The sequence below is a fragment of the Urocitellus parryii genome, chromosome 2 (assembly GCF_045843805.1).
Source record: "Urocitellus parryii isolate mUroPar1 chromosome 2, mUroPar1.hap1, whole genome shotgun sequence".
Lineage (NCBI taxonomy): Eukaryota > Metazoa > Chordata > Mammalia > Rodentia > Sciuridae > Urocitellus > Urocitellus parryii.
The window spans coordinates 85,001,252-85,289,609 of record NC_135532.1 but is presented as its reverse complement, the minus strand read 5'-3'; the positions used below and the strand labels follow the sequence as shown (position 1 = coordinate 85,289,609).

Genomic DNA, 288,358 nt, shown 5'->3' with positions numbered 1-288,358 from the left:
GTTTAGATTAAGTTTATAGTTTGAGCTAGAATTAGGGTTAGGGCAAGGGTTAGGGTTAGGTCTAGGCTTATGGTTAGGATTTCAATAAGGGGTAGGTTTAGGGCTAGGATAAGGGCTACGTTTGTGTGAGGTTTATGGCTAGCATTAGGGCTATGGGTAATGTAAGAGCTAGGGATATGGTTATGGCTAGTTTTAGCGTTAGGGTTATGGATAAGTCTAGTGTTCTAGTTTGGTTTTTGGTTAGGATAAGATTTAGAGCTAGGGTTTGTTTTAGGGTAACGGTTATTGTTGGGGTTAGGGTTAGGTTTAAGGTTAGTGCCAGATTTAGGACTAACATTGGGTTAGGTTTAGGCTAGGGGAAGTGATGGTGTTATAGCTAGGCTTAGGGCTAGGATGAGGGTTAGAATTATGGTTAGGGCTAGGGTTAGGATTAAGGCTATGTTTAGTGCTAGGATGAGTGTTTGTGTTAGAGCTAGGGCTAGGATTAGGGATAGGGCTAATGTCAGGTCTAGATTTATGGTTAATGTTAGTTTTAGGATTAGGGTATGACTAGGTCTAGTGTAAGAATTAGGTTTATTTAAGGGTCAGGTGTATTATTAGGGTCAGGTTTCAGGTAGGGATTGGTTTAGGTTAAGGTTTAGGGTTAAGGATTGAATTAGCTTTAGGGTTAGGGTTATGAATAGGGTAATGTATAGGTTTAGGTTAGGGTTCAGGTTACATTATGAGTTAAGGTTAGCATAAGGTTCAGGTTAGCATATGAGTTAACCTCATCTTTAAGGTTCTAGTGTTAGCGTTAGGGCAATGTTTAGTGCTAGGGTTAGTGTTAGCAGCCGAGTCAGGGTCAGGTTTACTTCTAGGGTTAGGATTAGGACTCAAATGAGGGCTAGGTTTAGGGCTAGGTGTAGCTTTAAGGTTTGGTTTAGGTTAAGGGTTAGGATTTTGGCTCGGTTTTGTTTTAGGGCTAGGATAGATTTAGGGCTAGCTTTCCAATTAGTATTAGGGTTAAAGATAGTGTTAGGGTGAGGTTTATACTTAATTTTAGTTTTAGATCCAGGGTTAAGCCTTGGTAGAAGGTTAGGGCTAAGTTTGGGACTAGGGATAGGGCTAGCATTTGGATTATGATTAGGGATAGGTTTAGAACTAGGGATAGAGCTATGGCGAGAGTTAGATTAGTCTTAGGGGTAGGGATAGGGTTAGGTTTAGTGTTATAGAAAAATTAGACCTAGGATTAGTGCTAGGATTAGTGTTAGATTTAGGCCTAGAATTAGGGCTAGGGTTAGGGTTAGCATTAGGGTTAGGTTAAGGTAAGATGTTACAGCTGTGTTTAGTCCTAGGACAAGGGATAAAATTAGGGTTAGGCTAGGGTTAAAATTAAGGTTAGGATTAAGTATAGGCTTAAAACTAGGATTAGAGCTAGGGATTGGGCTAATGTCAGGTCTAGGGTTAAGGTTAGGCTAGGGTTAGGGATAGGGCTATGGCTCAGTTTTGTTTTAGAAATAGGCCTAGGTTTAGGGCTAGTTTTATGATTAGTGATAATGTTAGGGCTAGTGGTAGGGTGAAGTTTAGGCTTAGATTTATTTTTGTGGTTAGATCTAGGTTTAAGGCTATGGCTAGGGTTAGGGCTAAGGTTAGGGCTAATGTTAGGGTTATGGTATTGGATAGGGTTAGAACTAGAAATAGGGCTAGGGCGAGAGTTTGAGATAGTCTTTGGGCTAGGGTTATTGGTAGGTTTAGGGTTAGGGCTGAATTAGGGTTAATATTAGCGGGTTAGGCCTAGGGTTAGGGTTAGTGTTAGGCCTAGGGTTAGGGTTAGTGTTAGTGTTTGGCCTAGGGTTAGGCCTAGGGTTAGGTTTAGTGTTAGTGTTAGGGTTAGGATTAGATTTAGGGGAAGGGATGAGTTACAGCTAGCTTTAGGGCTATGGCGAGGGTTAGAATTAGTGTTAGGGTTAAGGTTAGGGTTTGGTTAGAATTAAGGCTAGGTTTAGGGTTAAACTGAGTGTTTATGTTAGGGCTAGACTAGAATTATGGCTAGGCCTCTTGTCAGGTCTAGGTTTATAGTTAGTATTAGTTTTAGTGTTTGTTTATGGCTATGTCTAGTATAAGGGTTAGGTTTAGGGTAGGGGACAGGTTTAGAGGTAGGCGTATTATAAGGATCAGGTTCCCAGTAGGGTTTAGTTTAGGTTAAGATTTAGGGTTAAGGCTTGAATTAGCGGTGGGTTAGGGTTAAAGTCAGGGTAATAGATAACATTAGGTTTATGGTTCCGGTTAGGTTTCGAGTGATGGATAGGGTTAGTGTTAGTGAAAGGGTTATCATTAGGCCTAGGTATAGCATTTGGGTTAGGCTTATCTTTAGGGTACTTGATAGGGTTAGAGCTAAGGTTAGGGCTAAGTTTAAGGTTAGGCTTAGGGTTAGGCCTATGGTTAATATTATGGTTATGTTTAGAGTAAGTGTAGGCATTTGAGCTAGGGTTAGGGCTAGGGCGAGGGTTAGGTTTTTGAGTCAGGGCTAGGGTTAGGTTTAGGTTTAGTGTTATGTTTACACTAAGGATTAGAGTTTGAACTACTATTAGGGCTAGGGAAAGAGTTAGCATTAGGTTTAGGTCTAAGGTTATGGTTATGGTAATGATTAGGGCTAGGTTTAGGGCTAGCATAAGGGCTATATTTTGTCTGATGTTTAGGGCTAACGTTAGGGCTATGGGTAATGTAAGAGGTAGGGATATGGTTATGGCTAGTGTTAGGGACAGGGTTATGGATAAGTCTAGTGGTAGGGTTAGGTTTTGGTTTAGGATAAGGTTTAGAGCTACAGTTTCTATTAGGTTAAGGGTCATTGTTGGGTTCGGGTTAGTTTTATAGTTAGGGCCACAATTAGGACTAGCATTTGGTCTAGTTGTAGGTTTAGTCTTTATGTTAGGTTAAGGGTTATTGTTAGGGCTAGTGCTAGGTTCTTGTTTAGGGCTAAGTCTATATTTATGACTCTATTTAGGATTAGTTTTGGTCTAGTGCTAGTCTTACTGTTAGGTTTAGGAATAGGTTTACCAGTAAGGGTAGTGTTAGGATTCGGTTTAGGGTTAGGGTCAGGTTTAGATCAAGGGTTAGTATTAGGGTCAGAATAAGGGTCAGGGTTAGGATTAGATTTAAAGCTAGAATTAGGGGTAGGTTTAGGACTAGTAATAGAGTTAGGGTTTGGGGTAAGCTAAGGATTAAGGTTAGGACTAGAGTATAATTAGGGAGAGAGTTCAGCTTAGGGTAAGGAATAGGGTTAGAGGTACGGTTAGGGTTAGGGTTAGAGTCAGGGCTCGGATTAGGATAGGATTTGTTTTAGCATTGGGTTTATGGCTAATGAAAGAACTATGATTCCAATTAGGGCTAGTTCTAGGGTTAGTGTTAGGGCAATATTTAGAGCTAGGGGTACTGTTAGGGTCTGACTCAGGGTCAGGGTTATTTCTATGGTTATGGTAAGGACTCAAATTTGGGCTAAGTTTAGGTATAGGTGTAGGGTTAGTGTTTGGTTTAGGTTAAGGGTTAGGATTAGAATTATGGCTCAGTTTTGTTTTAAGGCTAGGATAGGGTTAGGGCTAGTTTTCCAATTAGCATTAGGTTTAGGGCAAGTGTTAGAGTGAGTTTTGTGCTGAAGGTTAGGATTTACAACCAGGTTTAGTGTTAGAGTGATGGTTAGATTTAGGGTTGGAGCTAGGGATATGGCTAGGGTTTGGGTTATGGTAAGGGAGAGTTTTTGAACTAGGGATAGGGTTAGGGCAAGAGTTAGTTAATCTTATGGCTAGAAATAAGATTAGGTTTAGGATTAGGGTTAATTGAGGGCTAGGATTAGCCCTAGAGTTAGTGTTAGGTTTTGGCCTAGAGTGCTAGGGTTAGGGTTAGGGTTAGTGTTAGGGTTAGGGTAAGGTATGATGTTACAGCTACATTTTGGGCTAGGGCATGGGATAAAATTAGGGTTAGGGCTCAGGTTAAGGTTAGAATTAGAATTAAGGCTAGGATTAGGGCTAGCATTAGGGGTAGGGTTTGTGCTAGGGTTAGGGCTAGGATGAGGTCTAGGGTTAATGTCAGTTCTAGGGTTATGGTTAGAAATAGTTTTAGGTTTAGGTTTATGGCTGGGTCTGTTGTAAGGGTTCCATTTAGGTTTAGGGTCAGGTTTACTGCTAGTGGTATTATTAGGGTCAGAATCATGGTTACGGTGTGAGTTTGGTTAAGGTTTAGGGTTAGGGCTAAATTAGTATTAGGGTTAGGGTAATGGATATGGTTAGGTTTCAGGTTCAGGTTAGGTTTAGTATAATGGACAGGGTTAGGGTAAGGCATAGGGTTAGAGGTAGGCCTAGGGATAGAATTTTTTAAAGATATGGTTCAGGTAATGGTTAGGATTAGAGCTACAGTTAGAACTAGGGTTATGGTTATTTTAGGGTTATGGTTTGGGTTAGGCCTAGGATTAAAATTTACTTAGGGATATGGTTAGGGTAGTGGATAAAATTATGTCTAGGTTTAGCGCTAGTGTTATGGTTAGGAATAGGGCTATGTTTCAGTTTAGGTTTCGGGATAGGACAAGGTTTAAATTTAGGTTTAGGTTTAGGTTACGTGTTAGGGCTCAGGATAGGGTTAGGGCTATGATGAAAACTAGGGTTAGAGTTCAGATTAGGGTTAGGATTTGAGTTACGTTTGAGCTAGTTTAGGACTATGGCTAATGTAAGAACTAGGGTTACAATTAGGGCTAGTATTAGGGTTAGCATTAGGACTGGGTATAGTGTTTATATTAGGTTTAGGTTAAGGGGGATGATTAGATATAGGTTTAGTGTTAGGGTTAGAGTCAGGATTAATGTTACTTTTAGGATTAGGTATAGGACTTGAATTAAGTTGAGGATTATGGCTAGGTGTAGTGTTAGGATTTGTATTAGGGTTAGGTTAATAATTAGGGATAATGCTAATGTCAGGTCTAGGGTTACATTTAGGTTAGTGTTAGGGTTGGGGCTATGACTCAATTTTGTATTAGAGCTAGGGCTATGGTTAGGGCTAGTTTTGGGATTAGCGACAGATTTAGGGCTAGTAGTAAGGTGAGGTTTTATCTTATATTAATTATTATTGTTAGATCTAGGTTTAGGGCTAGGGCTATGGTTAGGGTTAAAGTTAGGGCTAGTGTTATGGTTATGATAACAGATAGGGTTAGAACTAGAAATAGGGCTAGGGCGAGAGTAAGAATCAGTCTTAGGGTTAGGGATAAGGATGGGTTTAAAGTTAGGGCTAAATTAGGGCTAGGATTAGTGCTAGGGTTAGGGTTAGGGTTGGTGCTAGGGTTAGGTTTAGAGTTAGTTTTAGAGATAGGGTTAGTTTTAGGGAAAGGGATTGGGGTCATAGCTTGGTTTAGGGATAGGGCGAGAGTTAGAATTAGGGTTAGGGGTAGGTTAGGGTTCGGATTATGATTAAGGCTAGCTTTAGGTCTAGGTTTGAGGGTTTGTGTTAGGGCTAGGGCTAGAATTAGGGCTAGGGGCTAATGTCAGGTCTAGGTTTATGGTTAGGGATAGTTATAGGGTTAGGTTATGGCTAGGTCCAATGTAAGGATTACATTTAGTGTAAGGGTCAGGTTTAGAGCTAGTTGTTTTATTAGGGTCAGGGTCCAGGTAGGGTTTGGTATAGTTTAAGATTTAGAGTTAAGGGTTGAATTTGCATTAGGGTTAGGGTTAGAGTTATGGTAATGGATAGGGTTAGGTTTTGGGTTCAGGTTAATTTTAGAGTAATGAATAGGGTTAGTGTTAGCAATAGGGTGTTAGGCCTAGGGTTAGCAATTAAGTTAGGCTTTTCTCTAGGTTAATGGATAAGCTTAGAGCTAATGTTAGTGCTAGGGTTAAGGTAAGGATTAGGGCTGGTATTAGGTTTAGGCATAAGGTTAGTGTCAGGGTTAGGTTTAGAGTAAGTGTTAGGGTGTGAGCTAGGATTAGGGCTAGGGCAGTGGTTAGGGTTAGAGTCAGGGCTAGGGTTATGTTTAGGACTACAATTAGGGCTATGTTTAGGGATAGAATAAGGCCAGGTTTGTATGGTGTTTATGGCTAGCGTTGGGGCTATCAGTTAGGGTTAGGGTTAGGATTAGAGTTAAGGCCAGAATTAGGACTAGTGTTGGGTCTAGGGATAGGGTTAGTCTTTGGGTTAGGTTAAGGATTATTGTTAGGGCTAGTGCAAGGTTTTTGTTTAGGGCTAGGGCTAGTTTATGACTTCATTTAGGATTAGGTTTGGTCTAGTGCTAGTGTTACTCTTAGGTTTAGGTACAGGTTTACTGGTAGGGGTAGGGGTAGGGTCCAGTTTAGAGTTAGTGTGAGGTTTAGTTCTAGGGTTAGTGTTAGAGTCAGAATAAGGGTGAGGGTTTGGGTTAGAGTTACATCTAAAATGAGGGCTAGCTTTAGGACTAGAAATTGAGTTGGGGATTGAGGTAGGCTAAGAATTTGTGGTAGGACTAGGCAACATTAGGCTGTGGGTTTGGCTTAGGGAAAGAGATGGGTTTAGAGATAGGATTAGGGTTAAGGATAGGTTTAGGACTAGGGTTATGGTTAGGGTTGTCTTAGGGTTAAACCTAGGGTTAGAGTATGGATAAGCTCTAGGATTTTGTTAGCTTTAGGGCTATGGCTAATGAAAAAACTTGGTTTCTGATTAGGGTTAGTTCTAGGGTTAGTGTTAGGGCAATTTATACAGCTAGGGTTAGTGTTAGGATCTGAGTCAGGGTCAGGGTTATATCTAAGGTTAGGTTTAGCCCTCAAATTATGGCAAGGTTTAGGGCTAAGTTTAGGGTTAGTGTTTGGTTTAGGTTAAGGGTTAGGGTTAGGGTTATGGCTCTGTTTTCTTTTTTTTTAAAGGGCTAATGTAGGGTTAGGGCTAGTTTTCCAATTAGCATTAGGGTCAGAGCTAGTTTTAGGGTGAGCTTTAGGCTTAAAGTTAGGGTTAGATCCACGTTTAGGACTAGGGCAAAGGTTAGGGCTAAGGTTGGGACTAGGGATAGGGCTAGAGTTTGGATTATGGTAAGAGATAGGTTTAGAATTAGGGCTAGGGCTAGGGTGAGAGTTAGAGGTAGTCTTAGGGCTAGGGATAAGGTTAGGTTTAGGGTTAGGGCTAAATTATGGCTAGGATTTGTGCTAGCGTTAATGTTAGGTTTAGGCCTAGGTTTAGTGCTAAGGTTAGGGTAAGGTATCATGTTACAGCTACGTTTGGGCTAGGTCAAGGGATAAAATTAGGGATAGGTCTTGGGTTAAGGTTATAGTTAGGATTAAGTCTAGGATTAATGCTAGGATTAGCGCTAGGTTTTGTGTTAGGTTTAGGGCTAGGATTAGGGCTAGGGCTAATGTCAGGTCTAGGGTTATGGTTAGGGATAGTTTTAGGGATAGGTTTATATCCAAATCTATTATAAGTGTTAGGGCTAATGGTAGTATGAGGATTAGGCTTATATTATTGTTATGGTTAGATCTAGGTTTAGGGCTAGGTCGTGCATTAGGATTAAGATTAAGGCTATTTTTAGGGTTACGGTAACAAATAGGGTTAGAACAAGAAATAGAACTAAGCTGCTACTAGAATTATTCTTTGGGCTAGGGTTATGGGTAGGTTTCGGGTTAGGGCTAAATTAGCACTAGGATAAGCACTAGGGTTAGTGTTAGGTTTAGGCCTAGGGCTAAGATTATGGGTACTGTTAGTGTTAGGGTTGGGGTTAGATTTAAAGGAAGGGATGGGGTTATAGCTTGGTTTAGAGCTATTGTTCAGGTTAGAATTTGATTTAGGGCTAGGGTTAGGGTTTGGGTTAGGATTAAGGCTACGTTTAGTGCCAGGAATAGGGTATGTGTTAGGGATAGAGCTAAGATTAGGGCTAGGGCTAATGTCAGGTCTAGGGTTATGTTTAGGGATAGTTTTTGGATTAGGTTATGACTAGGTCTAGTGTAAGGATTACGTTTAGGGTGAGGGTCAGATTTAGACCTAGGTGTATTATTAGGGTCAGTGTCTGATAGGGTTTGGTTTACTTTAAAGTTTAGAGTTATGTGTTGAATTAGCGTTAGGGTGAGGGTTAGAGTTAGGGTAATGGATAGGATTAGGTTTAGGGTTCAGGTTAATTTTAGAGTAATGGATAGGGTTAGTGTTAGCAATGGGGTTAGCATTAGGTCTACGGTTAGCATTTGGGTTAGGCTTATCTGTAGGTTAATGGATAAGCTTAGAGCTAAGGTTAGTGCTAGGGTTAAGGTTAGGATTAGGGCTGGGGTTAGGTTTAGGCCTAGTTTTAGTGTCTGGGTTAGGTTTAATGTAAGTGTTAGGGTATGACCTAGGGTTAGGGCTAGGGCGATGTATAGGTTTAGAGTCAGGAATAGGGTTAGGGTTAGGGTTATTGATATGATTAGGGAAAGGGTTAGAGTTTGAACTAGGTTTAGGACTAGGAAAAGGGTTAGGGTTAGGGTTAGGACTAGGGTTTTTTTAGGGTTACAATTATGGCTAGGTTTAGGGCTAGGATAAAGGCTAGTTTTGTGTGATGTTTATGGCTAGCGTTAGGACAATGGGTAATGTAAGAGCTCAGATTATGGTTATGGCTAGTTTCAGGGTTAGTATTATGGATTAGTCTAGTGGTAGGGTTAGGTTTTGGTTTAGGATAAGGTTTAGAGCTACAGTTTCTATTAGGTTAAGGGTCATTGCTGGGTTAGGATTAGTTTTATGGTTAGGGCCACAATTAGGACTAGCATTTGGTCTAGTTGTAGGTTTAGTCTTTACATTAGGTTAAGGGTTATTATTAGGGCTAGTGCTAGGTTCTTGTTTAGGGCTAAGTCTATATTTATGACTCTATTTAGGATTGGGTTTGGTCTATTGCTAGTCTTACTGTTAGGTTTAGGTATAGGATTTTAATCAGGGCTAGTTCTATCTTTATCATTAGTTCAATGTTTACAGCTAGGGTTACTGGTAGGGTCTGAGTCAGTGTTAGGGTTATTTCTACAGTTAGGTTTAGGATTCAAATTAGGGCTATGTTTAGGGCTAGGTGTAGTGTTAGGGTTTGGTTTACCTTAAGAGTTAGGGCAAGGGTTCTGACTCAGTTTTGTTTTAGAGCTAGGGTAGTTTTAGGGCTAGTTTTCCAAATAGCATTAAGATTAGGCCTAGTGTAAAAGTGAGCTTTAGGGTTAGAACCAGGTTTAGGGCTAGGGTGAAGGTTAGGGCTAGGATTGGGGTTAGAGATTGGGATAGGGTTTGGATTATGGTAAGGTATAGGTTTAGAACTAGGGATAGTGCTAGGGAGCTAGAGTTAGTCTTAATGCTGCGGATAGTGTTAGGTTTAGGGTTAGGGCTTAATTAGGGCTAGGATTAGCACTATGGTTAGTGGTAGGTTTAGGCCTAGGTTTATGGATAGGGTTAGGTTTAGCATTAGAGTTAGGGTAAGGTATGATATTACAGCTACATTTAAGGCTAGGGCAAGTCATAAAATTAGAGTTAGGGCTCATGTTATTTTTAGGGTTAGGATTAAGGCTAGGCTTAGGGGTAGGATTAGGGCTACGAGTTTGTTTGGGTTAGGACTAGGATTAGGGATAGGACTAATGTCAGGTCTAGCATTATGTTTAGGGATAGTTTTAGGGTAAGGATTATGGCCAGTTCTATTGTAAGTGTTATGTTGAGGTTTAGGGTCTGGTTTACAGCTAGGGCTATTATTAGGGTCAAAGTCAAGGTTAGGGTATGGGTTAGGTTGAGGTTTAGGCTTATGGCTCAAATTAGCATCAGGGTTAGTGTTAGGGTTAGAACAATGTATATGATTAGGTTTAGGGTTAAGATTAGATTTAGAGTAATGGACAGATTTAGGGTTATGGATAGGGTTAGGTTTAGGACTAGGGATAGAATTCAGTTAGGGTTATGGTTAGGGTAATAGATTGTATTAGATCTACAGTTAAGACTAGAGTTATGGTTAGGTTAAGGCTATGGTTATGGTTAGGCCTAGGGTTAGAATTCGGTTAGCGTTATGGTTAGGGTAATGGATAAGATTAGAGGTAGGGATAGGGCTAGGATTATGGTTAGGATTAGGGTGATGGTTTGTGTTAGATTTTGGGATAGGACAAGAATTAGGTTTATGGTTAGGTTTTGCTCAAGTGTTAGGGCTAGAGTTAGGGTTAGGGCTAGGGTTAAATCTAGGGTTAGGGCTCTGATTAGTGCTAGGTTTTAGGTTAGGTAAGGGCTATGTAGGACTACGGCTAATGTTAGAACTAGGGTTATGATTAGGGCTAGTGTTAAGTTTAGCATTATGTCTGTCTAGTGTTTCCATTAGGTTTTGGTTTAGGGTGATAATTAGAGATAGTTAGTATTACCATCAGAGTCAGGATCAGTGTTACTGATATGAGTTAAGGATAGACTCGATTAGAGCTAGTGTTAAGGCTAGGTGTAGGGTTAGAGTTTGTGTAAGGGTTAGGGTAAGAATTTGGGATAGGGCTAATGGCATGTCTAGGATTATGGTTTGCTTAGGGTTAGGGTTTGGATTTTTGGTCAGTTGTGTTTTACAGCTACAGCTAGGATTAGCTATTTTTAGGATTAGTGATAGTGTTAAGGCTAGTCGTATGGTGAGGTTTAGGCTTAGATTTATTGTTATGGTTAGATCTAGGTTTAGGGATATGGCTAGGTTTAGGTCTAAGGTTAGGGCTAGTGTAAGGTTATGGTAACGGATGGAGTTAGAAATAGAAAGAGGGCTAGGGCGAGAGTTAGAGTTAGTCTTGGGGCTAGGGTGAGAGTTACGTTTAGGTCTAGGGCTAAATTAGGTCTAGATTTAGGGCTAGGGTGAGTGTTAGGTTTAGGCCTAGAGTTAGGGCTAGGGTTAGGGTTAGTGTTAGATTTAGGGTTAGGGTAAGGGTTAGGGTAAGGGATGGGGTTATAGCTAGGTTTAGGGCTAGGGCAAGGGTTAGAATTAGTGTTTGGGCTACGGTTAGTATTAAGGCTATGTTTAGGGCTAGGATCAGGATTTGTGTTAGGGCTAGGGCTAGAATTAGGACTATCACTAATGTCAGGTCTAGATTTATTATTGTTGGTGTTAGTTTTAGAATTAGGATATGGCTAGGTCTAGTATAAGGGTTAGGTTTAGGGTAAGGGTCAGGTTTAAAGCTTGGTGTATTATTAGGGTCAGGGTCCAGGTAGAGTTTGGTTTAGGTTAAGGTTTAGGTTTAAGAATTGAATTAGCATTAGGATTAGTGTTAGGGTTAGGGAAATGGATAGGGTTAGGTTTAGGGTTCAGGTTAGATTTAGAGTAATGGATATTGTTAGTGTTAGAGATAGAGTTAGTGTTGGGCCTAGGGTTAGCATTTGAGTTAGGGTTAACTTTAGGTTAATGGATAGGGTTTAAAATTATGTAAGGGCTAGGGATAAGGTTAAGATTAGGGCTAGGTTTAGGGTTAGGCCTAGGGTTAGTATCAGAAATAGTTTCAGGGTTATGTTTAGGGTATGGGTTAGAGCTTGAGCTATGATTAGGGCTAGGGCAAGGGTAGGGTTAGGTTTAGGTCTAGGGTTATGGTTATGGTTACAATTAGGGCTAGGTTTAGGGCTAGAATAAGGCCTAGGTTTTGTGTGATGTTTAGAGCTAGTGTTAGGGCTATGGGAAATGTAAGAGCTACAGAAAATTTTATGGAAAGTTTTAGGGTCAGGGTTATGGAGAAGTCTATTGTTAGCATTAGGATTTTGGTTTGGATAAGATTTGGAGCTAGGGTTTGTGTTAGGTTAAGGGTCATTGTTCAGGATAAGTTTAGTTTTAGGGTGACTGCCAGAATTAGGACTGGCATTTGGTCTAGGGGTAAGATGGGTCTTTATGTTAGGTTTATGGTTATTTTTAGGGATAGTGCTAGGTTTTTGTTTAAGGTTAGGGATAGATTTATGACTATATTTAGGATTAGGTTTGGTCTAGTCCTAGTGTTACTGTTAGGTTTAGGTATAGGTTAACTGGTAGGGGTAGTGTTAGGGTTCAGTTTAGTATTAGTGTCAGGTTGAGACATAGGGTTAGTGTTAGGGTCAGAATAAGGGTCAAGTTTATGGTTAGGATTAGAGGTAGAATGAGGGCTAGGATAGGACTAGTAAGAAATTTAGGGTGTGGGGTAGGCTAAGAATTAAGATTAGGACTAGGGTAGCATTAGGGTGAGGGTTTGACTTAGGGAAAGTGATAGGGTTTGAGATAGGGTTACGGTTAGGTTTAGATTTAGGGCTAGAGTTAGGCTTAAGGTTAGGGTTAATGTTAGGGCAAGGGTTAGGGTTAGGGTGAGGTTTAGGGTTAGTGTTAGGGTTAAGGATAGGGTAAGCATTAGGGTTAGTGTTAGGGTTAGTGTTAGGCATAGAGTTAGTTTTAGGTTTACAGTTAGGTTTAGGGTTAGGAGTATGGTAAGGTTTAGGCTTTGTGTTAGGGTTTGTGTTGGGTTTAGGGTTAGGGTTAGGGTTAGGATAGGGTTCTGGTTAGCATTATATTTAGGGTTAGGGTTAGTGTTAGGGTTAGTATTATGGTTAGGGTTAAGTTTAGGGTTACTTTAAGGTTAGGAGTAGGGTTTGTGTTAGGGGTAGAATTAGGTTTAGGGTAAGGGTTAGGGTTAGCGTAAAATTTAGGGTTAGGGTTAGGGCTTGGGTTAATATTAGGGTTAGAATTAGGGTTAGGTTTAATATTAGGGATAATGTTAATGTTAGGGATAGGATTAGGGTCAGTTATACGGTTAAGGGTAGGGTTAGGTTTCATGTTAGGGTTAGTGTTATGGTTGAAGTTAGGGTTAGGGTTAGGGTAAGGTTTAGGGTTAGGGTTAAGATTAGGGTTAGTTTTAGTGTTCGATTTAGTGTTAGGTTTACTGTTAAGGTTAGATTTAGAATTTGGTTTAGTGTTGGGTTTAGGGTTATGTTTACAGTTAGGGTGAGACTTAAGGTTAGGGTTAGTGTTAGGGTTAAAGTTAGGGATAGTGTTAGGGTTAGGATTAGGCTTAGGGTTAATTATAGGGTTAGGTTTAAGGTTAGGTTAAGTGTTAGCGATAGAGTTAGGGACAGAGTTAGGGTTAAAGTCACAGATAAGAGTCACTATTATGTTTAGGGTAAGGGTTAGGTTTAGGGTTAGTGTTAAGATTAGGGTTAGTGTTAATTTTGGGATAGTGTTAGGGCTAGTGTTAAGGTAGGGTTAGGTTTAGGGATAGGGTTAGTGTTAGTCTTAGGGTTAAGATTAAAATTTTTGTTAGGTTTAGGGTTAGGGTTATGGTTAGTGTTAGGGTTAGGTTTAGGGTTAGGGTTAGGGTCAGTGTTAGGGTTTGGGTTAAGATTCAGTTTACGGTTAGGTTTAGTGTTAGGGTTTCGCTTAGGATTAGGATTAGGTTTTGTGTTAGGGTATTGGGTTAGGTATTAGTGTTAGGGTCAGGGTGAATGTTAGATTTAGGTTTAGGGTTATATTTTAGAGTTTGAGTGAGGTTTAGGGTTAGGATTAGGTTTAGTTTTAGGATTAGGGTTAGGGTTAGGGTTAGTGTTAGTGTTAGGCTTAGGGTTAGGTTTAGGTTCATGGTTAGTGTTGGTGATAAATTTATGGTTAGAGGTAGGGTTAGTGTTAGAATTAAGGTTACTGTTTGGGTTAGTGTTAGGTTTATGGTTAGGGTTTGTTTAGGGTTAATGTTAAGCTTAGGGTTACTGTTAGGATTAGGGTTAGGGTTAGGGTTAGGGTTAGGGTTAGTATTAGGGTTAAGGTTGAGGTTAGAGTTAGAATTAACGTTAGGTTAGCATTAGGGTTTGGGTTAGGTTAGTGTTATGGTTATTTTTAGTGTTAGGGTTGTGTTAGTGTTAAAGTAAGGGTTAGTGTTAGGGTTAGGGTAAATGTTAGGGTTAGGGTTAAGGTTAGTGTTAGGGTTAGGATTAGTTTAGTGTTACGGTTAGGGTTAGTGTTAGGTTAAGGATTATGGTTAGGGTTAGTGTTACTTATAGAGTTATGGTTCGGGTTAGGGTTAATGTTAGGTTTAGGGTTAGAGTTAGTTTTAGGGTTAGAGGGAGAAATGAATTAGAGTTAATATTAGAGTTAGAGTTAGGGTTAGTTTTAGGGATAGGTTTACTGTTAGGGTTAGTGTTAGTGTTGAAATTAGGGTGATGTTTAAGGTTAGTGTTATGGTTAGCTTTAGACATAGGGTTAGGGTTAGGGTTAGGATTAGGGTTAGGGTTAGGGTTAGGGTTAGGGTTAACTTTAGAAATAGGATTAGGGTTAGGGTTACTGTTCGTGTTAGGGTTAGGCATAAGAATAGTGTTTGGTATAGGTTTAGAGTTAGGTTTAGCAATAGAGTTAGCATTCGGTTTAAGGTTAGGGTTTAAACCATGGTTAGGGTTATGGTTAGTGTTAGGGTATGTGTTATGCTTAGTGTTTTGGTTAGGTTAGGGTTAGTGTTAGAGTTAGGGTTAGGGTTAGTGTCAGTGTTTGGGTTAGGTTTATAGTTAGGTTTAGATTTAGTGTTAGGGATAGGGTGAGGGTTAGTTTTAGGTTTAGGGTTAGGATTAGGTGAGCGAGAGGTTTAGGATTAGGGTAAGGATTAGGGTTTGTGTTAGGTTTAAGGTTAGGGTTAGGTTTAGTTACATGGTTAGGTTTAGGGTTAGGTTAGGGATTGTGTTTTGGATAGGGTTAGGGTTAGGATTAGAGTTATGGTTAGGATTAGGGATATGGTTTGGTTTATAGTTAGGATTAGTGATCAGGTTAGTGTTAGGGTAATTTAGGGTAGGGTTAGTGTTATTGTTAGGATTAGGGTTAATTTTATTGTTAGAATTAGGTTTAGGGTTAGAGTTATTGTTAGGGTTATGATTTGGCTTAGAATTAGGCTTAGTGTTAGGGTTAGTGTTAGAGTTAGTGTTAGGTTTATTATTTGGGTAATGATTAGGGTTACAGTTAGGATTAGGGTTATGGTAAGGGTCTTGATTAGTGTTAGGTTTAGGGCTAGGGTTAGGATTAGGGTTATGGTTAGTGTTAGGTTTAGTGTTAGTGTTTTTGATAGGGTTAGGGTTTAAGTTAAGATTCAGATTAGGGCTAGCGTTAGATTTACATTTAGGTTTAGGGTTAGGTTTAAGGTTAGTGTTAGGGTTACAATTAGGATTAGGGTTATGGTGAGGGTCAGGATTAATGTTTAGTTTAGGCTTAGGGTAAGGGTTAGGTTTAGGGTTAGTGTTAGGTTTAGTGTTAGTGTTTTTGATGGGGTTGGGGTTTAAGTTAGGATTCAGATTAGGGTAAGCGTTAGATTTACATTTAGGTTTAGGGTTAAGATTAGGTTTAGTGTTAGGGTTAGTTTTAGGGATAAGGTTAGGTTTTGTGTTAGGGTTAGCTTTAGGGTTAGCGTTACGGTTAGTGTTAGTGTTAATATTAGGGTTAGTGTTTAAATTAGGTTTGGGTTAGGGTCGATGTTAGTGTTACGGTTAGGGTTAGGGTTAGGGTTAGTGTTAGGTTAAGGATTACGGTTAGGGTTAGTGTTACTTATAAAGTTATGGTTCGGGTTAGGGTTAATGTTAGGTTTAGGGTTAAAGTTAGTGTTAGGGTTAGAGGGAGAAATGAATTACAGTACATGGGGTAGGGAGAGAAGATGGGAGGGGACGGGAGGGGAGGGAAGGGGAGGGGAGGGGACGGGGGATAGTAGAGGATAGGAAAGGCAGCAGAATACAACAGACACTAGTATGGCAGTAGGTAAAAAAGTGGATGTGTAACCGATGTGAATCTGCAATATGTATATAGGGTAAAAATGGGAGTTCATAATCCGCTTGAATCAAATGTATGATATATGATATGTCAAGAACTTTGTAATGTTTTGAACAAATAATAATAAAAAATTAAAAAAAAACATTTAAAAAATAAAAAAAATAAAAGACACATAAAACTGAGTCTGAGTGGGAAAATAAAATCTCATTTAAAAAAAGAATTTGGGTTAGGATTAAGGTTTGTGTTAGGGTTAGCGTTGGGGTTAGCATTACGGTTAGGGTTAGGGTTAGAGTTAGTGTTAGGGTTAGGCTATGTTTAGGGTTGATGTTAGTGTTGCTGTTAGGGTTAGGTTTAGAGTTAGGGTTAGTGTTAGGTTAAGGATTAGGGTTAGGGTTAGTATTGCATTAAATATTAGGGTTATGGTTAGTGTTATGTATAGAGTTATTGTTGGGGTTAGGGTTAATATTAGGTTTAGTGTTAAAGTTAGTGTTAGGGTTAGTGTTAGGGTGAAGGTTAGGTTTAAGTGAGGGTTTGTGTTATGGATATGGTTAGGGTGTGGGTTAATGTTAGGGTTATGGGTAAGGTTAGGGTTAGGGTGTGTTATGGGTAGAGTTACGGTTAGTGTTAGGGTTAGGTGTAGGTTCATGGTTAGAATTAGTCTTAGTGTTACAGTTAAGCTTAAGGTTACGGTTAGGATTAGTGTCTGGGTTAGGGTTAGAGTTAGGTTTAGTGTATGTGTTAGGGTTAGGGTTAGGTTTATGGTGAGGTTTAGTGTAACTGTTGGTTTAAGTGTTATAATTAGGTTTAGTGTCATAGTAAGGGTTAGGGTTAGGGTTAAGTATAGGGTTTGTGATAGGGTAGTGTTAGGGGTAAGATTAGGTTTAGGGTTAGGGTTAGGGTTACTGTTAGGATTAGGTTTAGCATTAGGGTTGTAGTTTGGATTAGTGTTAGTGTTAGGGTTAAAGTTAGGGTTAGTGTTGATGTTTGGGTTAGGGATATAGTTAGGTTTAGGTTTAGTGTAAGGTTTAGGGTTAGGATTAGGTAAGTGTTAGGATTAGGTAAGGGTTAGGGTTAGGGTAAATGTTAGGGTTAGGGACAGGGTAAGGGTTAGGGTTAGGTTAGGGTTTGTGTTAGGTTTAGGGTTAGGGTTAGGGATAGGGTTAATGTTACTGTTAGTGTTAGGGTTAGGATTAGTGTTATGGTTAGGGTAAGGGTTTGTGTTAGGGTTAGGATTACATTTAGGTTTAGGGTTAGGTTTACGGTTAGCATTAGCATTAGGGTTAAGGTTAGGGATAGTGTTAGGGTTAAGGTTAGGGATAGGATTAGTGTTAAAGTTAGGGTTAGGGTTACGGTTGGTATTAGTGTTAAGATTATAGTTAGGGTTATTTTTAGGGTTAGGGTTAGGGTTAGAGTTAGTGTTATGGTTAGTATTAGGTTTAGGTTTAGGTTTAGTGTTATGGTAAGCATTAGGATTAGAGTTAGGGTTAGGGTTAGTGTTAGCCTTAGGGTTAGGGTTAGAGGGTAAATTTAGGTTTAGTGTTATGATTAGGGTTAGGTTTAATGTTAGAAGTAGTGTTAGGGTTAGGATTACAGTTATGGTTAGTGTCAATGTTCGGGTTAGGGTTAGTGTTAGTGTTAGTGTTCGAGTTAAGGTTAGGGTTAGGGTAAGGTTTAGGGTTAGCATTATTGTTACTGTTAGGATTAGGATTAGTTTTAATGTTAGACTTAGGATTATTATAAGGTTAGTGGTAGTATTAAGGTTAGGATTAGGCTTAGGGTTAGGATTAGGGTTAGGATTAGTGATAGGGTTTGTGTTAGGGTTAGTGTTAGTTTTAGTGTTAGAGTTTGTATTAGGGTTAGAGTTTGGGTTAGGGTTAGGGTTACAGTTAAGATTAGGGTTATGGTTAGTGTTAGAGTTAGTATTAGGTTTAGGGTTACTGTTATGGTTAGGGTGAGTGTTTGTGATAGAATTAGGTTTTGGGTTAGGTTTTAGGTTAGGGTTAGTGTTAGAGGTACTGTGAGGGTTGGCTTTAGGGTTAGTGCTAGAGTTAGGGTTAGGGTTAGGGATAGGATTTGTGTTATGGTTAGGGTTAAGGTTATCATTAGGTAACGGTTAAGTTTAGTGTTAAAATTAGGGTTAGGTTTAGGGTTAATGTTATGTTGAGTTTTAGGGTTAGAATTAGGGTTAGTTGTAAGGTTAGGGCTGGCGTTAGGGTTAGTGTTAGGGAAGGATTAGGGTTAGGGTTAATGTTAGGGTAAGCTGAAGGTTTACAGTTAAAGTTAGTGTTACTGTTACTGTTAGAGATAGGGTAAGGGTTGGGATTAGTGTTTGAGTTAGTGTTAGAGGTAGGTTTAGGTTTAGTGTTAGGGATAAGGTTAGAGTAAGTGTTAGGGTTAGGGTTATATATTTGGTGAGGTTTAGTGTTAGGTTAGGGTTAGGGTTAGTGTTAGTAATAGGGTTAGGGTTAGGGTTAGTGTTACTTATAGAGTTATGGTTGTGGTTAGGGTTAATATTAGCTTCAAGTTTGAAGTTAGTGTTTGGGTTAGTGTTAGATTTAGGGAGTGGGTTAGTATTAGGTTTAGGGTTCATGTAAGGAGTAGTGTTAGGGTTATTGTTAGGGTTAGTGTAAGGTCTAGGGTTAGGGTTATTGTTAGGGTTAGCTGTAGGTTTTATGGTCAGAGTTAGGTTTAGTGTTCTGGTTAGGGTTAGGGTTAGGATTAGTGTTTGTGTTAGGGTTAGAGTTAAATTTACGATAAGTGGTAGGGATAGGGTTAGAGTTAGCGTTAGGTTTAGGGTTAGTTTTACAGTGAGGTTTAGTGTTAGTGTTAACATTAGGCTTAGGTTTAGTGTTAGGGTAAGTGTTAGTGTTAGGGTTAGGATCTGAGTTAGTGTTAAAGTTGGGGTTAGGGTTAGGATTAGGGTTTGTGTAGGTTTAGCGTTAGGGTTATGGTTAGGTTTAGGGTTAGGTTTAAGTTTAGGGTTAGGTTTACTGTTAGAATTAGTTTTAGGGGTTTCAGGTTGGGTTAGTGTTAGAATTAGGGTTAAGGTTAGGGTTAGTGTTAGTGTTTGGTTTAGGGTTATAGTAAGGTTTAGGATTAGTGTTAGGTTTAAGGTTGTGGTTAATGTTAGGTTTAGCATTTGGATTAGGTGAGTGTTAGGGATAGGATTAGGATTAGGTTTAGGGTTAGTGTTAGGGTTAGGGTTAGGCTTTGGTTTAGGGTTAGGCTTAGGATTAGTGTTTCACTTAGGGTTAGAGTTAAGTTTAGGGTTTGTGTTAGGGTTATGGTTAGAGTTAGTGTTAGGTTGAGGCTTAAGTTTAGAGTGAGGCTTAAGGTTAGTGTTAGGGTTAGTGTCAGGGTTAGGGTTAGTTTTAGGGTTAGGATTAGGGTTATTGTTAGGGTTAGGGTTAGTGTTTTAGTTTAAGTTAGAGTTAGGTTTAGGGTTAGTGTTAGTGTTAGGGTTACAGTAAGGGTTATTGTTAGGGTTGCAGTTTGCTTTAGTGTTAATATTAGGTTAGGGTTACAGTTAGTGCCAGGGTTATGGTTAGGGTTTGTGTAAGGGTTAGGTTTATTGTTAGGATTAGTGTTAGTTTTAGGGTTAGAATTAGGGTTTGTGATAGTGTTAGGGTTAGAGTTAGGGTTAGGATTAGGGTTAGGGTTAGGGTTAGGTTTAGGATTAGAGTTTGGGTTAGTGTTAGGGTTAGTGTTAGGGTTAGTGTTAGTGTTTGAGTTAAGTTTAGGGTTAGGTTTAGGGTAAGGTTTAGGCAAAATTTAGTGTTACTATTAAGGTTAGGTTAGGGTTAGTGTTATGGTTAAGGTTAGGGCTTATGTTATGGTTAATTTTAGGGTTAGGATTAGGATTAGGGTTAGGTTTAGTGTTAGGGATAGTGTTAGGGTAAGTGTTAGGGTTAGGGTCAGCGTTAGGGTAATGTTTAGGTTTAGGGTTATAATTAGAGTTAGGGTTAGTGTTAGGATTAGGGTTAGGGTGAGTGTTAGGGTTATGGTTAGGGTTAGTGTTAGGGTTAGGGTTAGATTTAGGGTTAGTGTTAAGTTTAAGGTTAGGGTTAGGGTTAGGATTAGTTTTTGGGTTAGGGTTCATGTTAGGGTTAGGGTTATGGTTAGTTTTAGTGTTAAGGTTAGGGTTAGGGTTAGTGTTAGCGTTTTGGTTTGGGTTATATTTAGTTTTAGTGTTCTTGTTGGGGTTTGAATTAGGGTCATTATTAGGTTTAGAATTTGGATAAGGGTGAGGGTTAGAGTTATGGATCGGGGAAGGGTTAGGCTTAGGGTTAGGAAAGGGATAGGCTTAGGTTAGGCTTAGGATAATTATTTGGGTAAGTGTTTGTGTTAGATTTAGGGTTTGGGTTAGGATTAAGGTTACATTAGTGTTAGGCTAATGGTGAGGGTTAGGGTTAGGATTCAGTCTAAGCTTAGGTTTAGGGTTATTGGTAGTGTTAGGCTTAGGGTTAGGCTTAGGGTTATGTTTAGGTAAGTGTTAGGTTTAGGGTTAGGGTTATGGTTAGGATCACGTTTAGGTTTAAGGTTAGAATTAGGGTAAGTCTTACGGTTAAATTTAGCATTAGAGTTAGTGTTAGTATTAGTGTTAGCATTAGGTTATCATTTGTGATAGGGTTATTATTAAGTTTAGGATAGTTTTATGGTTAGAGTTAGAAATAGTTTTATGGTTAGTATTAGGGTTAGAGTGAGACTTAGGGTTACTTTTAGGGTTACAGTTAGGGTTAAGGTTAGTGTTAGGTTTAGGGTTAGGGTTAGGGTTAGTAAAGTGTTAGGGTTGGGGTAAGTGTTAGTGTTTAGATTTCAGTTTGAATTAGTGTTAGGATTAGAGTTAGGGGTAGGGTTAGGGTTATGTAAGGGTTAGTGTTAGGGTTAGTTTAGGATTAGGGTTATGGTTGGGTTACAGTTTTATAGGGTTAGGTTCAAGGTTAAGATTAAAGTTACATTAGGGTTAGGGTTAGGGTTAGGTTTGGGGTTAAGATTTGTGTTAGGGTTAGTGTTAGTTTTAGGTTTAGGTTTAATGTTAGGGTTATGTTTAGGTTTAGGGCTAGTGTTACGGTTAGGGTAAGTGTTATTTTTATGGTTAGGTCTAGGTTTTGGGTTAGTGTTAGGGTTCGAATTAGGGTTAGGGTTAAGATTCTGGATAGGTTAGGGTTATATTTTGGGTTAGGTTTAGGGTTAGGGTTATGTGTTACCGTTAGGGTTAGGGTTAAGTTTAGGGTTAGTTTTAGGATTACGGTTAGGGTTATGATTAGAGTTAGTTTTTGGTTTAGAATTAGGGTTAGATTTAGGGTTCCGGTTATGTTTAGGGTTAGTTTTAAGTTGGTTAGAATTAGGATTAGGGTTAGTGTTAGGGTTAGAGTTATGGTTTTTGTTAGGGTAAGTGTTATGCTTAGGGTTTGTGTTAGGGTTAAATTTAGATTTAGAATTTGGGTTATGGTTACTAAGAGGGTTAATGTGAGGCCTAGGGTTAGAGTTAGGGTTAGATTTAGGGTTAGAGTTAGGGTTAGTGTTAGTGTTAGGGTTAAGGTTAAGGTTAGGGTTTGGGTTAGTGTTAGGTTTAGGATTAGGTTTAGGGTTAGGGTTAGTGATAGTTTAGTGTTGGGGTTAGGGTTAGTGTTAGGATTAGGGTTAGGGTTAGAGTCAGGCTTAGTGTTAGGTTTTTGGTTAAAGTAAGGAAATGGTTAGGGTTAGTTTTATGTTAGTGTTAGTGCTATGTTTTGGGTTAGGGTTTGTTTTAGGGTTATCGTTAGGTTTAGGGTTAGGGTTACTTTAGGCTTAGGGTTAGGGTTAGGGTTAGTGTTAGGGTTAGGATTAGGGTTAGGGTTAGGGTAATGTTAATTTTAGGGTTAGTGTTATGTAAATGGTTAAAGTTAGTGTAAGGTTTAGGGTTAGTGTTAGGGTTAGGGTTAGGCTTGGGGTTAGGGTTATGTTTAGGTTTAGTTTAAGGTTAGGGTTTGGTTTAGGTTTTGTGTTAGTGTTAGGGTTAGAGTAGTGTTACTGTGAAGGTTAGTGTTTGGGATAAATTTTGGTTAGGGTTTAGGATTGGGTTTGTGTTAGGGATAGGATTAGGGTAATTGTTAGGTTTAGGTTTAGGGTGAGGGTTAGAGTTAGATTTAGGGTTACTCTTAGTGTTAGGTTAGTTTTATGGTTAGGGTTAGGGATAGTGTTATGGTTAGAGTTAGGATTTGGATTAGGTTTAGTGTTAGGGTTAGAGTTAGGGTTAGGATTTGGTAAGGGTTAGGTTAAGGTTAGGGTTAGGATGAGGGTTCGTGCTAATGTAAGGGTTAGGGTTATAGTTAGGTTTAGGTTTAGGGTTAGGGTTAAGGTTAGCGTGAGGTTTAGCATTATAGTTTTGGTTAGGGGTATAGTTAGGTTTTGGTCTAATGTTACGGTTTGGGTTAGGGTTAGTGTTAGGTATAGTGTTAGGGTCAGGGTGAGGGTTAGGGTTAGGGTTTGGGTTAGATTTATTGTTACAGTTACAATTAGGGTTGGGTTATGTTTAGGTAAGGTTTAGGTTCAGGGTAGGGGTACTGTTAGGATTAGGGTTAGGCCTAGGGTTAGGGTTAGGGTTAGTTGTGGGTTTAGTTTTACCCTTAGGGTTAGTGTTAGGGTTACAGTTAGGATTAGGGTTATAGTGAAGCTTAGGTTTAGGGTTAGGGTTATTTTTAGGGTTTTGGTAGAATTAGAGTAATGGTTAGGGTTAACGTTACTATTATGTTTAGAGTTAGGTTTAGGTTTAGGTTTACTGATAGGCTTAATGTTGGGGTAAGTGTTAGTGTTAACATTTGGGTTAGCGTTAGTGTTAGTTTAGAGTTAGGTTTAGGGTTAGGGTAAGTTACGGGTTAGGGTTATACTATATTAACATCAAAGTAGACTTCAGGATAGGAGTTACTACCAGAGTAAATGGGACATCATCTCATTATAGTGGGGATTTTTCATATAATCTTAAGTGTGTGGATACTTCAAAAACAGAGGCTTGGAATACATAAACAGAAACTGCTAGAACTCTGAGAAGTTGATGAATACACAATTATTATTGACATCTTCATCTATTCTCTTAATAATTCATAGGATATGCACACTGAAGATGAATTAAGGACCTAGAAGATATCAATGACACTGTCAGCACAACGGAATGCATAATCTCTTGAAGGGTATGTGGAATTCATCAAGATTTTCTGGGCCATAAAGCAAATCTCAGCAGATTTAAAAGAATTTAATTCATACAAAGCATGTCCTTTAAACACAATGAAATTAAAATGATAGCCAGCAAGAGTAATATATTGTAAAAAAATCACTGGTTATTTGGGTTACCAAGATGAACAGCATATCAGAGGATCTTCTGGATGATTCATTGTGGACAAGAGTAGACATGGAAAAGGACATTTAGAGAAATTCATACTGTTATAAACATGTTGGATACATGTTGGATTTTTTTTCAGGGAAAAACATTTGCAATTAAATCACGCTATAATAGAATTGAAAAGTTTCACTACTGGGATTTTGAAAAAAGGATAAATAGCCAGGCACGGTGTCACATGCCTATAATCCCAGTGGCTTGAGAGACTGAGGCAGGAAGATAGCAAATTCAAAGGTAGCCTCAGCAAATTATTCAGGCCCTGAGCAACTCAGTAAGACCCTATTTCTAAATAAAATACAAAAAAGGACTGGGGATGTGGCTCAGTGGTTAAGTGCCCCTGAGTTCAATACCTGGTACCAAAAGAAAAAAAAATGGATAAATAAATTATTGGGAAATAGGATAGTTGACTTAAAAATAGAAAGCACATTGATATTATTTTCATATTCTGTAATCATTTGACTTTAATTATAAGAGTATCACTTGGAAAAGTGAAATGGCAGTCTTTAGGCAATTAGTTGCATAACACATAACATTAGAGGAAAAATTTGGGTTTAATTGTGCAATAAGATTTAGAGGGAAATATTAGTATTTTGTTTTAGTAATGAATAATATTAATCAAATTAGTAACATCTGTGTCTTTTAAGTTTTTTTGTCTTTTTAGTTGTAGATGGACACAATACCTTTATTTTGTATTTTTTATGTGGTGCTGGGATTGAACCCAGTGCCTCATGCGTGCTCTACCACTGAGCCACAACCCCAGCCCAATATCAATGTCTTATAGTGAACATTTTCTTGACCCAGCACACATTTTCTTTTGTGAGAGAGCAGGGAAAATACTGGAGATTAAACCCATAGGCAGTCTACCATTGGGCTACATTATCACTTCTTTTTTTTATTATTATTTTGAGACTGAATATCGTGGCTTCAAACTTGAGATCTTTCTGCTTCAGCTTCCTGAGTAGCTGGCATTACAAGCATGCACTATGATGCCAAGCCTAGCACACATTTTCATATGAGTGTCTCCATAACCTATAAAGAAGATAGATGTGTAAGTGATGTTACTCAGAGGGATTTATTGGGGGTATTTTGAGTAGACATTTTCTGATTTGTATTCAACACTGTCTACCACATTTTCTGTGACTAATATCCTCAATATTTTTCTCATTCTCTGTTAGTTACATTTTCTTCTTTTAGGTTTTTTTTTTTTTTGCCTATACTGAGTTAACTAATGATATGTGTCACTATTTCTTCATTCAGAATACATTTCATGAGACTGTAACTTGTGGTTGTTGTTCCAGTAAGGAAGAGATGGCAAGAACCAAAGCTAGAAATTCTTCAGATTGCTCCCAAGTGACAATAAAAATTAGCTATTCAAGTTACTATAAATACATAAATATTGGATAAAGTATATCAAAATATATGTGTGTATATGAGTATATTTTAAAACATTGCCATTCTTAAAAAAATCAGGATATTAATCCATAATATGCTGGGAGGTGGGGATAGGAGGATTAAATGAAGTCTAGATAAGGCAAAGGGGAAAAGGGGAGGGAGGAGAAAGGAGGGGGATTAGGGGTTGGAAAGATGGTGGAATGTGATGCTTATTATTACCTTAAGTACATGTAAGACACAAAGGATGTGACTCTACTTTGTGTACAGAGATATGAAAAAGTGTGCTCTATATGGGTAGTATAAGTTGTAATGCATTCTGTTGCCTTATACAACAAATCAAAATTTAAAATTAATTAATTAAGAAAAAAACCAGCAATCTGTCCATAGGTGTTAGGAGCTAAAGGAGTAGAAGGGATGCATACTGAACTGGGACTGGAAAGCAGGGACATACAGAAATGGGTATTGGAGCAACCTAAGGCAGTGAGCTAGTATTGAGTCCTTAGAATAAATGCTGGGATTTTTAAAGGGAAAGCTGAATAGGAAAAAAATGTGCTCAGCAACCTAGAGAAATAACTTGGCCATTTGCTGCCTGGGACTCCAAATAGTAAGAAACAAACAAGCCCCTCCACCCCCTGAAAATTAAAAAAAAAAAAAATTTAAAGGAGAAATGAGAAACTCAACTCTGTGGCAGAGTCTCTGCAGAAGAAAACAAAATTCTTCTGTGAGAAAGCCTTCATTAAAAAGGTACAGAAAGCATGAGAAAGGGTTTATTATTTAATAAGGTACTTATTATTTATTAGGTACTTTAGGAAATATCAGCAAGTGCAGTCCCTATCTCATATGCCCACATGTGCAATACACACACACACACACACTCACACACAGCACAGCAAGTACTGGAGTAAGTTATCTGAGTCCTCTCTGGAGCAGACTCCAAGGTGTTTAAGGGTAGCCAAACATCTGTGTTCCTCCCTGCTGCTTCTTACACCTTTGTGTGATTGCAGCCCTGCCTCCTCTTGCTGGTCAGAGTCAGTTTCCTCTGCTATTATCAGACTCATTTTCATTTTCTGTCCCTGGGTAAAATGAGTCCAAGTGTCATGGCATCATCCAGAATTCACAGTTCAGTGGGACCCTTTTGCTTTTTTCCCAGACAAGAATGAGCCATGTTTGAGAACCGCCAGTCTTCAAAATCCAGTAATGCTGGACTGGGAACCACAGAGTACCCTGGTGGGCAGTAATGGCAAGTGGGATCATTCCTGTTTCTACCTCTCAGCTCCTAAACCTATCTACACTTCTTCGGGACACAGTGCCATATTACTGCATCCATCCTTTCAGGGTGCCTTTTAGCTCATGTTTAGTGTGTCTTGAGGCATCCCCAGCTTTTATTGATCCAGTTTGCTTCTGGATGGTCTTAGGCCTTATGTGGACATTGGCTCATACTGTGATGGTTTGTGTCAGCTTTCCATCACTGTAACAAATACCTGAGATAATCCACTTAAAAAGGAGAAGAAGTTCATTTTGGCTTATGGTTTTTTACTTTCAGTCCATGGTTGGCTGACCCACTGTTTTTGGGCCTGTTGTGAGGCAGCACATCATGGCAAGAGCATGTATTGGAAGAAATTGCTCACTTCATGACAGCCAGGAAACAAAAAGAAGGGGTTAGGTCCCAATGTTCTCTTCAAAGGCATGCCCTTGGTTACCAGACTTCTTCCACTAAGCCCTACTTCCTAAAGGTCTCACCACTACCCAATAGGTCTTTAGCGTATGGGCCTTTTGGGCACACCTAGCAAACCATAGCACTATCCCAAGCCTTTTCTTTTATAAGGTGGGTCAGATGTGATATGTGTGAGTCCATCAGGTCAGTTCTGAGGATACCAGTGAAACTCAGGTTGGAAATTTTGTCTATTTTTTGTTTAGTGGGGATTAATTTGTCCTATAGAAGTCTTTACACTAGTCAGACTCTCAAATTTTGACCCACTTGCCTTTTATAAAGTTTCCTATTTCCTACCTCATAGTCCCCTGGCCACACAACTAGGCTATTGGTCACTGCTCAGGCATCTATACATGTCTTCAGCTCCAGATACTTCTCTGTAGGCTCAAAGTGAATAAATTAGTTATTCTCTATATCACTCTACCTATTGTACAGATTTTCCCTTATTGTCTCCAAGAATCTTTCTGAATGCTACCGTACTAGTACCCAGTTGTTTTTGATAGGCACCTACATAGCAGTCTCACTCATCTGAAAACCAAGCTTGGACTTTTCTTGCTTTTCTGTCTAGATGTGTGGGGCCTATTCCACCCATCTAGGTAGTAGAGGGGCACAGTAGCAGTACTCATGTGACTTACCTGTGGTCTCCATTTCTATTCTGTTTTGATCACAGATGTTCCATTTTCATGTCATTATAGATTTCTGTTGGTTTAAATTAATAACGTGACAGAACCCAGTTAATTATGAGGAGCCTTGGATGCCTGTGTCCTTTGTATTCTGTGATCTCTGGGGTCCCAGTAATACAACTTTTTTTTGTTGTAGTTGTTGTTGTTGGTTTTTTCCCAATGGCCTGTAAATCTCTGAGAGGGTGGCAGAATCTCAGTGGATCATGATTCTCCTGGTGGAGTTCACCACAAGTGAACTTTTCTCTCCTTTGCATCATACAGAATCTGCTGGATCATATAGCCCCCACCTGTCTGCCTGAACCTGCTATAGGGGCCACTCTCCAGGTCCCACTCAAATCTGACAGTTGTTATTTTGTCCAATGTGTGGGCCAGGGCAGTAATGCCAGATGTGTTGTCCCCAGAACAGATAATGAGCTTTCTTCTTAGTAGAATAGTGTACATGATGCAGCAATTTGCCTTTTGTTTAATAGGAGATATACCAACATGCTTCTGAGTACTTAGTCCCTCAAAAGGTTACTATAGTTGCCAGATCCTGAATCTTCATAGTATTATTTGCACACCTCTGGAGCCATGTACCACCAAGGCTTCAGCATACCAGCCACCATGGGCTTGTCTCATCAACATTATATTAATAAATCTCTTTCTTTCTTACATAGCCCATCACTTCCCAAGCTGAGTTAAGCTGACATTTCTCCCTTGGTTATGAACATGACATACAGGAAGAAGAAATGTGAGTAGTGCCTGCAAGGGGCACCTGTTGCCTTATAGGGGAGAAGCTTCTGCTGCATTTTGTAGCTCATTCAAGAGCAAGCCAAGAAAGTCCTGGAGGGGGTTGTAGGCAGGTGTTTGGATTTACTAGTGTCATGGGCATCCTTTTGGATGTCCTCATATTAGTCTCCAGGCTGCCAGTTTTTCTCTACCAGGGCTCAGCCAGCATACACCTGCTTTAGCTTAGCATGCAGAATTTCCATCTTACTCTCACAGTTCATCTCTTTCTTCAACCCACAGTTCCCCATTGTATCTGCCCTTCCAGTACAGGTCGCTAATAGGACTACTTTGTACCCACCAGGAATGCCCTATGGTTCTTGCACTTAGCATACAGTCTGTCATTATCCTTATGCTGGGTATCAGTACAGTTTCACAGTTACTACTCAACCTTGCTGTATTTTAGGTCAAAACTCTGAAACTTCTGCAAACAAGTGTCTGCACTGTTGTACCTGCTAATGGTACATACTCCTTCCAGCTCACCAACAGTGCACTCTTCAGCAATTGACAGCAATTGAACCATGAAGTGTGCCATGGACTTTTTGGCCCCCATCCCTCAGTCAGGATAGCATCTTCTTACCTACAGTAATATGTGGGCAAGTCTTAAGTCCCCATCTTACCACTTACTTCCTCAGATCATTTCTTGGGTCATTTGTGTTTGTCTGGGTCAGAGAAACAAATGCCAAGATGGAATCACAGGTGAAAGGATTGGGTTCTTCTTAATCAAAAGAAAGAATATAGAGTGGGGGCTGAGGAAGCTTAAGAGAAAGGAAACACAATGCAAGCCTGTCCCTTGAAGGAAGAGGGGAGAACACTGAGCAGGAGCATTCTCTGCTAGTTTGCCATGAGATCTAAAAGGAGACTCCACAAAGCCATGGGAGTCCTTGTTTTTGTCTTTGCCATTTGCTCAGTTATTTCACTCTAATTTGTCACAGCAGACTAACTTTATCAATCTATTTCATGTGGTCTTACAGATGTGTATCTTCACTTTTAAAGAAAGCAGCCAGACCACGCTGGACATTGTGGTTCCACTTCTAAATTCCCAGGGAAAGACCCTGGCCCAGTTGCAGATGTGTCTGGAATCTAGTTCACAGTTTTGTGAACCAGATTGTTTCTCACTAAATTGAGACATTTCTCAGAAAAGTGGGACAAACTTCAGATCTAATACTAATACCTTATGCAGACATAATAATCCTTAAACATTTTTTTAGCAAACTTTGTTTTATTTTTATAGACTGACTTGGAATAACGATTTTGATGGGTCATAGTTCTTCTAATAAAGGAATGGAGAGGCATGCTCAAGTGTTCATTGGTGAAAATTAGAATAGTTCATTGCATGTTTGTGTTTGTCTAAAACTGAATTAGTGTCAGATTAAATTAAGGCTGTCTGGGGAAAAAATACATCTGTGTATGTAAAATACTCCAAGAGTATTTTTCACGATGAATGGGAAAGACATAAAAAGCATTGCTAGGTGATTGGAACTTTAAAAAGGAGCTGCAAAACCCATTTTCTAAAATTATAGACAGGTGGCATGTCCCCTCACTGTTGTTGTTTGTATTTAGACATGTATGGGATCTCCAAATAAAGGTATAGTAAGAAATGGAAGCTGGGGTTATTCAAGGCTGAAATACTGAACAACAATAGGAAGAGTGCCCCAAGGGGAGGCCAAAAAGAAATATATATATGTATGTCCTCATGGGTACTCCTGTACCAATGTCTGCTGTTGGGCCAGTTATTTACTGTTCCTAGGAGTTGGTAACTGTAGGAGGGGCAGGCTCTCTCTTCACTGTCAGCAAGACTGAGATATGGAAGTATCAGAGAAAAAAGAAGATAAAAGACATGGTTTCTACAACTATTAAGGGACTGAACTTTATCATTTGTGCCCCAATAATATCTTGAGCAAGTGTTTAGGTCAGCACTCATAGCAGCTCTACTAAGCATACTGTGAACCTGCCAGTACTGCCATATTGTTTAGTGAGCAGTCCAGTGGAATAGAGAAAGGCATGTCTTACAGGCAGAAACAAAAGCCTTTGGAAGTGGTGAGGTGAGTATCACAGGACATGGACTTGTAGAGATGAATGACAGGAACAGACATTCCCTACTTGGGAATTAGCCTGAGCTAGCTCCCAAGTAAGCCAAAATGACTGGCATATTTGATATTGGGGAACTACTCAGCTCAGGAGAAAATGGAGGAGAGTATTTATCTTGCTTTGGGGTTATGTTCTAGACATGTCAGTAGGAAATCAGAATAAATGTGGAGGAGGAGAAAATTATACACCAAACTCTCATGAACCCTTTTTGAGAAATTGTTTAGAGGATAAAGAACACCTGGGCCAGTCTCATAAACCAGTGCTATAAGCAGACTGTGATCAAGTTCATACTCTTGTCAGGCATCTGGTTCATTAGCTCATCTGCTTTGTATTTAGAAGGTTTATGCTACCTCCTTCTTTGCTTTGATTGCTCTGTGCTTCTTTATGGACATTGTTATGGTTTCAATGTGAGTTGTCCCCAAAAAGCTCACATGTGAGAGAATGCAAGAGATTCAAAGGAAAAATGATTGGGTTGTAAGAGTCTTAACCTAATCAGTGAATTCATCCCCTGTCAGGGATTAACTGAGTGGTAACTGAGTTGTAGCATGGGCTGGAGGAGGTGGGAATTAGTGCATGGCTTTGGTGTATATATTTTGTATCTCGAGAGTGGAATTTCTCTCTTTCTACATCCTGATCACTGTGATGTGAGCTGCTTCCTTCTGCCACCCTCTCCCGCCGTGATGTTCAGCCTCACCTTGAGCTCAGAGGAATGGAGCCAGCCTTCTATGGACTAAGACCTTTGAAACTGTGAACCCTCAAATAAACTCTTCCTCCTCTACAGCTGTTCTGGTCAGATCCTTTAGTCACAGCTGTGAAAAAGCTGACTTAAACAGAAATCATCTTTTTTGTTGCTTGATTTCCTTCTAGTTCTCATGCACTAGGTCCCTATTGATCTGCTCATTATTTTTCTTTGCTATGCTTTATGTTTTATTAAGCTTATAATAATTGGTTCTTCTTTTTTATCTTTTATGAGGAATCCTAGTTTTCTAGGTTATTTTATTATGATAAATTATTGTCCAATTACTTGAAATAAATGTCTGAGAAAGCAGTAAAAACACATAATAAATCTTTTTTACACTTTTACTTAGAAACCTCCCTATCTAGAATTTTCACAGCACCCTTCCTTGGGTGTGTTCTTCTTCCTTTAGTGATGTTTGTGTGTTACTGTCTTATAGGTTATGACTTTACCCTCAAACCACAAATGACAAACAGTTCTTGTTTTATTATTACAAATGGAATCATTAGCATTATAGAATCAACATATAAGATAAATACAATAGGATAAGGGTTGTGTGTAGCTCAGTGGAAGAGTGTTGCCTAGCATGCATGAGACCCTGGGTTCAATCTCCCCATCCCCCCAAAAGACAATTATTATACAAAAAAGGTACAATTACTATAATTAGTCACTTTTTTTAAGTGTTACTGTATACCAGGCCCTATTCTAATAACTTATGCATATAGTAGCTGAAAGGTTTGTACCTCCCCATTGTCAGTTGGGGAAATTTTATTATCCCCCATTTTACAGGGAGGCAGCTGAGGCACACAAAGGTAAAGTGATGAGCCATGGTGATGCACCTCTCAATGGATGAGCCAGTGGTGTGGGAATCTGAAAATGTGGTTATTGTGTTCAACCACCTATCAGCAAACACAAGGAAAAAAATAGCAAATAAAGAATTGGGATTCAACAGAACTTTTCCTTGATAAATCTGCTGGTTTTTTCCTCCTCCATTTCATTCCCCATGTTCCCTCTGCCACAGACCCTTTTGTGAACTGACCCATGTGCATCCCTGAGGTTTCAGTTCAGTTAAGTCTAAGAGAGTGTACCCCTGACTCCTGAGACAAATCAGCACCCTACCCCTACATGGTTCCAGAATCCCCAAGTTACTCTTCATAGCACTGATCAAGTGGAAGGTGAGTGAACCTCAGTGACTTGCTCAGAGTTCTTCTTTCTGCTAGAGTACAGTGCCTTGTGGGAGGTGTCTTATCCACATTCATTCACCATTGCATCCACATCACTTTCCACACCCCTGGCTATGAAGTAGGTGCTCAGTATTTAATTCATTTATTGAATGAATGAAGGAAAGGTTAAGAAGAAAGGTGGAAGAAAAGCAAAGATTATATTCTTACTACATTCCAGGTTCTCTTAAGTGCAGTTTGTCATTCAGTAATTGTACTAGCTGGAAATAGGTTATATTTCACACAACAGAAAACCAGCTGTGGTCACTTAAACAAATAGGATATTAATTTATTTATAACAAGATTTATGGTATTTTAGTGCTACTTTGTTCACTAATACGTGTCATTCAGGTACTAGGCCTTTCTACTGTGTTTCTGTTGCTACAAGTTGGGCAGTGGGATAAGCTTAGCAAAATAAAAAGTACATCCCAGTCAGATATTTGGGTGTTACATGAGGAGTGGGTTTGTTGTTTGAGTAGAGGGCTTGAGATTTCATATACCTCCTTAATTAAAAGTTGAGGTTTTATTTTATTTATAAAGTACTTTTTGAGGAGAGAGGTAATCCTGTCATGTTGGACTGGTCTTTCCTGGTGTACCTGTTTTTGTTTGTTTGTTGGTTGGTTGGTTGGTTTTTGTGATTCCAAAGCACTAAAAGCTGATGCCAGCAATTACAGTAGAAGTCACTTCTCCAATGCCCATGTTTGTCGACCTTTTCTCTTCAAACATTCCCCAGGGAGGAATGTTCTAGGAAGTCTTTGGGTAGGGAGTAAAAATCTTGGCTGCTGCTGATCTGGGAACCAGTGGAGGGGGGAGCTGAGCTCTGTGTGTATGTTTTTGTGTGTGTGTGTGTGTGTGTGTGTGTGCTTGCGCACATGTGTGGGCGTGTGGAGGTAGTGAGGGCCATCTAGCTCTCCAGTCAGTGTTAGACTTCTATTTAAGACTCCTGTCTTCAGTGCATTTCCTACCACTATCCTCAGCTACATTTACTGTCCTAAGTTTGCATTCTCTAATCCAACTTTTCCGTAGGTGGAGGAGGGGCAGCCCAGAAATGGAAAAGGATTTCCTTTTTTCTTTTTAGATATACATGACAGTAGAGTGTATTTTGACATATTATACATACATGGAATATAAGTTTTTCTAATTAGGATCCCATTCTTGTGCTTAACCATGATGTGGAGTTTCACTGGTGGTGTATTCATAAATGAACATAGGAAAGTTATGTCTTTTATGTTCCTGTCACACTTTCTTCCCTTCATTCCCCCTTTGTCTAAATTATTGAACTTCTGCTCTTCCCCTCCCTCCTGCCTTGTGTTAAATCCACATACCAAAAGAGAACATTCGACCTTTGGCTTTTTGGGATTGGCTTATTTCACTCAGATCCATCCATTTACCAGCAAAAGCCAGTAATTCCATTCTTCTTTATGGCTGAGTAATATTCCATTTTGTATATATACACATTTTCTTTATTCATTCATCTGCTGAAGTGCATCTAAGTTGGTTCCATAGCTTAGCTGTTGTTAATTGAACTGCTATAAACTATAGTAAGCTGATTTTAAGATCTTTGGGTATATGCTGAGGAGTTGAATAACTGGGTCATGTTTTCTGAGGAAGTCTGCATACTGCTTTTCAGAGTGGTTGCACCAATTTGCAGTCCTACCAGCAATGTATGAGTGTACCTTTTTTTCCATATCTTCTCCAACATTTATTGATGCTTGTATTCTTGATAACTGCCCTTCTGACTGGAGTGAGATGAAATTTCATTGTAGTTTTAACTTGCATTTCTCTGATTGCTAGAGATGTTGAACATTTTTTCATATATTTTTTGATTGATCTTATAAGTTCTTCTAAGAAGAGTCTGGTCAGTTCCTTAGCCCATTTATTGGTTGAGTTATTTGGGGAGGGTTTTGGTGTTAAATTTTTTGAGTTCTATGTATATCCTGGAGATTAATGCTCTATCTGAAGTGCATGTGGTAAAGATCGTCTCCCATTCTGTAGGCTTGCTCTTCACATTCTTGAGGAATGAAGTTCCTAAGCTGACATGCTATAGTGTTGGGCCTACATATTCTTCTGTTAGGCACAGGGTCTCTGGTCTAATGCCTAGGTCCTTGATCCACTTTGAGTTTTGTGCAGGGTGAGAGATAGAGGTTAAATTTTTTTCCGCTACTTGTGGATAATCCAGTGTTGGGTTTTAAGTGTGCAGAGTTTAGCTCCCTCAGCCTGACACTTTGCAAAGAGCTGTGGCTGTGATTTAGGTCAGCTGAGGCAAACCTCAGCTAGGAGGAGGAAAAGTTCTCTTCCCCTTATCGCAAGCCACAAGTTCTGCATGGTTTGGCCTAGAGGAAGAAGCTTCCTGCATACTGGACCTGGGAACAGTACATTTGGGGATTAGATAATGTCTACAAAGAACTTTGGGAGGGTACTTATCAAATGAAGAGGAACAATCTGAATTTAGCTCTGTGTACCCGCTGAGACATGATATTTGGGCAATGTAGATGAAATGTTACTGAAGAATTGCTTGCTTTGTTAGAAGAAGAATATAAAAGGAACTTACAAATAAACCTCAGCATGCAGTTGCAATTGCTGCCTTGGCTCTGCATCCCCTGTGTCCCGGTGATTTCGCGACCCTTACCCAGGGACCCAAACACACTAGAAGTTCACAATTGGCGCGCTGAACAGGGACCCTGCTGGATTGTCAGGAAGGGTGAGTTATTTTTCTTTATATTACAGGGTGATGGGACAATCTTCATTTTCTCCTTTTTTACGTATTCTTAGGCATTCACTTGCCATCTATGGTATAACTATTTCTCATTCTGATATAGAGATGTGTCTTAAGGTGGTCAGGGAATGGAGTCCCTGGTTCCTGGAGGAAGGATGTATGGATGTGGATAATTGGAAACGGGTCTGTCATAATGTTGAAAAGGCCATGAGGCAAGGAGAAAAAATTCCTATTCAGTTTTGGTCTATCTGGTCTATTTTATATACAATGTTTAAAGCTATGGAGGAAGAAAGGTTGATTGGCAATTTGCAAAAGGAACTAGCTCCTTCTATCCTAGATCTCCCTCTGGATATTAGTGAAAAGGAGGAGGTAGTAAAAGATACGCAACAATTGACTCATAATTCTTCACAAAATTCTGCTGATTTAATTGGTAATGTGACAGAAAAGAAAACGAAAGTATAAAGGATGATTGATGATCGTTCCGTCTCGGAGCAATTCAAACTCGTTATGGAGGAGGTTCTGGGACGTCTCAATAAATTAGAAGCTAAAGCGGACTCTAGGCCTTATCAGGAACCAGGCCCTCTGCCCCTCCGGCCATTAACCCTTTTTTGGCAGCTTCTTTAAAAGCTGTCCAGGAAATGGACTCAGAGCCTTCTGACGATGAGGACGAAACTCCCTTCTTTGCTTTTCCTATAATCAGGCCTGATCCAGCTAATGGAATGGCACATCCACCTCCGTATGAGGGGATTGATATTGATCATATTGGCAGATTAAAAAAGGCAGTGACAACGTACGGACCTCAATCTCATTATGTAAAAGAATTGCTTAATGCTTTTGCTGCTCATTACAATAATTTTGCTCCTGAGGATTGGAAGATTGTGGGCCGTGCTCTTTTACGGGAACCTGAATATCTTCAGTGGCACATGTGGTTTTTAGAAGGATGTGCCACTAAGGCTAGAGAAAACGGTAACAGTCAAAACCCTATTATTCGTGCAATAGGATACCCTATGTTATCTGGCACTGGTATGTATGATGACATTCAACATCAAATTAATATTCCTCCTGAGATTCATGAGCAATTGAAGGAAATAGCTTTAGAAGCTTGGGACAAAATTAGACCTACTGGAGAACATTATGGCTCATGGACAAAGGTTTCACAAAAACCCAACGAACCTTATGTGGAATTTTTGTCTAGATTAAAATTGACAATTGAACGAACCATGGTAGGAGAGGTTGCCAGGCAACAATTACTACATTTGCTGGCTTATGAAAATGCTAATGAAGATTGTAAATGAGCCATTTCACGGATTAAAGATGCAGGAGATATTCATACATACTTAAAGGTGTGCAAAGATATAACATCAGAATCGAGAAAGATGAAATTATTTGCTGAAACCATGACCTCTACATGGCATGCTTTGCAGAATACTAATAGAAATTTGGCTAATATAAAGTGTTTTGGGTGCGGTCAGACTGGACATCTGAGGAAAAACTGTAAACGAAAGAATGATAAGGAAACTAGGGGACCCGGAATATGTCCTAAATGCAAAAAGGATAAACATTGGGCTCGAGAATGTAGAACAAAAAATGCAGCCACTTTTGCAGTTCAGGGAAACGGTCCATCGGGCCAGACCCCAGGCCCTGGACAAATAAACGGGGGCAACCCACAATCTTTTCCCTACAACCCGCAACCCAACATAGTGCCGCCGTGGACATCCCAGCCTTAAGTGATTTTGATTTCCAGGGTGGTGCTATGCCTAAAAGAATACCTACAGGAATATTTGGGCCACTACCTCCAGGGACTTTTGCTTTGCTTACAGGACGCTCCAGCCTTAATGCTAAAGGTATTACTGTCCATTTAGGCATTATTGATGCAGACTTTGAAGGAGAAATTCAAATTTTAATGTCTTCTCTTGCTGATGTTCATTTTTCCAAAGGAGAAAGAATTGCCCAACTTCTCTTATTACCTTATCTCCCTATAGGGGATTCCTCTAATCAGAGGAAGGGCGGATTCGGCAGTACTGACACACAGAGTGTTTTTGGGGCCACACAAATTACTAAAATGCAACCCCTTATAAAAGTAAAGCTAGGGACTAAAATGATCAGTGCTTTAATTGATACAGGATCTGATATTACTATAATAAAAACTCAAGATTGGCCATCTAATCTTCAGTATCAAATTATACCCTGTCAGATTAAGGGAGTTAGCTCGGCTCCCATCCAAAGTATTGGCCAAGCTTTAAACCATATAACTATTCAATCAGAGGACGGACAAATAGCTGTATTAAAACCCTACGTTCTAGAAGTTCCTCTTAATATAATCGGAAGGGATATTTTAGAACAATGGGGAGCTTATATTCAATTTTAACTAATTCTAGATGGAGCCACTGAAAATTATGTGGAAATCCGAGGACCCTTTATGGATTGAACAATGGCCCTTAACAAAAGAAAAGTTAGATGCTGCTCACCTGTTGGTCAAGGAACAATTACAACAAGGCCATATCGAATTCTCTACATCCCCATGGAACTCAACTATATTTGTCATAAAAAAGAAGTCTGGTAAATGGAGATTATTAACTTATTTAAGGGAAGTGAATAATTCCATGTACCCCATGGGGGCTTTACAACCTGGAATCCCCTCTCCTGCTATGTTACCAAAAGATTGGCATATTGTAGTTATTGATTTACAGGATTGTTTCTTTACCATTCCTGTTCATCCTGTTGATCGTAAGCGCTTTGCTTTTTCTTTACCACAAATTAATCATAAAGGACCTCATCTTCAATATCAATGGAAAGTATTACCCCAAGGAATGATGAATTCCCCTACAATGTGTCAAATTTATGTTGGTGCAGTCTTAAAACCTATCCGTAAAAATTGGCCTCAGTTATATATTTCTCATTATATGGATGATATTCTCTTTTCAGGACCTGATAAGCAGGAACTTGATGACCTATTACAAAAATTGCCAATTTATTTTCAACCTTATGGGTTAATAATTGCCCCTGAAAAGATACAGAAGGAAGATGTCATCAACTACTTGGGATATACAGTTACTAGACAAAAGATAATTCCTCAAAAATTATCAATCAGGAGAGATAATTTAAAAACACTTAATGATTTTCAAAAATTATTAGGGGATATTAATTGGTTATGACCTTCTTTGGGGATACCTACTTATCAATTAAGTCATCTGTTTTCATTGTTACAAGGGGATCCTGCACTTAATAGCACTCGTATAATTACTAAAGAAGCCTCTGATGAACTAACCTTTGTAGAACAATGCATTAAAAATGCATTCCTTCAGAGAATAGATTTATCAGCCCCTATTTCTCTTTATATCTTAAATACATTTCAATATCCTACTGCAGTTCTGGGACAGCATGAGCTTCCTTTAGAATGGATTTATACAAAACATAGATTCTCTAAAAATATTATGCCATATGCTGACCAGATTGCATTATTAATTGAACAAGGAAGACAGAGAAGTATAACCCTGACAGGCAATGACATTTCTCACATAATTACTCCATCACCTAAAGACCAATGGACTTACTTGGTACAAATGACTGAAATGCTACAAATAGCATTGGCTGAATATACCGGAGGTATTTCCTATCATTTCCCCAAGGGCAAATTATGGGGCATGTTAAAACGTCAACGATTTGTAATTAATAATAGTATTAGTGAATTCCTTTAGACAATGTTGTTACTGTATTTACTGATAGATCAAAAACTAAAAGTGCTTATTGGACAGAGAATCAATATTGGGTCCAAATGACAAATTATCAATCTGTCCAACAAAATGAATTATTTGCAGTCATTCAAGTTTTAAATGATTTTGATAATCAAGATATTAACATTCTTACTGACTCTGCATACACAATGGGAGTAGTTAAAAATATATTTACTGCAGTAGCCTATTCTAGTAAACCTGCTCTACAAAATCTTTTTCTTACTTTACAAAAACTTTTACAAGCTCATAATGCTCGCATATTTATAGATCATATTAGATCACACTCTAAATTACCAGGATTTTTGACATATGGTAATGCTCAGGTAGACAAATTAGTGATGTTCAAAACTCCTCAAGAAGAACATAATCTGTTTCATTCTAATGCTGGACATTTACACATTAAATATAAGATTCCATATAAATAAGCAAAACAAATTATTAAAAATTGCCCAGTTTGTCGACCTTTACATCTTAGGATTGTACCTTCCAGAGTAAATCCTAGAGGGATTCAACCTAATGAATTATGGCAAATGGATGTTACACATGTTCCCTTGTTTGGACGCTATTCTTACGTTCATGTTACTATTGACACATACTCAAAATTTTTGTGGGCTACCGCACAAATTGGAGAAACCACCCATCATGTTATTCAACACTTAGTGGAAACATTTGCTATTATGGGAATTCCCGCTATGATTAAAACTGATAATGGTCCGGCTTATACTAGTAAAAATTTTAAAGATTTTTGCAAATTATATGATATTGTTCATCTAACCGGAATAGAATATAATCCACAAGGGCAAGCTTTAGTAGAATGTGTACATGCTACGCTTAAAACACAAATTAAAAAATTAAAAAAGGAGGAAAATGACAAATTTAAATATGCACTTGTTTAGACATTTACAAAATCAACCTAAAGCATTGTTACATCAAGCCTTATTCATTTTAAATTTCCTTAATCTTCCACAAGGAGAAATATTGACAAGAGCAGAACGACATTTTGAGCAAAAAACCTTAGAAACAGTTCATGAACCAATCTGCATAAAAATTGCAGCAGATGCTGAATGGCAGCCAGGGATTTTACTTTGTAGAGGAAAGGGCTATGCTTATGTTTCAACAGAAAATGGACACCGGCGTGCTGCAACAAACGGGGAAGAGTTGCACCCCAGAAAATTTATTTCTGGCCATGTGTGCATTATTGACAGTGTCTTTTGCTTCTGAGGTACAAAATAATAATACTCACTATTGGGCCTATATTCCCAATCCACCTTTGCTGGAACCCGTTACTTGGGGTGACATGGATATTACCTTATATACTTCTCCTGCTCTTTTATCTCCCCCTTGGAACAATTTAACATATATGAATATGAATGATGGAACACCATTTAATTTCACTTATAAGACTAATAACAGTAAACCTATATGCTTGGGCGTTCCTCCTTGCTTACAATTAGATTGGCAACATTGGATATTAGTTGGAAATTGGAGTAATGGTTCTCGAACCCGTTTACAACGGCTGTCTGCATGGTCCATTAATATGACTTGGGATAATATAACTGAACAAAAATACCCTATGTTCCCTGAGTGTCCTGATTTTACTTATCAGGACTTGAGATACTCCCCTTTCATATGGCAGGAATGTTTAGGTAAATTCGGGAAGATATTTCAGGATATTATCATGTGGGGTCCTTATGGGATGTTCTTAAAAAATTGTTCAGAATGGAATATTTCTGCTTGTGGTTTATCTTCTACATACAGAATCCCATTGAAAGAGAGATGGAATGAAACCATTTGGAACGACAAATTGATGGCCTGGGGTGATGGCGGAATTGCTGATCCACGCTTGGCTTCAGTGCAGTACCCTTATCATTTACAAACACATTTATGAAAGATTGCTGCTGCAACTAAACCTGTAATCTTGTCTAATGGCTCTTTCTCTGGGACTAGTCAATCTGCTGCTTCTTATAATTTTACTGTATTTAAAGAATATAATATAACCACATGTGCGCCCATGCCATATCTGTTCTTAATGGGAAATGTTACTTTTGATGAAGGAATTTTATGCTTTAATTGTAAATTGTATACCTGTATTAATACATCTGTTTCTATTCCTTCTGGTTATTCCATTGTGCTGTTACAACAGCGCTCTCACTTTTGGCTTCCTGTGACCTTACAAATACCATGGTCCCAGGATCCTGTAAATACTTTGGTTCTGGAAATTTTTTAGACGATTGTTGAAACGTACTAAACGATTTGTGGGAGTTGGAGTTGCTGTAATTCTAAGTCTTATAGCAGTGGCTACAGTTGCTACAGTTTCAGGGATAGCTTTACATACTTCTTTACAAACAAAACATTTTGTTGAGGAATGGCATAAAGATTCACATGAGTTATGGCTATCCCAAGCTCAAGTTGATTCTAGACATCAAACTCAAATAGATATTTTAAAGCAGACAGTTAATTGGTTAGGAAAAAAGATACTCACCATGGAACAGGAAATTAGATTAAAATGTGACTGGAATTCAACTTCTTTTTGTATAACTAATATACAATATAATCAAAGCTTACACGAATGGAGTACCATACAAAATTATCTCGATGGTAATGAAACAGCTCAATTAATGATTGATTCTTTACAAAAGGATATATTTGAAATTTTTGGAAAAGGGTTTCAACATGATGATGCTGCACAAATAGCTGAATTGTTTTTAAAACAGTTAGAGGGATTAGATCCCAAAGGAATTGCTCAAAGTCTTACTCATACAACTGGAGGAGTGGGAATAGTGTTATGCTTAGTTATTATCCTGTTTGTAATTATATATTGCATGTGCATAAGACCATCTCAAAACTCTATATTAACTTTGTGGAAAGCTGTTTTAGAAACACAAAAGAAGGGTACTCTTGTACATTGTTGGTGGGACTGCAAATTGGTGCGGCCAATTTGGAAAGCAGTTTGGAGATTCCTGGGCAAGCTGGAAATGGAACCACCATTTGACCCTGCTATTGCCCTTCTCGGACTATTCCCTGAAGACCTTAAAAGAGCATGCTACAGGGATGCTGCCACATCGATGTTCATAGCAGCACAATTCGCAATAGCTAGACTGTGGAAACCAACCCAGATGCCCTTCAATAGATGAATGGATAAAAAAAATGTGGCATCTATACACAATGGAATACGATGCAGCAATAAAAATTGACAAAATCATAGAATTTGCAGGGAAATGGATGGCACTAGAGCTGATTATGTTTAGTGAAGCTAGTCAATCCCTAAAAAACAAATACCAAATGTCTTCTTTGATATAATGAGAACAACTATGAACAGAGCAGGGAGAAAGAGTAGGAAGAAAAGATTAACATTAAACAGAGACATGAGATGGGAGGGAAAGGAAGAGAAAAGTGAAATTGCATGGAAATGAAGGGAGACCCTCATTGCTATACAAAATTACATATAAGAGGTTGTGAGGGGAATGGGAAAATAAACAAGGAGAGAAATGAATTACAGTAGATGGGGTAGAGAGAGAAGATGGGAGGGGAGGGGAGGGGGGATAGTAGAGGATAGGAAGGTAGCAGAATACAACAGTTACTAATAGGGCATTATGTAAAAATGTGGATGTGTAACCAATGTGATTCTGCAATCTGTATTTGGGGTAAAAATGGGAGTTCATAACCCACTTGAATCTAATGTATGAAATATGATATGTCAAGAGCTTTGAAATGTTTGAACAACCAATAATAAAAAAAAGAAACACAAAAGAAAAAAGAAGGAATTGTAGGGGTTTAAGTGTGCAGAGTTTAGCTCCCTCAGCCTGACACTTTGCAAGAAGCTGTGGCTGTGATTTAGGTCAGCTGAGGCAAGCCTCGCTAGGAGGAGGAAAAGTTCTCTTCCCCTTATCATAAGATACAAGCTTCTGCATGGTTTGGCCTAGAGGAAGAAGCTTTCTGCATACTGGACCTGGGAACAGTATATTCGGGGATTAGATAATGTCTACAAAGAACTTTGGGAGGGTACTTATCAAATGAAGAGGAACAATCTGAATTTAGTTCTGTGTACCCGCTGAGACATGATATTTGAGGCAATGTAGATGAAATGTTACTGAAGAATTGCTTGCTTTGTTAGAAGAAGAATATAAAAGGAACTTACAAATAAACCTCAGCATGCAGTTGCAATTGCTGCCTTGGCTCTGCATCCCCTGTGTCCCGGTGATTTCTCGACCCTTACCCAGGGACCCGAACGCACTAGACGTTCACATCTGAGGACTTTGCATTTATCTTGAGTGGTGAATTTTGAGATACTTATGTGCATTGAACCTGGTGACATCTAGCCCCAGAGGTTTCTGAAATTTTGGATTAGTATAGATATTTCCTAGAGGAGTCAATATTAGCTGGGCATACTGAAGCATATCTATAATCTATCCTATCTATAGGAGGATGGCATATTTCAACCCAGACTGAGCATTTTCCAGAGATGGTGTCTCCAAATAATATAAAAGACCTAGGAATGAAAGTCAGTTACACAATGTTTGCCAAGCTTTGGGTACAATCCCAGGGCCTCACCCAACCCCTCACAATCAGAACAAAAATTATAAGATAGTCACCTAAAAGTCAAAATTAAATTAAATGCATATTTGGGAGAATATATATAGATTATTGTTAGAGATATTTATTTTTATTTTGCTAGAGGATCCCTCTTTATAACTCTCTAAGTCATTTAAGTATATCTATATATTTCTCAGCAAAACCATATTTACCTGTGACTCTGAAGGATGGGAGAAAAATTCTTGGTGGTACCCAAATCCAGCAGCCAAAGGTATGTAAACATTTAAGTTCCTGACTTCCTGTATTTTTCTTTGCTTTAATAATGAAGAATAGGCTAAATGAAATTACCTTTCAAATGAATGTTAGAATGGAAAGATCATTTATTATTTCATAAGCCAAAAGCATTCAAACTGGTTGTGAATCTACAAATAATTTAAGAATTCATGGTGCCTATAGATCAATTTTATGCTTGGGATTGAGGCAAAAAAATATTTTGATTGTTTGTGCTTCTATTTTGATAATCTCCTTAAATGATCAACTAATAACTGGTTGAAATTAGGAACAAATTTAACAGCAAGGGCCACTGAATGCATTCATGTTAAAAGGTGGTCATTTTTTCTGGCTGAAAATTTTAGTATTACCAGCCTGTGATATTGTGGTCAAAGATTTCATTGTGCCTTGTCTTCAGTGATTTTTTTTCAAAGTAGGAAACTGACTCATTAGAGGAAAACAGCTGCCTGAGCAATTAGGTAAGAGAGGAAATAAATAGGAAAGGAAGAAATCAAAATATCACTGTTTGTAGAAGACACGGTACTTGACCTAGAAGAGCCAACAAACTCCATGAAAAACTTCTAGAGATAATGAACAAATTTGGCAAAGTAGCAGGTTCCATAATGCACATGAAAAAAATCAGTCCGCTTTCCCATATACCAAAAATGAATCTTCTGAGAAAGCAATTAGAAAAAACATTTTTTCACAATATCTTTAAAAGATACCTAGGGTTGTTTCTTTTTTTAAAGTATTTTTATTTTAGTTGATGATGGATTTAATTTAATTTATTTATTTATGTGTGTGGTACTGAGAATTGAACCCAGTGTCTCACATATGCTAGGCAAGGGCTCTACCACTGACCCACAGCCCCAGCCCCTTAGGGATATTTCTAACCAAGGAAGTGAATGACTTCCACATGAAAATTGTGGAACACATTGAATCAAGTAGTTGAAGAAGACCTCAAAAGGTGGAAAGACCTTCCATATGTATGGATAAGTAGAATTAATATTATTAAAAGGCCCATACTACCAATAGAAATATACAGATTCAATGCAATCTCCATCAAAAATGCCAGTGATATTTTTCACAGAACTAGGAAACAATAGTTCTAAAATTGATTTGGAAGAATAATAAACCCAGAAGAGCCAAAGTAATTCAAAGACAAAACAGTGATGCTGGAGGTATTATAAAACCTGATTTCAAATTATACTACAGAGCTATAGTAACAAAGCTGCATGATACAGGCATGAAATAGACACCTAGATCTATGGTACAGAATAGAAGACATCTATTCTTTGTCACCTGTTCTTTGACAAAGATGCCAAAAACATACACTGGAGAAAAGAAAGCCTTTTTCACAAATGGTGCTGAGACAACTGGTTATCCATATATAGAAGAGTAAAATTAAATCCTTGTCTTACCCTGCACAAAAATCATTTCAAAGTTGATCAAAGACTTAGGAATTAGAACAGAACCTATGCAACTCCTAGAAGAAAACATTGGGCCAACACTCCAACATAAAGGCACAGGCAACTAAGACCACTAAAGCTCAGGAAATGATCCAAGAGTTTATCAATGGGATGGCATCCAATTTCTGCACAGAAAAGGAAACCAAGGGAATGTGAAGAGAGAAACTACAGAATGGGAGAAAATCTTGGCTAGGTATACTTCTGACAGAGGATTATCTAGAATAGATACACCAAAAAATATAATAACCCAATTCATAAATTGGCAAATGAACAGGCACTTCTCAAGAGAAGAAATAAAAATGGCCAACAAACATTTGAAAAAAAATGTACATCATTAGCAATTAGGGAATGCAAATCAAAGCACTGAAATTTTATTTTACACCAGTCAGAATGGCATCTATCATGAATAAAAAATAATAAACAATGCTGCAGAGGATGTGGAGGAAATGGAATACTTCACACTTTTGATGGGATTATGAATTATAAATTATAAATCACTACAACAATTATGGAAATCAGTATGGAGGCTCTTCCAAAGATTAGGCTTAGAATCACCAATATACAGCTGTACCACTCCTTGGTTTTTCTTCTAAATTAAAAAAGTTATCATAGTATGATAATACATGGATACCCATATTTATATCAGCACAGTTCACAATAGTTACACCATAGTAGCAGCCTAGGTGTCTGCCAATGGATGAATTGTTAAAGTAAATGTGATGGATATACACACAATGTAGTTTTATTCAGTCATCAAGAAAACTGAAATTATTTCATTTACAGTAAAATGGATGCAATGGAGACCATTATATTATCAAAATAAGTCAATCTCAGAAGGCTGAGGGGCATTTTTTAATTTACATGCAGTAGCTAGAGAGAAAAAGGAAAAGAAAGGTGGAGGCTGATGTCATGAAAACCAAAGGGAGATTACCAGAGGAAAAGGACCAAGGAATGGAGGGGTGGAGATGGACGGGGAAATTCCTGGGGAGTGATATTGGGCAAATTATATTAGTACATTGTGTGCATTGTATGAATATGTAAGAACATATTCCATCAGTATATGTGACTATAATGCACCGGAAAAATGTAGAAGAAAGACAAAAAGAAAGAAAGAAGAATAGCCAGTCCCTTTTAAGGGGATTGCCTCCCAGGATGGGACATTTGCTGTTAGAGCACTAAAGATAACTTCCCAGTTTATTTCTGTACTATGTTAGAAATCACTAAAAATTATGAACCATGCTATATCCAACCTCTTTTGTGGATATTAGAATGTAAAACTGTGGGTGCAGTTATTGGGGAATTATAACATTTGGGAGGGGTGTTATTGTCCTGTTTTCCCTTATACTCAGTATTACTATCCGAAGGTTTATGCATGCATTTGGATGTATTTCTTCTTCATTGTTATATGTGGGTCTTTTTGGAGAACTGCTTTCTCTGTGCACTGGCCCTGGGCAAAGGCTATATCTCAGTGTCAAACCCCAAATGGGCATGACCAAAGAGGTAGGTTTATCCATCATCATCTCTTTCAGAGGAAAGAATAATAACCAGCAAGAGCAACAAACTAGAAGGTAAATAAACTTCAACTAATAATTGAATGTTTATTTAAACGCATCTCTAAGACTCCAATAACCAAAGAGAAGAAATGGGAAACCACAGACTGCATGGATGAAAAAAAGGCAACAGTGACAGTTAAATTAACTAAACTCAGAAAAATAGGTGAAAAAAAGTGGTAAGATGGAGCAGAGAGGAAGAAACGAGGGGAAAATGAATAAAAATAAGATAATTGCATTAAAATGAGAACAAAAAGTGATATGGAGAGAAAAACAAGAAATTAAAAGGAAAAAATGAGATAAGAAGAGCTGTTTTTCCTTTATTCCAATGATTCTGGGATGCCGTGTTTCCATATTGTTTCTTTGTGCTTTTAAATCTCTGGCCATCATGCAAAAGTATATTTTTTATTCTCCACATGTTTCTGGAGTTTTCCATTCTTTTGATATCTAATTTCATTTCATTATGATATTAGGAGATGGAGGGCATTATCTTAATACTTTGTATTTACTATGACTTGTTTTGTGTCCTAGATATATGATCTACTGAACTGATGGTTCTATGTGCTGCTGAGTACAACGTGTATCTGCTATTGTCAGATAAAATATTCTGTACACATCTGTTAAATCTCTTCATTTTGAGGAAAAGCAGAATTTGAAGAACTTTGGTGATATTTGTCCATATGATGTAGACATAGGTGAAAGTCCTGTATTGAAGTCAAGCCCACTTAGGACTTGTTACATTAGGTAGAATAGGTTTTTTGTTTTCTTTTCTAAATGACATTTTGTGTACTGTCATTCAGGCATGAATATATACTGTCATTTGTCTTCTTATTGGATTGTTCCCTTTACCAATATTTATTTTTTTGACCTCCAGACAATTACTTCTTAAAGAATAAAATTTGAAATATGAGAATACCTACTCTTATTTCCTTTGGCTTCCACTTGGATGTAATTTCATTTTCTATCCTTTCACTTTTATTCTATGAATGTCTTTACCAATCAGGCATACTTCTTGCAGAATAGTTGGATTATTTTTATTAATTCAACATTTATACTTGTATTTCATATGTCTTCTAATTGAAGAATTTACTGAATTCTTTCATTTAATTTCTAATATAGGATTTGCTTTTAATTTAAATTTGCTTATCTACTGTATGCTTTCCCTTGCTCTTCTCGTGGATTTTAATCTAATGTATGGAATTTTCCTTTGAGCATCTTGTGAACACTGGATTGATTGTCAAAATGTTTTAGTTCATTTTTGTCTTGGAAGGCCTTTATTTGATCTTTGAATCTGAAGGATAACTTCAATGCATATAGCCATATAGGCTGGCAATATTTCACTTTTAGGGCTTGAAATATATCATTGCAGGTGCTCCAATCCTTTAGAGTTACACTGATGCCTTATCATTTATAAGGCAGTTGGTCCTTCTCCCTTGAATTTTAAAATCTCTCTTTGCTCTGAGTTTTGGAATTTCATCTGAAACACAGAATGGAGAGTTCCTTATTTGATTATGTCCATTGGGGATTCTAAATGCCTCTTGTGTCTTGATGTTCACCATGTTTTCATGGCAAAAGAGATTTTCTGTTAAAATTTCATTGAATAATAATAATAAATATTCATTGAGTAAGTGTTTTATATTATTCATCTCTATCTGCACTCTTTTCTCATGGCCTGAGCATTCAATTTGGTCATTTTTTTATTAGAGGTTTATACCTATACATAGTAGCTGAGTTCATTCCAATATGCTCCCCCTTTTCTGGAAATTGATTTCAGTTCATGATGCCCCTTTTTTCTTCCCAATATCCCTTCTCTCTCCCATTGTCCTTCCTCTATTCCACTAGACTTTTTTGTACTTGCCCATGGATTTTTATGTGGTTGGTCCTTTGTGTGATCATTCCTTTACCTATTTCTTTCCATTAATTTACTCTAGCTTTCCATATGAATGAAAACATTTGACCTTTGAGTTTCTGATATTGGCTAAATTCACTTCATATAATAGTCTCTATTTCTATGTATTTGCCAATAAATACCATAATTTCATCCTTTTAAATGGCTGAGTAGAGCTCCAGTGTGTGTGTGTGTGTGTGTGTGTGTGTTTGTGTGTTTGTGTGTGTGTGTGTGTCACAGTTTCTTAATCCATTTATCTATTGATGGGCATCTGGGTTGATTGCATAATTCAGGTATTGTAAATTGTGCTGCTATCAACATTGATGTGGCTGTATCACTGTTATATGCAGATTTTAGATCTTTTTTTTTACTTTATTTTTTTTTATTGGTCGTTCATAACATTACATAGTTCTTAATACATCATATTACACGGTTTGATTCAAGTGGATTATGAACTCCCGCTTTTACCCCGTATACAAATTGCTGTATCACATCAGTAAGGGGTAAGACAAGAGAATACAAATGGAAGTAAGGGGTAAGACAAGAGAATACAAATGGAAGAAATGATTTACAGTAGAAGGGGTTTAGAGAGAGAAAAGGGGAGGGGAGGGGAGGGGAGGGGAGGGGGGATACTAGACAATAGGACAGACAGCAGAATACATCAGACACTAGAAAGGCAATATGTCAATCAATGGAAGGGTAACTGATGAGATTTTAGATCTTTTAGCTGTGTCTTATGGTGTGTTCATCCCTAGTTTGTTGAGGAATCTTCAAACTGCTTTTGAGAGTGTACTAGTCTGCAGCCATACCAAAAATGTCCACATGTCCCTTTCTTGGCACAACCTCACCAGCATTTTTAAATGTTTGGATTCTTGACTGTTTGGAGTCAGATGAAATCTTAGCATAATTTTGATTTGCATTTTCTTGATTGCTGGAGATGTCAAATATTTCTTCATAATATATTGGTCTTTTGTGTTTTTTTTTCTATTGAGAAGTTACTGTTTAGTTATTTTACCCATTTATTAATTTTTATTTTTTGTGTGTATGTGTGTGTGCTGTTAAGATTTTTTCATTATTTGTAGATTTGTATATTGTAGATATTAATATCCTATTGGAAAAAGTAGTTTTCCAAGATTTAATCCCATCTGTAGTTCTGTCTTCATGCTCTTAATTGTTTACAAAGCAGTGCAGAAACTGTTTAGTTTAATACCATACCACTTATTGATTTTTGTTTTATTTCTTGTGCTCTATGGCTCATGTAAAGGATTTTGGTGTCAGCTCCTCTGTGATTGAGTGATACTCCTGTTTTAATCTAGCCATTACAATAGTTTCTTGTCTAAATACTAGGTCTTTGATACATTTCAATTTGAGTTTTTTACAGAGTGAAATACAGAGTTCTAATTTTACTTTTATTATATACAAGTGTCCCATTTTCTAGCATCATTTGTTAAAAGGGTGTCTTTGTTCCAAGATATATTTTTGTCATCTTTGTCAAATGTCACATGGTGGAGGTTTCTGGGTTTTTCTGTGACCCTGTTATTGCATTGTTCTTCATGCCTCTTTTGGTGCCAATATCATGCTGTTTTTATTACTACAACTTTGTAGTATAATTTTATATTGTGTGTAATGATACCTCTTGCTTCACTTTCCTTGCTTAGTATTGCTTTGGTTATTCTGAGTCTCCTATTCTTACAAATAAATTTAATATTTTTTTTAACTCTTTGAAGAATATCATTGTTATCATTGATGGGGATTGCATTAAATCTGTATATTGCTCTTGGTAATATGGCCATTTTGGCAATATTAATTCTGCCTATCCACAAACATGGGCTGAATTTTCATCTTTAAGGTCTTCAATTTTTTTCAGTGTTCTATCATTTTTATTGTAGAGCTATAATCCTCCTTATTTAGATTAATTTCCAAGTATGTTTTTATTTGATTTGATATTGTTGCAAATGGGATTGTCTTCCTGATTTCTTTTCTCTGAAATGAATTATTTTTGAGGTATAGGAAAGCTATTCATTCATGGATGTTTAACTTGTATCCTGCTACTTTGCTAAATTCATTTTTAAGCTCTAGAGGTCTTCTGGTGGAATATTTTGGACCCTCTAGATATAGGATCATAATGAGAGAATAGGATCATATTGTCAGTAAACAGAAATAATTTGACTTCTTTTCCTATTCATATCTCTTGATTTCATTTTCCGGCCTGATTGCTTTGGTTCATTTTTAAAGGAGTATAATGAATAGTAATGGTGGGAGTGGATAGTTTTTTCTTGTTCCTAAGTTTAGTGGAAGTCCTTTTTGTTTTTCACCTTTTGGTATGATGTTGGCTTTGGGTTTGTCATAATGGCCTTTATGGTGATGAGGTAACTTCCTTTGATCTGCAGCTTCTCCCACTTTTTGTAATATGAATGGGTGTTGAATTTTATTGAAGGTCTTTTTAGCATCTATTGAGATAATCACATGATTTTTGTTCTCAATTTTGCTTACATGATGCATTACATTTATTGATTCATGTATGTTTACCCAGCCTTGCTTCCCTGGAATGAAACTCAGTTGATCATGGTGTAGTATCTTCTAGATGTGTTTTTGAATGTAGTTTGACAATGTTATTTAGAACTTCTTCATGTATGTTCAACAGGGATAATATTCTGTAGTTTTCTTCTCTTGATCATCTTTGTCTGATTTTGGTATCAAGGTTATACTAGCTTCATAAAAAGTATTGGGGATTGTCCCCTTTCTTTCAATTTCTTGAGAGAGACTGATATTTCTTCTCTGTAAAGTTTTGTCTTCTCTGTAAAGTTTTGTTATGAATCAATCTAATGAAGTGAAAGGTTTCTACAATGAAAACTTAAGAACACTAAATAAAGAAATTTAAAAAGACCTTAGATGATGGAAAGATCTGCTGTTTTGGGGTAGGTAGAATTAACATTGTAAAATGGTCCTAATAACAAAAGGACTATATGGATTTAATGTAATTCTTATTTAAATCCTAAGGACATTCTTCATAGAAATAGAAAAAAAAAGAAGTCATGAAATTTGTTTAGAAAAATAATAAACTGAGAATAGATAAAGCAATCTTTAGCAATAAAAGTGAAACAGGAGACATCACAATATCAGACCTTGAATTATACTACAGGTGTATAGTAACAAAAATGGCATGGTGTTAGCACCAAAATAGACATGCAGACCTCTGGTACAGAATAAAATACACATAGACAATCCCACATAAATACAATTATCTTATTTTAGAGAAAGGCATGCAGTGGAGAAAAAATAGTCTTTTCAACAAATGGTGCTGGGAAAACTGGAAATCCATGTGTAACAAAATGAAATTAAATTTCTATCTCTCACTCTGCATAAAACTCACCTGTAAGTGGATCAAGAACTTGAGCATTAGACCAGAAACTCTGAGCCTAATGGAAGAAAATGTAGGCCCAAATATACATCATGTCAGCTTAGGAACTGACTTCCTTAACAAGACTCCTAAAATGCAAGAATTAAAATCAAGAATTAACAAATTGATTAGAATCAAATTAAAATGCTTCTTCATAGCAAAGGAAACAAGAATTTGAAGAGATTGCCTACAGAATTGGAGAAAGTCTTTGCCACCTGAATCTCAGATAGAGCATTAATCTCCAAGATATACTAAATTCCCAAAAAATATTAACACAAAATAAACAAAGAATCTAATTAATAAATGGGCAAAGGAACTGAACAGGCACTTAAATAAGAAGAAATATGATTGATCAACAGATATATAAAAACTATTCAATATTTCTATCAGTTAATGAAACTCAAATTAAAACTACACTGAGATTTCATCTCACTCCAGTCAGAATGGCAATTGTCAAGAATACAAATAACAATAAATATTGGTAAGAATGTGAGGGGAAAAGTACTCACATACATTCCTGGTGGGACTGAAAATTGGTACAACCTCTGGAAAGCAGTAGGGAGATTCCTCAGCAAACCTGAAATGGAATCATCATTTGTTATAGTTATCTCATTCCTCAGTAGATACCCCGAAATTTAAACTCATCATACTACAGTGATGTAGACACATTAATATTTATTGCAGCTCAATTCACAATAGCTAATCTATGGAAGCAGCCTAGGTGCCATTCAACAGATGAATGGATAAAGAAAAAAATATATATGCGCACACACACACACACACACACACACACATACATATAATGGAATACTAATCAGCAATAAGAGAAGTAAAATTGTGGCATTTGCTGATAATGGATAGAACAGGAGACTATCATTCTAAGGGAAATAAGCTAATCCCCCAAAACCAAAGGCCAAATGTTCAGATGCTAACTCACAATAAAGGCAAATGCAGATGCTAACTCACAATAAGGGTGGGTGGGTGGGTAGAGAAGAATTGAAGTACTTTGGATTAGACAAATGGGAATGAAGTAAAGGGAGGAGGGATGGGAACAGAAAGATAGTAGAATGAATCAGACATTCATTACATTCTTATGTGCATATATGATTACATGACCAATGTAAATCTACATAATGTACAACCAGAAGAATGAGAGGTTATGCTCCATGTATGTATAATATGTGAAAATACATTCTACTGTCATGTATAACTAATAAGAACAAATTAAAAAAAGAAATATATTGATGATAAACTCTTGTTTTCAGTTGGTTAAAAAAGCAAATAATAGTATGAGCAGATGCTATATAAACCATTCAGTTTTGAACAATGGTAAAAATGCAATTAATTAGGGAAAAAGTAAATTTGATGGGAAGTTAGAATAGACCACAGTTTTATAAAGTGAAAAAGGAGAATGCAGAAGAGCAGTAGCAGGCAATGTTTATTCAGAGGAATGGGAAAAATAGAAAAATCATGGTGTTGGAGAGAGGGAGAGAGAATATTAGAATTTGGCCAAGAGTAAAAGATAATATTGGGAGAGAAATAAGTAAAATATACATATGAAAATAATAGAATATCAAACAATCCAATAAATCTGTACCTTCACAAGGCAATGCTAGCAAAAGAGAATTACATTAAAAATGCTAAATATGAGAGAACACAAGACAAATGTATGTGTGTGTGTGTTCTAAATATGAGAGAACACAAGACAAATATGTGTGTGTGTGTATATATATTATATATGATACAATATATATCAAATTGTTATATAACATCATATATAATATATATCAAATTATATAATAATTTGATTCTTATACAAATAATCAGAACAGCCAGCATATATATCCCTCTCTCTCTCTCTCTCTCACACACACACACACACACAACACACACACACGGAAGGAATAAGATAAAATCGTTAAAAATACATATAAATAAAGCTACCTTCTGATGTGATGGAATTTTTCTTAAAAATCTACATTATCATTAATAATTTAATTCTTAGTGTTCTTTGTTCCTTGATTTTTTTACAGTCAATTTTTTGAATTCTTTGTTCAGCTGTTTGACAATGTTGATATGTAAATTGAGTTGTTGTGGAAATAGAAACCTTGTTGGTTTCTTATTGTATTGTTGCTTCATGTTACTTGTGTTAATATACTGTTTTGTGCATGTATTTGAATTGATTTTTCATCTGATATTTGATGTGAGTCATTGTATTGAGATTTCTCTGTTGAATATGTCCTGAGATATAGTTAAGACATATTTTCAAAGCTCTGGCTCAATGTGATAAAGTGATAGGATCATTGATTCAAAACAATTTCTAAGAGAATGTCACCAGGAAGAGCAACAACTTCAAAGAAAAGCATTTGTTAATATGTAAGAAAATATGTTTAAAATGATGACTCTAAATTATCTAACCAATGTGAAGAGAGTGTTAATAATGCAGAAAGCACAAAAAATTGGTATAAGTGATTCCAAAATTAATATTTCAAGAGAGAAAAAGTTAAAAAATTTTAAAAAATGAAGGAAAAAGTGGTGGAAGGTAAAATCTACAGGAGAAAAATGTGGGTAAAAATGAAAAAGGGAAATGATGCAAATAGAAATGAGAGATGAGAAAACAAGTACAAAAAAACATTGAAAAAAGGAAAAGACAATGAATAGATTAAAACATAAATAATGATTAAAGATATTAAAAAAACTAAAATAATTCAAGACCTAGACAATTTTTCCTTGCTGATGTAATTAAAAAGTGGATGTTTATTTCTACAACATCTATTTTTAGAATTAATCAGTCTTCTGGGTTTTCTGGCTAGCAACTACGATCTCCTTATTTATTCTCAACTCTAGTCCAAGAAGACTGGAGTCTCTATTGTGACATACCCTCCTGTATGCCTACCAGGAAGTGTTACAGAACCATTTTCAGAAGCAGAAATAAATTGTCTTGGACATTGGCTTTGTGTACATGGAAATATTTGTTGGGCTGCAGTAGGAGCTACCCCAAAACATGCACAAATTGAGACTGTGGAGCATTCTATACTGTAAAATTAAGCTTGCCATATTACCTATCTTTTGTTTGAAATACACAACATTTATTTAATATATTTTTTTTCAAAATCATTTAGGCCTTCCTTGAAATAAATGATACTCCTCCAAATCAATCAGTATGGATGAAGGATGCAAAGATACTTAAATCAGGTAAATCTGTAATATGAGTTCTCTGGAAAGATGTGTATGAAAACATTTGAAATGTTTGCAGTCTGTATACTTTTAATTCATATTAAAACTTCATTTTATACTGGCACTGAAAATTTTGTATCTTGTATCTGGAAACATTTCCCCAGTTCAGGTTGATATCTTGTTTATTTTGTACCATTGCCTTCACCACTGTTTATGCTTATGTACCTCACATTGCTCCTGCCCATGACATTTGTAGTGTTCTAGCTACAGTGCAAATATGAGTATGAACCACTGTGTACAATATGATAGTCCAAATATTTTAATTTTTTTAGTTGTTGATGGAAAACTTTCATTTATTAATTTATATGTGGTTCTGAGAATCGAACCCAGTGCCTCACACATGCTGGGCAAGCACTTCACCTTGCCCTACAACTGCGCTACAACCTCATCCCTAGTCTAAGTATTTTAAAGTTAACTATAAATCTTTCTTTATACAAATCATGCCTAACTCTGTATAATTAACCCTTTCCCTTGTCTTTAATGTTCCCTGTCATTACTCCTCATTAATCTCCATATTTTTTGACATAGAATTTTTGTTTTTTCTCTTGCAACTTTCATGCTCTCACCATTTCCTGCCCATGGATATTAACTACACACCATAAGAAACAGCTCAGGCCACATTTCTGACAACTTTTATCCACACTAGCACATTCCAGGAGCTCAGTCAATTGTTAGGTCACGTAAAGATTGTTGACAAAGTTGACTGATAAAGTTATTTTCTCCAACACATGAGTAAAGAGTCAAATTTGTAAATGAATAATTTACAGAAGAAGTTGTGAAGAATCAGTAGAAGAAATTAATAAAGTATTAAGAAAGGACCAAGCAAAGAAACACCAGACTATGTACATAGGAAAGTGATGTCAGAATCATTCCACTGTTCCTGTTCCATTCTCTTCATTCCCCTTTTCTAATCTAACTCCTAGTTTACCCCCACCCATTGTTGTGTGTTAGCATCTACATATCAGACGGAATATTTGGGTTTTTTTTTGGGGGGGGGGAATGGGGTTATTTCACTTAAATCATATAGAAATACTAGTTAGGATCCTAATTAGTATAAGATGTACTCTGAATTTGTGTAAATATGTCAAAATACAATCTAATGTCATGTATAACACAATTGAACAAATAAAAATTGTATGTACTTTAAAAATACTCACAAAGCTGGGCTGGGGTTGTGGCTCAGTGGCAGAACATTTGCCTAGCATGTGGGAGGCACTGGGTTTGATTCTCAGCATCTTGTATCAATAAATGAAAGAAAGGTCCATTGACAACTAAAAAAATATTTTAAAAAATGCAAAGCAACTCAGGTTTCTAGAAATGGGCAGAAAATCTTCATAGGACCTCATTATCCTATTATATTATCTATAGTATTTATTTTGTTCCAATTAGTTATACATGACAGGAGAACGCATTTGACACATCATGCAGAAATTGAGTATAACTTCTCATTCTTTTTGTGTACGTGATATAGAGAGAGTTACAGAGGTCATATAATCAAATATGCACAAAGGATAATAGTGATTCTTTTGATTAAGGAGAAATGAAACTGTTGGACTCTTTAATCTTAAATGTAAATCTTAAATACTTTATTATTTATTCAGTCTTCATTAACGTGTAATAGATATAAAAACAAAAATAAAACAAACACCACCCCATGTCAGCAGAGAAAGACATAATTAAGCAAGACTCCATAAAAGGTCTGAGTCATAAAAGAAGAAAAGAAATCTATCAGAATAGAAGACAAAAACATTTCAGATGTGAGGAAATTGGCATAATTGATAAAGGTGTAATGCTATCAGTCATGTTGGAAATTACTAGTACTGAAGAGGGGCTGTTTCAAAATTCCTCTTCTGAGGCAGAGCCTAGTAAACAGTGTGAATTGTCATATTTCTATGGGATTTTAAAATTTGTTTCTGAGGACTTTCCATTTGTTTGAGTGGTAAATCTAGGACATGCTTGTGTGCATTGAACCTGGTGACTTGTAGTAGCTCCCCAAGAGGTTTTTAAAGTTTTGGATTAGTCTCAGTATTTCCTAGAGAAGTCAATAATAGCTGGGTGCAGTGAAGCACATCTGTAATCCCAGCTATGTGAGGGGCTGAGGCAGGAGGATTGCAGCTTTCAAGCCATCCTGGGAATGCTGAGTGACAGTGTGTCAAAATACTATTAAAGACCTAGGGATGAAACTCGGTAGCAGAATATTGCAATACATACACAAGTCCATGGGTTCATTTCCAGGAGCACACCCACTCACACACAGTGGCAATATAAATTTAATAGTAAGTGTTCAGCTAACAGTTAAGCTTAATGTAAATACAGATATGGGAAAATATAAATAAATTATTGTTAGGTATACTTATCTTTATTATGCTAGAGGACCCATATTTACAATTGTTCTATGCCATGTGAGTAAATCTATACTTTCATCAGCAGAACCACATTTAGATGTGACACCAAAGGAAGGGCAAGATACTCTTGATGGTACTGAACACCAGCAGTCAAAGGTATGTAAACGTTTAAATTCAAGTTTCTGACTTCCTATACTTATCATAGCTTTCTTAATGAAGAATAGGTCAAATGAAATTACCTTTAAAAGCAAAGTTAGAATGGGAAGATCATCAATTATTTCATAGTTCTAAAAGTATTCAAACTGGTTATGAATCTTCAAATAATTTCAGAATTCATGGTAGATCATAGATCAATTTCATCCTTGGGATTGAGGAGAATTTTTTATTGTTTGTGCTTCCATTTGGCTATCCTCCTTAAATGATCAATGAGTTATGATCAAATATGAGAATAATTGATAACTGGTTGAAATTATGAACAAATGTAACAGCAGTGGCCATTGAATGTATTCATGTTTAAGTGTGGTCACATCTCATGGTTCAAATATTTCATTGTGTCTTAACTTCTGTTGACTCAGCCACACTCTTTTTGTGGGTGTCTTCCAGCCTAGAGAAGTCAGGTCACAGTGGGTCTGGGAACTCTGAAATCAAATGCCTGGCTTTTCTGATCTCTCATGACTAAAACCAAGAAAATAAGAGCCCTAATGAAGATGGGTCCTGGCCAGGCACTCTGAAACTGCAGGGAAAAGTCTTCATTGCACCTGTGCTCCCTTGACTTGTCAGGCAGAATCCAGGTCCCTTCTTGCTGAAAACCATTCATTTAACTTGAGTGGCATGAGCTTTTGTTGAAATGGCTGGGATTCCTCACTGGGCCTCCTGGAGGGCAACTTTCCATCTTCACCCTAACCAGTTTTGTTCTGACACTAATGCAGTCTGATTCTTTGGTAAATTCTTTTATAGAACCCAGTACTTCTGGGTTTCATCTCGTGTCTGGCTCTCTATAGTTATACAGCAGTGTTTTATAGCATCACCTCAACATACAGCCACACACCAGTTGAACTGTGTCAAATCCAGGGAGCAGCTGACAAGCACAGTGTGCTTATGCACTCCCATTTTTCTCCCTTGGTACACTTTTTCTTAGCTCTTTCCTAACTGGAAATTGCTGCATACTCTCCCCCATAATGTTCGCTGTTATATACAGCTAAAATAAAGGCACATTTTTCTTACTATTTTGGTATTTGTTAAATGATTTTTCCTCTCAGTAAAAATTTTCCCAAAAGATATTAACATTTCTGAAGTCTTTGATTAGCTAAAATGAAGCAAATGTGAGAATGCTCCATTTCTGCTCGGCATACAATAATTCAAATTGTCTTATCAAATATTAGTGTTAACACAAAATACTTTGTCTCTAAATGTTTCAAATGTTTAAAGCTGTCTAACATCAGGTGTATTTCTAAGAATATTTTTAAATATTCTCTTATTTTGGTAGAAAATATTGAGTATGGTTAGGTGTAGAGATGTTATATCTTTGTGAAGTTATACACATAATTTAGTATGTTGTCAGTGAATGTTTTCTTCTGTCTTTGCATTCTTGTTTTAGAGTCATTAGCCATAACATTGAAAGTTAAGCTTAATTGGAGAGGATATACAAAATTCTTTCAAAGTTTTAAGCATGTACTTGTCTAGTATTTATTCTTATTGATTTTTAAAAGTGGAAATTTAGCTGTCTGCATTTAAAAAGTAATTAAGACTCTGCAACTCAATACTGACATTAATTTTAACAGCGCATCTGTGAGATTTGTTCACCAAAGTGCTTTGATCATTTTTCTTTGGATGCACTTCAAATGGAAAAGCATATTGTGGAAGGTAAGAGCCACATATTTTTAAAATGTTTGTTGGACAAAATATTTTTTAAAAAAATTCTAAGCAGTAAATATATTTGAGTAATTGAGGATATGAACGTACTAAATACTTGTACCAAAAGGGAAAGGTAATAGGGATATATCTTCTCATGTTTTAGTGGCAGGTAAAATTCAGAGTGTGATCAGATGATCCAAACTATTAATTCTATTTCAAAACCTGATAAGAGCAATGTTGGGAAATACTGAAGAGAAAAGTAGAAAGTGGAATGAAGAATGAGCAAAGCATAGTGCAGGGAGTAAATGGATAAAAAAGAACCAGATGTGCACTCTGAAGGGGGAAACTCAGGTCATACATTAGAAAGAGGGAGAGCAGCATATGAAAATTGTGAGGAGAATATATGAGTTTCCAGTACCAAAACTGGTCTGAAATACAGTGCTATTTTTTCCCACTTTTCTTTTCTTCCTATTGGTGAGAATGGCATTAAAAAATGAAATACTAGGTCATCCAGAGCTACCTTGAGTTTACCACAAATAAACATAAACCTATATGTTCCCACAGCCATATACATAATTTGACAACATATACAATGCTGCTATTTCCAATGACAGTAGATACTCCACAGAATATGAGAATGGGGATTAGAGCAGACTTGGTTATGGAGTGATCACCAAAACCACAACCTCATGAAATGTCCAGTGGACACATTGAATATTTATACAGCATCGATTTGGGGGACAGGGTACAGAGGAGATTGAGGCTCGATTGAAAATATGAAATTAAGGTAGAGGATTCAGTGTTGGACTCCTATAGGCCATATTTCTCCAGTTCTATGAGTTATTTGTTGGAGATGAGGTTCAAAATACACATTGCAATTCAGAAGGTCTTTGATTCTGCATTTCCAATGCATTCTAAGGTGATTAGAATGTTCATGGTCATTAAACCACATTAAGAGAACTAAGGTAATGGATTTCTATTTCAAGAATGCTCAGTGAAGAGCAATGTGATGATACCTGAGGACAAAAACCAGATGAATGGAAGGCAAATATTTTGATTTCATTTCAGAACATGCTTCTTGACAAGGTGTAAGAATAAAGAATAAGAACAAAGAAATATTATTTGATACTGTTCTGAATTGGGAAAGAACTAATTAGAAAGGATTCATAAACAGAACCTCAAACACGATGATCAAGAACACAGTGTAAGAAGTTCTTTTTGAAAACCTGAAGAGTAGGTGCAATGATGGAGGAAAGAAGAAAGATATTTAGGTACATAAGGAGATAAGGATGAGGAAGGACAAAATGCATTTAATCTGAGTTCCTTCCAAAAAACTATGACTACTATTTGTTCATAGATGCTTTAATAAAGATGAAAATGGTAGAATGGGGTCAAATGTGAGAAAGTTATTTCACTCTGACACACTTTCAGGAGAGGAGCCTGCATTTTGCAGGGAAGTTAATGGTTCACATGGGATAACAATGATTGTAGAAGCATTGGATGTTTTCAAAAGACAGCACTCATCTCATTCCCAACTCTGGGAAGGGGGAAATAGTTCGATGGAATCCAGGGATTTCAGCAAGCTACAAAGGTGCTCTACTCCTCAGTGACACAGAACATCATTCAGAGATAATTCTATGAGAGTCATTTCATGGAAATTCTTGAAAAATGACCAAGATATAGGAAAGCAGATTCATTAGAAAAAGAAGTCTTTATAGAACTTATATTTTGAGTGTCCAAAGACTTATTTTTAATGGGCCTTCCCACAAGTTTTAAGTATGGAAAGTTATCGGTGGAAAAATACTTCTGCAATCACACACAGGTGACCATTTCCCTTTGCATTACCATACTTTGAGATATTAATCTTACCATCCATTGGTTACTCAGAACTGGGCCCTCTGTCTTCTCCAGTGTCTGCATCAAGCAAGCTCAAGTTGTCAAAACCAGAGGATGCAAGAAACAAAGGCACACCTGTATCCCCCATGGGTATGGAAATCAAGAATGTGTTTAATGAGCCTTTCTGCTGCAAGTGTAAATCTCAGGCAGTCAGTTGAGGGAAAGTTCTTAGATCAGAAATGAATGACGCCTTTCACTAATTTTAAACAATTAGTACTCATTGACTTCTAGAACAACTGGAAAAAAAGCACAGGTGTTGGGAGTCCAGCGAACTGAAGAACTCCCATAGGTGTCAAGGAAGATATCTGCCATCACATCCTTCCTCACTGTGCCTCTTTCCGTTGGCATCCATTCGCTTTCCTCTTTGATTTATGGCTATTGCAAAGAGTCTCAGGGTTGGAAACTTCACTGCTTGTGTAGATTCAACCTACGTTTCTGCCCCAGTTTAAGGTGGTACCATGCAGCCTTGTGGTTTTGAGGACCCCAAGCCAGGAAATATGCACACACACCCTAAAGGGCCAAAGGCTACCAAAGTTATTCCCAAAGTGAAGCATGAGTGTCCAGCTCCTTCTTAATATGAGACCAAGCTATGGCTGGTTTTGTCACATGCATGGCTAATTGACTCTGTGTCCCTTTTCCTTTTCAGTATCTCAGACGGCTCCTTCCTTGAAGGTAACTGCACCTTGCGCTTCTCTTCCTATGACCTACGCATTGCAGTAAATACACAGCATTTATTTGATATCATTTTCCCAAACCCATCCAGCCTCCCACTGGATTGAGACATTCTCGGGAAACGACAGACATAGAGATGAAGGGTGCCAGGAAGAAGGATGTCAAGACTATTACACCAGGTACATTTTGCACTAGGAGTTCTTTGGAAAGGCGTCTATGGACACACCTGAAATGGTGGCATTATGTGAAAACCTCTGAAAGGCTCCCATTCCTCATTCTTTTGTCTCCCCCATTGGAAGGGGAGATTGGATACAGAAAAGGCCAATGTCAACGTGGGCATTCACGTTGGTACAAAATTGCCTTTATCAACGTGAGAAAAATACCATTCAAGGCAACCATTAACTCAGTTGTGTGTAAACCCCAAGATCCACCACTGGATTTAGGGATTTATAATCATGAATGAGGAAGCTTAGGCTAACGTGCTACAGAGTTTCCAGATGTGCACTGGACAGCTAGGCGGTAGTGTCAGGCTCCTGAGAGACTGAGGTCCATATTGGACTTGGACACAAAGATAGATGGTGAGCCAGTGAGACATATGAAGAAGCCAGGTAAAAACAATCAGATTGCGTGCTACCATGACACCCAGTGTATTCTTTGATGGCTCACACCCATATTGTGCTCTATGCACGCATTTACTCAGTCAGTCACCTCCTCCTTCTGTGTGCTTTATTCTGCACTCACTTAATATGTTACGTCACTATACGTTTCCCCTCTCCTCGTTCCTATAGAAAAAGTATTGTATTATTAGGACATAGGCAATAACTTCCTCACATGGTCTCTGAGGCTGCCCATCCAAGGTTCCTCCTTCACGACACTGATGCCATCGATCCTATTCCTCTTCATGCCTGTAGTACTCATTTTCAAGGGAGGGAATTGAACCCAGGACCTTGACATGCGAAGGAAGCAGTTTCTCTATCACTGAGCCTGAATGCCAGCTCTTCTGATTCATTGAGGAGTTTGGCAATTCCAAGGCTCAGGACATCGCACGCCAAACATGAAGAACACTTTCCTCAGTGTAGGCAGCTGAGCAGCACAGAAACCAGATGGTGAACACAAAAACCTGAATCCTGTCCTCTAGTTCATGTCCCATCTGATTGGATACGTTCTATACACTTGTGAAATGGTCTCCTGTTCTAGGGACACAGATTTTTAGTTGAATTCACTTAAAAAGCTCATTGTTCCCTCGCACTGACGACTTCGTGTCCTCTACCTGTCTCCATACCTCCCCCCAGTCCAGGTGTGTATCGATATTATATTGGGCGGTTGCCTTCTACACATTGGCCACCAATTTCGCACAGGCCCCTCGCATTTGATGTACCCAGGGGATGTGTCATGTTGTTCTCGCTACACTGCACATATGAGGCATGAACCTCAGTGTACCCACGTTGCCTTTATGCACTGATGTTTTATGCACGTGATGGTCCCAGTGTTGTCAAGTCAACGAGAAACCTTTCAGAGTGTAAATTGGGCCTCTCTCAGTGTATGTATCCCTGTCCCCTCTCCTTTCGGTCACTTGACAGGACTCCAACTGTATTTGTTTTGAGCCATGCAGATGCCATTGAATCATGGTCTCTTTCTCTCCCTTGCAAATCCCTTCCTTGCTGTCACCATTTCCGACCCCTGGTTGCCCCCCACCCCCCGTGCTCACTCATTGAGACACTGCTCTGGCCCTACCTGCAGGAACACCACCACATCTGAAGTCTTTTATCCACACTAGTACTTACCAGGAGCTCAGTCAACTATCAGGTCAAGTAAATCAAGACTCTTGGCAGTGGTGACTGATACCATTGACTGAGGATGGGACCCATAATGTTGTTCCCTGCAACCCAGAAATCATGATGATCCAGAACTAAGGGAATCATCCAGTGGAAAAACAAGTAAAGAGCTAGCCAAGGAGCAATGCAAGAAACACCAGTCTGTGTACCTAGGAAATTTATGTCAGCTTCATCCAATGGTTTTCCTAATACCTAGCATAAGATCCCAAGGGAGGAAATCCAGTGGCAGAGTGTTTGCCAAGCATGCCAAAGTCCATGGGTTCCATTCCAGGATCACTCACTCACACACAGTAGCAATGTAAGTAATAAAATCAGCATTCAGCTGAAAGTGAAGCTGCACGTAAATGCATGTGTGGGAAAAGAGAAGTGAATTACTGTTAGACCTATGTATTTCCATTAGGACACAGCATCCCTGTTCAGGATGTTCTAATTCATTTATGTAAATCTGCATATTTGTCAGCAGAACCACATTTCCATGTGAAGGCAGAGGAAGCGGGCCCAACCCTTGGTGGTTCCAAGAAGCAGAAACCAAAGGTATGGAAACATGTCCATTTCCCTTCCTGGCTTCCCCACATTTGCCTTGCTCTACTAATAGACAGTAGGCCCCATGAAATGACCTCTCTGACTATGCTCATCAAGCCGAGATCATCACTGAACCCTTAGGTCTAAAAACACTTGGAAAGTTTAAGAATGTGCAAACCATTTCAGAATTCATGGTACCTTATTGAACTAGTTGCTCCTTAGGTCTGAGGCCTAAAATTGCTTGGGGTTTTCTGCTTCCATTTGAAAAACCTCCTGAAATGATCAATGACTTATGATTAAATATTAGACTGATTTAACAGATGGTTATTATGATGAACTAATGAAAAACACCAAAGGCCACCGAATGGACTCATGTTCAAGGGTGGTCCCTACTTGTGGCCCAAAAGGTTAGGATTATACTACTAGCCTCTAATCAAGGGCCATGGATTTCCATAGGCCTTGTCTTCAGTGTCTATTCCCCATTAGAGAACTGGGTCAATTCTGGAACACAGCTTCCTGAGCATTCAGGCAAGAGAGCCATGAGAAAATGGGGGAAGGGGCAAGAATAGGAAAGGAAGATGTTAAAACATTACTGTTGGCACAAGAATAGGATCTTGTATCTCGAAGATCCAAGAAACTCCCCCAAAGGCTTGCAGAAGTAATAAGCAAATTGACAAAAGGAGCAGGATAGAAAATTAATATTTAAAAAGAAAGAAAGAAAGAGAGAGAGAGAAGGAAAGAAAGAAAGAGAGAGAAGGAAAGAAAGAGAGAGAAGGAAAGAAAGAAAGAAAGAAAGAAAGGGAAAGAAAGAAAGGGAAAGAAAGAAAGAAAAGAAAGAAAGAAAGAAAGCTTTCCCATAGACCCACATTGAATGTTGGGACTATGCAATCAGGAAAGACATTTTCAATCCCATGCTATTCTGAGTTGCCCTGCTAGATTCTTCCGCACTCTTTTTGTGCCTGTCTCCTGGCCTATTCAATTTTCATGTACCAAGGGGTCTTGAAAATGTGTACTCAAAATCACTTTTATGCCTTGGTACCCTTTTCTGTCACTGTTTTCTTTTTGACTAGAAAGTGCTGCCTACACAACCACATCATTAAGCCCAAGTTAGGTAAATGCAAAATGGAGAAACCTTTCTCTCCCTAATTTGGCATCATATGCGAAGGATGAGTCTTCCTCTCAGTAAAAATTTCCCCAACGGTTGATTAGGTTGCAAAAGTTTTTGTTCAGCTAAGGCGGCCCAGGTAACGCTGTTCCGTTTCCCTTCAGCATACATAATTCAAATTCTTACAAACCAACGTGATTCTATCACAAATGTCCTGTCATCAGAATGTTGCCAGTGTGTAATGCTGGCTGATATCCGAATTTGTCAGAATGTGTTCGAGTATATTTTAAATATCATTCTCTCCTTTATGCTAGAAAACGTTGAGTCGGGTTAGGTGTTACAGGAGTAGTATGTCTGCGCAGTTTCTCGCATCAGATAGTATGTTTGGGGAGGATGTGTTTCTTCTGTGGTGGCGTTCTCCTTTCAGAGTCAGTAGCCATGTGAAGATGAAAGTTGGTCTTCATGGGGGAGGATATAGGAAGTTCTCTTTTCAGTCGTTCAATTTTGGAAGATTAGACTTGTCTAGTTTTTTAATCTTTGCTGACGTGCACAGCCCAAGTGACATGTCTGCTTTAAAATGCTGATTCAGAATCGGTTATTGATATTAATTTTAAATGATATCAATTTTGATATTAATTTTACCAGAGAGTCTCTGAGATTTGCTCAGGAGAGAGCTTGGATGCTTCCTCTGAGGATACGATTGAAAAGGAAGCCCATACTCTGGAAGGTAAGAGCCTTTATATTTTTCATATAAAAAATTACAGGGGACAGCATATTTATTTCAATCCTAAGCAGCAGTCTATTTGAATAGTGGAAGACAGGAATCTACTGAGTAGTGGAAGGTAACAATGGGTACATCTCTCCTGCCTTTTGAGGGACAGGTAACATCCAGAGTGTCATGAGGTGATTGGAACCAATGATTCAAAACCTGAGCAGACTAAGGTTGGGAAACACTGGGGGGGACAGTAGAAGGTGGATTGAAGAAGGAGCAAAACAGAGTACAGGGAGTCAATGGAGAGAAAAGAAGCAAGCAGGTGTGCACCGTGAAGGGGGGAATCTCAGATGACTGGCTACAGAGAGAGAAAGAGAGAGACAGGGAGAGAAGCATATTAGAGGTGCCAGAAAGCCTTGTGAGCTTCAGGGAGCAAACTTGGCATGAGATGTAGTGCAGGTCGTTCCAATCTTCCTATCTTCCTCCTGGTGAGAAAGGTGTTCAGGAACTCAGTGCCAGGTCATGCAGAGCTACCTTGATGGACCACCCGTAAACTGACATGTTCCCACAGCCACAAACAGAATTGAACATCCTAAGAAACGCTGGTATTTTTTGGAGCACCCTGGTGGACTTGGGAAGTGTAGGGTTGGTTATGGATTGATCACCAAGGCCCCAGCCTGGCTGAAGGTCCACTGGAAAAATTGACTCCTTATACATCTTTGATTTGGGGGACCTGGTAGAGAGGAGACTGTGGCTCGATTCCAAATAGGCAGTTGAAGTTGAAGAATTCAGGGTTGGACTCCCACAGACTGCATCTCTCCACTCCCGTGGGTCATCTGTTGGGGACCAGGTTCAAGATACGCATTGCAATTCGGCAGGTCTTGAATTCTGCATCTGTAATGGGTTCTAAGGTGATTCCAATGCTCCTGGCCCTCAGAGCACATTCTGAGGAGTCAGGGAATGGGCTTCTCCTTAATGAAGCCTCAGTGAAGAGCCATGGGGAGATAGCTGAGGACCAAAGGAGACAAATGGAAGGCCAAGGTTTTGCTTTCATCCCTGAGCATGGCTCTTGACAAGGGGGAAGGTCCTTGTAAGGTTATTTGAGAAAAAGTGGGAGTGGGAGAAATCCCTACAAAGACAATCAAGTGGACAATCAAGATGGAGACCACCGTGGTCGAGGTGCTTTCTGAAAAGCAGAAGGGTAAGGGAAAGGAGGAAGGCAAGCAAGAAGTTAGCTAGGTACATTTGGAGACTGTGATGAGGAATCAGGGAATGCATCTCAGCTGTCTTCAGTAGGTCTGCGTTCACATGAAAACTGGGAGTACTGTCTGTCCGTAGATTATTCAAAGTAGAGGAGAATGGTACATGGAGTCAAACTTGAGCAAGTCATTTCCCTGTGCCGCACTTGCAGGCCTGGAGGCTGCATTTTGCAGTGATGTCAATGGTTCAGAGGGGATCTCTATAATTGTAGAAGCACTAGCTTTTTTCAAAAAGACAGCTCTCATCTCCTTCCCTATTCTGGGCAGGGGGACATCGGGTGATGCAATCCAGAGCTTTTAGCAAGCTACAAATGTGCTCTAGTCCTGAGTGAGTCCTGACTCTATTCAGAGCTCATTTTGTGAGACAGTCATTTCATGGAAATCCTTGAAAGATGACCAAGATATAGGAAAGCAGACTCCGTGGGAACAGAAGACTTTGTAGAGCTCATACTTTGAGTATCCAAAGACTTATTTTTCATGGGCCTTGCCACAAGTTTTAAGAATGGAACGTTATGGGTAGGAAATACTTCTGCGATAACACAGTCGACTCTTTCCCTTTGCTTTACCATACTTTGAGCCTTTAATCTTACCATCCATTGTTTCCTAGAACTGAGCCCTCTGTCTTCTCCTGTGATTGCATCAAGGAAGCCCAGGTTGCCTAAAGCAGAGGATGCAAGAAAGGAGGGCACACCAGTGTCCCCCGTGGGTATGGAAATCACGAATGTTTTTAATGAGCCCTTCTGCCGGAAGTGTATATGTCAGCCAATCGGTGGAGGCAAAGTTCTTGGATCAGAAATGGAGGACCCCTTTCACTGGACTCTATACAATTGGTGCTCACTGACTTCTAGCACAACTGGAGGAACAGCTCAGGTGTTGGGAGTGCAGCGCACTGAAGAACTCCCATAGGTGTCAAGGAAGATATCTGCCATCACATCCTTCCTCACTGTGCCTCTTTCCGTTGGCATCCATTCGCTTTCCTCTTTGATTTATGGCTATTGCAAAGAGTCTCAGGGTTGGAAACTTCACTGCTTGTGTAGATTCAACCTACGTTTCTGCCCCAGTTTAAGGTGGTACCATGCAGCCTTGTGGTTTTGAGGACCCCAAGCCAGGAAATATGCACACACACCCTAAAGGGCCAAAGGCTACCAAAGTTATTCCCAAAGTGAAGCATGAGTGTCCAGCTCCTTCTTAATATGAGACCAAGCTATGGCTGGTTTTGTCACATGCATGGCTAATTGACTCTGTGTCCCTTTTCCTTTTCAGTATCTCAGACGGCTCCTTCCACAAAACTAATTCAGGATGAGGATGAAAACTCCAGTCACAAGTTACAAAACAGACGTATGGAGTTAATGAATACAAATTGTCACTTAAAAGAAAAATCAGATGAATATAAAAAGAACTCTGAGAGAAAAGTAAGTATTAAGCAAAATATATGGATTGTGTTTGAAGGAGAATTCAGTGAAATTTGATGATGGCAAACCTGATTTCCAACACAATGAAATGAATCATGTTTGAAGTAATAAATCTGCCAATGATGGTTACACATTGTATCCGTGTTTTAAAGTAACACACCCTATCTGATGAATAGTAAAATGTGGGCCAATTAAAAGCAAAAAGTTTCGCCTTATGTGAAACTGATATTAACATTTAAAAATGGAAGAAACATTTAAAGCTTTAGAACTGCAGATGCTTTATTTTGAGTAAAGATATTGTGTATTTACCAGGAATTATTTCTTTACATAGGAATGAAGTTTCAAGAGGATAAGTCATAGATTTTTAGTAGAGATATGCTGATATTAATAATACAGAATTAACATTGCTGAAACAATATCTGTTTTTGCTGTTGGGGATGGAATCCATGGTCTTGTGCAATCTATGCCCATATTCTAACACCAGGCCTACACTCTAGCTCTCAATACTAACTTGAAAGTCCTCATGTTGCCATACTTTTTAAGACCATGATGAAACAGATAAATGGCAATGCTCATATCTGGATTACATTAAATTAAATTTCCTTGTTAGAATTCAGAAATAAACAGAATTAACACATGAGGAAAAGAAGATGAATTAATGATAATATTTCAGTTTTAAACATTGTTAACAAAAAGTGAAGTTATTTACAAAATCTTTAACAGACATATCTCCTCAGGTAGTTGTGAGACAACTTCCACAAGAACTGGCTGGTAACCTGACAGAGCAACCTATGTCAGAGGCTTCACTAGAACATTCATCCAGTAAACACCTTGAAGTAGAATATAAGGCACAGGTTTTGAAGGAGAAACTAGATCAAATCAATTGTAAAGTATGTATTCATTGTATTTGTCAACCATTGACTGCACCTGTTTCAATTATGTTAAATGTTTAAGGATAAAAACGTCAGTGGACAGTGTTATTTGTATTTTTATTATAATTAATTTTATTACACTTTCTTTATAGTACATTTTTTTTATAAGTCCTGAGTTTTATTTTTACATTTTTTGTAATATCATGCATGTTTTCTCACTTGCAATCCAGTGACTTGGAAGACTAAGGCAGGAAGACCACAAGTTTAAGGCCAGTCTCAGCAACTTAGTAAGGCCCTAAGCAACTTAGCAAGTCCCTGTCTCAAAAAGAAGTGAAGATATAGCTTAGTGGTTAAGCACTCCTGGGTTCAATCAGTGGTTTAAAAAAAAAAAAAAAACTACTTACCTACCCTCAGGAATGCTGAGAATTGTACATCAATCCTCACGTGTTGATTTTTTTTTTCCTTTAACTAGGATTTTTTTAGTTCTACCTCCATTGCCATGGTGTAGCAAGGCAGATTAAATCAGAGAATACCATTTCATGGAATGTTCCAGGGAATTGAGTTATTTCATACCTTCATTTCTATGATTGGATATAGAATCTATGTAATTATTAAATGAATTTCTAGAACACTTGCACAGAAAGGCTATTATGCTTTTCTCAAATTTCAGGTTAATTTTAAAATAATGGGAAAACTCAGTGTTTTTTTTTTAATTTAAACAGATTATAAAGGCATACAAATGTTTCCATCATGTCTGGTACCTCTATCCAAAGCAGAGAGTGTAGATCTTTGAAAAGGCAAACTTACTGGGATTTGTTGGACAAATTTGTGCTCAAATATTCTCAAGATGCTTCTTTTATTATGAAACACTGTTGTTTTATTCATGCAGGTCGATAATCTCAATATAAAACTAGAAGCTACAGCTTCAAAATATTCACATTTGGATGAACAATTTGAACTTGCTTTGGAAAGCCTACAATATACATGTGAAAAAATACAGAAAAATCAAAAGAAGTTGGAAGAAGATGTAGCAAAACTCAAAATTTATGTGCAGGACAATAAAATAAAAAATGGTCAAGGAGAGCCTCATAGATGGGAGATTGAACAAAGAACAAGAGAGATTCTAGAGAAAAACCAAAAACAAGCATCTCCATTTTCAGAGGTTATTTTATTTATCTGTAATGTGTTTTAATTAATTTCACTGAAAATTTTATTTTGGAAATTTCCATTTTATATGGGACATCTACATTCCTTGAGAAGACTTCTTTTATACATTTTTCAGAGTAAGGTAGCATTTTTAAATATCTCATTTTCCCATCATTGAAAAAACTGACTTCATCTTTCAGAAAAAATGACTTTATCAGAGAACCATTCAATATTTAAGTGTAGTTGTATTAAATAAGAAAATTAGCAGGAAACAAAAAAAAATGTGAAGTCAGAGTGTACCATTCTCCTGATTTTTTTTCCATTATTAAATGATTTTATACTTTTTTATTTTTCACATTACTGATGCTAACATGAGAATGATTCATGGCTGAGGTCCTACTTCAGTGGTAGTTTGTGTGGCCTTTGCAAGGCCCTGGGTTCCAACCCCAAAGAATAGGAAAAAAAAAAAAAAAAGCAATTGACTTTGATGATAAAACTCCACCATCCTTTGTCCACATGTTTAAAATTGCTCTCTGAGTTATTGTTCTAAATGAAAGCAACAAAATATACAAATAATTATTTGGGTACTAATTATTTTTAAAATATGTCATTTACAGCTGGAGTACCTAGCACATGTGAGGCACAGGGTTCAATCCTCAGCACCACATAAAATTAAAATAAAGATATTGTGTTCATCTACTATAAAAATATTTTTAAATATGTTCTTTCAATTTCCTTTAGACATTTGATAGAGCTTCAAATGAAAATAATAAGGTTTCATTAATGAAGTTGATGCAATTCAGAATTGAAAAGCTAGAATCTCAAGTGTCTGAAATTAAAAATGAAATGTCTGATAAAACACCAAGGTAAGAATATAATGAACTCTGTGTAGAAGAACACAAAATCCAGAAGTATGTCCACATGTACACCAACAGAAAATAGTTTAATCTCCTTAATTTGTCTCCAATGCATAACTTTAGTGAGAAAGGAAAATGAGATTAGTAGGATGCAAAATCTAATCAGACAATACAATTTTCAGAAGCAATTTTATTAAATGAACTTACTTTTGAAATATTGGTCCAGGAAGTTTATATCCCTCACACTTTTTTGTGTCTCTATGGCTTTCTCTCCTATTTTCTATTTCACCTCAGAACTTTTGAAGCTTTATAATTCAGACAGTTACATTGTGACCAAGTTACTTACAGGCCTTTCTTTACATAGAATAGTAAAAATTTAATTATTGGTTGAAAGTGTTCAACTTAAACCCTAAGTATACTGGATTGCTAGTTCTACTGTCTTAGCACATTCTGATACTCAGTAAATTAACCATTTTTTATTGTGACACTTGATTTTACCCCAGATGTTACCTAGAGACAAAATGACCTTTGCAGTGTTTCCTCTCTACCTAAGGTCTACTTTTGATACAGGGAGAGAATACCACAGGTCTCAAAGGAAGTTTACTTTGCAATGTGGTTAAAAATAATTCCATGGTCAGTGTTGGGGGGCAATTAAAATGAGAATTGACAGGTCCCACCTCTGATATCTCAGTAACAAAATTATGAGCTGATTGTCTTGAATTCTTAATCATCAACTCAGCTATCTTGTTTTGCCCCTGTGGTTGTTGTTGTGAAATATTTCTCAGTGCCCAATGCTTGATTTCTCCAGGTGATAGTTAGAATATGTAGATGGTGAGAGCAAATGCTTGAAAATCTCTTTAAGGAATGGTTTTTAAATTCTTCAGTTGGTCTAATAATACAAGTATTTCTAGTTTAGCTTCACTCTTATTTTCTAGTTGTATATGTTTAAGGAGTACATGATGCTTTAATACAATTTAGCAGAGTGAAATGTCTTTGTAGTCAAATAAACTAAGGTATCCATCATCTCACACGGTTACTGTTTAAATACCAGTATTTCTAATGGTGTCCTCAAGAAACCCTGAAGGAGAGCCTTTCAAGAAGGCAGAAGTGTTACCCTTTAAGTCACACATCTCTTCCTGCCATTACTCTCCACATGTATTGTTTGAATTTCTTGTTAGGAGGCCCCAAGAAATATGGGTATATCTTCAGAACTCTTTAAAACCTATAATTATATGCCCTACTCTATTTTGATGGATTTTCAATGTTAAGATTCTTTTCACTGAGAAATTCTATTTATTCCTAAGGCATTTTTTTTTAATGCAAGTGGTTTTGGAGGAAAAAAAAAAAAGAAATACCAAGAATTTGCCTTTTGAAATCCTCACAGAATCAGTAGGAGGCTTCCAGAGTTTAGTACCAGATTCCCAGTGAAAACAAGGAGAGGTTGTTTACCCTGTGCTCACTGTGGGAGGCCAGTCCCAGGGTGTCCTTGTGTCAGACTTAACAGGGACAACTGGGTACACAACAGAAGTTTCAACCTGGGAGGAAACATAGCAGGTGCTACTTCCAACCCACAGCCTTCATGTCAAACCCTTGAGGACTATCTGGCTGAGGTGAGTTATGCTTTGTTTATCTTTTGGGTTTCAGATTGAAATACTGAGTTGTTTAGTTGACTTATGAATATTAACTGAAGGTCATGATAATCTCTAACTATAATGAATTACAAACAGATTTTCAATTTTTATAAAGTATCTGGAGGTCTTATTTTTAAAAGACACTTAACTTTATTCAAGTTAAATGATATTTTTAACTGTCCTTTAACTTAAAGTAGATTTTTGATTAAATTGAATATTTGAAATGAATTAACCTTGGTTTAGAGCTCTGAAGGAGTTTTCATGATCTTCTTAACTCACAGAAAAATAGTGCAGGTCTATGTTAAATCAGGCCTCAATCTGTGTTTTCTTTTGCCTTTGCATTCTAGTGAAATCAAGAGAAGAGCAAATCTAAGATTTATAAAAATCCATGTAGTAAAAGGTGCTGAAATGGGGAACAAATTACATAACTTTTAGTATGTAATTTTAAGATCCTAGCTAGCTGATATTTTTTTGTCCATCAGCTTGTTGGCTTACATGCATATTTTTCTTAAAAAAAAAAAAAAAAAAAACCTGAACGGCCCAGGATTGAAGTCTCTCTCAACCATGAAATTGGAACATTATGAACCAAAAAAAAAAAATCGTGAAATATTTCTGTAAATTGTTAAAGATGATATGAATACAAGATGTCTCATTCGTTCATACCAGAAAATATCAGGCAGTGTATCATTTAATAAGACATTAATGAATGAATGTGTAAATGGAGACACAATGCAAAGGAATATTTGGGGGGGAGGGGAACATTTTCCATTAATTTTTCAGGGAGAAAGACATGTTGATTTTCTAGTGCTTATAAACAGGCAGACTTTAACAGGAGTAAAAAAGCACTGTTCTATCAAGATGCAAAGTCAGGTCTCTGTCATCCCTCAGAATGCCTTCAATGGGGAAGGGAGGGAGAGGGAAAGGAAAGATACTGAGGAAGAAGGTTGATCAAATTATTTTATCTGCATGTTTGACTATGTCATTATACATTCCACTAATATCTATGACTATAATTCACCCAAAGTTAGTATTCAAGTCATTTCATTTTGAAAATGAGAAGACAAGCCTGAGAACCCTATCAGTCCAATTACTTACCTTCACATTTAAACTGTATAAAGGCTTTGGACATCACAGTATTTTTATCACCTCAAAGTACTTAGTATGTTCAGTATTCTCTTACTTTTTGGACCTTGTTTGAGGAATCAGTAAGAGAATAGAATGTTTTTATGAAGAACAGTCTAGATGGGGTACAGTTTGAAGCTTTTCCACATGTTTGTAAACACATAAGTGTAATTAGCAAAATGTTTCAAAAACTTTGGTCCCAAATCCAGGGAAGAAATCAGTTACAGTTAAACAGCTACATATTGTTTACAAATCTGGAAAGTCACAAATCAAAGAAACATAAGTTTAAACTGGATCTAAGTAATATTTATACTGCATGAGCATGTGTGTGTGTGTGTGTGTGTGTGTATGTTTGTGTGTGTGTGTTTATAGTGATTGAACTCAGGAATGCTCTACCCCACCCCCAGCAACATCCCTACTCCTTTATAATTTTTGTTTTGTGGCTGGCCTCAAACTTGCCATCCTCCTGCTTCAGCCTCCTGGGTCACTGGGAATTACAGGCATGTGCCATATAGCACGTGGCATTATTCTGTCTCTCAGTAGAATTTTCTGGAATCTTTGTGTACCATGTTAATAAAAGATGTTTAGTCATATTCCACATAACAATATTTTGAAACTTTGACCAGATTTTCACATGAGGCTATGATAATACCTCTTTCTTCACATATGTATTTAATTTAATGGGCTGAAAATTTGATAGCATTGAGAAGATGTTAAATGTTTAATTTTCTGAAAGTAGATAATGGAAAATTTATTTTAAGGAAAATGACATTGAAGTGAAAAATTTGATAAGAAGTTTCTAAAAGGCAGAGTTTTGCTAAGAATCACACTCTATTGCCATCTAAAAATAGGAGTCGAATTATTGCCCGTTAGTTAGCTAAAGCAGCACCATCTGAAATGACTTACATTTAATAGACCAGTGTGGATTCTGAAGTTTACAGCATTGTACATACATATTCTCTATATAAACTTAAAATAAGTGGACTTTTATTTTGTTTCTGTGATTATTTTAAGCCATCTTCAACTTAGTTCTAGTCCCTTAAAGTTCTTTTGAAAAAGCTACATTTTCTAAGTAATGTATCACATTCATGATAATCTCTGTTTAAACTAAGCAATGTAAACAATAATTGCCTTATTTCAGATGAATGAGAAGTTGGCCAGAGGCCTTATCTAGAAAAGCTAAAGCAGGTATGTTGCCAAACTATGGTTGAATTTGGATTTATTAGTTGATTTCTGAAAAACACAATACACAGCAGATGGCATGGCTTTCCTTGGATTGGTGAATAGATTTCTACATGAATTCAATTGTTTTTCTTAAAAACAAACATCAAATGAAAATTTTGGGAAAAAAATACCAATGAAGAATAAACTCATTTATCATTTACTCACATTCATGGCCTGTAAAGGCTCAGAGTCTCTGTACATACCTTTTTCTGGATTGACTTTCTTTTTCACTTCTGCCACCACTATGAAAACAAAGGCATCACCCACATCTATCTGATTGTGGCCAAAACCCAGACTCATCTAGGAACACTTGGTCAATCATTTCAAATGCCCTGACACTGTGTCATTGGTTTTGCTCTCAAGAAAAGTTCCAGCTTACCTAGCAAGGAATTTAGATATCCAAATCAATTGAATGCTCATCAGGTCCTTCAGCTTATCTCTTGCACACACCCTACTCTGCCCCTCTGCTCTAGCTTCAAGTCAAGCTGTGATACTTATATTCCTCACCTCTCACTCTTTGCAGGCACCTCTTCTCTCTCTCTGTCATACTTCCTTTTTATCCTTCAGATATCACCTCAACCCAAAATCTATACTATTGACCTAAAATGGGGACAGAAGTCACTTCTGTGTTCCAATAGTGCCCTTGTTTTATACCTCTCATAGCACCCACCACTCTAAGGAAGTATCCTGTCCTTGTGTTTTTAAACGTAGGGGGTCTGATTGGTGAGGGTCTGATTGGGGACAAGATGAAGATGATGATGGCTTTCATCATCTTCATCTTGTCACTCAGAGCTTGCCAAATGCTTTAACATAAGGCTGTTGAATTCCTGAATGCAGGGTGGAAAACCTGAAGTTCTGACCCTCAGCCACATTGATAATTCAGTGTGCAACTCTGGGCAAATTATATTTCAGAGTTACCTTGTAGTCATGCACACATGGTTTTCACTATATTAACATGGAAAAGTTATTAAGTTTTTGTTTACTAATTCTTGCTTAGTTAACTATGAAGTGTTTGAGATGAAGAATATAATTATTTTTCTTTCCACTTGCTACAGAATTTGTTCTTGACCCACTAGAACTTCTGCCTTAAGATCTACTGATAAACCAAGAAAAGATCTACTTTGGGAAGCATCACAGGAATACACAGAAGTTTTAAGGGGAAAATATCTGATATTAATGATAGCATCATATCTGTCAGACCATTGGCATTTTAATTGTTTCCCACTAAATGTGTGATGTGGAAAATTTATTGAAGGAAAATATGTTTGTCACATAGATATGTGAGGGAATTCATACAATATTTGAAATTTCTTTCCACGTATCACTAAATTTGAAGTACAAGTGTGAACTAGTATCTCAGATATTAATGTCATCAAACTGTCTAAATGCCAGATATTTAAAAGGCACCTAAACAATCAAGGGATCAATATTACCTCCATGTATCTAAATATAATATTAATGATGAATTAGTTGTATGATACAAATTGTATCACCATATATAGACCTAGAGGTTTAGACAGACAGCATTTTGGTGGGCCAGTACTACTTTAAAGTATTACAATTATTATACTGTCATCAAACTTACATACTTTTAATGGTTTATATTAACATATATCCCTTTCCTGGTGAGAAACAAAATGCGCTTAGGGCTTTTCACCTTTTCTCTTTGTTCATTTATACGATTTTGATGTTATGTAAATACTCTTAATATTCAAGAAAAGTTCCAGGCTCTAGTATAAGAAACATTTCCACCCTGAACCATTTGGAATTAAATTGCTGACATACACCACCATTCATGATTACTTTAGTATTTCCTACAATCCAGAATATGCTACAAAAATACGATACAGCTTTTGTAAATGATACATTAATACTAATACATTCCATTATAATATATTCTACCATCATCAGATTCTTTCCAGTTTTGCTACTTTCCTAATAATGTGCTTCATAACAACAGTATACCATTCAGATTCATGAAATGTACCCAATTGTCGCATTTTGTTGACTCCTTCAGGTCAAACATTCCTCAGTCTCTTCCTTGACCTTCATGATCGTGAATCTGATAAGGAAGAATGCTCATATAATGTGCCTCAGATATGCTCTTCTGTATTTTTATGTCTGGAACCATATTACATGTTATTTGGCAAGAGTACTGTAGAAATGCTTCTGTGACTTTCTCTTTGAAGCCCATTACTGATGATGTTAGCATTGATCACTAAAGGTGGTGCCTTTGGGGTTTCTGTTCTGTAATGCTGCCTTTACTCTTTGTAGTTATTTAGCATTTTATATGAAGATAATTTGAGACTGTTACATATATCCCTATGCCTCATCCAACTTTCCCTTTATTCAATTAATAGTATCTATATAGATCTATGGCTTATTTTATTGAGTGTAATGTTACTTATTGATTTTAAAATTTTATGTTTCTCTTAGAAATATTCTATTTTGATAATTTCAAACTTCTTAGATGTTTTGTAATGTTAGTACAAAGAATTCCTAGAAAACATTCCCAAAATGTTAACATTTTACTAGCTTTGCTTTAACCCGTGTCCTCTTGTCTTTCTAGATAAATATAAGTATATAACAAAGATAATTTTCTCTCAACCATTTGTGAGTTGGATACATGATACCTCTTTATGACAAAATGCTTGTATTTCCTAAAAACAAAATTACCTTATGTAACTATAGCATAAAGACCAAAATCAAAAACATCAAATTGTGTTAAATGCTAATATGTAATCTACAAAACTTATTCATAATTTGCTAATTATTTCAACAATGCCCTTTATAACCAAAATAAAACCTAGCTTGGGGCTGTTTTTAAATCCATAATTCATTGTGTCCAGTGGTCCTGTTTCTTTAGTCTCCTCTAGTCTGGGACAGTTCCTGAGTCTTGCTGTGCTTCTAACTTGTTGCTGACATTTAAGTTGTTGAATGGTACATGTCAGTTTTGTAGCTTTGTCTTCAGTTTGGGATCAGGTGATGTTGCCTCATGACCGGGTGCAGGATGTGCCATTGGCAGGAAAGTCATGTATATGATACTGAGTTCTTCCAATGCAGTAGATTTCAGCTGCACTGACAGACCCTCCTGGCTTGACATGGAGGAAGTTCACAGACTAAGAACTGGGTGAACAGCCTCTAGGAAGGGCAGGCTTTCCCTAAGACCTAGAGTTAACCTCCAGCAAGAGTGAGCAAAACTGGGGGCCTCAGGCACACAGATATGAAGTGTATATTATTACTTGATTCCATGCCTGGGCTGCTACTGACTTTGATTCTCTTGTTAAGCGGTATCTGCCAGGGGATAGTGGTAGAGTGCTCAGTGGGAGAGTGCTCACTTAGCATTAATGAAGCCTGGGTTTCAACCCCAGCACTGCAAAACAGAAACAGACACACTATTGACAAAAACAGGCTATTAGTTGTATTTTTGTTCTGGGTACTAATTCAATGATCCTTCAATGATCCAAGGTGCCCCTGATACAATTCCTCTTCAGTGGTACACTGTTGGCATGTCATTGACCTTTTCATAGAAAATATATTTTACTGTGCACTACACCATTTTTATAGAGGGATTTCCTATGAAATTCACAATATTTGTTTATAAACTAAGATCATTTTCTAAATTTATTTCCACTTGGTAGTGATTACATTCAACATTTCAATATGAGAAAAGTCTAAAATGTCCTACAATTACAAGACAGCTACTTATCAAATGCTGTCCTTAAAACTATTATTCTTTCTGTGACCCTTTTTTTTTAAGAAAGAAGTTGTTATTTAAATATAAAAATCGGGTTTCATATATAAAAAGGTTTCATGTGTTTTGTTACAATCACATTTTAATTAACTTTTTATTTATATATGACAGTAGAATGCATTACAATTCTTATTACACATATACAGCACAACTTTTCATATCTCTGGCTGTATACATAGTATATTCACACCAATTCGTGTCTTTATACATGTACTTTGGGTAATAATGTCCATCACATTCCACCATCATTTCTAACCCCATGCCTCCTTCCTTCCTTTCCTACCCCTCTGCCCTATCTAGAGTCCGTCTATTCCTCCCATGCTACCTCTCCATACCCTACTATGAATCAGCCTCCTTATATCAGGGAAAACATTCATTCAGCACTTGATTTTTTGAGATTGGCTAACTTCACTTACATTAACTTCTCTAACTCCATCCATTTACCTGCAAATGCCATCGTTTTATTCTCTTTTATTCTTGAGTAATATTCCAAACTGTATCTTCACCAATGTGAAGAGAGCTGGTAAGAGAATCAAAACAGACCCCTGCTTTGCTTGCTTCAACCTCATCTGCTGTTTTCTCTTCCTCTTTTCCTTTTTCCTTCCTCCACTGTTTAGCTTGCTGCCCAACCACCCTTGAAAAACAGCAAAGATTAAAAAAAATTTAAAAAGCTCTTGAAAGCAGTGTTCTGACAGTTGTCAGGAGGGATAGAATTTTTTTAAGGTCCATCCCAAGCAAGAAGCATGAAAGTGAGGACAATTTCCAATCAACTTACCTGGAAGTTAGGCAGAAGTTAAAGATGAAGATTACCTCAAGCTGGGCTAGACTCACAAGTACAATACACCTCTCCTTCCCTTGCACCCTAAAACTCCTATCCTGCTTTGTGAGAGGAGTTACTTGATCTTCAAGTTTTTCCTGATGTACACCAGCTAAATAAGATTTTTTTTAAAAAAAGAGAGAATTTTTAATATTTATTTTTAGTTTTCGGCGGACACAACATCTTTGTTTGTATGTGGTGCTGAGGATGGAACGCATGCCAGGCGAGTGCACTACCGCTTGAGCCACATCCCCAGCCCCTAAGTAAGATTTTAACTTTCATTTGACTTACAATGCCTTTCCTTGACAGTATCCATATGGAAAAGGACATCATAATTCAGTGTGAGGTGCCAGACACTGGTGGGGGCAGCATGTTGTGGGGCATCAGAGCTTGAGTTGAGTATTCAAGGCATCCTTGCAAAATCTAGAGTTAGGTATCTTATTTGTGATTTAGAAATCTGGAGACTACAAAAGTAAGGGATTTTATATGTTGTTTTGATGCCTCTCCTAGCATCTAAACAGTGCCTGGCACCTAAAAGACTCAGATGATGCTAAGTGTTATGTGATAAATGAATTAATGAATAAATAAATCACCTGAAAGATGGTTGAGAGCATAATCATACAAGGACATCATTCATTCTATCATAGATGATATTTTCTTTTTAAATAGTGAAAGCTTTTTTGTTTTATAAGGCCAGAAGTTATTGCACATGATGAGAGAGCTCTGCTGTTCCATGAATGTTAACCCTCATTATACAAATCCTATTCTAAAAAAATACTTAGCATCACAACAATAAGACAAAAGCCAAGACAAGACACATTTCAGACACCTTGAGAGTTAAATGGGAACCTGGTAATAATTATCCTATTTATAAAAAATACATAACATGGAAAATGTAAGCAGTGGGGAAAGACTTCCTCTTTTAAGCAGTATTGTATTCTTTAATGTTTTAGTTGACAAAATAATATTTACCTAAAATATTTTAAAATGTAAAACAATAATTCAATGATTCTTTGACATTGAATATTATTATTTTCATGATCCAGCTTTATTTAAAAGTGTTCACTAAAATATTAAATGATGATAATCCTATTCATCTTCACATTATATATTGAATCATTAAATTTAAACCTATAGGCAAATAGAGATTAGCATATGTTTTGATGATGGATGACAGGTCATACACATATATTTGTATGTGTATATTATATTCCTCACTTCATCTTCCTCCCACAGCAGTCTGGTTTCCATCTGTACCACCCCACTGAAACTGCCTTCACCCAGAGACTGTCTTCTTGGTCAGTAAATCACAGGGGTAATTTTGGTTCTTAACTTACTTGACAGATAAAAGTATTTGGCACTATTCTGACTTCCTTAAACTCTCTACCCTCTTGATGTACTTTTTTTAAAAAAAAATTGTTTTAATTAGTTATACATGACAATAGAATGCACTTATATACTTTGCTATATCACACATAGATGGGATATAATTTCTCATTTTTCTCAGTATGCATGTTGTAGAATCACATTGGTCATTTGTTCCTTTGGTATTTATTCCTTTGGGATTGGCTGACTTCACTTGATGTACTTTTAAAGTAGGCTTCATGCTCCTTTCTTTCCATATGGCTTCCTAATTACTTGGCCCTATCTTCTCAATCTCTTTTTCCTTTTCTCCATTTCCACAAAGTTAAGTTTTACTTCTCCAGCTGCGCAAATAAGAACACCAGGGAAAATCTTTGACCCTCACTTCCTTTCTGCCCTCTTGTCCATCCTGCTCTAAGTGGGATCACTATACAAGACCTTAAACTATACTACAGAGCAATAGTAACAAAAACAGCATTGTATTGGCAGCAAGACAGACTGGTAGACCAAGGTACAGAATAGAGGACACAGAGACTAACCCACAAAATTACAATTATCTTACATTAGACAAAGATGCCAAAAACATGCATTGGAAAAAAGAAAGCATCTTCAACAAATGGTGCTATGAAAACTGGAAGTCCATATGCAACAAAATGAAATTAAACCCATATCTCTCCCCATGCACAAAACTTAACTCAAAATGGATAAAGGACATAGGAATTAAACCAGAGACTCTGCGTCTAAATAAGAAAAAGTAGGCCTTAATCTTCATCATGTGAGATTAGGCCCCAACTTCCTTAATAAGACTCCTATAGTGCAAGAATTAAAACCAAGAATCAATAAATGGGATGGAATCAAACTAAAAAGTTTCTTCTCAGGAAAAGAAACTTCCTGGGAGCAAATCTTTACCCCTCACACATCAGATAGAGCACAAATCTCTAGGGTATATATTGAATACAAAAAGCTAAGCACCAAAATAATAATAATAAATAAATAACCCAATCAACAAATAGGCCAAGGACTTGAACAGACACTTCACAGAAAAGGATATACAATCAATCAACAAATATATGAAAAAGGCTCACCATCTCTAGCAATCAGAGAAATGCAAATCAAAATCACTCCAAGATATCATCTCACTCCAGTCAGAATGGCAGCTATTATGAAGACAAACAACAGTAAATGTTGGCAAGGATGTGGGGGGAAAAGTACACTCTCATACATTGCTGCAAATTGGTGCAGCCAATTGGAAAGTAGTATGGATATTCCTTGGAAATATGGGAATGGAACCACCATTTGACCCAACTATCCCTCTCCTTTGACTTTACCAAAGGATTTAAAAACAGCATACTACAGGGACACAACCACATTAATGTTTATAGCAGCACAATTCACAATAGCTAAAAAGTGGATCCAACCTAGATGCCCTTCAGTAGATGAATGGATAAAAAAAGTTGCATATATACACAATGGAATATTACTCAGCAATAAAAAAAATAAAATCATTTGCAGGTAAATGGATGGCATTGGAGAAGATAATGCTAAGTGAAGTTAGCCAACCCAAAAAAACAAATGTTGAATGTTTTCTCTGATATAAGGAGGCTGACCATGGTGGGGGTAGGGAGAGGGAACATGGGAGGAACAGATGAATTCTAGATAAGGAAAAGAGGTGGGAAGGAAAGGGAGGAGGCAGGGAATTAGCAAGGATGGTGGAATGTGATGGACATCATTATCCAAAGTTCATGTATAAAGACACAAATTGGGTGTCAACCTACTTTATATACAGAAATACCAAAAATTGTGGTATATATGTGTAATAAGAATTGTAATGCAAAAAAGTACATGTATAAAAACATGAGTTGGCGTGAACATACTTTATATACAAATATATGAAAAATTGTGTTTTATCTGTGTAATAAAATTGTAATGCATTCCGCTGTCGTGTATTTAAAAAAATCAATAAAAAAAAACAATGATCCTACTAAGAAAAAAAATGTGATACACACACACACACACACACACACACACACAATGGAAACAAATATCAAAGTTGCATTTGATGACCAAGGTGAGAGTAAATGGAGTTATTTTGTGAAATAAATATCACAGTCTATTAAGATGCAACAGAAATAACATGGCAAGGTATTAATCTGATACAGGATTATGATCTGGAACATAAAAGTTTGGAATTACATTGCAATATGTAATGGTACTACAAAGGCATTTTTTTAGGAAGCTGAGATAGTTTCATTGGTAAAAATCACACTTAAAGAAAAATATATCAGAATTCCATGCAAACATTTCCAGAAAATTAAAGAGATGTGAAAAACTCTCAAATCTGAAATCATAATTATCATGTTTATCAAAATGTCTATAAAACAATGTAAGAAATATGCAGATCAACACCCAAATGAAAATGGATGCAAAAATTCTTCATACAATTTTGGAAAGCCTATCTTAATAATGTGTACAAATAATGCGCCAGAACAGCTGGGAATTTAGCCTGGAATGCAAAGTTGATTTAACATTTGAAAATCAGTCAAAGTAATTCACAATATTAAGATGTTTATGAAAAGAAACCAAGAAATAATCTCCATGAAGGCAATATAATGACAAAAATCTCATGTCAAGTCATATTTAAAACTCTTGGCATACAAAACTTGGAAACTTTTGAAACATATTGTGCCTCAAGAGAACATAACACAACATTTTGTGGTAAAGGAATAGACAATTTCCCCTTAAGCTCAGAAACAAAGCAAAGCTATCTACCCTACTTCTATCCAACATCTCTGCTGTAGGGATTAGCCAAAAACACAATAATAAAGGCAAATAAGTTTTAAAACAGACAAAACATAATTGACTCAGTATATAATTTTTAGCATCCTACAAAAGTTATAAAATCTACGTGCAATTCATAATATCGAAAGATGTGTGATCCACATACATAAAATAATTTTATTCTTCTTGAGTAGCAATGAAATTCACAAACTAAAATAAGAAACACCTTTTATAACAATATACGGGGAATGCATTTATAAAACATGAATGATTTATGTAAGAAAAACCATAAAATGTTCCTCAGATAAAACAAATGCCTAAATATGTTGAATAAATGCCATATTCATGATCAAATGTCTTTTTTATCTGTAAAATGCTCTACTATTAACATACTCTGTACACTTCTGAGCGTCTAGAACACTAGATATTCTCAATAAGGACTCCAGCGTGCCCCTGCGTGCCCAGCGTTGTCAGAGGACTCACCCACCCGCGGTCTGGCGCAAGACCTTCCTCTCAGGCTCCGTGTTCCCTTTGTCCTCTTCTCCTAGAAGGTGGGGGAAGTTGAGGGCAGAGGTGGGTTTCTTTGGTTTTGTTTTGCTGATGGTATAGAGGCAGGGCCTTCAACAAATGGGCAGGAAGTCTTCCACAGGGTGGTGGACCCTTGCAGGCGGCACATTTGGCGAGTCCCTCCACCTTTTCTCTTTTGGTAGAACCGAGACCCACTGCCGTGGACCAGGGCTTCCTCACCTTCCGGGACCCTGAAGGCCTTGACTCGCGGTTGTGGGCCCAGCAAGGTCCCGCAGGGCCCGGATGTGCGGCCTCCACGGGCTCCAAGGGCTCCTGGGCAGCCCCTGCCACTTTCCTCACCACGCCAAGTCCTTCCTGAGGGGACAGATAGGGTCTGGAGACCAAGCCGCACGCAGAGTCTGGGTCCCCACAGGCCGCTGCCATGGGGTCCTCAAGCGGGAGGGCCTCGCCTGGCAGCCAGTGGGCAAAAGCTGCCAGACGATGGGTGTCCACAAGACCTATCCCCACCCCCAACTCTCCCTCCCAGCAGACGAGGACCACCCCAGATGGCCCACGGAGCAGGCTGCACTGCAGTCTTTGCCACTTGGCTGCTGGAACTAGCAGACACTTCTTTCATTGCTGTTAGTCATACCTTCCTCATTCTTCAATAGACTTCAGATATCCCTTTTTTCTGCATAATATCCTGAGGATTTTATGTAGAAATCTACAAATTCTAAAGTCTGTGTGCAAATGCAAGGAATTTAGGGGAAAAGTGTGAAAAAATAGAAGAAAGAAAAAGGACTTATGCTTCCCAATATGCTGTTAGTTTATACTGATCAAAACAACCCTATTTCCATAAAGACACATAAATCAATGTAGTGGAAAACATTGAGAGTCCAGAGTAGACCCACATTTATATGGCCAATTGATTATCAAAAAAAAAAAAAAAAAGTACTTTTGTGGAGAAAAGAATACTGGAATATACATGGGGCGGGGGGGACTTGGTCCACATTGTACACAATGTAAAAATGTAGACAACTTCAATGGGAGACTTCATGTAATGTCATAAATTATATAACTTTTAGAACATGACACAAAGGAAAACCACATAAACTTTTAGAACAACACAGAAAGTGTCTGGGTTGGCAATGATTTCTGAAACACAACATAAAGAGCATTACTCAGAGAAGAAATAATAAATTGTAATTCATCAAAACGAAAAAGAAAAGTAAACTGCTGTTCAAATTAGAAAAGCATGTTATATATGAATTTTTAAAACATATAGCTCTGGGCTGGGTTTGTGGCTCAGAGGTAGAGCACTCACCTAGCACATGTGAATTGCTAGGTTTGATCTTCAGCACCACATACAAATAAACAAATAAAATAAAGGTATTATGCCCAACTATAACTAAAAATAATTTTTTTAAAAACCCATAGCTCATAAAGAACTTTAGCCTATAGCACATAAAGAATGCGTTCAATGAAATAACAAGGCAAGCAAACTTAAAGAGGGTGAAGTGTTTGAATAGACTTCACTAAATAACATATACAAATGCAAAAAATACATGAAATGTTCAAATCATTAGTCATTTGAGGAATAAAGAATAAAATCAGAATGTCTTACAACTATCATCTTAATAGTGGTTGTCATATTTTACGTCAATATTTTATGATACTTTGACATTGGAATATTGTGTTCTTAGGAAGCAAAATTTCCCTTCACATGGTTTATGAATTCCTAGATAAAGAAATAACTTACCTGTGATCATGCCTTTGATATGAAAACCAATCAGTCCTAAATAAATATTCCTGTCTGCCCCTTTTTATCAGATTTCTGCAGTCTGGAATATTGCCTTCCTTTTATAAACTATTCAGAACCAGGAATTGGACAATCAGAGAACAATCTATTATGGTTTGGATATGAGGATTCCTCCCCCCACACACACACAAAAAAACTCCTGTTGATGTAGGAATATTTGGAGCTAAAATGATTTGATTGTGAGAGCCCTAACTTAATCAGTCCATTCTGGTCTGCATGGACCGACTAGATGTTAAATATAGTCAGGTGGAGCATAACTAGAGGAAAAAAAAAAAGAGGGGACTATGGTATAGAAAGAAGGGATGGGAACAAAGCAAAACAGAAACCCAGCAGGCCAAACATTACATATGGCAGCTCAGGTCAAGCATCTGTGGCATGTGGTAATAATATATGCACCTCAAAATGCTTCAGCAGCTCTGTTCCTACAGCCTTGCCAGTTGCAGCCCACATGGACTAAGACTGCTAGGACATGGTCTGCTGCATTTCTGAAAACATCAGATAAGGAAAGAGCAATTTGAAACTATCTGGGGCTCCAACCAGCAGCCCTACCAAGCAAGTGCCTCCTCCCACTCCCACCAAAGCACCTGGTCTGTTGGAGATCAGTCCAGGACAAAAAGGATGCTCATAACTGTCAGGATGAAATCTCAGCGACTGTTTTGAATATTTGGTTTTTGCAGAACTGAAAGAGTTCATTGCCCCAGCATGACCTGCCCTTTGGAGAAACACTACCCAGTCTTTCGGTCAAGTACTCTGCAAGCTGGCATTGCATAGGAGGCTACCTTCTGGAAAAATCTGAAGCCACCACCATGAGGGGGACTGTGCTGCTAAATAGTCTGAAGGTAAAGCTAAAGCCCTTGTCTCTAGGAATACGTGCCTCATGAAAATGTATCCCAGGTTGAACCTGTGTTGTTCTAGGCAATTTCCCTCCTTCTATAAACTGAGTTTAGATAGGTTCCACCTTCCCAGCGCCCCATGTCAGGGAAAGGCAGATGTTGCCAATAAGGCCTTAAATGGCAGAAAAGACTCGTCTTCTTGCCTCTAAACTTCCTGAGAATTTTGTCAGTCAGTGACTATGTCCATCTTATCGTTTGAATTTTGCACCAAGATCGTTCTCTCTGTAAAACCCATCACTTTCCCATTTCCAAGATCCAGTTCCAGAGTATACCATGAAATGAACAATGTGGTACATAACAAGTTATGATCTCAATCTACACAAAATGCAGAACCCACATTGTGAATCTCACTTTATTCATTGCACCTAAATTTTCAAATGCATTGGCATGGTTTGAATATTAGTTTTTTAATGATGGTAAGATGTTTAGCAAAAATTCTCCCCCATAATTCCTGACATTTGTGTTCCTTCCTTCCTTTTTTTAATCTTTTTTCTTTAACAGTCTTTCCAGGTAATTGTGTGTTTTATTAGTCTTCTCAGATAGTTGATCTTTGGATTCTTGATCCTCTTTGGTATGTTTACTTTTCTAAGTCATTAGTTTTAGCTTTAATTCTGGGTTTCATCTTAACTTCTGCTTTCTTTAGCTTTCTTTTCCTGTTCATTTTTAAACCTCTTTAGAGAGACTTAGCTCATTGATTTATAGTCTTTATTCTTTTCTGATTTAAGCTTTCAAGGTTATCAAATTTTTTCCAAACATGACTAGCTGAGATCTAAAGGTTTGGTACAAAATATTTCATCATAATTAATTTTTAAGCATTTACTAATTTCCATTATGATTTCTCTGTTGCCCTGAAAAATACTACTTAATTTTCAAACAAATAAAAGTTTCTGCTTGGAAGAAAAGATTAACATTAAACAGAGACATGAGATGGGAGGGAAAGGGAGAGAAAAGGGAAATTGCATGGAAATGAAGGGAGACCCTCATTGCTATACAAAATTACATATAAGAGGTTGTGAGGGGAATGGGAAAATAAACAAGGAGAGAAATGAACTACAGTAGATGGGGTAGAGAGAGAAGATGGGAGGGGAGGGGAGGGGGGATAGTAGGGGATAGGAAAGGTAGCAGAATACAACAGTTACTAATTGGGCATTATGTAAAATTGTGGATGTGTAACCGACGTGATTCTGCAATCTGCATTTGGGGTAAAATTGGGAGTTCATAACCCACTTCAATCTAATGTATGAAATATGATATGTCAAGAGCTTTGTAATGTTGTGAACAACCAATAAAAAAAATAAAACTTAAAAAAAAAGTTTCTGCTTATCTGTTTATTTGGTGATTTTAGCACAATTATATTGAGGTGAAAAATTTCCCCTGTTTGATTTTAATACTTTGAAATTTTGGATACTTCAGCATATCATCAATGTGTCACTGAGTCCTCAATAAGACGGTATGTTCCACAGTTATTGAGTGTGCAATGCTCCACATGATTTTTAGGACAATTTGGCTAATTGTTGTTCACACTTTCTATATTCTTACTAATTTTAAAATCTCTTTGTTTTACCAATATCTGAGAAAAGAATGTTAAAATATCCCAAAACAACTGTGATCTTGTTCTTTTCTCCATTTCAGTCTATAAAATTTTGCTTTATCTATTTTTAAGCTATGTTGTTTTCTGTGCCTAATTTAAGCATTATTATATCTTCCTGGAAAGTTAAACCTTTTATGTTATGAAGTGTTGCTCTTGATGATAGTATTGATTATGCATTTCATCTTAAAGAATAATATTTCTAATATTAATAGAGCAACATTAGTTTACTTTTGGTGTTTTTATGCTACATCTTTTGAATTTCTTTATATAAAATTTTCTGTCCCTTCCCTATTTTAGATGTGTCTCTTCTGAAAACCATATAGCCATGTTGTGTTTTTGTCTGGCCTAAAAAAAAAAAAAAAAAAAAAAAAAAACTTTGTGTTAGTTAGAACAACAGGTCCATATAACTAATGAAATTCTTCATTGTAGATTTTGCGTATTATCTAATTTCAATACAATTGTCTAGTGATTACAACATTCTAGATACTAAGTCTGATACTAATGGGGTTGCCTCCTTATTCCTGCTGTGATTTGTTTCCTGCATCGTTTTCCTCTACAGCCCTGGATTGTGGAATGTGTTTGACTGGATGTAGTAGGTGGAGCACAGTCTCAGTCTTCATCTACAGCTGGCACCTTGACACTCACAGACCCATCTGATACTCATGATGGGAGTAGCCAATGACAGATTTCAGAGGATCCATCAAAGCTCTTTGTGTAAAATGTTCCTCAGGAGTGGCGAGACTGGGAAAGACACATAGATACTCTCCTGGTCAAGAATCAACAAGATGTTAGTGTTAGACCCACCCTAGGCAAGACCCTCTGGCCACACGTGGACTTTAGGTGGTTATGCAGCCTGAGGAGGTGTTGGGATCCCTGCCAGAGTGGGCCCTCATCTTAGCTCTGAAGGGTACCACTGACTGGTAGGAAGTGAGAGTAGATTCTGTTGTTTACAACTAAATACTGACCAGTACATCAGTATGGGGGATATAACAATCAAATATGGAGTTAAAGTGAAGGATGGAGCAAGATGTCCTGGTCACTTCTCCACCTCCACTCCCACTTCACCCCACAGCCATGAAAAACCAAAGTCATAGGTACCATCAGATCCATTGTTATTCTCTTTGGGGGTGAGAGGTTAAGCAACAGTTTGCTCTTGGAGATACAAAATCTGACCTCTAGGCAAGTGCAGGCTTTAGTTTTCCAGCTTCTGCAAAAGTGTTCAGGGATCAGACATGGAGGCAGCTGAGTGTATCTGCTATATTTTCCACAGATGTGTTTTTGCTGCAGATAAAGAAAATCCCCCAGATGAGAGAGGCTTAAATTGTAAGAACATTTGTCATCATGCATAGTAAGTAATTCGAAGAGAGGATATGTGAATTCAGTGGTTCCATAAATACCAACTTCCTGTTGAGTACTGCAGAGGGTCTGATACTTAATCCTACTTGCAATTTCATTAGTTAGTCTAACACATTTTCATGGATTCTGGTTGCCTGAGCTCCTGCCTTCAAATGATATCTAGAGTTGAAGGAAGACAGGCTACGTAGTGATACAGAGCTGAAGAACTGATATATAGTTTTGGGTAATGACAAAGTACATGAATTATTAATATCTCTCTTCAAGCAACTCAATGCTTTTTATCAGGTGACCAAGCATCAGACCTCTACTGTCAAATCAGCGTAGACTTGAAATGTCTGCCACTACTCACTCATTTTATAGCCTTATCCCTGAAAGCTCCAAGACCACTTCTTCCAGATTCCATTTGCTAAACCATCACTCGACCTCTAAACCTTTGTTTCAAAGTTAACTCATACCTCTAGTGCTAAACCTTTGCTCCAATGCCATACTACTACTGGTGTAAGTAATGGGCTTCATTCCTTGAAGCTCCAAGAAGGAGCACCATTCTCTGAGCATATAACTTCCATACCTGGAAAAATCAGAATTTTATGTTCAGGAAAGAAGGCAACCAGCAAGGTTTCCCATGGGTTGTTTTTGAAAGAAGCTGGAGTTGAAGCCCTTTGTGATCTTACCCTCTCATGCTGGGTCTGCTTATTCACTTACCTATTGTCAGAGAGCCATGCCTGGGATCCCACTCAATCCCTACATCTCCAAGATTTTGCAGTTTGTGCTTTTGTTTAGTCTGCAAGCCTTAGAGGGCACTGACTGAGTGCCACATAATACCCTGGTGGGGTTTGGGGGGCCATCTCCTGCTTCTGAAGTGTCATCTACAGTCTAGTTACACTTGCCTTAATTCTAAGTATTGTAGATGTGGCACTTGTGATTCTCATATTAGCACTATTAAGCGCGTGCTATGTATGCTCATTTTGCAGAATGAAGACATAAGGGTTGAGTAACTTCCCAACTTTACCCAAATAGTCCATGGCAGAGCTGGGTCCAAACCCAGGTGATCCTGGCTCCAGAGCCCATCACCCTTACCTACCCTGACATGGGCAGGAGATGATCCTGCAAACAAGGATGGAAGACAAAGATGGAAAAAAAAAGAGGGGTGGGATGAGGAGAAATTCTACCCAGGACTAGAGTAGAGGTGGAAGTGGTTGTGGTAAGTTAAGAAACAACAGTCAACATTTACTCTGCAATTAATAACTGCCCAGTATTGTTCCAGGCACTTTATATGAATAAACACTTTCCTCTTCACACTCACCTTGAGGACAAGGTATGATTTTTATTTCCATTTTCATTATGAGGAAATCAAGGCAGCATCAGGTCCACTGAATGCCTGTCTATTGCATTCCACATTTGGAAATGGCAGGAAATCTGTCACCATGGAGTCTTAACATTGTACAAATTGATGAGCATTACAATTCAAGGATTTTGTAATTTTTTGTTTCTACTTAAGACGTGGCACTAAATATCTTTGGTCACACCTCTGAGGCCAATTTGCCAGGGCCACCCAGTGAAAAAACTGCATTTGACTCTAGATGGGCACTTTGTGGAGGAGGTCAAGGCATTGGATCCCAGCCTGTTGGGCTGCATCTAAACCTAAAAGTAAGCACCTTTCAGAGGGAAGGGGACCATGAGTTAAACACCTGTTCCTTTGGAGTGAAGAGCCAGGTAGAATAGTGTTAAGGGAAGGTTGCAATAAATCACAGAGTTGATCTTAAAGCAGGAGATAGAAACTTTATTCACCAGCTGGCGGACCAGATCCACCAGCTAACAGGCCAAGGGGCAGGCTGCAAGTCTACACCCTTCAACCCTCTCCCAGGGTTTGAGTACACCTTTTATAGTCCAAAACCATCTTAACTCCCTCTAATCATGTTAAAGCATAAGTTGCTATTGCTATAATTCAAACCATAACCAAAGTCATGATATCTAAAATCATAAGAAGAAAAGGAAGTGGGCCAAAATGTCCCTAGTTGAGTACAAATTAGAGAAGGGTCACTAACATCTAGCCAATCATTCTCTGACAGGGTACATTGTCCAAGAAAAACGGGAACCAAAGACAGAACATGTTCACATTTATAAGAATTGCCATTTTGTGTTGCCAAACATGCTATGCTAAGCAACTGTCGATGGGTACAGAAGTGGGGCTTTCCATGGAAGAAGTATTTCTTATATGACGTAGAGTCTCAGAGCAAAATGGAGTCTGTTTGATCATTGCCCATACAGCCTGGCCCACAACAACAGAAGTACCTGGAACCAGAGTTTATTCCCTACCCCACCCACCCCACCTCCACCCAACTTCCCTTTCCCAGGTTCCACCAAATTTATTCCATTTGGGGGGCCTGGGGTTGTGGCTCAGTGGTAGAGGGCTTGTCTTGCACGTGTGAGGCCCTAGGTTGTACCCTCAGTGCCACATAAAAAAAATAAACATTCCATTGGAAGGAAGCACCTGATTTTTAAAGAGATGGGCTTGGGGGAGCAGCAGTTTGAGGCAGAATCACTCTAATTATGTGCCCTTCAATGAGGTGACAGGTGAATAGAGGCCCTGGGGTTTTCAGTGTTGGTGCCCACCTGAGGATTTAGGCCACCAGGTAACTTGAAGGCAGGAGCGGGAGAGGCAGGTGAAGTGGCACAGAGTGTTGAAGAGGCCTGGTCCTGGAAGACCTGTGTCCTGGACCCTAATACCTGCAGTCCCTCATGTTAGTCCTTGCAGTCATATTTAGACACAGGGATGCCTCCAAGCCACCCTGAAGTACCACTGACACCTTGTGGAGAGTCTTTGAACTTCTCTGTAAACTTCCCAGAAGGGCTGGCAGTGTGATCTAACCTCACAGTAACTAGCATCATGGTAACAAAACCATGCCTGTATTTGCTCTCTAGCCCCCCATTTAGCCCAGGAGGAGGCCTCATTTGTCATTAAATTTAGGTTCATTAATGTTCACCACCACAAATAAGGGGATAGATAATTTTTTCACCACTTAACAGATAAGACACCCAAAAAGAAATAGTGGGGATCTACACACAGGGCCACGCAGAGGAGCAGACACATGACCAGTCAGGGTCCCTTTTTTCTCTCATACCACCTCCACAGCCTCTGTCTCAGGATGCAGGCTGAGCCTCTGTGCTAAGTGACAAATGGCTGAAACACACACATGTATGTGCATGCACCAGCACACACACACACACACACACACACACACAGTCACATGTATGCACACACATGCAGGAACCACATACCTGCCCATAGGCTCACACATATGCATACATACACACATTCACAAACACGCATGCACTCCAGGCTTACACATTTATTTATAAAACTTGAGTCTTTGAACTCTTTTCTCTGAGTGGCCTTGTGCCAGGCCCCAGAAGCCTATTTTCTCCCCTAGGAAATATGACTTTTTCTCTTTAGCAAATTTGTGACCCAGAGCATGAAAGCCAATGCAAACTTTTGCCAGTAGCTGTCAAAATGGAAATGACTGATAACACTGTCATACAGCTTCCTTACCTTCAGGAGAAGCTGTGCAGCAGTGGTAAAAGACTGCCCTTCCCTCTGTGCTGGATCATCAAGGCTCCCCAGACCTTCATCAGCCCAGGGAGAGAGTGCAGAATCCTAATCATCTTCCCCACAATGCAAGATCATTCATAGCCCTCTGTAAGCCCTACTCATGGGAGTATCCATCCTGCTTAACATAGTGTCAGGAACATAGCAAACACTGAAGAGACATTTGTGGAAGGCAGGCAGGCAGAAGACCTGGGAGAAAAGCACCAAAATCCAAGTGAGAGAAGAACAACAATGAAACTTTGGTGCCATACATCAAAGAAGCTGAAGTCTAACCAGCAATGTCCCTGGACCAATGGCCACCATGGAAAACAGAGTTTTAAATACTGCACTAACACACATTGCAAGTGTAACTGCCCAATATCTCACAATTCCTTCATCAGATGCATGTTTGGGAGGTTTTTATTCTCCTATCTGTGACTTGTGCTCCACACCATGATGTTTAATCTTACTTCAGGCCCAGAACCAACAAAGCCCAGTAATCATGGACTAAAACTGTGAGCTGGAATATATCTTTCCTCCATTAAGTTGATTCTCTCAGGTATTTTGACACAGCAACAGAAAGCTAACACAGTTCCCAACATCAAGATATGATAAATGTTTGAGGTTACTGATATGCCAGATAACCTGATTGAATGATCATAACATTTGAAAATATGACTGGGTCATTGTATACATGTTTTGAAATATCACACTGTTTCTCACTAATATGTACAACTACTATGATTCAATAAAAACCTAAAATTAGGGCTTGGGTTGTGGCTCAGTGGTAAAGCATTCACCTCGCACGTGTGAGACCCTGGGTTCAATCCTCAGCACCACGTAAAAATAAATAAATAAATAAAGGTATTGTGTCCAACTACAACTAAAAATAAATAAATAAATAGCCCTAAAATTATATATATCTATGTGTATACATATATGCATATAGATATATATCTGCACATATATTGATATATTCATATGTATCCTACTTACATACATATTCCTATTCAAATAACTTGTGTAGTTTCTGTCTCTTCATTAGACCCTGACTGTTCAAGCTCCCTATTAGTTTAGCAGAACAAGGAGATGCTGAGTACACCAGGAATGCAGCTGCTGGAGTCCCAGGTCTGGTTTATAAAGCAGAATGTGGAAAGGGGCATTTGGAGCTGAGAGATAATCACTATCTTGAGGGCTGATAATAGAGAATTGATCAGGATAATTCAGATGAACATGAGTTCGCTATCAGCAGAACCCTATTATAGAAAATTTCAGAATAAAATACTTCATGAGAAAAGAAAATGATCCTAAATGGGAGGTATGAGAATCACAGAAACATTTAGCAAAAATGATGATAAATATTGGGCTAAATATAAAAGAATATCGACTGCATGAAACAGTTCTATCTTATGAAGTCAACAACAACAACAAAAAACCATGAAGTCAGAAGGAGAGGTGAGGAATTTTATTAGTGAGCTATTTGTCACCATGACCAAAATACCTATTAAGAACAACTTAAAGGAGGGAAATATTATTTGGGCTCATTGTTTTGGAGGTTCTGTCATGATTGACTGACTGTAAAACAGAAATATCATGGCAGAAGGGTGCTGGGGAGAATAGCTGCTCAGCTCATGGCAGCCAGGAAACAGAGAGAGAGGGAGAGAAGAAAGGGCAGGGGCGAGATACAGTCCCCAAGGGCAGGTCCCCAGTGATCTACTACCTCCAACTAGGCCCCACCTACCTAGAGTTTTCCACCACTTCCCTATGGTACATTCAGCTATGGATGGATTAATCCACTGTGGGGTCAGAGTCCTCATGATTCATCCCTTCCCAAACGTCCAACTCTCAACCTTTCTGCACTGGGGACATGAGCCTTTGGGGACATTTCAGATCCAAACATAACAGGAGAGGTTGATCAATGGGTCCTGAGTTACAATTAAGAGCAAGAAGCTCCAGTGTGCTATTGCCCAGTGAATGATATGAATAACAACAATGTACTGTAGGTTTCAAAAAGCCACAAAAAGGATATTGAAGTTTTCACCATGGGGCCTTTGGAAGGGGGTAGGACATCTATGATGAAATTAGTGTCCTTATAAGAGGAGCCATCAGAGAGTGCTCACACTCTCTGGCAGGTGAGGACATAGAGGGAAAGTAGCTGTCTACAAGCCAGAAAGAGAGTCCTCACCAGACATGGAATTATTTGCACTTTGTTTGCAGGATTCTAACTTTTATAACTGTGAGAAAATATGCGTGGGTTGCTTAAGTCCCAGACTGTGGTATGTTGTCCTTGAGCCTGAGCAGACTAAGATAGAGGCAAAGGAAGTGAAGGCCCTCATGTTATCCCAAAGAAAAGACAGGGCCTTTATCCAGGCAGGATGTCTCATACATCACAGAAGTGGCAGTATGTGTTCCAGTTGGTTCATGTGTGAGCTACACTGGCTATTAACAAACATTTTCAATTGCCCCAGAATAAATAATTGATTAACTTTAGACTTTGATAAATTAAGTTTCCATACTGTAATTTTTAAATATTTTTTTAAAAGAAGCATTATACTGTCGATACAGATGTTTTATGGAATTTATATAGATGTCAGTGGTCTGCAAAATAAAATGTGTTGAAAACCTCTGAGTAAAAAAAGGAGCATTGTATAAGGCCCTGATTTTTTGAAAGAAGAATTTGCATGGATTTTTAAAAAAGGTAAGAAAGGAAGAAAATGATGAAGCAAAGAGAAAGCACAACCTAAATTGTTATCTGAGAACAAAATATATTTCATATTAAACTTGAATATTTCCCATGAAAACATAAAAGCTGTCAGAATGAAGAACAAATCTGAATCGTTGTTAACAAGAGAAAATATCTAAAACATATGGACACAGAGTGTTGTAAATACCAGAAAAGAAAAACACACCAAGACAATGTTAATTAAGAGAAAGAGGGTGCATTAATAACATTAGACAAAATAGATTTAAGGCAGGGAAAGTACTAGAAAGAAACTAATGTCATCATGATAAAAGGTTATCCACCAGAAATATGTACTAATTAGGTTAAAAGAACAGACTTCAGACAGCCTAGCTGTTCAAATCCCAGCTTTGCTTGTAATATTTGATATCTTCAACAAATTCCTTACATGTAAAAAAGGAAAATGATAGTACCTACTTTTTAGGCTGGTTGTCAGGATATAACTGAGTTAATACGTATTGAAGCTTACCAGAACAATGCCTGGTATGTGTACACAGTGAGCATTTCTTAAATTAGACCCAGTAAATATTTGCATGGATGTTATGGCTTGAATCTTGAATGTTCCCCAAAGGCCTATGTGCTAAAGGCCTGGTTGTCAGTCTGTGTTGCTATTGGGAATTGGTGGAACTTTTAGGAGGTGTGGCCTAGTGGGAGGAAGTTAAGTTACTGGAGGGAATGGCCCTGAAAGGGATTGTGGAACCCTGTTCCTTCTTTCTTTTTAATTCCTGGCCTACATCAGGTGAGCACTTCCTCTACCCATGTTACAATCATGATGTGCCTCCTTGCTATAGGTTCAGAATAATGAGAGCAAGTTACCGTGGATTAAAACCTCTGACACCATGAGCCAAAAGAAAGCTTTCCTTCTCATAAGCTGATTGACTTAGGAATTTTGTTTCAGTAACTGAAAGCTGATTGACACAGTAAGCATTATAATTAGGGTTTAGTATGTATATATAGCATATACATCATATAAATAGGTCATTAATTAACAAGGCTAATAACAGACAACAAAATATGTGAGGCAAAGGTTGACAGAATATACATGTGAAGAAATACTTGTCAAAATTCTTAATGTGTGTGCATGTGTTTGGATACATTCTTTTAGTGATTTAAAAAAAAATCAGTAAGGATTTAAAATATAGCAATACAAAAAAAAAAAAAACAAAAAACCCCAAGACCCTTAATAAATACACTGATATAAAACAGTACATCCAAAAATTCCACTTACGCTATTTTCTAAAATTGGCCATATACTGGATCTTAAAGTAAATCTCATCAAATTTCATACAACACATGTTTGAAATGATGTCAAGCATGTTATTCACTTCAATAAAGCTAGAAATCAAAAATAAAGACATAAGCAGAAAATCCTCATATTTGGAAAGTAAGAACATGCTTCTGAATAAATAATTCACAGATGCAAATTAGAAACTATCTTGAACTGAATATTAATTAAAACACTGCATGTTACAACTTACAGAATTCAATTAAGCAGAAATTTTTGAAGGTTATAGCCATAAAATGTCTATAATTGAAGAGAAAAAGAAAAATTAAGAATAATGAACCAAGCCTCCATCTCATGAAACTAGAAAAAGAATGGAAAAAAAAAACCTGAAGAAGGAAATAATAAAATTCTGAACAGAAATAAATGAAATTTAAAACAAATATAATAGAAATCAACAAAGCCAAAACTTCTTTTGGCAAAAAAAAAAAAAATAAAACTAATAAAATTGAGAAGCTTCCAGTAAGACTGATTAGGGAGAAAGAGAAGAAACAAACCTTTTTCAGTAATGAAACAAACAGAGGTCACTAGAGTTGTTGCTGAAATTCAAAAAGATAATTAGAAGCTGTTATAAACAACTCCCCTGCCCCTGCCAAAATTTGGAAGAAATAGCTGAGCAATTTATAAATAATAGAAATTTATGTCTCAAAGTTCTGGAGGCTGGAAAGTTCAAGCATGATTTGGTGCCATCAAGGGCTGCTCTTTGCTCCACAGTTGGGGCCTTGTTTCTGGATCCTCTTATGACTGAAGATGCAGATGCTGTAGCCTCATGAGGCAGAGGGGAGAAGGCAGCTCCCCTCAACCTTATCTATAAGAACTAATCCTATTCAGCCCTCAGGACTTAATCACTCCCCCACAGGCCCCACCTAAACATTGCTGCAATCCAGATAGGTTTCAACTAAATTTTGGAGACCATCACAAGCCATCTAATGTCTAGAGAACTGTAACTTCCCAGAAATGAGTCAAGAAGAAATAGAAAACCTGAGGTGTCCTATAATACTAAAGAAATCCAATCAGCATCAAAAAAACCTTTCTACAAAGAAAAGTCTGAACTTAGAGGGCTTCACTCTTGAGTTCCTCCAAACCTTAAATTTAGAACTTCAAAATCTGATAATAATTTAAGAAAGGAAAATTGTAGACTAATCTCATACATGGGCATAAATACAAAATTTCTAAGAAAAATATTAACACAATAATGCAGTCTGTAGTTGACAGATTAAGGGGAAAGATCACATGAACATCTAAGTAAACACAGAACTACATTTACAAAATTCAACATCTATTTATGATTTAAAAACATAAGGGAACTTTATTAACATTATGAAGGTTTTAAAATAAAGACTAGAAAAGAAGAAACATTTCAAAAGATATAGAATTATTCACCATACATATATGAGTGTGGATACATGTACATGAGTATGTAAAGAATATTTAACATAAAAGAATATAGAAAATTTTTTTAAAAAAAGTGTTTGAACATATCCCAGTCAAATATAAACCAAGAGAAAACTGTACATCATTTTAGTATCAAGATAATTTTAAGCCCAAAATTTGAAAAATCAGAAATAAGAGAATATAATATTTAAAAACAAAATTAAAAATTGAGTTAGAGATTTTAATATATTCTTTTTTGTAATTGTTAATCAAGCAAGCAAATAATAACCAAAGGCATGGAAGTTTTAAATAATATGCCTAATAAGCTCATTTAATCAGAGAAAAACATCCATTGCCTTCAAGTACACACAAAACATTCACAAATATGGTTTGTATATAAAACTAGGAAGTAAGGCTCAATATATTCAAAGTATCAACACTATTGAATATGTTCCCCAAATGTACATGTGTTGGAAACTTAATCCTCAAATTCACATGTGAATGGCTTTTGGAGAGGTGAGACCTTTAGGAAGGTGAGGCCATGAGGGTGGGTCACAATGTTGCATGAGTGCCTTTATAAGAAGAGGAAGAGAGACCTGAGCTAGCATGTGTGTTGTCTCACATATAGTACCCTGCACCATGTTATGATGCTCCAAGAAGGCCCTCGCTGGAGAGCAGCATCGTGCTCTTGGACTTCCAGCCTCCAGAACTGGAAACCAAATGAATGTCTGTTCTTTATAAAGAACTTCTCCAGAATTTCATTATGGCAACAGGAAACAGACTAAGATACCAGGCTAAACACTTGCTGGGTATGTCCACTGAGCAATCCACTTAAACTGGTGGACTTAGCAAGGCAAATGGCCCTTCTCAATGTTAGTGGGCATTGTCTAATAGGATGAAGGCATGAGTAGAGAAAAAGGAGAAAGTTGCCCTATTTGCTTCTTGCCTGCTTGTTTGCACAGGGATATAGAACTCACTTCATCTTCTCCTGCCCTTGGGACTGGAATTATATTATATTCCTGTGTCTCCAGCTTGCAGACAGCAGAACATGGGGCTTCTTGGTCTCCATAAAATTGTATGACCTAATTCCTTGTATAAACCTATAGATAGATAGATGATAGACATGGAGATATATGTAGATATATTGTCTGTGTCTCTGGAGAACCCTTAGTAATACAGCCCCCATGGGGAAACAGGATATGATGGTGAGCAGGAACTATGTCTTTCATCTCTATATTATCATTTTGAGTAAATTAAAGAAACTTTTTACATTTAAAAGTAATTAGAAAAACATTCAGATAAGTAAACATTCACAAGGTTAAAGGTACTGAAAAGGCCTTCAGGAGAGATTTTCCTTCAGTCTTGTCCCCTGAGATACATAGGTGGCCTCCCTTGAGGTTACATGCCACAAAATGACATTTTGGTCATTGTTTGTGTGTACAACAGCAGTTCCAAAAGATCCCAGTGGAGCCGAAAAGTCCCCATTGCCTAGTGACATTGCTACCATCATGATGACCCAGAGCAAGATTTTCTTCATGTATTTGTGGTCATGCAGAGGTAAACACACCAACTTTGCTGCCAGTCTTTAAAAAGTGTAGAATATACAGCTATGAACATAATACTTGATAATCATGAGTGATAGTATTACTGTTCTAAGTATTTGAAAACCTAAACCTTTTATCATTATTTTAGAATATACTACTTCTACTTTTAAAAAATGTTACTGAAAACAATATCTATCATCCACAGAACTCTACTGACCAACAATACTTCACACCTTGTGTCTTGATTGCATTCAGAGGTTATGTCTTGGTCTTATGATTGACCTAGAACATCTAGGTTTGTGTAAATGCACCCTAGGATATTCACACAACAAAGATATTACATAATAACACAATTTTCAGAATATATCTCTGGTTACTATATTCTTTAAAAAAACAAAGCGCATATAAACATATTTTCCACTCCTTTTTTCACTTTAAAACTATATCCTGAGCCAGGTTATGGGGATGCATGCCTGTAATCCCAATGACTCAGGAGGCTAAGGTAGGAGGATTGAGTTCAAAACCAGCCTCAGCAATTTATCAAGGTCCTGAGCAACTTGGCAAGCTGCTGTCTCAAAATAAAAAAATAAATAAAAAGGGCTGGGGAAGTGGTTCAGTGGTTAAGCACCCCTGGATTCAATCCCTGATACCAATAAAGTAAAATAAAATAAATCCTGAAGATCATGCTGATTAATTGAAAACCTCCTTGTTCTTTTTACAATTGCAATCCCACTGTGTAGAGTATGATTTAATCAATATTTTGCTGCTAGAACAGTGGAATGTCTCCAGTCTTGTTATTTCAAATAATGCTGAGGTGAATGTCATTTTGTGCTTGTGCAAATACATATCTGTTGCAGTTAACCACACTTATTTCTGCTCATGGATCTTCCACTTCCACCAGCAGAACTCAGTGTGCTGAGTGGTCTCTGACCCTGAAGCTTGCTTACCACTGGTTTAGCAGGGGATGCTGGCTGGCTCCCCAGCCAAGACCTTAGCTGGCAGGAGACCCTCATATGTGACTAAATTATGGTGGCCTTTGCTTCCTAGACAGGCAAGGGCTGCAGTGCAGAAATGGCATTCCAAAAGGAGAAGCTTCCTGTTCTTTCAGGGTTTCAGCTGTTCAGCAAGCAGTTCAAAAGGTTTCCAGGAGAGGGAAACAGAGTCCACGTTTTGATAAGGAGAAACAAGATTCTGGAAGAGAATGTAAGTCCAAGAATACTGCTGTCACCATTTTGGAACAATCCAGTCCACCTCGGGTATATTTCTAGAAATGAAATTGCGTGGTCTTGGATATGTACAGTTTTAATGCTAATAGAGGTTTCCTAAACTGCCCTCCAATTAAATTGTACCAATTCACTTCCAACAGCAACATATGAGAAATACATATTGTTTAATGAAGGCGCAGAGGAGGATTGGACAGAGAGGACTGGGCGAGGGAACAAGTTGAATGACTAATTATGAAGCTGTTCTTCTGAGGACGCACTTCTGTCACCTGGACACAGGAGGGCAATGTTGCCCTACGGAAGCGCAGGGAGTCCCTCTGAAAGGCTTGAAGCACTTCAGTGACTTTGGAGGGGAAGGAAGAAAAAAAAAAAAAAAAAACAACTCCCCAACATTCGAGTTAGGGATCATTATCCCTAACTTGGATGCCTTAATATACTATTAAAGGGAAGGCAGAAATGGCAGCTTACAGTTTCTTTTGCTTTTGACAGCGGGCCCTTGCCCCTTGGATAAAATCCTTTTTTGGGGAAACCACAGGCGACCTGTCGGTCAAGCAGGGGCCGGGAGGCCCTGCTGCAATTCTTCCAAAGGTAGGTTTCCAAACGGTTTTAGTTTTAAGCCCATGAATGCCCACACTCCACCGCAGCCCTGGGAAAACCAGAGATGCTGGCTGCTCTGCAGGGGGAGAGGAGGTGGGTCCGGTGGTCTTTGAGTGGCAGCCCCTTCTCCATCAGCCCCTGCCGCACTCCCAAAGCTGGACCAACTCCTCCTCCCTGTCCTGGGAGGTCAGAGGAGCCTGAGTGGGACATCCCAGGGGTGGGGGAAGGGATCAAGCAAGATTTCCCCATCCTCAGGGCTCCCACCTGGCTGACCCACGGAGCGTCTCTGTCCACTGCTGCCTGTCTCTTGACAGCCTGTTCTCCAACACTTCACTCTCCTATGCTCCAGGTATTCCCCCAGGGGGTTCAGATGCGCCTGTCAGAGCAAAGCAGGGCACTTCCAGAGTGCAACTTAATGGCAGGAGGATTCCATCCTGCACGATTTCTAAAAGATTAAGTGAGAAGGACCGATATCCCCGACCTGTCTTTGTCTGGGATGTTGGAAGTCAACCATTGCGATCAGGGTGAAACTCCTGGAAGGACCAAAAGTCAGGCCAGGGCAGCAACACCACACTCTGGAAGCTGAACAATCGGTTTTGAGGCCAGATTTGGAGCAGGATGGCCTCTTGAGCTAGCTCAGCAGCCTGACATTGAAAGAGGCTATGTTGTCCCCTTCTTGGAGTACACCACTTCTGGGATTCCAGTGGGGTCTCAGCCTGTCACCTTCAATGCAGCAGCGTAGCTCAGAGTTTCCAGGCAGCTGCAGCAAAGCAGCTAAGGTCTCAGGCTGACACCAACTTCCTTCTTCAGAGTCCAGACAGCTGGGATGGCATGGCGTGGGGTCTGAGCACAGGAGCTCTTGTCTGGCATCAGGAAGTCCTGGCTTGGAATCTCAATTCTCTGACCCTGGGCAAATGACTTGTCCCCTGTTTTCTGCCTGTAAGATGGATGAGAGTTGCCATTTCATTGAAATGGTTTCTGTGCTCAATGAGATAGAAAATGCATAAGTCACAGCCAGGTGCTGGGCATAGCAGGATGGCATGTGGCCACTATCCACACTCTTCTGGCCCTTTTCTGACTTCACAGCCCATAGCTAGAACACTACCCTGAAAAACACTCCTTCTTCCACACAAGGCACACAAGCGAGCATTTTGGTCACACTCCCTGCAGACTTACCCTCTGGGGCCACAGGTATCCTTCCAGCAGCCCCATCTATACTTCTTTTCCTGCCCTGCTATGCATACATCTGAAAGCCCCTGGGGACGCAGTGATCAATTTTTATGTTCCATGTGTCCCTCCAGGGCAGTAGTTTGAAGATCCAGCATACAGTGATCTGCACTCATAGGGCCCAATCACCAAGCCAAAACATGCTGGATTGCAGGGGACTCTGGCTTGTTCCCTCATCCCCGGATAAGGCCCCAGACCCCAGAAAGGTGGGCTTGTCCCCATTTCCTCACCCGGGCTATACTTGTCACTGCTCCCTGAAAATATCCACTGAGGAGCTAAGTACAGGAAACCCCACCCCCTGTTCTCTCCAGTCCTGGAGGGAGACATTTGTCCTAACCTACTTTCACAATCTCTTCCTTCCAAAGGCCTCAGAACAAACAGGCTGCTCCCTTTCAACACATGGCTGAGAATGAGTCCAGCAGGAGATGGGGAGGGGGCAGGCTCTAGCTTCAGTCTGCTTGGCCACCAACTCCCTGTAACATCCTGGGCCACCAGGGTGAACACAGATGAGGGCCTTTTTCAGAGCGAGGTCGAGGGTCCATCAGGGTGTAAATGGGTCTCTGCCATTTGTCTTAGCAGAGGGCAGATAATCAAGAACAATTATTCCATTTCCCATTTTAAATCAATGAGCTGAATGGGAAAGCCAATCCCTGGGTAGGGCCCCTTCAGTACCTTTCAGTTGGTGCCCAGGGAAGCAGGGTCAGTCTGATTGCACTTGAAGGAGAGAAAAACTCCCCTTTTCACCGCCCTACTCAGTGTGTCAGACCATAGCCAGCCCCCAACAAAAGCATCTTTGTGAAATGCCTGACCCAGAGAAAATCAATGCAGGCCTCTGTTTCATTTAATGTGTCCTTTGATGCTGCTGTTCCAGTAGGGGCCAAGGGCTGGAGTTCCTGCCACTGTTATTCATTGCCTCTCCCATCTCCATGGCTTGCTGCAAGAGGGAACTTTCATGCAGTCGGGAGCTGACTGCATGGGGAGGGAGATCCATGAAATGAATAGAAGAGGAAAGAAGTCAGGGGGAAGGAAATATGGGCCAGGATAGAAGACAAAGAAGGCGTGAGAGTGTTGTGGTCAGGGAGTTCATGAGAGAAGCCCTGGGAGACTGGAAAATGGTACTGACTTGCAACTGTCTGTCTGAGGCACACCAGCCAATATTTCTGCTGCAAGAACCACAGTGATAGAAATAGAGTAGAGAATAATGATCCAGTTAGGGAAGGCCCATCCAGTGATTGACACTGATGGGCCCAGCCCTTGGGCAAAGGTCACAACTCTTTTCCCCAGGTAGGATGACTAGAGATGAAATGACTTCCTAAATGATCTGTTCCAGGTCTGCTATGGTTTGAAATGTATTCCCCAAAGAGCTTGTGTTGGAAATGTAATCTCCAATAGAATAGTGTTGAGAGGTGAGTGAGCTATGAGGGCAGAATGAATGGATTATTGCTGTTATCCATAATGGCAGTGATCTCATTATTGTAGGAGTTGGTTTATTACAAAAGATAATAAACAAAAAGTTCAGGCCCTTTTTAAATCTCTCATCATCCCTTTGTCCTTCTGCCTTCTACCATGGGATGATGCAGCAAGTAGGTCTTCACCAAATGTCTGCACTCTGATGTTAGACTTTGTGGCCCCTAAAACTGTAAGCCAGTACGTTTTCTGTTCATGATAAATACCCCATCTCGGGTATCTCGTAATAGCTGCACAAAATTAATTAAGAAAAGGACCATGAACTCTCCCATGTGTTTTGTGAAGCCAAGACTCATCAAAAACAAACAAACAAAAAAACCCAAAATAAAAAACAAAACAAAAACACCCAAAACATATGAGAAGCATGAGTTGTTTTGAAAAAGTATTAAATTGGAAAACCAGATGTGGCATTAGAATGGCAGTTCTGCACCCCTGCACCTGAGGTCTGAAGGTGAAAATGAACAAGTCATTAGCTCAACCATGTGGGGAAGGCCCTGTCTTCCACCAAGCAGGAAGCCAAGCTCTGGACAGTCTGATGGACCCGGGGGGAGTGGGGATGCTGGACCAGCCTCAAGTCCATGTGGCACCATCAGTCATCTGACCCACATCTTAGGTCACCACTTGTGGCACCCTTGGGCTCCTATTATTGAACAGCAGTCTCTTGAACTTCAGAGCACCTAATAAGTATCACTCTGGAGTAGTGGATACACTGTGACTGCCAAGGTCCCATGTGCAAGTTTTTGACTAATAGTTTTGAGATGGGGCTCAGAATTCTGCATTTTAACCCATATCCCAGGTTAATTTTGATGTAGGGGTTGTGGAAACCAGCCTTGGAGAAAACTCAAGTTTCAGCTTAGCATCAAAGAGGACCTGGCTCCTTCCCTGGTATTCAGCAGCGTCTCAGCTCAAACACAACATTATAACCACTTCAGGGAAGGTTTGGTCCTTTAGTTATTTTCTAGGGTTTCTATACTCCCAAAGTTGCACCAGAATAGAAATGGAAGGCTTGGGAGGAGAGAATATGGAGCTACACACTGATAACTCAGGAGAGTTGAAGGATGGCAGGAGCCATGGTGATGTGCAGAGACCATAAGGACCACTGGCCAGAGTGAGGATGGAGCCTGTATAATGAGCGATGTGCAGGTGGGGGGAGGCTTATAGAGTGACATGGTGAGCCACTCAGAAATGGGGAAAAGAGGGAGACAGGGTTGCTAGAGCTGTGACCTCATTCAAATGCAACACAGTGAACTGCATTGATACAGAATGGTTGCCAACAACATGGGTGCCCCCAGATGGGGAACAATCCAGGAGCCCTTGATGGCAAATTGTCTAGGGTGATTCACTGTGCTACTTTCTGACCTAGACCTCGGCACACATCTCACCAAAACTAAATTGCACCAAATCAATGCCCAAGTCTTTGAAATGAGCTGAGGGTGAATGATCAAGATCCTCGTATCTGGATTTTCAAAGGGTTGAAGGTGCATTTTGAGCCACTGTCACATACATCACAAATGGCACTGTCTTGTAATGCCAAAGGCATTCACACTTTTAGGACATGTATGCAACATATGCTTAAACTGTTTGGCTTCTATTTGAATTGGTTTTAGGCCAGCACAGCTGAAGCACATCTTAGAATATTAAATACTTTAAATGTCACTTTGTGGTAAGTGCCACTCTCAAGTGGCGTATTAATTTTTCCTCATGGTAAATCATCTATCAACCTACCACCCCTAACTAATCATAGTGCTGTATTTGAAGCTAATTATTCAAATCCCAGGTGCACGGGGTAAATGAAGTGGGGAACTTAAAAGGCTACATATGCAAATATTCACAGGACAGCCCTATTGTGTTTGGCAAATATGTTACAGGTGTCAGCTATGGGGCGGGGGAAGAGTATGCTTTGAAGGAAGATCTCTTTAGCACTGAAGTCCCTATTGGGATCCCTCTACAAGTTACCCATACACTCCAAATTAAATATAGCATTTCAAGCTTTGACACACCTGTTAGCACTCTTTTCAGAATACAAAAGTATATAGTATGAGGTGCTGTAACCATGTGAATTCTTTCTACTCTAAAGCTAAAAGAATCATGTAGCAAGGACATCACATAGTGCTTTTCAAGCTTTTAGGTAGTGGAACCCTTTTTGCAAATTAACCCTAATAAGAAAATTTAAGTATTTTAGGGGTGAGGGTAGTGTAGCTCAGTGTTAGAGCACCTACCTAACATGCATGGTTCTGAGTTCCATCCCCTAACAGTTTCAAAAGAAAAAGAAAAAAAGGGAAGTACTTTATTTGTATAACTTATGTTCCTGAATCTAAATTTATAGCACTCAGTGAAAATATTAATGATTATTCAGTGAACATAAAAATTGAGACTGGAGTTAAAGCTGACACTTTTAAAAAATGTCTCAACTCTCTAATTATTAACATACATGGTTTTACTTGCGTGTATCAGAAAACATTCTGATTCACAGAAATAAGGAGATACAAACAGCAAGGGTTTCACAGTTCACCATGCTACCCTTGGATACCACTTAATAGAGATCTTATAAGCTTTATTTGGGGTCCTTGCAGAAACAAGATCACCTGGCAGAAAAATTAAACTGCTAGTTATCTTTTATGATTTGTATTCAACACCAGCCTGCATTTTAAAATTTACATTTAAAAGTAAACATTGCATACACTATATATGAAATGAGCTTTCTGGGACTGAGGTCTAATCTATTCCAAACCAACTCTCTACAGTTATAAACTGAACAAAATATACTTCATAACTATTGGTGGTATTAAATAAAAGTAAAAATAGACACTAGAGGGGAGTTGATGCTTGGAAGAAGGAAAATCTTTGGGTGTGTTTCCAGATTTGGTTTGCTTTTTGACTGAAGGCAAATCTCATTCTGCCAAGCAAGATGGCTAAGCTTGAACAGAAAATCTTCAGTCTTTCTGGCTTAACCCACATTTTGTTGGCTTAAAAACTAACAACAAAACAAACAACCAAAAATAAACAGGACCAAGTTTGGAGGGACTAGAGCAGATATAAAGTGATAGAGGACCTCAGAAAAGAGAACCATAAGGGGGGATCCAAAAGTTCTGTGTACAACTCTTCCAAGGCCAAATCCTAGCAGCTGAAGACTAAAAGTACTTGAAAACTTTCTGCTGCTATCCCTAGCAGAGTGTATAAGGACAAAGAGGTCAGTGCTTAATTCTGGCCATGTTAACTGACTTCCTTAAAGAAAAATGAGCATGTTTCAAAGGAATATAACAGAATCCAGAGTCTCTAAAATGCATCTAAATTCTAAATATAGCCCCAAACTACTAGGCATGCACTCAAGAGAAGAACCAATAAACATATTGAACCTAAAAATGACCAAATGTTGGAATTATCAGGCAATAATTTTAAAAGAGCTAGCCTGTGCTGAAAGATGTAAAGGAAAATAAGTTTATAATAAATGAACAAGTAGGAAATCTCAGCAGAGAATTATTAAAAAAAGAAAAGAAGAACCAATAAGAAATCCTAGAGTAGAAAAAGAACAATGTTTGAAATAACAAATTTATTAGATGTGCTTAAGATCAAATTGTAGGGCTAGAGATATAGTTCAGTTGGTGGAGAGCTTGCCCTGCACCATTAAAAAAAAAGGACTAAATTGTAGATAAGTCAGTGAGCCTAAAGAAATATTAATAAAAATTACCCAATCTGCAGAACACAGAGAAAACAATTAAATTGAAAGTGCCTCAAGTACTTGAGCCAATATCAAAAGGTTTAACAAACATGAAACAGGAATATAAGGAGAGGACAGAAAGAATGGGACACAAATTTGAATTAAAAATGTCCAAATATTTCCTAAATTTTATGTAAGACACACTGATTTACAGATTACAGTTCAGTGAACCTCAAGCAGACCTGCCCCCCTCCCCCCAAACACACAAACCACATTTATAGATGTGGAGCAACACTACTAGTATATAGCAGGGGAAAAAATCTAGTTGTTATAAAACTCAACATAACACCCAACACAACAAGCAATTTCACTGTTAGTACTGTATTTCACATCATAATCATTACCACTGCATTAACATGTATTTATAAGTATTCTTTGTATCCTAATCTTGCACCCAAAATTGTGTGTAATTCTAGCACAATTTTTTTGAAAGCTTCACATAATGGTCACATTTCACTTTTTTTGAAAAAAAAAGTGACAATTACATGGTATAATATATTTATCCAAGATATATGAGGGGGAGGTCCAGAAAAGACTTATATAAATCTTACCCAAGAGAACAGATAAACCCATTGTGTTCCTACACTAGAACATGACTAAGTGATAAAAATCATAACTATTTATACAAGTAAAACATGAATATCAAAAACATTATCATCCAAAGCATCCAAATGCAAAAGAGTACATGCCACTTTTTCCTCCATATGAAAATCTAAAGCAGGCTAAATTAATCTACAGTAAAAAAATTCAGTAGGTTGTCCTGACACCGGAAATGGAGAACCAGCTTCAAAAGGGTATGAAGGAATTTGCTGAGGCCACAGTAATACTGTGCATCTGGATTTGCATTATGTAACTATGCACTGCTAACATTCACTGAATGGTATATATGAAGATGTGTTCATTTTACTCTGAAGTATGTTTTACTAAAACATTAAATAAAAACATTAAACTCTAATATAATGATATGTACACTGAAGTGTTCAGGAGCAAACTGTAAGTTACCTTGAAATGCATAAAAAATGAGATGATAGGGCTGGGGATATAGCTCAGTTGGTAGAGTGCTTGCCTCACATGCACAAGGTCCTGAGTTCAATCCCAAGCACCCCTCCCCCCAAGAAAAACATGAGATGAATAGATATGAACAGATGGAAGTTTATTGAACATCTTTCTAGTAGGTTTCAATTTTTGCACAATAAAATGTTGGGTAAAGAAGAATGTTAAGTAATTCTTGAAGGCCCACTGTGAAACAGCAGGACCAGTTTGAAAATATAAGAGTTAAGAGACCAAAGAGCTTTGAGCAACTAGCAACGCAAGCAATGGCCTTTTCCCATCTTTAATATGAAGCAGCTGGACTAGCACTAAGATGTCTTCTAAATATATGAACACAATATACCTAAGATCCTTTATATATATGAGTATTGTCTAAAGCATCAAGATATTGACATTAATGAAAAGTCAACAGGCTATAAATAGATTCTCTGTACATTTCAGTTATGGTAGACATATTATTGTGGCAGCATTCATTGGCTTAACTAAGGGGCAGGAGAGGTTCCCACCATCTCGTTTCTGTCTTGTGGTACCTTCTTCCTCTGGGTCCTTCCATCTCACTCATATTTTAATATTTTTGCATGATCACCATACATTGTCCTTTCCTCCTTAAGGAAAGTAAATGCCATCCCTCTATTGAGAAACTCCTTTCCCTTCTCTTTGCCCCTAACTTCTGCTCATTCTTAAGTCTTAGCTTCCATTGGTCCACAGACTAGACTTCGTCCACTTTCTACCTCACTCCCAATTAGAGTACATGTAAAGTGATCGACATTATTTATTTGGCGATATGGAATGTCCTTATGATATACTTCAACTTAAGATTTAACCTTATGTTGGTGCAAAAACAATCCTCATTAAGTAGAAATCATCATTCAAAATTTGTATTTGGATCTTTTCCCAGGCTAGTAATATGTAGTCCAATTCCCTCTCTTGATGCTGGCCATGGCAGTGACTGCAGCTTCTGGCCTGCCTTGCAATCACAGCAGGCAAGAACTGATAGCCTATAGTATGCTGTGTTGCTAAACTTGGATGTGCAGTAGTTTGGATGTATTAATGCATTTTCAAGTTAAGACATTTTCAATTTATGATGGGTTTACTGGCATATAACCTCACTGTAAGTCAGGGAGCATTCACAATTTTGTGACTATGCTTCTCATGAGACAAGAAGCTCCACAAAGGCAGGGACTGGCCTGCTCACTCTTCCCCAGCTAGTGACCTGCAGATGATAGTAACAGCTCACATTCACTGAGTGTGCTAGATGTCAGGCACTCTTCTGAGTGCTTTTACAGATTCATGCATTTCAACTCCTATTAGTCCCTCAAATATTTGTTGAAGCCTTTGATTTTGTTCTAGAAATGACAATTACTCAAAAAATATTTGTTAATATTAAATGCCAGGCACTGCATGCAATAAACAGAACAGAGTAAATCGGAGTTCTCTGCCTTCTTCACCGAGCTCAGTCTGATGGGCCATACACTGAAATAAAGAGAAAGTGAGGATATGTGAGGTATGTGGTAAAATACTCCATGTTCTTAAATTTTGCACACAATTTACCTTTTGTTTAAAAAGTAACTTGGAAATCCATCCATTATCTTATCACTTAACAAGGAGTTGCTCATTGCCTAGTTAACTGGACACTGTGCTGGGCCTCTTAGATGCAAGACAAATAAGGATGACACAAAGCATACAGTCTGGTGGGAGGTTACACAAAGAGCTAACAATGTCATGTGACGTGTGTTAGGGCAAACCTATCTACTGCTTGCATCATCAGTCCAAGGCAGTTGTTACAAAGAATTAAGTTCCAGTCTGTCTTTCCTAACAAGACCAAACATACCTACCCAATCTGGATTCTCATTACTCCCAACATGAAATTCCTTCCCCAGGTTGAGTTTCATATCATGCACGGTCCCCTAGTTTTCTCATATGTGAAATAGAATGCCCATCTTAAAAGATTTTAAGGGGTAAGCAATGAATATTCACAAGCAATGGATACTACAGAGTACTAGTCATTATTATTATCAGAGCAAATGTGGCCAAGACCCTCGTTGTCTCAGCCTTTAACTTCTGAACATGTTGCTTCTGTTCCCAGAATGGCTTCTCCTAACTATAGTAGTGCTTCCTCGTGGCACTCACAGAATTCAATCTGGACTTACAGTCACACAAAAATTATGCAGAAATTTAAGTGGAATCATTGTAGAATCTTCTGTTATCTGATAATGAACATGCTACATAAATATCTTATACAACTTCCAACTTCCTCCTAAGAGTCAAACATACAACAGAACTTTGTAGGGTTAAAAGTGTAATTTTATTTAGATGTTACTTGTACATAATCTATAGTAAGATATACAAACAGATAAAAATTGTTTGACAGGATCTTTTTAATACCACTTTAAATTCAATTTACAACAGCATTGGTAATACTGCAGGATGACAGATACTCTGCTTCATAAAACAAAAATTACTTGCTACTCTGGCTGATACATTCCCACTAGTCTGTAATGGATTAAAATGTATCATGTATTTTAGTTGCAAATCATTACAGAACTTTTACAACCTAGCCACTTGGTGCTCATAAAAGATTTCGATGTGCTAAAAATTTACTGAAATGAAAACATTAATTTTCTAATAGGATCCTATGTAAAGAAAATCAGAAGTGTACCAAATCTTATGGTTTGGGGCTAACAATGCAAAAATCATTTGCCTGCTGTTCAGCCACATCATGCTTGTGCATGTGGATTCGGGCATCTTTCCAGCCCGTCTGCCTGAGTCTGTGCCATGAGGAAAATGCTTATGAGATATTCAACTTAACACACATGGAGCAATACAACTGGGGAGAATTTAAAATAATCTTAAAATTATAATTTAAAATGTAAAATTTATAGAAATAAAATATACTGTTAAATGATTTTGTCCATTTGTTTTGGTAAATACTTTTCAAAAATGGAAACGGAAAATTCAAACTCTTCACTTTGTTCTTTGTAGGGAATACCATATTAGAAGATTTAAATTTAGACCAAACCAGATTTGTTGAAGATACTCTAAAATAATCTAGACTGGATTTTAGTCATTTTCCATTCTCTTATAGGTAATAGAACACAAGAGGGCAAAAGCTTTCTCACTAGTCATAAAAACAAATTAAAAATAACTTTTTTATTTAAACTACAGGAAGACAACTAGTAATTAATAGGCTCATGAATATTTATGAATAAAGTGCCACTAATTTTATTGTAGTAGGATATAAATAGAAGAAATTCTGAAGTGAATAGTAGCTGACGGTGCTCCCTCCATCCAGAGAGGAGAATGGCCAGAAAACAAAGAAGCATTGCTAAATCAAGGTTTCTGATTATACAGAATACTCCTAACCCAACAGTAATAATGAAGGCAAACTATTACAATAAACACAAAATAAGACTAAAACTGGTAAAAGTACCAAGAGTAATGCCAACACAGTAGGTCTCTGCATTGGAAAAAAGAGAAATTTAGATATTCACTAATAGTTACTAATATTAAAAAAAAAAAAAACCATAGTGACAGCCAAGTAGGGCCTGCTCAGGAGGCACACCCCAAGCAGCTGTGCAGCAGAGAAGACTTGAATGCACAGCCAAAGGAGAGCCTTGGAAAGTGGGTATAGACACGAGACTTTGCAGTTTCAAAATCTATGTGACCAAAACCCAGTGTGCAGGCAGGTATCATACAACAGCTTCTCCAAGTTAAGAGGTATCCACACAGAGACACAGGGTGATGTGGGCAGCTGGCTGATTTCCCCAAAATTCATGAACAAAAATCATTTGTTACAACATTCTCCCATCAACTCACACATATCAGCCGCAGCTCAAGATTCCTTCCTTTGTTGGAGCTGAGAGTTCCTAGCACCTGCAACCTATTGGAAGTACTGCAGATAGGCACAACTCCACAGCAAGTGAAGGACCTTAGCATATTTTTCCTATCTACAACCCAAGACTGGGACAATTATTTATTCTAAACAAGCATTTGTCCTTATCTAGAATTACAAAGTAGAAGCTGTCATTCTTGAGTCTCCCTGGTAATATGCCTGAGCCAGGTCTATGGGATCACCATGTGGAAAGGGGAATAGGGTGAGTGGAGGTGAAAGCAAGGTGCTTTGCCACCACTAGGGATCAAATCAAGGTAATCTTGTGAGGTACATTTTTTAAAATTTAATGTGCTAACAACAATATGAAAGAAGAGAACTGTGTGCTTCTAGGACAGGGCAAAGGCCCTGCATGGGGCTAACCCCCAATCTGCCACAGCACCGTGAGAAGTAAATAGCTGTCACTATTTTTCACTTAAATGTAAGCTTTTAAAATTCTGACCAAATGGAGTGGGTTGCCTTTGCACATAGGGCCACATGTGGTAGCTCTGTCTAGCTGGGGGCTATACTCCTAGATGGCTCACAGCTATTCTGGCTGCCTGGTGCCCAAGCCATCAGGGCTAGCCAATATTTTAAGTGTGAACCCAATGGTCCCTAAAAGGGAAAAGGACCTTGTGTTCATTTGCATTACTACTGAGCCGCTGAAACTTCATACAAAAATCACCAACAAGCATTTATTAAGTGAATATCCACAGGAAACCTGCCTGAAAAGGGCCCTTCCAATTTCACATTTGACAAGTGCATGAAAAGGCAATGAAATTATTCAGTAGAACATTTGAATTCACTCAGTAGCTACCAAATCAAGAAACTGAATGCAGAAACATTTGATTCTCCTGTTGTTAGACCTTTCCCTCTACAACCAACTTCTTCTGAAACACATAGTAAAAATGAAAAAAAAAAAAAAAAAAAGGCAAAACAGTGTCACTTACTGATTGGAAGACATCACTCTTGACATAGTCATTAATCTTGCCAAGACCTAACACCAGGCAGCTCACAGACACACAGCAAGTCTACAGAATCTTAATGATCAATAAGGGTAAAGTAAATACTTTCATGGCTAAGAGGGAAGCAAGATGCTGTTTTCAGAACAATGCAATAGTTACAGCATATCTCCTTGTGTGCAGCACGATGTGCTATATTTAGTGGCACTTAAGTATTACACAGTAAATACTGAAAAAACCCAGAAATTTTCGGATGTGCAGAAGCAATATCACATTATTAATACAAAAGGTGCTAAGCTACAGGATTATAATACCACTATTTGGGTGCTGAAACCATCTGAAATCCCCAGTGAACTTCCACACACACTGTACTGGTGGTCCACCTGCCACCGTCCCTGTATGGCCTTAGTCAGACCAGTCGTTTTCGTCAAACTCAGAGTCGTCATCGGAGTCGCTGTACTCTACAGCAATGCGTCTGGATAGGATTGTGGCCACGTCATTTCCAACAGGCTCCCGCTTGGCCTCTTGCTCACGTTGCTCCTGCACCTTTTTCAGCTGAATTCCTAGAGACACGACATAGAGGTGAGAATTAAAATGTTCTGATTGCTCCAAAAGGAAAGAAAACTGAACAGGACTTGGTTTTTCTAAGTTTAAGGACAAAAGGTTTTAGAAATCTGAGGGGAGAAAAGAGTGTGCAAAGTCCATTTTAAGAAGATTAGTTGTGACTAAGGTGCACATGAACACCTCAATGGAAAGTTCTAGAGCCACACTGTTCCATATGCCTGCCTCTAGTCTCTTCTCAATTCTTTATCGTGATATGCATACCTGACAACCTCAAAAAAACTCCTAATATTAAAAAAAATCAAACAAGCATCCTTTGACTCCAAAAAATCATTTAATGTGTAGAGCTATCATTTGAAGGCAACAAGGTTGAATCTCTCTATAAGGAAGGCTGTGTATGTGGGGTGCTCCACTTACCCATCCTGATGGCAGCAAGGAGGTCACTTCGAGCATCACTTATCGGGGGCTGTGCAGGCTCAGGACGCTTTGCCTCAGCTACAGGGGGGCCATGCATTGGGGAGGATGAAAGAGAAGAGCCAGGGCCAGGAGGGCCTGGTGGGGGAGGTGGTGGACCTGGAGGCGGTGGTGCTGTGATGAGGAGCCCAGCTGAGGGTGGATGAGGAGGAGCTGCATATGTGGAACCAGCTGATGCAGGAAAGGGGGGCTGCATGGGGATCTGGAGAGGGCTGACAAAAGCAGTTTGTGCTGAAGGAATCATGGGTGGAGGTGGAGGAGGAGGTGGTCCTGAAGGGTTGTAATACTCAATTATCTGTGTCGGGAGCATCCTAATAAAGAGATGAAACAGAGTCACCAATGTAACAATAAAGGGCCATGTCCCCGAGTTCTAGTATGCCTAATCAAAGAAGTTCCCCCAGACACAATGCCCCCTACCAGCCAGACTTCAGTCACTGCAGAAAGCACATGCCCACTCTGTGGTTCTGTCATTTTACAGTCCTACATTATTCATTATGATGAATGCAAGACTTATTGAAACACACACACACACAAACACACAATCACTGAAGAGGAAAGCACCTTCTGTGAATACTAAAATAATGTAGTTGCTGCAGAAGAGCAATGGCGTCCTTCATCCTGGGCATCTCAAAGGGCTTAGAAACTTGTCTCCTGAGGGCTACATGGCCAACCAGATGAGGAAAATCCTATATTCTCTAGCCCAGTTCCATGGAAGCCCTGGGACCACAGCACCCAGTAGCGTGTCAAAGGCTTTGAAAAGTTCTAAGCCAAGAAATCAGCTGATTTCTGCTCAGTCAAGGGTTTTCCCAGTCAACTGGACCACAGGCCCTCTCTGTGCCTGAAAGCAGCACTCTGGGATTCCTGGTTCCACCAGGGCACAAAAAGAATAGCCAAGTCTGTGTGGTCTCCCCTTTGAGTGCTGAGAATGTACATTTAGAAAGTGACACCAGTGCTCTGCGTAAAGAACACACATTACAGAAGCATATATTCAACTTCTCTGGGTACTGACTCTGAGGGTTAAGACAAAAACAGAGCTAAAGAAACCCTATTAAAGTCAAGGAGGGAGCTTGATTTGATGAACATGTGAAAAGGAAGGTCTTTTTAAAGAGGTATTAGAATTCTAACCCAGACAGAAAAGGAGAGGGCCTGGGGGAAGAACAATCTAAGGGCCCAGAGGTCAAGAAAGTTTATAGAGCCAAGTGTGAGAAGTGATGTTACAGGATTCAGTCATCCGTGATAAGCATTCTCTATGGTTCACCCAGGACGTGTAGAGAAATTTGAGTATTTGAACAGTTTCACAAAACAGCATGTCATCCTTTATCAATACCCGATTTAAAGATCCTTTCAAACACATGTAAGTATGTATGCAAAGAGAACACATATACAGGAACACAGCTGTCAACCTGGAATTTAGCTGTAATAAGGTAGGGTCAGTAGCACACCTACTTTATTTAAAGAGTAGGACACCACTGAAGTGTCTACATCCAATTAGTCTTGACTATATTCTGGTATCTAAAATATCGAGGTTAAAATTCTTCCACAATACATTAAGATTCAAATGCAAAAACAAGTAGCAACTAAAGTACAAGGAATACTGATTTACCCATAATCTGCTGGAGCCATTGGTGCAGAGGCCTGGGACCCCTCTGGGGCCTGGGGTGGTGGTGGTGGTGGCGGCTGCTGAGGTCTGTTTAGGGCCATGTGCCTCACCGAGGCAGAGGGGGGCCGGTACTCATGTTCAGGGGCCTGGTTTGCAGCCCCATGTGGTGGTGCATCACCGGCAGTGTAGGAAGGGGTGGCTGGCTGGGGATGCAGAGAATGGTTGGGTGTAGCCGGATAAGAGTAATCTGTAACATCTGATGCATGGGATCTGACATTGGAGAAAAAGGAATGAAAGAAATTTAAATTGTTTAAAAAATTTCCCTTATCAGGCAGAAGCATATATATGAATAACAACATTGCTAAGGCACAGAAATCAGAAATTTAGTTTTTTAACTATCAGCTAGGTCTAGTCCCATGAGAGCTTCCAAGCAACAACATAATTACTATCTTAGCGGCAAGCCCCAGTGTTACATGGATTCAGATTCACAGCTTTGAAGTGAATAAGTCAGACAGACCAGCAAGCAGGAACCAGCAGAGCCTCATTTTCACAGTATTTCATGTACTTCTTTTCTAAGAGACAAGACTACAAGATGAATCTCATTTCATTTAGAAACAGCATCTCAGACAGGATTTCGGTGGCAATGAAACTGACAGTATATAATTAGAAAATACAAAATGGCAGGTGAACTGGGTAAATATTAACAGTAAGAACAGAAAGAGAAATGCAGAATGTATAACAGAGTGAACCATGTTTTTCATAACAGAAGCAATTATTTAACCCAAAGAGAAAGAAGCAATGTGGTACACTACGGAAAGGCCTTCTTACTTTCTTTGAACACATAGTCAAGGGTAAAACTCTGAAAATGGAAATCACATATTAGTGAGAAGAGTTCAGAAAGATGCCAGGTGCTGGACGCTGGCTAAGCCCCAGAAGGAGAGGATGGACTTGCATGTATGGCAGCAGCTTGGCCACAGGCATTAGTAACAGTCACACACTCCTGGCCTGGGTTACTGGACACGTGTGAGTAGGGACTGCACATCCTCTCATGACACTGAAGCAGGGGGTGGCCTGGAACTGGGAATCCAAAGAAAGAAAATGACAAACCCTCTGGGCATCCTGTCCTCTTTCGTGCTCCCTGCCTGTTCCAGTTTCCTTGCGTCACTCATAAATTCAATGCCCATTTTCCTTCTCTCCCACTCTTCTTTTCTTGTTCTGACTTTTCTCACATGTACTTGCTGGTTCCTGTTAGGATTCAGCTTGTGTTTCTCTCTCTGAAGGAAACAGGTAAACACATTGGGAATGTGAAGGAAAGAGGGAAGAGGATACAAGCTGAATTTCCATCTCTAGAATTTTAGACAGATGCTTCTGCTAACTGGAATTCTGTGTGGCATAGAAAAACTTGCTAAATCAAAAAGTCTGCCCCAGCTTTCCTTCCCTAATTGTGATATAATAATAACCAACAACTCATTTTCCTTCCTTAACTGCAGTATGAATTCTAGATTATGGTGTGCACGTGAGGATGTCTTCTGAACTCTGCAAACTTCAAGCAAATGCATTAAAAATATTTTTAATGGGAGAGGAATCTGGCCTATATTTAGACTTAGTACATTTAAAAAACATAAATACCTAAAATTCTGGGGTCATTGATGATTCATGCTAAGGAACCGTGTCAGTGACTATGTGCACCATTTTTTTTTTAAAGGAAATAGTCATCCAGAAAAAAAAAATGGAATGTAAGTGCTTCTTATGAGATGCATGGCAAGAAATTGTAAATGTTGTGGCATAATTGAAAGTGCTATTCTGGCAAAGTTGTTTTGCAATGTAGAGCCAAATGAAGCCAAGAAAAGGGGGTTAACCAGATGGAAAGACATAAAAGCAGAAGAAACAAATGTTTGAAGGAGAAATGAGAGCAGAACATTTCTACAGGGCAGGGACTTCAGTGAAGAATGGCTACTGCAAGGACAGGATGAGAGGAGCAGAAGGGATTGGTCAGCTGAAGAGTGAAAGATCAGGGAACAGGGAGATGACAGTAGCCTGGAGGAATAGGAGACTAACTCAGGTGGGAAGGTGGAAGTCGGCTAGGAGCTATGATGTCAATATAGAGGTGAGTCGAGTGGTTCTGAAGCTCTCTGATCATCAGTAACCATCTGCTGCAGAAAAGAAAACAGATGGGTGAAGACAATAAAGAAACAGGAAGAAGTCAGTCCAGCATGGTGGGAAAATCCAATAAATTTACAAGGTTTTTAAGGTACACAGGGTCAGAGCACCAATAACAGGGCCCAGAATTGATGAGAGAAAACAAGGATGTTACACATGGAGGTGTAATGCTTCCTGAGTACACTGAAAGAAAGGAAAGAAAGCTGGTTATCAGGAGTGCAAGCATTTCATCAATGCTCAGATCTTAAATTCATACTTAGAAATAAAACATGTCTGACATTGTTCAGAGAGAGGGCAAAAACTTAAGATCAGCTTATGTGAACTAGGCTAAAGTATATCAGTTACATTAATGGCTCATACACATCATGAAACTTGATATTAAATTTTCTTCAATATCTTAATACATTGATGAGGATACAACCATTAAAAAGTCATGTTTCTAAATAACACTTAAGACATAAAATATCATTTTTTAAAAGTTAAAAAATGGTGATTTCAATTTTGTAAAAGAAAAAAAATATGCACCAGGACAAAAGAAGACTAAGGAGAGACACACCAAAATGGAAAGAGTGTTTTTTCTGGCTGATGGAATTATGGTTATTTATAATTTTAATATCTTTTCCAAAATTTCCAGGTATAATTAGTGTATCTCATTTCATAATAAGGAAAAAGTTTAACAGTAAAATAAAAATGTAAAACTTTTAAAATTAATTTAAGAGATATATTCCAAGTTCAATGATGAATTATATAACTTATTTATCTCTTAGTAAATAATGTATACAAAAAGTGAGAGGCCATGGGAAATAGTATGAGACAAAACGAAATTCTGAAGAAACAATATGAACAATTCTATTTGCTTTTTGAAAAATAAGAGAAATGAAGACTTATCTAAGCAACACAAATACAAAGGCAGATACTGAATAATTCAAATAACCATCAGCTTTTTGCCCAACAAAGAATAATAATCTTTGGAATAATCTCATCTCAGATGCTAGAATGAGTATCAATCAATCAACTGAGAATTTTAAAAAAATTCATCAGTTTTCTATTTGCATCTGTTAAAAAAGATTATATGTGGGAAAAACAAAGTATTAATTCTTCATGAATAAATAATAACAACTGTATTATTTGGGAAAAGAAAAATGGAAACTGACATCAATGGGAGATGTTAAATTCACATATTCTTCCCTACCCCAAAGAACTAGAAGCAGAACTATAGCATCATTTTAACTTTTGACAGAAATAAACACATAAATATTTAAATATAGGGCTAGAAGTCAGTGAAAGCTCCAACAATTCTCTAATATTTAATAGATGTCAGCTGTAAAAGCTACATGCCTATAAACCCCGCAGACTTAGGAAGCTGAGGCAGGAGGATCTCAAGTTCAAAGCCAGATTCAGCAACTTAGTGTGGGCTTAAGCAACTTCATTTCTCAAAATAAAATATATAAAAAAGGGCTGGTCTAAATGATTTGGTACTGGGTTTAATTCCCAGGACCAAAAACAGGGGAGAGAGAAAGAGAGGGAGAGGGAGGGGGAGGGGGAGAGAAGGGGGGGACCTCAATCTTTCCTCACATCCTACCAATGAAACACAGATCTACTTCAGTAGGAATATTTACGCCACTCTATCTACCAAATAAATCTTGGCAGCAAATATTCAGTTAGCACCTTCTACATGTTAAAGTCTGCTAAGATAAGCCACAAAGATAAAAAGAAGAAGAAAAAGGACACAGATAAAACACAAGATCCAGGTTACTGCTGTTTTTGATATATTCCTGAATCACATAAGAATTTTCTATTCAAAACTTTAAATGTTGATGACTTTGAGAGTCTATGCAAATGGAAAACTACAACTTAACAAAACCAGAAGGAAGAAATTAAGTCAGAAGGTTAAAATTGGCTAATCAGTTTTTATCATCTCTTCCAATGACTCCCTTTTGTGACAAATGTGACCTATTAATTCACACCTGAAAGAAACATTTGTTCTTAATCACTAAAATTTAAAAATAAACTCCACCAGAAATTTTCTCCTGAAATTAGAATATACAAAATTAGTTATCTAAAGTAAGAAATCATTTTTTCTTCATCATTCTTCCAGAGGATTATCAAAATGCTCAAGAAGGTATTCCTGGGTCACAGTAATTACCACTTGCTGATCAGTTTTAGATAACAAGTTACCAAAGGAAATTCAAAACTCAAAGCCAAAAATAAAGGACTAAGTAATTATTAAAGTAAAATTGAAGTCATTGGCAGTTACTCCAAATTTTGAATTAATGTTAACTATCTCTAGATTAACTGAAGAGTAAGTTTAAATCAAAGAGATTTTTTTAAAAATCAGATAAAGCAACCCAATTTAAATTAATATTGCCTTAAGGTAATAATAATCAAAATATACATAAGTAAGTTTTCAGGAGAGTTTTGAAACATATTGTGGGTCATATAAACCCCAAACTGCTGGTATATTTCCAATTGTAACAAAACCAGGTAGCATACAGTGGCCCCAAGCATGGGGTAGGGGGCTGTGACACACACACACACCTAGTGTCTGGGGACAGAGATCCCTCGGAAGATGCTCCGTGGTGCACACTCTGAGACAACCTGTTGTCGGGTCTAAGCTCTTTGTCATATGCCATCATATTCCACTCCTGGCGCCTGTTTCTGGCTTTTCTAACCTTTTTCACCTCACGGGTGGTGCCATCTATACGCTTTTGCTCCTGACGTCCAGGAAAAGAAAGAAAGCATGCCAAGACAGAAGGGAAAGGAAAACAGCAGGTTAAATGCAGTTACAATGCATAGGAAACAAGCTTGGCACACACACAAGAGACATTCACATTTTGATTACCCTACTGTTAAGAAAATTCTAAAGCATCATACTTGTTCCCAACAGACTCAACAGAAAGTAACTGAGACTTAGTTCTTTAATCTAAATTAAAAAAAAAAAAATGTTACTGTGCTACAACTGCTAGAGTTGCTTACTATGATTTTTGGTAAAGAATGTGCACTTCACTAGGCTGGTAGCCTGTTTTAAATGTACCACACACATAAAATACTGGCAATACCCTTCAGAAAAATCACTTCCCACAACTAAACAAGTTCGCTTAGATTGTTAACATGCAATTATCTTTCAAAGAAAACAATTCAGAATTTTCTATTCCCAATTCCTAAAAGATTAATATAGAATATTTAACACTGAAACTAGCTTAACACAAAACAAAATAAAAACTTACCTGCCCATAGAGTCATTCTTGCTCAATCCCTACCTGACAGCAAAATGTACTGAATAAACACTTAAGTCCTATGCAGGTCCTTCTTTAAGTGGTGAGGACAATTACTTCTATGTATATATCTATGAGTTCCTGCTTCTTCCCTCATAAGATTATACGATCTTTAAGGACAAGAACTATGTGCTCTTACCTCCTATGCTTCCCTCTTAGGGACCTCAACATATGAGTACACGCTCAATAAATACTGGCTAAATGATCAAATCCATGCTTTAAGAACGAGCTTCTAGAGCTTACTGCATCCCAGGCACTGTGCCAGGCTGGACTGACACAAATGGCAAAGAAAGAAAGAACAATAAGGGTCGCTCTCAAGGAGCTTGCAGTCCAGCAAGAAAGCCTACAAGATGACACAAATAAATGTATCATTATAAAATATGATAAAATATAAATGTATGTATATTTTTAAAAATGTATTTTATATAAAATGCATATTACATATACATATTTTATATTTACATACATATATTTTCATATATACAGGTATTTATATGTTTAAATATATGTACATATATCTCTAACACCTTCTAGTCTGAAAGACAGGAGGTGGACTGCTGGGACTCAGGGATCAGATTTGCAGCATGAGTAGACATTAATACTACAGACATCATGGGCCACTGCACAGCAAAAGAGGCCACTGAGGAAGAGCAAGAGCACTGCATTAGGAGAAAAAAAAAAGAAGCTAAACTGAGATCTCTAAAAAAACGAGAAGGCAGGGGCTGACTTGAGGAGGCATCTGAAAAGACCTCTACATTGTGGAGAACAGATTAAAAAGAAATACAGGAGCATGGGTTAGAAAGCTACTAAGATGGCTGAAGTTAGATGATGGCAGGTGGCTCAAGTTAGTGAACTGGGTTATTTTTAGTGTTATTCAAGGATCCTAAGTTCAAAGCTAGCCTCAGCAACTTAGTGAGATCCTGTCTCAAAACAAAAAGTAAAAAGGGCCAGGGTGTGGCTCAGTGGTTGAGCACCCCTGAGTTCAATCCTGGGAGGGGGATGGGGGGGACCAAAAAACTTTGGCAATGTAGTGGCATAGTATATACACATGAATTTCACAGAAGATACAGAAATGGCAAATAAGAATATGAAAAGATGTATACTATAGGTGATAGGGAATGGGCGCTCATTCAACAAATAGTATTTGGGACTGTCTTCTGTCTTTTAAGGGTCAGGGGCAATATGATAGCATCTTTCAAATCTCAAAACTAACATTCTTTTCATTAACATCATTTTGACTTCTACAAATTTAAAGAAATACCTGCACATGGATACTGGATTACTCACTGCAGTATTTTTAAATTAAAGCAACAATTTAGAAACTTTTTATATTTGTTAATATAGTAATGAGTCAATAACTGATAGAGCATTTATATTTCAGAATACTACACAACTATTGAGAATAAAGTACATTTTTAACAATGTCAGTGGTGTGTACAAATCATGTAGCACAATTTTATGTATACAGAATACTATTAAATGTGTATGCATATATTTATATGTGCTTACAAGATTTGAAAAATGTACACCAAACTGTAAACAGTAGTTAGCTCCTCTCAGGGAAGGGCATGCCTTTATTTCCTTCAGTGCTAGTTGAGCATTTTATAGCCAGCATATATTGTCTACATATTAAAAAAACAAAGTATGTGTGTGGGGGGGTTTCAATGTTATTCCAATGAGGAACCACTGTGTTAAAATAATTAATAACTATTACTCTTATTTTTTAAGAGATGTATGCTGAAATATTCAGGAATTAAGTGTGTTACTTTCTTCAAATGTCTTAAATTCTACCTAAGATGTATGCAAGATGGACACACACAAACATACACACACGCACAAGAATCAACCACAAATATTAACAACACTGGCCTACAATAAAATCCTGTTCCCTACTCCAGGATACTCTTATTTCTGCCTAGCAGGTCCCTTGATTCTAAAATACACTGGCCTCATCTACCCTCTGCCCCTCCATACTATCTATGCCTCACCCATACCCTTACTCTGCAAAGCTATCTATTCTTTAGACCTCAGCTTGAGTAACACTTCCTTACAAAGGTCTTCCTTGACACTCCTCTGCATGTATGCTGTCACCTTACTTGTCATCTCACCCATAAAACTCTGTACTTTATAATACTTGGCAGCAGTGTAACTATGTACAGATATGGTGGCCCATACTTGTAATCCCAGTAGCTCTGAAGCCTGAGGCAGGAGGATCCAAAATACAAAGCCAGACTCAGCAACTTAGTGAGACCCTTTCTCAAAACAAAAAATAAAAATGGCTGGGGATGTGGCTTGGTGGTTAAGCACCCCTGAGTTCAATCCCTAGTATAAACAAACAAACAAATAAAACAACTTCATATTTGGCTAGGAATGGTGGTGCATGCCTGTAATCCCAACAATCTGAGAGGCTGAGACAGGAGGATCACAAGTTCAAAGACAGCTTCAACAATCTAACAAGAATCTGTCTCAAAATTAAAAAAAAATTTTAAAAAGGGGGCTGGGGGTGTATTAATGCCCCTCTGGGTTTAATCCCTGGTACCCTCAAAAAAAAAACACTTCATGTTTATTTACAGAATTTTTTAGGGTTTAAAAATATCAAAAATAGAGGAAACTTGAAATACAGAAACACTGGATTGTTTTTATTCCCAAATTTTCTAAATTAGTTTCTTCCTTCAAGTTTGTCAAAAGAAAATAGAACATGACTTGGTGTCTAAAGTCCTTGGAAATGAAGGCTACCATGCTTCATTTTCTTTTTATTCCATTGTGAAGCACTTTGGCATTGACACTGTTGAACTTCTCTCTCTGTATGAGCTCCAGGCTCATGATAGCATAAGGCCAGGGATCCTCACTGTGTTGTAAACCAGGTGTGTGACAGTCTTGTTTTCTCCATCACTGCTTACCCAGCATTTAACAAAAATTATTACATAAATGAATGAATCAGGAATTTTGATCAGAATTGTATGTGTTTGAGGAATATAAAATGAGAAAAAATAACTAATGAAATGACAAATGATTTTGAAGACACAATAATCATACATAAAAGATGATTTTCCCTTCAAAATAAAAAGGTCACAAAATTAAATATTCTTCCCCAAAGAATCATTGAGAAGGTAAACTGCCTTTTAAAAGGACAGAAAGTTTTAAAAGAAGGTACTCTCAAAAGTCCTAGGGTTTTGCCCAGTTACTGTCAAAAAGTATAGGGATTGAGATAAACACATACTTGTTTATTTTCCATTTATTCTTTGGTTGAATACTTTGAAGAACTTCAGCAGTTCTTTCAAAATTCCCAATTAAATCTTTCTAAGCCATGAGCAAAATTTATTGTAATTGAGTATTCAAATAATTCACAGCTTTTGAATCTTTTTCCAGAGTCCAGTTTCTTTACTTTTCTCCTTTTCCCCCTGCTCTCTCCCTCTGTTCTTTTGTAGTACTAGGGCTGGTATCCAAGACATCCACATGCTAGGCAAGCACTCTACCACTGAACTACATCCTCAGCTCCATATCTTCTCTTTTTTAAAATCCTGTTTTAAAACCTCAAATTCTTCTTTCTCCAACTGAACAAATATACCTAAATGCGCCAAAACCTAAAGGCCAATCCACAGAATGCTAAATGTTTCTCCTAAATATTGCACTGTAATATTTGTCAACAAAACTGGGTGGTCACTTTTTTTAATTGATTTTAAAAAAAATAAATGACAGTGAAATGCTTTACAATTCTTATTATACATCACTTTTAAACACAGGTTACATATAAAAATATTAGCAAAATCTTGTCCTCAAAGAAGTACTCTTCTAGGTGGCTTAGTCTGAGTTCTGGACCCCAAAGGGGTAATTTTCAAAGCAGAAGTTCCTTAACTTGAGCAAGCAGAATTATGCTTGCATGACTGCCTGTAAGGCAGGTGTTTCTCAACATTCTGACTTGCAATTCTCTTGCCTATAGCCACTCACAAACAGAAGCTCATTTTCAGTAAATACCATCCCTGAACCCAGATTACACATGCTTCCCAGTCCACTATGCACATTTCACCAAGGTGTCACATTTATGACACCAAAAAAGTTAAATAGACAGAATTACATCCTTGTATCTGATATGGAAGGCTGACTGCTTTATGAAAAATTGAGGGATCAGAAGGAGAGAAGCTATAAAACATGGTTACCAAGAAAACTGAAATTTTAGTCACTACTATTATTAAAGCAAAGCCAGTGCTGGAGAATAAATCAGTAGTTATTGAAAAATAGTATGACTGTGTTAAATTGAATTGTCAGGATCTTCTTTACCCTCTATAAAAACCTTGAGTACTAAATCAAACAACTCAACCATTTAAATAAAGCACTTAGTGATTTACTTACTTCTAAACAAGAATCCCAAATCCACAGTGATATGCAGCTTTCCCACAGTGGGATTACTTACCTTTTGACGCCTTTTCTCTTTTCTTTTGTCTTCTGTATCCTGTAGCATTTTTTCTTTCCATAGGTCAAAGAAATAGGAAGGATCAGTATAGAACTTCAGCCCATCCTTCTTATCATCTCTACGAATCAATGTATTATAAGTAAGGGGAAAAAGATTATTAGATACTTTCATATGCATGTTAATGTGAATTTAATTTTAACTCATGGCATTGTAACATTTGCAGAGGACATCTTAACTATCCTATACTTTATTAATTCTCTAAATTTCCTTTTGAAAAAATGTGGAAAAATGTACAAACAGCAACTTGTTCCAGAATAACAAAAGTATTCTTGCACACTCAGAATTAAGAATAGAAAATTGCTCTGTAAAAATCACAATGAAGCTCATGAATACTGAGTGTTAATATTTCAGGAAATATTTTGTTTATTCCAACAGGGAGGTATACACAGGGATGAATGGACACTTATACAGATACATTTACTTCTACTCTGAGCTTCAATATTATTAGAATAAAAACTATAAAGTGCTGTCTCTTCTTCTCAACCAGGTTGCCCAATATCTGAAATTCAATCAGCAAAGAAAATTTTCATGGGATATAACTGTAACTAGGAAAAAAAGCAATAAACTATATATTTTCAAAGCAAGTTCATTCACTTGTGGTCATTTTAGTGTCAAGTACTTCTTCAAATACTGTGGTCTTAGGAATATTTCAAAGGCCTCATAAAAAATTACTCACTTATCATGCAACCAAGAACAATGTAGCCAATATGAATCCAAAGTGTAATATAAATCAATAGGAATGTTCAAAAAAATCATGATGCAAAGTAAACTCTCTATAACACTAACGTTTTTTAAAAAGCGTGTGGCCTGTAGACTTCCCAAGAGGAAGCAGTACATTCATACTTCATACTAATATTTCAGTAAGTCATTTAAGGTACTGAGATGCAAAATCAGTTAAATGAGTATAGACAGGAAAGAGCTTATGCCCAAGAAAAGAAAGCTAACACAGGAAGAAAAAATGGAAAAGGTCTATCCTTAAAGTTCCTGCTACGTCATCTCTTGCAGGCTTCTCACTATGAAATGCTAAGGCCCATATTCCTACCATGGCTATTCTAGTCACTGTGTCTGAAGATCACTAACAAACCAGTGCAACTCTTTCTATATATACTTTAACCTTGGATTATTTAACATCCTTCCTTTCTTATAGTTTCCCAATTTGTAAGCAGCTTGCATGATAGAGATTTTACTAGTAACATAATTGTGAAAAAGCAAATTTGGAACCCTAAGACACTAAGGCCTTGAATATAGAATTATAGGAAAACTGAGGAACTTGCTGAAAAGTTAAAGATGTCTAAAATGCACATTCTTGCTTTTAAAAATGCAGTTAATACTCTAATGAAGATAGAAGCTCAATGAAATAAACAAATGCCAATCCTGACTTAAGACTAAAAGCAGATATGTCTAATGTTTATCATCATCTAACCACTTTTCATCATGTCACAGTGACACATTTAATTCAAATGCATAATTTTATGTTTTATGTATCTCAATTATTGTTTTATGAATGAAAAGTACATTTGGGCTGCCACTGCTAATCTTAAAACACATTATTAAAAAACCAAAGACATGCTTTATTTTCCAAAAGACTGAATATGTACACATTACATATATTATGTACATTATAATAATATATAAAATCATTTTATGCAATTAAAATTTAAATCACTACAAATATTTAATCATGATATTGATTAGTCAAATACATGTGGTTCACTGGATATTCTGGATTATTTCCTTTAACACAGAATTTTTAGTGAGCTTCCTTAATAATATCAGGTAGGAGAATTCTAATAAGCAAGCCTTCACACTACAGTGTTTATAGTGGGGCTGCCAGTGCTAAATAAAACTGAAATTGTCCTGGAAAAACATTTATCAAATGAAAGCAGTCACAAGGGGCTGGGGTTATAGCTCAGTGGAAGAGGACTTGCCTAGCATGTGTGAGGCACTGGGTTTGATACTTAGCACCACATAAAAATAAACAAATAAAGGCATTCTGCCGATCTTAACTACAAAAAATAATTTTAAAAAATTAAAGCAGTCACAAAAATACTAGGTGTGATGGTTTAGATATCAGGTGTCCCCCAAAAGCTCATGTGTGAAACAATGCAAGAATGTTTAGGGTTATGGGAGACATAACCTAATCGTGGATTAATCCATTGGCATGGATTAACTAGGCAGTAACTGTAGGCAAGTAGGTGACTGGAAGACGTAGGTCACTGGGAGTGTACCTTTGGGGTTTATATTTTGTCCTTGGTGAGTACAGTTCTCTCTCTTTCCTGGTTTCCATGTCCTTCCACCATGCCATTATGCCATGATGTTCTGCTTCATCTTGGGCCCAGAGCTATGCAGTTGGCTGACCATGGATTAAACCTCAGAAATCATGAGCCAAAGTAAAAGTTTCCTCCACTTAAGTTTTTCCTGTCCAGTCTTTTGGTCACAGGAATGTAAAAGTTGACCAATACACCAGGATTACCATGCTTTTATTCATATGTATCATATATTTTTAAAATTTGCACCCTATAACCTCCAGCAAGCATACTTGTTCCATTTTTATACAAACTTCTTAGGGGGGAATCCTGCTCATCTCCCATCAGTTTATAGGGAGCTCTTACATTTGTTTTGAGAGAATCTTTTCTGTCTATGTAGGAAAAAAGGGACTCAGTTTCAACTGCCCTATCCTGATAGAGCTGTGATAAAAGGTATCTCCAAGCCTTGTTGATCCAAGAAAGGATGGAAAATGAGACTGGGGAAACTCTAAGCTTTCCCTGAGGAGGCCCTGCAGGCAGGAATGTCAAGGCAGTGACACATACAAAGAACACACAGTATTCTCCAAGGTCCTTGTGGGAGCATCAGCTGGCAGCACTGACTCTAGGGCCACTGATTTCCACAATCTGTGCTGGGCAGAGGTGAAACAAGTGGCCTTCAAAGAGAAGAGTGTTGTAGTTTGAATCCAGAATGTCCCCCAGTGTCTTGTGTTTCCAATATAGCAGTATTCAGAGGTGGGGTTTTTGAGAAGTGACTGGATCATGAGGGGTCTGACCACATAGGTGGACTAATCCACTGATGGTTAAATGAACTTTTGGGAGGTGGTACCTAGTTGGAGGAAGCAGGTCATTGTGGGTGTGCCTTTATCTTCCCCCCAGTCCCTTCCTTTCTCTCTTTGCTTCCTGGTATCCATGAACTGAGCAGCATTTCTCGGCCATGCCCATCCACCACAATCCTCTGCCTTACTTCAGGTCCAACGAAATGGAAGGCTGATCATGGACTCAAACCTCTGAAACCATGAGCCGAAATAAATCTTTTCTCCTCCAACTTGTTCTTATCAAGTATTGTGGTCACTACAACAAAAAGCTGACTAACACAGGGAACAAAGATGGACAGAGGAAGAAGCCTTTAAAATTTTTCTGTCCTTTTTCTTAGAAATTTGGTCCTTATAATGTATTTTACCATTTTAACAATAACAGAAAGTTAATTTTGTGACTCTATTTTCACCCTTAAAAACCCCTAACACTGTAGCATACATTTTTCTGAATTAATAATAAATGTCTCTGCAGTGCTAAAGCGCTGAGACAGTTATTTTGCTGCATTATAAATAAACTGTGCTGCTTCTTTTGAACTGGCTTTGAACATAAGTAAACACAAGATAATCACACATAAAGCCATTATATAAAATGCCCACTTCCACTTAAAAGATCCAAGTCTAAGAGTTAAAATCAGAGTTCAAACTTCTCCTGGTAAGTATATATGTATCCTGAAATACCAGAACTTTAGTAATCCAGCGCCAGGGACTGATTTCAACAGCATTATTGTTTTCAAAGTTTGAAAGAATTCTTTTAACCCAAATGAGATATCCAGGATACATCCAGTACATAAGTGTGTTTCCAACACTATCTAACTCTCCATCCACAATGACTAAAAACACTTTGAGGATGTGGGAAGCCATACCTGTAAGGTGTCAGGATGTTCAGAGGTGGAGGTTTATCACTCTGGTTGTAAATGTCAGCAACAGGATTAGGAATGCTGTTCTTTGAAACCACCTGCTGATCTTGAACTGTAGAACTTTTGAAAGCTTTTTTCATGTTGATGTCCTGTAGTGACACTGTTTAGAGAAAAGTCCCCCAAATTAAATTATAGACAGATATGGATATATATATAGAATTTTTAACCATTTAGGAATAAGTATCAATTGACCCACTATAGTAAACATCTCCTGTAATAACCAAATGATGGTTTTTTAAATTGTTCATTTAAAACCATGCTTAAAGAAAATGACCATCCCTCCTCGCTTAGAGGTAACAGTTTTCTCTAAAATATGGTCAAATTATGGCTTTTCTTCCTCTGCAGAGATCAAATTTTTCATAGGACCTAAGTAGTAGAGCTTCAGATTCTTTAAACAGTCCTTCTCAGAAACCACATGGGAATATAGTTATGAGTATAAAAGGCATGTAAATACATAGATTTCGGCATCCTAGGGGAAAAACTCAGTTAATAGTAGTTTAAGTATAATACCTTATACTTGTGCAAAAATCGCACAAGTGTAAATAACACATTAAGCTTTTACAACACTGACATTAAGGAAAGACAACAAAAGTTTCTTAACATAAAGTCCTAGAAACTGAGTAGCTTGACTTATGAAACAAAACTATACAAAGGAGCCAAAATATCAGTGCTAGATATATTTCTTTCTTGTGTCTGTACAGCATTTACATTTTATTTGTTCACTCATCTGACCTTGATATAAACTTTTTGTGGAGAGTACACTGGTCCTATTAACCCACCAGCTTGGCCACTGAAATTAATTCAGGTTGTTATGTGACACAACATCTTCCAGCCTTCACCCCCCGAGAAAAAAAAAGGTGAGCTATATTTCCTATATTTCAGTCAAATATCTCTTCCACTCTCATATCCATATCAAGGAAAATAATAAGGTAAAATCCTTATTATTGTAAAAGGGATTGTAAAGACATGACACATACTATAAAATGTCATAAAATTTCATCTAGAGATTAACCTTTTCCAGCATAAAGTTTATCATAATCATTTCAATTCAAAAAGCCAACATAAAAACCTAATAAAGTTGAATATTAAAAATCACCTGTGCTGGGCTGGAGCTCAGTGGTAGAATACTGCCTGGCATGTGTTAGGCACTGGGTTCAATCCTCAGCACCACATAAAGATTAATAAATGAAATAAAGGTATTGTGTCCGTCTAAAGCTAAATTAAAAAAAAAAAAACAATCACCTGTGCTATCAATTTTAAAACTGAATAATAGATTTAAGATGTTATGAATTCCTTATCTCAACTGACAAAATTGCCATTTAAATTTTTATTTTTATTTTTTAAAATATTTTTTATTAGTTGTTGTTAGACCTTTATTTTATTTACTTATTTATATGAGGTGCTGAGAATCAAACCCAGTGCCTCACACATTCTAGGCAAGCACTCTACCACTGAGCCATAACCCCAGCCCTAAATTTTTATTTTTAACTAGAAAATAAAATTCAAAAATCTGATTTAAAAGAGCATGTTTTTAGCTTCCTATTGTTGGAAAACTCAGAACATTCATAATGGATATTGATACTAATTTAATTTTACCTTTGAGAACGAACAAATATACTTCTTAAAATAATGAGGGATAAATTTCACAAATAAAGTATGTTTTTTTAATTTACAGCTTATTTTTATTGATACTACTATAAATAGGTATAATACAAAAATCAAATGTTGGGATAATTTTAAAACAATGAGAGAAATTCTAAAATAATTTAGAAATTCTAAAATTAATTCATAACTTGAATGTTTTTCTCAAATCAAATATGAATGGTGTATCTTGCAATTTTTTAGCAAATTTATTCCAGTGTAATCTCAGTCTTTCATTCAAAAAATACTGAAAATGAAGTTTTTAAAATGGAATTACTGATGGTCTAAATTTTACTGCAACTGCCACAATTTTAGGAAATATAATCAAAATAAAATATAATCAAAATGATTTTCAGTTAACTTACATAGTGTTTGGTTAATGTTATTTTAAAACCTGAGCTTAAAGGCCTTTGGTAACTGCTATTTCTGAGATTAATAACTTTTTTTAAATTGGCAGAATCACCAAGATTATTCCTAAGCATCAACCCTATCAATTAGGCTAAAGGTTTTGCTCTTTGGCATGATACACCTATGACCCTCCCTCTTGGTTGGACTATCTCTTTGGATGGTTCTGTTTTAGGCAAGAATGTATTTTCAAAATAACTACTATTAACCTATATTAGGACTTCTACTACTGAATATATTTGAAGAAGCCTTTAGAACAAATACTATGTTTATATATAATTGTAGTATTTATATATATATATAAATATTATATATTATATATATATAAAATAGCAAATGTATGGTGTATGAGATAAACAAGATATGAATCTTTTCATCACTAATTAACCCAATGTTGTAGGGTTTTCCTCACTATTCTTCTAGGAAACGATGAGATGAAATGTCAACATACTACCTCAAGGAAAAAGCAGTAATTACACTGCAATTAATTACTACCATCTTGTCAACATCACTTCTAGCTCACTGCTTTCATGCAATTACCTACCCTCTTCGACTGTGGAATCCAGCTGGGTAACTTTGACAGCAAGGCGATCAATTCTGTCTTGAAGAGAATTTGCTCTGATGTAGAAGTTGTTAGCCTCATTAAACAACTCACCAAATATGTCTTCAGCATGTTTGCCTGTAGAGGAGAAGAAATGGAGAAAGCCATCTGCTAAGGAGCTGTTGAGCTGCCCCCGCACAGCCACACCAGTGCTAATTAGTGTCAACACCCAGGGTCCTGTGCAAATGAGTGTAAAAATGAAGTATCACAGTCCACGGCCTTAGAACTTTTGGAATTTATTAGATATTTATATAATTGAAAAGTTGATGAAAAGTGGCAGAATTCTAAAATAGATAATACAGAATCTTCAACACTGCCTGAATGATCACTCAAGTTGTGTTCTGCTAAATGTGACTTCTTTAAGGAAGAAAAAAATTCTCATTTTGTATGTTTTAAGTATAAATACAATTTCAGGAACTAAACTTCCCTTTTACCCCTCAAAATAATTCAATAAATCATATTTGACCTTAAATTTACCTCATTCACAATGAGAAACATTAGATATTTGGTCCTATTGTTTTTTTAAAAAATATTTTTAGTTTTAGATGGACACAATGCCTTTATTTTATTTTTTATGTGGTGCTTGCTGGGACCAAACTCAGTGCCTCTCACATGCTAGGCAGCGTTGCACTACTAAGCTATAACCCCAGCCCTGGTTGGCTCTTTACAATGGCATTAAGTTCTTCTAATTTATATTTGGAAATCTAGAGACAGTGATGTGTGATTTTACACTCTCTAAAAATCAGTATTTTGAATTTTGAGTTAATTTTTTTCTGTATGGTCAACTCTATGTTCCTTTGAGTGCTAGATATAACTCCCAACTTTTCTTAAAATGGATTTAATATTTCCGAAGATTTAACAAAGAGACATAAAACTTAGATCTACTTACACTGAATTTCCAAATCCCAATACCTTCCTTTACACATTCAACAAATATTTAATATCTGCCTATTTCATGTAAGGACTTAACTTCTATGACAGAGATACCTATTATTTCTTTTTATTTTCTTTTTCCATCAATTTATTGCTCAAATAACAACCCAAACATTCCAGAAGAAAACTTCAATGGAGCAAGCATAACACTAATATTTTCTTGGTGATTTACAGTTTACTGAGCACTCTCATAGCCAGTTTCTGTTCTCAGTGCTAAAATCCATCAGACTGTGAACTTCCGAAGAGCAAGAACCTTGTCTGTCTGCTCAATGTTGCAGCCCAGTCCTAGAGCAAGGCTTCCTACACACATACCCCTTCAACAAGTAAATGAGTGAGGCCCAGAGGCTATCAGGGAATTACTGTTTTTCATTTCCCAGGTAATTAAACTGAGGATCAGAAAAGTAATCTTTCTAAATCTCCTGACTGGCAAGTGGCAAAAGCAGATGAAACAAAATCATGGTCTACTAACTTTTAGATCTATGCTTTTATCATTTACTTCACTGAATCTACTTGGCCACAAAATACAAAAGAATATGGCAGATCCTCAAAACATTAAACATAGAATACCAGTATGATACAGCAATTTCAGTTCTGGGTACATGTCCAAAACAAGTGAAAACAGGGACTTGAGAAATACTTGTACACTTAGGTTCACTGAAGTGTTAGTCACAACAACCAAGAGGTGGAAGCAACCCATATGACCATCAACAGGTGAAAGTATAAACAAATGAAATATTCAGCATTCAAAAGGTAGAAATTCTGACACATGATACAACATGGATGAACCTTGATAACAAGGGAAACAGTCACAAAAATTTAAAAATTTCAGAAGGAAATCATAAAAATTAAGGATTTTACACTGAAACAAACCTCTCATCCCCTCTTTACTCTAAACTGTTAACAGCCTCTTTCTCTATTTCTTCTGCAGTAAAGATTCCAAATAACAACCCAAACATTATGTTTTTTATTTCTTTTTTTTTTAATGTGGTACTGAGAATCAAAGACAATGCCTCTCACGTGCTACGCAAGCACTTCACCAATGAGCTACAACCCCAGCTCTTGTTTGTTTAGTTTGATAGTAGGGTATAAGGTGGTGAGAGAGATTCCAGTTATTTTTAAGATGACTAAAATCGCAGCAGATTTGTAAGAAAGGAAAAAGCAGGTAAAGTGCTTAGATTTTGGGCTGCCACTGCGTGCATTGTAATGCTAGTGATTAGTTTAAGAAAGAGAGTGAAGGTAGTTGACAAGGGGGCTTGCACAAAAGGCACAGATATGGTGGGAGGAAGCAAATGGGTTTAGGGACTGCAAGAACAATGTTGTATTGATAGAACAAATATCAAGCAGAAATTTGGTCATAGGACTTGCCAGATGATACTGAGTGGCTTATGTTCTACCCAAGTCCCTTTCCCCATTCTTCCTGGCATTTTTGCCCTACCACTCTATGAAACAGTTCTCCTGCCTCAGAAGACCACTTCCTTTTTGAGTCAAGGGCCAACTCTGGGCCTTATCTGGTCCATGGTTGCCATGTCCCCCTTTGCCAAGTCTGCTCACTTGCCTGCTTCACACCTAAATCCTATCTGTTGGCTCCTCCTCAGCTTCTTCCCCTGCCCAGACTAGAAACTTCTTCATATAAACCAACAGCTCAGGGTCTTGGGGGTTTACTTTTATTTAATAGAAGTTTTTTTTTGCTATTTGGCAAAAGAAAAAAAAAGTTATTTGTGCTTAAACCTAGTGTTTCAATATTTCCAAGAACTTTGCTCTTAAAAACTACTGACGGGCTGGGGCTATAGCTCAGTGGCAGAGCACTTGACTAGCATGCATGAGGCACTAGGTTTGATCCTCAGCACCACATAAAAATAAACAAATAAAATAAAGGCATTATGTCCATCTACAACTACCAAAAAATATGGAAAAAAAAACTACTGACAAAATAGATCTCCATGTCAAATATTTCAATCTCCTCCCTTTCCTGTCAACATTCGCTTGGGCATCTAATCCAGTCTAATGGCTTCAAATACTCTCTCAGTGCTTATAACTCCTCACTTCTATTTCAGGGTGCCCTCCACCTGAAAGGCACACTCATATATTACACTTCTACTGAACAACATCACCTGGGTATCTAATGAACAATCCAAACTCATGTTCCAGAACAGAATTCCTCATTTTCCTTCCCAAGCCTGCTCCTTTCATCATCTTCTATTCTTGAAAAGTGACAACTGCATCCTTCTTGTTACTCATGCCACAGCCTTAGGGGTCATCCTTGACTCATCTTGTTCTCTCCCATCTGTTGACTCTCCAGCAAACCCTCCCCAAGCATACTTTTGCAGAATAGACCCAGAACCTGAACATCCTGCACCACCTCGCTGAATCCCGCCCTGATCCAAGTCACACTCACTTTTCCCTGGATATCCCTTACTGCCAAGGAATTCACTTCCCATTATTCACCCAGACACATGCCCCCTTCAGATCACTTCCTATAGAGCAGCAGAGTCATCTTATCAACCTTAAGTTAGATCCTGGTTCTTTTCTGCATTCTTAAGTCCCTTCTGTTCCTTGCCATCTCACTTAGACTAGAAGCCAAAGACCAGGAAATGACATACAGTTCTCCATGATCTGGCTCCACTTACTCTCCTGGCCTCATCTCCCATACCCCTTTGCGTACACATTCCATTCCCATACACTGGCTTCCTCACTGCTTCTCAGACATTCCAGTGTACTCCTTCTCCCCAGTCTTTTGCATTTCCTATTCCTTCTGCCCAGGTCATTTCTGTTTAGCTCTCTCACTTCATCCAGCTGTATGTTCAAATGTCACCTTCTAAGTGAGACTTTTTAGCAACCCTAGCTAACTGTATCACCTCATCACATACATCATCACACACCCTCCCTCATCTCCTCACTGCTGGAGTTTTCTCTTTAGTGCTTATTACCATGCAATCAAGTATGGTACTTTTATGTGTTCTCATAATTTATCATCTATCTTCCCCACTAAAACATATGATCCACGAAGACAAGAATTCTCCTCAGTTTTGTGCACTGCTCTATCAATCCCCTGTGGCTACAGCACACCCTGAATATAGGTTTTCAGAAAATATTTTGGAATATATGAATAAAAATGCATTGACTGAGTCATCACCCGGTTAATTTAAAACTGACCCATCAGGATGCAGACTAGGGCCTGTAAGAATAGATGTCCTCTCTGGGCTCCCACAATACTCTAATCCTACCTCAATCCCATGACTCTCATAACTCTAGTCTTTATTTCCCTAAGCTCTTTGAGGGCATTAGTTAAGCTTTTGACCTCTATATTGCTTTCGCCGAGCAAAAACTCTCTGTCACTGAGCAAAAACTGACTGTCACGGAGCAAAAACAGTGATCTAAACCAGTGTCTTCTTGTTAACAAGTACACTGCCAGCTAATGTTCTCTGCTTGAAGTTTGGAAAATGCTGAACTAAACAGATTAAACATGTTCCCATCCCTTAGGGCATCTCAAAATCTTTAACAGGCTAATATGTGTATGTGCTGGGAATCTCCAAGAGGATTCTAGCTTACCATGCTTTCAAAGTGACCTGGCTTAGAAACACCTAGTCAAATATTTCAGAACTGCTGTTTTATAACACTCTCTTGGTAAATGCTGGGTGCCTTGCAGATGAGCACATGTTCTAAATGCTTTCATAGCCAGTGGTTAGTTCTTTATTTCTGAATATGTGACATAGTCAGGTGAAACTATTTTTTTGTTTTCCTACTTGACAATTCATAATTCATTACATATTTTATATAAATATATACATATATATTTCAGTGCAATCTCACAATCTCCTATCCTTTCCCCTTTAACTACACAGAAGACTAATTTAGAGGGAGAACATAGATCTCCAAAAAGATGGGAGTGTATGTCACAGCCTCTTGCAAAAGTTATAGCAGCATTTGCAAAGCATTGTGACTATTATTGAGAAAAACTCTCTGTACTCTCTGCTAGATGCTATATAAGCAGAAAAGGATAAGTAACATGTGCCCTCTCCTATCAATGCATAGCTCTATTTGAAAAGCAAGCAATTGATACTATAGTTCCACTTGGAAGCTCTTGATTTATAGAGAAACACAGAAATTAAACACTTGTATAATTAATATTTTGCCAGCTGCTGAAAGCTGACAAGTGACTAAGAGGAAGGAAATGGAAGGAGTTGCATTTTTTGATGAACAAGAATAAAGTGTTGCAATTATAGTCTTCAGTTTTGCAAACAGCGACAGATTTTAAAAGCAGAATCCTAACTCACTCTTTCAATGGCAAGTCCATTAATAGTTAAACTAAAATAATTCTGAATTGAATTGGCAACCATACTGAGGGAAATGTAACTTACTCATTCATTACTGGCAAAGGTTACAATTCTAGACTTATTCATACCATATGAACTTGTTTCCAGCTTGAGAAATTACCCCCACATAAAAATGTTGCATGGATTTCAACAATATTCTTTCTAAGCATTTTATAGGAAGGCAATGAACACTGGTTATTAAGCATACTCAGTTATTCAGCAAACATTCATCAAGCACACACTATGTGAGAGGCATTATCTCAGTGGACTGAAGAAACACAGCAGTGAACACAGTCAAAGTCTCATGAAGCACATATTACAGTTGGGGGAAACAGACAATTAAACAGATAATGTGACAGCTGATAACAAACACCCTGAAGAAAACAGTAGGAGACTAGAGAGTGGTAGAAGATATTCTATAGGAGTATAAAGGGGAAGAATCTTCCAGGCAGAAGACAGAAACATGCTTGGTATGTGTGAGCAATATCACGGAGGCCAATGTGGCTGGAAGCCAGTGAGTGGTGGAGAAGAAAAATAAATGCCCTTCTCTTTGAGGGGTGGGTGACTACAGTGGGAGTAAAGAGACCATCTGGGAGGATCCTGACTAGCAGGTGAGAGGTGATGGTGACTTAGACTAGAATAGTAGCAGTGAGACAGGCAGCAGGTGTACAGATTGGCAAATATTTTTAATATAACTGATCTCATTTGCTATTGGATTGGATATCTGTTATAAGAGACAGAAGAGACAATCTAAAAGCAACTGGTAGAGTGCTCATTTGCTAAGACAGAGGGGTTGGGGAAAAGGAAAGGAAAAGAATGATAAACTTAGTTTTAGACAAGTTTAATCTGAGATGCCCATTAGAAATCCAAGATGCTATCAAATGGGTAGCTGTATATGTGAGTTTGAAGTCTAGGGGAGAGATGCACATTTGGAAGTCACAGCATAAAGATGGTATTTCAAGCCATGACACTCGAAGAGCTTGCCTGGTTGAATGGGAACAGACAGAGAGGAATTTCCATGACTGACCTCTGGAGCACACCAACTTACAGGGGTTGGGAAGACCAACAAAGGAAAGTAATATCAAATAGCTGTAAGGCACAAAAAACACCAAAGTGAGGTAGTCCAGAAGCCAGATGAAACAAGTCTCTTCAAAGGCAGGAAGTTATCAATAATCCATTGCTACTAACAGATTAAGTCATAGGACTGCAATTGATCGCTAGAGTCAGCAACTTGGAAGGCACTGATAATGTTGACAAGCACAGTTTCAAAAGAGTGGGAAGGATAAAACTTTAACTGGGACAAAGACAATAATGAAAGCAGAGATATTGGAGAAATAAATAGTTCTTTGAAGGACTATTGCTGTGAAAGGAAGCAAGAAATAGGACAACAGGGAGAGGACAATCTGTGGTTTAAGCCGAGAGATTCCTTACATGTTATATTTAATAGGAAGGATATCTATAAGTGGGGGTTGGGGGAAGATGTAGAGAAGAAGGAAGGAAGGTAAATGTAGTCCTAGAGTGAGCACAAGGGGGTGGGATCCAGTGCTCAAGTGGAAGAGATGGTTTGGATAGGAGTAGGAACAAGTTATCATTATAAAGGAGGGTGAGCAGGATACACCAGTACACAGCCCTCATAGTGGGTTGATATGTCAGAACACAGATGTGAAGATTTCCTGATTGCTTTTATTTTACCAATAAAATAAGCAGAGTGGCAATCAGAGTGGGGTAGTACAGGATTAAGGAGAAGATATGAAATAAGCACTCTGATAAGAATACCAAAACTAAGAAATTATATCAGTATTGTTGAGCAACACTAAGAGTTCACATGAACAAAGTGCATATGATTTTAGATCTTTATTTTCAAATATAAGCATTTAAAGCTACAAATTTCTCTCTAAACATTTAGCTAAATCTCACAATACACTGATATTTTGTGTTTAATTACCACTAGAAATAATATCTAATTTCTGTTTCGAATTCTTCGTTGATCCAGTGAGTAAAAAGATACTGCTTGACTTTCTAATAATTGAGAATTATCTAAAACTATTATTATTATTCCATTATCATCACATTCTATATACTAATCTTTTTAAACTTATTCTTTTGCAGCCTAGCATATGTTCCATACTGGTGAAGTTCCATGGGAAATTAAAAGAATGTGCATTCCACAGTTTGGGAGTTCAGTATATACAGATCAACTAAGTTAGATTGGTTGGTAGTGTTCAAACCTTCTACATCATTCATTCATGCATGCAAGTATTTATTTCTTTATGGTCTACATGTGCTTTCAATTAGTGAGGTTCCCCATTAAAATTTCCAACTAGGATTTTGGGCTTGTCTAGTTTTTCCCTTAGTTCTGTTTATTTTTATTCTATGTATCCTTGGAGTCCTCTTATTATACGCATATACATTTAAGACTGGTGTTCAGTGTTCCTGATTTTTATTGTGACAAAATGTCCTTCATCTCTTTTACAGTCTATCTTATCACCACCAAACCAGTTTTCTTATGCTTTATATTTACATGGCATATTTTTCTCATTATTTTCTTTAAGTCTCTATCTTTATTCTTAAAATACATATATTTTAGTCTTGCTGTTTTATTTAGACTGATAATTTCTGCCTTTTAAGAGGAGTGTCAAAATGTTTCTATTTAAAGAATATATTGCCTATTGCTGGATTTAATTCTATCACCGGGCATTTGTTTTCTATTTGTCCCTTCTGTTCCTTGTTCCTCCTTTCCTGCCTTCTTCTGGGTAATAAAATAATTATTTTAGGATTCCATTTTATCTTTTTTATATGTTATGCTTAGTAGTTACTGGAAATTACAATATGCATCCTTAACTCATCACAATCAACTTTCAAATAATACAGTATTAACAAACAATATAAAATATTAGAGTATAATTCCATTCACTCCCTTGTACCTTCAGAGTTCTTATTGTCACTTAGTTTCTGGTCACACAGATTATAAACTCCACAATAACTTTTAAACAATAGTCTCTTATATGTACAATAGACACAAATTTTAATAATTTTTTATTTCTTTCCATATTTACTTATTTTTTATGATACTGGGGATTGAACCCAGGGGCTCTTTACCACTAAGCCACATCCCCAGCCTTTTTATATATTTTATTTAGAGAGGGTCTTACTGAGTTGCTTACAGTCTTCCTAAGTTGCTGAGGCTGGCTTTGAACTCGTGATCCTCCTGCCTTAGCCTGCTGAGCCACTGGGACTGTAGGTATGTACCACCATACCCAGGTCCATTTTTACTTTTTTGTTAATCTTTATTCCTTCTTGCATTTCTATCTAGTATCATTTCCCTTTGGTCTAAAGAACTTTTTAAATATATTTTTTGTAGTGAAGTTCTACTGGGAGACTAATTCTTTCAGATTCTGTGTAAAATATGTCATCATTTTTTTTTGTATTTTCAAAGGATATTTCATTGATTAGAGATTATAGAACATTATTTCCCCTTCAAGACTTTATCCATTGTTTTCTCGTCTCAACTGTTTCTAAGGAAAAATCAGATGTCATTCTTAATACTGTTCCTCCCACCTTACTCAGCTTTTTTGCTGCTGTGACTAAAAGACCCAACCAGAACAACTTTAGAAGAGGACAAGTTTATTTGGGGGCTCACAATTTCAGAGGACTCAATTCTCAGATAGCAGGCTCTATTCCTCAGGGCTCCAGGTGAGGTAGAACCATGGTGGAAGAGTGTAGTAGGGGGAAGCAGCTTTCATGATGATCAGAAACCAGAGAGAGGTCTCCTCTTGCCAGTTACAAATATCTACCCCAAAGCCATGCCCCCAATTCCCACCTCCTCTACCCACACCCTGCCTCTTCAGTTACCACTCAGTTAATTCCTATCAGGGGATTAATTCATCATCATACAGTTTCCAACAGGTAAGCTTTGGGGGGGGCACCTCACATCCAAACTGTAACACCTCCCTATATATAATATACATCCTTCCTCTTGCTCCTTCCAATGTTTTTCTTTAACTTTGTTCTATGTTACTATGATGTGTTTTTTTCTATAATTTATAAGTTCTGGAATTTGCCAAACTTCTTATATTTGTTGGTTGACAGATATCATCAGGAGTCAAGAATTATCATCCATTATTTTTTCTGCTTTATTCTTTCTCTCTTGTCTTCCATGGCTCCAATTACATATGTACTAGACCAGTATTTTGGAGGCTCTAAGCTGATTTTTGTAAATTCACTTTCTGTTGGTGATCAGTCTGAACAATTTCTATTGAATTCTCTTTAATTTCACTGATCACTGTGCCGTCTGTTCCCATACCCATCAATTGAATTCTTTCTGATACAGTATTCTCCAGTCCAGCATTTTAAAAAATAATTTCATTTTTTCTGTTGAAATTCACATTTCCCCATACAAGTTGTCTGCTCACATGCTCTTCAATAAATTTTTTAATTTAGAATTTCCATTTCTATTGATTACTTTACCTCTCCTTAACCCTTAGCAAATTGTCTACATTTTCTTTACAGCCCACAGCATAATGATCATAGTTATTTAAAATTCCAAGTCTGAAAATTTGAACTTCCCTGATTCTGATGTTTGGCTCTGTCTCTTCAAACTGTGTTTTTTGCCATTTAATATGCTTTGTAATTTTTTGATAAAAGCCAGACATGACACACTGGTAAACAAAACAAAACAAAACGGGAGTACACAGACCAGTGATATATTGGTAAGTTGTTAGGAAAGAGAAGTGTTCTACAGTCTATAGTTAGGTCTCAGTCTTCTAATGAGCCTGGGCCCCTGGGTCTCACTTCTCTTCCCTCTCAGGTGAACAAGAAGATTACAGGGGGCTGGAGTTGGTTATTTCTCTCCCCCAAAACTGTTAGGCTCTATCAAAACCTTGATCTGTTAGGCTGTATAAAAATAGCTTCTTCTGAGGGCTGGCATGCTAAGAAGAAAAAATGTTCTGGGCTTATTTCAAAATGGTTGCTTTTCCCCTTTCACTACTGAAGAGTTGGGGTATTTTCTTTCAGCTTTTATCATGAGAACATGGTAAGGCTCCCAACAGTAAAACACAAAGAACCACAAAAAAGGCTGTGAGACAGAGGAATCAGATCATATATAGGGGGAGACCAATTTGCATCTCAGAAAATTTCCCAAGCATGAAGAATGGATTGGAAAACCAAATACAAGAGGCTTACAGGACACCAAATGTACAAAGTTTCAACAAATCTAAACCAAGGCACATTATAATGAGCATACCTAGCATACACAGCAAGGATAAAATCTTAAAAGCTTCGAGAGAGAGAGAGGAATCAGATCACATATGGGGGAGATCAATTCGTATCCCCTCTAAGAAGGCACTCATCTGCCTACACTGGCCTGTGCGGGACCCAGGCTCATAGTAAGCCCCGGTCCATCTCATAACCTGCAGACACCTGCCGAAGCCCAGCCTCTGGCACAGGACCACACCTTCTGACCAGCAGACTACAGCAGGAGGGCAGACCCAGCCCAGATCTGCCCACACCAGCCTGCGAGGTACCTAGGTCCAGGATCCACACTGTAAGAAAGGAAGACACATAGAGAATATGAAAAAAACAAGGGAGGAAAGTGCCCTAAACCAGGATACTACAATAACAGAACCCATGGACAGCAAAGTTGATGAAATGTCAGAGAAGGAGTTCAGAAGGTTCATAATTAAAATAATCTGTAAACTAAAGAATGACCTAAATGAGCAAATACAAGAAAAAAAATGACCACTCCAACAGGAGATAAGAGAACAAATATAGGTAGCAAAATATTACTTCAGGAAAGAGATAGAGACTCTGAAAAAAAAAAAACAGTCAGACATCCTTGAAATGAAGGCTACACTAAACCAAATAAACATTTCAATAGAAAGCATAACCAACAGACTAGATCACTTGGAAGAAAGAACATTAGATAATGAAGACAAAATATATAATCTGGAAAATAAAGTTGATCACACAGTGATGACAGAACATCCAAGAATTATGGGACAGCATCAAAAGACCAAATCTAAGAGTTCTTGGGACAGAGGAAGGCACAGAGTTTCAAATCAAAGGAATGCACAATCTCTTCAATGAGATAATATCAGAAAATTTCCCAAGCATGAAGAATGAATTGGAAAACCAAATACAAGAGGCTTATAGGACACCAAATGTACAAAGTTACAACAGATCTAAAGCAAGGCACATTATAATGAAAATGCCTAGCATACAGAGTAAGGATAGAATCTTAAAAGCTGCAAGAGAGAGGAGTCAGATAACATATAGGGGGAGACCAATTCGTATCTCAGCAGATTTTTCAACCCAGACCCTCAAAGCCGGGAGATCCTGGAACAACATATACCAAGCTCTGAAAGAAAATGGATGCCAACCAAGAATCTTATATCCAGCAAAACTAAGCTTTAGATTTGATGATGAAATAAAAACCTTCCACGATAAACAAAAGTTAAAAAGAATTTACAACTAGAAAGCCTGCATTACAGAACATCCACAACAAAATATTCCAAGAAGAGGAAATGAAAAACAAGGATGAAAATCAGCAGAGGGAGGTATTACACTATATGAAAACCTAATCAGAGGAGAAACAAGTCATGTTAAATACAAAAAACAGACCAAAATGGCTGTGAATACAAATCATGCCTAAATATTAACCCTGAATATTAATGGCCTAAACTCACCAATCAAAAGACATAGACTAGCAGATTGGATCAAAAAAAAAAAAAAGAACCAACAATATGCTGCCTTTAAGAGGCTCATCTCATAGGAAAAGACATCCACAGACCGAAGGAGAAGGGCTGGAAAAAACAATACCACTCACATGGACTGTGGAAGCAAGCAGGGGTTTCCATCCTCTTATCAAAAAAAGTAGGTTTCAAGCTAAAGTTAATCAAAAGGGATAAAGAAAGACACTACATACTGTTCAAGGGAACCATATAGCAACAAGACTTAACAATTAAAAAAAATATATATATATATCCCAAACAATGGAGCATAAGTTCAAACAAACCAACTCTTCTCAAGTTTAAGAGTCAAACAGACCCACACAATAATTTTGGGTGACTTTAAAACACCTCTTTCATGACTGGATAGATATTCCAAACAAAAGCTGAACAAAGAAACTATAAACTCAATAATACAATCAATAACAGAGATTTACTTGATACACACACACACACACACACACACATATATAGAATATTTCATCCTACAACAAGCAGATACACTTTCTTTTCAGCAGCATATGGGTCCTTCTCTAAAATAGACCATATATTATACCACAAAGCAACTCTTAGCAAATATAAAAAAGTAGAGATACTACCCTGCATTCTATCAGATCATAATGGAATGAAATTAGAAATCAATGATAAAATAAGAAATAAAAGCTACTCCAATACCTAGAGACTAAATAATATGCTATGGAATGCAGAAGACATCAAGGAGGAGATTAAAAAAATTTTAGAGGTGAATGAGAACACAGATACAACATATCGAAGTCTCTGGAACACTACGAAGGCAGTTCTAAGAGGAAAGTTCATTGCATGGAATTCATAGCTTAAAAGAAGAAAAAAGTCAACGAACAAATGACTTAACATTACATCTCAAAGCCCTACAAAAAGAAAAACAAATCAATACCACAAGCAGTAGAAGATAGGGAATAATTAAAAACAGAGCAGAAATCAATGAAATTGAAACAAACAAAAAAACCACTGAAAAAATGGACAGAACAAAAAGTTGGTTCTTTGAAAAATAAATAAAACTGACAGGCCCTTAGCCATTCTTATGAAGAGAAGAAGAGAAAAAAACTCAAATTACTAACATATGTAATGAAAAAGGAAATATCACAACAGACACTACAGAAATACAGAAGATAATTAGAAATTATTTCAAAAACGTGTACTACAATAAAATAGAAAATATTGAAGGCATTGACAAATTTCTAGATACATAGGATTTGCTCAAATTGAATCAGGATGATATACATGATTTAAACAGATCAATTTCAAGCAAGAAAATACAAGATGCCATCCCAGAAGTGTACCAACCAAGAAAAGCCCAGGACCCAGTGGATACACGGCCAAGTTCTACAAGACATTTAAAGAAGAACTAATACCAATGCTTTTCAACTTATTTCAGGAAATAGAAAAAGAGGCAGCACTTCCAAACTCATTCTATGAGGCCAATATTGCCTGATTCCAAAACCAGGCAAAGATACATCAAAAAAAAGAAACTTCATACCAATATCTCTAATGAACATAGATGCAAAAATTCTATAGACTTACAGAAAAGAATCATATGATCATCTCAATAGATACAGAGAAAGCATTTGACAAAATTCAGTACACCTTCATGTTCAAAACACTAGAAAGACTAGAGATAGTAGGAACACATCTCAACATTGTAAAAGCTATCTATACTAAGCTCAAAGTCAACATCATTCCACATGGAGAAAAACTGATAGCATTCCCTCTAAAAACTGAAACAAGATAGGGATGCCCACTTTTACTATTTTTAATCAATACAGTCCTTTAAATTCTAGCTAGAGCAATTAGACAGATGAAAAAAATTAAAAGGGATACAAATAGGAAAAGAGGAATTCAAACTATCACTATTTACAGATGACAATTCTATATTTAGAAGATCCAAAAAATTCCACCAGAAAACTTTTAAAACTAATAAATGAATTCAGCAAAGTATCAGAATATAAAATCAATACCCATAAATCAAGTGCATTTCTATTCATCAGTGGTTTCATCACTAAAAGAGAAATTTAGAAAACTATCCTAAGCACAATAGCTTTAAAAAATACTTGGGAAGAAATCTAATAAGAGGTGAAAAACCTTTAAAATGAAAACTACAGAACACTAAAGAAAGAAATTGAAGAAGACCTTAGAAGATGGAATGATCTCCCATGTTCTTGAATTGAAAGAATTAATATTGTCAAAATGGCCATACTATCACAAACATTATACAGATTTACTGCAATTACAGTTAAAATCCCAAAAACATTCCTCATAGAAATAGAAAAAGCAATCATTAAATTAATTTGAAAAAAAAAAAAGAGACCCAGAATAGCCAAAGTAATCCCTGGCAAGAAGAGCGAAGAAGGAGGCATCAGAATACCAGACCTTAAACTAAACTACAGAGATATAGTAATAAAAATGACATGGTATTAGCAGCAAAATAGACATATAGACCAATGGAACAGAATAGAAGACACAAAGACAATCCCACATAAATACCATTATCTCGTACTAGACAAAGGTGCCGAAAACATACCTTGGCAAAAAGATCACCTCTGCCACAAATGGTGCTGGGAAAACTGGAAACCAATGCTCAGCAAAACGAAATTAAATCATTGTCTCTTATCCTGCACAACGCTCAACTCAAAGTGTATCAAGGACCTAGGAATGAGACCAGAGACCCCTGCGCCTAATACAAGAAAAAGTAGATCCAAATCTTCATAATGTCAGATTGGGTCCTGATTTTCTTAACCAGACTCCTAAAGCACAAGAAATAAAATCAAGCATCAATAAATGGGATGGATTCAAAAGAAACAATGAATAATGTGAAGAGACAGCCCACAAAGTGGGAGAAAATCTTTACTACATGCACATCAGATAGAGCACTAATTTCCAGGATATATAAAGAACTCAAAAAACTTAACACCAAAAAGTAAATAACCCAATCAATAAATGGGCTAAAGAACTGAACACACACTTCTCAGAAGAAGATATACAATTGATCAACAAATATATGAAAAAATGTTCAATTTATCTATCAATCAGAAAAATGAAAATCAAAACTACTCAAAGATTTCATCTCACTCTGGTCAGAATGGCAATTATCAAGAATACAAGCAATAATAAGTGTTAGCAAGGATGTGGGGGAAAAGATACACTCATACATTGCTGTTGGGATTACAAATTGGTACAACCACTCTGGAAAGCAGTACAGAAATTCCTTAGAAAACTTAGAATGGAAGCACCATTTGACCAAGTTATCCCAGCCCTTGGTCTTTATCCAAATGACTTAAAATCAGCATACTACAGTGATGTGGCCACATCAATGTTCATAGTAGCTCAATTCATAATAGCTAAACTATGGAACCAACCTAGATGCCCTTCAATAGATGAATGGATAAAGCAACTGTGGTATATATACACAATGGAATATTACTCAGCCTTAAAGATGACTGAAATTATGGCATTTGCAGGTAAATGTATGGAGGTGGAGAATATCGTGGTAAGCAAAATAAGCCAACCCCCCCCCCAAACAAAGGCTGAATGTTTTCTCTAATAAGCGGATGCTGATCCATAACGGGGGTGGAGCAGGTAGGGAAGAATGGAGGAACTCTGGATTGGCAGAGGGGAGTGAGCAGAGGGTAGGGGGCCTGTGGGTGGGAAAAAATGGTGAAGTATGATAGACATTATTACCCTATATACAGGTATGATTATAGGACTGGTGTGACTCTGCACCATGTACAGCCAGAGGAATGGGAAGTTGTGTTCCATTTGTGTACAATGTGTCATATATAAGTATTTAGAAGAATTTTTTTAAAAAACTTCATAAATTCTTGTTGTGCTTCTTACATCAACTTCTGTGCAGATATATCAATATCCTAACTTACCCTTACCCTTAGCCTTAACCTACACAGAAAAACACTTGTGATCTTTAACCTTTATAAAGTGTGCTTTATCCTTTTCCTCCCCCCACAAAAATCCTGTGGATAAAAACATCTAAGAAATGTATAAAGTGCATGCCTTCAAAATATTTAAACCTCTATTCTCAGTAGTACTGCACTTAATGGAATTAGGTCCAAATTTCAGATCCAAAAACAGAGCAAATGCATGAGAGTTCAAGCCTATGAAATCAAAGTACAAACCCTTAAGAAATAAGAGTGTGAGCCCTTAAGAAAGAATATTTATGTCAATTTAGCATTAAATTTGATATGAAATATATTGTGTACCTTCGGGAGAATTAATAAAAACAATTACTTTTTAAAGTATAGGAGAAGAAAATAGACTCCTTTCTCATTTATATAATTACACCAAACATGGAAATGAGGGAAAAATCGATTTTGCAATGATTCCAAAAAAAGAGAGACAAATTTAAAATTAATAGACTTATAGAATTTTAGGCAATTTTTGGAGATTCTTTTTGTTCATTATGAGAAGTCTGGATTATTAAGATACAAGACAAGTATATTAAAACATCATAAACAACCAAAACATATGCAGCTATTTTGTACAATAATTTATAAGTGCCCTTGCCTCTGACAAAGAAATAACTTCTATGTTCAAGAGTATAAAAAAAGACTAAATCATAAAGAATGACTTCATGGCATTTGTTAGTAAATGGATGAAACTGGAGATTATCATGACAAGTGAAATAAGCCAGTCCCAAAAGTCAAAGGTCAAATGTTTTCTCTGATAAGCAGGAGTTAATCCAACATAAAAAGGAGGCATAAAAAAAGAGAAGAGAATACCAGTTGAGCAGACAATGGTGAATGAAGGAAAGGGAGGAGAGATGGACAGGGAAAGACAGTGAAATGAATCTGACCTAACATTCTTATTTATATATTTGAGTATACTGCAATGAATCTCACCAGCATATACATCCACTATACACAAATTACCAAAAAAAAAAAAAATCAGATTCCACAGTTTCATCAAATTCCTATTCTATTAAAAAACTGAACCAAGTAAAAACCCACAAGTGACAAAAGCAGAATAGTACACTAATAATATGATGCAAATGCAAAATAAATATTCTCATAAAATTGTTTTCAAAAATGTAAACAAATTAAAAAAACCCAAAATATCAACAATAGGGATTCTAGGTTAGGGGGATTATGAACTATTAGCAGGCTTTTCTATTTGTTCTCTGTGATTTTGTATCTTAAAACAACAACAACATCATGCATTCGGTTTATAAAATGACTGAAATAAACTTCATTTGAAAACAAAAAAAGAGACAAAAATGTCTAAACAATATGGCATATCAATATAATAATCTCCAGTTATTAAAAACTGTGTCATAAAAGAATCAATAAAAAATATATACTATATAGTGAATGGGCTACAATGCCATTTCTACCTTGATACCGTTTTTTGTAAAGATAAATGTATGTGTGTGTGCATATATAATACACACAGATAAAATATTATCAATAATTTTCTCTGATGATTGCAATTTATTCATCTTTTCCTTTGAATATTTTTATGTTAAATTTTCTATATCACCTTATTAATATCATCAAATATAACCAATAACTTTGTGTGGAGAGGGACATGCTAATTCTTACTCCTTTCTTGTTTTGTTTTTTGTACCAGGGACATACTTTATCCAGAGGTACTTTACCACTGAGCCATAGCCCAGCCCTTTCTTATATATTTTATTTTGAAACAGGACCTCACTAACTTGCTTAGGGCCTTGCTAAATTGCTGAAGCTGGCTGTGAACATTTGATCCTCCTGCATCAGAGGAGCCGGAGGGAGGAGCCACTGGGATCTGGCATGTGTGGCTCTTACTGCATTCTTTGTGATATCATATTAAGAAGAGAAAGGGGAAGATAGCTATTATCTCAAGAACAAAGAAAAGTAATAAAAACCAACCTAGGAGGTATAAACAATTGTGCCAAGGATGACACAAATGTCCTATCTTCTTACCTCCTTTTCAAAGCAAAGTATATTAAAATTGCATTAGAATATCATTAAGAATTTGATTGCAATATACTATAATTTTAATTGAGCAACTAGCTGACAGGAGTAAGAGCACTCAGATTATTAATCAAGGAAATGATGAAAAAGCAATTCTGATTTAGTGTTAATTGCTGCACTAAACTGTCATTAATTGAAGAAAAAATATCAATATCCCCTAGATGGAAACCAAGTGACACATTATTAATCAAAATTACCAAAAATATAATAAAAAATAAAAAGCAAGTGGCTTTTCTCCACCATGCCATTTCTCTGATCTTTCATATTAGATAGTTTGAAATAATAAGAAAAATCTGAAAGCTAATAAAGACTAATTTTTTTTTATTTTGGTGGATGAAGTTCTGAAAGCCTCTGATCCTTTAACTGTAAGACTGCCAGGTTACAAATTTCCTCTCTTTCATTTCTACAACTATCCCTAAACTCAATACCAATAATCAGTATATTCTCATTGAAAAGATTTCAGTTTTCTGTAAAGCCTGTTAAGAATCCATTGCTGCTAAATTACTGAGCCTTGAAGTCAGGTGTCTGATTTGGATGTAATGGGAACATGGCAATATGTTTTTTAAAAACCCAGTTTTCCCAACAGGTGTGTAGTTAGTTACAGGGCTTACAGAGGACTAATTAGCATCCAGAACCAGATTCTTTTCTTGCCTTATGCAAAGTCATTTATATCTTAATGACTCTGAACTGTCCTAATAAATGTGATGAGAAGCAAAATAACCTGATGAATGAGGATGTCAACTGCTAGTCTTCCTTATTGGAAAAGAGCAAAGAAATTCCTTCTGGAGTCCTGATCTGTTTTGTCTTCCTAGAACTGTCAGACAATTTGTCACCCTAGGTCCCTTGAAGCAAGCCATTCTCAGGTGGGCAGGACCATTCAGGCTCAAGGAAGGTCCTTAAGTTCCCCTAAACTCGGCCCCTAAGATGGCACAGAAGGACAAAGTCCAGCCTCTGTATATTGCTTGCAAGAAATCCAGATAACTATCTATCACCTATCAGCACACCTGAAAATGAGTCTCTGATGAGTGAGCATAGATGCTGAAAGATGGGGGCGAGGTGTTGTGGGGCACAGAAGTGAGACTTAACACAGTCCATTTTAATCTGGACCCACTGAATAACGGTTAGGTGCACAAGAAAATTTAAAGATTCTGTTTTGACTTTATCATAGGAATGAATAGTCAGCAAAAAAAGACTTTTAATATTACAGATTCATGCATTCTTAAAACTTAAAATACATCAATGATTATGAAAATAGAAAGTAACATGAAACATTCTTTTTTAATATTTATTTATTTTTAGTTGTAGTTGGGCACAATATCTTTATTTATTTATTTTTATGTGTGCTGAGGATTGAACCCAGGGCCTCACACATGCTAGGTGAGCACTCTACCACTGAGCCACAACCTCAGCCCCAAAATATTCTTTTTTCAAATATTTTCTTATGCTTCCTAACAAACTTAGATCATAAAAAATTGTATATAACTTTCCATATATCCAGTAGCATATTTGTTCAATGAGAAATCACAAAAACTAAGATTCACCTATGTAGATATTATTATGTTTTTTGTGTTTTCTTACAGGTTGTAATGACTGCATATCTATTTCCTATTTTAAAACCATACTGAAAATATACTTTATTTATAAAGTATAAACACATTAAAAATGTGTTTAACTTCTAGACAGGGAACAATTACTTCCTGTTTGTTGCACCTACAGAGGTACTAAGTGAATCAACACTAATAAATAAAGTACTGGGGTAAAGGCTGAGGTTGTGGCTCAGTGGTAGAGCACCTGCCTAGCACATGTGAGGCATTGGGTTTGATTCTCAGTATCACATAAAAATAAATAAATAAAATAAAGGTATTGTGTCCATCTACAACCAACAAACAAATAAATAAATGGTAAATCTAATTTGCTATTCTATGACCAATTAATACCTCAGCATCTCAGTCAGTTCAGGCTATGATAAGAAAACCACAGACTGACTGTGGTTTTAAATAGTTCTAGGGCTGAGAAGTGCAAGATCAAGGTTATGGCGGATTCAATATCTGTTGGGTGCTATTCTTTCTGCTTCAAGGATGCACCCCTATTCTGAGTCCTCACATGGAACATGGGGTCTCTCTCAGGTCTTTTAAATAAGGGCAATAATCTCATCTTCAGGACCTATCACCTTCCCACAAAGACCCTATTTCTAAATAAGACAACCCTGGAAATAAGATTTCAATATATAAATTTCAATATATAAATTTTGTGAACACATAAACAATCAGTCCACTACACTCAGTTTTTCTTACTTTTCTAGAATTTACCCCTGGCATATACTCTTTCTATAAAGGGTTTTTGGGTTGCATGCCCTAGTTGCAGGCAGGGAACTTGAAGGGAACATTCACCCTGAGGACACCAAAAAACTGCACCTTGAATAGCAGTGAGAGGCCATCCTGGGAAAGTCTAGGGACCAGCTGCTCTCTCTGCCTTATGGGGCTCATGTTCTCTCTCATGTGCAGTTCTCTCTACCGGTCCTTCCTTTTGCCTTTTCTGCCACTGACTTCCTCTGCTTTCTCCTAGGCTCAGGCCTGTACAACTTTGGCTTATAGATGGTCATGGCTTCTTTAGCCCTATATTACATCTCAGCAGTAGGACCTATAATAAACTTGCAAATTCATGTGCTTCTTCCTAGTTCAAATGTCCTAAAAGAATCTGACCAACCTAGCTCACCTTTTCAATCCAGACACACAGGTAACTAATTTGGTGGATAGCATCTCTTATGCATACTCCAATTACCATCACTGGGGGGGGGGTTCCTAGCATCTTGTTTTAATGTTCCCCTAGTGATCCTGGTAGAGAGGCAGAGTTGGGGCCACTGAGAGTGTCTCACTAGGGACTGACTGTCCTTGAGGTAAATGTTTCTCACTGATGCAACCCTAAGGTACTGAGGATCTTATGGAATGCAACATGATTGAGGGTAAATGGTATATGAGTTTCCTATAGCTGCTATATCAAATTACCAGAGAGTGGATTATAAGAGCACAAATTATAATCTCATATTTCTGGAGGTCTTCAATCTAAAATGGATTTCACGGTATTAAAACCAAGATATTGGTGAAGCTGTGCTCCATCTGGGGGCTGAGAGGGAGAATCCATCTCCTTATTTTCAGCAGCTTCTAGAAACTGTCTGCATTCATTGGCTTCTGGTCCTTTCCTTCATTTTCAAAGTCAGCAAAAGCCAGCTGAGCCTTTTTTCACAGCACACACTTGGATACTGATTCTTCTATCTCTTTGGTCTACATTTTTAAAAGTCCTGTGATTCCAATAGGCCCAAACAGATGATCCAAGGTAATCCCCTTCTCTTAATAAATTAGCTGCCTAACCTAATCCACCCTTGCACAGAACATAATACACCCACAGGTTCCACAGTTAAGGATACTGACATATTTGAATGGACTATTTTCCCATTATGAAGTCCATATACAACAAACACACTGGGTGGTCAGATTTGCTTACAGGAAGTTATGGCCAAGCAGGCACTATAAGCAATCAATACAACACTATGCTGAATATTTTTATAGCATGACATGTAGATTACTCAAATTTTAACAGTTTGTTCATTTTAATCACTTTCACTTTGTCAACAGACATTTAAGCCATAAAAACAAAAGACTAAATAATTCCTGCAAATATATATGAATGTAAACAGAAACATTTCTACCATTCAATAATTTACAAGGAATTTTACTGCAATTAATTATATTAATTTGTATATTTTATCCATAACTACTACTAAAAATCAATTATAATTAGTCTCCAGAAGAAATTTACTTTAAAATACATTTTAAGTAATTTCCAAGTTACTTTTTCCTTGGTCAATGAGTGCAGATCTACTAAAAATACACCAATAATAGCACAGTATAATACAATTCTTTAAAAGAAATATTTATCTGCAGTGTTTCTTCTTCAAGATAATTAAAAAAAATCTTCCTATGCTTGAGACTACCAGTATGTGAAATTTCATGAAGGCCTTTCTGGTCATTAGCAGAGTTTTTGAAAAATTTAACTGTGAAAACCTGTCACCAGAAATGCTACCTCAACCCTCAACAGAAAAGGAGTGGGATGAAGTGAGAAAACAAGATCACGATATAAATGTAAGTTAGGCAAAAAATAGTTTAACTTCAAAAAGCTTTGAAGGGAAAAGCATTTTTATGCATATTTGAGGAAATATAATCTTTCTTGGGTTTTAAAAATTAACAGTCAAAACTAGAATAATAAAAAGTCTTTCCTTCCTTATGCCTGTATTTGCAATAAATCTACACATACGAAAATAAATATGGTACATGTATAGTTAACTTATCAATATGGAAGCCATAATTGTAAGTAGGTTAAAACCAGCAAATCTTACTGCTTTGGATTTTATTCTATGACTCATTTGGAACATAAGTCAATCAAAAATATTTATTGAGCACCTCATATGTACCAGAAATATTACGAGTATTAGTTTTCAATCTATTACATTTTAAAAAAATGATTGCTCCCACTCAAGTTCAACAAAATAACTTACTAAAGTTAAAAAAATTAACACTATTTGAAAAAGCTTTAATAAATTAACACTATTTTGAGTCTACATGTTTGGTCTTACCTAATAATTTGTGAGCTGGTAATTGTTCCATTATATCTTCATTGTCTAGTGATGGATATCACAAGCCCAGTGGGCAAAACAATTAGTTGCACACTGGAAAATGTGAAGGGAGAAGGGTTCTTTCCTTTACATCTGCAATAGCATAACTATTGAATTGAAATTCATTTGATAATGTAAAGTTAATAACGTGTCATCAGTAACCAGAAAAAAAAAGTGACTTACTCAGACTGCTTAGCTGGCGTATGATTGCAGCAAGAGTACTGTTGGTTACACATTCAAGTTCACTGGTAATTCCTTCTGGCAGAGCTCCCCGGCATAAGTGCCGGGGTTCAATGTTCCTCTTCACTAAAGGCATGGCTCACAATCTGAAAATTAAAAAGATAATTTTTGAAAAGCTCATATTTACATTTTAAAAAATCTATAGTTTTAGTTCTTCTGAAAATTCAATTTGCCCTAGGAATTTCATTATCCTATTATTTTTACATGAGAGTATAGATAAAATGCAACATCGGTGAATGTTTAATTATTTCAATTAATTTTATGGATTTCAGATATATGGATAGTATAAGTCTCCTTTTCTAGAAAAATAATACATGCTAAATCTCCACCAAAGCATGAGACTGAATAGTGCATTTTTACCTCTTTCCCTCACTGATGACAAGATAGAAAAGGCAAGTCCACAAGTATGGCTATAGTTTGGAACCTAAACATCCCCTAAAATCCTGTGTGTTAACATCTTAGTCCCTATGAGATGATATGAGATGGTGGAACCTTTAAGAGGTAAGGCCTAATAAGAGGTCAATGATCTTTAAGGTCATTGGGGAAATCCCCTTAAAGGGGAGTGTGAGACCCTGACCCCTTCTATCTGTTTCCTGGAAATGAGCAAGCAGTTCTGCTCTACCACATGCTTCTGCCATGAATGGTGTTTTGCCAAAGGCAATAAAAAGCAACAGGGCCATGCAATCATGCACTGGAACCTCCAAAACTCTGAGCCAAATAGAAGTTTATCCTTTATAAGTTAATTATCTGTAGCACTTTGTTATAATGATAGGAAGCTGACTAACACAACCACTAAGAGGAGGAGAGGAGGAATAGTTATAAAACTACGGAGAAAGTATAACCAGATTATAAGATAGAAATGGCTTTATCTAGACTGCAAATAAGGGGTGGCAGAAAATAAGTCCACCAAGCTCCAGAACTTCCCCACCTTCCCTACTAAAGACTGAGGTATCTGTGAAACAGGAGTGGAGTGGAATAAAACAGGAGAAACAGCTTTTACAAATCCATCTAAGAAATCCTTTTCCTGCTGGATATCCACAAGTAGCAGAATAAAATTTAACCTCTCTCACCCTGCACAAAACTCAAAGTGGATCAAGGACCTAGGCATTAGACCAGAGAACCCGGTGCCTAACAGAAGAATATGTAGGCCCAACACTATATCATGTCAGCTTAGGAACTTCATTCCTCAAGAACATGAAGAATAAGCCTACAGAATGAGAGACAATCTTTACAATATGCACCTCAGATAGAGCATTAATCTCCAGGATATACATAGAACTCAAAAAATTTAACACCAAAACCCTCCCCAAATAACCCAATCAATAAATGGGCTAAAGAACTGACCAGACACTTCTTAGAAGAATTTATAAGATCAATCAACAAATATATGAAAAAATGTTCAACATCTCTAGCAATCAGAGAAATGCAAATTAAAACTACAATGAAATTTCATCTCACTCCAGTCAGAACAGCAGTTATCAAGAATACAAGCAAAATAAATGTTGGAGAAGATATGGGTAAAAGGTTACACTTATACATTGCTAGTAGGACTGCAAATTGGTACAACCACTCTGAAAAGCAGTAAGGAGATTCCTCAGAAAACATGACCCTGTTATCCCACTCCTCAGTATACACCCAAAGGTCTTAAAATCAACTTACTATAGTTTATCAGGGAACCAACATAGATGCCCTTCAACAGATGAATGAATAAAGAAAATTTGTATATATACACAATGAAATATTACTCAGCCATATAGAAGAATGGAATTCGGTAAATGGATGGATCTGAGTGAAATAAGCCAATCCCAAAAAACCAAAGGTTGAATGTTTTCTTTTGGTATGTGGATTTAACACAAGGCAGGAGGGAGGGGAAGAACAGAAGTTCACTGATTTAGACAAAGGAGGAATGAAGGGAAGGAGGTGTGACAGGAACATAAAAGACATAACTTTCCTATGTTCCTTTATGAATATACCACCAGTGAAACTTCACATCATGTATAAGCACAAGTATGGGATCCTAATTAGAATAAGCTATATTCCTTGTATGTATCATGTGTTAAAATACACTCTACTGTCATGTATATCTACAAGAAAAAAGAAATCCTTTTCCATTTCTGGGCTGACCCTCCTCCACCTATGTAAAAGTTGGATTAGAGAATGCAAACTTAGGACAGTAAATGTAGCTGAGGATAGTGGTATGAAACGCACTGAAAACAGGAGTCTTTAATAGAAGTCTAGAGCTAGATGGCCCTCACTACCCCCACACACCCACACATGTATACAAGCGCGCAAACACACACACACACACAAACACATACACACAGAGCTCAGCTCCCTCCTCCACTGGTTCCCAGATCAGCAACAGCCAGGATTTTACTCCCTATCCAAAGACTTGGTAGAACATTCCTCCCTAGGGAATGTTTGAAGAGAAAAGGTCTACACACATGGGCACTGGAGAAGTGACTTCTCCCTACTGTAATTGCTGGCATCAGCTTTTAGTGCTTTGGAATCACAAAAACCAACCAACCAACCAACCAACAAACAAAAACAGGTACACTAGGAAAGACCAGTCCAACATGACAGGATTCCTTTTTCACCTCTCTCCTCAAAAAGTACGTTATAAATAAAATAAAACCTCAACTTTTAATTAAGGAGGTATATGGAATTTCAAGCCCTCTACTCAAACAACAAACCCACTCCTCATGTAACACCAGAATATCTGACAGGGATGCACTTTTTATTTTGCCAAGCTTATCCCACCGCCCCACTTGTAGCAACAGAAACACAGAAGAAAGGCCTAGTACCTGAATGACACGTATTAGTGAACAAAGTAGCACTAAAATACCATAAATCTTGTTATAAATAAATTAATATCCTATTTGTTTAAGTGACCACAGCTGGTTTTCTGTTGTGTGAAATATAACCTATTTCCAGCTAGTACAATTACTGAATGACAAACTGCACTTAAGAGAACCTGGAATGTAGTAAGAATATAATCTTTGCTTTTCTTCCTCCTTTCTTCTTAAACTTTCCTTCATTCATTCAATAAATGAATTAAATACTGAGCACCTACTTCATAGCCAGTGGTGTGGAAAATGATGTGAATGAATGTGGACAAGACATCTCCCACAAGGCACTGTACTCTAGCAGAAAGAAGAACTCTGAGCAAGTCACTGAGGTTCACTCACCTTCCACTTGATCAGTGCTATGAAGAGTAACTTGGGGATTCTGAAACCATGTAGGGGTAGGGTGCTGATCTGTCTCAGGAGTCAGGGGCACACTCTCTTAGACTTAACTGAACTGAAACCTCAGGGATGCACATGGGTCAGTTCACAAAAGGGTCTGAGGCAGAGGGAACATGGGGAATTAAATGGAGGAGGGCAAAAACAGCAGATTTATCAAGGAAAAGTTCTGTTGAATCCCAATTCTTTATTTGCTATTTTTTTCCTTGTGTTTGCTGATAGGTGGTTAAACACAATAACCACATTTTCAGATTCCCACACCACTGGCTCATCCATTGAGAGGTGCGTCACCATGGCTCATCACTTTACCTTTGTGTGCCTCAGCTGCCTCCCTGTAAAATGGGGAATAATAAAATTTCCCCAACTGACAATGAGGAGGTACCAACCTCACAGCTACTATATGCATAAGTTATTAGAATAGGGCCTGGTATACAGTAACACTTTAAAAAAGTGACTAATTATAGTAATTGTATCTTTTTTGTATATTAATAGTCTTTTGGGGGGGTTGGGGAGATTGAACCCAGAGTCTCATGCATGCTAGGCAAGCACTCTACCACTGAGCTACATACATTCCCTAGCCTATTGTATTTATCTTATATGTTGATTCTATAATGCTAATAATTCCATTTGTAATAATAAAACAAAAACAGTTTGTCATTTGTGGTTTGAGGGTAAAGTCTAACCTATAAGACAGTAACACACAAAAATCATTAAAGGAAGAAGAACACACACCCAAGGAAGGGTGTTATGAAAATTCTAGATAGGGAGGTTTCTAAGTAAAAGTATAAAAAAGATTTATTATGTGTTGTTACTGCTTTCTCAGAGATTTATTTCAAGTAATTGGACAATAATTTATCACAATAAAATAACCCAGAAAACTAGGATTCCTCATGAAAGATAAAAAAGAAGACCGATTATTATAAGCTTAATAAAACATAAAGTACAGCAAAGAAAAATAATGAACAGATAAATAGGGACCTAGTGCATGAGAACTAGAAGGAAATCAAGCAACAAAAAAGACGATTTCTGTTTAAGTCAGCTTTTTCACAGCTGTGACTAAAGGATCTGACCAGAACAGCTGTAGAGGAGGAAGAGTTTATTTGAGGGTTCACAGTTTCAGAGGTCTTAGTCCATAGAAGGCTGGCTCCATTCCTCTGAGCTCAAGATGAGGCTGAACATCAGGGCGGGAGAGTTACCAACTCCTAGGAACAGTAAATAACTGGCCCAACAGCAGACATTGGTACAGGAGTACCCATGAGCACATACACATATATATTTCTTTTTGGCCTCCCCTTGGGGAACTCTGCCTATTGTTCAGTATTTCAGCCTTGAATAACCCCAGCTTTCATTTCTTACTATACCTTTATTTGGAGATCCCATACATGGCTAAATACAAACAACAACAGTGAGGGGACATGCCACCTGTCTATAATTTTAGAAAATGGGTTTTGCAGCTCCTTTTTAAAGTTCCAATCACCTAGCAATGCTTTTTATGTCTTTCCCATTCAGTGTGAAAACTACTCTTGGAGTATTTTACATACACAGATGTATTTTTTCCCCAGACAGCCTTAATTTAATCTGACACTAATTCAGTTTTAAGAGAACTGAAGAGCAAAAACAAGGTAAAGAAAAAAATGTTGGGTCAGTCATTGCTCTTGAAAATACTTTGCAATGACAAACACAAACATGCAATAAACTATTCTAATTTTCACCAATAAACACTTGAGCATGCCTCTCCATTCCTTTATTAGAAGAACTATGATCCATCAAAATCATTATTCCAAGTCAGTCTATAAAAATGAAACAAAGATTGCTAAAAAAAATGTTTAAGGATTATTAAAGTCTGCATAAGGTATTAGTATTAGGTCTGAAGTTTGTCCCACTTTTCTGGGAAATGTTTCAATTTAGTGAGAAACAATCTGGTTCACAAAACTGTGAACTAGATTCCAGACACATCTGAAACTGGGCCAGGGTCTTTCCCTGGGAATTTAGAAGTGGAACCACAATGTCCAGCGTGGTCCGGCTGCTTTCTTTAAAAGTGAAGATACACATCTCTAAGACCACATGAAATAGATTGATAAAGTTAGTCTGCTGTGAGAAATTAGAATGAAATAACTGAGCAAATGGCAAAGACAAAAACAAGGACTCCCATGGCTTTGTGGAGTCTCCTTTTAGATCTCATGGCAAACTAGCAGAGAATGCTCCCGCTCAGTGTTCTCCCCTCTTCCTTCAAGGGACAGGCTTGCATTGTGTTTCCTTTCTCTTAAGCTTCCTCAGCCCCCACTCTATATTCTTTCTTTTGATTAAGAAGAACCAAATCCTTTCACCTGTGATTCCATCTTGGCATTTGTTTCTCTGACCCAGACAAACAAAAATGACCCAAGAAGTGATCTGAGGAAGTAGGTGGTAAGATGGGGACTTAAGACTAGCCCACATATTACTGTAGGTAAGAAAATGCTATTCTGACTGAGGGATGGGGGCCAAAAAGTCCATGGCACACTTCATGGTTCAATTGCTGTCAATTGCTGAAGAGTGCACTGTTGGTGAGCTGGAAGGAGTATGTACCATTAGCAGGTACAACAGTGCAGACACTTGTTTGCAGAAGTTTCAGAGTTTTGACCTAAAATACAGCAAGGTTGAGTAGTAACTGTGAAACTGTACTGATACCCAGCATAAGGATAATGACAGACTGTATGCTAAGTGCAAGAACCATAGGGCATTCCTGGTGGGTACAAAGTAGTCCTATTAGCGACCTGTACTGGAAGGGCAGATACAATGGGGAACTGTGGGTTGAAGAAAGAGATGAACTGTGAGAGTAAGATGGAAATTCTGCATGCTAAGCTAAAGCAGGTGTATGCTGGCTGAGCCCTGGTAGAGAAAAACTGGCAGCCTGGAGACTAATATGAGGACGTCCAAAAGGATGCCCATGACACTAGTAAATCCAAACACCTGCCTACAACCCCCTCCAGGACTTTCTTGCCTTGCTCTTGAATGAGCTACAAGATGCAGCAGAAGCTTCTCCCCTACAAGGCAACAGGTGCCCCCTGAAGGCACTACTCACATCTCTTCTTCCTGTATGTCATGTTCATAACCAAGGGACAAATCTCAGGATAACTCAGCTTGGGAAATGATGGGCTATGTAAGAAAGAAAGAGATTTATTAATATAATGTTGATGAGACAAGCCCATGGTGGCTGGTATGCTGAAGCCTTGGTGGTACATGGCTCCAGAGGTTGGCAAATAACACTATGAAGATTCAGGATCTGGCAACTATAGTAAAGTTTGAGGGACTAAGTACTCAGAAGCACATTGGGATACCTCCTATTAAACAAAAAACAAACTGCTGCATCATGTACTCAGTACTACTAAGAAGAAAGCCCATTATCTGTTCTGGGAACAATACACCTGGCATTACTACTCTGGCCCACACACTGTCAGCTTTGATTGGGACCTGGAGAGCGGCCCCTATATCAGGTTCAGGCAGACAGGTGGGGGCTATATGATCCAGCAGATTCTGTATGGTGCAAAGGAGAGAAAAGACACAGTATGGAACTTGTGGTGAACTCCACCAGGAGAATCATGATGCCACTGGGATTTTGCCATCCACTCAGAGAATTACAGGCCATTGAAAAAAAACAGTTGTATTACTAGGACCCCAGAGACCACAGAATACAAAGGACATAGGCATCCAAGGCTCTCCATAATTAACTGAGTTCTGCCAAGCTATTAATTTGAACCAGCAGAAATCTATCATGACATGAAAATGGAACATCTGTGATCAAAACAGAATAGAAATGGAGACCACAGGTAAGTCACATGACTACTGCTACTGTGCCCCTCTACTATCTAGAGTGGAATAGGCCTCACACATCTAGTTAGAAAAGTAAGAAAAGTCCAAGCTTGGTTTTCAGATGAATGAGACTGGCATGTAGGTGCCTATCAAAAACAACTGGGGTACTAGTACAGCAGCATTCAGAAAGATTCTTGGAGACAATAAGGGAAAATCTGTACAATAGGTAGGGTGCTGTAGAGAGTAACTAATGTATCCACTTTGGTCCTACAGAGAAGTATCTGGAGCTGAAGACATGTATAGATGCCTGATCAGTGACCAATAGCCTAGTTGTGTGGCTAGGGGACTATGAGGTAGGAAATAGGAAACTTCATAAAAGGCAGGTGGGTCAAAATTTGAGAGTCTGACTAGTGTAAAGACTTCCATAGGACAAATTAATCCCCACTAAACAAAAACATAGACAAAATTTCCAACCTGAGTTTCACTGGTATCCTCAGAACTCACCTGATGGATTCACACACATATAACATCTGACCCACCTTATAAAGAAAAAGGTTGGGAGTGGGCTTGTGCTATGGTTTGCTAGGTGTGCCCCAAAGGCCCATGCACTAAAGACCTATTGGATAGTGGTGAAACCTTTAGGAAGTAGGGCTTAGTGGAAGAAGTCTGGTAACTAAGGGCATGTCTTTGAAGAGAATATTGGGACCTAACCCCTTCTTTTTGTTTCCTGGCTCTCATGAAGTGAGCAATTTCTTCCAATACATGCTCTTGCCATGATGTGTTGTCTCACAACAGGCCCAAAAACAATGGGTCAGCCAACCATGGACTGAAAGTAAAAAACCATAAGCCAAAATAAACTTTTCTCCTTATCTCAGGTATTTGTTACAGTGATGGAAAGCTGACAGAAACCATCACGGTATGAGCCAATGTCCACATAAGGCCTAAGACCATCCAGAAGCAAACTGGATCAATAAAAGCTGAGGCTGCCTCAAGACACACTAAACACCAGCTAAAAGGCACCCTGAAAGGATGGATGCAGTAATATGGCACTGTGTCCCCAAGAAGTGTAGATGGGTTTAGGAGCTGAGGGGTGGAAACAGGAATGATCTCAGTTGCCATTACTGCCAAGAGCCCAACAGGGTACTCTGTGGTTCCCAGTCCATCATTACTGGACTTTGCAGAATGGGGGTTCTCAAACATGGCTCATTCTTGTCTGGGAAAAAAGCAAAAGGGTCCCACTGAACTGTGAATTCTGGATGATGCCATGACACTTGGACTCATTTTACCCAGGGACAGAAAATGAAAATGAGTCTGATAATAGCAGAGGAAACTGACTCTGACCAGCAAGAGGAGGCAGGGCTGCAATCACACAAAGGTGTAAGAAGCAGCAGGGAGGAACACAGATGTTTGGCTACCCTTACACACTTTGGAGTGTGCTCCTGAGAGGACTCAGATAACTTACTCCAGTACTTGCTGTGCTGTGTGTGTGTGGGGGGGGGTGTACTGCACATGTGGGCATATGAGATAGGGACTGCATCTGCTGATACTTCCTAAATGACCTAATAAATAATAAGTACCTAATAAATAATACACCCTTTCTCATGCTCTCTGTACTTTTTTAAAGAAGGCTTTCTCACAGAACAATTTTGTTTTCTTCTTCAGAGACTCTGGCACAGAGTTGAGTTTCTCATTTCTCCTTTAAAAACTCTTTCTTTTTTTTTCTGGGGGTGGGGTGCTTGTTTGTTTCTTACTATTTGGAGTCCCAGGCAGCAAATGGCCAAGTTATTTCTCTAGGTTGCTGAGCACATTTTTTCCTATTCAGCTTACCTTTTAAAAATCCCAGCATTTATTCTGAGGACTCAGTACTAGCTCACTGCCTTAGGTTGCTCCAACACCCATTTCTGTATGACCCTGCTTTCCAGTCCCAATTCAGTATGCATCCCTTCTACTCCTTTAGCTCCTAACACCTATGGTCAGATTGCTTTTTTTTTCCCTTAATTAATTAATTAATTAATTTTTAATTTTGATTTGTTGTATATGACAACAGAATGCATTACAACTTATATTACCCATATAGAGCACACTTTTTCATATTTCTGGTTGTACACACAGTAGAGTCACATCCTTTGTGTCTTACATGTACTTAGGGTAATGATAAGCATCACATTCCATCATCTTTCCAACCCCTAATTCCCCTCCTTTCTCCTCCCTCCCCTTTCCCCCTTTGCCTTATCTAGACTTCATTTAATCCTCCTATCCCCACCCCCCAGCATATTATGGATCAGCATCCTGATTTTTTTTAAGAATGGCAATCTTTTAAAATATACTCAGATACACACATATATTTTGATATACTTTATCCAATATTCATGTATTTATAGTAACTTGTATAGCTAATTTTTATTGTAACTTGGGAGGAATCTTAAGAATTTCTAGCTTTGGTTCTTGCCATCTCTTCCTTACTGGAACAACCACCACAAGTTACAGTCTCATGAAATGTATTCTGAATGAAGAAATAGTAACACATATCAATAGTTGACTCAGTATACGCAAAAAACCTAAAAGAAGAAAGGTAACAAACAGAGAATGAGAAAGATATTGAGGATATTAGTCACAGAAAATGTGGTAGACAGTGTTGAATATAAATCAGAAAATGTCTACTCAAAATACCCCCAATAAATCCCTCTGAGTAATATCACTTACACATCTATCTTCTTTATAGGTTATGGAGACACTCATATGAAAATGTGTGTTAGGCTCCGCATCATAGTGCATGCTTGTAATGCCAGCTACTCAGGAAGCTGAAGCAGAAAGATCTCAAGTTTGAAGCCATGATATTCAGTCTCAAAATAAAAAATAGAAAGAAGTGGCAATGTAGCCCAATGGTAGAGTGCCTCTGGGTACAATCTCCAATATTTTCCCTGATCCCGCACAAAAGAAAATGTTTGCTGGGCCACGAAAAATGTTCACATAAGACACTGATATTGGGCTGGGGTTGTGGCTCAGTGGTAGAGCACGCCTGAGGCACTGGGCTCAATCCCAGCACCACATAAAAAATACTAAATAAAGGTATTGTGTCCATCTACAACTAAAAAACCAAACAAAAAAAAATTTTAAAAGACACTGATGTTACTAATTTAATTAATATTATTCATTACTAAAACAAAATACTAATATTTTCCCTCTAATTCTTATTGCACAATTAAACCCAAATTTTTCCTTTAATGTTATGTGTTATGCAAATAACTGCCTAAAGATTGGCATTTCACTTCTCCAAGTGATACTCTTATAATTAAAGTCAAATGATTATAGAATATGAAAATAATATCAATGTGCTTTCTACTTCTAAGTCAACTATCCTATCTCCCAATAATTTATTTATCCTTTTTTTTTTCTTTTGGAACCAGGTATTGAACCCAGGGGCACTTAACTACTGAGCCACATCCCCAGTCCTTTTTTGTATTTTATTTAGAGATAGGATCTTACAGAGTTGTTCAAGGCCTCACTACTTTGTTGAGGCTATCTTTGAATTTGCTATTTTCCTGCCTCAGCCTCTTGAGCCACTGGGATTATAGGCATGTGACACTGCACCTGGCTATTTATCCTTTTTTTAAAATCCCAGTAGTGAAACTTTTCAATTCTATTATAGCATGATTTAATTGCAACTGTTTTTCCCTGAAAAGGTTAAAAAAAATCCAACATGTATCTAACATGTTTATAACAGTATGAAGTTCTCTAAATGTCCTTTTCCATGTCTACTCTTGTCCACAATGAACCATCCAGAATACCCTGTGATATGTTGGTTCATCTGGTAACCCAAATAATCAGTGATTTTTTTATAAATATATTACTGTTGCTATCATTTTAATTTCATTGTGTTTAAAGGACGTGCTTTGTATGATTTAAATTATTTTAAATCTGCTGAGATTTGCTTTATGGCCTAGAAAATCTTGATGAATTCCACATGCCCTTCAAGAGAATATGCATTCCGTTGTGCTGACAGTGTCACTGATATCTTCTAGGTCCTTAATTCATCTTCAGGGTACATATTCTATGAATTATTAAGAGAATAGATGAAGATGTCAATAATAATTGTGTATTCATCAACTTCTCAGAGTTCTAGCAGTTTCTGTTTATGTATTCCAAGCTCTGTTTTTGAAGTATCCACACACTTAAGATTATGTGAAAGAACCCCACTATAATGAGGTGAAGTCCCATTTACTCTGGTAGTAACTCCTATCCTGAAGTCTACTTTGATATTAATATACTCAGTCCTTTTGATTGGTGTTTGTAGTGTATAACTTTTTCTCTATTTTAATTTTATATTTCAATTAAGTTTAATTGAGATAGCAATCCAATATTCTAATCTCTAACTTTTATCTGGAGTACTTATGTCATTAACATTCAATGTAATTATTAATACAACTGAATTGAACCTTTCATTTTGCTATTGGTTCTTTATTAAGGCCATCTGTTCTTTGTTCCAAAAGCTATTTTTCTGCTTTATTTATTTATTTATTTTCATGATGTCACTTTAAGACTTTTCTTCACTTTCTTTTCCCCCAAAGTGGCTCCTTAGAATTTAAAATCAACATTTTTAACTTGTCACGTCTACCCTCAAATGATACTGAACTACTAGCATAATTTAAAAGAGTTTGGTGATTAATTTTATAAGCCAACTTGGTAGATTTAAGGGGTTCACACATGACTCATAAGCTGTTACTTACAGGTGAATGTGTGTAAGGGTACATGGGGAGAGCAACACTGAAATCAGAACAGTTTAAGAAGATATGCCTTCACCAATTGTGGGTGGTCATCATCCAATTCTTTGAGAGCTCAAATAGAACAAAAAGGTGAAAGAAGGTCAAATTCTCTCTTCTTGACATGAGACAACCATCTTCTCCTGCCCTTGGACATTGAAGCTCCTGGCCCTCAGACCTTCAAACTACAAGGCTTAGACCAACAACCCCCTTCTCACCTCAGGTTAGTTATGGGACTCCTTGGCTTGCATAAATCTTATGAGATGATTCTCATTATAAATAACTATGTGTCCTATTGGTTCTTTTGTTCTGGAGAATTCTTACTAATACACACATTATATTTCTATTTTCTCCCTCCATGTTTGGTATTATGTTACCATATATTTTACTTCTTATATTATAAACCCACAATAAATAGTTACTGTTTTTGAATAATTAATTACCATTTGAATTAATTAAAAATAAGTGAAATTATTGATGTGGGACAGATGAGGCTGGATAACAGAAGAATTTTCAGGAAGCAGGTTTAATTACACTGTAGCAGTCCAGAGGGGCTAAGGCCTAAAATTCTCTGCACCCCAGGTCTGGAAATTCTTTTAGATTTATACTCTATGGAGTGGTTACGTGACAGTGGGTGGGTATTTTCCAGTTACTCTTTGTCCCATATTTCAGGTCAGACAGAGGTTTCACAAGTTTTTGCTAAGGAAAACAGAGATAGGGGGCTGGGGCTGTAGCTTAGCAGCAGAGCACTTGCCTAGCATGCATAAGGCACTCGGTTTGATCCTCAGCATCATATAAAAATAAACAAATAAAATGAAGGCATTTTGTCCATCTACAACTACAAAAAAAGTTTTAAAACAGAGATAGTAAATTTTTTTATAACAAGCTCTCTTTGAGACAGAATCTGCATACCTTTTATCTGCAAACCTGGCATTTATAAGAAAGAGGAAGCTTCAAACCATATTGAGCTCTCCACAGAACTCCTGTGAAATCTCACTGATACCCTTTGTAAGATCTTGCTGACAAGAAGCTTAATTATGGTTGGGGTTCCTGGAGAAGCTTGTATGTTACAGTTATGGTGAGGGGTACCTGGTTTGCATCAATATGACATGCATTTAACTTAATTTTCACCATTTCATAGTGTGGATCCAAACTGCCATTTCACAATCCTTTGCCTAAGCATCCTTTAACATTTCTTAGAGTGTAGATTTCCTGACAGTAAATTCCCTCAGTTATTTATTGCCTGCAAAGTTCTTTATTTTGCGCTATTTTTGAAGGATACTTTGATGGGTATGAAACTTTGTATTGAGTTTAACGTGCCCCCCAACCCCTAGTCTTTTGGTAAAGATGTTGTTCCGCTGTTTCATGACTTCATAATCTCTGACAAGAAGTCTGCTCTTTTCTTATATCTGTTCCTCTGTAATGTTGTTGGCATAAATTACAGCTAGCACCTGCCATAAAGACTCCTATATCTCTAATATTTCTGCAGCTTGACTCTGGTGCTTCTAGAATTGGGGAAGTTCATTTTTGTTGTTGTTAATCCCACTCAGATTCTCTGACATACATGGGTCTATTTGTCTTTTATTAGTTGCTTACTGTATTTTATTAATTTTTGGATAATTTGCAGCAACTGTCCCTTCAGATATTTCTTCTGGACAATTCTCTTTTACTTCTAGGTTTCAAATTATTTCTATATTAGAGTACTGATACAGCTCCACAGCTCTAAGAGGCTCTATTCTGTCTTCCCTCTTTTTTCTCCCTTATTTTTTAACTTTCCTCTCACTTCTTTTAATGCTTTATTTCTTTTTATGTTCTGTTGATTTAGCTTTAGTAAGTTGATTCTTCCTTCAGCTAAATCTAAGTTTGTTGATAAATCCAATGCAGTATTTTCCATTTAACATTTCTGGAGGGGAGGGGAATGGTGACTGAACCCACAGGTGCTTTACCACTGAGCTACCTCCCCAACCCTTTTTGTAGGCAACTAAGTAGTCTAGGGCCTCACTAAATTGCTGAGACTTGCCTCAAACTTGTAATCCTCCTGCCTCAGCCTCCCAAGTCACTAGGATTACAGGCGTACACCACCAGGCCTGGCTTCATCCAAATTTTAAAAAGAATTTTTGGTTTTCATCTCTCTGTTGATATTTTCCATAAGTTCATGGATATTGTTCACTTTTCCCACTATATTCTTTAACATACTAATCATAGGGATTTTAAAGTTCATGTCTGATAGTTCCCATATCTAAGGCATTTCTGAGTCTGCTGCTTATTATTTGTTTTATCTCAAAACAGTAGACTGTTGCTGGGTTCTATGGGCTACAAGGTTTGTGTCCTCCCAGTAACTTTTATGTCACAGAAGATAAGCCTCTGATGAAGCAGACTTTACATCATGTCTGACCTCAATGGCAGCTGATTATACCCTTCTGCAGAGCTGAACCATTTCTGGAGATTTAAGAAATATTATTTCTTTGAGGATCATCTGGCTTTTTTTTTCAATAAAGGCAATGTTCTGTCTCAACTTTTTTACATCCTAATTGTAAGAGAAACACTTTGCCATCACAGTAAGAACAAAATTAACATACCAGCTTTTTCTTTTAAGACTTTAAAGTGCTAATTATATTCACAAAGAAGAAAAAACAGCAAACTGGCATTCTTGATATGTGAACACTGAGTATATTCAGTTTTCATGTGTGCAGACCCCAAAGTGAGCAAACTGTTTAAAAAAAAATACAACTGCTAGATTTGCACAGATAAGAGCTTTCACACATAAACTGTACTGCAATGGGCTGAATAAACTAAATTGAAACCCATGACTGTGATCCTCTGCCATTGCAGAAAGGGTTGATGGGACAGTAACCTATCAACTTCATTAAATTATTGTGACATGTTTCAAAACTGTTTTACTAATAGCTAGAAATGGATGAGTGTATAAGATCAACTGAATAGATTTGTGATGCATATTTTTTCTCCACTACACAGTCACAAAGCCTGCCCTGCAAATTTTTAGAATCCACAGTTAACAGAACCTCACAGTATTCATGATTCTGTCTTTTCTATTCCCAATGTGTCAGTAACCTTTGCTCTGATTGCTGTGTGCCAGGCAATTAAGAGTATAGCACATGGGAGAGCTAAATCAGGCAATACAGACTACATTATACATAGAGAACTAAATGTGCACACACCACAGATGTTTGACTTTTTAATCAGATTTACTTGTGCTCACCTCAGAATAAAAGTGATCCAGGCAGAAGTAGTCCTGTGCAAATGCCCATGTATAGTGATATGATCCTGGCTGAACAGTTCCTCTGCCTTTCCATTTTACTGCCTTTCCTTTTTATTTTCAAGGGCAAAGACTGCCTCAGCCTACCTCAGTTTATGCTACCCTGCAAGAAGTCAAGTGCCTACTGACATTTCCAAGCAGACAGTCACTAATTACATTACATTCCCACTGCCAAAACAAGGGCTTGGGCTTCCTAAACTCCCAAAATGTTCGTTTATCTTGTAGAGCCACATTATTATCATTTGGGAGGAAGGGGAAAAGACTTATCACAAAAATTTAATCAGAATAATTTCATGGAGATAAATGTTACTCTTGCAATTTTGACTGTGATTTGTATGTTTCTGTGGGGTTAGAGACAGAAAGATCCATTAAACAACACTGGATACAGAACTGGGGGATCTAGGGTCTAGTTCTAGTTCTACCCTAATACTGCATGACATTGTGCAAGCTTCTTAATTACAGTGGGCTTATTTTCCCTTCTAAAAATATATTTCCTTTCCTGGGTTTGCTCTAGATTTGTTATGCTTCCCCCCACCCCTCTTTCAGTCATATATTCAACTGAATTTCAGAAACTACCACAGTGGATTCATTTACTCTTCAAACACTGCTCAAGCTGGTAGAAATAAAAAAGCACAAACAGATGAAAAATAGTAAAATGAAATTCCTCTCCTCGAGGAGTTAATGGTTTAGTGAGAGACAAAGATAAATAAGTTACAGTACAGTGTAAGATAGTTTTACCAGGAACTATTTTCCTATTGTGTTTTGACCACCCAGAGAAAGCCAGCTATTTAATAAAATACTTTGAAAGATAAATGGAACCCTGGATATCTAGAACAATTTCTTTATCTTACAAAGACTGAAACCATGAGACTCAAAAATCTCCCAGATCATAATCCCAGTCTTCAACTTCCACTGGTGCTCTGCCTACCATGACTCATTTGTAAATGTTACCACTGAGCTCAATTTGTAGATATGCCAATAAGCTAAGGCTATCTTACCAGGATATAAATGCAGTCAACGTAAATAAAACTGTCCCAATGTACAAGTAATCATTAATTTCTAATTAATGCTTCTATTCATTCTCCTTCCTTCTATGTCTAAAAGTCCCTCCCATTTTTTAACTCTAAGTACCTTACCATTTCCTCTGTGACTGTAAAAAGTAAGAGTTGGTCTACATTTCCTAGTTTCCATTTTTATCAGACATTTTATTAAACTGATGATTTTGTCGGATCCCTGAACTCCTGATACTACTTTGCTGCTGATTTTATGCATAAGTTTTAGACCCGCTATTTTATTCTGGTTTGTGCTGACAATATACATGGCTTTTTATAACATGATTGGTCCTGGGTTAACCACTGTACAGACCCAGATATTTGTGTACTCTCTTAAAACTTCCCAGGCCAGAGAAGCAGTCTACCTAGACCTCTCAGACCAGGATTCAGTGTGGTTCTTGGTAACTCAAATTCCATTTGACATCTGGACAAGAAGTTGTATGTATAAGACTAGGATAGATACTTAGCCTCTAAGGAGACACAGAAAAACACTGTTGTATTGGGTAAGATTAAAAAAATACAAATTCCAGGACAAGGAAGGATAATCTCTTTTTTCCTCAATTTGGGACTGCATCTTGTCTTCTCTTATTTTATCTTATACTGGGAAGTGAACCCAGGCATGCTTTACCACTGAGCTACATCACCAATAGTTTTTATTTTCAGACAGCGTCTTGCTAAGTTGCTAAGGCTAGCCTTGAATTTGCAATACTGCTGCCTCATCCTTCTGAGTCACTGGAATTACAAGCATGAAGCATTATGCCTAACTCTACTGTTCTTTGGGGACCTAACACATGCTAGGCATATTTCTCAACTAAAATGGGACATTTATAATTAGGGTTTGTATGGTATGTATGCCAGCATGTATTTGTGAATGTTTAATAGTTCACTTTCAGGAAATCACTTCATAAATTACATAATCTGAACTGGCAGACTAAAAAAACAAACAAGTGTAGTTAAGGACAATAAACAGAATACTTAGTCTAGGTTTCCCCTTTGGTTTCAAATCCATAGTAGTGATGAAGAAAATCTATTTTTCAAATATCTATACAATGCTGCAGTAATATGAATAATAACTTCCAAAAGATCAAAGGATGAAACCACCAGCCAAAAATATGACAGGAAGACTGTGACCATCAGCAAGCATGGCTGTAGAACATAACAGTTAAGAATGAGGCAAGTCCCACCCAAGAAACAAACATGACACCCAACCAAGAAATAAGATGACACCCCATCTCCTTCATAAATCAGGACAGAAGATAACAATAAAATACTACATTTCCCTTCACAGACCAGTAAAAATGTATGTGTAGCTCTATCAAGTCTTAGAAAAACTGCAGGGAATCAGAGAGTTCCAAAGAGCCATATCTAATAAAAACAAACACCTGCATATTATTGATCTAGCAATTACACTTCTTATTCTGAGAGTAACATTCTCATTGTGCACAAGGATTCATGTACAAGAATGTTAACTGCAACACTGACTGACATACTGAAAAAGGAGAAATGACTATCAACAGGAAAAGGCAGCAACAAGATGGAAAAAAAAAACATATTCAGTGATTTCCAAAACAGTGATGACTGACAATAAAAAGATTCAGAATAACCTATACAATCAAGTAAAAAGCACTGCACACTCCTGTAGTGGGTATGTGTATAAACATATCAAACCTCTGGAATAAAATATCCCAAAATCATAACAATGAGTAATCTCTACTGGGAGTGAGTGGAAGCAAAAGACTCAAGGAGAACTTGAACCTCAACTATGTTATACAAGGTTCTAAAGAAAAATATATTTAACTATTAATTGTATAAATAATGCTTTAATTTAGTACAAACAATTAGAAGATATTAGATATATCAATAACAAATGATTACAAGAAAAAAACTGTAATAAAGACAATAATGGGTAAGAAAAAGATTTTTTAAATAAAAAGAAGGGATACTAACAGTGGCCTTCCAAATAATTTTTTATTATTACAATAAATGTCAGTGGGTAAATTCACATATTAATAGATAAGACTTAAACAATATGCCAAATAGTACCAAACATTTTACATAAAATAACTCACTAAATTTTTACAAAGTGAGATAGAAACTATGAATATTTCCATTTTACAGGGAAAAAATAAACTGAGGTACCACATGAAGAATAGCCAACAGAACATAGGCAGTTTGTGACAAAGCCTGAATTCAAACCCAGGCAGACTGGACCTAGAACCCATGTTCTTACCCACCACAACAAATATCTCTACATTAAGAGAAAGCAACATGCAAACATTTGAAAGCTAAGGGGAAAAAAAAAGGATTCAAGAGCACATCTAAAATGAAGCAACAGGGAAGGAGAAAAATAAGGGAATATAAAGATACATCAGAATAACAACAGAAGGGAAAGGTTCAGCAATATTAATATAAGACATAATTGAAAATTAAAGTGAAAAGCAACAAAACAAGACGAAGCAAAAACACATTTCACATTTAATGGGTAAAAATCCATTAAAAAATGAAAATCATGAACCTACATGATCTTCTTTGTAGAAGATCCAACATATTTTTCTCAGAAACAATAAAGGGGTGGGGGAGTGTGTTGAGTCAGGTTGAAGCAAGAGGACCATAGGTTCAAAGCCAGCCTCAGCAACTTGGTGTGGTCCTATGTAACTTAGCAAGAGACACTGTCTCAAATAAATAAATAAAAGCCTGTGGATATAGCTCAGTGATTAAGTACCCCTGGGTTTAATCCACAATACCAAAAAAAGAAAAAAAAATTAAATAAGACAACCAGGGTTTATATTTACTTTTAAGTGCTGTAAGTAAATGTGGAAATGCACATTGTTTTTAAAAATGCAAGGAAAAGTTGTAAAATATGACCATGAATTAGGTCACATACAAAAAGTCAACAAATTGCAAGGAATAGAAATTACACAGTAAGTATGATCAAATTAGAACTAAACAACAATTAATAAATTAATTGTGGGATGTTGATAAGTTGTCTTCAACACTGTCATTATTAAATCTGAATCTATGTTCTGGCTTCTGACAAGTAGCTTTTAGGGTACTTGCGATTAGGCTTAAACTGCCCAACTGTGCCCAGGGAAGCTAGGTCAACACTGATCATAGCTGGAATAGCACATACCCAGACTCAAGAAACAAAAACATTCACTAATTCGGATCACATGTGTCTTGAAGAGTGGGCAACTCTCACAGGGATTAATTCATGTACAGTCAGGTGAGAAGCTAGCATGAAAAAAAGAGAATGCAGACAAAATATCCTGAAAAAAGGATAGAAAAGAAAGGATAGGGAAGAAAAAGACAAGGAGTTAATTCTAACTTTTTTTTTAAATACATAAAGTAGTTAGTATTCCACACAGCATAAAATTCGACAAATCAAAGTTTACATGTCCCAGCTGACCATGTGTGAAAATGCAAAGCAGGTATTAAAACTGATATTATGTCCAATATTTAAAACCAGTTTTTAATTGGGGGAACATCTAAATCCTTAATTTAAAAAACACAAATGAAGTGAAAGCTTTAAACTGGTACACATTGTTCACACCTATATTTCAAGTTTGGAAATGCATATTTGCAAGCAGCAATACAAAAGTATTCATGAAGAATGCATAATTATGAAAACATCCCTGCTACCAATACATTTCTAAATACAAAACTGACTACCATATTTGTTACTTCTGTGTAGTGAGAGAAGTTCATTTTCACAACAGATAAAATTCAGTCTTTAGGTATGAATGGTATGAATGACAGTCTTTTTTTTTAAATTTCTAACTTTTTTTTTTTAACCATCTCTCTCCCAAGAATTCCTTTCTGAGATAAAAAGGTGGATGTGGGGGCGGGGGGGTAATAAAATGAAAAGTAAAAATCATAAATCTTGAAATAGTCTTATACCGAAAATACATAAGAGCTGTCAAAGCTCAATTTTAAAAACTACTTTTTAAGTGAGCAAAAGCTATGAACAGATGCTTTTCCAAAGAGGACACACAGGCAGCACATAAACATATGAAAGATGCTCAATGCCAGTAACAGTCCTCACACAGAGAAAATCAAAGTCACAAGATATCACTGTATAACTATTAGAATAACCAAACTTAAAAATAATGACCATATCAAATATTGATGAGGATGTGTAGAAAATGGTACTCTCATATGCCATGCAATCACTTTGGAAAAGTTTGTCCTCCCTGTGGACCTGCAGTGGGGTCCTGACCACCATAGGCACCATCTTCCTGCTCAGCAACCAGCTGTGGCAACAACTTGTGCCAGCAAGTGCAGAGGAAGGTAATGATCACAAGTCCCTCTGGCCCCACAGAGCATGTCTGTCCAGAACTGGACAAGACCCAGTGCACCTGCCTCCAGCCCAGCTTGGACACTTGACTCTGCAAGGCAGCCCCCCACCCTCCACAGTCTCCCTTCCAGCCAAACTGCTGTTACTTAGAGAGCTTCTGCTACCACTGCTAAGACCCAGCACATGAATCATAAAGGGATTTTCCTGCAGCCTCCAGGGATAACAGTAGTAAGCACCTACATCATCTCTTGGGAGCCAAGTGCACATGAATAGATCACCATGTCAAGTACAACTCCTGGTACCCACAGCAAAGAACCGACTAACAAGTGTAGAAATGTGTAACAACAGACTGTGTGCCTCTGTGAGACCAACTTTTTTGGCTATATAAGCTTCACTCACTACATCCTCAGGAAGCCAGTCCCAGAGCCCTATGCCATGTACTGTTTTCCTTGTGCTCAAAAAGCATAAGCCCCAGAAAAGCCTCTTTTGGGTGGTACTGCTTTGCCTTTTCTTCATTTCTATCTCAAATTGAGCAAAAGGGCTCAAAAGCTCAGCTGGTAACAGTAGAGTTCAGAGATGACAATACTAAAGAGCTGTGTACTTTGCCTTTTCTTGATTTCTGTCATTAACTGAGCAAAGACTCCTAGTCATACTGGCAATGTATATACATTTCAAAGCTTATCAAATGGTACATTTTAAATAAACACAGTTTATTGTAAATCAATTATGCCTCAATAAAAAGTCTTAAAATTCAATCAGTGGAGGTATTCCTGAGTGAAAATTAGAAGATAAATGTACATTTATTTAATTTTTCCATGCTAACATGAAGGCCAAGTAAAAAGGTTACTATTCACCAGACACCACACTAGATATTATGATACAAAAAAAAAAAAACCTGAAAGATAAATTTAGCAATTAGGCACATCTCCAAGAGTACATACATGGGGCCACAGTTAAAGGATATGACAAGAACAATAAAAAGAAATGTTGACCAAATTCCTAACAAAAGTCTTCCTCTTTATACAGAATTCCCTCATCTGAAAAGAATTTGTTCTACCAATTTACAGAATATATGTCTTAAAACAGCCTGATCCCTAAACAGCTCCTCTGTAAGAAGCCTGGAAATCCAGCTGGCCCAGTGGTCAAATAAGCAGATGGTAATACAGGAAGAAGCCTCAAGATTCTTCAGGAGCTATAACTCCTGGGGTAAGCCGTTTAAGACCCTGATGAACCTCAAGTCCTTATTTAAAACATAGAAGCAATAATTTATCTGGCTATCTGAAAGGGCTGTAATGAGATAAAACATCTAAAATCCCCCTAAAAGTTATAAAGTGGAATATAAATACTATATGGTATTCATATTAAAAATAAATGTTTGCCTTACAAATTAAAATTTTTAACTACCTTCCTTTTCTTATTAATAGCATAGGGAAAGGAAGAAGCTACTTATCAACATTATAATCAGTCTGTAATCATACTGTGAAGTATATGAAAAGCTCATAAGTGATTCACTACATTATTATTATTTACAATGTACACTAAATATTTGTCAGACTAATGCTTTTAAATAAAACCATTAGCTCCTTATTCAAGATATAATAAAAACACGACTAACAAGCATTTTACAAACACAAAATTTATCTAGAGCTGCATTATTTTTATAATTAAAATACATCAATAAATATTCTAATGCTAAAACCACTGAAAGTATTTTAACACTTGCTAGAGAGATCTGACTTTCTGAAAAATACTTACCTCAAAGAATTTGAAAAATTCCCAATTTTTATTAGATATTTAGATATTCGGACTTATAAAGCCCTATGACCTCTTCCAATCTAATTAATTCTCAAAAACATCTAATTTTTGTTTTTAATCATGTAGTTAACCATAAAATTATAAGTTTTGTCATTAGCATTAACTCTTTTGGTTAAGAATGATACATTTATCACATATTTTTCTCTAACTTTTGGGTATTGGTTACTTGAAAATGACATTGACTATGTAAATCACAAAAGAAAACCAAAATGCCAAAAACCCAAAACCCAAAATAAATCTGAATTACAAAGGAAAACAAAGAATTATAAAATACAAAATTGGACAGTTTGCCAAGTAGGTAAAGAAAACATTGTCGCCATACCCCAATTATGAAACTGAATTATAGGAGATGACTTCTCTTTCAATGATAGGATTGAAATGAGGGCCTCAGGCATGCTAAGTACAAGCTCTACCACTGAACTACACCCCAACCCCCAAATCACCACTGTTGTTCATTAATGTTGGTCAAAAATTTACAATTTTATATGCATGGACAAAATAAAACAGGATAAGGTTAAAAAAGTAGTAAATTTGTGTAATTCACTTGGCAGTTCCCAGTGTGAATGCTACCAACCTTGAGTTTCTGTTTTTTATATCAAAAAGCTTATGATAACATTATTTCTGGCAACTAAAACTGCACTCATGAAATAAAGTTTTTAAAATAATTAAATGGTTATTTTAAATAAATATTCCTAATTCTCTAAGCCATCAAAAGCAGGAAGAGAAATACTAAACCATAAAATATCAAGTGTACAAACTATGTACTTCTTCTCAAACATCCAACTTTAGCATCCAATCAGCTCCATTCTTCTGAACAAATTCCACTGAATAACAGTGGGATCACCATCAAAAAGCATTAGTCAAGGGGGCTAACTACAGAAAATCAGTTAAAATATCAAAATCATAAAGCTAATGGTAATGAATTAGTTAAATAATGAAATAGGAAAACATTTCACATAAATATTTTATATACATTGTATCATTTATATCTCACTACAACTTTAGTCTGTATTGCACCCGTTTAACAGATAAAGAAACAAAACTCAAATAGGTTACGTAGCTTACCCAAATTAATGTAACTAGTAAATTAAAGAACCTATATTCAAAATCAGCTCTATCAAACATCAAAGTCTTATGCTGTTTCTGCAGCAAAGATCTTCTTGGAATAAAGGTAAGGTATATAATGTCATTAAAAAAGTAAGTCATACCCAGGTGGGTGGCACACACCTGTAATCCTAACGGCTCAAGATGCTGAGGTAGGAGGATCGTGAGTTCAAAGCCAGCCTCATCAACGTAGCAAGGTGCTAAGCAACTCAGTAAGACCCTGTCTCTAAATAAAATATTAAAAAGGACAGAGAATGTGGTTCAGTGGTTACATGCCTCTGGGTTCAATTCCCAGTACCAAAAAAATAAAAAAGAAAGTAAGTCACACAATTATTAAAACATGTATTTGTTTAAATTTCTAAGCATTCTACTCAGCTACAAAACCTTCATTAAATTTTAACTCATCTGAAGCTAAATGATGACTGTAATATATTTACCAAATTTGTTTGCCATCTTACAATTTAAGAGGACATTTTAACATTGTTTTAGCAATCCTCTTTAAGTTAAAAGCAAAAGCTATTTAATGGAATTTAAACCAATGCATACGTTTGAAGGACTATACACAATTTTCTCAGTTACATTAGCATAAAGAAGAAAATGCTAAGTGAAATTTTTCCTCCAGATGATGCCCACTTTTAACTTTAAAGGAAATACCAATTTAAAACCACAGTGATAAAAATGTTGCAGTGCTTTTAGGACTTTCAGATTCATATCAAAAGTCAGGAGGGAGCTGGGGTTACAACTCAGTGGTAGAGATCTTGCCTTCCACAAGTGAGGCACTGGGTTCAATCCTCATGATCACATAAAAATAAATAAAATAAAGATAGATATTGTGTCCATCTTTAAAAAAAAAAAAGTGGGAAGGGTCTGCTGGAGAGCAAGAATAAGCACAACTGACCCTCCCCAAAGGAACTTCCTTTCTGACTTGATTTTTTGTTATTGACAGACAAGACCTGAGCTGGTGGAAGTGAACAACTACCCAGGTATTTGACTGACAACTGTCAAATCCTTGCCCTATTCATAACTGCAGCTGACGCTACCCTGGTACACAAACAGGCAGCAGCCCTAGGTTGGGTACAGATAGGGCCATACTGGGGTACAGATGGGTACAGATGGGGCCCCCAAGCCCAGATGAACTAGTATCAATGGCTCCACTCCTGGATTCTCATCAGAGGGAGTTACTGGGACTTAGCACCAAAGCTTCTGCAAATGCAACAGGGCCTGTCCATCAAATGCAGGCATGACTAGCCATGAAAGCACAATCTAACCCAATTATGCAAGTGCCAGAAAAGCTGTCACAGCTCTCCTGGTTACCAAGGAAACCATCATGCCCCACTGGGTCTGTTCCAATGACAGCTACAGTAGCCCAGCCTCTGGACTCTCACTGCCCTGGAAGGAGGACAGATGGTTGGCTTGGTAAGGTAGAGATTGGGGGCTGCTGCTTCATCTAACTGGGTTATAATGAATGCTGCCACTGCTCCTGAGGTCCCATCAGACTTTCAGCCCTGCCACTACCATGTAAGCCACGGGGCTGTCAATCAAGCAGCTACTTCTTCAGTGGTCCAACCTTGCTGTCATCAGGATGGCTGCAGGCTCAGCTGTCCTGAAGTGGTTCCAGGAGATGTGGCTTCAACTATAGCAGCTTCAGACAACCTACAGTTAGTCATCCAGGAGGTCTCCAACCTGTAGCCACTTTGGATGCCTCCACCCACCTTCAGCTGCCCCCATACTGGCAGAAAAGGAGCACCTCTCCAGCCCACAACAGCCAGAACAAGTGAGCCTAATATACCTGTACAGGCTGGCCTGACTAAGCAGAAAGCCTGAGTTTAGCCAACAGGAGACTGTGCACGTGTGTTACCCTACCCCTGTTTGGCTAAAAAGCAAACTTCCTCATCAGGCCAGTCTGAGACCTGCATCCTGTGTATGGACTCCCTATGCTGGAGTATAGTTTCCAATAAAGCCTTGTTGAGATGGTTCTACTACTGTGCATGATTTCGATTTGGGGTAAAAAATAGATTGAACTGCTTGCATTAAAAGCTGGTAACAAGGTCTACTAGCCCTATAGAATGCCTAACCGAGAGAGCTGCTTAAAGCTCTAGAGAGCAATGGAGAGCTGTGGAGGAGGTGAGAAAACACAGCTAGAAGCTGCTAGCTCTGATCACTAGATGTGCTCCTGAAAGCTGCCAGGGGATACTACCCTGGTTGCAAGTCACTGCCAGGAGTGGCTAGGAGAACTGTTAACACCTTGAGCATAAGATTACTCTAAGGGTAAAGGGATGCTGGCACTCAGAGCTGCTAACACTAAGGGAGATGCACTTTACCTTTTCATGATTTCCATCCAAACCAAGCAAAAGAACCCCTGACTGATTGGTAACTGAAGCATTCAGCATCAATTCCCAACTCCTTCTGTGCGCCTCCTTACATGAGAATTAAAGTCTAAATCAACATTTCCTAGACTTCCTTGCTAAGTGAATTGTGAATTTGATTTATTATTTTTCTTTCCTTAACAGAATGCCATTTCTTTCTCTTGCTTTATTATATTAACAGTACTATATTGAATAGTAATAACAGTGACCATCCTTGCTTTGCACCTAATGTTAGGTGAAAGCATTAGTCTTTTACCAATAATTACAATATTAGCTACAGTTTTACATAGATATCTTGATATATCAAGTTGAGAAAGCTCCTATTTCTAAGTTTGTGAGAGTTTGCCTTCTATTCCTATCTTTCTAAGCTTTATCATGAATGGATAATGAGTATTGTTATATGCCTTTTCCCTTGCATATATGAAGATGACCATACAGTTTTTTTTTAAATTCTGTTGTTCATTCTGTTAATATTTTGAACTACAATTTTCAAATACTGAACCAATCTTTCACTTATAAAATAAATGGCACTTACCCAGGATGGATTATCCTTTTCATATTAATGAAATTTAGCATTCAGGATGTTTTATTCATTACCAGAAGTTTGTAGTATATAACTAATGAGACCAAGCATTAAGGATGTTTTCTTTCATTATTGGTAATTTGGCATATCAACAAGATGGCCTTTAGGAAACTACCCAGCCTCTAGCTTATACAATGTGTAACACATAAATAATTTGTGACAGAATTAGCCTGAGGAAAAAATGATATCTGTTTTTGAGATCTGAAGAACTTAAAAACATTTCATGACTAGGCAAGAAGGATTAGATAGCAAGTATCTGGCCCACCCTCTATGGGAAGATACCTATAAAGCACCTGCAAAAAGCACCCTACATCAGCTTCTATAGAGATGGGCTTTGTGACAAGAGTCTTCTATCTTCTCCTTTAGCTGACTTTCAAAATAAATTCACCTTCCTTGTGTTAACACTTTGTCTCTTGACTTAACGACCCTGCTGTTAGGTGAGCAGCTAGACTTAGTTTAGTAACATTAGCTGTACTCAATTTACTAATATTTTATTAAATAACATCTTTTTTGTATCAGGGTAATACTGGTCTTTTAAAATAACATTATGTTCTCTCCCTTCCATTTTTTTGAAGAGTTTGTGCTTAACTAGTATCAAAGGTGGGCAGAATTCACCAGTTAAGCCATGTAACCTTAGAGCTTTCTTTGTAGGAGAGTTTTAAAGTACAAGTTCAACTTCCTTAATAGAGATTTATCCATGTTTTCTTAACAGCAATTTGGAAGTTTGTATCTTTTTTTTTTCTCCCAATAATTTTTGGTTGTACATGGACCTTTATTTTATTTATTTATATGTGGGGCTGAGAATCAAACTCGGTGCCTCACACATGCTAGGCAAGAGCTCTATCCGGAGGCACCACCCCAGCCCCTGGAAGTTTGTGTCTTTGATGGAATCTGCCCATTTATCTAAGTTATCAAATGCATTACAAGATAATATCCCTTTATTGTCCTTATAATATCTATAGAATCTGTAGTGATGTGTCACTTTCTTTTCTGGTAATAGGAATTTCTGTTTTCTGTTTCTTTGTTCCTTATTAGTCTGATTAGAGGCTTATCAATTTTACTCTGTATCAAATAACCAGTTTGGTTTCACTACCTTTTTTTAAAAACTCCTCCTTTTTTAAATATAATTTTTTAGTTATAGATGAACACAATACCTTTATTTTATTTATTTTTATGTGGTGCTAAGGATCAAACGCAGGGCCTTGCATGTTCTAGGTGAGCGCTCTACCACTAAGCCACAATCCTAGCCCCTTATTTATTTTCATGTGGTACTGAGGATCGAACCCAGTACCTCACTCATGCTAGGAAAGTGCTCTTCCACTGAGTTATAACCCCAGCCCCTCACTGAATTTTTTTAAATCCACATTTTTTGTTGTTGTTTTCCATTTCATTGACTTTACTCTCTGCCAGTTCCTTCCTCTTCTTTTTCTGGGTCTAATTTGTTCTTTAGTTTCTAGTTTCTTAAGGTAAAAGCTTAGATGACTGCTTCAAAACTTTTCTAATATAAGCATTTAACACTATAAATTTCACCTAAGAGTAGTCCTTTAGGTGTATCTCTCAGAGTTTGATATGCTGTGTTTTCATTTTCATTTTTTTTATTCCTTTATGACTTATTCTTTGGCCTATGAGTTTTCAAAATATGATGATTATTTTGAAATACCTGGGGATTTCCCAATTATCTGAATCTGATTTCTAGCTTAATTCTACTGTAGTAGAGAACATAGATATATTCCTTAAAAAAAATACCTCTAAAGAGAAAGAAGAGAAATCAAACTCAATTTTCCTATGTTAAATAACTATAACGACATGCCCAAATTAGAGTCATTCAGCTTCTTGTATGGCATCCTTTCTACTAACATGTTTTTTCTCAATAGTGTCTCAAAACAAAAGACTTGTTATTCGTTCCCTTCACTTTAAAAAGAAAAAAAAATAAATAAAAGTATTCCACATGTAGCATCTCATTTGATTTCTACAACTCTATATGTAGGCAAGACAAATTATATTATTTCGCACATGGAGAAGTTGGAGCTGAAGGAAATGACTTGCCCTACTATTCTCAAATGTCTCATTACTCCTCACTTATCTCTCAAAGATATTGCTCTCAAAGATGGAGCAATGTAGCTGGGTGTGGATGTGCACACCTGTAATCCAGTTACTTGGGAGGTAAGGGTGAAGAATCCCAAGTCCAAAACCAGCGTCAGCAATTTATCAAGGCCCTAATCAACTTGATGAGACCTCATCTCAAAATAAAAAATAAGAAAAGGCTTGGGATGTGACTCAGTGGTGAAGCGCTCTGGGTTCAATTACTGGTACAATAAATAAATAAAATAAATAAATACAGCAATATAGATCAATGAAATCCACAAATAATTTTTAAAAATCTCATTTTAGCTATAGTTGGAATTACCACAACCTCAGTTCAGAGTGAATTATAGTAAAATTGACTACTTTGTTTTTAAATCTTGACATCTTTTTTTTTTTTTTTTTTGAGAGAGAGAGAGAGAGAGAATTTTTTGATATTTATTTTTTAGTTTTCGGCAGACACAACATCTTTGTTTGTATGTGGTGCTGAGGATTGAACTCGGGCCGCACACATGCCAGGCGAGCGCGCTACCACTTGAGCTACATCCCCAGCCCAAATCTTGACTTCTTAAACAGATTTATTATTAGCAAGATTCAGACAACAAAGAATTGGCTAAACTGCAGAAAAGAAAAAGCAAACTAGCAATGAACATAGGGAAGTAAATGAGATCTCAGTTTACTAGGCCATAAAAAATTAACATGAAATAAATATATCAAGTTATATATTTTCTCTTTTAATGCCCTAATTATCGATTAGGATAAAAAGCTCTAAAATGTTATGTTATTATATTAAAATATGTTAAAACTGAATAGTAAATATTCAAAAACATTATTTTATGCTATCCTATTTCCAACAAAATTTCTAAACTATAATGTTATAGAAATGAAATGGCTTTAAAGGTAAAGACACACATTCTTACCATGTAATTGTTGACTTACAGGTTGCAGAGATTCCCTCAGTTAGCAGCACCACTTTGGCTCAGATATCAGTAGTAACAGCAACCAAAATTAAAACTAAAGGAAAAAAAATAAAAACAAAATTAAATGCCAATAGGCAAAAGCTTTCAAGTCTTCAAAAAAGCCTTAAATTAAAATTTCATATTTCAGTAATTTTAACAAGAGTCTTAATCCCAGAACCAGTTCTTTTCTAATTGGTTTAAGCAAGAAGCTGATATGGTATATGAATTCCCATACAATTTCAACTCCCTATCCTGGAATAAACTCTGAAATTAACTTCAGGGACTCATAGTTAATAAGAGCTAAAGGTATATTATAGATACGTTCAACTGAACCACTCAATTCCTTTATTCAACCACAACATGCATTTTAGGGTTTGTTACTGCCTACAGAATCAATCAAATATTGATCACTGATGGAAGACCTGTACCTGATGAGAGCCTTTGGAGTAATTTTTCCCACAATAAGATTTAAACTTAACACCTTAGGGATCATATCATAAATATTTAATAGTACACCTAAGGATAAAGTAGTAAAGATTTTATACCTGCTGAATGAACCCAAAAAAATATTTCCAGGATACTGGATATTAGCAATCAGGCTATGCAGCAATCTGGCAAATAATGTTTACCTATGTGCTATAGTATTAGGTAATGAACCGTAAAATGCGGTTTCCTACTCAAGAGTTATAGTTTACTTGGAATGAATACAAATAAGAAAAATTTAGTGAATAGGCATTAATTCACTCAGCAAAACTTTATCAAGCATCTTGTATAAGTCAGCCCCTTTAAACAAAATTGAGTAAGAAAATAACTGACAGGGGACTGGGGTTGTGGCTCAGCGGTAGAGTGCTTGCCTAGCATGTGCAAGGCACTGACTTCAATCCTCAGCACCACATAAAAATAAATAAATAAATAAATAAAATATATTTAAAAAAAAAAGAAAAACTGACAGATACATGCAAGCAATTTTAATTTTATAAGGTAGATGCAAAAAAGTGATAACATGACAGCCTAATAATTATGTATTGGAATATGTTAAATAGCTTCAGGGAATCGAAAGATAGGGAGGATTGAGGTTTGGGAAAGGCAGGCCAGGCAAGAAAAAGTAGAAATTGCCATTTCCATAGGGAGAAAAAAAAAGAGCCTAATACACTCCCGAGTCTACTAGAAATAATTATAAGAACATGTATGAATTATTTATTTCAATAGATTTTGAGAACATAGTCCCGACTGCCACTATCCTTTCAAAAGTATCTTGATAATTCAGAATGAATGTTTGTTCAATTCTACTCTGTTTTACACGTATCCTATTTTGCTTATTTAAAATCAAAAGCATCACACATCTTTCTTTCTCATTCTTAGGAGCAGCTGTACACCATGCTCTTGATTACACAGAGTAAAAGAAAAAAGTGAGCTTTTCCCTAGGTAATCTGCATTACATCATCACCTTATTTATAAATACAGAATAATACACGGTCCTAGATTACTCAGGCCTCATTTGTCTTCCATCAATCAGCTGATCTGATTTGATGATTCTGAAAGTAACCAGCACTATAAGCCCTATTAAAACCTATTTTAGAGATGGTTTTATCTAGCTAACTTTGGCTACAACTAGCTAATGGTACCTAAGAGTGAGGAAAGTATTCAATGCTGGCTATGTTTTCTGGATGTTTAGGAATTCTTCCATTATTACTTTTGTTGTTGTTGTTATTAATATTATTATTATTATTATTATATTATAATAATCTAATAATAAATTAATATAATAAATAAATAATATTATTAGATTATTATTATTGTTATTGGATTGTTATTATTATTATTATTAGAATTATTACTTTTGTTATTAGCTATTATTTGGTAAATGCTGTAGTCAGGATCAATCATAATACTAATATTTCACATACATTTAACTTAAGTCTCGAGAGGCAAGTTCTTCCATTAAAAATGAAGAACTTGGGGACCAGAAGGTGATTTGCCCAGGATCACACAGCCAGGGGGAAAAAGAAGTGTCAGGGCAAGTTTGTCCAACTAGAATCACTGTTTTTAACTATACTGGGCTGTCTCCTTTTGGATGAATAAAGATGCTCCCCTCCCCTTTCTTATCCAGCTGCTAACATACCTAAGTCAGGCACCACAAAGGTCCTGAAGAATTTAACTTCCATTTTTAAGTGTGTAGCCTCATTGCCAAGTGATAAGCATCAGTCCTTTGAAGTTATAGGTCAAGGCTATAAAGTATGAAACGCAACATCTCTACTAAGAGGTACAATACTGCCAGCTCAGAGGTGCACATTTCGATGAAACACCATCATTCCAATTCTGGTCACATCTGTGGTTTAATCTCTACATTGTGCTGGCAGTGCCCCCCTATGGAGCAAGAACACACCTGCCCTGTAATTTCCAAATTGGTCTTGTGTTTGTGATGCTCTATCAGACAATAAGGCCCACCTCCCTTCTAGCTATTTGTTGATTAGAAGAATGAATGAAGGAACAAACTTATATTTAAGGAAACCCTCCCTCAAAAATCCCACCAAAGATGTACTTATATTTTCTGCACAATGCTATCAACTAACCCTGACCTTAAATCATAATTTAGGGAACAGCCATAGACCAAAGCCAAGCCAGGATAATACCACCTGATTAAAAAAAAAAAATTCTAAAAATAAGGTGGAAGGACCAGACCGTTTGTAATAATAACATGAGTTCAGGAAATTTCAATTGCATTACAGACTATTCGCCTCCGAAGCATACAAATTACTTTCTGGTTATGTTTCTCTGCACAGTGACACAAAAGACAACTAAATTTTTCTCATAAAATATTTAATTTTGTTCTAGAAGGCATTTTAGAAGGTCAATGATATTAAGGTTTTCCTAGTAATAAGCCCATAGTCTTACTTATCCACTACATTTAGAGTCAATATGAAAGAAAGAATCTTGTGATGTGAAAATGTTTAACCTGAGAATAGGTTGTGTCAAAAGGACTGTTAATCTACCGATATTCTCCTAATCTGATTGTATTTGGATTTGTTTACTATTTTGGTCCTTGCCATCTCTCTTAAGCCTCTGAATTTTCCAGAAATCAGAAGCTAGCACATACAGAGTTTACACAGGTTCTCTACAGAAAGACTGTTCCGTACTTCATTCTCTAGCACCACCTCTTTAACCAGGCTCAAATTCTACATTCTCTTCAAATCCTAACCATTCACACATTAAGTTCTATTTACTTACAAGACTCTCAAACTGTATAGAACATTTAGCCACTATGAACTTCAGAGAAACATATCTTATTAAAATGTTAAATACAAAATTTTGGTATAATGCATATGAGTAGCACAAATAACAGCAATTCCCCCACCCCACCCCTCTCTGATTATCTTAGCTTCAACTTCCCATTCCAAGAACAGTCCTGCTTCTTTACAGCAGAGCCACATGAAGACATGTAATAGACCCCACCACCACCCTAATCAACACATACATAAACTTTTAAGAGAAAGTGAGGCAAAAACAATCTTAAGTAATAAGTTAAGGTCCTTGCCCTTAGAACCCTTTATTTAATTAGTGGCAAACAAACACAAATACAAATAAAATAAGTAACAGAAGGAACACCACTATCAATTAAAATAAAAATGTTAGCTGACATTTACTAAACCACTATGTGCACTTTTATTTTATTAATAAAACCACATAATTCTCCCAGTTTTGAGTATTTTATGCATTTAAAACTTGTCTATCACAGACCTAAATACAAGGGTCAGCAACATTTTCTTCCTCTTTCATTTAAAGAACAATAAATGCCTAGGAAAGATGTGAAGAAAGGGCAATCAATTCCTGATGTAATATAACTCTGCAGAGATGTATTATGACTGCCTCATATCTTTGGGTTAACAGTTCCTGGACAGATATAATAGCCCAGATAAAGTTCTGATTCATTCAAATGTTTAGTAGTGTTAAACAAAATTTATGGGAGATCATTATTTTGGACTGAGCTCCTACAGTAGGCTCCAGCTTATCAAACCAAATGAGAATCTGAGAACTGAGTCACTCATGCTAGGTGACATGTGATCAAACTGAACTCTGAAATGTGCCAGTTTTCTAAATACAGATTCACAGAAACCAATCAAAAAAGGCCCAGTTTACTTGGGCTGGCACGATAAAATAAAGTTCCATCTGTTTTAACTCTATAAGGAAAAGTAACTGAAGCAATCAACCCATTCTTCCGTTCTTATTTCTATAGTCTTCAACCCACTTTTGTCCATAAGACTGCCTCCTCTGCTCAGCTCATGAAAACAGTCATTTTGTCTTTATACAATGAAATGTTGCCTGATTCTAGAATCACAAATAAAATCCAGTTAGATCTTTAAATTTGTTATAATTCTGCTCTTTGACACCAGCCTCCTACTATGCTGCAGAATGTAGCCATGACTCTCACAAAGATGAAGCTATGTACAGGAAGATACCACACAGACCTGAGAGTGTGAAGTGTGAGGTCAGGGACAGGCATGCAGAGACTGATTCCATCTGCAATAAACAAGAAAGATCTAAAATTTGCATGTAGAACAGTGACATCAAGAGACTGATTTCTGTCTTTTCAGATGCACAGATTATGCAAAGTTAATGTAAAGATAAATGCTCATCACCATGTAAATACAGTGCTATCAAGTGACAGATACAGAGCTTGCTCTTAAAATAGTGCTTGTATTGTCCATCCATCCTCAAGGAAATGCACAGGCCCATATATTTGACTGAAGCAATGTCATATAGTGAAAGAGACTGAGAACCATACACCCCATGTACTGAGGGCTCACCTCCATAACAGCCCACCTACTTCTTCTTGAACACTGTGGAGGCAGAGGAAGTTCATGATCTGTAGCCACAGTCATTAAATGTCACTATCTGAAATAAGGCTTCCTTTGTACTCAGTGAAAGCCTACATCCTTATAACTTCAAACCAGTACTTCCTGGTCTCCCAGATTCTGTGGAACCCTACAACTTTACCAGTTTCCTGGGATCTGAGGCAGGACTGCCCAGTGGTCTCCAGCTGGTCCCAATAGATGCTGCTCAGAGCCACACTTACCACCCAGGCCTGCAGGAAAGGCCCTCACCCTTCTCAGTCTCTCTCTGCCCTGATCCATCTCTCCCTCAGTGAATGTCTGACTAATTTTATTTTCATCTCTTCACACTGCCACCACATGTGACATACCCTGTCCTGTAGCACTATGGGGCAACAATACTCAATTCCTGGGAACGAGATATAGGGGCATTATTTCCACTTGCCAGTTACCTTTCTAAGATAGGTTCCCCCTACTTCATCAGAACACCCTACCCTCAGCCTGCCCAATGCTGGCATTTTCTGTATCCACTGCTAGGCCTTAGCCCCTTTCCTACTAGTGAACTCAATGGTAATTTCTGCTGCAAGATACTGCTCAAGCTAGCCTGGTAGCTACCACTCTTCCCCTTCTCTGTGCCCACCACAGAATCCTACGGACTCTTGAGCCAGATTCCAAGTCATGCTGGCTTCTCTGCTTACTCAGCAGGAGACTCAAGGCAGTTGATTTAAACCCAAGTTTCCCTAACTACAAAGATGAGACTGAGAGAAGTATTATTATGAGCTAATAATGTACTGGAAGAGTTGATCTTGGCAATATGATGTCACTACCCCACCTGCCCCTGGGACTCAGCCCACCAGATCATGCAATATGCCAGAGTGGAAAACTACCATGTCCTCCCAGGCCTTTAAACAGACAGGAGTTCACAGCAATTTCCTGATCAGTGTGGCCCAGAACAAAACAAATAAGCACAGGAAAAAGGTAGAACCAAGATGATTTCAGAAGTTCAGGTTTTGTTCTAGTCTTAAATTTGCTCACTTATTGATTACTACAACATAAAGAACCAAATTGCTGAAAATCCAACTTTTCACTATAACAATTCTCTCTTATTATTTTCTCTTATTCTCCTTCTTTCTTGGTACATAGATAATATTAAAAGGAAAAAAAAAAAACTTTTATCAAATAAATGAATTTCCCCAATGCCTAGGTAATAAAATAAATCATGATGTGTGTTCCTCACCTACTTCAACCAGAGAAAGCTAGACATGCCTTGTACGCAATGATTTCATGCTTGCTCTGTGACCACCACTTTTAAATGCTGCACAGGCAATATGCATAATATGCATGAGAATTTGAGTCAACAGAACAGTTGTTTCCATTCAACCACACAGTTAATGGGCTTCTCTGCAATGGGTATAAAAAGATAAAATAATAATAACTTGTTTATGATAAAATAAGGCTTTCAGCTTGAGGAAAGACTGCTGTCTAGAATCAAGTAAAAAAAAAAAAAAAAAAAAAAAAAAACTTTTAAGCAACATTCCGGAACAATCCACAATCATTAAATACAAATGTGGACTAGCACCACTTGGCATCAATAAGCCATTTTCTTTGGAATACTCAGAGACAGCCTGAACACTGCAGAAAAGAAAGGGGCAGGCAGGGTAGTAGGAGGAGACAGAGAACTGGACATTTTACAAGGTGGACAGAAAGTGATGAACAGGGCTCATGAACAGGAAAAGCAAGGTGAAGCTAGAGGGTCCAGAATTGTGTAGAAAACAAATACAACAAGTTTACCGGCTAGAAGATTCCAAAATTTCAATTTTTTTTAAAACTCCCCATTTTTAAAATGAGACGCACTGTCCTTGGCTGATCTTCTGTTGCTCTTGACCCCACAAAGACTACAAACCAGAGGCTATCAGGGACACCTTTAAAGGTAACAGATTAAATCTTGAAACAGATCCAACCCAAGTGAAAAGATTTCCTTGCCTAAACTATTTTTCTCTGCTTTAATTACTGAATCCTATAACTGGAATTCATCCCTGATTCAAAGAGATGCTAAAAATAGTGTGTTTTAGAATATAGAATAAGACACATCACGTAATTTTGTTACTAAATGGTCTCTTAGTGTTTCGCTGCTCAGTAACATACTCTTCAAATACATTTCCTCTTTTTTATTAATCAAAAACTGTAAAACACTTCAGAGACACATTAAACATTAATTATCAATACAAATTATATTTATTAGATTATAAGTGAAATTTCAGGCATATACTAACCTGACTTAAAAGAGTCTCCTGACTTGTTCTATTTCTAATCATGACCTTCATTAAACACCTTTGATTGCAAGAACACCACCTCATTTGCATATGATGAATGAATTAAAGCTGTTATACAACAGGCTCTCCATTGCAAATGACAAATTATTACTAACAACTTATATTTGAATCCACAGTGCCATTTACAAAAAGTCTTCACATAAATCATCTCATTTAATCCACAACAACCCTGACTCCAACAAGTCAGAAATCACTTTAACCATCTAAAAATTTAGAAAACAGGCTCATAGAAAGAAAAGACTCGTTCAAAAAAATCATACAGCCAAGTAAAGGTGGGAGACATTCACCTATCAAAAGTCAACTCCATCTCTGACTCCCAATTATGGTTTGGATGTAAGGTGTCCACCAAAAGGTCATATGTGAGACAATGCAAGAATGTTCAGAGAAGAAATGATTGAGTTATGGGAGCCTTAACCCAATCAGTGAATTAATCACCTGATGGGATTTAGTGATAACTGAAGGGAGTGTGTGGCAGGAGCAGATGGGGCATTGGCGGGGGGGGGGGGGGGGGGGGGGTAGCCTTTGGAGTATATATTTGTATCTGGCAAGTGGAGCTCCAGCTCTCTCTGCTTCCTGATCATCATGTCAGCTGCATCCCTCTTCCACACTCTTCCTCACCTTGAACCTTGAGGAACAGGGTCTGCTGTCTGGGGATTGAGACCTCTGAAACAGGCACTCCTAAATAAACTTTTCCTTCCCTAAAATTGTTCTGGGTGGATCTTTTAGTTGCAGCAACAAAAAAGTGGACCCAAACACTCCCGCTATCTTTTTATAGAAGGAATATCACCCATGTGCCAGCCAACTTATGCTGCTGTATACTGTGGATAACCTTTGGAGACCTATGCTTTGCCTCCTCAACTCAATCAGGAGCCCTGAGAGGGCAGGAATTGTGTTTTTGTAATGTCCAGAGCCAATTCAGTGTATGTAATAGGCACACACTAAATTTCTGTTTATGATGCCACATTTAAATGAGCAGTAGACAAGGTCTCATTCCCTAACTTCAGAAACCAAGCCGTCAGCTGGGCATGGTGGTACACACCTGCAATCCCAGCGCCTTAGGAGTCTGAGGAAGGAGGATCTCGAATTCAATGTCTGTCTCAGCAACTTAGCGAGTCCCTAAGCAACTCAGTGAGAGAGATCTTGTCTCTAAATACAAATAGGGCTGGGGATGTGGCTCAGTGGTTAAGCATCCCAGGGTGCAATCCTCAATAAAAAGAAAATGAAGAACCCAAGCCATGGCTTTCTTAGCTTTGGCTCCATCCAGAAAATCTCATTCATGTACCCTTATAAATAAGCCAAAAAGAGGATTTCTTATTCTGATTTGTTGTTGTTTTCTTTTTGCATTTTACAAAAGAGAATTTCTTAACTGGGTCAAAATTGCCTTACATCTTACCGGCTGGGTTTCTGCCCCTCTTCCACACCTACTACATACCATCCCTGGATTCTGACTGCATGTTGCTTCAGGAGTACCCGCTCATGTTTTTATTCACTTATTTTGACTACCTTGATTCCTAAATATTCTCCTGGCTTCTATTCTGGTACTAGAACCTTACCTTTATCTGCCAGACCAACCTTGACTCTCAAACCTGACTTTCTAACCTGTCCTCACATGTACAACAGTTCATCACCTACTCAGGGGAGCCAACTGGTCAGAAGAGAAAGTGTGCTGTTAATTGCATGCAAAACTTCCACTGCTGTTTTAGGAGAAGGATAAATGTAACAACAGTTCCTACGATGGTTACTCTCACCTCTCTTTGACCCTTATTTTCTTCAAGCTCATAGTCTGAAAAGTAACAGATGCCCTGGTCTACTACAATACCACCGCACAGTGAGCTAACTTTTGGATACCCATGCGTTACAGCACAACCCAATCAGGATTTTTATTTAATTTCATTAACTATGCTGACTCTGAAATTTGGACAAAAGAAAATAAAGAAAAGTACTATATAAATTCATAAAAATACTTAGGAAAGGTGTACAATACCAGAAGGAAATAGTAAGACATAAATGCTGCATTGCAGAGGTGGTTTTTTTCATTATTACCATAACAATTTTTACATATTCCAGAATCAATCTATATTTCACAGCAAGCTATAACACTAAACCTGACATAAAGATTTCATATGCAATCCAACAAGTAACTTCAGGGTTTTTTGTTTCTTTTTCTTATTCCCTGAGGACAAAGTATAGTAACAGCCACTATAACAAATGGGTCCATAAATTTCCACCCAGAGGGGACTATATTGTGTTCAAATAGACTGACAAACATAGCAATAACATCTGACAACATGTCTACATTCAATTCTCCTGAGCCTCTAGTCAAACTCTAACTCACACTATATCTAAAGTAACGAAAGCTAAATGGCTTACCACCACGTTACAAGAATGCTACAGTTCACAAAACAAGATAAAAACAAGGAAAAAAATCACGTCCTAGAAAGGAACATTAAACTTTAGTTGCCTAGAAAGTAACTCCAAAATATCTCTAGCATTAAATCTCATCTCTGATTAGCTGAGTGGCAGTAATCATTTAATTAGTGGAATCCAATAAAATCTTGGAGGAAACATTTTCTGTGAACCAGAGACTGCATGGAAAAAGGGGAAAGATTAGAGGTACAAGACTTAGAGATCTGAGTTCCATTCCTGGATCCCCACCAAAATCTCTGGACCTTGGGACAGTTATTACTGTCTGAGCTGCAATCTCCCCACCTATAAAAATAAAGCCAATAATATCTCCCCCAGAGTGAGAAGATGGGGAATGATGAGCTATCATGGTAAGGAACACAGCAAGGAGGCAAAGACATTTAGTCAATATTGCTCTACTACAGACAGCAAAACAAGAATCCTGTGAAGAGACAGGGAGGGAGGTCAAAAAGCACAACTACCATACCTAGCAGCATTACCAGGACCAAGTACTCATACCATTCCCTATGTGCACAGATGGCATGCCCCTTCTCCCTCTCTGAGGTTACACAGGTAGGAATGGTCTATCTCCAAATAACAGTAATGGATGCTTAGACAAGAGATTGATGTAGTAGATATTGTAGCTCCTTTTTTATTTTTACAATAAAGATAACAATGGCCAATTTACCTACCAAAAAGGCAAAGAAGGCAAAGAAAAGTGAATATTACAGATAGTAGATTTTTGATGTTTGAGGTACTCAGGTTTATTTCTTAAAGCTTGATTTACTTTTGCAAAGTAGTCTGCGAATAGCTTGAATTCTGCATAAGATACCAGCCAAATATGTCAACCTTGAAGCACAAAGACACCAATATCCTGAATCTGTCACCCATCATCATTCCCCTTACTTAACAGCATTTTTCTTACAAAATCTTGAGGAGCTGTCTCTCCCAAAGGAAGACCTTATCTCTGTAGAACCTTCCAGCAATGATAAATGACTATAGCACTCCACTTATATAGTGCACTGAAGAAATTACAATGGCAACAAACCTACACAGAGACAGACAACAGGCTTGAACTCAAAAAGCACCCCAGCAAGTCACATACACTATTTCACCATCTCCTTTCACAATTACTGGATGAATAAACTCCATGGAAATTTCCTAAAATAAATACTGTATAATTCAGATACCAAAGATATACAGATTTTAGTACCATTTTTATTAATCTCAATGTTTAAATTTAATGACCTCAAATCTTTTATAATATAAAAGTGATTAGCAATTTTAAAGATACATTTGACAGCATCTGAATGAGTTACTGCACATAAAAATACAAAAACGTCATTATAGAAACCAACAAAATTGTGAGATTTCAACATATCACAGCCCTCTCTCCTGCATAACTTTTAAACTTCAGCATTCTCAACCTAAGAGAACTATATGCTGGTCATCTCTACCCTGTCACAAAGAAGGCAATCCCTCCACTATATATACCAGCCTTCCAACAAGGAAGGGAAGGAGGAAAGAAAGAAGTAGGGAGGTGGGCAGAAGACCTGGGCAGGAGTCACCACTGATTCTCTGTGGCATTACTTCTTTCTAAAGGTAATAAGTGATACAGAGCAGAAACTCCTGTCCCTCTTGCTGATGACCAAGCACAAGGAGAAAACAGGAACCGAAACATCTGATCTCCGATATCTACCAACTGACAAAGGAAGAGAACCCAGCTCCTATGAGCACTGTAAGGCTTCTTCTTTAAAACATCTTTTTAGTTGGCATTTGTAGCATGAATTTGCTAAGATGAAAAGCTAAGCAGGACTGTATCTGCCCCAACATAGGGCACTTGAAAGGGAACAAATGAGGAACATGGTCACTACCACTGGCTGAGCCTATGGTACTGCTCCTGGCACTCTGTTTCCATGCTCTACGTACATATGTCTCTAAATCCTCATAACAACCCATTTTAGAGATGAAGAAACTAGGGAAGAGTCAAGAGCCTTGCCCAAGGACAAGGAAAAAATGAAGTTGACATTCAAAACAAAACAAAAATATGTTTTCAGATAATATACTTTCAACCACTAGCCAGTCCTTCTTTTATTTGAAATGAAATAATCTCACTGTAAAAACAACTCTTAAAATGTAAAGTGATTATCAGATACCCATTATATTACACTATTAAAAGGTAAATCTCAAAATCTCTCTACAGAAATTCTACCCAAGCCACTAGAGCCGTGGGGAGTGTATTGTGTATTTCTGTATACATTATATCACATAATCTTCAGATCCCAAAGAGGATGGCACAGGTGGGTATTAAAACATCCAACTAACAAATGAGTATCTTCCAGAGTCAGTAAATGAATACCACCACAAAGCTTCTAAGTGGCAAAGGCTCAGTTCATTCATAAATGACACCTTTAGAAATATTCTGTCCTCTTTGTCCAAATGAATCAAATTTCATGAGGTGACTATAACCTCCATTTTATATAAGATTACACAAGAATGGTTTAAAGCTCAGAGCACAAAGAAACTTAAACAAAGTAAATATTAGATATCAACAATATCTTCCGAGGAAAGGAGTAATCCATAGCTGTTTCAATCCTGGCAGAGTAACAAGGAATCTGTCAATGGCAGGGATAAAAAGATACAAGCTTATCTGATAACAAACTTTTAACCTTCATATGTGAGCTAAAATGATGGATTAAAATCACCAGGAGCCCCTAACACACAGCCAAGTCTGCATCCATGTGCCAAGTCTTTCCTGGCAATACATATGGATAGTGCATAAGGATATGGGGCAGGAGAATTGAGAGATCATCTCTCTCTGGCACCGGTGAACACCCCTGGCTGAAAGTAGGAGGCTGAAATCTGGAGGAAGTCAGAAGAACTGAGAGAAATTCCTCTAAAGAACAGGACAAAAAGAGATCTCCTGAGCAGGAGAAAGCCACAGACTAGAAAGTAAAGAACTCAACAGTGTCCAAAAACACTAGTAGTCAAGCTATAAAACAAAGAATCTCCCACTCTTCAGAAGGATGGCAGCTAGGCTCTTAAGCATAGGAGATCACCAATGTCCTACTGGGGCTCAGATTCAAAGCTCCATTAAAATCAAAGTCCTGATCCCAATCTTAAAGCAATAGAAAGCCAGTGGTGACCAGTATCTAATATTACTACAAAGCTCTGCCCTAGCTCAGAACTCCACATTAACAGGGTGACAAAGAAAAGACAGGCCCTTTTGGGGGAAGTAGATATTCCTCAGACTTTATTATTTTTTTTAACATTTATTTTTTAGTTTTCAGCGGACACAACATCTTTGTTTGTATGTGGTGCTGAGGATCGAACCCGGGCCGCACGCATGCCAGGCGAGCACGCTACCGCTTGAGCCACATCCCCAGCCCTTCACTATTCTTTAGTATACAACATAATAAATCACAATAAAAACATGATCCATTAGAAAACAATCAACAGAGGTAGACTCATACTTGACCTTGATATTGCAATTAAAAAATAGATGAAACTATGATAAGTGTACTAAAGAATCTAGTGAAAAGATGAGCAGATAAACAAGAACAAGTAAAGAATTGCAAGAGAATTAAATAGGAACTAAAAAGCATATAGAAAAACTATAAATGAAAAATTTTAACTTTGAAAATAAAGAACACATTCAATTAGCTTACCAGAAACCTGGATACAGAAGTTCTATAATTAAAAAAAAAAAAATGGGGGAAAAAATCCAAGGAAAAGAGTGTGGCAGAAAAGAGTTTGGCTTTCTACTCAAAGAAATAATGTCTATAAATTTTCCAAATGTGCTAAAAGACATTAACTCACAGATCCAAGAAAATCAGTCAACCCCAAGGAAGAAAAACACAAAGAAAACCATATCTAGACATATCACAGTCAACCTGCTAAAAACTAAAGACAAAGAAAATTTTCAAAGCAATCTGAAGAAAAAAAAGACATACTACTTATAGTATGCAAGAAGAGCAACATTAAAGAAGGCTACCTTTTGTCAAAAATAATCAAAGTCAGAATACAGTCGCCTGGTATGGTTAAATTTTGAGGGAAAAGAAAAACAACTTTGCACAGGATTCTTTATCCAGCAAAATGTATATACAAAGAATTCCCACAACTAAATACAAAAATGAAGACAAACAATCCAATTATGAAACATACAAAAGACAAGATACATTTCGCCAAATGAGAGATGAATGGTAAAATAAGCAGATATAAAGGTAGTCAGTATCATCAGAGCCATTAGGAAAATGCAAATAAAAACCATGATGAAATATCATTACTCTGTTAGAACAATTAAAATAAAAATTAAGACAATACCCAATCTGGTAAGGATAAAAAGAAAATAAATCACTCCTAACACTGCTGCTTAGAAATAAAAAATGGTATGGCTATTGTGGAAAATGGCTCATCAGTTTCTTATAAAATTAAGCATACACTTGCCATTCAACCCGGTGATCATACTCACAGGTATTTATCCTAGAGAAATGGAAACATTCATCTAAAAACCTGTACACAATGTTCATAGCAGCTCTATTTATAATACCAAAATACTGGAAACAATTCAAATATTGTTTGGGTTAATAGCTGGACAAACTCTGCTATATCCACACAATGGTATACTTGAGTGAGCAATAAAAAGGAATGAACTATTGATACATACACCAACCTGGAAAGAATTCTACCAGCATTTGCTTAACATAAGTAAATCTTAAAAGGTTACATATTGTATGAAAAATGACATGACTAACAAATGGAGAACAGGGAACAGGGATAGAGAAGGAGATGGAGAAGAATACAAAGAAATGGCATGAAGGAGATCTTTATGGTAATGAAACAGCACTTGTGGCAATCATTCAAATATACACATGATAAAATCGCACAGAGCTTCATACAAACATACATACATGGATGCATCTTAAAATATAGGAAATGCTAAATAGATCCTTAAGATGTTAACAATAATGTACTGATAGATATCAACTTCCTAGTTTTTACTACACTATAAGCCATAAAAGATGCCACCACTGGGGAAGCTGACAAAAGGTTCCTAGAATTCTATGAGTTTTTTTATGTTTTGTTTTTTCAATATCCTTTATAATTTTTCCTCAGCGTGGTTATGAGGCAGAACTTTCATAACCTCTAGTCTTTCTCATTCCCAACCAACCATTACCATTCAATAGGCAAAAGCAACATGCTTAGGGAGACCCATGCTTCCACAGAGCTGGTATGGACCAAAATAAACTCCTCAGTAACACTACATACAGGTAAAAAATTCACAAGATAAAGGATCCTTCCATAACAAGCTGATTGATTCATTGATTGTTTTTTAGAGAGGTTGGAGGGTTTGTTGCATTTCCATTTTTGTTACAGTACACATACACACTCATTTTCATATATTCTCTCTCTCTCTCTCTCTCTCTCTCTCTCTCTCTCTCTCTCTCTCTCTCTCTTAAATTTGTTCATTCATTCGTTGAACCTACCAATATACTGCGTGGTAGGGACTCCCTTCAAACCACAAATCACAATATCACCTAGAAATAGTACTCAATATGCTACAGAAATTTAAAGATCAATTCCTAAAATGCAAAATGTTAGACTGTTTAAATGTTTGTGAAAAGACTAAACTGAAGGAAAGCACCAAAAAAAAAAAAAAAAAATGCTGTACCGAGTTGTGTAACACTACAGAAACTCCCTTTAAAAAAATTATCTTTTAGAAAAAATTTCCTGAGGGCTGGAGTTGTGGCTCAGTGGTAGTGTGCTTGCCTAGCACATGTGAAGCGCTGGGTTCGATCCTCAGCACCACAAAATAAAGGTATTATGTCCAACTACAACTAACTAAGTAATAAATAAATAAAATCCTGAACATACAATTCTCAAGAAACTGATAAGAATATCCTGTTAGAGGTATAAAAATTAAGAAAATATTGTATTACATACTAAATTATGTCTCTCACTCCTAAAACCAATTCATATATTGAGGCTCCAACCCCTAATATAATTGTGGTTAGAGAAAGGACCTTTATTAAGGCTAAAATGGTCAAAACCAAGAGGATTGGTGCCCTTATAAGAAGAAGAGGTACCAAAGTTTATTCTCTGTACTTTCTCAGAGGAAGAGCCATGTGAGGTCAAAATATTCATATGCAAGTGAGGAGAAGACTCTTTGCCAGGAACCAAACTCTGCCAGAGCCTTCACTTTAGGCTTCTCCCACTCTTTGAAACGGCCACACAGCCTACAGTATTTTGTCATAGCAATGTCTACTATTTAAGCCACATAGTCTCTGGTATTTTGTCATAGCAGTTACAAGAAGGAAAAAAAAAACTACTAGAATTCACTCAAAACACACACACACACACACACACACACACACACACACCCCAAATATAATATTCTGGAATCTGTCCTGAAAATAAAATGTTTCAAATTAATGTAAATTATCTTCTTAAAAAGTCAACTGTGGGGCTGGAGTTGGGGCTCAGTGGCAGAGTGCTTGCCTAGCATGTGTGAGGCAGTGGGTTTGATTCTCAGAACCACATATAAATAATTTTTTTAAAAAATTGAAAAAAATAAAGATCCATTGACAACTAAAAATATATTTTAAAAAGTCAACTGTCAGAATAATGTTATTGTTGGCAATTAATCAGTTAAATAAAACAGTTTTCAGAAGTTGATAACATTATAAACTTCATTAAAACTGCAGCCAGGTAAGGTGGCACATGACTATAATTCCAGTAGCTCAGGAGGCTGAGGCAGAAGGATTACAAGTTCAAAGCCAACCTCAGCAACTTGGTGAGGTCTTAAGCAACTTAACAAGACTCTGTCTCAAAATTTAAAAAATAAAATAAAAAAGGGCTGGGAATATGACTCAGCAATAAAGTGCCCCTGAATTCTATTCCTGGTACCAAAAAACAAAAACAAAACAAAACCCCCAAATAAACAAAAACCTACAGTACAGCAAACTTTATTGGTACAGAGAATAAACAAAGCACAGAAAAATTTGAATTATTCTGATATAAAAAAGCATGAGAAAAACAACTCCCCCTTCCTTCTGATGTCCTTTTGAATTACTACCTAATATGTTCTCCAGTAAATAAGATGTCCATTCTGAAGTGACAGCTGAGTGTACTAAGATTAACACACAACAGTAAGCCAACTGAGATGCAAGGAAGCACCTCAAGAATTTAAGCCACCAACACCAGTTGTTCCTAACATTCTCACAATTTGGGCCCTGGACCTTTCTCTTCTCTTTCCACACTCTTTTCTTCCTGATTTCATCCAGCCTCAAGTTTTCAAATGTCACATTTTCAATGACAACCCTCAAATTCACATATGTAGCCCAGAATACTACCTTGAATTCTGAAGTTATACACAGCCAACTCAACAGCTTCATGCACATATCTGACATACACCCCAAATTTAACATGCCCAGCTTGCAACTCCTAACTTGTAATCTGGTGTTCAAAGGCTTTTCCATCTCAGTTCATGGCGACTATATATCTTAACTGCTCATGTCAAAAACCTGGAATATTTATATACTCTCTCCCTCACTCTCCTTACATCAGATCCACCAGCAAATTCTACTAGCAGTTTACTTTCTAAATAGATCAAAATTAAACCATTTCCTTCTATTGCTTCCATCCTAACCTGTTCTCCAACTGGTCAACAACTGTTTACTCTCCAACATCATGTTTTCCTACCCTATATGGAAGCCAAAACCCTTCTAATGACCTAAGAGAGCCAGTAGATCTGCCTCCTTCCCTCCCCTACCTCTTATTCTCTCTCTCTCCCTCCCACCTCCTTTATTCTATTTTAGCCCTCCTCTCTGTTCTTTACAAGGAAAGAAACCACCAGAAGTCCTTTGCTTCTCCTACCATCTGTCCTGTAATGTTCTTCTTCACCCACCCCACCTCGAAATGGTTTGTGCTACACACCTCCTTTAAATCTCTGCTCAAACATTACATCCTCTGACCCTACTCCAATAAAATTGTAACCCCAAATTTCCTGACTCTCTTCAATGAAGCCTCCTTCTTCAGTAGCGCAGACCATTTTCTGATCTGTGTACATTATAATTTACTAACTTATCTCCTTTACTGCCTATTCTACCATGAGAATTTCAGCTCTGTGAGGGCAGGGCACAGCAGGAATTTTTAAATATTTTGTTCATTCATGTCCAGTGCCCTGAAGTGGGCATGGCATACAGTAGGTGTTCAATGACTAGTTGATAAAAGAATGGAAAATTTATGTGACATTTTATTCTAATAGGTTATATAGAAAAAACTAGAGAATTATAAGATTATCCAGGTTTGGATATATACCTGACCTTCTATATCTGCAGGTTCCACAACTGCAGATTCAATAACCACGGGTCAAAAATATTCAGAAAAAAAATTGTATCTGTATTGAACATTTACAGACTTTTTTCTTATAACAACTATATACAAAGCATTCAACATTGTATTAGGTTATTATAAGTACCTAGAGATGACTTAAAGTATATGGCCAGATGTGCATAGTTTATAACCTAAGGGGCTTGAGCATCCAAGAGGGTCCTGGAATCAATCCCCCTCTAACACTGGTATGTGGTGTTTTATTTAGGCCTCTTCTTTGTACACCCTTCCTTGATAATCTTACCTAACAATATCAACTAGATCTGTCTTCACTTAAATCTCACCCAAATTACTTTCTGTGAGTAGGGTATCCTCTGATTTAAGACCACATTTAAAGATGACATCTATGGGGAGAAGAATATTTAAAGGAATTTAAAGAAAAAGGAAAAAAATACAGAGAACAATCAACAATTTTCTACCTTTATTAGTTTTTCCCCTTTTTAATAAAATAGGTCAAAATTCAAAAACATTACAGAAGCAAAAGTAAATGCCATATTACATCTTTACACAGAAATTAAGATATGGCAATCTCACTAGTACTGAAACAACTAAAAACAATGTCACAAATTTTCCTGAGTGTGATTAAACAAGAAAAAGAACTATCTTAACAGAAGGTCAAGGATAAGAAATTAACAGGATAGAAATAAAAGCATAGAGACTTCAAACCCAAAGAACATCCTGACAATGCCTTGCAAACAGAGGACTGACAAAGCATATTAATGAGAAATACTGTTAGAATGCTACTCAGATATGGGTCTTCAGTTTCAGCTTCCCCAAAGGAATAAGTTCCAAAGGGGAAGTTACACAAACAAAACTAAAGCATGTTCATATTTTCCACCCATTCCCATACACCTGATCTTAGAGGAGGTAAACCTTCATCTGCCCTTACATATGTCCAGGAATAGAGGGATAGCTAGTCAAGAAATAAATGCAAAAGAAATGTGAAAATGACTTAGATATCACTGCCTTGGTATTAACCCAATGTAAGAAGCAGGACAATTATGCTCACTAATATTAAAATCTACAGATAGGCTGGGCATGGTGGTGGAGGCCTGAAATCCTAGTGGCTCAGGGGGCTGAAGCAAGAGGATGGAAAGTTTAAAGGCAGCCTCAGCAATTTAGAGAGGTTCTAAGCAACTCAGTGAGACCCTATCTTTCAATAAAATACAAAAAAAAAAAAAAAAAAAGGCTGGGGATGTGGCTCAGCGGTTGAGCGCCCCTGGTTCAACCTCTAGTACCAAAAAATCTACAGCTATATTAAGCCAAACTGAGAATATATATGTATTCAAGATAATCCAAGCATGATATAGGACATTCCCTCCAAGGCAGAAGTTGTGGTATATCCCAAACTACTATTATTTTTAATTTAATTTTAAGGTTTTTGCATATATAAATCTTCAAACTCAGTTGGGCTTAGGAAAAGTAAAGAGAGAAAAGATTTTAAAACTAGATAAAGGCAAAGTTTTTCTAAAAGTTATTAACAGGGTATCCTATTTTATTTTTAACATTCGACTATGCCAAAATAGCAAGACCCCTTATACAAATACATTTATCAATCATGCCACAGCACACTGAAATCTCTAGTAATAAGGTCCTCTCTTAGTAGGACGTTATTGCTTGCATATATAAATCACTTTATACACCACACAACTGTTCATCCCTGCTGGGCTCAATCTGTAGCAAAGATTTGATATCTACCAATAACAAGAGCTCCCACCTATCAGGGACCACTTTCCTTATTACTTTCTTTCTTTTTTTTAATTTAAAGATGTTTATTTTTAAGTTGGCTTCATTCATCTATTTTCATGTGATGCTGAGGATCAAACCCAGGGCCTCACAAGCACTAGGCAAGCGCTCTACCACTGAGCCACAACCCCAGCCCCTCCTTATTACTTTCCAGGCAGGAACTTGTTCCCTCTACCCCACCTTAGCCAATCCCGAAATCAACTACTTTTATCACTAAACTTCAGGCTTTATAGGAAGTTAAAATCTTTTCCAAACTAGCAAGTCTCACAAAATAATATTCCCTCTGTAATCCACCAAATTGGCTCAATAAAAACAGAAAGGAACCAAGGAATGATCCATCTACTAATTATTTGAAAAGTAGACATTAAAAAATGTTCAACCTCATGCATCATAAAGAAATGCAAATTAGAGCCAAAATACAATGACTTTTTATTTATTAGATTAACAAGATAAAAACATGAAGCCAGGAGTGATGGCACAGGCCCGTAATCCCAGCAGCTTGGGAGGCAGAGGCAGGAGGATCACAAGTTCAAAGCCAGCCTCAGCAATTTAGTGAGACGCTAAGCAACTCAGTGAGACCCTGTCTCTAATAAAATACAAAACAGGGCTGGAGATGTGGCTCAATGGTCGAGTACCCCTGAGTTCAATTCCCAGTACCAAAAAAAAGAAAAAAATTAAAATGTGAAAAATCCCACTGTTGGCCAGGATTTGAGGACACAAATACCCTCACACTCTATTGGTGGAAGTGCAGACTGTCAATTAAGCATTTTAAATAGGCAAAGGGGCCACAAGACCAAATGAGGCTCTAGAGGAAAGAACACTTCCCAAAAGATAATCAGTGTTGACAACTGAATACAGGAAGTCTATTTGGGACTACTATGTAACTGTAGAAACCCAGGACTGCTTATCCCACTGTGTAGTTCTGATTTTCTCTGGTCACACATGCTCTGGGGCAGTGAAAATGTACACTAAGAGGTATGCTTTAAGGAGCCCCACAACCTGGCATAGCCCATTTCTACTTTGTACAAAATAAACAGAACTTGAGGATTCAGTAAACTGATTTCCACTTCAATTTTTAAAAATTTATTCTCCAGAACTGTTTTCTATTTATATTCTCATTTTCCCTAAACTCCCTTCTTTCCTTTCTAATTTCAATAATGACAATTTATATCAACTTATCTGATTATCATACTTATTTTCATGTAAGAACATTACTAACAGTTCCTCAGTTCCTTAACAGACTGACTATTGTAACCAGACTCAACAATTTTAACATCTTACCCTCTACCTAAGGATATTATTTTGATGAAATTATATGACTGTTATTAGGCTTTTCTTAGAAGTTTTCTGTTTTGTTTTTAGTTCCTGTGGCAATCAGTGAATCCCCAAAGCAATTTTCCTAAAGGACAAAAAAAAAAACTTCTGGTCTCTTCATTTTAAAAACTCAATTTAATGGTGACTGTCATTCACCAACAGCTGAAGATCAATTTTCTCTCATCATTTGTTCCATCATTTCCCAATCTGCTACAGAATTATACAAACTATAGATCTGATTTGCCCTTCAAAATGTAGAGTTTGACTTTTGAGAATTATCACAGCCTTGATTGTCTTCTATAAATCAACCATTCTGTAAAGCGGCTCTTGCCTAACAATGAACACTCAGAAAGGGAAGAAGATACATAGATACTTATTTCAATCATAATAGCCAACTATGACAACACAAAGAATTCAAGCTTTCAAACCACTTTATTCTGCTGAAGATGCAATCATGTTACATGCTTCAAAAATAACATACTCCCTCATCCTGTTTTTGGAGAACTCTGAAAATCTAGACAATATGCTTCCTTTCAAAACACCAACTGGTCTCAGAGGAAAAGAAAGAAACAGACAAATGATCTTGCCAAGAACCATTTCTGTAGTCTCTCTTGGTAGAGTAGCCCTTTCAGTGGCTACAAAGATTTAAATTCAATCCTTGATTGGACTGATGATATATCACCTTTTATTTATTCACAACTGAATTTTAAAACAAAAATGAGCTCAGGGAACTCTGTTTCCAATTTTTGCAAGTATAAGTACCCCTCTGCAGTGCTAAAAAATTGTAAGGATTTGTACAATAGCTCTACCTAGTGACTAATAAAAATACAGAGGAAAAAAAGTTGCAAATATACAGTAATTCTTTTTAAAGACCTGCAAACACCTATACAAATAATAAAACATGAGTCTAATGTTTTATTACAGAGCCAATGTAAGAACAAAATCTAAAACTAGGTCTCCAGATTTGTAATACACACGGGGCACTAAGAATTCATCACTGGGGCTGGGGATGTGGCTCAAGCGGTAGAGCGCTCGCCTGGCATGCATGCGGCCCGGGTTCGATCCTCAGCACCACATACAAACAAAGATATTGTGTCCGCCAAAAACTAAAAAATAAATATTAAAAATTCTCTCTCTCTCTCTTCCTCTCTCTCTCTTCAAAAAAAAAAAAAGAATTCATCACTGAAGGAAAGACTTCATAAGTATCTCTGACAATTTTCTTAAGAACCAGAAAATCTAAATTTAAAATTCTTAAAGAAAAACAAAAACAAATCTGAAAAAGAAGAATAAAGAGTAAAGAGCATCCCCTATCAGATATTATAACATTAAAAAGCTATCATAACTAAAATACCATGTGTGTTAACATGATCTGTATAAATAAATCTATATTGGGACACATAAGAAAATGTAGAAATCGATTTGTACACACATAAAGATTCAGGATAAAAATGGATGTAGCATTTTAAATAACTACAACTGGATAACAATTAGGAGGGGAAAAAAATTAAGTTCTTACCTCATCCTTTAAACCAAAAGAAGTTCCAAATACACCAAGAATACATGAAATGAAACCACTAAAGACTTACAAAGAAAAAAATTTTAAAACAAGGGAAAAAGTCTTTCAAAATAAGATTAAAGGCTGGGGTTGTGGCTTGGTGGTAGAGCACTTGCCTAGCGTGCATGAGGCACTGGGTTCGAATCTCAGCACCACATATAAATAAGTAAATAAAATAAAGGTCCATCAACAACTAGTAACAATATTTTTTAAAAATAAGATTAAAAAACAATAGAGGCCAACATTAAACTATTTGAAAAAAATGACTATCACTTCATTATAAAAAGTTCATAAACAAAATCAAGACTATGTATTGAATGAGGCCCCATCAGGGCCTTGTAATTCTATCCAGGTTCTATAGTATTCAAATTCAGCAATCTCAAATCACTTGGAGGGAAGCTTTTTAAAACCATAAAAATCAAGCAATGTAATGGAATGATAACAACTTTAAGCCTTTCTTGCCTAGGTTATGAATTAAATTTCACTCAGCACCATTCTTAACAGCACCCCCACTCATATGACTTTTTAACCAATATATTCTTTAATCCAAATCCTATGGTCTGTGTTCACTACACTGTGCTCACTACACTGTACTAGAAATTAGAGTCACACTTTTCACTTTATAAACGAGCATTATAGAGAAGTATTCTTGTTAAATGTTTCCCAGGAATTTTAAAAGCCTCATTTGCCAGAGTTATCAAAATCTTAAAACCCTGTGATTTTTCATTGATGTTTTAGCAGAAACCACTAGCCACCAAGAAAAAGCAAGAGGAAAGGGGCCACCATTCTGTTAATTTACTAGTCCCATGCTACTAAAAGACTAATCCATGAGGAGAGAAAAAGAGGCATCAGGAAGCAATGTTTTTGTTATGATCATTGCTTGATCTCAATAATCCTACAAAACCAAGTGTGTGCTTTTGGGCGGAAAGGAGTCCACTTGAAACTTAGGGGGTTAAATAAACATTAGGCAGATATGCACAATCTTACAGAGGTCACAGATCCAGTGCACTGAACCCAAACACTTCCACAGTAAGCCTGCAGCACTTTTCAGAATGATCATATCCATGGGGAACCCTTTGCTTCTGTAGTGCAAATCATACTAACCTACTTATAAGTTAATTATCTCAGTATTTTGTTATTTTTACTAACACACTGATAATTTCAAACCAATTTTCAATTAAATAAGGAATTTTCAATGGAAGAACACCACCTGTAGTAGTAAAAAAGTACTGGCTCTAGTTTCACACCCATCCTGCCAACTCTAATACTACTCTGCATCTGCAAGTACTGCTATTTTGAGCAAAAGCAAAATAACAACAAGCACACTGTAACAGAAAGGGCCCTACACTAGAATCGGCAATTCTCAGACTAGTTTTACTGTTTACTTGTTATATGACTATGAGAACCTTTCCATTTCTCACCCATTAAGGAATATAAAAACATTCTTTCTCATCTTTACTAACTCCCTTTGGAATGTGCTCCCAGGTGAACTGGATCATCTGATAAATTTACCTTACAGCATGCTGTAAATATCATCAATGTGATCATATAATTAAAGACACTTAACACCATAAAATTCTACAAAAACACATTCCTATGGAAACTAATATACATTATCCATGCTAACTCTGTCCAAGCCATTTTGCCATAGCTATTATTCTCTTTTCACTAAGAAAGACCCAGGCTTCAAATTACTACCTTAGTATTAATTTCCTTCTACCCCCATTTTTAGCATTAACAGAGCACCTGTCATTGTTTTTCTTACTAATAATGCTTTCAAAGTATCAATCATACCAGAAGACACATAATAACTGGAAAAAAAAAAGGTTTCTAGGGTTTTTGACCCTTCTTTTCTAAGGTATGGTCTCAAACACACACACACACACACACACACACTCACACAGAGATTGAAGATTTCTTAGGGATTTTCTTGCTATTGCTATTGTACTTTGTCAGTTGCTGGGCAATTTTCTCCATACAATAGTTGGTCCTTTATTTATTATTTACATTCTCTTACTTAATTGTAGTCTTAAAATAAGCCTGTGGGGTAGGCATTCTTTTTTAGATGAGAAAATCAAGTCTCACAAAAGTTAAGAAGGATACCCTAAATCACACAGCTAATAAACAGCAAAGCCAAGTGAGAACCCCAATCAGTCTGGCCCCAAAACCCCTGTTCCTGATGAGGCTGTCCCATCAGATCTAGAGTCTAAACCTACAGAGGGATATAGGTCTAGTCAGGAACCATATACATATGATTGCATTTACAATAACTTGCTATGTTGAGAAAGCAAGAAAACATTTATTGGAAATAAGTGAAAAAGAAAAGAGAAAACAGAAGCATCAAACAAGCTCAAAATGAGATTCATGCAAAAAAAAAAAAAACGAATAAAAGCATCCCTTTTAGTCTATACATGGCTTCAGATATACAATAAATTTGGTTCCAGAACTTCTACACAGGAAGCTGATACAGAATTCAGTGTCTACAAACCACAAATGTAACAACTGCTCAAAGTGAGGCCCTGTATTCCTGAATCTAAGATCAGCAAGTAATCTTAGCAAACAGAGGTAAGTCCATATTGGCTCACTATATTTTCCTCTGTACTCAATATTTAAAATGATGTCTTCTCTTCTGATGATATCAAAGCAATTTATAGCAAATAACTGTCAAGGAAAGAATCTTTATTAGATGCTAATTTTTTTAAGTCAAGAAATTCTGAATTGGGTGTCAACATACTTTATATATAAACAGATATGAAAAATTGTGATATATATGTATAATAAGAATTGTAATGCAAAACAAAACATGTATAAAGGCATGAATTAGCATAAACATACTCTATATACAAAGAAATGAAAAACTGTACTCTATATGTGTAATAAGAACTGTAATGCATTCTGCTGTCATGTGTTTAAAACAAATAAAATCAATAAACTAAAAAAAAAGAAATTCTGATTATCTTCACTAATAATATTTATATTTGGAAATCCTTCCCCGGAACAGAAGTGGTTTGTGACTTTCTTTCCAATAGCTGATCCTTTTTAAAAATAAAATTTTAAACAAAATGCTCACCAGCTAAAATAAGCCTGGCTCGAACATGGGTATGTTTTCCCATAAAATTCTTTAAGGAGGAGGAAAAGGCAACAGATCAAAATGCTTTAGTCAACTCAAATGTTGCTGGATTTTAATCTCTTTAAATATTTAATGATTAAACTTTTAACTCAGAAATTCTGTGAACATAAATTTCATGAAATTTGGTAAATCTTTTGATTTATTTGAGTACTTTCATGAGATTGTTCATTTAATCAAATTCTATTCAGTTTAGGAAAAGAAATCCCATTCCATCTATTCAGATATTCTATCCACTGGGATTCCTCAATTTATCAATAATCAATAACAGCAAGACATCTTCAAAAATAGAAATCCCAGAGCCAGGTGCAGTGGTACACAGCTATAATCCCAGCAACTTGGAGAGTGAGGCAGGAGGATCACAAGTTTGAGGCCATCCTCAGCAACTTAGTGAGACCTTGCCTCAAAATAAAAATAAAAAGGGTTGGGGGTTTGGCTCAGTGGTAGAATGTCCCTGGATTCAATCCACACTACTCCAAAATATAAAGAAAAATAGAAATTCCAAAATCACTAGAAATAAATTGAGGTTAATACTGGAATTAGGCACCTACCAAAAATCAATCAACAAGCAACAAAACAGAAAATATGAAATCTAACACTTCAGAAGTAATAACTGAATGCTAATCAAGCCTGAAAGAAAATATGAACTAAATGCTTGGTTAGTTTTGTACAAAGCCCATGAAAAGAATCATCAATTAGATTTAGGTGTTTCTTTCAATTTTTTTTTAATGAATATCTTAAGAGAAACAGAAAACCGCATGTGTTTTTAAGTTGTGTTATACTACAGCATTTCTGAGAAAAGGAAAAGCATTTCTGAGAAAAGAAAACTACAAAAACCAACCGTTGGACATACTTGTATTTTAATTTTTAAAAATATATACTAGAAAGCCAAAACTGCACAGTAAGAACTGCCTAATTACTAGAAATACAGGTGCTTCCAGTTTTCAACATAAAATTTCATAAACGGTCACAACCTGCAAATCATCTATTTTTTATTATGTTTCAGTTTCATTTTTTTCTGGGCTCTGCCATCTACAACTCAAGCAGACAGCTAAACTATAGGTTGCTGGAATGAAATTCCTAAGGCATCAAAATAAAACACAGAAGACATAATTTACCTTGAAATCAAGCCCCGGGATGGCTCCTCTGCCCTTGGCCTCAAGCTCCCCAAATGGGAGAGTGAGAAATCTCACTAGAGGCTGGTGAGAGAGAATGAGCACGTTTCAGAGTGGACATTTATTGGGGGGACTCTAGATTCTTTAGAAATTTCCATCCAATGAAAGTCAAGGGGGGCAGGGACACAAGGACAGGTAAGGTAACTGGATCCCTGGGGATGTAGGAAGGCACACCCATGCATAAAGACACATTTGCATTTTCTCTACCCTAAGGACTTGGGCTACCATCTTCAGTTACTTAAGTAACCAGATCACAGGGTGATGGACACAGGGATCAAGAGAGGAAGCAAATGCTGGTCACATGCCTCCCACAGGGCTCATTCATTTGTTTCCCTTGCATAATCCATGCTCACACTAACTAGCAGGAATGTTACCTTCTGGTGGAAAAGGGTAATAGCAAGGGTCTATTCCATGTCTACATAATGCTGAACTCATGTTCTTCCCCACAACACCAAAAAATGAAGTTCAACAAAAAAAATAAATAAACTAGGCAAAGTTACAATGTATGTGAGATTTTGCAAAACACCAAAAAGGAGAGGGAAACAAAAAAAAAAAAAAAAAGGTCTTCTTAGTAGAAGAATGCTATTACTTTCAATCTTATTTCCTATACTGGCACTGCAATTTAACATTTGTCTGGAATAAGATTACCCACCTATACAGGCCATGGAATATTAAAATGTTTAAATGTATTTGTCTACTATCCCAAAATTAATTAATGGTAAACAAAAATATAATTACCATAATTAATTTGCTCAACACCCTCTTTTCCCTTTTCTTGCTGGAATATTTTACTTTTTTATTGAATCTAGTTTGTCTCTTTTTGATGTTTTTACAGGAATTATAATTTTTTTCCAAAATTTTAAGGTCAAATCCTACTTAGATGGTTTGAGATAAACAAAACTGACAAACCAACCTTTGGCTAGACAGACAAAGAGAGAGGAAAGACACAAATTGGCAAAATGGGGTGGGGGGGGTTCAGGGGTGGAGACACTGATCACTACACTACCAATAATAAAAAAAATTTACAAGAGTTGTAAGAAAATATAATGAATTTTTAAATTATGCCACCAAACTAGGCAATGAAAAAGAAAATTTCTGGAAATTATAAATTTAAACAACTGACTACAAAAGAAAGAAAAAGGGTTAATAAATCTGTAACAAGAGAATGAATTATAGTAATTAAAAACCTTCCTATATAGAAAAGTTTAGGTTCAAATGGCTTCACAGATGAGTATTTAAAGAATAAACATCCTTCACAAACTTCCCAGAAAGTAAAAGATAAAACACTTCCCAATTCATTCCAGGAAGCCAGTTTTACCAATGCCAAAGTTTATAAGCAGCACAAGAAAACTATAATTTAGTTTCCCTCATGAATACTTATGTAAAAATCCTCAACAAAATATTAACCAACAAAATCTAGCAGCATATAGAAAGAATATACACCATAAAACAAGTGGAATTCATTTTAGGAATACAAGGTTGGTTTAACCTCCAAAAAGTCAATTAATACAATATATAATATCAATAAAGAATGAAACCACATGACCATCTCAATAAATGCAGAAAAAACATTTCTTATAATTCAATACCCATTCATGATTATTATTGTTCATTAAAGAAGTTAAATAATGTTGAGAACACTACAGTACATAACATCAGATAAGACACACTGAGGGAATAAAGGCAAAATGCATGAAATGAAAAAGGTTATTCTTAGGTTGTTACTCTTAGGTACACGAGAGGTTAGGGGTGCTCACAAGAGATCCAGGGATAGCTGGATGCGGAACCAACAGGTGGGGCATGAAACAGAAATGATGAGGATCTCTGGGACTATGTCTTTATCAAGGGGTGCTGCTACACTTTACACATTCCTCAGGAGTTCTACATTGGGTAGTTTAAAAAACACATGCACAAAGGGGAGCTTATGCTCCGACTCTGGTTTGCCTATTAGGTTTTATCACAGTCAGGGCTGTAGGGTGTGTTGGGTTTTGGCTCATTCTCATTGAGCACAAGAAAGCTGTATTACAAGCAACATACTAAGAGGGGAAGTTTAAATGAGAGGAAGTTTAAAGTAGAAGAAATGTGGCAGGACTTGAGTGAGCAACAAACACAGCCTAACATAGAGCCTAAAATAGATGCTGAAGCAGCAACCATATTAACCTTATGACAGTATTGTAAAATGCTAGAGTCTGGGGTGATGGATATGGCAATTGCCCTGATCATTACTCATTGTACATATCTATTGAAATGGCACACTAAACCCCACTAATACGTACAATTACTATGTGTTAAACAATTGATATGTGTCAATTATAAACAGAAAATATATTTTTTAAAGGCTTATAGAGCAAGAATAGAGGAAAACGTATTAACCTGATAAAGGGCATAAAAAAAATCCTACTACTAGTATCACACCTAATGGTGAAAGGATGAATGCCTTCCCCCTAAAATCAATAACAAACAAGAATATCTACTCTTACCACTTGCAACTCAAGGCAAACACATAATGAATGAACTTTTAAGCATTAAAAACTATATTTCATAATGAAAAATAAGTTATTAGTATCTATGAACCAAATGATATAACTACAGTGGATTCAAGGGGAAATAAACAGAAAAATATTAGAAATGAAAGACCTATGTATTACTCAGTACAAAACAGATCAAGAGGAAAAAAGTTAGTAAAAATTAAATTATCTACATAATAGACTCATAGGGATAAAACAAAAATGTAAATAATCTAAACAATATAACCAATAAGGTAGTTGGGAGAGGGGTATATACTCATCACTACACTTGATAAAAATATAAACTCAGTATTTTGAAAATTCACAGAAAAATTATCACTATAGTGCACAAAATCATTAATATGGTCTTAAAATAAAAGTATCACTAACAGTATCCTTCCATCACAATATAAATTAAAAAAGAAAAACGGGATTACAAATATTAAAAACTAAAAATGATAGAAATAATTCGTTAAAAGGAGAGTGGCTGAACTGTGGAAAAAACAAAAAAACAAAAAAAGACCCAATAGAGTATTACATAGCAAAAAGAATGCAAATAGCCAAAAGATTCTAAAAAATGCTCATCATCACTAACCACCAGGGAAATGCATATTAAAATCAATATTAAGACTAACAGCCCATGTGTTAAAAGGGCTATTTTCAAAAAAAAAAAAAAACAAGGATAACAAACACTAGCAAAGGTATGGATAACAGAGAACCTATATGCACTGATGAAAACTTAATACAACATCATGAAAATGTAGTTTGTAAGGGGATCCTCAGAAAACTAAACGAAGAATTACATATGGATCCAGCAGCCTCACTTCTGGTTATATATCCAAGGGAAATGAAATTAGTATACAGAAGAGAGATCTGAGTTCCATGTTCATTACGACATTATTCACAACAGCTAAGATATGGAAGCAGCCTAGGCAAACATCATCGAAAGAATAGATAAAGAAAATGTGATATACACAATGGAATACTATTCCCATAAAAAGGGGAAAATCCTGGCTGGGCACATTGGTGCAAGCCTGTAACACTAGCAAGTTACAAGCCTGTAACTTGGGAGGCTGAGACAGGAAGATCACAAATTCAAAGCCAGTCTCAGCAACTTAGTGAGGCTCTAGGCAACTTAGCAAGACCAGGTCTCAAATACAATATAAAAGGGCTGGGGATGTGGCTCAGTGGTTAAGTGCCCCTGGGTTTAATTCCTGGTACAATATATAAAAAAAAAAAAAAGGAGGTGGGGGAATCCTATTGGTGCTGTTTGGATATGATGTGTCCCAAAAGACTCCTATTAATACATGAATATTCAAAGATGAAATGAATAGACTCAGAGTTGTAACCTAGTTAAATGCACTGTTTGGTAACTAGAGGCAAGTGGGGTGTGGCTAGAAGAGGTGGTTCACTAGAGGCATGTCCTTAAAAGGGTTCATCTTCCCTGCTGTTCCTTCCCTTTTCTCTCTCTCTCTGCTTCCATAGATGAAGCACTCCTCCACCCCCTTCAGCCTTGATGTTCACCTCAGGCCCAGAGCTGGAGTTGGCAGACCACGGAATGAATCTCTGTAATCATAAGCCAAAATAATTTCTCCTCCTCTAAGTTGTTCTTGTCAGGTATTTTGGTCTCAATGACAAAGGTGACTAACCTATCATCTGTGACAACATGAATGAGCCTGGGGGACAAAACGGGGCAGTCTCTAGGAAGAGGAATTTGTCAGTTCTAACAAAATTACCTATGCTTTTATCCTTCAATACAGAAATATAACTTTGAGGACTTTACCCCCAAGTTTAAAACCCACAATACAAAAATATGCATGTACAAGTTTATTCAGTAAAATACTATTTGTAATTGCACAATATTGGAAACTACCTAAATGCCCAAACATAGAAAAATGAGTGAACAAACTTCATCATGTCCCATTATGTGGAAATGTACTAGGCAATTGTAAAATTATTTAATCAATTAATAAGGAAAAGCTTTAAGATCTGTACAAAGGAATTTTAAGGGTTCATTTTGAAGTGAAAAATGCAAAATACAAAATAATGTACTATTATGTAACCTTCTGATATTGAAAGAAAAGGAAATAACATACATGTAATACTCCCCACAAAAGACACCAGCAAACAATATGGTTGGTTACATACAAGGGGGAGAAAGGGGAAAGCCAAAGAAAGAGTTCCTCTGAAACTATAACATTGTTGTGCATTTTTTACTTTGGGGAACATGTTAAATTATGTTAAAATTTGATTATGTTAAAAACTCAAAGGACTGGAACCGGACCCTTAAATACAATTGATTTATTGTCAAAGGATAACTAAAACACATTCAAGGGAGGAATTTATACATTTAACTTAAAATTAAATTTGGAAGAATTATCCATTTAATCTAAAATTAAAATCTATCAGTATAAATGTTCATATACCTTCTTAAAAACCTTTTACTACCTAAAACAACTTTTGTGACTTTCCCTTTTTTCACTGCTGGTATTAGTTATTTGGCCCTTCTGTCTTTTTGAAATTCTTTAATCTCACCAAATGTATTAAAGTCATCAGTCTTTTCAAAAGAATGCCTAGCACCATAGTAGTTCTCTATTACACATCTGTTTTCTAGTTTACTAATTTCTCCTTTTGTTAATGTCCATCTTCTTCCCCTGGATTTAATTTGCTGCTCTTTTCTAACTTCTTATAACTAATGCTTAGATCACTAAAAATGTTTATGGTTTTCTCCTTCTTAACATTTGCATTTAATGCTATGAACTTACCTCCAAGCATGACTTTACCTCCACCCCACAAAGACCGATACAGAATGTTTTCATATGAATTCTATCCAAAATATTTTCTAATTCCCACTGTAATATCTTCTTGCACCATGGGTTATTTAGAAAATATTTTCCAGGTACCTTTTGCTATTGATTTTAGTTTAATTAGTTTAATTTAGAGAACACTATTTTATTTCAATCATTTCTAATATACTGAAATTTGCTTGCCCCAAGAAGCTGATAGCTTAGGTTAATTCCATGTTAATGTAAAGTCACAGTTCTTAAGTGAAGCATCTAGACAGTGCGGGCAAGCTTATTAATTATGGCATTCAAGTCCTTACTAAATTTTGTCCTATCAGCTTCAGAGACAGTATAAAACAAAATAAAATAAAAATCTCCCTGAGTAATTGCGATTTTATTTTCTCTCTCCACTTCTTTTTGAAACCTATATTATAATCATTAAAATTCTTTCTAGATGGTTTGGACTTCCTATTAGAGAAGAGAAAGGTAATAGACCTCCTTCCTCTACACTTATAAAAATGGCAGCAACTGTTTCAAATTATTATTATCAAAAATAGTTCAATAACATCTATCTCAAAAATATAATCACTTTTATAAACATTCTCCAGAGTTTAATTGGGCCATATCCGTAACTCCAGACACCACACCAATTTGTTTAATTACTGAGGTACATTTTGCAACTAATTCATACCACTGGGTACATGGGGAAAACAACAATGTTCTACATTCCACAGACAAATTACCATGACTTTTCTATAGTCCCGTGATACTGATTTTTTCAAATCAAAAGTACCTTGGTCCTGCTCTCTGGCAAGTAGTGTAAATTTCCTCTTTTCCATTAGTATCTGTGCTATTATATCCTACTGAGCTGAGACACTGCTTCAGAATCACTCTCCTCATGCTCCACAGAGCCACCACAGGCATTGACACCTGACCTAAAAGACTACCATCTCTGCTCTAGCAGAATCTTCCAGGATCTGGCTGAGTACCTATTCTCACAGTCAAATAGTTGTGGCAAATGCTTATATGCAAATAAGAATCTCAAAACTCAGGTATAGAATCAGCCTTAAGTGGCACCCTCCAAGTTCTCAATGAGGCATTGTCTCCCAATTTAGATCAGTCACACTCTCAAGATAACTTTTGCTTCTCCACAAAGGGCAGAACATTACAATAATCTCTTTACTATGCTATTACACCAACAAGCCCCTCGAGGACAGGAATGTGTGATTCATCCACATGGCCACAGCAACTAGCCATGCCTCACATGTACACATCCTCCTTCTACTCTTGCCCCCCTGCAATCCATCCTCTATACAAACAGTCCTAGTGATGCATTATAATCAAAATCAAATGATATCCTTTCCTTGATCAAAACCCTGCAAAGGCCTTCATCTGATTCTGAGTAAAATCCAAATTGTCATCACAGTCTATCTGGCCCTACATGATCTGGCCCCTAGTACTACCTGACATTATTCAACCCTCATATTCACACTGCCCTCCCTGCTGCTACTCAAGCACCTGAAAGATATACTCCCCCACAAGGCTCTTTCCCAAAATGTTTGGTAGTTCATTCCTTCACCTTCATTCATGTCTTTGCTTAAAGTTTATCTCAGTGAGGCCTTTACTGACCATTCTGTCAAAACTAGCAGTCTATGACATCCTCTGCCCTCACTTGCTTTAAGTTCCTTATTACTACTATATATACTTACACGTTGTTTATTATCTTTATGCCCCACTAGAGAATGTGAGTCCTATAAGAAAAGGAAAAAAAAAATCTGCTTCCAAAACAGCAGCCAGGAATTTTCACTATAAAGAATCAAGATAGTAAATATTTTATATTTGGTGAATTAGGTCTCCATCTCCAATACTCACCTCTTCCCTCGAGCCTTGAAACAGCCACACACAGTAGATAAACAAACAGGAATGTCTGTATTTGAACAGTTTTCTTACAAAAATGAAGCAAAAAGTTAAGTATGGCCCATAGGCTTTAGTTTGCCAACCTCTGCTCTAGAACAGGCCTGATATACAGCAGCATACTGACTTCAAGTTAATCAACCACTCCTCTTTGGTCTCTAAAGCTACCTTTAATTAACAACACAAAATACCAGTACTCCAAGCTCATCAGAAATAACAACATCACTCTTGCATACATCGTCCACTAAAAATCCATTTGAGATCAATTATATTGCTGAATGACTGAAGGATATGCAATGTGTTCATTCTTTCCACTATTGGGTATATAAACCAGGTTTGTTTAACCCTCTGCATAACCATCTTTAATTAAGTTGCATTTTTACTTCATTTAAGAACATTACAATAATAAGCCTTACAAAAACCACTGCTCTAGTATGAAGATTCCTTGGAAAACTGGGAATGGAACCACCATTTAACCCAGCTATCCCTCTCCTCGTTTATACCCAAAAGACTTAAAAACAGCATACTGCAGGGACATAGCCACATCAATGTTTATAGCAGCACAATTCACAATAACTAAACTGTGGAGCCAACCTAGATGCCCTTCAGTAGATGAATGGATAAAAAAAAATGTGGCATATATACACAATGGAATTTCACTCAGCAATAAAAGATAATAAAATCATGGCATTTGCAGGTAAATGGATGGCACTGGAGAAGATAATGCTAAGTGGAGTTAGCCAATCCCCCCAAAAACGTCAAATTTTTCTCTGATAGAAGGAGGCTGACTCATAGTGGGGTAGGGAGGGGGAACATGGAAGGAATAGATGAATTCTAGATAGGGCAGAGGGGTACGAGGGGAAGGGATGGAGCAGGGGATTAGCAAGGATGGTGGAATGTGACAGATATCATCATCCAAAGTACATGTATAAAGACATGAATTGGTGTCAACATACTTTATATCCAACCAGAGATAGGAAAAATTGTGCTATATACATGTGATAAGAATTATAATGCATTTCGCTGTCATTTTTTTTAAATCAATTAAAAAAAACACTGCTCTATGGGCTATTAAGAATGTCACTGAGTACATCATCTACTATGCTACATCTCTGGATTTAACTACCATCTACAATACCAAACTACAGTGCAAAATCAGGGAACATTTAGGAAAGGAAACTAATGTGTTTTTTTATGGATGGTGAAAGCTGTAGGATAAAGCTGAGGATGATTCCCTTTCACTATGTCCACTAGGATACTCAGTCAAGTTCCAAGTCAGTCACCATACTTATGACCTCTCTCCTCAGGAGGTTCACAGCTATACTACATTTCTAGCATAAAGTAGATTAAATGAGGAAATATCTTAGCACAGCCAATGGGAAAAGAGATGATGTGTGCCAACCTATAAAAACCTCCCACAAGACTCTACTCTTCCCCACCCACCAGCAGGTTCCCAGTCCTTATAGAAGGCTGAGTCACAAGGTTTTGGAAAAAGGCTGACTACAGGAGCCATACAGAGGCCCATCCCAGGAGTAAGCAACTAAGATTTCTTCTGCCAAGTCACTGTAATCTTGCAGTTGCAGAAATAGTCCTTGAATCTAGACAATGGCATGAAAACTTGAATCTTGTTAGAACTAGAGGTCTGTTTTTATTCCTGGTTTTCATATACTTTGTTTGCTGTTTAGCTCTACTGTGGATGGAACCCAGGGCCACATGTTTGCCTCACATACTTCTGAGTCTCACTATTTATATTTAGCCTTTTTATTATCATGAGTACTTCCTATAAGCAAAATCAGGTCTTCATTTAATCAAAGACAAGAGAACCAAGCCTTCACTGATTATGGTCAATAAAATCATACTCATCTCAGACAATAAACATCTGGATAAATACGTATATATTACATTTAAACAAAACTTTATTTGTAACTTTCACTTATCATACACTGACCTAAGTCATAACACTTTCCAAAACAGGGAAAGAATGCTGAGTAAATATCAAAATGTAGGACAATATATTTTGTCAAAATTAAGTTTGACAATCATTGGAAAACATACAGCCTAAGAAATAAAACCACAAACTTTTAAACTCCGGTCTGAAGAGAAAGTAACCATAATTGTAGCTTCCTGTAACACAGCTTTCCTAAACCCTTCAGTACCTAATCCCTATACAATTGTTTCAGATGATGTCTTAAAGGTCCTGAAGTTCTGTGGTTTCCACATTTTTATTTTTGGCTGGGGCGGGGGGTGTACAGAGGGAACTGGACATGTCAACTAATTAGGCTTATGTAACATAATGGGCAAACAGCAGAAAAGCTATGAAAATTTTAATTACAGCTCAGGTATGAACATCATTATCATTGATAAATCTTGCAACCACTATAAATTGCACTGCCAACTTTTGAAAAGGAGTAACATTTTAATAATCTTCCTCTCTGGGATATCTCAAAGAACAATTCAACTGTATTGAAGCTTTGTGAAACAACATTGTTTGCACTGTGTAATTAAAATCTGAGGACAGGTAACTAGGGAACTAGGGGATTTCTGTGTATTTCTGATTTTTAAATCAAAAACCAAAGTACTTAAATCTAAAAGATGTACAAAAATGGAGATAAATTCTATGGAAAACTAAGAATGGAGATATGTTATTAAATTCTACTGGGTTCTTCATAACATACAATGCATTTGTCTATTTATACTGAAAATGGATGTGAATTCTATATTGAAAAATTACAATCTTCCCTTCAAAAAGCTCTTGCTTTTGAAGAGATAGGAAATCAGGCTCTTCCCCCTCATTCTAAGCTGTTTAACAGCCTATCTTGAAGGATACAAACATAAAGCATAAATTGCTACCTCTTTACCCCCTTTTGAGTATCATCATCCCTCAATGTGGACTAGTGTTAATGTCATGCATCAAAGAATCAACTTAAATCCATGAGCTTCTCCATAAACATGAACTCTAAACTCAGGATAGAATGTGGCCCAGCTATGAATTACAAGGCCAGTTCAGAGTTAAACCCTGTCTAGGTATTATTCTAACACAGGATTACATAACAGGGAAAAAGAAAAAAAACACCTTGTCATGTACATATTTTTGATGGGGCTGAAAGATAACTGTGATTATTAGTAGGGAAAAAAGACAAGATTTTGTAAATTAAACAGTCATGATAATGTCCTGATTATTATATAATTATAAGTCAAAATAGATGATATTTTCAATCAATAAAAAAAAATTGTTGGATGTCTACTGTGGACAAAGAAGATCATTTCATCCACTTAACTGGTAATACATGGCCACCTGGATTCTAGTTCACAGTCAATGGCATCCATGCTTTCATACTGCAACATAATTTCACTGAGCTGTTTGTGTACACAAAATGGATTACAGCCCTCAATGAAGACTCTGTGAGATGAACCAAAATGGAACTGCTGCAGCAAGGCAATAAAATCTTCAGCATGAACTAGAGCAACTTTTAAAAAATCCAACAGGGTTTCAACTGCTAGAAAACTGAGATATTCAAGATCCAAAGATAGCAAAGATTGTGGAAAGACCTCATGGAAAGGCACTGAGTATTATCACTGTGAACCAAAGTGAAGACCTAAATAAAGGTCTTTCCTTACATGATTACAATGTAGAAGAGGTTATCAGACAAACAGGAAAAAGAAAAAAAAAAAACCACAAAGCACTGATAAGTAGGAGGCATCCTGCTATCTGGTTCCTGCCAAACTAATTAGCAAGACCATCTATCCTGTTTTTTGGTTCATCAGAATACAGGTCCAGCATCCCTCATCAACATGAGGCCACAAGTAGAGAATTCTCCATCATGAAACTTAGCTGATAAAATACAGCCATATGGATTCTAAATTTGCACACAAATTTATTTAAAATATTGTATGAAGTTACCTTAAGGCTATGTGCATAAGGTATATATAAAACAAATGAATTGTGTGTGTAAACTTGGGTCTTATCCCCAAGAGAACTCTTTATGTGTATATTTCAAAATCCAAAACACTTCTGGTCCCAAGCATTTTGGATAAGGGATAGTCAACCTGTCAAGCTTTCTGAGAGCAGAAGCTTGATTGTGTTAAACATTCTTATTACCAGAAACTAGAACAGTGTCTGAGACATAGTAGGCATTCAAACATTTATGGACTGACTGATATAGTTTACTTCTGGAATGTCCCCAAGATTCATGCATGAAGCCAGGTTCGGTGGTGCACGCCTGTAATCCCAGTGGCTTGGGAAGCTGAGGCAGGGAGAATCACAAGTTCAAAGCCAGCCCAGCAACTTAGCGAGGTCCTAAGTAACTCAGTGAGAACCCTCTAAATAAAATACAAAAAAAAAAAGGTTAGCAATGTGGCTCAGTGGTTAAGCGCACCTGGGTTCAATCCTGGGTAGCCCCCTCCCCAGCCCCTGCAAAAATGCATGCATTAAAGGCTGGATCTCCAGAATGCTGCTACTGGAAAACAGTGGAACCTTCTAGGCAATAAGGCATAATGGAAGGTTTTAGGTCATTAAGGATATGCCTTCAAAGGGTCCTTAATCTCTTTTTATTTCTCCCCTTTGCATCCCAGCCATGAGGTGACCACTTTTGCTCCACCATGTGTTCCTGCTATGTTGTGTTGTCTTGCCAGAGACACAAAAGCAATGGGCCCAATTGATCATGGACTAAAACCTCAAACATTGTCAGCCCAAATAAACTTTTTCTCTTTATAAATTAATTACCTGAGATATTTGTCACAGCAATGGAAAGAAAGATGACTAACTAAATGAAAACATTCACAATAGCCAAGATGTGCAACCAAACTAGGTATCCATCAACAGATGAATGAACAATGAAAACGTGGTACATGAACAGCCATAAAGAAGAATGTTAATTATGTCATCTGCTGGTAAATGGATGGAAATGGAGAAATCGCACTAAGTAAAATAAAGCAGACAAAGAAATCTGTCAAGGATCTAATGTTTCCTCTCATATGTGAAAGCAAGATGGAAAGGGTAGGGTTGGGGAGATCTTATGAAAATAGAAGGGAGACAGAGAAAAGAGAAGGAGGGAAGAGAGGGCATGATGAAATATTGGGGAACAAAATCTACCAAATTATGCTATGTCCAAGTACAAATATACCACAATAAATCCTGCTTTTATATATAATTACAAAGAACTAATTTTAAAAAAATAATAAGAGAAATTAGTACAGTTAGGAGATAAGGGAAAGAAAGGAGGGAATGTGGAGGTATTGGGGAATAAGATTGATTAACTTATGTGCATGTACTTAAAAAGCACAATCAATCCCTCTGTTATGTATAATTATAATGCACCAATTAAAAAATAAAGATTTTTTTAAAAAACTAAAATAAATAAAGTAAAATAAAAGATGAAATCAAGAATACATAACACAAGAGATCTTTTGATCAATTTCAAGACCACCACTCCAGGAGGCTGGGGGGTACCCTAAAAACAGGTACCAGGAGAAATTCCCAAAAGCACTAAGTTGAGAAATTATCCCAAATACTTAGATCAAAGCCAAGGCCTAGAAGTTCAACCCAAAGGAGGAGAAAACATTTTGGGATGTTTGGTATATCTAAATTTTCAGAGAGACAGACAGACAGACAGACACACCAAAGAAAGAAAACACTAACCTCCAAAGGTCCATGGAAAGAGAAAGAAGAGTAAGGCTAGCTTCAAAGTGGAAAAGTGAAATCTGAGTATGGAAAATATGCTCATCTAGAAGCATCTACCAACACAGGAGGAGTGGTCCTGATACAAAACAAATAAAGCCAGCATTGAAAAGGTGTTGACACTGATGTCAAAGAGTATTCTTCAGAAGAACAGAATAGCAAAAAGGAACTGGAGCCCACAAGGACAACATGACTTAAAGGAGCATGCACATCCAGGGAAAGGCCAGGCCAGGCCAGAGGAACCCTGAGAAGGACCAAACAGTTCCAAGACAACAGTTCTTCTTTCTGGAGAAAGAAATAAAAAACTGTTCTTAAAATGTTTTTAATAAAGGCACTGCTTTTAAAAAAAAAATAATAATAATAATAACCCTGTACCAGATGCCCGCTCTAGTTAATGCCCTTCTTCTTCATCATCAAGTTTTAGAATAAACTGCCTGCCCTGACAGACTTCCTTCCTTTAACCTCCTTCTCTCAATTCATAGAACAAGCTCCTCAAGACCTCTCACCAAGATCACTAATTATATCTCAGGGCTAAATCCAATGGAAACCTTTAAGTTGCTGTCTAGAGGAATCCCTTTCCAACACCTTTTACCTCTTGGTTCCTTACTACTGACATTCAAACATGCTCGAAGCCTTTCATGTAAAAACAAAAAAGTAGGCTCCCCCTTTACCCACCCTTCTGGTAACCACCATTAACTACCACCACCAAATTTCTGGAGCAAAGCTGTCTCCACACCCTGACTGACTCCCACTCACTACTGACCCAAACCCACTCACTATTAAACCAAACTAGTCCTCTGGCTACAGTTCCCATTACCAAGTTGCCCTTGGCATTCCAATATCAGCAAGGACCTCCTGGCTGCCAACCACTCCCTCCTGGATGAGGTTCCCTAGAGTACCTCCTCCTCCTCAGTGTGCCTGTCTTTCAAACACAAGAGTTCCTCAAACAACATTCTGTCCCATTCCTTTTTTTACTCTATACATACTCCTTGAATAACCTTTCTACTTCAACAGCTTCTCATAATTATAGGCAAAGGCAGGTTCTGAAGCTTTCTCTGTGCACTGTATCCTGGGTGTCTTGGAGTCAAAAGAAATGCCCATTGAATCACAAAAGCATTAACTTAAATATTTATGTCCTAACAATTTAGTGCCCATTTGGAAAAAATATACTTAAACTGAGAGAACAAATGAATTTTTATTTCATTCTTAAATAATGGTAAGTATTTATTAATGATAAATACTGTTGAGCACTGCACAATTTCTTAAATCTTTTTTTAATATTTATTTATTTTTAGTTGTAGTTGGACACAATACCTTTATTTTATTTACTTTTTTTAATGTGGTGCTGAGGATCTAACCCAGGGCTTCACACATGCCAGGCTAGCACTCAACTGCTGAGCCACAATCCCATCCCAATTTCTCAAATTTTGGGGTCAGGTTGGACACTCCCTCCTTCATTTCCTGTTCCCTGCTGATTTTTACATGGTTCAGCAAAAACCACAAACCCCTCTTTACAGAAATAAGGCCATTAAAAGGAATGGAATATGATCTAGTTGAGAAACTTAACTTCAGATGGTAGTTTTCCCAGAATTGGATGGATCTGCATTTTATCACTGCATTTTCCTCAACAATTTAAAATATATCTCTGTCCCCTGTGAGCTCAATACAGCACTTCAGTCAGTCTGGAAACTATGGTGCTAACAATTCTCAATTCTGTACTAAGATCTGCAGATATCTAGATTCTGCATAATTCTCTTGCACAAAGATCTGCAAATATCTAGATTCCCTAATGTAGCTAACTCAGCACTCTATGTACCACAGGCCTGCCACTTAATTACCTTCTCCCCTCAAATACTACTGTCTCCATCTGAGTACCCAAATACCCAGTGACAACCAGGCACTGCCCTAAAAGCCTTCCTCTCCCAGCTCCCTTGCCCCCACCCAACATACACACACTCAAACAAGCACCAAGCCCAACCACCCTACCCTCTCAAATCCCTCCTTCTAGCCTTCCTCCTTCTAATTCATTGTCCAAAGGGCAAATCTACCTTGTCCTTCTTTGGCTCAGAATTCCTCAACTATCCCCTACTGCCCATAGATGAGTCCAAACTCTATATAACAGGAATCATCTCCATGGTTTGGCTCTAGTTTTTCTCCTGTCTCACTTCTTGCCACTTTTCGGCCCTTGAACCACCACACTAAATCTGTGCTGTTTTCAGTTGCTCCAAGGTGCCACCTCCCTGACCAGTCCATTGTACACTTTTTCCTCAATCCAGACTTTCACCAACTCCTTTTCATACACTTTCTCTGGGAGGTCTTTCTTGTATCTCTGAACAATTCCTAAGCTCAGATCTGTGGTTCTCCTCACACTTCTTGTAGCTGGCCCATTTCAGAGCCAGCACTGCTAACAATGGTTAGAGGGTCTGAGAGGTGGAACAGCAAGCTAATCAGGGACCAACAGAGATGTTTGTCCTATTTATCACTGTATCCCTAGAACACATGACAAACTATTAAGGTGTACCAAAGGATTAAAACAAGTGAATGGATGGATTAAGTCATTCACATGAGGCTCACCAGTCCCTCACTCTTTATGGACTCTATCATGGTACATATCACACTGTTCAGTAACTGAGGTAGGTTATGAATATCTTGAATGCTCTCATCTCTTATTTCTAGAACCTCAGTGATTAAAATAGTGCCTGGTATTTAGTTAGACATTCACTACATGGCCTTTTTAATATAAAAAGTTATTGAAAAATATCTGGAAGGATACATCTCATAGTAGGAATACTGCTGAAAAAAGATACAGGATTAGGGTGACAATAAGAAGGGGAAAGAAAACTGATGTGTTCACCCCACATCTCTCTTTATCAATGTTAAGTTTATTTTACAATGTGCATTATTTATGTATTACTGTGTAAAATATGTTTGAATTTCCAGATTAAATGAAGTCATAGGTAAAGGACCAGTCCTGAAAAATGTACAGACTAAGCAGAATGTGATTCCAAACACCCAAATAAAGCAAAAAAATAAAAAAGTTGAAGAAGTACAAACAAAAAGGACTGAGAAGAGAGGATGAGCAATTTAAGGTCTATATAGCAATACTGAGCTACTCCCAGGGTAAAAACATAACCTATGAGTGTTCTTCAAATAAAAGTCCCTGAAATATAAAGAAAACCCTAAATTCTGGCCCAGGAGTACAAACAATTCTTTTAGTAGTTTAAATATGGATCCCAAGAACCAAAAGATTACTTGCCACATGCAAGTTTCTATGGAAAATGTGTACAGAGACACACTGATGATGAACTGGGGCTACAATGTTGGCATGACCACTTAGCAAAATTATTTTTATTTTCTATTTTCAGAATTTTTACAATTAGTGTAGCACATCAACAATTAGGTCAGACATTTTAAGCAAACAGATAACACAATGCTATCAAGCAACTTCACATAATCAACTGGAAACTTAAGAGTAATTTTTATATAGAGATAGTTCTAGAACAAACTTCTTCTCACTGTTTAAGTGAACACAAAATACAGGTTCGGGCGGTAAATATAAAAAAAAAAATGTCAGCCAAACTTTCCAACCTAGTGAGCTTTAAACATTTGAAAAAATACAACTTTCAAAAATATTAATTCCAATGATCCTTTAAAAGTAAAGACAAATGAATACTATAAGGAAGCCATTGGAACCCTGAGAGAAGGAAAAGCAAAGACAACACACTGAAAAGTGCCTTTGGGAAAGGTCAAACCAGCTTTGTCCTGTTTAACCTCTCAAGTAGATAAAAGAACTAGCTGTAAGAATCACAGTATTGTTCCAGTGATAGAAAAGGAAAGTTTGGTAAAGGATATACAAAAAGAAACAGCAGGAATTCAGTAGAATTTATCCTAGAAGTGACAGAAAAATAAGTCAATTCTAACAGTTTGAACTCAGTTTTTGATAGAGTCGCAGGCCTTTGAACAGTTTTAGATAACCCTAACTTCTAAAATCAAAATATATCAAATGGCTAGCCTCTCCTTGACAGTCAAAATGTCGCGTTCTATTCTGTATTTGATTTTAAGAGCACCGACGCAAAAACAAGCCTTCCTAATTTTAAGTTTTTGAAAATTCATTCATTGCTGGAAGTAAACCACCAAATTAAAAATTAATCCTCAAATAAGAAAGGATTCCTATTCCACCCAATAGCGACCAAGAAAATGACATAAACCTTCGCATAGTTTCTTATTAATTTAGAACTCTGCTCATCATTAGGGAACTATTTCCTTGCAAAGGCCAAACTAAGAGGAAATCGCCATTGCCCCCAAGTACCAAAGACAAGAGAGGGAACCCTTGTGCATTCCTTGAAGCACGCCCAGGCAGCGCGAGGGTCAGACGCCATGGCCCCCTTCCCAGGGCAGGGGCAGCCGCCCGGGATGATCCATCCAAGTCCAGCGGTTCCAGGTCGCTCAGTCCTCTCCTCTGGTCCTGCAGCGCGCCACTGGCTAGCTGCCCCGACCTCTCTCCCAGCACAAGGAGAGCATGGCCCGGCCTCCGAGGCCAGGGACCTCGAGTCCCCACTGCCCGAGGGCGGAGGCCCATAGCTGCCACACACGAGGGCACCACGAGGGCGCGCCGAGGTCCGGTAGAACCCGACCCCATCGGCGGTGGGCACGCGGGGGCTGGGCCACGAGCGACCACACGCGGAACCGAGAGGGATGGATGGATGAGACGGTCCGGGACGCGAAGCGGCCCGGAACGTCGTGCGTGGGTCACGAGTAAAGGCCCGATCGCAACCTGCGGCCAGGAATGCGGACAGCTCTCCCGCGTTCCGTAACGCGCACGGACCATCGTGGGGGTCGGAGAAGACCGAGGGCGCGGGAGAGGAGGGCTGCCGGGCCGCTACGGCGGGAAGCCGCGGCTGACGCGGGAACCAGACAAGAGGACGCAGCTGGGCGGCCCGGCGAGGCGCGGCCCTCAATGGGCCCCGCCGCCCTTCTGGAGCGCGCGCGGCGGCGCGATGCGGCAACTTCACTGGACAGCGGGCCGCTGGGGGCCCGACCCCGCGCCCGCCCCTCCCCAAGAGGCTGCCTGGCCCGGAGCCCAGAAGCAACGGGCAGCCGGACCAGGGAGTCCAGCCGATCGCAGCCCGCACTCACCGGTCCACGGTCCCACCGCCGGCGCCCGAGCTGCGCTCGGAGCTCCATCGTCCCGCCGCGCCGCCGCCGCCAGGCGCCCCCTCCCGCAACACACCGCACGCAGCGGCGCGAGCGACGCCGCCTCCGGCCCGGCCACGGCCGCGGCCACGCCCCCTCCCGGCGGGGGGCCGGCTGGAGCCGGAGGGGGGCTCAGCGCCGGCCCCACCAACCAGAGACCACTCACAGGGCCGCTTCGTGAGGATTGGCGAGCGCCTGGGCCAATGGGGAGCCAGTAGGAGTGCGGAGCGTCGGCGCCGGCGGGCGGGGGATTGCGGAGGAGGTGGCTCTCATCCATAGTCCTCAGCTTGGGAATGAGTCTTTGGCCATATCTTCTTACCCGTGGAAAGGTGAGGATAGTTGGGGCTGAGTTCGCCGCAAGTGCCCTTATGTTTCCTCTGGTTGCCAGGTGCCCAATAAAGTCCCTTGAGTTTCCACAACTCCCTAATCTTAGCTGAATTTTGAGGGCTCCTGGAAACAGGTCTATCTGTAGGTTGTCAGACATCCTGCCCGGTTGAGGTTTCAATTAACCCTGAAAGGATTATAGCCCTCTTGCCAGTTGGCTTTATACCCTGCCCAAATCTGTTAGCCTTCTGCCTTCAAAATCTTTCCCTCTGCAGACTCTTCTTCCTTTTATATTCGTCCCATTTCTAATTTCTGTCCGCCTTGCATGAGAAAAATCTCAGTACCTATTAAAATATATTCCTGAACCTATCAACCTAAGTAAGCCCTGGCATAGGGAAACATAGCCAGGTGGTGCCAGATGACTGAGGCAAAAATAGACTTAAGAAAAAGGAGGAAAGACAAGGAAGAAAGAAAAAAAAAGTATGCTTTCCTAGGTCTGGAAGAAAATGAATTTTAAAATATCTTACAGTAATGTTATATTTATTTTACACGCATGTGTCTTTTAAATTATTTACAAATACCATCACAATATGAAAAAGCTCTCTTAGGAAAAGAATTTCAAATCCCAAGAAAGAATCCAAGAAAACCTAATTCATCTTATCTTGCTCTTGTCTTCACCAGAGGTATGATAGGTATGATAAAGGTCCACATCTGTTCCAGCTAGTTACAAAGTAAAAGCTGGGGGCAATACGTAGCAATTGATAATTAATTATAGCAAAATTCAAAGTATCAGAAGGGCAGTAGAAAAAATAAAACACCTCCCCATGCCATTCTGTTAATCTACAGCAGTTTCAAATATTTTTAAAGGTCTATTTTAAGATGACATATACTCAGTTTGTATATCATACCAACATGAAATGTACTGATAATTAATAAGGTAAGTAGGATTTTAATGAATGATTACAATGTCCTAGTACTTGAAATATTGATACATGATAAATTGCAGTAGAATTCAAAGATGCATTGACATTCAAATAAAAATGACTTTACTTCCTTTCCTCTTCATTTACCCAGGGGAATAGCTGCCATGTCTGTATTTAGGTCATTGATTGAAAAATATGAAGCCATGGGATGCCCAGAGTGTGTTTTCATAGTTGCTAGTTACATTTCCCTGGCCCCTCCTTTCCTCAGTAATCCTGCCTTACATGAATTGCTGCTAGGATTAGTTGGCACCCCTATTAACATGGTCCTGTTTTTTTCCTACAGGTCCTCTCCAATTAGATCATCAGTTCCCTGAAAGTAAGGTCCTTATTTTAAACTCCTCTTTCCTCCCCTCAAAATGGCTAGGTCAATACTAGACATGTAGTACATAGAATTCTACCCTTACTATTGTGTCCATAATAAAAGATTGTTTCAAATATAGTGAACTAGTCCTTTACATAAAAATTGCTTAGAGTATTCTTGTTAGGGGGCTAGTGCCTACCACTGAAGGGTGTCTCCTCCTTAGAGCTTGAAAAAGTGTAAATGAATCAGAGTGTATTGGTTGTCTGTCCAGAAACTTGACCAAAGTGCTTATCAGGGGCACATCTTTTCCCAAAACAAGAAGACTGGAAAGAGTCCCAGGCCTTCTGCAGCATCTTCATGGTGCCACACGTCTCAGGCTCCTTGTAGCCATTGGCTGTACTGTCCTTGTCATGGGGCTTTTGCCTTCAACCTCTGATGATGGCTATTCCTCTTCTAGGCATCTTGTCACATGCAGGGAAAATGGTGTGGGTGGTATTGGGAGACAGGCAAAAAGCAAAAGATCAAAAATATTCATGCCAATTAAGTCTGCCCATTTAACAGTCTTTCCTCTGTTTGCCTCTGATTATCAAGACCCATGTCACATGACCATCCCTGTCTGCAAAGGAATCAGAAATACTATTTTAAACAGGGTTTTGTTTGTAAAAGAACAGAGGAATGCAGATACTAGGTGTGGAAATATTAGCACCTGCTATAAATACGTGAATTTGTGATTGAGCTCTATTTAATTCATCAGGAAGAACTACTTTTTAAAAATGCCAATGAATTTTCAATGAAAAAACTAACCATCTGGGCTGGGATTGTGGCTCAGTGATAGAGCACTCATCTAGCACGGGCGGGACCCGGGTTCGATCCTCAGCACCACATAAAAATAAAGGCATTGTGTTGTGTCCATCTACACCTAAAAAGTAAAAAACAAAAACAAAAAAACAACTAACCATCTGATTTTAAAATGAGCAAAAGATCTGAACAGACAATTCAAAAAATAGGCATGGTAATATACAGGCGACAAATAAGCATATGCTCAACAACACATGTCATTTGGCAATTGCAAACTGAAACAATAAAATATCGTAACATACCTACTAGGGACTAAAAAAACAAGCCAAATGCAGACAGTGATGCAGAGCAATAGGAACGCTCATTCATTGCCGCTGGGAAAGATGCAATCACTTTGGAAAACAGTTTGACAGTTTCATATAAAGCCAGGTATAGTTTTACCATAGGACCCAGCAATCACATTTCTAAATATTTGCCCAATTGAGTTGAAAATGTTTTTTACCTTTTTATTCATTTGTTCTTTTCAGGTATACACAAATGTAGAGTGTATTTTGACATATTATAGATACATGGAGTATAACTTACTCGAGGATCTCATTGTACATGATGTGGAGTTTCACTGGTCATGTATTTCATGTAGGAACATAGGACAGTGATGTCCAATTCATTCTAACATCTTTCCTATTCCCATCACCCCCTCCTATTCCTATCCCCCCTTCCTTCCATTTTTTCCCCTTGTCTAATCCAATGAATTTAAGTTCTTCACCCACCCCATTGTGTGTTAGCATCCATATATGAGAAAGAATAGTAGGCCTTTGCTTTTGGGAATTGTCTTATTTCACTTAGCATGATATTCTCCAGTTCCATTTATTTACCAGCAAATGCCATGATTTGATTCTTCTTTATGACTGAGTAATATTCCATTGTGTTTATATGGCACATTTTTGTTATCCATTCATCTGTTGAAGGGCACCTAGCTTGGATCCATAACTTAGCTATTGTGAAATAACCTACTGTAAACATTGATGTGGCAGTGTCACTGTAGCATGTTGATTTTAACTCCATTTAATATAAACTGAGGAGTGGAATAACGGGTCAAATTCCAAGGTGGCTCAACTCCAAGTTTTCAAAGGAATCTCCATACTGCTTTTCAGAGTGGTTGCATCAATTTGCAGTCCCACGAGAAATATTTGAGTGTCCCTTCCCCGCCCCCACATTCTCACCAACATTTATTGTTATCATATTCTTGCCATTCTGCTTGGAGTGAGATGGAATCTCAGTATAGTTTTGATTTGCATTTTCTAATTGCTAGAGATGTTGGACATTTTTTTCTGTGAAGTGCCTGTTAAGTTCTTTGCCCTCTTACTTATTGGGCTTTTTAAAAAGAAAAAATTTTGGTGTTAACTTTTTTAATTCTTTATACATCCTGGAGATTAATTCTCTATGTTCAATGCATGTGGTAAAGATTTTCTCCCATTCTGTAGACTCTCATCACATTCTTTATTGTTTCCTTTGCTCTGAAGAAGCTTTTCAGTTTGAGTCCATCCCATTTATTGATTCTTGATTTTACTTCTTGTGCTTTAGGAGTCTTGTTGAGGAAGGAAGTCCCTAAGCTGACATGATGTAGTATTAGGCCTACATTTTCTTCTGTCAGTCAAAGGGTCTCTGGAACCACTTGGAGTTGAATTTGGGGCAGGATGAGTTAGGGGTTTAATTTTATTTTGATACATGTGGATATTCAGTTTTACAAGCACCTCTTGTTAAACAGGCTATCTTTTTTCCAATGGATGTTTATGTTCCCTTAGTCTACTATGAGATAACTATATTTATGTGGGTTTGACTCTGTGTCTTCTATCCTGTTCCATTGTCTGTTTTTGTACCAATATCGTCATGTTTTTTGTTACTATAACTATGTAATACAATTTAAGGTCTGGTATTGTGATGCATGCTGCTTTGCTTTTCTTGTGAAAGATTGCTTAAGCTCTTCTGGGCCTCATATATTTCCAAATGAATTTCATGACTGCTTTTTTCTATTTCTATAAAGAATATCATTGGAATATTAAAAGGAATTACATTAAATCTGTGTGGCAGCTTTGATAGTATAACCATTATGACAATATTAATTCTGCCTATCCAAGAACATGGGAGGCCTTTTCATTTTCTAAGGCCTTCTTTAATTTCTTTAGTGTTTTGTAGTTTTCATAATTCTGTAATTATTTCCTGTCTTCTACTGATTCAGGGGTTGATTTGTTCTTCTTGTGGAGGTCTTTCACCTCGTATTAGATTGATTCCCAAGTATTTTATTTTATTTGAGGTTATTGTGAATGGGAAGTTTTCCTAATGTCTCTTTCAGCTGATTCATCATAGGTGTATAGGAACACAATTGATTTATGGGTGTTAATTTTATACCCTTCTACTTTGCTAAATTCATTAATGAGTTCTAGAAGTTTTCTGATGGATTTTTTTGGGTCTTCTAAATATAGAACCATATCATCAGCAAATAGGGATAATTTGAGCTCTTCTCTTCCTATTGTTATCCCTTTATTTTCTTTCTTTGGTCTAATTGCTCTGGCAAGAGTTTCAAGGACTGTGTTGAGTAGAAATGGTGAAAGAGGGCATGCCTGTTTTGTTTCAGTTTTTAGAGGGCATGCTTTCAATTATTCTCCATTTAGAATGATGTTGGCCTTGGGTTTAGCATATATAGCTTTTACAATGTTGAGGTATATTCATACTTTCCCAAGTTTTTCTAGTGTTTTGAACATGAGTGGATGCTGAATTTTGTCAAATGTTTTTCTGCATCTATTGAGATAATCATGTGATTCTTTTCTGTAAGTCTAGTGATGAGATGAATGACATTTATCATTTCCATATATTGAACCAGCCTTGCATCCTTGGGTGAACCATACTTGATCACACTTAATATGTTTTGCATGTGATTTGCCAGTATTTTATTAAGAATTATTGCATCTATGTTCATTAGGGAAGTTTTCTTTTGGTCTGAAGTTTTCTTTCCTGTCTTTGTCCAGCTTTGCTATCAGAATAATACTAGCTTCATAGAATGAGTTTGGAAGGATTTGCTTCTTTTCTGTTTCATGGAATAATTTGAGGAGGATGAGTATTAGTTCTTTGAAAACTCGGCTGAGAATTTATCTAATCTCAGAATTTTGTTGGTGGTGGTGGTGGTAGGCTTTTGTTTAAATTTTCTATGTCCTCTCTATTCAATCTGGGTAGGTCATATGTCTAGAAATTCTTCATGTCTTCAAGATTTTCTATTTTTATTGGAGTATAAATTTCCAAAATAATTTTGGATTAATTTTTGTATTTCAGTAGTGTTCGTGATGATATTTAAATCACAAATTTCTGTAATCTGAGTTTTTCTCTTTGTCAACTTGGATAAGGTTTTATCAGTTTTATTTACTTTTTTCAAAGAACCAACTTTTTGTTTCATTGATTTGTTAAACTGCTTTTGTTTTTTTCAATTTCATTAATTTTGGCCCTTATTTTAATTATTTCCTGTCTTCTGCTTTTTGGTGTTGATTTGTTCTTCTTTTTTCTAGGGCTTTGAGATATAATGTTAGATTATTTATTTGGTGACTTTCTATTATTTTAACAAATGAGCTAAATGCAATGACCTTTCCTCTTAGAACTACCTTCATAGTGTCCCAGAGATTTTGATAATTTATTTATTTAAAAAAAGAAAGTCATTGATGGATGAAATATTCTATATATGACTGTTATGTCTAAATTATTAATTATATTTTTTAGTTGTATACCTTCTTTATTTAGTTTTGGTTTGGAGGATCTAACTAATGATGAAAAGGCATGTTAAAGTCACCCAGTATTATTATGCTGTAGTCTATTTGATTCTTGAAATTGAGAAGGTTTGGTATGATGTACCTTGGTGCTCCATTGTTTGGGGCATAAATATTTATGATAGTTATGACTTGTTGATGTATAATTCCCTTACGCAGTACAAAATGTCCTTCTTTGTCTCTTCTGATTAACTTTAGCTTGAAGTCCACTTTATCCTATATGAGGATAGAGATCCCTGCTTGGTTACAAGATCCATGTGGATGATATGTTTTTCCCATCCTTTTACTTTTAGTCTGTAGGTGTCGTTGTCTATGAGGTGAAGTCTCTTGGAGACAGCATACCATTGGGTCTTGTTTTTTAATCCAATTTGCCAATCTGTCTTTTTTCTTTATATTTTGTCTAGTTGTAGAGAGACACAATACACTTATTTATTTATTTATTTATTTATTTATTATGTGGTGCTGAGGACCAAATCCAGCGCCTCACACATGCTAGGCAGACACTCTACCACTGAGCCACATCCCTAGCCCTGCCAGTTTATGTCTTTTGATTGATTAGTTTAGGCCATTTGTATTCAGTGTTATTACTGATAAATAATTTTCATTCCCTATCATTTTAATTTATTTCTGGTTTTTAATTTGAATTAGTTTATCCTTTTATTGACTATGATTCTAGTATACTTCCTTCCTTTGCTGGTTTTCAATTCTATTTTTCATTTTTTCATGAAATTAACTTTTTTATCTTGGAAGGTTTTTATATCGTCATCAATTCTGAAGCTAAATTTTGCTGCATATAGAATTCTTGGCTGGCATTCATTTTTTTTTTCAGAGCTTGGTATATATTATTTCAAGACCTCCTAGCTTTGAGGGTCTGGGTTGAGAAATCACATGAGATCCAGGTTGGTTTCCTTCTAACGGTGACTGGTTGTTTTTCTATGGCAAAAATTCTATCCTTATTCTGTATATTAGGCATTTTCATAATAATGTGCCTTGGTGTGGATGTGTTATAATTTTGTGTATTTGGGGTTCATATAAGCCTCTCATATTTGATTTTCCATTTCATTCTTAAGTTTGGGGAAATTTCTGATATTATTTCACTGAAAAGATTGTTCATTCATTTGGTTTATACTCTGACCCTTCATCTATCCCAATAAATCTAAGATTTGTTCTTTCCATGTTATCCTGTATTTCTTGGAACTTCTGTTCATGGTCTCTTAACATTCTTCCTCCATGGTCATCTTCATTTTCAAGATCATATTTTTTGTCTTCATTGCCTGAAACTCTGTCTTCCAAGTGATCTAGTCTGCTGATGATGCTTTCCATTGAATTCTTAACTTGGTTTATTGATCCCTTCAATTTTGAGGATTTCTGCTTGATTTTTTTTTCAGAATCCCTATGTCTTTACTGAAGTGACCTTTTACTTCCTATGTTTTCTCTGATTTCACTGCATACATCATCCTTTTCCTCACAGATCAGTTTAATTATGAACATTCTAAACTCTTTCTCTGATGTTTCTTCCATTGTAGTATCCATGGATTCTGTTAAGTATTGTGGTTTGTTTGGGGCTATTTGTTCCCTTGATTTTTCATGTTGTTTATGTGTCTACCATCTAACAGTATGGATCTGAGGCAGTGGAGTTTCTACCCTGTGAACTTATAGTGTCTCTAAAGATTTCCAGTATCTCACCATTTGGGGGAAGACAAATAATAACAACCAACATGAACAAATACATTAAACCAAATAGCTTCCACTGTGACATCTACAATGTTAATTGTCACAATAAACAGAAATGACGCAATCAGTTATTGCCTTCAGTAAAAACAGTGAGGTTTGCAAATGAGTTTATAATTTTGAAAGGTGGACAGCAAGAAAACAGAAATGATATAGGATGTGATGATTATGAGGGAGGAGGAGAGAAAATAGAAGTAAAAAATTAAAGAAAGTGAAAGAGAGAACAATAGATATTGGTTATTGGGAAAAAAATAGAGAAAGAAAATGAAGGGAAACAGAAGTTAGAGAAAAATATATACAGGAAAAATTTTAATAAATAAAAATAAAAGAATATAAGACAAAGCTGACATATACTAATCAAACATCCTACTCCTGAGAATACTGATCCATTAAAAATAACTGGCTTTAAAAATGCTACAAATGAGGAAAAAACAAATATGAACACATATAAGCATCCATGAAGCATTCAGGTCCCAAACAAGAAAAAGAAAGAAAAAGATATAAAAATTTAAAGAAAAAGATCTCAAAAAGTTAAAGAATTATTTCCATTGGAGGTCAAAAGATTCTCAGCTTGTTATGTGAGGTGGGCTGGAGTGTGATACTTGCTCCACCCTCAGGGTAGAGTTGCTCAATGTGAGAGGAAAGCCTGTAGGAGGGGCTCCTGGAGTTGGGGTTTAAGCCTAGGTAGAATCTAGGTTCTTTTTTGAATGGCGATTGGTCTGAAGATTTTGAATCAGCACGCCTTTGGGGCCATCAGCTGGTTCATGCTAGAAAACTGCACCCCATGGGTCTCCCCTGGGTTCTATTTGAGCCATGGTGGAGCCAATTCTTAGTTTCCCCCATCACCCATGGACCCCACATTTCCTGGTCTCTTGGTTCTGTCTCAAAACTCAATCTCTCCTGCCCCTTGATCTTTTGAATCCCAGCCAGACATGTCTGTCCCAGCCTATCCTACAAGCTGAATTAGAGGCAGTGGAGAAGAGTCAGGTGGGTTTCCCCAACCAGTATTCCCCTGTGTAAAACCTTCTCCATGTTTGATTTTATCCTGGTCACTTAGGTATACTCTATGTCATGCTGGGTGGGCTTTCCAGGCCTGTGTTTTGGGCCAAACTCAGGTTTGCCAGGAATTGGTTTCCCAGATCCTAGGAAGCTGGTAGAGATGCAGCTTCTTTCCCACACAACGATATTGTGCAGCATGGCTTTCAGTTGACTTAGGCAGTGTCTTTGATCCCTAGTCTTTCTGTACCCAGACACACCTCAGGACTCCTAAAAATGTGTGTTCCTTTCATTTTCTGATCCCTCCATTTTGCCTGTGAAGACACTGGTCTGGATGGTGCCTCCGATTGTGGTAGTGACCACAATTGGGGATATCTTCCTTATTTTATTTTATTCAAACACCTAAGTCCCTGATCTGCTTTGAATGTCCATTATTAAATCCCAGAAAATCCCCCCCTTTTTCCACGCACTTTGTGGAGAAGCTTCCTATCTGCTTTCTTGGTTTCATTCCACGGAGCAGCCAGGAATGCAATCTTCTCTATTCTGCCGTCTTAGGAAAGCCAAGAAAGTTGAAAACTTTTTTCTACACATAAACTTACATCTGAATGTTTATTTGTTAACACTAATGACTGGAAGAAAGTAAGATGTTCTTCACTAGGTGAATGGATAAACAAACTGGTACATCCATACAATAGAGTATCATTTAGTGATTGGAAAACCATGAGCTATCAGGCCACAAAAAGACATGAAGTAACCTTAAATGCATTCTCTTAAAAGAAGCCTATTTGAAAGGCTACATATTTTGTGATGCCAAATTATGACATTCTGGAAAAGGCAAAAATATGAAGATGATAAAGAGATCTTTAGTTACCTAAGGGGAAGGGGAAGAGAACCGAAGGAGGAATGGAAAAAAATGGATCACAAGATTTAGGGCATGCAAGTACTCTTTGTGATGCTGTAAGGCTGAAAACATGTCATACATTTATAACAGCTCATATAATGAACCAAACAGAGAGAGAACTCCAATGTAAATCATGGGTTTTAGTTAATAAAAATACATCTACATTGGTTCATTAATTGTAAAAAGTGAACTACACTAATGCAAGATGTTTATAATAGGAAAAACCCAGAGGGAGGAAGGATATATTGAACTCTATACTACCTGCTCTATTATATTGCAAAACTGCTAAAAAATAAAATTCCTTAATCATTTACAACAAACAAGCCAATAGGAACCATATTAACATAAGAGAAATTTTCCTTTTCTGTTTTTAATGAGAGGTCATCTTTGCTTTATTTGTCATTTATGGACTTCTATTGTGCACACAAATTCTTGTGAGCTACAGTAAATCTTTAAAATTTCTTCATCACTTATATTTTTTAAAGAAGTTTCTATAAAGATTTTTATGTTTAAAATGTTTGAACATGAAGAAAAATTGAAAGAATTGGTACAGTGAATATCCGTAAGCTTTTTATCTTGGTTTACCATTGTATACATTCTACTACAATCATGCCTGCACTGGTTTCCTCCCTCTCTCTCTCTCTGTCTCTCTCTCTCTGTCTCTCTCTCTCTCTCTCTCTCTCTCTCTCTCTCTCTCTCTCTCTCTGTCTCTCTCTCTCTGTCTCTCACACACACACACACACATACACACACACACACACACACACTTTCTCTTGCTCTTGCTCTCACTCTCTCTCACATACACACACACCACACACATACACCATACACACATACACACATCTAACATCTCACACTTCACTTTCACCTTCCCTTCCTCCCTATCTCAATGTTTCTCTTCTCCTTCTTTCCACATTTTTAACAGAACCACTTGAAGGTATATTACAAATACCAAAATACTTAACCCTGAATACTTCCACATGTATTTCCAAGAGCAAAAGTTTCTTGATTAGTATTTAAGAATAGCCATGTAGGACCTATAATTGAAACCATGGAGACCAGCTATCTGCAATTATTTAAAACCTTGCTACAACTCCCTCTTTTATTATTGTTTTTCCTGCAAAAACTTGACCAACCTGATAGATAATGCCCTTATCCCCCTTGAGTTATAGCAGCAAAACTAAATTTGGGAGCAGTGCAGGTAGAGCCAAGGTATCACAGTACGGAGAAATTCTGATGATATGAGAGAACATTAGCACTCCAAGAAATCATGCATATGCAGCACTTGCTGCAGCCATACTTGGGACCATGAGTGAGTAGGATGCAGCTGTCAAACACTATTATGATAAATGCACAGGTTTAAAGTACAATCCTAATAAGATCTTCACCATGGCATTTCTAAAACCTCTTGAAGTGTGCCATATTTGTTTTGTTCCTTGCCTGGTCAAAATCTTGTTTAAATATCCAAAGTTAAAATTTAGGCAGCTTTGGTGTCTTGACTTGGAATCTGATAGTGATGACAATAACGTTTTCAAGACATTTTATAAATTAAATGTTTACTCAGTGATTTGCTTATGTCCTCTTTTGTCATTATGTAGTCCTTAGTAGTCATTCCTTTTACTTAATAGCATGTCATCTTATATAAAAATTAGAAACTGTTTTGTATTAAGAACTGAGTTTAATCACACTTTGGGGAAACTAAAGAACAAAGCATGATTACTAATTAAAAGAATAGAATTAGAATATGTAAGAAATCAAATTATAAAATATATTCATTGTCATCATCTTTGACACGTTCATTTGTACTTGTTCCGGAATGAAATGAAATAATGTCTACAACTACCTTAGCTCTCAGGAAATAACTTAGGTCCATACAAAAATCTTTATAAACACACTTCACTTACTCTAGCTTTCTTTTTTTGTCTTCACATTAGAGTAATATAAATATGCCCTTATCCATACCCACATCTCATAAGAATAAAGTCTTCCCCAGAAACATACGGAATTACATCTTAAATTTTAATTTTAAACTGTCTCATGAAAGCAGGGCAGTATATTGATATCAACACTATTGGGTGAGGAAAATTATGGCAACTGAACAGCTATGAGTGAAGCAGCTAACAGTGAAAATAACAAACATTTATTGAGAATTCACTATGTGAAAAAGAGTATAGTCTGATGGTCATATTTATCCTTCATTACAGTTATGGTTTTGATATGAATTATCACCCAAAGATTCATGTGTTGAAGTCTTGGTTCCCAGTACAGCAATATTCAGAGATGTGGCTCTGACCTTGTCAGTGAATTAATCCATTGATGGGTTAATAATGCAGTGACACTAGTGGGAGGTGTCAGAAACTGTAGGTAGTGATCCTACTTGGAGGAAGTTTTTTATCCTTGGGGCCTTTCCTCATTTTCTCCTCTGCTTCTAGGCAGCCATGAGGTGACTAGCTTCCCTCTGCCATGCCCTTCTCCATGATTTTTCTACCTTGGACCCAGGTGAGCATGGACTGAACCTCTGCAACTGTAAGCAAAAATAAATACTTCCTCTTTTAAGTAGTTTATGTCAGGTATTTCAGTTAGAGCAATAAAAAGCCAACTAACACAATAGCATCTACTGGACATGTGTTCTTATGCCCATTTTTCAGAGAAACTGTTATTTTACCAATGATACCCAGAGAAGATATTTTATTTTTTATTGTTTTTTATTTTTAAATTGTTATTGTTGGTTGTTGAAAATATTACATAGTTCTTGATATATCATATTTCACACTTTGATTCAAGAGAAGATATTTTAATAGCCAACCTGTTTTTTTACAATGACCCAGGAGGACAACCATAAAAATCACTATTCTTGTTTAAACAGCAGAATGAAATATGCACAATATTCTGACAAGCACATGGTCAATTCTTGTCTCTTTTTTTCCCACTCTCCTTTCTCATTACCATTACCTAACCAAGGTCACTGTCATCACTTTCTGTGTTGTGACAGTATTTCTAACAAATTAACAAGCTTTCATCCCCTTTCATTCCATGTTCACACCATGTGATGGGTTATTTTTAAAATATAGATCTGCTTGCATCTGTCCCATGTTCATAAGTCTTCAAAGGAAGTTCCCACTGTCTAAAAGATAAGTGAAGTCCTTAATAATAATCTGTTTTACACAGTTTTCCCAATGTACCCTATACCACTAACTATCTCCCCATATGCCTTGCACATTTTCTATCTATTGATTTCCCTTCTTTCTTCAACTGGGAAGCTCAACATTCACCACAGAGCTCAAATTCCACTATTCTCTGGAACCTTCCTGGACTCAGTTACTCATGTCCACCTCTGTTACTTTTCCTGAGCTACTTCTAATGTCTTTATTGTCACTATTACTCCATTGTCCCCTACCAGACTGTGAATTCCTTAAAGAAGAAACTATTTCGTATCAATCTTGAATACCTAGTCCTTGACATACTAGATATCCAGTTCACATTTTTTTGAATGAATTTTCATGACACCCTAGGAATAACTGATATCTAAGCAATTCAAATAACACTTAAAAACAGGACTCCAAGGCATCAGACTTAGAAGTTTCCTCGGTGAGAATGTGAACAGGTTTTAAGAAGGTCATAACAATGATGATGATTGTCTCAGGAAAAGTTAATGTACCCCCATGTGACTGTTGGCCAGCAGTGCATGATGTTCCATGTACACTGGCCAATGCATGCTACCTGTTCCTGCTCCCACATTGCCCAACCCCACTGGGTACAATGCAACTTCTTTTTTTTCCTGTCCTTTACGTTCCTTTTCTGATTTGTTGTTGTTGTTGTTGTTGTTGTTGTTTGTACTGGGAATTGAGCAAAGGGGCACTCAAACACTGAGCCAAATTCTACCCCTTTTTAAAAACATTTCTCACTAAATTGCTTAGGCCCTCGATAAGTTGCTGAGGCTTGCTTTGAACTCTTAACCTGCCTGCCTCAGGCTCTGAGCTGCTGGGATTTATAGGCATGTGCCACTAAGCTTGGCCTGTTTATTATTTTTTGTTGTTGTTGTTTAGTTTTCTTTCATTTTTGTTTTTGTTTGTTTTTTTTTCATTTCTGAGATAGTCCTGATATTGCCCTGGCTGGCATCAAACTCACAGGCTCAAGCAAATATCCTACCTCAGTCCCACAACTTATGATTATAGATGCATGCCACCATGCCCAACTGCTGAATCTAAGTTTACTGGCTTCTACTACAACAAGACAAACACAGACCATAATTAGACACCACTCATTGGACCCCAGAATATTGGGAGGCAGGAGATGGGATACAGAGAGTATCTCCAATTAACCCAACCTGGATCTTCATGGCTTACTTGGGAAGGTAACTTAATATCTCCAATGCCACCAACTCCCATTTTTCTTGTACAAAGTAAGCATAAATTAGCTATGTAGTAACCAATAAATATGATGTATTTCTCTTCTTCACCTCCCCCACACTGCATTTGTTGATTTATAAGATATGTTACCTTTATGACTGCTATAATTTGAACCTTAAATGTACCCAAAAGCCCATGTGTTATAGGCTTAGTCCCCAGGATGGCAATATTGGAAGGTAGTTGAAACTTAAGAGGTGGGGTTTACAGGGGGGTCTTCAGGTGATAAGGGACATGCTCTCAAAGGCAATTGTGGGAACCAGGCTTTTTCCAAGAACCAGGCTTCTTTGCTCTCTGTGTCTTCTTGGCCATGAGATAAAGAGTTTTGCTCCACTGTGTTCCCACCATGACTTGATGCCTCACCACAGGCCCATATGAGCATATGAGGCCAAATAAAGTTGCTGTATATATTTGAACAAATGGCAAATAGATTATATGATGAGCCTGTATTTCCCAATAAAGAATTAGTTTAAAAAATTATACCCTGTAGCCTGATGTATCTAAGGGCAATGACCTTATATTGGCCCCATACAGACCCTCCTCTAAATTGTTCATCTTCCTCTGGGGCGTAGAGTTCTTTTTAATACACATGTACCTTGTTTTTATATTGTTACAAAAATTGAAGAGTTATTGCTCCAATTCAGCTATTAAACTATGGAGTCTTCATTTTATTGCTTGTGTTATTACTAATCCTAATTTGCTCCTAAAAGAAATATACAACTCTCTCTTGCAATGCATACTCTGCAAAATTACCTGCTGCAGTTGCCTAGGATTGGCTTTTATCTCTGTACTGTGGTGAAGTAGAGTTATATAAGCCACCCAGGCTTTTGGCAGGAAGAAAATAACTCTCAGATGGATGCTGCCTGAAAAACTTGCTTTCATTAGCAGAGTTCCCCTTGACCACAGGAGCCTGAGTTTTTTGCCTTATTAACCATTCCAAGTTTATATACCACATGGGTTATACCATGCAATGGCCTTTTCTATAACATGTAAAGAGATATTTTTGAAATTTTTTTCCTTAGAAAAGTCCTTGAATAGATGGTAATTAACAGATGAGTCATCTAAGACATAAGGAAATGAAATGACTTGCCTGGGATCACAGAGGATTTATATTTTAACAAATATTCCTAACTACTTAGTTCCCAGTTTGAGTCCCTCTGGGTAGGATGGATTCAAGATAGCAATCCTCAATTTAGATCCACTAGCTGCACCTACCCAGAAGAGAATATCAAGGCTTTTTTGTTATTACAAAGTGTTAATTATATTTAGAAAACATTTATAAAAGGGGAAATAGGCTGCTAAGTGCTCTGTGTAATGCCAAACTAAGTAAAATAATTATTTCTGCCATCAAGAAGAACCCCCACAGCAAGGAGGGAAACTCAAGCTTGTGATCAAATGCAACAATTGTAAGTCAAGAAAACAACAACAACAACAATAAAAACAAAAACATAGTGAGTTCTAGGACAGACGTAGATTATAAATTAAATTCCACCAGAGCTTCATAGAGAGGGACAATATCTCTATCCCAGTGGAACCATGGAAGAGGTAGCATTCAAATTGAACCCTGAAGAGATTAGATCTCATTTTTCCAAGCAGTTATGGCTAGACAAGAGCATTCCAGTACAAGAAATGGCATTGTTCAGGAGAAGTTGGAGAGCTGGGGGAAAGCTGAACAAAGTTGTGGAGGAGAAGAAAGAAGAGGTTAGGGATTAACTGTACAAGGGTTATCAATATCTTAAAAGAAAATTCTGATATAATTGCATGTACAACAAGGAGCCTCTGAATATAGTTTACCCATCCAACAAAGTATATAAAGCCCTCAGATCAGGCTCAGTGGAATGGAAAGAAGAGTGAAATGAGTTGCTGTGTGAAGAGTTCTGTTTTGTGCATTGGACAAAAGAGATAGAAGGTGCTATAGTTTAGATCTTAAGTATCCCCCAAAAGATCCATGTGGTAAAGACTTGTCTCCATCATGTTGCTGTTGGGAAGTTCTAGAAACAAAGAGGTGGGACCTGATGGGAGGTCTTCAGGTCATTGAAGGTGTTCCCCAAAAGGATCATGAGACCCTGGTCCCTTCCTCCCCCACCCGCCATGTGTCTGTCTCTCTGGCTCATTCTCGTTCTCTCTCTCTCTCTCTCTCTCTCTCTCTCTCTCTCTCTCTCTCTCTCTCTCTTTCTCTCTCTGTCTCTCTCTCTCTCTTCTCTGACATGAGGTAATTGGTTTTGCTACACCAAGAGTTCCTTCTGTGATGTGCTTTCTTACCACAGGCCCCAAAGCAACAGGGTCAACAGGACTATGAACTTAAACTTCCTAAATATTAAGCCAAAATCATCTTTTCTCTTTATAAGTTGACTATCTTGGGTATTTTGTTATAGTACCAGAAAGCTGACTAACACAAAAGGCAGGAAGAAGAGTTATAGAGTTCTTAAACAAGTAATAGGTAGTTAAAGCCTCAACTGAAAAAAACTGGCAAACAAAAGGGAAAGAAAGTGCAGAAGTGGAATATGTCATCCCAGTGGCAATCTAGGGGATGTGGCCATTAGATGTAAGAAGAAAAGAAGTTTAAAATGTCAGATATTTTTTCAAGTTTTAAAGTTTCTGAGGAAGAGGATAAGGTTATTATAAACAGGAGAAGAAGCAAGTTTGAAGAAAGTCCAAAATTTTGTAGTGAATACTAAAGAAATTTATTGCATGCTATATAAATGAAAAGATAGAAATGCCACAGTCAAAAATATATCAATGTAGAGGTTTCCTTTTTAGAATCTGAAAACCTGAACTGTATCTCTTTATAAAATTTAACATAAGATCAAACCATATCAACACAAAATATTCATCCTGACAGGTATTAATAGAGTGAAACCTTACTCTGCAGGAGAAATGATTTAGGTAATTTCATTCATGGCCATTATTATCTAATTGAATTACTAGATCAAAATCTACATAGAGTATATTAATTCAACAAAACAAGGCCCCATGTCTCTGAAAGTACTCTCACTAGTTTCTAAGTTACGCCTTGTCCCTGGTTTCAAAGTGGGCTTCAAGAGAAACAAACAGGAAACTGCAAATTGGATACACAATGTCCTAGAGGGTTCTATGAGAGCAGGGAGAAGCAGTGTAAGCAAAAAGTAGAAGAAAAGAAAACTAATTGATGAAGTCTTGAGGAAATTCAAAGTTCACACCTCAATAATGGGTGGAAATCAGGAAGGCCAAGACATGAAGAAAATGCCATAAATTCAGGTAAGTCTCATTAATCATTCTGGATAGACAGCCCCAAGAGAAAGGGAGAGAGAGAAAGCGGACTAGAGAGAGAAACAGAGAGAGTGTTTTGGTGAGATTAGGAGAGAGTTATGAAAAGACTCTACAGAAATAGGAATGAGAGGTTAAACTGAGGCAGATTATATTCAATAAAATTTATTTTTTCCATACATGATATATATTCAATAAGTGTGTTTCATGAAATATATTCAATAAAACTTAGTAAACGAACCAAAGAAAAAACAAACATAGGTTGGACATTTGTGAAATAATGCTGAACTCATGAATATAGTTCAAAGCAGGTCACCTATGTTGATCTGAGCTACCAACCCAGAGAAGAAAACATGACTGTCAGTAACTATTAAAGAATCCAGATGTTCTGAAGAAAAAGTAGCCCTTGGGATATAGTGTTCACCCTCACTTTCACTTGTAAGTGATTTTGCAGACAGGAGTTTTGATAAGTAACAATTTAGGGAGAACTGTACTTGAAAATCATATGTTTGAGCTGAGTATGGTGGTGCAAGCCTGTAATCCCCACTACTGGGATGCTGAGGCAGGAGAATCACAAGTTTAAGGCCAGCCTGAACTACAGCAACAACAAAGGAAGGAAAGAAGAAAAGAAGGGGCTGAGGTTCTGGCTCAGTGGTAGAGTGCTCACCTAGCACTTGTGAGGCCCTAGGTTCGATCCTCAACACCACATAAAGATAAATAAATAAAATAAAAATATTGTGTCCATCTACAACTAAAAAATAAATATTAAAAAAAAAGAAGAAAAGGAGGGAATGTGGGAGGGGGAGGGAAGGAAGGAGACATAGTTTGACTGAGAGGACAGGATGGCTTAAGGAAAACCTTAAGGAACCCAGCCTGCAGCTCCTCTGCAGTGCAGGCTTCTTCCATGTCCTTGTGGAAATAAATCAAGGTCACACAGGAACCAGCAAGCCACATCCAGCTGAGATAAGGTACAGTGTTTTTGTCATTGTCTCTTACATTTGTTTTTATTTTTCTTCCAATTATTACAAAAGCAATACATTTGTAAAAGACTTTGAAAAGACAGTAGACCAGAAAGAGTACATATAAAATCACTGTTATTGATCATTGTTAATATCCACTTTTTATCCCACATCTATTTTATCACACATCTATTTGCTTCAATATTCTTCACCTGGATCTTCTAGCAGGATGCTATTTCCAGATGCCTTGTGCTACCTTTTCCTTTATTGCCTTGTATCTGGCTCCCCTCACTAGGTCCTACCTGGTGCTTGAGATCCCCCAAATAAAATCCTAAACTTTGTAAGATGTTTAAAATTAAATCACCAAGTAAATAAAATATGAAAAGAAAGAAAAGCATAGAAGTGAAAGTAGTCAGTCAAGGAGAAAATAAATCTATAAGTTACAATTAATTAATGGTACTTTAAAACATCAATTTTTTTTACACTATTGGGGATTGAATGCAGGGTACTTTATCCCATCTCTTTCTATTTTTTATTTGGGGATGAGGTCTCCCTAAGTTGCTGAGGCTGGTGCCCAGCTTGCATTCTTCCTGCCTCAAGTCTTCAAGTCACCTGGTCAAGGAAACATTTTAAGTAAGACAATAAGTACATTAAGATTAATTTTTTTTAAAGTTTAAATAATAAAATAGAATAAACACAATTTAGGATAAAAGAGATAAAATTCTAGAAAGACATTAAAACAAAAGTAGAAAATATAAAGGAGGAAAATAAAAAGGTAAATTTACTGTAATAAAAATATATAAAAGCTAAACTGCATTATGGAGACTTAACAAGTCAAAAGTAAAAATCGAGGGAATTACACAGGAAAACATTGTAAATAAAATAAATCTAAGCATGTTCAAACTGAGAAAGGGGAAAGATTAAAAATATGAAAAGGGACAATGAAAACTACATAGTATGCTCTCACATAATCTTGAGGCACACAGCTAAACCTGTGAAGAAAACTTCAACTTCTCTATTAAAATGGAAGAGAATGAAAGAAAACCAAGAAAAAGTAAGCAGTGGCAGAGGTGTGAACCAAGTCCTGAGTTGTCTCTGTCTTCCTTCATGTCCATCCCATTCTTCAGAGCAGCAGAGAATCAGGAATGAAGAGAAATGTAATGCTGAGAGCAAGGCTGTGCCTTTCGCCTCCAGCAATGCAGATCCTGTCTGACAATCTGGATGCTTTTCATCTGGTGCCTGAACTCAGGGGTGCTTTGTGTCTCTAATTCACACATCTAGGTGTACCCTATCCAGCCTGAGGAAATACCCTTCAGTGGTTTCCCCTTGTCAGTGGAAGACAGATTGCTTAGCATACACTGGCTGGAATCTGTGCATAGACAGGTTTGTCCTTGTGAAATGCAAACAGGCAGTGTGTAGCTTCACTGGATGTCCACAATGTGGCAGGAAACCCCTGGTCCACAGTGTGGACTTCACCTTAACAAGTTTAGGGCATCTCATTCATCAGCTCACTTAACCAAGTGCTATCCTGCAGTTCACTTGTTTACTTGCTACTAAACAATGGTTCACTCTGATTCTCGTTATGTAGATGGTGAAAAAACAACTTGTGTTATGACATTCCTTAGACATATTGAAACTAATTAGCTCTAAGCTTCATTTCTATTATTAGTAGTCACATTTTGGTGTTTTTGATGAGATTTGAGATTCATTTAACTCTCTTGATAATAGTAGAAAGCATCCTTGTGGGTCCTGTTTTTACTGACCCCCTTCCTGTGCCAAAAGGAGAGCTGAAGGAAAAGCACAACTGCTGGCCCACCAACAACACTTTAAGATTTTCCCCTAATCCATGGTATAAAAATAATTCAAGGCTTCCCTCTCATTATGCATCTTATATCCTCAGAGAAGCCTTTTAAGGATGAAGAGTGAGTAAGACTGTAACTATTAATGGTTCCCATTTTGAAAAGAAAATCAAAAGCTAAAAATCACCTCATATATTGAGTCCATTCTTAATATTACTCTTTTCTCTCACCGTCTCTTTTGCCTTATTACTTGGCAAAACAGCTCCTAGATGTCCCCATCAGGATTTAGTTTCTGACCTGGCTTAGGAGTCTTAAGATTACTGTGTGTATATATGTGACTGCATGACCAATATGATTCTGCAACCTGTACACTCAGAAAAATGAGAAATTATATCCCATCTGATTCAAATGTATGATATATCAGAGTCATTGTACTGTCATGTATAACTAATTAAAACAAATTTAAAAATTTGAAAATCATGTTATTGGAAGGGAGCAGTGACATCTAGGCATTCATAGACACAAAACTTCTATCCACCCATCCATCCACCCTCAGATCTGGAATTATTGTTTCTTAATGATTTTTTGAGGGACTGCCTATATGTCAATAAAAATTGTCAGGATCTTAAAAGACTGGATTCTTGTAGGTTTAAATATAACCACAGCTAATGACTTATTGATTATTGCAATGAAGCTCTGCTAAAAGCAGTTTCCCACTCAATTTCCAGTGGAGACCAGGAGAGGTCAAGCTGAGGCAGGGGAAGCTAGTAATGCCCCACAATCTTTCTGCAGTTCTGGTTCTTCAGATAAACTTACGGCAAATGACATAAAACTTATGTCCACAGACATTTGGGAGTGTTAATGAAATGCTAATTAAAGTATTGTCCCTTCTTCTCACCATTGGTCCACTTTCCTCCTCTCTTCCTTTGCCTACTATTCTGAAATTTAACAGAGCAATGATCTGTTACTCTCCCCACATCATCACAAGGTATGGCCATACTAATAGTGATACATATTTAAATAATTCAAAAGGATGTCATTTTTTCTTTTTAAATTATACCCATTTTATTTTAGGAATTATAAGGAAAACTAAAAGCCTTTCACAATCAATAAACAATACATTTAATTCCCCAGATCTTTACCCATTTTTACCCACATTTTCTCCCAGTTTTAAAGGTTTATTTTCAAACTTAGCAGATGTCTATCCATCCATCTGTGCTTGACTCCCTCCCACTTGTGCAGAGGAAGCCCAACAGCCAAGTAGAAAAGCAAAAATGCTTATGGATAAACAAAGACTCAGGGGTCAGAGTCAGAGCAGACACATTCCCACAACTTCCACATCACCCCAAAATCCTGCTGCTCTGAAATAGGATTCAGCATTTCAACATAGACACCAACAGGCCACCATGTCCCAAAGCCTGCAGTGCCTGCCATCACACTTTAATTTTCTTTGCCTAATTTACATACTCCTACTTTTTAGCTCATGTTCATAAATCCTTTGTCGCATTAAAACTGCAGTCTCCTTACATGTAGACACTATTCTGCATGCTCCATTCATTGCCTTTCAAAAAGTGACATTAATAAAAGTCACAACATAATCAATCAATAAGCATTTATTGAGTACCTGTTCCATGCCCAGGGCAAAGTGGTACTTGCTAATAAATTTATAGTGGAATTCAGGCAAGAGGTGATGCAGAATGCTGTTTAACCCAGATAAAATGTGTTAGGTACATGGCATTGAACCCTCATTTTCAGATAAGTCACTTCAATATATGTGTCTAAACATATAGCCTTATGTGAATAGGTGCTCTGGACACTTCTCACTGACAGATTTTGATGCAGTACCACAATTAAGATTCTGTGGTTCTCTAGCAAATAGAATACAAAAAAATTGAAAAGGGAGAATGGTTTAGATGGAGAATAACAAACTATTTATAGTTTATTTGCCAAGACATTCAGGAGGTAAATACAAAACAAAACTCTAGCAAGTGTAGCATTTTCCTACTCCAAATATAATGCTGCTGACTGCAGGCCAAAAGCACAGCTTCACACAACTCCTCACATTAAAATTGGCAAAGGATGAGATGCCATTACAAACATTTGCTAGTTTGTGGCCAGATATTGGTTTATTCAAACAACCTACAATCTTATTTTGAACCCACTTGGCAAATAACAAAAGTATTAAGATTTGTACTCATTACCACATTTAGCCTTCACATATAACCAAAGATCATAATTTTAAGTGTGCAATTAATCTTCCTTATGCATGTAAAGCAATAAGTTAAACACAGTTTCATTATAGCAATAAATCCTGGCATGCTGAAGGTACCCAGGTGGATATTTCAGTTTTTTTAAGGCAAATGCATCATCTTGAAAACATGTGATTCAACTCAAGTAATTATCATATTCCAGAGCATGTAAGGAACAATACAGTTCCTTCATGAGTGGCTCCACAGAGGGAATGAGACAAGTGCACAATTGTAGAGAAGGTGCATACCTGGTATGTTCAGGACCAGGCAAAATGTACATAGTGACAGATAGATTCAGAGAAAAGTTATACTTTTCCTGATTGGAGTCTCAGAAAACAAAGGCTTAAATAGAGCATATGGCATTTGATATGGAGTTGAAAGAATGGGTGGACTTCAGGGATGTAGAAAGAGGGAACCCAAAAGGGCTGAAAGAATGGGTGGACTTCAGGGTTGTAGAAAGAGGGAACCCAAAAGGGCTTAGGCTGAGGGTGTTGAGGGCTGAGTAAGTTCTCTACCCAGACCTGCTTGCCTTTTCCTATAATAGCTGCTTGACTACTTACTGTGAACCAGTCACCATTCAAAGTGCTGCTTACATAATAAGATCTGTTTAATCCTCAAAATATTCCTATGAGATTATCCATAAAATAGCCCTTTTCCATTTTTTTTCATATCAAAAAAAACAAGGCATAGAAAGGTGAAGCAACTTTCCCTGGGTAGCACAGCTATTAATTGTGGCTGGAATGCAAACTCAAGCAAGCTGCTTAAAGTTAAAGTCTTAAGTATCTTCCCCTATCCTCTGGAGCTTGAACCAACACTCTGGCACTTGTCTACAACCTCTTGCTGCTAAATCTGACTCCACTCTTGGGCCCATGCTCTCAGTTGGACCTCTTCTTTGTTTCTGGGAACTGGGAAACCTAGAGATATCTTACATTGTATATTTGTAAAATTAACAACTTCTTTTTATTGTTTTTCCTTATTAAAAAGCCGTACTAATTTACTGTAGAGTAATTAGATGATAGTGATAAACAAAAAGAAGACAATTAAAAGACTTCCATAATTCCATCTCCCAGAGAAAACACAGTAAACACATTGCCAAATGTCCTTCCAAGCTGTCTTCGTGTGTGCACCTACTTGGACTGAACACATACAAACGTAAATTATCTTGCAATCTGCCTTTTCCACTTAGCACAACACAAACACTTCTCCATGTCACAAAATCTTTATCTATGGTCTAATTTTAAACAGTTCCTTCTAAGTGTTGTCTTCTAACAGGGAATCATATTAGGCCAGCTCTGAAGTGTGTGAGTAAAGGGAGGGTTATTTGGAATCTGAACTATGGAAGAAAGCCTTGGACTTGACCAAGCACAGGATGAAGCAGAAGCAGAGGCTATGGCCTTGGATAAAGTTTCCCAAATATAAATCTTGTCCACCTAGGACTAGAGGGGCCATGGCTAATCCAATCGAACTCTAAGCTACTGGCAGGAGCCAAGAAGGGACCTGTCAGGAACTAATGCTAAGACTTGGCCTCAGAAGAGCGGAGAAGAGGGAATGGAGGGACAGGCACAGAGGTGAGCCATCTAAGTGCATCCAGACAATGCAGAAGTAAAACTACAGGAAAGCAGAAAACAGGCCCAGACTCCAGTGTTCTCCAGAGCCTGGACAGGTAGCCTAGCTTTTGGAGATTGAGTATATAACCATCTGGTTCTTGAGGGTCTAATAACCAAGCAGTGTTACAACCCCACTGATCATTGGGCCACATTCATTGCTACATGCCTGGGCAGATCCTGTGGCCTTGGGAAAAGGGGCATGAATTATAGTTTTCTGAGTGCTTAGTATGAAAATTCGGGATGGAGCAGGATGCAGGCAGGGATTGATGTTATGTCTTGTTCTCATTGCTCCCCAGCCCTTGACAATCATTCCTTCCAGGGCACCATTCCCTAGACCGCAAGCCCATGACTATGGTCTTCTATCCACTAGAATCTCAGAATAGCCCTACCCCTGTTTTACAGGATACCTCCAATCCCTGCACAGGGGTTTCATTTGTGTCTGCTTTCATGCCTCCCAGATACCTCATTTCCTTCCAACACCTATACCTGGCCCTTACCCTCATAATGCAGAAGTTAACCAAGTGATACCCAACTGTGTCCAACGACATGGCAGAAACCCCAGAAAAGCAATAAAAGAGATGCCAGCAAGCTTTAGAAGCTGGGACTGAGAAGGTGGGCCGGACAGTGCTGTGAAGTGTCACCTACAATGGGTCAAGGACCTGGTCAAGTTCAAAAGGAAATGGAGAGCCACTGAAGGGTTCTAAAGCATCAGACTCATGAAGACTTATCTAGAAGTAGTGTAGTAGATGATGTGCATGTGTAGAGAAGGGCTGAAGCAATGGTTAATTCTGGCAACTTTCTTATCACCACCAGGGAAGTTTTGTTTTGTTTTTGTAATTTAATGCCACCATCCCACCTTCAGTACCTGATTTCAACTGGTTTAAGGGAAATTTTCTTTCTTTATTTGTTTAGTTACTTATTTGAAATATTTTCTTGTGCTGGAGATTGAACCCAGGGACTCACACATGCTCTACCACTAAGCTACACCCATAACCCCCTGAAGAAGATATTTTTAAACACTATAAAAGTCTTACCTTTAAGTATTAAAGCAGTCAGAAGAAACTATTTAAATTTCCCCCTTCCTATTTCCCACTTTGGTCTCTGGTTTCTCCCCTCCCATTTTTACATCAGTTCCTGAATTTGCGTCCACCATTCTGGCATTTCATCCCTCCCTACAACCATTCTCTACTCCTCCTCCAGCCCCCTGCCCCATCCCCAGCTTTTTGTCTGTCACCCCAACACTCAGTAATTAACCTTGGCTATAGTTCCCACATTCTTCCAGACTTGATGTTTATCCATCATTTTCCTGGTACCAACCCCAGCAAGACTGGATAGATTAGGAGTAATGGAGAGGGATATGAAAGGCACTGCAAAGGGAAAGCATCAGTTTGGGTCACTGGATGTGACAGGCTGAAACTGTAACATTACCATTGGATAAATGTGATATTCCATTGAACAATAAAGAATCCTTGTAGTTTATTAACAGCTTCTGAGAATACAGTGTATATTATTTTTAGGAAGAAAAAATACTTGCCAGGTTGCATGTCTTTCCCTGTAGGATGATTGCATTTCAGGTAATAATGTAATCATGTTGGTTAACTACTAACAAGAGGAGAATGAATTGGCAGATGTGGCAAGGCAGAGCAGAAGCCTGTCGTAAGAAAAAGATAATAGAAATGTTAGAAAATCCATAGCAGGAGGATTAGAACTGAACAAGAAGCTGTGAAAATGTGTGCTGGAGTTTGTCTTGAACCATAATTTGAACTGAATAAGACTTCTCTAGTATAAGAGTTTTCCCTCCCAGTGGAAAACTAAATGATAGTAGTTTGATATGCATGTATGATTAATTTTTATATTTCCTATATATGTTTAATGGTTAACATGGGCTGATTTTGGAATTGGCACATAAGATGAAGAAGTTCTAGTCTGATAGGAGCAAAGTTGTGCTTTTGGGCAAAGATCTCCATAGCTCTGAGATGCTCTAGGAGGTCCCTAGGCCTCCATGGCATCACACTCAGGGACCTCAGCTGGAAACTGGACAATTTAATATTCACATCCCATCCTTGTATTCCTTTCCCTTTGGTCCTAATTTTAAAATGCAGAAACTCTCATTTAGAAATAACACATTAAGCAATAACACATTTGCACCAATGTGTTAATGATTCTGAGCTCTCCCCTTTCCTGATGGTATGTGTTGAGTAAAAGTGAAAGCATCAGGACCATTGGTTCCACAGGAGAGAAAGAGAGACAGAGTTTCTGTTGGGTGTGATGAAGAATTTTGGATGTTGGATGTACATCAGTGTGAATGTACTTAACACACTCAACTGTAAACTTAAATGTTTAAATGATAAGTGTTATGCTATGTATGTTTAACCTTAATATTTCTAAAGCTAAGGATAGTGAAAGTGAAAAATAAAATTTGCCTATTTTGAAATTGTGCAGAACAGACCTTGAATGAAGTTGGGCTTTTATTGTTGTTTTGTTTGATTTTTTTTAAGAGACAGACAGAGGGATGTGTTTAGGGGCTACTTTTTTCTCTGGAGTTCCCATTTCTGAGTCCTCTTTGATAGGTGTTAGGATCTCTTTTACCGTCACTATCCAGTTCAAGAGAAGCAGCAGCCTGCTTAGTTACCATTTATTTAATGCCCTCTATGGGGTCAGGCAACCCGAGCAGTTCTATTACTAGTCACAACAACCCTAATGAGGATAGGTGATATCACCCCGACTTGACAGATGGAAAAACTGAACTCTTCCAGGATTCAAGGGCTGATAGGTAGAGAATTCCTATTTTGGCAAGTTCCCTTCCAACTTAGGATCAGTACTTGTGTTCTCAGATCTTCTTTATTCATCTCAGAAAATGACAGAAAACTTGAAAATAGTACATAAATGTGTTCATGTATCTTTTTGGTAGCAAGTGGGAAAATAGGAGTGAGTAAAAGAGCCCAATTTAATAAAAGCCTACTGTGTGCCTAACTCCTGGCCTGCTTCCTATGTGCTTAAACTAAGCATCTAAACCTAGTACAAGAAAGTGCCTCTTTTTGTTAAAGTTAAAGTGTGCAAGATCTCATTCCACTGTCAATGGTTTAGAAAGTAAGGATTTCTGAACTCATGGTCTCTCTTTCAATCATGCAAGGACTCTACAGCAAGTAGGTATGTTGACCTTGTATATATACGTCAATATATACTGAGAAAAGTAGACTTCTTCCCTTTCTCCCTTCTCCACCCTTCTCTTCTATCCTACTTAAGCTCTTTACTGGCTCTCTTGGGATTTACCAGAGCTTAAACCCTAATCTGAAAGGCCCTTTAAAAGGTGATCCTGCCCTTCCAGCTTCTTCTCCCTTGAATCGTACACATGTGGCTCATTCTACCTTTATTAAGTTACTTGTAGTTGCCTAAGCTCACCTCTCTTTCAAATAATAATAATCACCTCTATTTACCCAGTGTACCAGGCACACACATATTAAGGGTTTAGCATATGTTGTTTCTTCCTTTTTTTTTTCTTTTTGGTACAAAAGATTGAACCAGGGGCACTTAACCACAGAGTCCTATCCCCATCCCCAGCCCTTTTTATTTTTTATTCTGAGACAGGTTCTTGTTAAGTTGCTTAGGGCCTCACTAAGTTGCTGAGGATGGCTTTGAACTTGGAATCCTCCTACCTCAGCCTCCCAAGCCACTGGGATTACAGGCATGCACCACCGCTACTATCTCATTTCTTAGAGGAATTCTTCAAGGTAGATATTTTCAATCCCATTTTAAAGATAAGAAACCTGAGGTTTAGAAATATTCTGGAATTTATCATGTAACTTTCAGGAAAATGGATGGAACTGGAGATCATAATGTTAAACAAGATAAGCCAGACTCAGAAATACAAGTGTCACATGTTCCCACGTATGTGGAATCTAGTGGGAGAAACAATTATATGAAAGTAACCAGGAGACTATTAGAAAAGAAAAAAGTAGGAAGACCCTAAGCAACTTAGTGAGATCCTGTTTCAAAATAAAAAAAAAAAAAGGCAAGGCCTGGGGATGTGGCTCAGTAGCTAAGTGCTTCTGGGTTTAATCCCTGGTATCAAAAAAAAAAAAAAAAAAAAAAGCAAGGCAGTGGGGCTGGGACTGTAGCTCAGTGGTACAGCGCTTGCCTAGCATGTGTGAAGCACTGGATTTGATTCTCAGCACTGTATATAAAGAAATAAAAATTAAGATCCACTAACAACTAAAAAAATATTTTTTAAAAAAAGTGAGTCATTGGGAGCAGGGAGAGTATGGCAAGGGAGGCTGCATATGGTGAAGGTATGTTACTTGCATGCCACCATGAAACCCATCATTCTGTATAATTAAAATGTATGAATAAATCTGGAAAAAATTATATCAAAAAATTCAGGAATTTGTTCACAACCACATAGCTAATGAGTAGCAGTCAAAATTTGAAACAGACTTGCTTGACTCTAAAGCCAGTATGCTCAAAATACCACTCAGAACTTTATCTGCATGAATCCTTCCTTAAACCTTTCTTGGCCCCTGCTTCATACACACATATGCATGCACCATCTGCCTTTGTCTGTCCTGCCTCCATTGCACTCTGAGCACCTGCTGTGCACCGGGCCCTGAGTGATGCACATGTGCTAGCAAGGGGATCAAGTTTTCTGTGTCTGTTTATGCACATGATTATCATTCCCCCCAGGACAGGGACTATTTTGTTGCTGTCTCTCCTGCTACATGGTTCTTCAGTCATTGACTAGATGGGCCTGATTCTCAGCCTGGGATTAATGTTTAGGAAATTATATATAAAATATAATTATAATATATAATAATATATTATATGGAATTAATGTTTAGGAAATATTATATATATTATATATTATATAGTTATAATATATAATAATATATGGAATTAATGTTTAGGAAATATTATATATTATATATTATATAAATATTATGTATAATATAATGTTTAGGTTCATCCACTAAGAGATCCTCTCCCCAGCTATGTAGATTTCTCAAGAGGAGAGTTCTTCATCTCACCAAATCCTTTGTAATGCTCTAGAATTGAGACAAAGGACTTGACACTATTTCTCCTGTCCAGGTGTGTGGTTATCATAAACCCCAAATAATTATATATTCTAATGAATACTTTGAAAATTATATAAGTTGGAAAATAATCTGGCTTCCAGATAGTGTTTAAGAAATTCTCTGCTCAAACTTGTCATAAGCCACATTTGCCTGAGTTTGGGAAACAGAGAGAGCAAGGGTGGTACTGTAGTTTGGATAAGTATACCCCCTCATTGTGTCAGTCTTATTCCCCAGAGGGCATTACTGGTGGTGGTGGAATCTTTGGGAGGTCCTTAGGTCATTTGGCACATGCTCTCAAGGAGGGATTGTGGGACTTCACTCTCAGTCTTTCTGTTTTCCTGGATCATGATGTAAGTGGTTAGCTCCATCAGACATTCCTGCTATGGTATGCCACCCTTCCCAGAGGCCCAAGGCAATGGAGGCTGCCTGATATTGGATTAAAATCTTCAAAACAATAATATAAACCTTTTCATTTTACAAGTTACTTGCCTCAGGTATTTCATTATAGTCACACGAAGCTGTCTAATACAAATTGTCTCCTTTAGACCCTCTAGAGACTTCTCTTGCAGGAAGGAAAACCCATAACAGATTATGACTTGATTATCCAAGTGTGACCTATAAATTTCTCTGCAGATACTGTAAAAGCAGAAGACTCTCTATAATTAGGGATTTATCTGCCACTGGTATTCAGGTAATTCATCTTTGACTTATCTCCCATATATGTGAAGAAATTCATCTCTACTTGATATTTCATAGAATTGTAAAGTCATTGATTTTGTCATGTGCCATATGACTAGGTAAAAAGCCCTAAAAGTCCTGGTCCCAAGGACTATGCCCTGGACAAGAAGCCAGAAAGAATCTCCCTGGGCATGGTGGCCCTTAGGAGTACATCTGGCACTTTTGAAGCTACACTTGTTCTTTCATTACCAGATTACTATTTCAGAACAATCAGAGCACCAGATGCATCTGATGAAATAATAACCATGTGGCTACACTACAACATGTGAAGATGGAATTAAAACACACATGAAGGCCTTGAATATGTCTGTGTCTTAGGAATGAATTCTACTCTGTGAAACTTTTTAGACAGGCTTTTTTAAATGGTTTAGATTTTTTTCAAACATCCATCTCCTAATAAACTGTTAATGAGCCGCACATGACAGGCAGTCCATCATTTTTTCCTTAAATGCCTTAAATTATCAATATGGAGCAAAAAAACTGCATTTAGAAAAAAATAATTAATCATTATCAGCAGAGATTTGTCTTATATGCAGGAAACCTCAGGAATGTGAATTTCTCTCTTCCTTCCCTTCTGTTCTATTTTCCTTCCTTCCTTCACTTCAAAATAGTATATCAATTGGTCATTTAAGCCCAAATCTTTCACTGCATTTTCCTTCTATTAAAAAAACCTGCATGAATTGATCTAGGGTTACTGAGGTATGTATTTCCAGCATCTCACCTGAAGCTCTTTTTTTGCCCTGTTTTTTATTAGGTTCCTAACATTTCCAGTGGTTCTCTTTAAAGAGAGAGGGGGGAGGGAGAGAATTTGTATTCTCAGTGATTTCCAGTCAATAATTTTTCTACTGGAAAAATATCACAGTTATTGCTGGAGAAAGGGAGGGAAGTAGGTTTCAGGGTGATAATAGATGGTATTGTATCTGTCTCTAATTTTTAGATACTTTCTAGAGAAGCATATATCCCTGCATTATTAGCATAATTAACAAAGTTTACAAAAGTATAGACAATAATGTGATAAAATATATCATAACTGATTCAGAATTCCTCAGGGAAACAATTTATACAAGATATGTATACACACAGACATAGATGCAAAGGGGGAAAGAGGAGGAGGAACAGGAGTAGAAGGAGGGAGGGAGGAAAAAAGAGGTTTATTGTAAAGAACTGGCCCTGTAGTTATAGAGGCTGAGAAGACCTAAGGCCTGAAGTTGGCCAGTTGGAGACCCAGTTAAGCCTGTGGCATGAGTTCTAGTCCAAATCCAATCCTGAAGGCAGTAGAAGACTGATGTCTCAACTCAAAAACAGTTCTCCTTTTCTCAGTCTTTTGTTGTATTTAGATTTTCAACAGATTAGATGAGGCCCACTCACACTGGGAAAGGCAATCTGCTTTACTCAGTCTAACACCCTCACACAGACATCATCAGAATAATGTTCAGGCCAGTATTTGGGCACCCTGTAGTCAGTCCAGCTGACATAAAATTAGCTACCATAGAGGTTGAGATTGCTTCCCCAAAACACATCGGAACTTATGCATTCTCCAGGTCCTTGCTGCCCCCCATGGAATTTACTCAGTCTGCATCAGTTGCTTGCTGTTGCTGCTTGGCCAAGTCTGTGTATCTACCCAGAGTGCTGGGCACTCTCCAATTCCTTCTTTGTTTCTGCACAGCCTCCTGGAGTGATGCTGCACCTGCCCAGGGGTCTGCTTCCAATTTTCCCAAAGCTGAAAACCCCCTAGGAGCTCAAATGTCCCTCTGTTCCCCTCAGATCTCACATTTCTATAAACTTTTTGCCCACAAATTGGAGAAAATGTCCCTATCTTTGTGCTTTGAGCTTCCTTTCCTTGGTTTGACTTAGGAATTCACGTTTTTAAAATTTTTTGTCCTAAGGTTTCTTTAACTATCCTCCTTGGAGACTCACTTCCACTTTCATTTTGCTCAGGAACATAATTTGTAGTCAGGAAAACAAGGTCATCTCGGCCCTCATATGGAAATGGCTTAGATTTAGCTGTGTATATTTACCTATACATGTATCAGCATATTTGGGAGTGTATTCATGTGTATTTGAAAGTGCAAAGCTGTATTTATGTAATAAATGTATCTATATGCATGTGTGCCCACCACTCAAGCACATAAAAAGAGGGACTCAACCAGCAGGAGTAGTGTCCACCTCATACCTTTACCAGTTCTTGCTTTTAGAACTTTCACTTTGTTCAATACATACTTATTAATATAGTTCTAGCTTATAATGAATTTTCAGTAGGACCTGTACTTCACTGTTTGAAAAATTGTATGCCTTTACCATTGCCATTTAAAAAGACACCTTGCAAAGGTCATGATGGAGTAAAAAAAATCCCAAAATACCTAAGGTTTATTATTAATGTTATTTTGCAAGTTAAATTATACATTGGAAGTTATGTTGGAAATAATAATAAAAGATAATACAAACTTCAGTAACTAGCCATGATTGGGAGAAAAAAGTATGAAAGAGTGCTTATCTTATATGTTTTCTCATGCTCTGAATCCACTACAACAATTTTTAAATGAAACTATTGCTTTTATTATGATTTATTCTGTCCCTTGATACAAACATGTAAGATCATTTATTCCTATGAATAAATGAAAGAAGCAAAAAAATGTGCTTAAACAAAGGAACTTATTTGGTTTCTTAGAGATTTCACTAAATTATCTCACTTGGTTCTTTGGGCAGCTAAGCTTGGTAAATCAGGTTCAAAAACATCTCTTGCACAGAAGAATAATCTGTAATTTGAAGCATAAAAATAAAAAGTGGAGACAAATGTTACTTCAGCTTATTTGGCTAAAATACATGGGTTTTGGGGTTTTTTTTCAGGTGTGTGTGGGGGGCGGGAGTTGTGCAAGTCTACTTGCATCTTAAATTTGCAGTAGCTTCGTTCATGGTATAATCCATACATTCAGCAGTAAGAGACGGCATGCTTAATTACTTCAGAGACCCAGAGAATAGCAGCAAGATCTTTATTAACGGAGGTGCTTCTAGCCTCTTGTGCTTCTTCCTTTGATAAGCTTATTATTGCTTTATTGGGAACCAGCCTTTTCAGTACCAGGGACAGCTCCACCGCAGCAGGGAGTGTCTTTCCTGCTTCCATTCTTCCACTTTTAGAATTCTAGAGGAAAATAGACCTGAAACATTAACTCCTCACTGCTCTGCCTGACAGACAAGAAACCTGATGTTCATAAAAATTAAATGACATACACAAATCACATGCAAAAATCCAAAAAAGCAGCCTCTGCAGTGATATACTATTGCGCAGGGAAAGGATCACTTAAAACCTAAGTGGATTTAAATTTTCTACCTCTTAACATCTATGTGGAATTTGAGCTTCAGTTTCCTCATTCTGTAAAATGGGTATGAAGATGTTTTCCTCAGTTGTGAGAAACAGAAATCAATCAGATAAATGCCTAGCACAACTTGAGAAAGAATAAGGGTTCCATAAAAGATAGTTAAAATGACTAAGTGCAAAAGCACCACTCAGGCTTCTGTCAACACCCCCCAAAGAAGTGAGGCTCCAAATTCCAGAGAGTTCAGTCTACCTGACTTTATAAGTCATACACAATTTCAACTGTGATCTGTCCTCACTTTCCCTCAAATCACAAGATTTAAGTATTAGTGATACTATATTTACATAGTTGGGTCATCTGAACCAGGATTTGACAGTGTAGCAAATTGGACCCTTCTGTTCGATCTCAAAACCTTGCTCTTAGCCTTCTAGACCTTCCAACAGTCTCTCCCTCTCTAGAGCCATAGCTTTTCTTTAAGTAATATTAATACCATGAATGTCCATGTTTCTTCCCTCTTACACCCCCCCCCACATTTTGGTGGAGTGTTTACTGAACATCAGCTGAGAGCCAAATACCTCACAAGAAGGAAGACTCAGTTCCTGGTTTTGTGAAGCTCCCATATGCAGGAGAAGACAGGTAGTAAATAAGCAATTACCATAAAGTAGGCATATTATCATTTATAAAGACCTTCCTGTTGCAGAGAAGTGAAAAATAACTCTTCTAGGACTCTCATCCTAGCTGAAGAAGTGACATTGGAAATCATTACCATTATAATAGCCTAAGTTTTACCTGCAGCTGATGCATAATGGCAAAAACCAGCATTTAAAACCTCCTAAAATGAAATATAAGAGTTTTCTTAGTGCTGTTATCTTTTTCCTCCACTGGAAAATACATCAGAACATGGTCTTTTTAATGTATCTAACACACACACACATACGAACTCCTCAATGAAAAATACCTTAAAATATGTGTCACAAAGCCCTACATTGAGTCAGAAATCACATTGGAATGCAAACAAAAGATATTTAAAATTCAGATTATTGATAGTTAAATCTGGAGTGAGTGCTTGGAAGTTTTTTATGGATTTTATGGATTAATGTAGGTGTTAAAAAGTATACATAGTACCTGCTTTTCTACTTATGAGTTATATTATTCAATTTATTGCATAAATTTCATGTCTAAGGTTTATTATATAGAGTGTATCTAATACTAGTCAGATTTGTGTGCACTTCTTCATTCTTGAAGAACTTACAGAACATTAGTGAACACATTTATCCCCTTGTTGTGAGAGGCAAGTTTTTCTTTTGTAGGTAGTTATTTTTTTATTATTAGTTGTCAAAACATTACAAAGCTCTTGACATAAGAGAGGCAAGTTTTGAATCCTTATTTTCAGAGACTCAGGGTGCAATTCACCTCAGAGTGCTAAGGGAAGTGGTGTATGTAAAATCCTTATCTTCCATTTTAATGTCTTTAATTGTGTTCTAATTCTCTTTAATTTTAATTCTCTTCTTTTTGTCTTTTTTTCTCACCAATCATAGAGATCAACAGTTTGAAAACATAACATATTATGTAAAAAAATCACTAGAAGAAAAAGATGTGAAATTGAAAAGAAAAAATATTTAGTTTGTAACCAATAATTAATTAATTAATTACATATACCTAACATTCCTTTCCACAGGTTGTTACTATTTTACTAAAAAGGGATACTAACTATCACTTGTTGAGTATTTTATCTACCAGGAATTGTGCACCAAGGATAAAGTTTTTGAAAAATTTGAGGTTCATTGGAAACAGGTAACTTTTATATGGTGTATACTAGTTTCACTGATATATTGTAAAGACAGCATAAAGAAAAGTGTGTTCCCTAATTCAAATCATTCATATAAGAGTTCCTATGAGAGAAGATACCTGGGCAAACTCTTATATAAGATACATAGGTATTATCAGGGGGAAGCAGGGTGTCTTAGTCTATTTTGTGTTGCTCTAACAAAATTCTCAGCAGGTACTTTATAAACAAATGAGTTTATTTAGTTTATAGTTGGGGAGGTCCAAGAGCATGGTGTCAATATCCTAGTGAGAACCTCCTGACTGCATTGCGACTTGGCAGAGGAGCAGAAAGAGAAAGAATTATGTGCAGAAGGGGCCAAGCATGTGGAGTGGTCCTACTTGATAACAACTTGCTCTCATGAGAACTCATTCAGATGACCAGCATTAATCCCTTCTGAGGTGGTACCCTATTTACTGTCTATATTAGTAGCTTTTCATCACTGTGGCAAATGCTTGAGGACAACAACTTAGGGGAGAAAATATTTATTTTGGCTCAAAGCTTCAGAGGTTTCAGCCAGTGCTCAGCCAGTCCCATTGCTGTGGACCTGAAGTCAGAACATCATGGTAAAAGTGTCTGTAAGAGGAAAGCTACTCAATTCATGGTAGCCAGGAGTGGAGTGGGGGACTGGGGACAAGAGCTACCTTTCTAGGACACACTCCCAGTGATGTACTTCCTCCAGCCATGCCCTACCTCCTGCAGTTTTCACCACTTCCCAGCAGTCCATTCAGCTTTTACTGGATTAATCTACTTATGAGGTCAGAGCCCTCATGATTCAGTCACTTCCCCAAAGTTATTGCTACTCTGGGGACCAAACCTTCAATACATGAGTCTTTGGGGGGACACTTCATATACAAACCATAATACATATTGCTAAGCCCCACTTTTATAAACTTCATGACCTCAACACCACCACACTGGGAATCAAGCTTCCAGCAATGCACCTTTGGGTGACAAATCATACCCAGACTATAGCACATAGTGAGGCATTCCTGGCCAAGAGATGGTGTAAGCTCTATCAAAGAGCTTGGGCCCAGCATAGTATACATGGCAGGCAAGGTGATGGAAGAGAGAGACAGGGCAAGGAAACAGCAAATTATTTACTTTTGTTACAACAAAACATAAAGACAAAGAGTAATAAGAGTTAAATTTGGAACATGGATAGAAGCCAATTGCACAGTTAACAGGAAACCATAATTTCCCTCTGGTGGTGCTATAATATCTATATTGTACACATTTTATGGAATGAAACTGCATTGCCAAATATATTTTCATAAAATTTATTTCTCTCATCCAAGCTTCTAATGGCACCAGCAGCTACAATTTCTCCAAATTCTAATTGAGATACTGATTCTTCTGCCTATTGCTCTGTGAATATTGATGTCAAGCATTGCACTAGGCCATAGGGAGAAAAGGCTAATAAGATCACACAACCCTCAAGGAGCTCATGATCCAGTAGGAAAAAAGCAAGAGCACTACCGATTCTTAGACACTGGGTTTCAAACTAAAAAAAAAAAGTGTGCTCAAGGAGTTATAGGAACCCAAACAAGGGGTCTGTTACCCTTCTCAGGCTGTAACAAAGCACCATGCCTTGAGGTATTCAAACACAAACATGATCTCCCAGTTCCAGAGGCTGTAATTGTAAGAACAAAGTATTTGCAGGATTAGCTTCTTATGAATCCCCTCTTTTTGGATTGCAGATGGCAGTTGTGTTAATTAACTTCCTATCACTATAATAAATACTTGAGGTGATCAACTTATAAAAAATGTTTATTTTGGCTCATAGTTTTGGAGGTTTTGGTCCATGATTTTTTGGCTCTCTTGCTTTATTGTCTGTGGTGAGGTACCACAACAAGTCAGGGAGCATGTGAAATAGCAAAACTGCTGCCTCATGCCCAGAAAGCAAAAGAGAAGAAGAAAAAGGTCCTAGAGTCCCAATATCTTCTTCAAGGGAAGGCACCCAATACCTACATTTTCTCCATTAGCCCATCTCTCTTAAAAGTTTCACTGCCTCCCAGTAGTATCAGTCTAGTACCAAGCCTTTAACAACGGGCCTTTGGAGACCCTTCTAGATCCAAACTTCAACAGCCATCTCTGTGCTAAGTCCTCACATGGTCTTTCCTCTGTATACAGGTACACCCCTGGTATCTCTTTGTGTGTACAAATTTTCTCTTACAAGACACCAGTCATATTGTATTTGGGCCTACCATAATGGCCTCATTTTTATTTAAACATCTCTTTAAAGTCCCTCTTTTCAAATATAGACACATTGAAGAACTGGGGGTTAAGGCTTTAGCATATGTATGTTGAGGGGACACAATCATTTCCTAGCAAGGAGTATTTTACAGCTCAGCAACAGAAGGGGAATTAAAAAATATATCCAAGCAGAAATATTTTAACTTACTCATTGGAGTAGAGTGATATAATAAAATCTGTTTCAGAGAAATTGGCTCCTCACAGAAGCTAGAGAGGATGCTGCTGTTATTCAGAAGAGAATAAGGAGGGTAGGAATGAAGGCAGTGGCAGCAGGAAGAAAAGCTTTCAAAAGTGTTTAGGAAATAGAATAAGCCAGATTTGATCTCCTATACATGTATGATGTGTGTGTGTGTGTGTGTGTGTGTGTGTGTGTGTGTGTGTGTGTAACAAAAGTGGAGGAATACGACAAAAACAGTAATTTCCTCAACCTTCTTGTCAGTAGGTTCAGAATAATTAGAATAAAAGGATCTCCTGGTAGTTCTGCCAATTTTTTTTGAAGCTGAGTACTTGAAGCATGTTATAGTTTGGGTTTGAGTGTCCCCCGAAGGCTCATATGTTAAAAGATTGATTCCCAGGGTGATATAATTTGAGGTGGTGGCAAGTCCTTAGTTCTCTAGAGGACAGTATATGCCATTGAAGAGGATTGTGGGACCTTGGACCCTTCCTCACCCCACTCCCACTTTTTTTCCCCACCTGTGCATGAAGTAAGTGGTTTTGCTTCAACACACACTCCTGCCATGTTATGCTGCTTTTCCACAGGCCCAAAAGCAATAGAGTCAACTGATCATGTACCAGAATCTCCAAAACTGTGAGCCAAAATAAAGCTTTTCTCATTATTATCTCAGATGTTTTTATAGTGAAGGAAAGCTAACTAACACAACACACAATATAGCACAAATTAAATGAAGTTTTGTCACTGTAACAGGCTGACTCATATCTTCCCCCAAATACATAGGTTGTAAACAGACACACACACACACACACACACACACACACGCACACACACACACTGGCATTTCAAGTCTTTTATATAAACTAGGAATTAGGTTGAAATTAAGCCCCTGTACCTTAGACTATGACTGGAATTTTGAGATGGGGCCTTTAAAGAGGTAATTAAGGTAAAATGAGGCCATTAGGGTGGGCCCTAATCCAATGTGACAGATGTCCTTATTAGAAGAGGAAATTTAGACACACAGAGACACCAGTGGTGGTGCCCACAGAGGAAAGGCCATATGAGGACACAGCAAGAGGGCAGCCAAGGAAAGAGGCCTGAGAGACCCAACCCTGAAGATACCTTGATCTTAAATTTCCAGTCTCCAGACTGTGAGAAATAATTGTCTATTGTTTAAGTCCCCCAGGCTGTGGCACATTGTTAGAACTGCAAGAGCGTACTAATAGAATTAGTAAACAGACTTTTTCAGACAACTTAAATCTATTCCCTTAAGTATAAAACCTTTGAAAATACTCTATATGAAAATATATATTTCTTTTTTTATTTTTATTTTTATATGACATATCTTAAATATGACATCCTTACTCTGTTGGAACCCAGGCTTCATACATGCTAGGCAAGAGCTCTACCACTGAGCTACACTCCCATCCCAGGAGGGATTTATTTCTAAGCCAGATCTATAAATGATAATGTAATTAACCCTTTGTTGATCCTCGAAAGTCCTGTCTTGATAATTTTCTGTGATGTATCTCTGCCAGGCCCTTAGCATACTTGAGGGCCCATTAACTGCTCTCCCTGAGTGGCCCCAGAGTGTAGGGAGATGCTCTGAATGCCCATGCCCTTCCAGTCCTGAAGCAAGAGACTCTGACCAAACACTGACTTGGGGTATTGTCCCAGCTCTGATAGCAAGGTTTGTCTAAAGGTGTAGGCATCACCCACAGGAGTTGAGCTAGACTCACCTATTCCTTTGTAATCCTACCCCTTGCCTCATTTGAATGTCTTCTTCCCAGTAAAAGGGTTCAGCTCATGCTCTTCTATTTTTTCCATAGACCCCTAAGGTCAGAAGAGCTGTGGCAGGACAGAAAAAGGTATTTGTTTCTCTCTGTGTGATTATTTCATACCAGCCCAGTTCACCTGGAGTGATCTTGAGTGTTTAGTCATGGGTGTTCTGCTTCTTTAGTACTATTGTGAGTTTTTTTTTTTTTTTAAAGAGAGAGTGAGAGAGGAGAGAGAGAGAGAGAGAGAGAGAGAGAGAGAGAGAGAGAGAGAGAGAATTTTTAATATTTATTTTTTAGTTCTCGGCGGACACAACATCTTTGTTGGTATGTGGTGCTGAGGATCGAACCCGGGCCGCACGCATGCCAGGCGAGCGCGCTACCGCTTGAGCCACATCCCCAGCCCACTATTGTGAGTTTTTAGTTTGTTTTTTGTCCTGGTCTCCTCCTGCTGTACCAGGCTGCCACTTTCTTCTATTGTGTGCCTGCCACCAGAGGTTCGCTTCTTCCTAAGGTGGTTTCTAACTACTTATGAGTTGGAGATCAGATAACCAGGTCTTTCTTTCTGTATGAAGGAGATGTAAACAAAACCTAAAGGAAAGCCTAAAGAACAAAGCATATAAAAAAAGTTTGATGCACAAACTTGGTGACTTCTCTTTTCTCTCCCAAGAGAATATTTTAACTTCCTTTCTAGATTTTAGCAGCATGACAGAGAATTGAGATTACCATCTAGGTAACTCATAGATAACTGAGACCTTGCTTTCCTGGACAAAATGATGGCAAATCCTCTGTAGATATGAAATGTTTTCCCAGGGGCCCAATTGTGAGGTTTATTTATGTTTCATCTGTGTTCCATCTGCCTGTCAGGGAGCCTGCAGTCTTCCAGCATGTGTGGCTGTTCCATGGAACTACTGTCAGGAATGGCTGCCCTTTATGCCTTCCCTGCCTGACATTCTGCTTTATTTGTAACTCTCATGGAAGCCAGATGCAATTTATGTTCCTATAGAAAATATATTTTCCTTCAGAAAAATCCAGAAGGATACTGGATTTTTACTGGTAATGTAATTTTTCCCCAATGTCAAAATAAGAGTTTCAAGGACCAAAACTGAAGTTAGGCAAGTTGGCCCAGGAGACAGAAGCCTCTGGCATTGGGTTCTAAATTGACTCTGGTTCCCATGGATCTGGGGGTGGGAAGTGGTGGTATGTTGGTACCTAAGGGAAAGATGTTCAATTTGAATTAAAGATGATTTAATTTAAATGAAATTATTTCTTTTCACTGTTTAACTCTGAGCAAAGCTGTATTAATACCTGATGCCTCTGGCCTATTAACTGACCAAGTTTGTTTCAGGGGTTCCTAAGCAGTGGTTGCAGTGGACCAGAGAAGGATAAAAGTGGATGCTCATACTTTCAGCCTTCTTCGTGGCCACTCTAGAACCACAGACCCTTCTATCTTCCATGTCTTTCCCATGGTATCTTAAATATAGCATCCTTACTCTGTTGGCAGATATGGAAAGAAGAGGTCTAGAGAAAAGATAAATTTATGGCACATTAGGCCCAGATAAGCCATTTAACTATCTGAGGAAGTATTCTTACTGAAAAACACAGAAACTAAGAGCAAAGAAAACTAACAATCTTTCCCATACTTTTTCCCCACAAGCCTACAACAGCCCTCCTGAGGCCCTAGTCATATTTCCCCAATCTCATCTGGAATATTAACATATAGTACTATCTTTAGGACTAATAAGATAGGGCTTTGCAAACTTGAAATAACCAATTAGCTTTCTGAGTCCTCAGAAATAATGTAAGGAAGTTGGGCTATTGAGTATGTTTGTAACCCATATTTATTCCATAAGTATTAAACACCTATTTAGTCCCAAGCATTGAGCTAAGTACTATGAAAGGGTTACTAAGATGAGTCAGACAGGGACACTGCATTCAAGGAGCTTGCTGTCTAGAGTTTAGAGGGGGTCATACATATACACCTATATACATACATACTTACACCACAAGATAGAGGAGTTTTCCTGCCCTTAATCCTACTGGCCCTCTGGCTCATCTGAAACAATACAGTAAGATAGTAAAGCCTTGTGACTTCTAAAGTAGCTTTCAAGAGAACTGGCTGCTTGGAAACTCCCCCTTAAAGTCAGGAGAGTAGTTCAACTTCTGTGAACGTGCACCACTGTAAGGAAGCGCTAAGTAGCAACATGGATAAAGAGGTCATATGTAGGACTGCTGAGGTGCCAGAGCCTTGAGAACCCTTTCTGGACCTTAAACCCTACCCAGCACTCAGCACATCAGCCCACAGAACAACAAGCAAGGAGAAGGTCTTCTTTCGCAAGCCACTCGATCTTGGGATAAATTTTTATGCAGCAAGGGATAACAGATGTGGAAAGAATAGAGATTGGTGTTCAAAGCAGTCTTCTCAGAAAGGTCTTATTCATTTATGAAAGACTGAAACCCTCAGTTTTCCATTCCCACTTTAAAGGGGCCAGAGAGACAAACATAATCAAGATAAATAGGACCCCCTCTTTTAGCTGATGATGTTCAATATAGTACTGTGTTGTGAGAGTTGTTTGGATATTATGTTTTGAGTTTAACACCCCAAAATGTCTACAAAATGCCCATCTGTGAGTATACATGAGATAGTCAACACTTTATTATACCATAGTCTGTGTATTAGACGACTTAGCCCAACTGTAGGCTAACATAATGTTCTGATAATGTTTAATATAGATGTGTTAATCAGATTTTCATTACTGTGTTTGAAAGATCTAACAAGAACAACTTATAAGAGGAAAAGTTTATTTTTACTCATAATTTCAAAAGTTTAATCTATGGTTGGCCTGAGATAGGGATTTAGGGTAAAGGGAGGTACACTGAGTCTTAAAGGAAACCCCTAGAAGCCACTGAAATGCAGAAAGCAGGGTTGCAAATCTTGAGCAACATGCCCTTGGCCTGTGACCTCCTAAAATGAGGGTAATCAAAACACAGGCTCAGGGAAAACTGGAGTGAAATTGTGCAGCTCCACCCTGGCTCCATTTCCAGTCTGGCCCCTACCTGTAGTCCTTCTGTAAATATGGGATCCCCAACACAAGGAGGGGCTTCTCACTCTAGAAATAGGCTGCATTCTCCCTTGAATATGTGTTTACCTCCTAACAAACCTGTCTATGCCTTTGTCTACCTTGTGCTGAAATTCATTTCTGTCAAAGAACTGTATACAAAGAACCCCACTGGTCCTGAGTTGAATTTTCCCTTCCCTCTGAGAAATCCTTGAACCCTTCTTTGGAAATATATTTTCTCCTGTGACAGACCAAATACATAGCTCTAGGCCTGGGGTGAGGCAGAATATCAAAGCTGAAGGGTGTGGCAGAACAAAGCTGCTCAATTCGGATAGCCAAGAGGCAGAGAGAGCTTGAGAAAAAGGAGCCAGGAATAATATAATCCCCAAGGGCATGCTCCCAGTAACCTACTTTCTCCAGCCATGCCCCACCTGCCTACAGTTATTACCCTATTATCCATTCAATCAATTAATTCCTCAAATGGCTCAATCTACTGATTAGGTCACAGCTCTCATGATCTAATCATTTCACATCTGAACATTTCTGCATTGTGTCATACATGAGCTTTGGGGGATAACTCATATCCAAACCTTAACAGTAAGTTAAGATATACTATGATGTTTGGTATAATAAATGCATTTTTAGTTCTGATATTATCATCCTATAGTGGGTTTAATCCAGACATAACTCCATCATAAATTGAGGAGCACCTGTAGTAGCTGAGCGCCAATCAAGTACTCAGAGCAATTTTTTCCTACTTAAAAAAGAATCCTGAGCTGGGTGTGGCGGCACATACCTGTAATCCCAGCAGCTCAGAAGGCTGAGGCAGGAGGATAGAGTTCAAACCTGGCCTCAACAAATTACCAAGGCCCTAAGCAACTCAGTGAGACCCTGTCTTTAAATAACATACAAAATAGAGCCCCTGAGTTCAATCCCTGGTACCAAAAGTAAAACTAAAAAAATGAATCCTGGGCAGAGAAATCCTGGCCTTCTTCATAAGAAATACACACTGAAGTATTTAGAGATTAAAGGGAAAATATTTGTAACTGACTCTCAAATACTTCAGAAAAAAATAGTTCTTATCTAATATAAAACATAATATACAATATAATCATATACTAGAGAGTGTATAAATAAGAAATCAGGGGCTGGGGATGTGCCTCAAGTGGTAGTGCGCTCACCTGGCATGTGTGCGGCCCGGTTCAATCCTCAGCACCACATACCAACAAAGATGTTGTGTCCGCCGAAAACTAAAAAATAAATATTAAAATTCTCTCTCTCTCTCTCTCAAAAAAAAAAGAAGAAAGAAAGAAATCAGATGGAGCAAGATAGTCACAATAGGTGAATCTGAGAGAAATGAGTTCAGTATGCTATGCCTACCCTTACAATTTTCTGTAGGTTTGAGATTACATATTTTCAAATTGTTACTAAAAAAAAATAACTCCTGATATAGACATATGTACAGTGTGGATAAATAATTAGTCTTCCAAGTGCTACCTATCAAGATCATGATGCAGAGAAGCCATGCAACCTTCCTGGGTTCTGGAATTCCAGCAATGAAAAGGAAGTCAGCTTTTTGGCCCTGCTCCCTTAGCTACTCAAGATAAAATTAACATTTCCCCCATCCACCGCTACTAAGGAAGGGGGGATCTTAGTGTAAGCTTTGTTTCATGTAAGTCTGTCTTGCTCTGCATTAGATGTTCAGCCCCAACAGAGCAGGAGAAAGGCCACTGGTAATATGACATTCATTCATTGAGGCAATCATTCACTACTGAATTCATTTCATTTAATTGAACCCAACACTTAACTAAAAACTCTTCTGGTCATCTGTCTGGCTCATCTCGCTCATATTAACTAGAATAATGTCCGATACCTACTGGTTAACTTTCTTAGCCATTGCCTGCACTCAACAGATTGGCCACTGGGAGAAAGGGATGAGGGTTCTCCTAATGGTATAGACTCTGTCTCCAGAAATGGAATAGAAAACCCCATCTCTCACTCTTTGGATAGAAGAACACTGGCTTCATTTTGTCTTTGCACACTCATATGGTAGAATTGTGTAATACCGCTGGTTTAAAGGAATACTCTATATACCTGTAGTCTCCATTCTCCTCCTATACCCATAATTGTACTATATGATTTTTTTCACCAGACATAGTTATAATATTTGGCAGCTACCATCTGACCTGTGCTACTAGTTTACTTCATGTACCAGCATGAGGTGTTGTTGAATGTTTTTATTTTTAATATATGACTTGCTCAACTGCAATTTCATGAAATTCTCATAGGAATACTGCTTTTGTGAGCCCCTTTATTCTAATCCTGGTTATCTTCTGCAACTGACTTAATCTGGGATTTTTTAGCCTTGTTTCTTAAGTAGTAGGGACTTGTCAAATATAATCAGAGGCAGCCTTAACTGGGATCTCAATCTTATAACATTCCCTGTTGGTGAGCACTACTTTGAAGAAAAAGACTGCTCAAAAAAAAAAAAAAAAAAAAAAAGAAAGAAAGAAAGAAAAAGAAAAGGCTGCAGGCTACTGTGTGCGCTTCTGAGGCGAAGAAAAGATGGTGATCACATGATGAAAAGAGACTTAGAGTTAGATTTCCTTTACTGTCAAGTGTCTCAAGTGTTTAAGCACCTTTGGACCAGACCTGGGAGAATCACAGGGCTCTCTATAACCTCCCATGGCCTCTGGGAAAACAGCTAAGTTTTTATTAACTAACCCTAACCTCCCCTGAAAGGGTGGGAAAACATTACACTTAGCAAAGCTGGGCTCTTCATTTGCCATTCAAAAGAGAGATGGGAAACCAGAGAGGGATATGATAAGGGTAAAGCATTCATTTTGCTTTCTTCCCATAAGTCTTGGAGGAGGTAACTCATGTAATTAAAAAAGGAAATTTTTTTAAAGGGAGAAAGAGAAATCTTCAATATCCCAGGCTATTAGAGGCATGCCCTGAGAGATTCCATAAAGCAAAGCTGATCTGAGGGGGTAAGGTGATGAACCAGGAATATTGTAAGAAAGAAAAGTGGGCACCATATACTATCTGTGAGCTTCAACGACAGCTTTAAACAAGTGTACCTATTGTGGTTTACACCTTAATTATTGTATTTTATGAGACTGAATTTTATTGAAATACAATTTGTTTACTCAAATTTCCCTCTGCCATATGGCTCAATAATTAAAGCTGTCTCATAAATTTCATGGGTCAGGATGAAGACTAAATTATGCTTCATACTAATACTTTATTCCGGAATAATGTTGTCCCATTCATACCTATACCGAAGATGCAATCCTGCCTTGGGAGTCGGCCTGAAGGATTTAAGACACCATTTAAAAATCTCTCTTCAGAAGAATGGTCCTCTACTGTTGCTCTCAAATCATGTGAGGTATTTGTATTGATTGCAAAATGGATAAGGAATACATCAAAGACACTCCTCATGGCTGAGGAGGAGAGGTATGAGGTTGACTCATTCCTGACAAAGGAACATTTTATTATAACAGAAAAGACAATTGCACGTTCTTCTGAGATGGCATTTTCTGGTGAAACAGAAGGAGCCTTATTCCTTGGTAGGAGGAGGAAGCTTTTTAATACGTCCAATATTTCCTCTTTTCAGTTAGAAATTCTCTCCTAGTGATCTTCAGAAATAGTCTGAAGACTGGAGGGGTTTGCAGCAGGGAAGAGCCCCAGGGGTTTTCTGTCACTTTTTTATTTCATCTGCCCCATCCTGGTGCTGCCTAAGAAGACAGAAGGAAAAAGATTCCTGACAGTTTTCACAGAAAAGATGATTGTTCCTCTGCTGTGTTAACAGGGAAAGGAAAGATGCCAGATGCAGCTCTGGGCAGTGATCAGAGTTCAAAATCAACCTCAGAACAAATGGCAAAGGATTTTCTTTTATTTAACCAGAATCTGACTGGAACTACCCTTCCCACTGCTGTCCAGAGTCTCCCCACCCACCGCAAAAAGAAGAAAAAAAAAAGAAAGAAAGAAAGAAAACAACAACAAAAAACTCATCCTAGTAGCTGCAAAAGAGTGAGCCCTTCAATAAGCCAGGGGCCTAGAGCAAAAGGGGTAGGGGATTCGAGTGAGCCATCCTTGGCTAAGATTAAGGAGCTGGGAGGCAAGAAGGTAGAGCCAGATTGCTCTAATTCCAGCTGTGTGGAGGTGAGTATGAGTTGAAGACATGGAAAGGACATAGCTCAGGACTAGCCAATGCTGCATGTGTGCTGCCCCTTATAGGAGCAGCCTAATGGGAGCTAGAGGGGTGCCCCTAAATTTCTGGCCAGGCAGAGTTTCCAAAGGTCTATTTCTCCTTCCCTTCAGTACATGTTGGTGACAATGACAGTGACAAAAGGCATCATCTTTACTCTGTAAACTATCCAATCTCCTCTCACAATCACCTCTTCATTATGAGAAGATCAGGTAAGACGATCATGCCTGTTTCAGAGACAAAAAGATCAAAGATCAAAAAGTTTAAATGATTTTCCTAATCTCACAACAATAAATTCAGGGCTCAAATTGTTCAGTGTATATACTTCCATATGCTATGTTCTTTGCCACACCAAGTTTTCATCCTAAAATCACTGGAGAAAAACCCAATATGAGGAAAAAGGACTGGCCTTTAAGAAATGTCTTGTCATAATGCTGAATAGTGTATTTAGCCTGCCAAAGGCAGGATTTTCAAAGTAAGGTCATATATTTCACAGGCTTCTGTTTTATGCTTTTGTATTTGACAAGTTCAGGTTGCCTGGAAACAACTAGCAGCAGAAATGAAAAACCAATACCACCTATTCTAAAAAAAAAAAACTTTAATTGAATTTATACTCAGATGGAATTCTGGTTTCAAAATTCTGTTTTATGGCCCTCAAAAACCTAGCTTTTCTTCACTGTAACTAATAAAACTCATTTGAAATGACTTTGTATATTCAACATGTGCCTCAATAATCTCAATAATGGTAATAAATCTTTCTGTCAGACATGCTAATCACTGTGGAGAAAGGAGTATCAGGTGTAATCCTTGCCCTTGAGGAGCTGGCTACATTGTTGGGATTGATGGCACACATGCTTCTTGACTAGGATGGAGTATATTCCAATAGATGCATCATAAGTTGAAAATATGATAAGTCAAAAATGCATTTAGTGCACCTAACCTATAAACATCTTAGCCTAGCAACATAGTATACTGGAGGGTATGGATTATTTTCCTTTTTGAATGCATGACTGATTTGGAGCTGCCCAGCATCATGCAAGAGGATCCAGCTACATATCATAATCTCAGTTGCTTGGCAGGCTTGCTTTGAGCCTATAACAACACAGTACATCATGGCAGGAGGAACTTCTCCAAAAAGAGAGAGGATCCCAATATCCCCTTCAAGGGCACACCACCAAGGACCTAACTTCCTTCCCCTAGACTCCACCTCCTAAATGTTCCACTCCTCCCAATAGCACCACAGGCTAGTGACTAAGCCTTTAGAACATGGGCCTTTAAGAGATATTTATAAGATCCAAAATCATAGCACCACTGCATGCATACTGCATTTGCACCATCATAAAGCCCTAAAGTCAGAAGTCAAACCATAATAAGAGATCATTTGTATAATCATTAAGAGTTAGTAGATGAATGAAGTTTGAAAAAAAAAAAACAAAGAGGGCCATATACAGTGATTAGTTCTTGCTGATGCTAGAAGGATACTTAAGATGGGGAGGGGGATGTCCAAGGACATTGTAGGCAGTGAAAATACATAAGGACACAAGCACAGATGAACGAGGGTGAGTGAGGATTGAAGACAGGGAGTTCCAACTGCTGTTGAGGGATCTTAGAGGAAAGTAGAAGTCATGACTGGAAAATTGTTCCAGGAAAAATTTTGGCATGTCCTCCAGAGTAATTGGGATTTAAACTTTAAAGGAAGAATCTTGGAAAGTGTTTGAGCAGAGATGCAGAATGTTTTACTGGCTTATGCTGAAATTGCACGCATAGAGCCCCATTAGGAGGCTATCAGGTCACAAGTCAGAGAATGAGAACCTGATTAAGAGGAGCAACACAAATAAAGAAAAGGAGATTGAATAAGACATAACCACTTCTGTAACCATGGAAAGCTTTGACACCTCCTTCGTTGGGGGATCAGTGGGCTTGACTGGCTTTGAGAATGCATGAGACAGTCATTAGACAAAAGAAAACAAAAGATAACAAGAGCAGAAGGAAACAGAGCTTTCTCAGATATGAATTCTGCCTTTTAAAGTGTTTCTCAGCCCCTTTCCTACTTATCTTTAACATCAAGGATACCATCCATCTGTCCACTAGCCTGTCAATTAATACACATTTGTCAAGTAAGCAACATGAACAGGAGCCTGTTTGAGGCTACTTTATTGATGCAGGTTTCCTCTTTAGTTCATTGTGAACCCTGCCCTTTGACTTCCCAAGGACTGGTCCATCCCTAGGACCTTTCTACTTTGCATTGATCTTGGCTCCCTTGGTACAGTTGCTCATATAACTTTCATTATCATTGTCTAGAAGTAAATTTCCAGGGTTATTTCAGGGTCACATTGTCCATGGATGTATCATTACTGAGTATTTCTTACCTTGGTAGCCTGTCTTGCTTCTGTTCTGTTTGTCTTTAGTGCTCCCTAGATAGTTCACAATTATTCCTCATAGTAGTTTGTAGCTCATTACTAAAGATTTTTAGACTATTTCAACAATCTCCCTTTCAGGTGTTCTGCACATGCACCTTTCCTATTTTAATGGGCAGCCAACTCCCAGCCTCACTTATAGCCTCCATTTAGTGTGCTCTAGGGAACAAGCAAGATGCCTGATGTAGTGCTAGATGTTTTACAGTAGATCAGTTCCCCTCTTATCTGCAGTTTCACAATTCACTGTTAATCACATCTGACTGCTGAAAATATTACATGGAAAATTCCAGAAATAAGCAATTCATAAGTTGTGTGCTGTTCTGAATAGTATGATAAAAATCTCATACCATTTAATTCAAAATGTGAATCAAACCTTTTTTCAGCATATCTACCCTGTGTGCACCACCTGCCTATTCATCCCTTAGTAGCCATCTTGGTTATCAGCTTACTGTTGCTGTGTCACAATGGTTGTGTTCATGTAACCCTAATTTACTTAATAATCACCTCAAAGTGCAAAAGTAGTAATGCTGGAAATTCAGATACACCAAAGAGGATCTGTAAAGTGCTTCTTTAAGTGGAAAAAAAGAATGTTCTAGACAATAAGGAAAGAAAAAAGAATTTCATGCTGTGGTCACTGAGATCTGTGGTAAAAACCAATCTTCCATTCCTGAAATTGTGAATAAGGAAAAATAAATTCAGGCTAGTTTTGCTGTCACACCTCCAACTATAAAGGTAATGGCCACAGTGTGTGGTAAATGTTTAGTTAAGATGGAAAAGGTATTGAATTATAGGATTCAGTATTATTCATGGTTTCAGACATCACTGGGAATGGGTGAGGGAGTCATAGACGTATCACCATGGAGAAAAAAGGGCTGTTGTATTTTTAGGTATTGGTACAGTGAAGGAAATATCATCCTTCCAAAGGTGTTCTGTTCTCCCTTATCTCTGAAGTTTCAGTTGCACCATTTTCCAGCCTTGACTGTATCTGGAATTCTTGAAAGAAATTTCCATGACTCTGCTTCTTATTTCATTCCTCCTCAAAGACTTCCTGCAAGCACTCATCAGAAAATTACCTGTAATCAAACTTTTTTTCAATTGAAAGGATCTTAAAAATCACTTTTTTCACTGCAATTTTTACAGGTGAAGGACCTGAAACTTCCAAAACGAAGTTTCTTTCCCAAGGACCTCTAGATGTTGGGTGATGGAACTGCATGTTCTTGTTTATCCCAGAATGGAGCCTGTGTCACTACCCATAGGCAGAAGTCAAGAGCCAGGATAGGCATTGTGAAATCTAAAAGTCCTCCCTACCTCTATGTTTGTTAGGCATTATTTATGTCAGATTTCCAAATGGTGCTAGTTGGTTGTGATAATAACCTAAAATATTCTATTTAACTGCAATCTGACTGACCTTTTTGTAGTTTGCTTCAGCAGCTCCTAGGAAATGTCTAATGGGAAATTAACAATGAAATTGATTTTTTTAAAGATTAAAACCTTGATTTTTAGATTTCAAATTACTGCCATTTTTGCTTCAGCTTTGAAATTTTTCCAGATTTTTCTTATTTTTGGATACACCACATTCAAAACTACACAAGGATCCAGGAAGTCAGAGTTAGAACTGATCTATAAAACAACAAATAGGAACATGATGCTAAGCTTGCACTAAGGTATCAACAAAGATGGATGCAGACAATGGCCTGAACGGGGATTATTTTCCATCTTCTCTGTAATATAAGGTTGCACATTTAAATAGTAAACAGCTCACAGCTGCAAAGAGGAAGTTAAAGACAGACTGTTAATTTCATATCAAATACAATTCTGAAGAGGTCTGTAATTTGTGAAAACAGTATTGTTACTGATTCTCTCCTTATTCCTCCCTTTAACACAAATCTTTAGAAAGGATTCCATGTTTTGAAGTATTGATTTTATCAGTGGAAAAACTGAGGAAGAATTTAAATTTGCCCATGGGTCCTCAATTTTTACATTTTAATCAAAAGCCTAACCAAGACACATAAACTTTACCACTGAATGCTTCAGAGACAGTCTTAAAGTCAAAGTGAGATGGAGACATTTTGGGTGACTATTTGTTATCAAGTAAGTGTGGTCCTATAATCATTCCCATGTTTCCTCTGAGTAAACTTCAATTGTGTTTCTAGGGAAATGACCTGAAATTTATTAGGACACAGAAGAACTTGACATTTAAAAAATGTCCAAATGTAGCAATTTTAGGGCTTAGAGTTTCAAACAGAAAAGACACCAATAGTTAAAACTGTTTCAAAAGGTTCCCCTCCTCCTTCAAATTCTGGGATTATGCACTGTTAAAGCTGGCGGAGATGACTTGCATTAAATGACATGGAGAAGCCAGGGCCATCAGAAGCTAATGATATGTAAAACTCTTAAGCAGTGGGCACCCATGGGAAGGCTGAAGCTTCCCTCTCTGTGCTAAATGTATGGAGAGTGCTGCTTTTTGCAGTGTTTGTGTGGCTGCTCCAGTTAAGGGTAGGCTAGGAGTCAAGGGCACATGGCAAGCACAAAGGAGTGCATTTGTCTCTTCCAAACCTCAGGATTTTGATATATTTTGAGAAGAGGAAACCCTAGACAGAATGAGAGAGTAGAGGAGGGATGCAGAGGGCAAGCTGGGGGAAGCCAGGGCAACAACTCTTTTAAGTCCTTTCTCTGGGTTGCAGACTACATGAATGAGCTGTCTGTTGACCAGGCAGAGCAAATAAGGAAGCCCAGGGGAACCATCAGGAGGAGACAAGGAGAGGATGCCTGGAATAGATCCTTCAAAAGTGGAGACCCAGGGAACTGCATTTTAATATGATAATCTTTTCCTTCTTACATCTTCTTAAAAAGAATATCAAATCACCCCCAAGACAGTCCAGAGCCAATTAAACTACATTTCTTCATCTTCAAAGAATGGGAGGAGATAGATCTCAATATTTAACTACCTATTACTTTTTTCTCTTTTTCCCAAAGGAGGTAAGGAACCCTCCTACCAAAAGGATTAGAAATTTCTAGTCAAGGAGCTCCAGTTCAATGTTTATATTTTAAAAGCTAAGGTTATTAAAACAAAACAAACAAAAGTCTTTAATCTGATCTTCAAACCAGGTACATACAATCTCATTTTAGGAAGTTCATCATGTTGAATTTCCAACTATAGTGGTTTCTATTAGATTCCCAGATGTACCATATCAAAACAATCCAATTAGTACTTTGAAGTTGGAACCAAACATTTATTCTCTCACAGTCTGGAGGCTGGAAGTCCAAGAGGGTCATGTTCCCTCTGAAGTCTGTAGGAGAGAATACCGTGTGTCTCTCTTCTAGGTTCTGGGAACCTCCAGCATCCTTGGTTCTCTTCCTGTGTCCACATACATTCTTCCTGCTGTATGTGCCTGTATCCAAATTTCCCTGTTTATTAGGACACCAGTCATATTGGATCAGGATTCACCCTGACCATTCATTGTGATTTCATTACCTTTGTACAGACCCCTATCTCCAGATAAAGTTACAGATAAAGTGCTGAGGGCAGCACTTGGGGGGACTCAATTCACCCATTACAGGATTTTTGGTGAGATATAGATGGGGGTGTGATACTGCAAGTTGCTTCTGTGGGGAGTTGTAGCTTCCCAGAAGGTGGACCCAAATGTTGCTAAAAGTGCCACAAGAGAATTCCTAGGACTGGAAACTTCACAGAATTTGGGTCTCCCATAGCTTACCCTCTATCACATATTTAAGTTGATTTTGATTTTTTTCTTCCTAGAAAACCCATCTTTAATTTAAAAAGAAAAATTGGTAGAAAATGGTGTTCCCTTCAATATGACACATTCAGCATCAATTTTTAAATCTCTTCTTCCCTCCTAAAACCCACTAAGGTGACAGTAAGGCAATAAAAGTGTTTAAAAATATTAATTATGATGCCAACTATATGACATTCTAGAAAAGGCAAAGCTATAGAGACAGGAAAAAGATCAGAATTTGGGGTGAGGGGATGCAGAGATGAATAGTGCACAGAGGATTTTAGGGCAGTGAAACAACTCTGTGGAGGTCTATATTGGTGGATATGTATCATGGTATGTTCATCTAAATTTTCAGAATGTACAACCCCCAAGAGTTAACCCTAATGAGAACTGTGGACTCTGGGTGATAATCATGTGTCCATGCAAGTTCGTCATTCTAATGAGTGTACCATAATGGTAGAGGATGTTGATAATGGGGGGGACTCTGGGGGGTGAGCAGCGGGTATACTGGAAATCTCTGTACTTTTGCTCAACCTTGCTGTGAACTAAAAACTAATCTTAAAAGGTTTATTAATAAAACATTAATTAACCCCAAAGGTAAGCACAAAGGAGTGCATTTGTCTCTTCCAAACATGAATTGTGGGGCAGATTTTAAAAATACCTTGAAAGCTCAAAGCAGATGGAAGAGTAGTGAGTGAGGACAGATTCAGGAAGTTGATACCCACATGCTGGGGGAGGTAGGAGATCCTGGTAAAAAGTTTCCATTCGGTATGATGGGTGTTATGACTGGTCTTCCATAGGATGCAGTGTGTCAGTCCACATAGAACACTCAGGGTGATACATAGCCCAGAAGTAGCTCCTGTGCATGACAGCTGTTTCATTGAGCTGGGACTTTCTGTTTTTCTAGAGTCTGTTCTCAGTCTCTCCCGGTAAGAAATCCTGATACACCGACTAGGGCTGGGATAAGGTGGAAGTTATGTGCCTGCGGCTCTCAGAGCTGGGGGAGGGTGAATGGGGAGGCTGGAGAGAGGTCTCATCATTCAGTGGGTTGACACTCATTGCTGGGTTTTTAGTTTAGTTTTGTTTGGTTTGGTTTGGTTTTGGTTTAGCACTGGGCCTAACCAAACCCAGGAGCCCTTCACCACTGAGCTACACCACAGCCCTTTTGACTTTTTTGAGACAGGGTTTCACTGAGTTACCCAGGCTGCCCTCAAACTTGTGATCCTCCTGCCTCAGACTCTGAGATTACAGGAATGTGCCACCATGCCCAGCACATACTCATTTATAATGTCACTTCACCCACCTCTAGTGGTGCCAGGTATCTCTGAGATGTCTGTGTCTGTCTCAACCTCTCCAGAGGTTGAGGGAGGAGAAGAAAGCTGGACCCTCACTTTAATTATAGACCTTTTCACCAACCACTGCTCTCAGCCCAACTCTATGCATCTTGCCTTCAGTGGGACGTGAAGAAGCCTTTCCATTCCTGAACCTTTTCTGGATTCTGCATCAGGAATCTCCTTGATCCTCATGTCCGTCTTGTTTTTCATCTTTGTGTGAATAGATAGCAATGTGTGAATACAGTTTGAGCATCCCTACTGTGAAATCTGAAAAACTCCAAGCCTTTTTTAGAAGTCATATAATACCACAAGTGGAAAATTCTGCATCTGACCTTATAAGACACTTGCTGTCAAAAAAACAGATGCACTAAAATATTGCATAAAATGACCTTTGGAATATTTGTATAAGGTGTGTATGAAATGTAAATGACTTTCATGTTTATACTGGGGTCCCATCCACAAGATTTCTCATTATATATGTGCAAATATTCCAAAGTCCAATATTTGAAACATTTCTGGTCCTGCATATTTTAGATAAGGATGCTCAACCTGTCTCAAAATCCACCCTAAAAAAGGTGGATATTTGGAGAAAATTTGCCCCTGCCTTTTTCTCCTTCCACCCCATTCCCATACCCCTTCAAAGAACTATTTTGATGGGTGTTGCTTCTCATTGGACTGCCCTTCTCCCTTCATCTACCATTATAGGGAATGAAAGGCCTTAGATTTTGACATTCTGCCACATCATGTCATTTCATTAAAAAAAATTTTTTTAGGTGTTGATGGACCTTTATTTTATTCATTTATTTATTTATATGAAGTGCAGAGAATCAAACCCAGTGCCTTACACATGCCAGGAAAGTGCTCCACCACTGAGCCACTCTCTTCCAAATGTTTGTTGAAATATTTTGTCATCTCCCTCTCCCATTTCCTCTCCTTGTGAATTTGCACTTTAAAAAAATTCTTTACTGTCATTCTAGTAAAGTCTTATGAAGGAATAGAGAAAAGGTCACCGGGAGATTTTATTCTTGATCCTTCATTCTCTTTCTCTTCTAACACTTTAAATTGTGGAATAGAACTTAATGAAAAATACACAAAGCTTATGTGTTCTCTTTAACACCTGAGGAGCCAACACCCTGACAACTGTCATGCAGGTCCAGGTACAGAACATGCCAGTCATGGTTCCTTCTCCTGAGAGTGCACAGTAAACTTCCATGCAAGGAGCTGTGTGAAGGGCACTTAGGTCTCTGTCCTATTTGTCTTATTTCATGTAAGCTTATAATTATTTCAGAATTTAAAATATGAAATAGATTAACCTGTACATCAAATTGTCCTACTGCCTCAATCTTCCATGGTGCTGGAACCATAAGCATGTACCAGCTTGCCTGGCTGATCTCCATTTTAATGATGAGAAAGCAGAGGCTCTGTAGAGCTTGAACAAGGCCAGGCAGCCTATGGGAGATGGCCTTTATGCCCTGCTCTGCACCATGTCATTATTATTATTCCAATTGTGGCACCTGTCATTTCCTCAGCAACACCCTGCCTCTCAACTCATCTAAAACTCTCTCCTTCCCTTTACTTTTCTCATGTCCAGTCTCATTTTCCTCCATATTGATTATTACCAATTGACATACTATGCCCTTTTTTTGGTTCTTTTTATTGGCTCTGCCCTCCCCAGTATAAACTCAAGGAATTGTCCTGCTTTATTTATCTCTGACTCCTAGTGCCCAGATAAAAATGCCTGATACATAGTAGTCACTCTATAACTATTAGGTTAATAGAATAATAATAGAAATGAGATTAATTTTAAAAACAATAGAATAGTTTTAACCCTTAAGAAAAAAAATAGCTGAATGGAAGTGCCCTAGAAAAGCTATGTCCTCACTTGATTTGACACCAGAGGCTGTGGGAAATTTTGTCTTTCTCATTAAGGATCTTTTCCAAAATCTCTGTGTTTCAGAAAACAATTTTTAAAATGCTTGCAGGTCACATAATTTTAACAAAGGCATCTAACATTTCCAATTAGATTTATACCCTCAAAAATTCAGACATTAAACTAGTGAATGTTATCATGAAAATTACACTACTTTTGAAAATTCAGCATTCTGAATCAGGGTGTTCGAATCCCCTCCATCCTCTGCAGGCAGCTGCTCCTGTGGTTTGTAGCTAGAGATACTTTTATTACAGTGCTTGTTTCTTTACCTGCAGTTATCTCAATTAACAAGGACAGTATTTCCCAAAGTGTGATATATGGAAGAAAATATTTTACTTTAAAAAGAAATATTTATTTTTGTGTAGTCTGAAAAATGTAACTGGTACTATCAGAAGCTGGCCCAAAGAAACCTGAGGATGTCACATTGTCAGAGTCTGTGGGATAATGTGACTCAGAAAGTAATTTAGAAGTAATCAATTTTTCAAGTAGTATTCAACTTTGAAGTCATTCTTTCACACCATAATCCTAACACCTCCCACCTCCGTGTGGCACAGTGAGAGAAGGAATTTCCTGGTTGTAGACAGCTTCCATGGAATGGTGCAGGCTGACTCAGAAGTGTGGGCCTCCGGAAGCTCGAGCACCTGAGACCAGTCTAGCAGAGTGAGTAAGAGGGAGGACCCCCCAATCTGTCCCTTTGGACAAGGTACTCAACATCATTTGTCTCCATTTCCTCACCTCCAGTGGAAATAATACAGTACTTACCAAGAGGGTTGCAGTAAGCAGTAAATAAGTACTACTTACTGCAAATGTCCAATAAGCATCACCTCTTCCTATCTCACTGGAATACAAGCTTCCTGAAGACCAAGATTTTGTCTGTTCTGTGTACCATGGTACCCTAGTACCTGGATCAGACAGGGCATATGGGGGACTCACTAAAATATGCATGACATGAATGAATGAAAAATTCTAGCATCATATGGATCTGCACAGTAGCAAGAAGGAAGAGCAGTAACTATATAGAAATACTGATAAGGAATTCATAGTTACTGTCTTAAGTTTATGCAATTACAAAGGAAGAATACTATGACTGGTCAATCAACCCTGAAATAAAGGACTTAGCAGTCCATTGCCTACAGTCATGGAATTTGGAAAAGCATACAATACATGAGAGAATCAGAACCAAGGTAACCCAAACAGGTGTGGTGATGCACACACCTCTGTCTTCCCAATGATTCAGGAGGCTAAAGAAGGAGGATGGTAAATTCAAGTCCCTATGCAACTGAAGGATACCCTGTCTCAAAATAAAAAGAGCTAAAGGTGTAGTTAAGTGATAAAGGCCCCCCTGAGTTTAATCCCCAATACCAAAAAACAAAACAAAAAAATCAAAAGCGACCATTAAAGAAGATCAGCTAAAGACATTTTTGTTAGTCATTCCTGGATAAAGATACCAACTTCCTAGTGAGAAGGGATGAAATATTAAGAGCAAAACAAGATTCTAGTTTCCCAAATATTTGAGGACCATTAGTATGCCATTGCCACATCTTTCCCCAGTGTATGCATGTCATTCCCTTTAGATTCCCCACCACCCTGCCCTCCCATCCCTAGGCACCATCTGGTTGCCTTAATATGCAGTTCTGGGTAGGAAACTCGGCATGCTATCCATTCAGTGTAGGAAA

General features: G+C 37.6%; 1 protein-coding gene across 1 annotated transcript; it reads right to left on the bottom strand.

Moving 5' to 3' along the window:
* Nucleotides 1–114,403: 114,403 nt before the first annotated feature.
* Wasf3 (WASP family member 3) lies at nucleotides 114,404–230,758 on the bottom strand. Its single transcript, XM_077793164.1, has 10 exons — nucleotides 230,678–230,758; nucleotides 185,749–185,842; nucleotides 156,408–156,550; nucleotides 133,529–133,663; nucleotides 130,885–131,038; nucleotides 126,880–126,997; nucleotides 121,732–121,907; nucleotides 117,037–117,303; nucleotides 115,377–115,744; nucleotides 114,404–114,961 (listed from the first exon to the last, which is right to left on the bottom strand). Exons 3-10 carry the CDS (start codon nucleotides 156,538–156,540, stop codon nucleotides 114,804–114,806), a joined length of 1,509 nt encoding a protein of 502 aa, XP_077649290.1. The 5' UTR covers nucleotides 156,541–156,550; nucleotides 185,749–185,842; nucleotides 230,678–230,758; the 3' UTR covers nucleotides 114,404–114,803.
* Nucleotides 230,759–288,358: the final 57,600 nt, after the last annotated feature.

Excerpts from the sequence above, each read along its gene's own strand:
- Wasf3 (XM_077793164.1), bottom strand. The coding sequence starts at position 156,540 with ATGCCTTTAGTGAAGAGGAACATTGAACCCCGGCACTTATGCCGGGGA. Across the intron at positions 133,664-156,407 it reads ACGCCAGCTAAGCAGTCTGA|GCAAACATGCTGAAGACATA; the intron begins GTAAGTCACTTT and ends TCTCCTCTACAG. Across the intron at positions 114,962-115,376 it reads CCTTGCTGCCATCAGGATGG|GAATTCAGCTGAAAAAGGTG; the intron begins GTAAGTGGAGCA and ends TCGTGTCTCTAG.